Source organism: Strix uralensis, chromosome 2 (genome assembly GCF_047716275.1).
Source record: "Strix uralensis isolate ZFMK-TIS-50842 chromosome 2, bStrUra1, whole genome shotgun sequence".
Lineage (NCBI taxonomy): Eukaryota > Metazoa > Chordata > Aves > Strigiformes > Strigidae > Strix > Strix uralensis.
This window is the reverse complement of record NC_133973.1, coordinates 41,529,837-41,818,194: the sequence shown is the minus strand read 5'-3', so window position 1 is coordinate 41,818,194 and position 288,358 is coordinate 41,529,837. Positions and strand designations below refer to the sequence as shown.

The 288,358-nt window shown below is 39.7% G+C and overlaps 4 protein-coding genes across 9 annotated transcripts; 2 read left to right on the top strand and 2 right to left on the bottom strand.

Moving 5' to 3' along the window:
• The first annotated feature begins 37,085 nt into the window (after positions 1–37,085).
• ATP6AP2 (ATPase H+ transporting accessory protein 2) lies at positions 37,086–50,411 on the top strand. Its single transcript, XM_074858526.1, has 9 exons — positions 37,086–37,288; positions 39,974–40,104; positions 42,384–42,512; positions 44,949–45,044; positions 45,243–45,380; positions 45,702–45,755; positions 47,133–47,282; positions 48,347–48,463; positions 49,327–50,411. The coding sequence occupies exons 1-9, from the start codon at positions 37,219–37,221 to the stop codon at positions 49,519–49,521; spliced, it is 1,080 nt and encodes a 359-aa protein (XP_074714627.1). The 5' UTR covers positions 37,086–37,218; the 3' UTR covers positions 49,522–50,411.
• Positions 50,412–69,602: 19,191 nt separating this feature from the next.
• MED14 (mediator complex subunit 14) lies at positions 69,603–107,674 on the bottom strand. Of its 2 annotated transcripts, none has more exons than XM_074858525.1 (31): positions 107,288–107,674; positions 105,347–105,373; positions 99,557–99,662; positions 98,703–98,876; positions 97,801–97,930; positions 96,114–96,239; positions 95,635–95,742; positions 94,278–94,410; positions 93,580–93,730; positions 90,876–90,987; positions 90,108–90,233; positions 89,200–89,278; positions 87,502–87,661; positions 86,914–87,108; positions 86,192–86,326; positions 85,699–85,775; positions 83,638–83,798; positions 83,213–83,359; positions 83,030–83,121; positions 81,786–81,938; positions 81,296–81,565; positions 79,908–80,063; positions 79,207–79,318; positions 78,438–78,569; positions 77,205–77,387; positions 76,289–76,524; positions 75,407–75,586; positions 75,100–75,207; positions 74,551–74,676; positions 73,760–73,949; positions 69,603–70,203 (listed from the first exon to the last, which is right to left on the bottom strand). In XM_074858525.1, the coding sequence occupies exons 1-31, from the start codon at positions 107,467–107,469 to the stop codon at positions 70,130–70,132; spliced, it is 4,341 nt and encodes a 1,446-aa protein (XP_074714626.1). In that variant the 5' UTR covers positions 107,470–107,674; the 3' UTR covers positions 69,603–70,129. The 2 variants fall into 2 exon arrangements, with proteins under 2 accessions (XP_074714626.1, XP_074714625.1); XM_074858524.1 differs by having other exon boundaries at positions 96,111–96,239; positions 107,288–107,673.
• Positions 107,675–164,171: 56,497 nt separating this feature from the next.
• USP9X (ubiquitin specific peptidase 9 X-linked) lies at positions 164,172–271,917 on the top strand. 5 transcript variants are annotated; one of them, XM_074858518.1, is made up of 46 exons: positions 164,172–164,667; positions 190,066–190,190; positions 190,413–190,666; positions 192,405–192,550; positions 192,884–192,963; positions 199,041–199,153; positions 199,927–200,145; positions 201,310–201,425; positions 201,671–201,922; positions 201,999–202,137; positions 203,708–203,860; positions 207,754–207,858; positions 209,350–209,556; positions 210,473–210,609; positions 216,710–216,843; positions 222,526–222,613; positions 224,166–224,508; positions 225,911–226,006; positions 227,605–227,816; positions 229,531–229,771; positions 229,983–230,132; positions 230,232–230,352; positions 230,844–230,974; positions 231,235–231,513; positions 234,154–234,279; positions 236,780–236,905; positions 240,248–240,414; positions 245,423–245,531; positions 246,125–246,271; positions 246,388–246,534; positions 247,336–247,558; positions 249,839–250,059; positions 250,457–250,647; positions 251,096–251,269; positions 253,488–253,629; positions 253,801–254,551; positions 255,066–255,189; positions 256,491–256,716; positions 257,768–257,897; positions 261,558–261,743; positions 263,449–263,669; positions 264,757–264,845; positions 267,379–267,535; positions 267,944–268,156; positions 268,590–268,685; positions 270,151–271,917. In XM_074858518.1, the coding sequence occupies exons 3-46, from the start codon at positions 190,571–190,573 to the stop codon at positions 270,283–270,285; spliced, it is 7,659 nt and encodes a 2,552-aa protein (XP_074714619.1). In that variant the 5' UTR covers positions 164,172–164,667; positions 190,066–190,190; positions 190,413–190,570; the 3' UTR covers positions 270,286–271,917. The 5 variants fall into 5 exon arrangements, with proteins under 5 accessions (XP_074714619.1, XP_074714622.1, XP_074714623.1 ...); XM_074858521.1 differs by lacking the exon at positions 190,066–190,190 and adding an exon at positions 166,869–166,972; XM_074858522.1 differs by lacking the exon at positions 190,066–190,190 and having other exon boundaries at positions 247,336–247,543.
• A 12,112-nt stretch (positions 271,918–284,029) lies between these two features.
• On the bottom strand, positions 284,030–287,935 carry RPL8 (ribosomal protein L8). The gene is made up of 6 exons (XM_074858523.1): positions 287,712–287,935; positions 287,361–287,503; positions 285,920–286,061; positions 285,268–285,486; positions 284,492–284,607; positions 284,030–284,229 (listed from the first exon to the last, which is right to left on the bottom strand). Exons 2-6 carry the CDS (start codon positions 287,496–287,498, stop codon positions 284,071–284,073), a joined length of 774 nt encoding a protein of 257 aa, XP_074714624.1. The 5' UTR covers positions 287,499–287,503; positions 287,712–287,935; the 3' UTR covers positions 284,030–284,070.
• Positions 287,936–288,358: the final 423 nt, after the last annotated feature.

Sequence of the window (288,358 nt, the reverse complement as noted above, 5' to 3'; positions counted from 1 at the left end):
TGCTTAATCTCAGTCTTGCGATGGTGAAAGGCTTCACCACTGCACAATGATTCCCCTTGCTTCCCAGTTTCCCTCAGTTAATGTAAGAGACCTGAAAAACAGTACATTCTCCTTACTGGAGATACGGTCGCACTGGTATTCAGATGTGGTTTGTTCTGGTAGAGATGTTCCCTTATGGGACAAGGAACAATTATGCCACTTATTATTTACATATAACTACATCTACAATGCTATTTTTTACAGATAAGACAACACTGGTGAAAGTCACCCTTACCACTGACATAGTTACTTGAGTGCAACTTTTCAGCTCTGACGAGGGCAAAGAATGACCACATGCAGTCAAATACTAATTTCAACTAAAAATTTCAGGGGAAGGGGAGAGAAAGATTTGGGCACTTTTGAGCAAAGTCCTCCCAATGAAGCAACCCTTTCTTCCTCTGATAGTTTCCTGATCATTTATAAAAAAACCCTAGCTGTGTATGATGCTTGAAGTGCAGTTTGTGAGCAAGCAGTCAATAAGAGCTAGGGAATATGGTATCTGCCAGAGAGCACTTCATCTCACAAAACTAAATCTGCTTTTCTCAAAATTAGATGGCAATCTGACTGTGGCTAGACCGAATGCCAGGCATATAGTAACATTCCTATTACTCCATTCACCATGGAAGGAGAGATAAACTCTTCCAGCCTTGCCTTTATATTGAAGCTTTGACAACTGTGGTACAGAAGTGATAGCTTTTTTTTTGTGTAAAGAACTGGAATAATTGTTGATACACAGCTTAATAATGAAAAGAGCAATCTTTCTTTTTAAAGATTCTGCACTGCTTGAAAACATTTTATCAGTGCCACGAAACCATTCTCTGATGTAACTAAATATTATCCGTTTTACAAATGGGCATGCTGTGATACAGGAAGAGACTCAGTCATACAGTCACTGGTGATAGATGACCTATAAAGCACTTCAGTTTTGACACATGGGTATTATTATAATCATTAGACAAGGCTACCATCCTAGGAATGCAGAGGTTCCTTTGCAAAGGGTTTTGAAAACACAGCACTCACTTGACATCACAGCTGAAGTCCATGGGATTTCTCTAAGGCCAATAAACCCCAGGGCATCTCACAGGCTGCAGCCCATAGTCATTGCTCCAGAGCTCCTCAGAAAGGCAGATGGACTGTGCATGAGAAGCGGATGTTCTCACTTTTCAGGTTTGAAGAAGGACTCGGTAGAATGGCCAAATATGTTACTGTTTGATGGGATCCATTTGGCTGGAAAAGACTTCCTTTTTCCAGAGGCTTCTCTTCATAGCAATTTGTCTTGGCTGTGAAGGTCTGGAGGAGGCTCCCTGTGGAGCTCATCTACGCTGCTTCTTGACTGCTGCACAGTGAAGTAGGCTTTCCAAGCCTTAGAGAAACATGCAAAAGTCCTTTACCAGACACTCAGAGCCCAGGTGACAGTGCTAAACCTCTGGGACAGCTGTACAGCTTATCTGTTATTAAATTTCAATCCTTCATCGCTTGTGATAAAATAGAAGCCAGAGGGTGGATGCACAATGAGCATTTTCGAGAGCCCTACTTGTGTGATAGTTTACTCTGCAGTGGCTTAAATACAGACCAGAATGAATGCTTAAATCAAAGCACAAACTCCTTTGGCCTAAGGGTAAGAAAAACATTTAAAATACTGCTGGCCTCAAGGTACAAAACCAAATATTTGCTAAACTTCCAGACTTCAAAGAGTTGGCTTTTCTAAGGCAATTCCTTATTGCTGCTTCTCTGTGAGGCTTTTCACTTTCTCTGCTTCCCACCCTTTGGTGAGAACACAGGCAAGGACTAGGAGCACAGTCTCTATCTTCAGTTCCCTCTGCCTCTGTGGGATGATCATCTCGGCTCCACAGGTGTCAGCCAACACTGAGAAGCAAAAGGAAAGCAAGATGAGAGAAATACCATCCTCTGCAGAGAGTTTAGAGATGGCATTGTTCTTGTGCACTTAGTTCACTACATAGACCTCAAGGAAACACTGATATCACATCCACCACAGGATCAGGAAGCTTGCTGGTACTATATGTATGCTTTTCTGTGCCTCGTGCAGCACACCCTCTTACTTGGTGAGAGGGAATGTGTCTTGCAAGGTGTCAAGAATGTGGCTAAATCAAGACAACCATCACCACCTCTCTTAGCTCCTAGGTCCAGTCAAGACACAGGATGGGATTAGGTATGACACAAAAGTTGTCATTTATTTATTTTTTGCCATCTTTTAGAACTTCCTCTAGCCTTTGTTCAAGTTCAGGTTAACTTCCCTCCATCCCCCTACAAAGTATACAAACAACCTGCTGGGAACTTACCCTGCCAGTGCGGTGTCAGGTCTTATTCTTGGCAGCTGGGCATGGTTTTAGGCATAAGCTTAGCAGAAGACTGCCCATTAGCTCACCATTCTACCCAGTTCCCTCATGGCTGGAGCAAAGTCCAGGAGAAAAGGAAACCCTTGCCATAGTTTGATGACCATTTCCTTCAGCCTCAGTGCCAATGCAGGCAGCCCCTGCACCTGCACATCATGTAGCTGCTGCTACATCTTGACTGTGCTAGAACAGCTGCTCATGGGCCATGCTGTGAACCAGACTGAAGAACTAGTATGAGTTAAAAATAAGAAATTCAAGAAAAAAATACAAATTTTTAACCTAGAATGGTTCCCTGACCCAGACAGGCCACCACACATCACACTGTTACTGGTCAGCCAGGCTACATTTTCCACACTGGAAGGTGAAATGTGACATTGATTTTGCACTGCATTAGAGACTGCAGCACTGCAGGCAGGTACAGACTGTCCCTTCAAGAGCCAGGTGGTTAACAGAGAATGTGAGCATCTGATACCTGAACTACATGTCCCATGGGGCACCACAGTTTCCAGACAGACTGAAATTACTGTCACAGTGCACTAAGTGGCAACTGATCCTCTTCCTTCACCAAGTGCAAACCAAGCATTTCAGACCAGGAATATCAAAACTTTTTGAGAGGACTTTTGGAAACAGAGCACTTCAAACTGAAATATTTTAGGACATTCCATCCCACTGAGAAATTCATTTCAGTTCAGTTTTCATCCTGAGTCCAAATGAAAACAGATTTTAAACATCTGAATAAAAGTGAGCAAAAATTCTTATTTTCAGTGAAGTAAGGATTATATTCAATGCCAACTATAAGTGACAGCAGGGACAAATAGGTTTTGCACAATATATGGTGCACAAAGAGGATGAAAATGCAAGGATCAAATAGGTATTATCATCTTTACACAAATCTTCTGTAACTGCAATAAAATAACAGAGCAAAATACAATACATTTAACTATTGTTATACAATATTATACATCATCATACCATATTGTCATACAATATTGTCATACAATACTGCCATACAATGTACAAGTAACAATTTAAAAATTACTCATATGCATATAAAATATTCACTGCTTGCTCTTCTGATACTTCAGTATAATTCTAGTATTATTTTCATCATAAACACTCTGAAGCTTTAAGGGAAGACTCCAGAATATGAGAAATGTTGAAGCAATAACTTCATTTCAAGAAAAGTGTATATAAAGGGATTGGTTCTGTCAGTGGAAGGTAAAAAAGGATTTTAATTTGTTCTTTTAAAAATGCTTTTTTTAACAGAGAAGTAGATTAGAATTTTATTGCCAGTGATGAAAAGTTTCAAATATTTTATAAAAAACCAGAAATATCTCCACCAAAAGAAACTTTCTTCTTTCCGTAACATATCTTGTCATTGTCTTGATCAATCAAAGATCTACTATTCACAGATATAAATGCTTTGTATCAGAAGTATTAGTGCTGTACAAGGATTTCTAATAATAACTCCATATGACTATATAGACACAGCCACTATGGCACAAACATTCACTGTACAGTCAACAAGGTATGGGGAAAAAGCTAGAAAAAAAGAAGTTAGAGCAGATGAGAAGAAGTTGAGAAGAATTTCTGGATGAATTATGGATTTACAGAAAATAGGGCTGAGGAAAAGACCACAAGAGATCTATACTTGAACCAGGAGGCAAAATTACAAACATTTCTGACATGTTTGCTTATTCTCTCTTTAAGACCTACCTCCCTAAGTAATCTACTGTAATGCTTGCTATTCTGACCTCTTAGCATGAGGCTGGGAGGAAGTCTCTGCTGCTACAATTTAAAACCCTTATATCCTGCCCATTCCAGCCCAGATTTGGTGAACAAACTATTCCTTTTTCTCTTTGCAACAGACTTTTCCACAGGATTTGGGGAGTGATTTAAAGCTGAAATGAAGGAAGTTATAATGGAGAGAAAAAAGGTTAAATGGGACAGAACTTTGGGGACAGAATAGCTGTATGTTATTTATCCAAAATAAACAAACTGACCTTGGAGGAAAAGCACTGTGAGTTACTGAAGAAATGAGTGGGAGAAATTCCAAAGAATCAGAAAGAAATAAGATCTGAGATTTCATGAAACAACTTAAAAATGGATTATGTGAAGGCAGGTGAAGCAAGTACTTCCTGAGCAAGAACAGAGACATGATGGCATGCTGAAGCCTTTGCTGGAAGGGAGCTGTCCTTTTTAACATTAATAATTTTTTTTTCTCTTTGGTGTGCCTAGAATAAAAAGACCTCAGATACATGCACAGCATCTGCTTCCCCCCATTGTGCTGAGATGCAAAGGGAGAGTAAAAATTAACCAAACTTGATGCAAATGAGAGGCAAACATTTACCTTAAAAAACCTCTGCAGGCCTGGGTTTGGAAATCTCTGCACTTACTAGATCTGTGGGAATGACTCATGTTTACGGTAACTTTTCAGCGATGTTCACTGGACAGTTTCTTACCTAAAACACAAGTGCCCAGAAAAATGCTTTTTAATAAAAAAATCTGCTTTAGCAGAGCCTGCAGTAGGTAGGACTGCAATAAACTAAGTTAATGGTGTATGGTTCCAGTAATAAATATTGGCTTATGAAGAAGATGCCACACATCTTATCTCTCAAGCCCTCTGAAGTATGGATTTCTTCATACCGCTCATGGAACTTCTGGAAACTGATCCTTGCATGGGAAGGACAATGTGAGGAACCCACATGCCACAGTTTTTTCACTCGGAGTCTTTTGCACGGGGAGAATAATCCTTGAAAACTCTGTAGCTCAGAGCCTATAATTAATGGCTTGCCACTGTTATTATCACCTTTTTGTGATCTGCACTGGGGAAACAGTGGTTACTACAGCACAACTCCAGCAGTGCTCAAGTTCACCTATATACAGCACTGTGGAGTCAAACATAGAGACTGAACCCTGTCCAGGGCTCAGGACTGATATTTTGAGTTGTCCGTTCTTCTCTTCACAGCTGTGTTTAATTCTCACAGAAGCTGCATAAACTGAACTTGAGGAAACTACACCTCCACATTTGCCTGGATTTCCTCCTCTCTTCCTCACTGTGGGTGTCACAAAAGGCTTAAAATAGCTTGGTACTTGCGGCAGTTTTCCTGTACTATCTATTGCAGATATTTGAAAAGGGTAGAGGGAAGGAGGTTAAGATCTATGGTAGTATTTATAAGCCTAGGAAAATCATTTTAATAGTGCTAACCTAGCTCAGGACCAGCTGCCTCTCGGACCCAGAGGTCAGAACTTTAATTCTGCAGTGTCTCCTGATTTTGCTGTTCCAGAAATGCACATTGTGTTAAGAAATTAGAAAGCTGTGTCTCTTTTTGTCTCAGGGGATTTGGCTTTGTTAACCATTCTGGCAGTCCTCTGTGTCCTTTGAAGAAAAAAAACCCTCTCGTACCTGCCACTATTTTTAGTGTGTGTTTTTGAAGGAAGAACTCTGTCTACGTTGAACAGATCCCTGAAGACAATCTTCAGTGCAGACACATAGTGACATATGAAAATGAATGTAATGCTCTGAACATTGTGCCTCTGCTTCACAGGCCAGTTCTGCCAATCTACCACAATTTGTGATTCACGAAAGTAGACCTTGTTCTTAGATACAGAACTCTAATTCCCCTCTTTCCTGCATCAACCCACGGAAACACTAATTCTTAAGGAATGTAATAGTGTCCGTTTGCTGATGTAAAAGGCTCCTGGTATGAAAAAAGCTTTTCCTCTACCATCCTGCAGTGGAAAGCAGACTTTGCACAGCAAGGTGATGTATTATTAGAACCAGCGAAATCCATGAAATTCCTTCATGAGATTGAAATAAATTCTGTTTCATTTGTAACTGTGTTTGCTATTTTTGTTAAACTGTCCCCTCTCAGGTCCCATCCCAAGAAGAAATCCTGTCAAGAAGGATTATTTTTGCCCAATTCTCCTTCAAAGAGTCACAATCAATAAGCTCTCTTATAGAAGGCAACCTTTGGGAGCACAGTAAAGGATGTTAACAGTAGTTCCTATGGACATCTCACTTTCTCTAAAGGCAACAAATGAAATATTAAAAACTAAGTAGCATTTAAACAAGTCACTCACCATGAAGTCTGTCTCAAAGTACAGAGACTAATCAAAACCAGAGCAACACAAGGGACCCTGGCTTTATAAAAATAATCTTTTCTCCTATACCATCAATTTCATAAAAGGCCTTCAAAATCCACAAGTGTAAAACTGTTTCTCGCTTAGAGAGCAAAAAAAAAGTGAGCATTTCAGGCTTTTTAAAGAAGTAATGTAGCAAATTGTAGCTTTGTGTAATGCCATTTAAGTAAGCCAAGTTAAATACATATGGCCTAGAAGGTTGTGGGGTGGGAATTCGGTAGGCTTTAGAATTCAGAAACATTATAATCTCCTTACTATCACCTGTAAGTGGGATATCGCTCCATGTTTTTTCAGCACTAAGTGGCTTAGCAATACAGATTCTCAAAGTAGAGCTTCAGATTTTGTTACATATCCTGAAAACTTTCACTTTGAAAAAATGTGCACTGTTTATCAGTCAGGACCATAAATATATATATATACAAATATATATATGTTCTCGTTGAGAAAGCATAAACCAAAACACTTCGTAATACCTTTCCTGCCGATATCTGCCTACAAAATTCTTACGAACCTTGTGCAAATTCGGGTAGGTCTGTGATCTGTCAGGTATTAGAAGTAATAGTTGGGGGTTTTTTGCCTCTGCAGCTGTAAGCAGTTACAGGAGGAGGTGCTCATGATGGTGGTTCTCAGTAGTTAGGCCATACATGACACATGCTGCAGCAAACTGCCTTTTGCTCTCCTCATTCCCTCCTCACCCCGGAAAGAAAATACTGAGCTTCACTGAATCAGGAGCGGGCCTGCCTCTTCACTGCAGGAGCAAAGACAAGATCTTTCCCATTACAGTTGGTGCAGCATTGGCAGCCACACAACAAAGACCAACCAGAGCGAGATCTTGTCTCTTACTAGGCAGTGAGATACCACAGATCCTCCTCTCTTTTACCTCAAAGAGATGGTGATGACTTTTCCTTCTCTCTATTCCTCCTTGCTCCCGTCTGCCCTGCGTGGGTTTCTCTGCCTACAACCTCTGTATTGTCAACGCTGCGTTGAGCTCACTAAAACTGCAGGCAGAAAAGGAAAGAATCACCCAAACAACCCAGAGGGATAGCAGCCTCCAGCGAGAGTCCCTCCCATGCAGCACATCAAGTGCATCAGGTGCTGGAGAGACAGTGTTGCACTGCATTTGTCAGCCAGAACAGGACTTTAAATACTCCAGACAGCTTAACTGAGACTACAGCTAACTACAGTTTCTGATAATGAGTGTTATATATATATTCTTCAGTCCCATAATTGTGAAAATCGTTCCTATGCAACTGTGCTCTGGCATCTCCATTTAGATTTTAATTGAGCTTCTAGCCTTTTCATTGCAAGGACAACCTAAAACCTATATGCTGAAAGCAAACTGAGACAGCGTCACTGTCAGAACCTGCAGAAAACCATCGGTCTGCAAGGCCTGACCTGTCCCGCTCCCCTCCCTGGGGACTGTAGGACTGTAGCTGTTGGTGGCTGCCCTCAGGTGCAGCCGAGAGCATGGTGTGTTCTCCTGACCTCTAGCTCTCCTGGCCTCTAGCTCTCCCTGTGTGTGGCTACTTCACAGGCAAACCACGGAAGATGTGCAGAGTGCTGTGGGCAACCCAAAGGCAGCCTGTTTGGGTCTGTCCAGTGGGGTAACAGGCCTCTAGCACCTGGAGATACAGTGCTGCAGGGCACCCTCCCACCCCTCCGGAGGCTATGCTTCCAGCTTCACCCGCAGCGCTAACAGGTAAATCTGACCACATAAGCCTGCACAGGGTCCCTTTCAAGAGGCGGCAGACATATCCAGTGAGTCCAGAGGCCATGCAGTATGCACCTTTCCCAGTTTGGCAGAGAGCTTGCCACCCTGCTGGAGCTCACTGCTGGGAGGCGCTGGGGCTCTCTCTTTCCCTGGCCTGCCAGTCCTATCCCACAGCTCCCCCTCCATCTCCATTTACAGGCACTAACTGCTTTGCAGCATGTGCACTGCAAGGCTGGGCCGCCTCAAGCAAGAGAGCCAGAGTCCACTTTGCCACAAAGATCAAGAGCAGTCAAAAGCAATGGATGGCAAACTTTCTTGCCTTGAGATTAGTGCACCAGCTCTCTGTCACCTGGAGAGCAGGGGAAATGATTTCCTAAAGATGGCTATGAGCTTCCCACTTTTCCAGGGTATGCAAGGAACATGTGGAGAACATTGAGGAGCCCAAACCTGAAAGTCAGGGAGATGCATTGCTGAGAACAGGTACACATTCTCCCGTTTCAAGGCACAGGGCTCCTCAGATGGGTGCAGAGAATGAGTCCTCATCCTCTCTACTGTTCCTGAAGGAGGGAAAGGGAAGCTTCCCCCCAACTCCAGCAAACAAATTAATTCACTGGACTCCTATGTCACCTGTTGGAATTAGGAAAGAATTATTTGCTTAGGACACCTGACTGCAGAACTGATGTCCCTTTTAAGACTAAACATGAATATGTCGTGTTAATGTTCAAAGCAAAACTAAGCAGCAGCAAATTCTTAGATGTCAGCTCCTCCCTGACAAACTGTGGACCAAGAATTATTCACAGGAATCCTTCTATCAGGACATTTTCAGTAGAAACACTTCATATTTGACTGTTTGACTTGAATGAAAGCAGACGTCATCCTTTCCCTTGAACTAATTAAACAGGCCAAGAATATATCAATCATATCAAGAGCATAGGCACAATGTTGGGGTTTTTAAAATGATTTTAAACAAACTAATCACTAGTAAGGATGTGGAAATTAAATGTTCTACTATCACAAACATCAGAACATCAGAAGGAAATACAAAATTAACATACAGCAAATATTCTAGTATAGCTTTCCAGGTCCAGTTTGAATGAGGTTGGAGATGATACCAAATGCTCTGTGTCCCCCAACTATTTGTACATGTGTAAAAACGATAAAGAAAGCATGCAACCTGACTATATGTTCTTTGCTGCTACTAGACAAACTGATCAATCATGGTGAAAACTCACTCATAATCAGACATTTGAGTTGGTCTCAAGTCACTGTGTGCTGCAGAGATGTGCATGGCTCTTAAAGCATGTGTGGACCTTACCACATACCTAACATTACACGCATCCTTAACTTTAAGCATGGTAATAATTCCTTTAATTTGAAGTATTTCTCTATTTGTAGGATTGGATCCTAATTCTGAGCTGGTCTTCACAAAGATATTCAGGACAATTAATCCAAGTTAACTAAAGGCTTAATTTAAAGCAGATTAGTTAAAGTGCATTTAACCCTGTAAAGACTTTTCAAAATTAAAGTAGTCTTAATTCAGCTTTGTATAAAGCTTAATCCATTTTCAATTTATACTTTAAGTGAATTTGAACTAATTGAGTTGAATGGCCTATGTAAATGAGCCTGAGGCCCTAATTCAGAACAACGTCCAAGCACGGGTATAAATCAGCTGTTTTCAATACGATGCATACAGGTACTTAAATATTTTCCCAAATCACACTCTTAACTATTTTATATTCTTAAACCATTTGTGAATTATAGTTTGATGGTAAGGAAAAATCATAGCCCAAAGGGCTGAAAGGCAGATAAATATATTTCATTTACTATCCTCCAGATGATACCAATTTCTCCGGTGTGTGTACAAGAAATCTTCAATCATTGTTTTCCGTAGGAAATCTCTGATTGACACAGAATTAAAAACTGGTTCTTCAGGCTGGAATTATTTTTTCCTTAGAAGGGGAAAAGAAGATTAACCCTTCATTTTCTGGGAAGACTTCATAATGGGGTGTTGTTTTCTCAACCCAAACTGGTAAAGTACCTTATCCATTCCTGATGGAAAAGATGAATTTCAGCGATTATGTTTATTTAGGATTTTATATCTCAGATTTTGCAACTTGTCTTTCAAAGCTCCTTTCCATGGAAGTGTACTCAAAGTGTTTGAATCTAGCTTATTATCTTGCTGGATATGCAGCAAGAAACTGAGAAAAAAACAAGCTTTATAACAAGGTCTGAATAAACACTCTACTACATATGTAAGTTTAAATATTCAATATTAGTTACATATGTGCTTAACTACTTCACTGAAGAGAGGTAAAACTGTACAATAGTATTATTGCTAGCAATGTAGCATCAAAGGCGTATTAACTAGCAAGTTGTCTGCTGGCTACCTGTAGTGAACTAAGAAAAAAACACTACCTCCAGAATAAAATTTGCCAATTAAATTAGGCATGGAGCCAGAAAGGCTACTTACAGAGTCATGAAGTCTAGGCAGACATCCCACATCTGCTTACTCAGAGTGGCTTGGAGAAGTCAGCTCACACGTGACACAGCTCAGCTCCTGATCCATCCAGCTTACTGTCCAAATACAAATTCCTTCAGCTCCCCCTGGTACTTTAATAGTCATATTCACGCAGCATAACAGAGCATAGGACAGCAATCTCCAAGATGCTAAAGACCTGAGATGTTATGATGCATATATATGGTGTGCTGTATCCTTACACAGCTAACCAGTAGAGTTGTATTTTCAAGGCACTGAGCCCAGGCAAATACTCTTCACCTCTCAGCCAGACAGTACTGCTTCTGGACACGAGGTGGCACAGATATAGCTGGCTCATGCATCTTCACCTGATCTTCCTCTACTAGCATGGTTATGGGTGAAAACAGATTGAGTACGTCTGCACCACCACATACCCACAGTCCACCCAGTGCAATGATGCAGTTATGAGTGATGCCCACAACAAAACTGACACAGCTCTGTATATCAAATTCACCAAATGTCTGCATTTTGGCTACTCTTCCCCAAAGAGAAGAGTCCAAAGAGTTAGCGTCTTCATTTTTTTCTGACTGAAAGAAAGAGAATTTTATCCTATGTAGGTTCTTCAAACGTGCTTATCGCTATGTTAGATGAGCACTGTTCAGAAAAAGGAAGAGGAGGTATTGCAACGAGATCCAGGGGCAATTACTACCATCCAGCTCAATGACTACCTAATTTCTGCTGCCAGGAACAGCAACTTGTTTGGCTCTCCTTTCTTTTGCTGCCTCTCCTTAAATTATTTTTTTACTGTCTGGTGAAGTTACTACTACCACCTTTCCCACTTTGATTAAAAAGGTGAAGAGAAAAGATATTCACAAGAATATAGATATGGTTGCCTTCAATAGTACTTTGCAGAATGGCTGTGCTGTGAACATGGCAGTCAGTAGCATGATGTGAGGGGCCACTGCTTGTAAATGGGGCTTCTGTTTAATTTCCCAATCATCGTTTCCAGAATTTCCATGGCTCTTTTTTAGCTGAAGCATGTTTCTGCTACACTGAGCTAAAAGAGCTTTTTAGGTGTGTTTGAAGGCTGTTAGCCACCATCATATGCCAGCCATTCTCTCCTTGTGTTCTGTAGATGCTTCACATCAAGCATGCAGTGGTCGCTGCACTTGTTGCTATCTTCTCTTGAACCAAAAGCTTCTACTATTCTTCAGTTTGCAGATGTGAACTGGATGAGGACTGGTGCCTAGCTGAGGTGTGAACAGTAAAATAATAACTCCAGACACAGAAAAGCAACTTCTCCCATGCACATATTAAGCTGGCAGCATTTAACTGGCACCTAGATAATAAGGACATCTACTTCACTGCAAAACATGGTCAGGACTGGCAGCCATGCAATGGACTTGATAGCCTTTAAGTTCTGTTTTACTGTGCTGGCTTACAGAGATGGCTTGGAGACAAGTGGCAGCTCATTAACACTCAGTTAACACTTCTCCATTACAGCACAGCACTGACTTTTACATTTTCTTATTTTCAGGGGAGCAATGCATGTGGAATTAAAGGCAGGGGTAATAGCTTAAGACACACAAAATATTATGAACAAATCAGTTTTAAAAACATTGAAATAAAAAAGCTACTATGTACTGAAAGTACCATTTATGACTATAGAGTCCAGGAGAAGCATTACTTCTACCTCGCCAAGTTTCCAATGCACGTGATTTCTGAGAGTCCCAGCTTCAGGTACCAGAGACAGACATCTACAGAAGAGCAGTTCGTTATCTGAGGAAGCATGCATCTAAATCAGCTTCTGTTTTCAACCTTATAGCAGCATCTGTTTTATTTAAAAAAACTATAACTCACTTTTAACTGTTAGACTGCAAAACCGTGGAGAGTACAACTCACTTTCTTTGATGCCGTAGCCTTCAGCTCTGAAAGCCAGAATGATCTCTCCTTGTAAATAAAGCAGTAAAAGAGGAAGTGAAAATGTCAGACTGCATTTGATTGCCAGAAAACTGACTGTTTCCCTTAATAAAAGTGAGTAATCCCCTTGTGAAATGGAGATCTTGTCTACTAGTTGTTTCAGACCTCAGACAGCACAGTGAGAGTGTGCAGGAGATTAATAGTCAGATTATCCTCCTGCCCTCCCCACTGCAACATCTGTCTGTGTTAAGGAGTGGCCCTGCACAGAATGTGCTGAAATCCCTTGCTCTCCATCGTCATGAACCCCTGTCTAGCAGCCAGGCAGAGTCTAACAAAGGACCGGCAAGCAACGACCTGCACAGTGACTGAGGCTAGCCAAGGAGGAGGAGGGCATGCCGAAGGTGGCCAGTAGATACACTGGCACCCTACACAGCTCCACAGGGACACCCCCCCCCCCCCCCCCCGCCCCCAATGATTTTTATCATACAACCTCTCCTGGAGTGCTCAGCAGAAACAAAAGCTACTTCTCTCTGCACAGGACTTTGGCAGGCAGAATTTACACTCTTCTTCCCCAGGTCAGGCCTGCCAAGAGAGAATTTCTGACAGAAGGAGGTACCCCTCACACTCCCCACCACCTGCAGGAGGTCATGAGTCTTTTAAAGGTCCCTTTCTTGCTAATCCAGCCACTCTGTGGAACTCCAGGGGCCTGAGTGCGCTGCACAACACGATGCCCCACAGACCTACCAAACCAGTTTTAGGAGAGCTAGTGTGGAAATAGGGGCAGTATCGCTGTATTACTGCAATGCTCCACCTGGCCCAATTAGCCCCACTGGAAACCACTTTGGGTGTCTCTGTGTGGCATTGTGTTGTGCCAAGTAAACAAATACATACAGTGCATTTGCAAAGACAGGCCATTTTACAACTACGCCAGAAACGTTCATGCACAGATTGAGTCATTAAGCAGATTTCAGCTGGATGGCCATGCATGAACTCTGGTGTTTTGCACATGGAAGATGGCAGCCAACAACTGAAGAAGCAGCTCATGGCCTCTGACGGGGGCTCATCTCAGAATGAAGAAGCAGTCCTACCTGTGGAAGCTAAAAGGCACCAAGCTTTCTTTTGGAAACGTGCTTGCCAATGGAGATGTAAATCAGTAGAAAAAGCAGCAAGAGATGATACATTCAGACGGAAATATCTTTTTGACTATGACACCCAAGAGGAGTGCCTCCATGTAATGCAACGAATTCTTCTTTGGTGAGGGGGCAGATGGGACAAAGGCAACCCTGACGCAACCTAGGGTTTTGCTCATATTTACAAATGAAGCAACTATAGTGTAAAGAGGACTTTTAATGACCTCTGCTCTTTCCTTTTCCTTTCTCCCTAGATAGCCCTAAAAACATTCAGCTGCAGTCATCTTTCTAGTTGATCAGACGATGCTGGGTTTCCTGAATATTTCCGCCCCAGGTATTTGATAAACTGTAATTCATCATAATACCACCTTTGGTTTTATTTTTTCAGATCTGCCACTAATTCAGTGGGGTATATTCCATCCTTGAAAAGCAGTAAAATCCTTCATATTTTTAATGAATAAATATTAAATGACACCTTACTTTCAAATATTACATCACATATATTCAAACACTGCTTTCAAGCATTGATTCTGATGTAAGTTAAAAATTTGACATCTCTATATTCTACATTCTCCTCTAATTCTCATCTACCTTATCTTCTGGACATCAGAGGCCAAGAGTTTCCATCAGGAAGAAAAAACTTCCCCCAACAATAGAAAACGCAAAGTAATTTCACAGGACATTTTACATGAAAAATTCAGCTTTGCATCTCCTTTCACACTCCAGAACACCCCAGATCAGAAATACAAAATATTTAGGGGCTCATGAGTTGGCCAAATATGACTCTTTGTTACAGCAAAATAAAAAAGTGCACCTTGCCACAGGAAGGATCTCCCCCATTTAATACTGTGTCCCTGCTATGGATGCATGGATGCACTGAGTTTCTTATATAAACTGAACATAAGATGTTTGATGGAAAAAATGAAGTTTTATAGCCAGCCTTATTTTGAAAAATGGCTAAATTATCTTATATGAAACTTCATCATCCCTGTCTCCCTCCCACAAAAAATTATAATCAACTTAGGGTATGTAGAACAGAAAACTGCAACCTGAAGAAATAAAGTTTAGTAAAAAGTCTGAAAAAAGGGTTACAGTGGAAAGTGTCAGCTGAGCTTAAGTGAAAGACTTACTACCTGCTTCACCTGTAATGTCTTCATTATTGGGGCCTTGGATATTACTGTGATAGCTGCTACTAAAACACCTAAGTCTAATATCCCTACATTAATCTCTTTTGGTGATATTGGAAAAATGCCTGTAAGCTAATAACTGCTCAGTACATGGGAGGATCAGATTTGATATAAGTGAACTATTTTTTCTGGAGCTTTGGCACTTAGCTACATACATAAGAAGCAGAAAATAGGACAAAAATGGCAAAGTAATATGAAAGCATGTGATGGTGGTTTATTAAAAGACTTACAGCTGAAGAATATGAATGCCCCCCTTTTTATCTCTATACGTGATGTACCAGCCCCTCTCCCATAGCTCTTTGAAGGCAGAGAATCCAGAAGTAACAGCTGAATTCTCAAATCAAAAAGCCAATGAGCTGGAATATTCCCTTCGAAAGAGATGATGGTGGCTTTATTGAAATGACTCTCCAAGAAGTGGTTGGCTCCCAGAGTGTGTTGGGGGAGCCAGACATCTCTTGGAACAGATTTGACATAAATGAGGAATAATCCAAGGCATTGTCCATGCCAGGGCTTTTGTCATCAGCTGACGGTGCTGCAGGGGTGTTTAGTCTCAGGACCACTCCAGGAACACAGGCTTCCCCCTGGCTAGCAACTTCACTTGGTCTCATTCAGAATAAGGAATCAACAGTAGCACAACCAGGATTTTCAAGAAGGTACTTGGTGGGACATAATGAAAGGGAGTGTGAGCCTCAGGGAAGAGGCTACAAGGCAGCATTGCAACTAATGCTGCTAGAAACAAAGCTTTTGTGATAGCATCTCTGCCAGAAGGGGCATGAATACCAGCCAAGCTTACATTCCAGTAGACTGCAGGGGTATTTGAGCAAAAAAGCCATCAGATACCCTGAATGGAAGATCATCTTGCTCTTGCTGGGCTGCCCCATGTAGGTGAGCTGCTATTTTTACAGATCCCCTGGTTTACAGAAAAATTAAGCAACTACAAGTAACTGCAAAAGCACCACCACATTTACCCAGTATAAATAAACTTGTAACAAATGCATCTTGCACACAAACTGTTGGGGTTCTTTAGCATGCAGTACTGTGCCTCAAGACCTTACAGAACAAAAGAAAACAGAGCACTTAAAGAACTGTATGTTTGTTTCACTATACAGTATATATAACACAAACTTTGCATCCAAATTTAGCAGTGTCTTTATTGCTTTCCACCATGCAAATTGCCAAGTTGCATATCAACAATTGCTTTAGTTTCAGAGAAAGTTGCACATAAGAGGTGGGATTATTTGCAAAATAAGATGAAGTGTTGATGATCGCGTCCTCACCATATGATAAAAGGATATTTCACTGAGCTTCAGGACGTAGAGTAACAGCATGGTCCCTCCTGTGATCTTGCTCAGGGAAAGATCAGCTAGCTAGAGAAATTATATTTACTTTTGGAGCATTCAGCTACATAAGCAACCAGCTGGGAAAAAAGTGTCAAGTGACTCAGAGGGAGATGCTTCTCCACCCCCAAGATGAATTGAACTTATGAAGGGTTAACAATGAGAAATGGTGGAATATGGTTCAATCAACTGATCTGTGCTCACTGTTCCAAAAAGAAAGCCCAAATGTTCCCAAAGTAGGGAGGATTCTCCAAAGCATTTAAAGCCATTCTCTATTTCACAGATGAAAAGGTGCATACACATCCATGTTACCATGGAGAAAACTACATCTTTGCTCTCCCCTACTTGTGGATTTCAGGCTTTGAACTTTAGATTAATACAGGTCATTTTTTACCTTCACCTACCCTTCGCCACAACACAGAAGGTCCTGAAACTGAAAAGTAAAAACATTTACTAATGGACCCATAGGGTTAGATTCAAACCCCAAACATTACACTAAAACTCTCAAAACTTTGGCATATTTAAACCTAGCACTGCATTTTACATGGCATCTATTTTTCTAACACATTGGATCAGATTCTGAAGCCTGATCACTCAGGCCAGATTCTGATACCTTTCACAATGAGTAGCATTTTTTCCCTTGAAGAGCTCCAAACTAATGCAATTTGTATGAAGAGAGACAGGAATGTAACACTTTCTAGCATTCAAAAACTGGATTCAAATTCGTATTTTACAGGTTGGGTCTAGCCCACAGTCCAACTCATTCGGCAACACTTTTTCTTCTAATTGAGATCTATAGTTCAGCGTGAACGAAATATTTCCACAGTTAAAGAAGACACTAAAAAGCCTTTTTCCAACAGTTAACTGAAATAAATTTTAAAGTATAAAAGTCTGATTATAGAATGATGTCATTTGCATGGAGTAACTTCATTGTAACATTAGGCTAAGTCAAATGAACAAAGCTAATGAAGGTGAGAAGAGTAGCAGTGTTTTTAGCTGAAATTAATACTTTCAGCACTGTATGTTAAAACAGGTAATAATCTCCTAATCTTTACTTTGATATGTGCTTTATTTCCATATACACATTAGTGGCAGGACATCAATTAATTACTAAAATGAAAAGAAAGATCTCTAAGGCAATATTAATATTTAAAAATTCAAACATCATTGTTCCTTACGTTGTTCTCTTTAATCTTAAACTTTGCTCTTGGAAACTGAACCTAACTTCTCCAATGCATATATTGCTCAAGGCCCCCTGATGTTAACCTGACTGCTGTTCTATATGGGTTTCAAAAAAGTGAGAACACTTCAAGTATAAAAGCAGTACAGAAAAGAGACTATACAAAAATGGTACATTCCTCATGCACCAAAACAACAGGGAAAGGGAGCTTCATGGCTGAAGTGCGTGCTGTGATTCCCCAGCTGGTCTCATGGGACCTCTTGGAGAGCACCACGAATACATCCCTGCCCCATTGCCCACGGAAGCCAGGGCTCACATAAGTCTTGGGGAGGGAGGTGAGCTTCCATATCTCCCCTCCACATGTAGTCCAGGCATCGCCAGGGGGCTCATTCAGAGCTAGAACTTAGGACTCTCCCTTGGATCCCATGGTTTAGATGTAGCATGTATCTATTCACTTTATAGACAAGAGCAGGTGCTCACCACTGCACCCCCAACTCACTTGAGAAAACTCCGATCTGAGAAAATGAGCTAACTTCTACCCTGGGTCCTGCTTTATCAGTAACATTTTCTGTTAATAACATTGGAGCAGAAAATTCTCATGGGTCATTGAATTTGAGGTCCTTTATCATAGGAACTACATTACAAAATCTCTTTCGTAAGATTACCAAGCATAGTCTGATAATAAGCTAAATTGTTTGCCACCACCACTCTTCCTGGGACACTTTTCTAGAACCTCACTATTTGGATGACTGGAAACCTACTTCTATTTTCTAGCTTTAATTTATATACCCCTGGGGATTTTTACTACCACCAATGATAAGCAAGCCAAAAAGAGCTTAGTTTAATTCTCAAAATCAGCATGAGCAAAGAAGGAAAGTCTTTAGGAGAGGGTACCTCTTGGGAAGTAAGCAAGTTAGAATTCAAAGGTATATAAGAGAAAATAAGCATCCACTGTTCTTATATTCACCACTGACAGATGTTAATTGAATTTTCTGGACCTACATAAACTTTTATCTGGTTTGGTTTTATTACCAGGAACACGGTCCTATTATTTAGAACTGGGGGAAGTTGTACCTCCAACTCTCCTCTCAGCACCTAGCCAAGAACACACACTTCAGATTTATGCATACCAAATAACTGAATGATGTTTATGAGGACCATCAAAGAAAATTTTAGATGTAATCCAGCCTAGAAAATGTTCTGATTAAAAATGTTTATTATTTATTTACAATAGAAAGGGGCACAGGCTTTCACAGATGAAAACCACCATTTTCTAGCCAATTCTAGTTGCAAGCAGGAAACGATATAAAATTTTAAATTTAAGTTTAATTTTTGAGTTTACAAGTGACTCAGCCTGCATTCTCACACCAGTGCCTTATCCTCTTTCTGTTTCCATTTTGTCATCTTTAAAATATGGGTTATAATACTTCTGTATCCCTTGAGTGTTTCTTAAGCTTAATTAATTCAATGCTTTACAAAGTGTTTTCTGATCCAGAGATGGGAGTGCTACACATATCCAAGGGATTCTATTTTAGACCGTTTGTAAATAAATAAAACTGTACTTTCTAGATCTTATTTCTAATACAGAATAGGAATGACCTGGCCTCAAGTGATCTTCTCTCATGGAAAAGGCATTGGAAGCCAGGTCTGCAGCCAGCGTTTTCTCCCAGGTCAGTAGTCCTCCCTTGCCTGGGGAATGTGAGAATGTGGCTGCAGGCCAGGCCTCTCGTGCACAGAGGGAGGGAATTGGAGCACCAGGCCTCTGGCCAGCACTTGCCAACCAAAGCTGCACTTTTCTCATAGAAAGCTAATGGAAAAATGCATGTGCACGCCAATGGGTCTTGCTCAGTTGAGAGCTCTGCAGCTGTCCTGCTAGAAAATAAACGTGACACAGGGGCAGTGAATTGTACAAGAGCTCAGGGGCCCCTTGTACCTTGAAGGAGGGGGAAGTGGAGGTCAAAAACTCTGGACAGTCTTGTACTTCATTAGGACTACAGCCCTGCAAATCAGACTGCTTAAGGTAGAACACAATTTTTGGAGCAAGGGTGAAGATGGGAAGCTCAAGATGGGATGAAGGTTTTTCAACTAGGGTTAAAGTGTTTATATGTATTCAGCTGCAAATGTGTATGGAGTAGGGAAGGAACAAGAATTATTGGCCTATTACTTCTTAGTCATGAAGGGTCTGTTACTCTCTAAACTGAAAGTAACCAGGGCAACTAGAATGCTTTTACTCCAATACATCTGTTAAAGTTGGTTTTGCTCCTACACATTATGGTAAAAATTAATCAGAAGGCAGCTTCTGGCTATCTGTGATGTTTCTTTAAAATGAAAGAATGGTTTGTCATGGAAAAAGCGTGGTCAAGCTGTTAAGCAGCAATTTCAGACTCAGGAAGCCCTGGGTCGATTCCTTATCCTACCAGCGGCACAAGTGCTGTACTTGTCTGCAGAACTCCTCATGGGGAATGCAAAGTCACCCCATCTCTGTATCTCAGTCCCCCGAGTGTAAAATGGGAGACAATAGCAAAGAAGTCTCACAGGGACTGCGAGATGTTCAGCTGCTAAAGAAAGAGCGGCCATATGTGTTCCTAAAATAAGTAACAGCATGGGTAGGGCTATTTTTGGACAATAGAGCTGTGCTAGCTTTGCATGCAACTGCCTCCACCACAGCAGAAAAAAAACCTATAGGAATTTAAAAAACCATATATACATATATACATACTCCTGTACATTTTGTTTCTAAGGTAAAGGATTTTGGGTTTTAGACTGCTCAGGTGATCACATTCAGAAATTCCAGCAGCTACTGAACTCCACTTTAAAGTGGCATAGCTAATGCTGTGAGTTAGTGTCAGGTAGCTCAAGAGGTACAGCATTACTGGTCAGTAGTTTTAAGGGTGATGTCCAGGGAAGGGTACAGTGGTTTAGTGACTGCCTGGGGTGCCTGGTGTACCCTGGCTGCCCACAGAGGCAGGGAGAGTGAGGCGAACACCAGTGCCATGTGCAGGACCAGAGCGGTGTGGTGAATAAGCAATGTCATTTCAGTAAGTTTCTGGCTGAGGCTCTAAATATCGGACTTTATCACCTAAAGTGCCTATAGGTGGCTTATGCCCTCCTGCAGGTCTAACTTTTTATACCTACCTCTGAACAATAAAAGCTTTGAAATATATAGCTATAAAATAAAGAGCATGTGGGGCATATATATATATATATAGCTTATGGCTGTTTCTCAAAATTAAGGTCTGCACAGACTCCGTTTTCCTTGTCAATACAGCCATGCCCCAGGCTGTGCAAGCAGCAGGGAGAAAAGAGGACACTGGGCAGGACCACTTGAACTTACAAGCAGACTTTCAGCAACTGGAGATGAGAGCAGGTCACAGGGTTTCTGAATGTATGTCTGGCACCAAGGTACCTCATCACCCAGAAATAGTTTAGGTGCTTATGTAGATATGGACCTAGCAATTTGGTTTGTGTTCAACATAGAGATTCAAGTCTGATTTGATCAAATATCCCAGAGTTTCACCTTATAAACTGGTCTTTTATATGTGTGTATTAACACATATACCTGTATGATACATTTCTGATTGTTGTTTAAATTAGAAATGTCAGTGATGTTCACTGCCTTTTAAATTCAGGAACAGATGCAAAACCTAGAGGATTGTGAAAAATTAATGTTGAAAATTAGCCATGTTTCCCCAAATCTCAAAAATACTCATATTTGTGTTAAACTGCTTTACATATTCTATTTGCTCTTATTTATGGGTCCCAGGCTTCTTTACCAGCAAATAAAGTGTATAGGTATGTGTACATGCAAGATAAATTATTAGACTGAATTGCTACAATCATAATTGTTTTCACTCAGGGCTCACCTTGAAAGGTGCTGAGCAGCATAGCCAGATGCACTTGAAGTCAAGAGAATGAATGTGCTCACAGAGATCAGTGTAATATACATTAGAGATAATTGGAATGACTCGCTATATTGGGCATAACTGCAAGGGTTTGGTAGGAGAAGGGGCTGCAGGGGTGACCTGTGTAGGAAGAGATGAGGGGCTGCCCTGTGCTGGTCACAGCCGTTTCCAGCTGGCTCTGCAACGAACACTGACCCACTTGTACACCAAGACAGAACCAATGAGAGGAGCATATGGTGCCTCTGCAAAAGCATTTTAAGAATGGTGGTAACCACTAAACAAGAACAGATTCCAGAGAAGGAGGGATGCCAGAGCAGGCACAGAACAAGAGGTGCCCAACCAGGGGCAAGAGAGACACCAGAGCAGGGGAGATGATGGAGAAAAAGGAGGGACAGGAGGAGCCTGATCCCATGTAAAGTGGGGGCAGAGCAAGAGGAGAGGCTTGAGCAGGGGTAAGGAGTCTCTGGAGCAGGTACACCTCTGAGGCAACTGTGGCCCGTGGAGGAACCTCATCAGAGCATTTGAGTAAGAAACAAGGAGCAGTGGAAGAAAAGAAAAAAACACGCACTGACCACCTTCTGTTGTGATGTCCATTGTCTCATCAAAGGGACAAAGCATGACGTGCAGTGACAGGACTGGGGATGGGGAAGAGGGGGAGAGGTTTCACAGAGGGAAGTGGTATTTTCCCTAGGTGTTTGTCTTCTTTATTTCTCAATACTGGAATAAAGGATTAAAAGTTTACAGTAACTGCAATAAACTAAATTCTGTGAAATTCCCCAACTCAAGACTGCTTTTTTGTCCACGACACTTGGATAGCAAAAGAATCAACCGAAACCTTTATTCCAAACCTGAAATAACTACCTACAGTTTAGCAAAATGAGAACCTTTCCCCTCTGCTGTTTTTCTTCATGTTTTCACCATACTTACCCCAGATCCAAACAGGCCTGCATTTTATGAATTGGACAATGCCCAATAACTATGGGAATTAAAAGATAATAATGTGCTAAAACACTGGCTGCCAGAGCTAGACAGACACAAGGGACAAGGAGAAATGTTTTTTCCCGACTGTCCAGCTGCTTTGAATTCAGCTGAAACACAGTCTCTCTCTGAGAAACCAAGTGAAAATGGCTTGCACTGTGCGAAGCTGACCCGCCTGCTCACTTGGGAGGGACTTAGCCAACCCAGGACATGGAAGAAGTGACATGAGCTTTCTGAGGAGGGGGCCAGATTGCTCCCTGTGCCAAGATATGTTGAGCCCAGGAGAAGGGATGGGATGCTAGGCAGCCCTGGCCCATTCCCAAGCTCACTCATCACAGGGCGCTTGAATTTGCGAGAACTGGACAAGGTCCCTGAAGGGCTGGAGCCAGATAAGCGCCAAGAGAGTGGAGTTTCTCCCTCTCTCCAGCTGCATTTCCCTTGACGTGTTGAGAATTCCCCATTGCCAGACTGACCAGCCCAAAAGCGACAAGGAGTTTGAGAATGAGCCCTGATTGTTGTTTAGCCCTCAGAACAGCTAGATAGACCTTGGAGTTTCCCACTTTTTCCATCCTAAATGCAGGAGTGCTGCCAATGCTAAAGTTAAGGTAAACTCATATTTTAGCCACAGCTCCTGCAATTGTTGCCCACATATCCCATTTCTACCAAACAGGTCCAAACTGAAATATTTTGTGGACAGAACCTGGTAAGTGCCAGGAACTTTGCAGAAAGCTCCTCTGGATCATTTATGGGCAAACAATTGCTAATTCACAAAGGGTGTCCAATTTTTAAGTATTACTGCCTTTTCAGTCACTCCACACACCTCCAGACAGAACAAAGGCTGGATTTAGCACTTTAGGGGGTGTGCAATCAACAATCAGCAAGGCTGAGGTATGCAAACACTATTTATCTCAATGAAACTCTTTTTACATTATGATGACCTGAATTTAATTACATCAGCTTCATCTGCCAGCTGACATGCAGTCTCTCCAGTTACATTGTCTCTCAGAGCATTGAACTTGCAGCATAACCAAGAAGACATCAGCCCTTAAATCACCTTCTCTAGAGCACAGAAACACACAAGTTCTTTTAGGTAACAAAATAATTTTTTTCTTTCATCGGGCCTCTTTGTTAGGCATGTTGAGTCTAGTATACCCATGTCCTGTAAAACTTTACTGGCTTATTTGTTTTGTGTAAAGTAGCACAACACAGCTGCTCTTTATGGACTGAAACTTTTACCTGGCACTGAAAAGATCCTTGGCTTTATTTTATAAAGCTGTGGAAAACCTCAACCTGTGATTATTTTGTTAGCTTTAAAAATGACTTTTGTTTTCACATGCCTTTAGTACTCTCTAATTGTGCTAGGGAGTTAGCTGCATAATTTCCCTGTGTTGATTTGGAAACTATTCTTTCTGCCGTAAGATCCATGTGTGTGTTTGTAGCATGGAAAGTTCCAGTTTGTGATTCAAATGCTGCCATTCAATTAGGTATGGACATTTCAACTTCAGTCTGGCAAAAACAGTACAGTGATTTCCCAACATCACAGATGCTTTATCTGCGCACAAACCCTCCAGATGCTCATGCTGTCACATACATACCGTTGAAGGCTGTCCAACAAAGCTCCAAGATCCTAAAAGCATTTAGAAAATCAAGCTCAACTGCACCCACCAATGGAGAAATCACACTGAAATATGATGAGAGTGAGGACATTGCAATGAAAGCAATGACCACAATGGACAGGCACCAGCAGGAGCTGAGCACCTCTGAACAGTTAGCTCAGGGTGGAAAGGGACCTCCAAATGTCCCAGTTGTTTTGTTCTTCATTTTAACAACCAATACATCATTTGATTTTAAAGACAGGCAAGAACAGGTTCAAAGCATTTAGGGCCTGACTCAAAGCGCCCCTGTAATCAGAAGGAAAATGCCATTGCTATAGGGGTTGGTGGTGTAGGTCTGTGATGTGTCTTTGAGAAAACATTAATTAAAAGATTATAAAACACAGTAAATTACCAGATTTTATGTGGAAAACTGTTTTTTAAAGCTTTATTTTTCATATTAGTTTTAATTTTGCTTGTAGCCCGTTCTATTTGTTTGAAATCTTGCTGCTTGTATCCATGACCTAGACCTTACAGAATGGAGCATCATTACGCTCAGCTGCAAGGAACATCCATCACAGACAAGCCCCTAGCCTTGCCCAAATCCAACTATATGTTTCTTAGGCCCCTCAGAGAAAGACCACAGCCTCACTCTCATAAGCAAAGAGGAAAAAAGTGCTTGCCATCATGATTACAGTTCAGAGCAAGACACAAGGAAGAAAAAACAAATGTTGCCTGAACCCATCCATGGGGAACAGGCAGTTTCTACTGGGGCTTCTCTGCAAGGAAAGTCACCACTACCATGGGGGTTTTTCCTGCTGCAAGAGAAGTAACCCCCAAACTCTCCCCATTGAGATTCTACTTCTGTAAGAGTCACTTTCCAGAGGAGGAATGGAGCCGCCCACTGCCCCACTCAATATCAGCTAGAGCGAGGGAAGAATTTTCAGTCATTATTTTCTAAGTTCTGTTTCTGTCAGGGGAGAGATCTCTGGTGCATTCTCTGGGCCATCAGTAAAGAAGGGTGGGGGTTGCTGTGAAAAGTAGGTGATGAGCAATCAAAATCAGTCAAATCATGTAAGAGCAGTGTTTGGAGGAGTTTGGGGAATTATGAGGGGTTTGTCTCAAAATTCCTTTCAATGAAATGTGTTGAGAGAGAAATAATATCTGATAGAAACACCAGTTCAGCAAAACATTAAGCAGGTATTTCATGTAAAGTTAAATATAAAATAAAAATTAACTGAAGGCAAGTATAATCCACAAACTTCCCATGAATCTTTCTTGCTACTTCTTTTAAGGGATTTATAGCTACATGACCCAAGAAACCACCATACCCAATCTACTCCCATTTTTCTCTTCTAGGAATGAACCAAAATCCTTTTTTTTTTCCTTCCCCAGAAAATTACTTTTGTAAAGAAAGAAATATTCCCCACTCTCCTGCTTACAGAGAAGATGTTGTGGGGTTATACCATGGACTTCAACAGATGCTCATAATTACACAAGTGTTTTCCTGAATCAGAGTTTGGAAGAGAAAATGGTATATAGAAGTAGAATGCTAATTATAACCCACTGAAGTCATTGAAGAAGGTCTGGCGCTACCGTGGCTGAATTTGGTGGGCATGCGCATATGTCAAGAGTTTGTTTTAAAAGCACAAGACTACAGAATGTCAAAAGGACAGAATTAGTATACTTAGATATATTCTCATCTCAGAACGCTGTGCGCAGGTTCTGCAGTAATGAGTTTGATAAAATCTCTCAGGTTCATCTGTGTCATCCCATACTCTAAAGAGGCACAGGGAAAAATATCTTCCAAAGCAAGAGTAATAAACTTTGGATCTTAAAATTATTTAGCTCCCAGGACAGTAGCTATGCATGCAGATAAGAAGTAGAACTGAGAAGCATGTTAATCCGACCAACTTCATGTTAGCCCAAGGGTGGGAAACATCTTCCTTGTTGGCAAAGAGACCAGTCTCATTACCACTCACCTTATCTAAAAATGAGGAGAATCCCACAACATGAGATCAAGTCACAGGTCACAGCCCGTCAACAGCTAATATTTCCCATCCTTGCCCTAGATGAAGCTTTGTGGAGCATGAACCTTATATTCTTGTCTGTGACTGTAAAGTCTAATACACATATATATCACACTGTAAAAATTGCAATTTCCATAGAGGAATGTTATAGGTTCGGAAATGGCCCACACTTTTATAAGTACTGTTCTGTTCATAGCCTTGTTTATGGAATGTAATGTGTAAAGACTTTCTGCAGACTTAGAAAAAAAAGAAAAAGCATGACTTAAATGTTTAACTACCATATGGATTTCAGAATGAGGCAAGAATTTTCCAATCTTCCTGATGTAATTCCTTTATTTTCCTGGTTTACAAAATAAGAAAAATAATGCTCACTCTTCCTTTCTACTTCACTAGGCTATGAAGACCATACATACAGTATGCTGAATATGCAAAACAGTATTTAACTGTGATATTTGATCTCGCATTCAGTAATCAGAAAAGCATGTTCCTTTAAATTCCATCTAGTTTTATTGGAAAATTATTTGCTTCAGAAAATTTGTTTCTGGCACTTTCAAAAACTGCATTGTGTGATAACTTTGTTTTATTCTCATCATTTATTGGCTTGTTAAGCCATTTCATTTAGTGTTAATGATGCAAACCATCTTGTTTAATGCTTTGATGCTGCCCAACACATTATGCTTTGGTCTGCAGAACAGGGCACTTTTAATACCTCTCTTTTAAAAAACATTATCATTATTTAATTTTTATTACATAAGTTTTACAAAAATGCCATCTCAGAACAAGTAATTTATAGATTAACTAATACCACAACAGCTTTTAAAAATCACTGCGGTGTTCCAGAGCATTGGCCTAAGACATCATAGCAAGAATTTTATGAGCTCTTGTGTTTGGGACAAGTACTGTGATTTATCCACACTACAACGTCCCTTTTTAACAGCCAAACGCAGTACAGTGCAATGCAGTGTCACCACAGCATCACTACGCTGGAATGCTGTGTTTATAGACACAAGAATGTTCAAGGCAGAAGTTTTCCAATGAAAGAGACAGCGTAGCTTTGGGGGCAACCTTACTTGAACAAAGTTCCTTGTTCAATGTCAGGAGAAAGTTACATTTTGATTCTTAAGAGACTGTTGTCAGTAAAAACACAGGCTGGGGCAAGCAGCAGTGGCAAGCTGAGCTGCTTCAGGGAAATACTGTAAAGCTCTTTTATGACTACTACCAACCTGCTGGTGGGCCATTAGTGGGAGGGACTACACTGAGATCTCAGCAACAGAATTGCCAAAGAATACAGCCCTCTATGTGTTACTAGAGGTAAGAGCAAGACCTTGCCACTTTACATGGAAGAAAGAAATTGGAATTGGTTGAAAATCCAGAGTTCTTGCATGGTGGCATAGAAACATAGCAGAAGTACTTTGCTCTGCTCTGTGTACTCAGGCTGCAGTCCCCCAGCCACCCCTCACACCACCACTACTATGTTAACTTCAGCTAGAAATTTCTTCTTACTTGAGTAGTTCTTCAACTTCACCAGGCAATTATAAAACCTCTTCAACACCAGAATTTCTGTGACATGCTTCAGATCCATTGTTCTGACCTCATTTATTCCCTTCAGGCAGGTGTCTATGGCATCATAGACTGTCAGCCCTGGCTGAACATTGCTGCTGATATTTCTACCCTGTTCCTAATGGATGTAGCAGTACTTTGGGCTTCATATAGATTTTGAATGGTTTATAAGGAGGTAAATATTTTTAGTGTGCTCCAAGAACAGACAGTATAGGAATTCAAGAAAAAAAAGACACTGAATCCTGCAACTGTACAACAGACATTCTCTGTTACATGATTAATATACATAAAAATAGTATACAGTGCCTGTGTAGTAGGGTCCCCTGGAAAGCAACTTTCTATCAACAGGTCCTTGTTTTTATAGGTCTTATTGTGGTGGGGTTTTTTTAAGAAATAGAACAAGCAAAATTTAATCAGAGGAGTCAGTCTAAAGCATCTTTAGACTGAAGCATCTTTAGACCAAAGTAGGTCATATGGATTTTCAGTGGTGTTTTTTTTGTTTGTTTTTTTAAAAAAATCCCCTCATCCACTATTCCAGGTTACATTTTTTTCTTTTCCATTCCAACAGTTCCAGTAACCAAATTGTTTACTTCAAGGCTCTCTTTCTTCCTGCATGATTCTCAGCTTCTGCTGCACCATTATATGAAAGACATTTTTGTTTGACATTTCATAGAGGCTTATGAGAATAATACACTTCATGCATCACCTTTGTATTTCATTTCAAGACACTAAAAGGTAAACTTCATTCAACCCCGTTGAGGTTATCTGTCTTATCCCAAGTCCACACTGGCTAGGAGAGCTCTTTCACACAACTGCTCAGGTAAAGACCTGCATTTTCCATTGCTAAGGCTGCTTCCCCATCCACAGCTCAGAACCCTTTTGACCCATTTCTTTCACTTTATGAACAGATATTTTTTTCTCTTTTAAACACAGGGGACCCCCACAATGGTTATTTTAAATCTGACAACAGCTCTCCAATAACCCAATGACAGACAGAAAACCAGGAGATGGGAATCAGCCGAACAAGTCTATAATCAGTTTGGAAGACCACTAGGGAAAGAAGTACCCAAAGCAAGACCAAAACTTACTTACAGAAATTGTTAAATGAGATGAAGATATTGCAAGATTGAAAAGCCTTTCTGTGGCTTACAGTTGAAATGCTGAATCCTTCTTTACCCTCCCAAAGGTGTATGTAGCTACACTGTGGTTTCAAATTCCATGAGGTAAGATGCAACGGGAAAAGGGTCATTTTCTCATATGGTATATTACTAAAAACATTATCTCCCTTAGGTTCACTGTTTGACCTTACAGATGTTAACTATTATACTGCCATCCCTTCAGCTCTCAAGCACGCTATCTCCTCCTACAACAAGTATCAGTAACAAATGAGACCCAGGACACAGCGCAACTGTGTATGAGTAGAACTGGCCTGATTTTCCCAAACATTAAGTCACCACTAAGGAAAGTGTGATTAATAGGAGAACGGTCAGCTTCTTTGTATTTAAGTGTCTCATTTGGAAGCCTGATTTGAAGGGCACAGGAAAGAAAAATCTGGCTTAAAGTCACTTAATTCAGGTATGAATCTGTGCTAGTGCTGAGACAGTCCCACCTCCAGCCAGTGGCTCCTGTCTCACTACTCGCAGCAATGTTGATGTTTGTATGGCCACACCACAACCTGGCTCACAGAGCTGGTCTCACTGAGGAGTGACCCACCTCAGAGGAAGAAAAGCTCCCTTGACTTGAGCTTTAGCACAAGAGAGACAGCACAAACAAAGGGAGGGAACCAGGAATTTTTCTGACAACAGCAGCAACTGGATTAAAATGACTGTTTAATCACGGCCCCTGACCTTAGACATAAGGCCAAGAGGCACAATGCAGTCTGCACTAACCAAATGCTATTGGGGCACCAGAACGGAGGACCCCACTTCCCCGCCTCCTATCCACGTGCTCCTGCTTCTTTCCTTGCCCTAGCTTTGATACTCATCTCACCTCTCAACAAGTCAGTTCAGCTTCCTAAAGTTTAAGAAAACTAACTCCACAAAAGAGCTGGGTCAGAATAACCACACAGTGAACTGAGACCCACAGTCAATGCGATATAGAGAGGGGATAACCAAACTTGGGGAGAATAGAAACATCATCACGCCTTTCAAAAGCAAGAAGTTCTAAGCTTAGCTCAGCAATCTTCACACTAATGGTTGCAATGATTACCTTCAAAATATAGGACATATCTAAAGCACCTGGACTCTTCAACAAGAGTTTCTATTGAGCTCAGGATGGAGATAACATAAAAGCTTAATGACAACAAATTATATTTTAAGTCTTAACTACTCCATTGTTAACCATTTTAGTAGAAATAGCAAGCTAAGGTGTTTATCTGCTGGTAGTGGCTTCTCCCCTGGGTGAACTGCAATTAAATCTCTTCAAGCATAGGGAAAAGAATGTCAAATTTAACTCTCTCTCTCTCACCATATCTTAAATCTTCTCAAACTGGAAGAAGAGGTGCATTTCCAGAAAGGCTGAGTAGTCACAACAGGATATTAGGTTTGTGGGGCTGCAAAACACAAGAGGTCAGAGCAGAGAGGCCTCATTAACCAAAAGTATAAAAGACCATGTTTGTCCTTCTCAGTTGGAGAAGTGATAAAGGCAGATTTCAGAAGCCAACTCTTAAACCTACTAGCTATGGAGAAAGTGTAAATTAGCTTTACCCTTCACCGAAATGGAGCCAAAGCACCCAGCCCTGCTCTCACAGCTGTGTATGAGTACGCACGCAGGTAGTTACTGCTGAGTTGCTGACCTGCTGGAGAGCCACTCCCCAATTTATTGTGTGACAAGTGGCTGACATGCCTACACCTACAAACTCAGGTTGGGTTTTGATGTTAATATTAGGCAGTTGTGCCACAGATGGGTTAACGCTCTTGGCAAATTGTGTATATTCTGCATATAGGGCAGGATGGAGAAATGCCATTTCACAGTAACTAAACCAGTCACCCAACACCCCAGTGTCTGCTCTCCAGCTGGTTAGCCTCTAGAGTTTTTTGGAAATTGGGGGAAATTGTAGAAAAAAACCCCAAATATCAAAGTTGCAGGTGAGAGACCAGAGAGAACTGTGGTAGGACAGAGGCTTTTGGGGAGAAGAGGATTAGCAGTGTTTCCCTACTGCATATGACCAAAGCCTCTCTCCTGCTTTACAACTTTTCCTCTCCAGCCATGACTGAAAGGATATAGGAAGGATTCAAGGCCTTTCTAGAATGTGCTCAGAACCTCTAAGAATGGCTGTATGTCAAACAAAAACTAACTTATTCTTTTAGCTTTTGGATGACTAAGGTACCAGCTTTGGTCTTTAACAAGAATTAGCAACAGAGATGCTTTAAGTGTTGTCAGCTAAAATGTGCTAAGCCCCCCACGGTGCACCTTATGAGATTTTGCAGATTGTCTGTAAAATTTAGCCAGGCATTACTGAAGGCAAGTTCCCCCTAATAAGCTAATAAATTGTTGTGAATGACCTTCTTACCTCTTATGAAACCATGTAAGCTCAAACAAGTGGAACAGAATAACTTAAATTCTCCACTGACCTGGAAGGAAACAGCCTATTGCACCCCATTTCCCACCAAATGCTTGTGTTTCCTTGTTCTGACTCAATTTCTGTCATCCACTTCAGTGATGCTCTTGGCCACTGTTTACTAGAAAGGCTTCGTAGTGGGACAGAACAGGAACCTATAGAGGGGACACCAGATGAAGTGTCCCCGAGAGGCTGCGTTTCATTTAACTTTCGGTTTGAGCGTGAGACTACACACCCAGCGACGCTGCAGCCGTATTTCCCACCACCAGATGGTGCCCAAAGTGCTCACGATCCAGGGAGGCTCCTTCAAAATACCTACCCAAGGCCGCTGGCAAATCTTTGCTTTGCTTAAGTCCTTACTGCTAAAATTATGAAGAAACGTGAAATGAAAATATAATGAACAAATCAACTATAATTCATATGCATCACGCACGCACATAACTTAATTTCTCTCCACAATTTCAGGAAAAGACTGGGTTTCTTTCTCCCGGGCTTCCTTCCTCATTAGTGCTACAACCTCAACATAGAGAAGCTGTGTACCTTTAATCATATCAAATATCCTTAAAACCATACTCTCCCCCTACCTTCAACGACATTAAAACAGCACATTAAAAATATGTTTTGATTAAGGTAACATAATTAAAAGATAGTGATTAATGTGACTTTGAAACTACTGAAATTAAGTCATCTCTTCTGTGTGGATACAGATGACCATCCTCCTCAGAACTGTGACATCAAAACTATATTCTTACCGGACTGCAGAGCTGTATACAAGAACAAAATGTTTGTAAAATACATTTCTAAAAATCAGCTATGATCACTGAAAGCAGAGGTTCCCTCAGGGGCTGAGAAGGCAACATGGGCTGAAGTACAGACAGGAGAGACAAGGTCATCCTCATTCTTCCACTGGTCTGCTGCAGGAGCTCAGGTGAGTCAGTCACCTCATCGATACTCTGTGCTAGCCACTACTGCTACTCAGACTGCAAACTCTGCAGGATGGGGACTGCCTTCTACAAAACATGAGTACAGTGGCATTCTCACCTCCAGTGAGCCCCTAGGTGCTAGGAAAGACATAAACAAGGCCGTGGAGAGAACTGTTAGAAAATGTCAAGAGTCTACAGGAGCTGCATCACAAGATCACAATTCTGACATTGCGACATTTGTACTGATACACAAAAAAGATGTATAGTTCTCTTTATATGATGTGTGTATAGAATCTATCAAAAAGAACCCTGAAATGGACTTCTCATGCGTATTTGGAGTACTTAACTATAGCTCAGTCGCACAGATGAGAAAGCCAGCAATCTTCTTTAAGACCACCAAGTCAGCTATTGACTGACACAAGTAAAAGAGAAAGGCACTTTCCTTCCTTTCACAAAGAGGTATAGAAGACATCTCTAGCTTTTAGAGAGGACAGCATTACTTTTGTTTATGTGAGTCTTCATGAAATGGGCTCTGACACAGCCTAAGATTTAGCTCAGTGACAAGTTTTTTTGATTTTTTTTTTCCTTTTCTTCTTGTTTTCTTGTTTTTTTTGTTTTTTTTTTTTTTTTTTTTTCAGTAATTTAGAAATTATTTGAGCTGCCTTTGATTAATTTAGCCTTCATGTCTACATCTGCAGGAACAGCAACTGTTTCTGCTTACACAGATGGAGTCTGCAAATGGGGACAGGAGAGCTGAGACCACAAAGCAATTCAGTGGCAAGGACTAACAACTTTTCACATGAGACCTGTCTGTCAGTTGCAACCAAATCGCCAAGCCAGGTACAATCATTTTGTCTCTCACCTCCCAGTCTCCCAGTAAGTCAGCGGCCCCAAAACTAACTGCCCAACAGAGAGTCTTTTGAACTTGTCCTGTTCCTCCAGCACACCACGACAGGGAGTGTCCAACTAACTGTACTGTGTTAAGCACATGTTCTGTTAGCGTGTCAAGGTCAGCAGGCATCACAGAAAACAGTGGTTTATCTTCTCGATTTTATTTTAAAAGCTTAGCTTCTGTACATAATTTTTCTGTGAGACTGTAAGGCCTAGTACCAAAAGGGATATTGCTCAGCCCGTGTGCTTTTGGACCTGGCAACTCCGAATGGTACCTGGCACTGGGAATTCATTCTTTCCTGGAGGATATGACTGGCCTGGTGTTTGCAGCAGCTAGGCAAACATCCTCCAATTAAAGCACCATTTTGGAAATAATGGTTGAGACAGTTACTTCTGCTAGCAACTACACTAGATTTAGTAGTGATACAATGAAACCAAATGATAACACACTAGTCCAGTACAGACAAATGGCTGCCTCTTTGACTTAGCCTTTTCCTCATATCCCCTCTTCTACCATCATTTCATCCACAACCCTGTTAGTACAGACAGAGCTCGAGGCAAAGGCAGCATTCAAACACCACAGGAGCAATTCCTGCTGAAGACATTTTTGCACAGCACACTACTAAAAGAGCCAATGAATACTGGTATCTTGCCTACAGCTGGCACTTTGATTTTGTGACTGCTACGAGCAGTACATGGCTTTATAAAAATTATTTCTGACCTAATGTGCATGTTGTCTCATTTTTTTTACTTGCCCTGAGCAGAAGCTCAGATTGAAATCAGTTTAATAGAATAATTTTACTGCGTGTAGATTTTGTCACAAGTATTGCTTACAGGATTAGAAAACTCACTCTCTTCAAAGCACAGCTGGGATCTAAATTAAGCCTAGAGAAAATAGCTAGAACTCTGCCAGCCTGTAAAGGGATGGTTTTATTCTCTTATACTGGGCTTCACTGACATACAGATATACCCACTGAGCACTGAAAACCAGTGTACAGAGCTAGTGAGACTTGACTGTTTCATAATAAAATTTATTGCTTCTATTTATTATTTTCCCAAAGAAGAAACCAAGATGAGAACAGGAAAACATAAGATAGAGGAGAGAATTCTTCACAAACCTTGTTTCTATCGTGATTTCAAGAAGAAAAGCAATTCAAGTAGCAGAGAAGGAATATAAGAATATCCAAATGCAGAACTCTGATTTCTCTTCTATTTCTAGAATTAAATTACAGTATTTCTAGCATCAGGAGTTCAGAAGAAAAGGGGAATGTGAACCCTGAAGTCTCAAAAATACAATTCCCGCTGCAAATATGAAAAAATAAGATGACACATTTGGTTGTAGCATGACTTCCAGAGTGAATGCTTTATGGAAAACAGTGTCAAGATAATCATAACAAAATTTGAAATGATTGCTAACATGCATAGATATGAAACACAGACATAGTAACAGATATATGAGAAACAACTTCTTTAAAATAGTCTTATTCACCCTGCCCCCTTCTTTTACACATCATATTTGTCAGAAATTGTTGATTTAGATGGAGAAACTTCTTCCCTCACATGCTCCTTTCCCTGCTCTGCACTTTCTGCTACATTCCCATCTAAAACACCATCACGTCCACCCACTGCTTTGAGCCACCCTTCTTGCCTTCTATGCACATTTTCGGTGTAGATCCAATCTGAAGGGGGAGGAAGGGTAAGGGGGACCATGCAGCTCTACAGCTGCTGCTGTGACAAGGCAACCCAGCGTATACCCGTATTTGAAGCCCTATGATCACCCACTTCAGACTACAAGCATCTTAATGCAGAAAGCATATTTTCCCAAATAGGTAAAACTTTATGAAATGACATGAAAATATACAGAGTAAATAGCACTGCACACTTGCAAAGTCAAGCATCCAAGAGCCAGTAAATGCCAAAAATAAGGTAATCCACATAACCTTAATCCGGAACATATGGGCATACATGTTGTGGTATCACAGTCAGCCTACAAGATAGGATAATATTTTTTTAATATTGTCCCACCTTGCTCAGTGCACAAACAGGCTGGGCTCATTGAAAAAGCAATCATTCAATATCTTTGTTGTTCAGTGATCCAGGCCTTGTCTCCTGTATGCTCTTATAATCCTGTTCTGAAGGCAGAAGAGTCAATAAGGAAGCAACTATTTTGATTATACTCTTTGCTACAGTATACAGGTAATCTCACAATCATTTATTTGTATTTCTTTTACAAAATCTGTTATGCAGCATTGGTTTTGTAATGCACAATAGAGAGTAAAGAATAAGTGAGTATTAATTTGAAGTGCTCATAACTTGCCTGGCTGCTGAATTTTAGAGTACTCTACACATTTGCCATAGCACAGTTTTTGTAATCAAAATATAGTTTCCACCTGACAACAGTGGGAGCAGTTGCTCCTCTCCATTTATGAAAATCATCTCAGACTTTTATTGCCACCTATGAAAAGCTGGGTTTAAGTGATTTGCCCATCATCACACACTATGATGTGGCAGATCCACGGATAGAACTTTACTCTCTTAAATACTGTTTAATTGTTGTACACACACTTTCATTTTACTACCTGCCGTTCCCCAACTCATTCACTAAGTTTCCTAGACACAGCCCATTTTTTGGGACAGAAATGTTGCTCAGGCAGATTTTCAAAGTATTTCTATAGTTGGCTGAATTTCTAAATACATAGCAGAATAGCTCTAGTCAGATAGCTGTATGGCTGGTAATCTCTGGCACGTTCAGTGCATAAATACAGTCTTATCATGTGGATGTGACACAGTTGTGCTGTTCCAGAAAAGCAGACAAAATACTCCCTAGCACTGCTGGATTTCCTGTGAACTTACACATATTGCTTTCTGAGGAATACAGGACAGAAATGACAATCTTACAGAATGTTCTCCACAATGAAATGGAGGTCTTAACCTCCTATACATGAGAATTCACTCTCAAAGCCCAGTTTTCTCTGCCTCAACTTGCAGAGCGTCTCATCGAGACCCCTGAGCCTAATAGTGTACAAAGACCTCAAGAAGTACTCACAACTTGCTTGGTCATGGCGTATTACAGGAATACTATACATACACTGAACAGCATGCACCCAGCTGCCGGTTTCTATTACAAGCAAGAATAGCTGGAGAGAAATGAGCACGGCTGGGGCAGAGCGTCTGTATGCTATTGTAACTGTTCTCAACAACAAACCTTCAGGGGAGTGGGCAGGGATTTTCCAGACAAACACTTCATCTTGGCCCCCCTCCTTCACCAGCTTAATGGGCCCAATTAAGATCTTGAAGGCTGTTTCCCCCATAAATATCCAAACCACAAATTATACAGAGGTGCCCAACTCACTGATTCAGCTCCTTTGCTTTGCCTTTTGGGGGTGAAGTGCTGAGGCAGGTGTCAGGTGTAAACACACAGACCTATTATTTCAACCCTACTGAAAAGAAAAACAAAACCAAAAACCAACAACAGACCCCCTTCACCCCTGAAACAAGCCCCCTCAATAGAGGGACTAGTCCCCCCCTTAACATGGACTCTTACCCTACCCTCTGTGCCTCCTCAGGTACACCAGGTACACTGCCAGAGGGGCACAGGGGATGAGCAGGGACACCTAGCACTGCCACAGTCACTGAGACTGAGGGTCAGGACGAGGGCCAGGGCCAAGGCCAAGGCCAAGGCCTCACAGTCAGAGAATCCCGCACTACACAGGTGCGAAGAAGGTGGAGCAGGCGTCCTTCCTCGCTGAATGGTGCATTTAGCTGTCAATCAGAGCTCCTTCCCGCCCCCGCACTGAAGCTGCTCGATCCAACCTGCCTCCGTCGGACGCTATCGCGGTCGTACGGCTGAGCGCTGGGAGGGGCAAGGCCCGGATCTCTCGCACTTCGATTGGCCGAAACAGCCGTCAACTCACTCCAGCGAGGCTCCGCCTCCTCACCGCTGCCCTCTAAATTTACGGTGCGGAGAGGAAAATGGTGCAGAGATCTCTCACGATCTGATTGGCTAACTGGAAACGCCACTCAAGCTAAGACTCTGCCCCCCGACGGACAGCCTCTCAGCTGACCGGTCAGCCCCGTGACAAGGTGGGGGTGGGCTTCACCGGCGAATGGTCAGTTCCGTCAGTCACTCCTGCAGAGTCCCGCCCAGCCGGCCCGAATCTCACCAGCAGATTGGCTTCGGCGGTTGTCCGTCAGCGCTCCCTAGTGGGCGGGGCGCCGGGGGTTCTCCGTCCGACGGTGCGGCCCGGTCCGGCCCGGCGTTTCCCCAGCGGCGTCTGGCAGCGCGGCGGTGGGCACCGCGGCGGACATGGGGCGGCTCGGCGGGGCTCGCTGGGCCCTGGAGGTGGCGGTGCTGGTGACATCGGCTTGTCTCGCCGGTGAGCGAGCGGGGTCGAGCCAGTGTGGGGGAGCCGCTGGCCTGGCCAGCCGCCGCGGCGGGTGGGGGGGGCTGCGGAGCCGCTGCGGAGGGACGTTGCGGGGGAAGGGGCGGCCGCAGCGGTGGGAAAGGGGCGCGCGAGCGGTTGCGGGGCGGGGGAAGGGAGCGCGCGAGCTGGGGGTGGGGGAGGAGGGAGGGGCGCGAACCTCGCGGGGAGGGCTGACCTGGGGAGCGCGCGGCCCTGGGCGGGCTCTGGGGCGCCCTCGGAGGGAGAGCCCCGGCCGGGCCCCCCACCCCCCTCATAGCCCCGGGGCGTCCCCCCGCTGGGTAGTGCTCGGGAGGGGGGCAGGCGGGTGCCTGCCCACCAGCCTCAGGACGGAGAGGTGAGAGCGGGGGGCTGTCCCCTGGCTGCAGCTCCCTGCTCCCCCCCATCCCGGCTCCCCCAGAGCCTTCGCCCGGAGACTTCCCTCTCCCTCTAGCCAAGGGCCCTGGGGGGGGCATGTATGGGTACGCATCGTTTTGTTACTTTGAGCGGATTTTCATGTTTTGCCGAGCTGCTTTTGTGGTCGCTGGCGGCTTTCTGTCATCCGCTGCGAGTCAGGCTTGCGACCTGCACCTAAGGCTTCCAGGCACCATAAATAGTTTTCTCTCAATATACCTTCGTTCTTCAGTCCCGGCTCACAAAGGCTTTTGAGGGCCGAAGTTCTCCTGAGGTACAGCTTCGGCAAGGTTGGAGCTTAGTTAAGTTTTCTGTAGGTGGGTGGATAACAGTATACAGGACTAACTGCATCGCAGAATTTACTCTGCAGACTTCACTGCTTATGTGGCGTAAGTGGGGTTCTGTGCTCAAGAAATTATAGTGTGTCTGGCTTGTGTTCCCAAGTTCAGATTCAGTTTTAATCACTGAGATCTTAAACAAGTCTAAAAAGGCAAATTTAATTGAAGAGGGTAATGCTCTGATTTTATCAGTCTAAGCAATCTTGTCCTAAGTAAACCAACTTGTCCTAAATCACGTGTGTGACTGTCTTACAGCCTTGTGGAGAGCAACATGTGAAATCCTACAGACTGAGCAAAAATATTTGTAGCAATTTTGTAAAATCCTTTTTAAACAAATTGATCCAGAAACATTTCTGTCCTTGAAAATGCAGGTTGTTGCACCGTTAAAAATTGACAGCAGGCCATCCAATGAACTCATATCAGTTTAAAACAAAAAATGCTTGAATCTGCTCCATATGCATCTGTTGGTTTGGCCTGTTTCCTTGCTTTTGCCACCCTTCCCTGACCTGCATCGCAGTGCTTTGTTCCTTTATTATGTTTATCATAACATAGCTCTGATTTACTGTCAACATTTGTATGCATGATCATAACCCAGGCTTTAAAACAGCATCTTCAAGGTCACATTGGCTAAAGTAATGTTAGGGAAGATTATAACTGCAGAACACATCAGTTTACTATTGCATTAATTTTGTAAATAGCCTTTAGATTTGCAGATGCCCTGGAAAACTGTTGTATGTAGCTGCTTGGACTGGTAACTAATCTTCTGTGATCATATAAATAAATACTTTTATTTTCTTTAGATGGTTATCTTGTTCATGTAATTTTGAAGTATGCAGTCAGACTGATTGTATAATTAGAACTTCAGCTTAGATGGCCTGCAAATATTTAGTGCTCTCTTGATTTTCTCGTGTCCTGTGTCAGATTAGTTCTGTTAGAAACCTACACAGATTGCTGAAGGGGGAAATATGCCTGAAATTTTGCATTGTGCATGTTACTGCTTATATACTCCAAACACGTTTTAAAATTTATTTAGATAAATGTTTGTGTACACAGTATTGCAGTTATGCTTAAGTGACTTAAAAATAGGAAGCTAGCTTGAGATAAGCTCATCCCTTATTTCTGTGGAGTCCTTTCTGACTTTATTACACAGTAAATTACTGTCATCATAATACAGTTTAGAAATATGCTGTTAGTCAGCTTTGCTATTCAAGGTAATGGGGAAGAGAGTGAAGGGGGATCCCGAATGAATGAAAACCTGACACGAGAAGTATTGCAGGTTGTGGCTTCACACAATCAGCTTGGGTCCGGTACCACATCCAAGGAAGAAGAAGGATTTACAACGTCATGTGGCTGAGAAGGCAGAGCAGAGGCACTGGAGCTGTTCTGCAGAAGCCAGATTGTTCCTGACAGTGTTCTGTTTAAGCCAGCACTGAGAAACTCTGCTGATCCTCCTGGCTCTGGGTTCAGTGTCTCAGGCTGTTGTCTGCATGAGAAGAGGTGTTATGCCAGGCAGTCCTGGAAGCACACAGAGCCGTGTTGGTGCATAGCTGCTTGTGAGCTAATGGGATTTTGGAGTCCACCTGGCTCTGCTGAGAGTTAGCTTTACCAGTTCTGAATTGTAGCACTACTCACAACGTGCTAGTGCGTATGCAGAAGTGTACTGTGCTGCTGCTTGAATAATTGTCCTGCTTTTGATAATGTGGATTTGTCCATCCTTAGTCATTGCCATATAGAAGCCTTATTTTGTATTCCAGAGCATTAAAACGATCGGTTCTCACTGCTTGTGTTACGTAAACTGACAGGCACGAGAGGGAGGAAGAAGGAATGAAAGCTCTCATATGCTCTTTTTCTGTGTTATGTAAGAGAAAGATTGCAAGAACTCTGACAGCCTTTTATGTTTGTTTTTTAGGTGTATGCGGTGATGAGTTTAGTGTCTTACGATCACCTCAGTCAGTTGTGTTTCGAGATGGAAGTTGGCCCATTCCTGGCGAGCGGATCCCAGATGTAGCTGCATTATCCATGGGCTTTTCTGTTGAAGATGTATGTTTCAGGTCTTGATTTTGAAATGCCTCTAAAACTACAGACCTGCTCACTTAACATGCAAATCTTCCTGTCATGGGCTTGAATATATAAAATATCATCGTGTTTGTCTTGAGGAATGTATGACTTGTCAGAGTCTGGTTTCCAAGCATAGAGCTATGTCAGTCATATGAGCAGCAAAAGGCTGTGCTAGCTGGCTAATTTGAATCATCAGCTATAGAAGGAAGCAAACCCGTGGAGTCTTTGTAGTGCTGTTCTTCAGTTCCTCTGAGACCTAACTACATGCTGTATCCCCCCATCTGTGGTCACATACTGAGAATCGGTGGAAACCCTGTCATTTCTTACCTAGGAGCTATCCGTAGGGCTCTGCTCTTGGGTACTCTGAAGACTGTGAGCAATGGCTTGGCTAGGCTGGCATTTTGTCAGGTCAGCAAGCTTGTCTGCTGAGCATAGTTAATAAGAACAAGTAGACTAAATACTTAGGAAGTAATCCAAAGACTTGAAAACCTAATTTGCAGTAGTGTTTTCCCAAATCAGGTTTTTGAATATAGCTTTAGTGATGTTTAAAGTGGGGCACATGTGTAGGAGCCCTTGGATTGATTCCATCTTGCCTGCTGAAATTTTGCTGGGCTTCAGCAGGGATGAGCAGCTGTTGAAGCAGTACGTGAAAGCGTAATAGCCAGGCATCTCTAGCAGTGTCTGTGCAGCCGGATACTCAAAGCTACAAGCTGGGATATTCTCACAGTGCTGGTGAGGGAGGCTGTTTCCCATTTCTTCCGTGTTTCAGCTAGGCAAGAGTCTCATTTGAATGCAGGTCTGTTTAGCCTGTGTTTTAGAATTTGTCTGAAAATATCTTGCTGTCAATTAATAATTCTTTTTTGTCATTAATCAAGTAAGAAACTCTTGAGTGGTATTCCTAAGAAGTATATTTTGATTATTTTATCAAGAAAAAACAATACATCAGATGGTAGTGTGTGCATTGCATGTAAAGACACCCAGCAAAACAGTGGAGTTTGGCCCATTTTGAACACTTGACTTGGCATGTTGGTCATCTGGAGGTACGACATGGTTATCATGGAGTGAGTGTTTCAGTACTCGCTCTGTGTCTGTGCCAAAGCTTGGAATTCATTTGCTGTGATGGGTCTGTACCATCCTTTAGAAATAGTTCTCTGTTAGTATTATTTCAAATCCTAGAAGTAGGCAGGGAAGGAAGTGTGTAAATTATTCAGTTAAGCCCTGAAACTGAAAGTTGTCACTAAGGCAGAAATTGCAGTGTAGGCAGCTTCCAGCCCTGGTATGGGGAATACTGCAGGGTCCAAACACTCATTTTGCAGTTTGTGGGAAATGCCACAGCAGTTTACCTCAAGGCTGTAGTCTAGGAACATAAACTGTCAGTGCAGTAGGGGCACTGTAGAGAATTTAGAGTTCTTACTGCATTACATTGGGGATTCTCAAAAACATTCCTCCCCTGTTAAGGCAGGATAAAACTAATCCCCTTTTTTGACCCTGATGATGCTTTAAAAGGTTTTAATTTTGTTTCTTGGAGGTGATAGAGATCATAATGTCAATGACATTTAATTCTAAAGTCCAAATAAGTTGGTTTTATGAAACTTAAGCAGTTAGGACTTTTACACAAATGGAGAAATCTGTTTGAGTTCATTCCAAATAGATGAATTTGTATTTTGTGCCTGAGTAAACCAGCCAGGTAGCCTTCACTGTGCTGTTACCGATACAGAACTGTAGTAAGCTACTAAGGAATCTTTTTATGTTTCTGTATGAATTTGTAAGTTTTAGATTAGTAGGTTGTTGGTATGAGTGACACCCCCCCCTTCCTTTTTTCCCCCTATTTCTTTCTGGTATTGAAAATATCAAGATATTAGTGTTTTAGTGTGCCTAAACCTGTTTCAATGGTGTTTTTGAAAGGGTTTGGTTTTGGTTTTGTTTTTTAAATTTAGCCTTCACTTATTAAATATAGACTATGATATTTCTAATTTAATTGTGGGTAATAACTGTTGGTATATCCAATATGTATAAACTTCTCTCAGTGTAGCCTTTGCTATGAAGTTACTGGCAAGTTTTAAACAGTTTTTTCACGGTTAAGTTGAAACAGCATTATTCAAGATGAAAGCATTCTGGTGTTAACTTACTTTGCCATGAAATTTCCAGTAGGCTGTTCTGCACAGAGATATTAAGATAGTAAGTTATTTTGCTGTAATGGTGGGGGAGGGCTCATCTCTTTCTCCCTGTGAAACAAGGTTTTTTTTACTATTTTGTCATAGGAGCTTTCCTGGCCTGGGCTTGCAGTGGGTGATCTGTTTCACAGACCACGAGCTACTGTGCTGGTGACAGTGAAGGGAGTAGACAAGTTGACGTTGCCTGTCAAAGGGATTTCTTATCCTATTGAGAATGTGAGTATCCACGTTTGGAACTGTTGTGCAATTTCTGTGACTTATGATCTAATGAGAAGTACATGACTCTAGTGTAGTCCTTGACATTCACTTATTTCTTACTTCACTTGAGGTTCACATACCCCCCTAGAACGATGGGTCAGGCTGTATAGATAAATAATCCAGTCAGACTGCTGTACAAGGTGAGAGGCCCTTAAGATTGCCTGGGGCCTCCTGTGTTGAGTTCAGTAACTTGTTTGACCAAAGCATGTTCTCCTTGAAAGGCGTCTAGTTTTAATATGTTTGTACCAAGAGGCAGACAGTCTGCTGCTTCCCATGTTAACTTATTGATTCATAGTCTGAATCACTAACTCCTACTTTTTTTTTCTTCAGCTGAGTGTGTGTGATAGCATTTTATACGATGTTGATTCTTTGATGTACTGTATCACCCTCTAAGCAGTCTTTGAGTTTTCCTCAAGTACTTGACTGTGAAATGCAGCACTTTGAGACACAATTTGATTATAGTGTATCAAAAAGAATAACAGCAAACAACATTACATTTACCTGTCACTCTCTGTCTTTGTTGAGGCTCTTTTCTCACACTTGTCACAGTATCACAGAATCATTTCGGTTGGGAGGGACCTCTTGAAATCATCTAGTTAAACCCTCTGAACAAGCAGGGTCAGCTAGAGCAGGCTGACCAGAACTGTGTCCAGTTGGGTTTTGAGTACTTTACTCCACAACTTCTCTGGGCAGTCTGTGCCAGTATTTGACCACCCTTTCAGTAAAAAAAACACTTTTCTTGCATTGAGATAGAATTTTCTGGTTTTAAATTTATGATTGTTGCCTCTTTTGTTGTCATACGATTTTGTCCATACACATCTTAACAGGAACACAGTAACTTACAAAATATTGGTAACTGACCAGTGTCTACTCACTTCTCCTTTATAAATGCATTGTCTGCTTTAATCTATTTTACTGCGATGTTTGACCAGTTCTTCATGTTGAGCTGTTCTTTGTCCAGCATGAACCCACAAACCCTTTTCAAATAAGTTGTTTTTCAGGTTATTTCTAGTTAGTTAACTCTTCTTCTGCCTATCTTGGAAAACTTTGTTTTGCACCAGTTTACCATGCGTTTTGTCTCTGTGAGACTGCTGTGCTCCTGTTAAGAATTATTATTTATCATTTTATTATTTTGGTGGAATAAACCATGGAATCATCAATGACAGTGTTGAATAGTGTTTTGTTTAATATTGACACCCTGTTGCACACCCCAAGAGGAGGTGATGATTTCCCTATGAAATTACTTTTACAGCTATCAGGTAGTCTTTTGATCTATTCTAGAATATCAGCGTTTAGTTGGAATGTTATGTGGCTTTATACTGAACTCGGGTCAAATTCAGCTGAACACAGATCTGCTTTCATGTCAGCTTTCAGGCACAGCTCACTAGTTCAGGCACAGTTATGTGTTGGCATTGCTGAAATGGTATCTGGACCAAAACTGATTTAGGATTGTCTGCACCTGACTGTGTAGTCATTGCTAACTTGAGGAAACCTTAAATGTACTTGAAGTAGTCTTTAGCTGTATTTGCATTTGTAACTTTGGTAAAGTTCTGACATGTACATAATGCATATTTTCTTTATTTTGTGTTAATAGGAATTCGTATTCCTAAACTTTAATTGGTTCAGTTAACTGCTGCCATGGCTTCAAAGGGCTGTCCCACATTTATGGTGGCAAAGTACTGGTTCTCTGATACTCAAGAACAGTTTCAAATGATCACCACTGAGTCCATGTTCAGGACCTTTGGGTATAAATTATCTTAGCTTACAGATTTACTAAAATTATTAGAAAAAATATTTTTATGCTCTTTAACTAGTGAATGGCAATGTACCATTCTGCTTCTTTTTAGATGAAACCCAGAAATAAAAGTTTAGAAAAACTAACAGGTTTATTAGCTTGCCAGTAATGGCACTATACGGTGCTAGGATTTCTTTTATTCTTAGTAATTTTTTATATGGCTCTTTCCCATGGTGTTTCAGCAGTTGGTCTTTCTTCTGGTATATTTTCATTCATCAGTTTTTTGTGGTTCATAACTTCCCATTTGCTCTAAGATTGGTTTCCCCTTTTGTGTTGCCTCTGTATTTGTTGGTCTTGCTTTACTGATAAACAGGGCTATACTCTTAAGTAAGCCTCTTAATTACACAATCGTGGCCCCTTGGAGTTCTTAAAAATGGATCGTGTCTGCGATATATACAAATAAATTGTCTGCTCATAGATACACAGTTGATGTTTTGCACATTGGCTCCTATTATTTGCTATTATCACTTTGAAAATATACTCTCTGCTGAAAAAGAGGTTGTCCTATTTTTCCAGACTTCTGTAGTTAAGCAAATTATCTCCTTTTATATGATTAGGCCCTGTTTTACCCAAAAATCTAACTGGACTTTGTCTTCCAGGCTGTTCCTTTCAGTCTCGACAGTGTTGCGAACGCTATTCATACTTTGTTCTCTGAGGAAACTCCCGTGGTCTTGCAGCTGGCCCCCAGTGAGGAAGTGAGTGTTGCTTCACTTCTGATTCCAGATGTTCTAAATAGTAAACCTCTTTCCACTTGTGTGGCTGGAGCAAAACCAATTGGTTATATGAAATATTTTGCATTGGAGACAGATTGCAAGTATGATTGATTATTAATGTGTGACTGGAAGAGCTAAAAACTAACCTCTGTTGTTATTAAACAATGGCTATTCCTGCAGAGAGTGTACATGGTGGGCAAGGCAAACTCTGTATTTGAAGATCTTTCTGTCACACTGCGCCAACTGCGAAACCGTTTATTCCAGGACAACTCCATTCTCAGCTCCCTTCCTCTCAACTCCCTCAGCAGAAACAATGAGGTAAAAAACTTTAATCAGTGGGAACATTTACGGTTTTTTTTCCAATATTCTTAGTTAGCTGGTGCTTTTATTTTCTTTTTTTTTTCTCCTTTTTTTTTTAACCCTTGCTTTGCCTAGGAGAGCCCACTCTAATTTTTTTTAACTGAATTCTAGGAACTAAGTTTCAAGGTTTTTTTGTAAGTAACTTTATTGAAAGAGTAATTTCATTCTAGCATGTTCTGATGCTGTAACAGACATAACCTGTTATAAAATACTGAGACTTGCAACAAAATGAGACTTCCCTAACTTTGATTTCATCTTTCTTTCTGCCACTTCCCCCAGGTTGACTTGCTTTTTCTGTCAGAACTACAAGTCCTACATGATATTGCAAGCCTGGTAAGTTTTTTTTTTTTGAAACACTCTCTCCATCTTGTGTCACAAACTTCAGAGATCTTTAAAGGCAGAGGAGCCATGGCCAGGGTACTTGGCAACTAGTGATATATATTCAAGCGTGTCATCAGCGGGTTGCATCAGTTTAAATAATGCTTTCTCAAGCTACTTGTATGAGCCCTGTCATGGGCAGAAGAAAATGAAAACCTTAATCATCTGTAGTTTCTTCTGTATTGTGTTCAGTGAGAATGGGGAATTCTGAGCTGCTATTTCTCCATACCCAAAGACACAGGAAGTACTCAGTGAAGAATTTGCCAGGGCTTTCCTTATTTTCTTATTTGAGAAGTATAATGGTAGTTAAGAAGATGATGTTCTTTGCCCTGTCTACCATTTTACTTCAAAATATCACCGTAACATTTTATCTGAAAAGACTGAAGTGACTTCTGTAGCGTGAATAGTGATGGTGATAGAAATATTCCAATGGAGGGGTGAGCTTTTAATTCTTATGATCTTTTTACTAAGAAACTACTGTCTTGTTGCTGTGGTTTAGGGTTTGTTTTGGGGGTTGTTTTTTTTGGGGGGGTGGGAATGTGTCCTTTAAGCTGCAATCCTCATCTACTTAAAGTGAAAGAAACAGTCATGAAAAACTCTGAAGTTCACATTTGGTGAAGGGCTGGTGGAGAGAAATGGGGCTCTTGAGAAAATGAGGTAGAACAACTTGGTTTTGTCTTGCAGACTAGAAACGCTGTAGTTAAAGTAGATGGGAAGATAGGAACAGATTCAATTTCTTGCTTTCAGAGACTGCTGTCTTGTGCAGGCAGATGTCAGTACTGCAGCTTCACACCTGTAGAAGTGCAAGAACATCACTACTCTCCTTTGAGATAATTTGGATTATGTTGGTTGGATTTTATGACAATGGGATGATACTCCTTAAGTAAACTACTTTTGTACATGGGCAAGAGCAAGGTAGAAGTTGCAACCTACACTCAAGTTTTGCAAGGGCCAGCTTTGGCGAAGGGAACAGTAATATCTAAGTACTGTAGTTATGTATTTTTTTTTCTCCAAGTTTTGTTTTTATGACAAGTACAGAACGAGGATTCTGATGTGAGTAAGTATAATGTTTCTTTTTAGTAGAGCTCTATACTACATGTATATAACCTCATGTTAGGAATAGATGCTACATGATGATCATCCACTTTCTTCTGTAGAAACAATTCTGGACATCTAGTTAAGTTGGCAAGAAATTCCACTTTTTAATCAATATGGAATATGACTGTGGAAAGTGAGGCTGGATTAATTCCAGCAAACAGATTTTGTGAAATGTGTCTTTAAAGTAACCTGTTTATGAATTAATTTCTTTCTGCCCTCAATGATGTGCCAAAGCTGTCTCGACACAAGCACTTAGCCAAAGATCACTCTCCGGACCTGTACTCTCTGGAACTGGCTGGTTTGGAAGAGGTTGGAAAACGGTATGGGGAAGACTCTCAGCAGTTCAAGGATGCTTCTCAAATTCTTGCAGACTCTTTGCAAAAGGTATACTTACTACCTAGTGAACAAAACTCACAGGAATACTAAGGAAAAAATTTTTTGTGTTAACTACAAGGGAGTTAGTTTATCGACTGTCTTCTTCTTTGAATTGTCACTTCATTAGTGATGACTTGCCTGATGCTTGTTTTTGCTGTTTGGTTTTTAAAATGTAGTTCAGTTATTGAATGGTACAATTCATCACTCTGGAAAGTGTTGACATGATTCTACAATGTGTTTAGATATTTCACATAAAGGAGTAGGAATATATTGAAACCATGTATCAACATGACTTGATAAGTTGTTTTTTTCTAAATAAATATCTTGCATTTAAAACCACCAGTATGCCTCAAAAACTGGCTCTAAGAAATGTGGAAATATCTTTACCCCAGGGTACAGTGGTTAGTTTCCCCTTGCCCACAAAGCTGTATAAATCTAAATTTCCAAGCCTCTAAAATAATACTGTTCATCTCTCAGTGTGCTCAAGATAGTAATTCTTTAGCAGGTCTTATGTAATCATTAGATAAAATCTTTATTAAGCCCAGTCACTTTTGAGAGTTTCAAAAGCATGATGGAAAAGTGTAAAAGCATGAATTTGCTAAACGAAATAACTATTTTCTCTAAACATTACTCTTCGGCCTCTTTGCAGTTAAGCAAATATATTTAAATACTAGACATATTAGTCTCTGGACCAGATTAAAATATTCATGTTCATAATTTTCCAGTGGAAGGTTGAGAACCTAAATATTTTGTTGAAACCGACGGACGTACAATTGGGAAACTATATGGTGATTGGCCTTTTGTAAAAGGGATGAAAGAATGAGGTTCAGCCCAGAGAGCAGTTATAAGGTGCAGTCTGCTGAACAGTGGTTGAGGGGTTTTAAAGAGATACTGTAAACCAGGTGAAAGTTGGCAGTTTCTTAATGGAATTCTAAAATAGTGTAAATTTTTACAACTTTCCATAATTATTCCTGAAGCTGAAATCTTATGGTTTAGTACATCTTGCTAACAAAACTCTACTTAATTCCTGGCTACAGTGTAGGTTTTAAAATAAATCACTTTTGCTTTTTCAGTTTGCAGATGAGATGTTTAATCTGTATAGTGGGAATGCAGTAGTAGAAGTGGTAGCTGTGAAGGCATTTAATTCTCCCCTCACGAGGAAGACTCGCTCCATTCTCCAGTCTTCACAGGTAGTAGATGCACATTTTTCTATATCTCATTTATTAAAAGTAATCCAAACTGCAACACTTCTTCATTTGAGCATAATTCTTTTTTAAGGACCAGAATACTGACTATGGTTTACTCATGGGTGCAAAGAGGTCAGCTTACCTGTCTTGATCTTCACTTAATCATATTGTAATTCAGGTTGAAGAGGGCCTCTAGAGGTCACCTAGTCCAACCTACTGCTCAAAGCAGAATTAATTTAGGAGTTGGATCAGGCTGCTCAGGTCCTTGTCCAGCCAAGTTCTTGTGAAGTTGATGGCTAGAAGTCCCACAGCCTGTCTGGACAGCTTGTTCCAAAGTTTTAGCCACTTTCACCGTGAAAACTTTTTGCCTTATGTCTTGTTAGAATTTGCATTTCTGCTGTTTTCTTCCCAGTACAGTAGTGCATGCAAGTCCTGCCTTCTGGGTGGGGAAAAAATTGATTTCCTTGACTTGCTGTCTACACTCCAGATGTAGTCTAGGATGCATTTGCTTTGCATCATTGCAGAGGTGCACTGCTGACTCCTGTTCACCTTGTCCACCAGGACCTCCAGGTCCCTCTCTGCAGAGCTGCTGCCCAGCTGGTCAGTCCTGTCACACAGGGTTATTCTGTCCCAAGTGCAGGACTTTGTGTTCGTCCTAACTGGATTTCATGAGGCTCCTGTCAGCCCATTCCTTTGGATTCCATTAATGTCAGTCACATAGTCACTTCTGCATTTTGTGCCCCAGCATCAGAATTGTCTAGCAAAAACCCATCTCTCCTATTTAGATTGCTCAGATTTTCGATGTAGTCAGAATGTGTTTTGTATGCAAGCGAACTTTAAAGTAATACACATTTTCTTTATTACAGAGCGAAACAGAAAATCCATATAACCTTGCCTATCCATATAACTACAACTACTCTGTAATCTTCAACATTATTCTGTGGATGATGATAGGTCTTGCTTTAGCTGTGATAGTTATCTCCTACAACCTCTGGAACATGGATCCTGGGTATGACAGCATTATTTATAGGATGACAAATCAGAAGATAAGAATGGATTGAGCTCCACTGTATTTCAGCGCAAGAAAATGATGAAGAGTAAGGTCTCCTTTAAACTGTGTGGAAAACATTCTGACATGGTTAACTGTGGAATTTTTTTAAAGGTGTATTTATTTCTAAGTATTTTTTTCCCTCTCAAGCCTATTTTAAATGTTAGTAGTAGCACCAGATGGGATTTAGAAATTGAAATCTGCTTGTTTAAAAAAAAAAAACACCACCAACAATCCCCAAAGTAATTGTTATTGAAGTAACATCATTCCATTTTTTTAATTATGTAACATGAGTTTTTGAAATGCCCTGTACTGCCTGTGACTGTGTGCAAAACAGATAAATTGAAATTATCTTAGCAACATGTTGTTTGAAACTTTTACACTGGAAGATTAGAAATTATAGCTAAATTGTTGTGTTGTATATTATGAACCAGTTGTAAATGTTTGATGTAAAAATTTATAATGGCTATATGTAACTTCAGAGAGGATAGTAATTATTCTTTAGTAAAATACTAAATATAAAAATATTTCTACATGACTACGATTCTAGTGGCACAAGTGGCATTTTGATCTCATGTTGATGGCTCAGACGTGAGCTGTAGACAGAAGGAACCTTTACACAGAACTTCAATGATTTGGAGGTAAATAACACTGGTGTGACTGGTCTATACAGTGGAGAGTCTATAAATATTGAAGTAGCACCAGTCTGATCACGGTCTAACATCACATACAGTTGAAAGTTCCTATTATGATGCTTCATATTCCTTCCATTTGTGTTGATGTTATTCTAAAAAAAAATTCTTTTTGATGATAAGAGTGGACCAACACTTGATTTAAATATACTTGAATTATAGTCCTGCTTCAACCATTCAATAAAACAAAGAACAGTTGTTCTTGAATGCATTTATTCTCTGTGGCTTCATAGGTGTGGCTCCTTCCATTTAGTATTTGCTCAGCTGAACAGAGTAGGTGCCAGCAGCCTCCTATATGTGACAGTGGGCCTAAGTCTATAACAGTTTAATTTTAACTGTCTTTCAAAAGCAAATGTTGGAAGATCATCTTGTATGGATTAATTTATCTAAACCTAATAGTTTAACTACACTCACTCTAATAGTGTGTGTGGTTAAAACAAGTGATTAATCTCTGGCTTGAATCTTTTTTAGAACTATCTACTTTTTAGATACCCATTTGCTCTTGTGGTAAAAGGAATTCGACCAGACTACAGCAATGTGAATGGGAACGACTTTTTCATCTTGTTGTCCTCTAATGTGCTTAACTTCCCCTCCTGTTAGGAGATATTTGTTCCACTTCTAGAAAAGTTCTGCTTACTGATTTGTCTCATTTACTGGGAATGTCAGACTTGGAGGGGTTGAAGTTGTTCATGTCTTGGAGATCCTGGACAGTGTTTCATGTTGAATTGAGTAACGTGCTGCAGCTCTGCCCAAGTCCAGGAAATCCAGTGTATGTTACAATAATCTGAAATTTCTTTTAATGGCACTTAATCTGGGTGATTAAGATCAATAGATAGGAAGTTGCGCTGCCAGTTTCTCTGACAAGAATGTGTAGTCTGATTATTGAACATTCTGTAACACACTTGCAGTGTTTCCATGAGAATCAAATCCATTTGATGAAGCTGTACAACTTTATTATGAAAACAATTAAAATATAGCATTCTCATCCTGTTAGGTATGAACCCTAATGTTTTAAGTAAACTATTACATGATTGTCTATATGTTATTTTAAATTTTTTTGACTGTTTTGAGATCAGTTAATATGGAAGACAGTATCCCAGAATTCCAGCAGGAAGCATGATCTATGGTCAGAAAGGCGGTTGTACATTAATAGTAGAATCTTTCCAACTAAACTATACCTGAAAAAAAATTATGTATGTGGCAGGAGGAAGAATGACCACTGTCAGGTTACTGTCAGATTGCAGGGACCAGTTTGCAGTGAAAGGTTAACAAACAAAGTAAGGCAAAGAAAGGTAAATGCTCTGGGAATATTTCGAAGCTTGCGTTGTTTGCAGCTGTCTTGGACATAAAATAGTTGAAATAGAATAAGCGACTTTATGGGATTCTGCTTGTCCTAAACACTACAAAGCGATTTAAAATATTAAGATTCTCTTTAAAAAACAATGCCGCAATAGGTTCCCTGATATTTCAAATCACCCTTTGGAATTTCTAATTACCGATTTACAGTTATTAAGTCTTTTAAAATTAATTCCCGTATTCCTTAAGGAGATGCTTAAGCTCCATTTCTGAGACTTGTTGCCCGAACTTTCTGGTCAATTGCACCATCTTTGCTACAACGTAGAGAGATCACAGAATGTGCTAAAGTGACCATATGTATTAGCAATGAGAAGCTCAGCTCTGCCACAAGAGTAAAGCTGCTGTAATTCATTTAAAGTAAACAGGAAGCATTATTGTGACAGACTTTTTCTGAAGAACCTCTCAGAGAAGTTCTGTCGTACGGAAGAACAGTATCTCTGGGGTAAAAATATACTACATTGTGATTCTGACAGGCTAAGCACTGTAGAATTGGAAAGTTTGAGAGAGCTCACCTGCTTTTATCAGCAATAAGTAGCTCAGATTGCAGCTTTGTAGAGAGTGTTTCAGCAAGGCCTTTTAAGGAGGAAGAAAAAAAAGAAAAGGGATAAAACATGTTGCACATCTACTACCTAGTACTAGGACTCCCAGTGCTTTTGCAGGATTAGGCTGTCTCGGCTGTGGGTTCTTAATTTTAAACAAAGTGAAAATTAGTCATGCTGTAGACTTTTTAGTGAGAATTTGCTTCGTCTATATTGAATTAATGCATTCATAGTTTGATTTAACCTCTGAATTAAGTAGATTAGTAGTCCACTTCAGATACTGGTGCAGAGTTTTACAGGAGCTAGTTGTTTAAAGTGACTGTATAATTAGTTGTAAGTCTTTAACGTCTGTGTGCCAGGTATACCTGCGTAGCTATACTGTAATCAGTCTGAAGTTGGCAGTATAGAGTTTATTCTTAAATGCATGACCTGCTGTTGAGATGGTTGTCCTGTCAGCTCTATTCCAGCTGCTTGCTGCTGCTGTAGGCTCTAATTTTACTTTTTAAAGCTAGTCTTGGACTACTTTGAAGGACACATTTGAATTCCCACTTCTCTTGTTAGTACCACGTTTGTTCATTGTCATGGCTGTAGACTCCCAGCTGTCACTGAAGGTGCTTTTGAGCACTCTAATGTGTGCTATTTTTTAAATACCAGTTGCTTTGACAGCACAAGCTGCTTTTTGAACCACTCTAAAGCTACTGTGTTTTAGTTTGAACTAGGTAAGCAAGACACATTATATTGTACTACAGTACTGGTCTTTAACTGCTAATCAAACAGGCAATTACAGTACTGATCCCTGAGCCAGGAATAGCCTTTTGTGCTTAAAATTCAGTTAATTAGAATGAAAGTGCTGTCAACACCATTAGACATGCTATTGATCATTCCCTTTAAATTTAATCATCCCAAGACTATAAATTGTAAAAAGATTTATGTGATACGGCAGAAATCATAGGTTTTGTGTACAGTGCTACCAGGAAAACAATGAAACTGTCATGTGAAGCTCTGTGAAGGAAGACAGCAGTGAGAGCAGAAGCCCACAGTTGAGAGATTTTACTTGGGGAGCTTACCCTCTGGCAAAAAGAGTGAGATGTATTTGATCGGGTCTGCTTCAGACCTTAGTCATATATTGTCCAGTACTTGGACTGGGGAGTACCTAGAGGCCAGGTGGCTGTTCTCATGAAGCTCTGACATTTCTGAAAAAGGAGAGATTTCCAAGTCAGAATTGAAGCCTGAGCATTGCTTTTGATATTTAGACCGAAAAAAGAAAATAAGCCATAAAATAAAGGGTTCTTTCAAGAGCCAGTGTGCTGCTTTTTCTGGATAATACCCCAAAGTCTAAACTTGGCAGAAGGGAGGTGTAATCTAGGTTTTGCGTATGCCTCAACTTTCCAGACTTCTCTGTGGCAGGCGTAGCAGCTTTCAGAGTTCTTCCAGCCAATGCACTGCTGTTGCAACACACAGGCAAGGAAAGCCTAAAGCAGATCTGAAATGTGTAAATGTTGTGTTCAGGTTTTGGGGGGGGGGGGGGGGCGGGGAGGGGCGGAAGGAAGTGAAAATGAAGAAACCATGTTGAAATGCAAATGCTGAGCAACCTTGCAAGTGATTGCTGGGATTAATGCAGGTAACAAGGACTCTGCCAGAGTCTAGTAAGGAGATAAGCATCTGTCTCAAAACAAAAAAAACCCACAGGACCAATGAAATCTTGAATCCTGTATTGATGCACTTTTTTGGCTGTGGTGAAGTGGGTGCTTTGAGCTAAAATTCACAAGTATTCTGTAGAAAAAATTAAATCTCATGCTCAAGTAAGGGTTGGGGACTGTCCTGTATTATTTATTTTCTCCTCTGCAGGCCTGAACCATATTATTAATATTCCTGAACCATATTCTTAAGAATTTTCATCTTTGTAGAGGTGGGAGAGGGGATCCACACAAGTATTGCAGGACAGAAAAGGAGGCAGATCAAAGAAGATGGAAGTATAGGATTTCAAATCCAGTTTCTTTTGTTCTGCTGGAATGAATGGGGAACCTAGAAGTTTATTTCCTGTCCTGTTCTGCCACTACTACAAGGTGTTGCTATAGAGGAACTACAGTTACTTGCAAGGCACTAAACTATAAAAGGCTTCTGCAGCTCACGGTGTGAAGGATGGAAAAGTGAGTGAAAGCTAGCCAGTGTACACAGAAGCTGTGTCCCTGCAGGAGCAGGGCTGGCATGTGGTGTGTCACTGGAACAGAGACCAAAGACTCCCACAAGCACCTTTGTGCAGAGCTAGCACAGACGCTGGCACTGCTGGTGCCAAACCCTCTCCAGGCCCTGCTTGCAACCACAAACCACAGCAGGTCTCTGAACTGGGACCACTCCTGGGAAAGTCTTTGGTCTTGCTGTAAATGACTGCAATCTCCGGGTCCAGTGACAAATTTGGGTCCCTCAGCTTCTGTTCCTTTTTTTTTTTTTTTTTTAAACATCTCAGGTAGTCAGTGGAGCACTAGCAGATATTACACTTCCCACACTTCTCAGAGACTCGTGCTCTGGCACAATGCGACTGCTGTGAAATCACTGCGCTCTTCTTTCTACTCAGACTTGGGCAACGTGTGTCCTGCCTGACCAATGATGAGGTACAGGGTACAGAAAGCCCAAGTGACCACATTCCTCTCAAATAAACAGAGCAGAAACTGACTGATGACATCAAGCCACACATACAAATAGCCTGCTCCAGTGCACTCTCCTACCTGACCTGCTGGAAAATCAACTGCTACAGATGGTGTCTGTCTATGACAGGCAGGAGGTGGGTCTGCTGAAGGGCTGTCTAAAACCAGGAACAGGATAAGCAGTGCTCTGAAACTGTAGAGAGTCTGATAGACATCTATAACAAAATTATCAGGAATTCTTCTCTAGAATATGTCAAAAAGGCATGCTAAACTGCATGTATACTCAAGAGTGGTTGAAGACAGCTTTTAGAATATAAACCCCATCCTTAAATAGGGACTTACCTTGCCAGTGTGCTTTCAGAGTTTGAAGAGATTCTTCCATTGCTGAAGAACAGCTTCACACTAACAAACTCTGGCAATCAAATTTAGTAATGCCATCAATGTCACCCAACATCACAAAAAGTACATAAGTTCTTGGCATGAATACGCATCATAAAATATGTAGAATGCTTCATAAGGGAAATAAAATTCATGGTTGCACCAAATGTTTTTATAAAGGCAGTCAAATTCCACTGTAATTATGCTCCAGTGCATGAATTCATGATGACAAATTTACATGCCCTTAATCTAGTGAGCATATGCTTTCCATTAGGCAACGAGGATAGAAGCAGTATGGCTAAGATAAATTCATAGTAATTTAGCTGGTAGCTTCTAGCCAACGCTGTAAGGTCACTGACTTGAAAGACTTCAGTGCTGCCTACCTACTTACCTGATCAACCCCTTATTTTAAGTACTTCCTTAAAATGCCATGGTCAAAGTACCCAAGGAATTGATAAAAAAAAAAGTCTGTCGCAATACCTGTGTAATCAATTACAGCATTTGGAACACAGCGGAGCTAAATGGGAGCTCTTAACTACATCCTACAGTAGGTCATCAATCAAAATCTTGACTAATGTACAGCATCAGCTTGGAAAGAAAAAAACCTTTAAGTGATCAGACAGCTCTCAACTCCTATTTCTGTCACTCTTAGTCTCTGCTGCAGCAAAAAAAGGAGGAAAAAATACATAAAAAAAGCCGTACCAATTATTTTCAATCGACCTGTCTATCTCAAATGTTTCAGCTAGTTGACAGAGCCAAGAGGAGGCAGCCAGACTCCCCTGACAGTGCTTCCCATAGCTGAGCTGCCACCTCCAGAGCTGCTGGAGCACCTCTAACCAGGGCAGCCAACCCTGAGAAAGTCATCAGCTTTGCAGACAGGTGAGTTAGCATGGTTAGCTGGTGAACGTGCAGCTCTGCCCTCTGGAAATTTTCAGGTTATTATATATATCCTTGGGAGCAGAGAGCTCTGTTTCATGGCTGAATGTGGTCTTATTTCCAAGGGAAGCCTGGTGGCACCCAAATGGTCAGAGTAGCTCTGGGTAACCTGAAAGGAAAATGTGCTAGAAAAACGAAGTACAGTCAACTGTCTGTCATGCAGAGAAGTGGATGGGGTGAGAAGGCATAACTGAAAAATGCAAAACCTAAGATAAGCACTCTCTCTATATGAGTTGGTTTTGATCTCTTCTGTGCACATGCACACACAGTTACATTGGTCTTTAGAAGCGAAACATTGGAAGAGGTTTCCTCCCCCTATTAAAACATTTAAAACATTACTTTTATTAAAAAGTGAAAATATTTTTACATACTTTCCATGTTTTTTTAAAAAAGTATGGTCAATATTTTGTAAAAATGAGGATTTATAAACTCATAAGGCTAATAGGAATACATCCACCTAAAAAGATATCCAGTAAAAACATCTACAGGAAAACTGTGCCCGTACCACTGTCATCCCAAAGGTGATGCTGACTACCAGAACCTGGCTTTGATGTGTGTTACTTTTAGAGAAAAGCAAAATAAGTGTACCAAAAATAAGACCAAGCAAATCAGGAAAACAAGCATGCCAGGACACTAATAGCACTGTCAAAGCATATGGCCTCAGTGTTAACCTGCAGCACAGTGGTCACTTCAATCTTGCCTTTGTCCCCCAACTACTGTTTTTTATACAAGGGAATGGAAGAGTCAGTACTAAAGGGAATACAGAGGAAGTCACAGGGGCCAGGCACAAAACTGAAAGAAATGATATCGCCTGCAGGCAGCTGCTGATGCCGCAGGACATGTGCCAAGCCTGTGGTCTCCAGCCCCCTCCGTCCTCTTCTCTGACTTTTAGGGATCCCATGGGCACAAGCTGCCAGCAGCCCCTCAGGGCGCCCGCGCTGCTGGGTGCAGGCAGCCCCCAGCCCACTTCTGCCTCCCCACGCTTCCCCATGGTCCTGCTGAGAAACAACTTGCCCAAACGGCAGTGGAAAGCCTGAAACTTTAGAAAGTCGTTTCAGGGCAGTGCTCCCTCAAAGTCTGTCTTCTCTGCCACCTCAAGGCAGAGCTGGAGTCTCCTGTGTGCCCAAAGAGGAGCTCACTGCTGGACAAGCTGCTCCATCCCAGGAACTCGCTTGGGAAAGCGGCCTCTGACATGTCGCAATAGGAGTCATGATCATCGTCATGAGCCCGGCTTCCTCATCTTGAGCAGACAGTCTAGATTTAAACATCACAACCAACCATTCTGCATTTTAGTTCCTCCTCTGCTCATTTTGCTCACTTTTCTTTTTTCTTTTTTTTTTTTTTCCCCCCCCCCCGTTATCCCAGAGGTTCCCAGGAGTTCATCTACACAGAAATCACTTTAACTTCTTTCCACCCTATATTTGGCCATTTTGATGCCCCTGACCTGATTAACAAATTCCACAGCTGCTGAAATATTCAGGTTTTTGACAGTGGTAAAACAAGTCCTGGTTGCTATCATTTCCAGCACTGTGTAGGAGTCATTGGTTGTTGTGGCCTAAATTAACTATTTGGCAGAGGGGGAAAAAAAATATCTAAAAAGCTTAAGTCTTTAAATCCTATTGCCTGCCAAATTCTTTTGTGAACTTCTCTGTAACATGCAACATAACTTTAGCTAGAAAATAAAAAAATTTATATTCTTACCTTCATTTTTTTTCTCCTTAAACTCTTCCTCTCCAGTCTCTGTTAAAATTTGGTTTTGCTCATGCTTCTATTTTTCAAAGCATTGTAGCCTCTGCATTCCTGTCCTTCAAATAGTTCTTTTTAATCTGCATCTCTTGTGAGCGTTGGAGTAGAACAAATGGACAAAAATATCCTGATGGAATGAAGTATTACCACATAAAGTCCCTCATTTTCCTGATATGTCTAATGTGAAACTCTGTATCCTCTAGCCAGAGGTAAATATTTCTGATCTTGGACTCTCCCATGAACTGCAAAAAATAACGGTGGTTAAATTATTTTAAAAGCTACGAATCAGAGTGGGGATCTAGAAAAGAAAAAGATACAGGAAACACCTGAAACAAACAGGTTACAGTGATGACAGGTTGTTTAACACCTCCCAGTGTTAAAAACCACTCAGGTGGTGATGGGTCAGCTTCTGGGACTTTTCCATCTGAAAAGCCGGCATTTTCACACATGCTATTGTGAAAGTGGAGGCTAGGTAAGATTCAGGACATGGTGTGAAAGACGCAGTTGTTCGTCAGCCCACCAAAGTCAGACCAACCGCAGACGACACCGCTTTGCTGCAGCGCTGACCCGGCCGCCCATGGCACAGCTCATTTGTCCTCTCACTTTGTCATTTACACCCATAATCAAACGTACCGTGTCAGGTGGAGCCCCCCGACCAGAGCAGGAAGGCAATCTCAGCTGCCCTTGCCCCATTTTCAGCTGTGTCCCCCAGCACCTGCCCCAGGACGGCCTGAGCCCTCCCCAGCAGCTCCCCCACCTGCCTGCACAACTGGGAAAGGTGGGCACAAGGCTGCTGAGGTCGCCTGAACTTGCTGCTGCTGCTGCGCTCATCAAAAAACTAACATTTAATTAGCTGCCATCTGATGTTCATGGTCAAGAGAAACTAACTGCCCGGGATTGCAAAGTTTTCTTTTATGCTACGGCGCTGAAAAAGAAAATCAGTTTGCAGCCTTGTAATCAAGTTGCCCTTGAAAGCAGTGAGGCTGCTGGGGACACCGGCTCTGAGGAACACCTGCTTGGACCTGGCAAACCTGCTCCGGGCCTGAGAAACTCCCGCTACCAGGGCAATTCCTGGGAGCAGCAATAAGCCTATGCAATGTATATGTGCTGGGGGGCAGCGCTGGACTGCATCTCCATGCTCCATGAGAGTTTGAACAGAGACAATAAAATTTCTGCTGTGTCCAACACTGAAAGACTGGAAGGATTTTTTTGATGCTGAGAGTATGGGGAAAATAACTTAAGTTTCCATGTCAGAAACAAATTTACAAAGATACTCTGTGAAGTGAAACATAAGTTCTCAGATTAAAGTCTATGAAATGCCAGATTTTGGCAACTGATGGTCAGGACAGGGAAGGATGGATGGAGGGGAGCATGCACAGGGTGGGCACTCTTCCTCAAAGTGGACAAGGAGAACAAAAGCGGAAAACCCCTCCAATACAAAAATCTTGGTTTTGAAATGCTGAAAATATTCCATTCCATTCTGTGTCCTTACTGAGTATACAGCAGAGCCAGAGAGCAAGTAACTGTATTAAAGGGAAAAATATTAATTTTCATATGGATCCATGTATGTCCCAAGTAACCATGAGGTTAAAAGTACTTCTATAAACTGAAAACCCACTACAAATTTTAAGAAAAAACACGTGGAACCAGAGAAAGCCAGGCTGGAGGATGTTTTTCCTCAGAAAAACCAACACTTCATTTAAAAGAACACTTCCACTGTCATTATAAGAATTGCTGTTTGAAATAACAAGAAAAAAACCCAATCAAAAATATCCTGCTTGCTAAAGGTAAAATTAGATTTGTTCTATCAAATCATCTATGACAATAGAAGAGTGGAGGAGGAGGAAATGCTGCATTTGCTAAAAGCTTTATTTTAACTCCTGATCTATGGAGGAAAACAACCCAGAGCTGTGCAGGGAGAAGGGCTGGAGGAAGATGTTAGCCAGACAATAGCAGAGACTGTCAAAACCAGTCTTATGTAGAGCAGGAAAACGGAGTTCTGACAGCACAGTTTTTGTAAGTGTATATCCAAAATTAAAGGTCAGAAATTACCGACGTGGGCAGCAGTTCACAGCTGAACCACAGCTATTATTTGCTTTTTTTTTTTTTCCCTAAGGCTCCCACGTCAGCTTCTGCCCAAAGACTTCAAGGTGCAAGAATGAAATAGAGGAAAAAAACTAATGCAGAGGAAAGAAACTAATGACCCAGTTTCTCTGGGCAAAACATTATCAAAGCAGTCAAACACAGCCAAATATGGGACAACGTTGCGAGGTCCAGCAGGTGGGTTCACATAAAAATAGTGTTAAAAAGAAGGTGTTAAGCATTCTTCCACAGCTGGAAACTAAAGGGTTAACCACATCTTCCTTTCAACCTAGGTCCAGAGCCACATTTTTATTAGGAAAAAAAAGAAAAGAAAAAAGTCTTTCCCACAGTCAAAATGTTTATGTTGTTCAAAAAGGCCCTGTGCTGTCTCGGGTCCAGAGGAAGGACTGTTCCTGCTGAGGAAGGTCTCCTCCGGCGCGCTCCCACGAGTGCCAGCCAGAAGCAGGCTCCTCAGGACAGCCCTCGCTCAAGAGGACCATGTGAATTAATTCTCCAGGGCTGGTCTGTTCCTGCATGGCTTGCATGATCTTAATTTCGTCAGCTTTAACATGCGCTCTGCCAGTCCCTGAACCAGGCTAATCCTGCATGTTTTAAAAGCTGGGGCATCCCGACAAAGGTTTGGGATGGGATGGAATGGAGGACGTTACCTTCATTTATTTATTTATTTAAATGCCTGTGCAACTCAAATGGGAAGGAAAATTTGGAAAATCAAACAGAATCAGAGTAAGATTTTGATGTCTTTCCTTAAAAACTAAGGTATGAAAAGCACTGAAGTAAAACAACGATAACAGACTGGTCAGTCTCACTTTCTGTTCGTTGTTGTTGATTAGTACAATGTTGCTATATTCAGATTTGCAAAAGCACAATGATGTTCACATTGAAAAAAAACCCCCAAACTACAAAATCCAATCCCAAAACCCAGTACCCCCGTCTCAGCTTTCTTCACTGGAATTAGAATTTACATAAGAGATTAATTTTGTAATAATTCAATTTTAAACTTTTTAACTGTTTAAAAATGTAAAAGTCTTAAAATTTCCTCATAGCGTTAGATCAACCTATTTAGACATAAACAGGCTTTCACACAATTACATTTGTTCCAAAACCTGATAATGACAAGTTGGCTTTATTATTTTTTTAAACCATTTCCTTGTATAAGCTTTGATAACTTAAGTCCTCCGGAGTCATAGCGTGGTGCATGCAAAATCTTGACTGTAGCACAAAAAGCTCCAAGAAACTGTGGGATGGGGAAAAAAAGCTGAGAAAAATAAATTCTTTTTAAAATTGCTTTTTTGGAATTTAATTGGTTAGTTTGGTTAACTGAGGAGCCCTGCTGCTGGCAGAGGCAGGTAAGAAGTGTCTGAGAGCGCTGCATAACTGCACTGAGGAGCGAGAGAGCAGCTCACAAATGCCAACAATGGAGTCAAAGGAAAATGTGTGAGGTGTTCTCTGAAAAATTGCCAAGCTGGACTCAAACAAGAGAGTTGTGAAAAGATGGAGAACATTTCTGATCCCTTTTGGAGGGACTTCAAATTTGTCACATGGCAACCTAAAAATCTGCCTTTGCTTGTTCAGGCCTTCATCAGCAAATATTTTCTTTAAGGTCAAACAACGAATCCTACAGAGCTATCTGCCCGTTGCTTTCCTTAAACTAACCTCTCTAAAATTATAAACCGACTTCAATGGAAAGAGTTGAAGTACCTTCTCAGACAGCCTCTCCTGCTCTTCTAGACCTCTTGACGTCTCTCCTTTATTAATTCCTGCTCTCTTTCATTTGCTTGCACGGAGATCAAGCACCCTCCCAACTCTTCTTCCAACTCGCCTCATGGATCTTCTTCCTCCTGCGCATGGACAACCCAATCCGATGACTGAAGCTGTCCGAGGCAACAAAGAGCAGAACAGAACAGGCAATGCCAGCCCAAGAGAGACATTCCCGCTCCTTCCCAGTTGCAGGAATGGTGTCCCAGCACCTGGGCTGGGAGAGCGGCCATGGGGAAAGAGGGAAGCAGCCAGGGACAGTCCCTCTACCCAGTTGGTGGTGGGTCCTCTGCAGGCTGCTGAGCACCTCTGGGCCAGTCTGTGCTGCACTCCTCCCTTCAGCTCCCTCCACTCCTCCCTGACTTTAAGATAGGTCTTTGAAAGAGAAATGTGGCTGGGTAAATTTTGTTGTTGTTGTTGTTCTCACAGGAGAACGAATCAAGATGCTTCTAAAATCATGATTTAACAGCTGCTGCCTGATTGTGGTCCTAACTCTGCCCAAAGGGACTGGAGCACAGAAACAGGATAGAAAAAGGGCAATTTTTTTCCTTGGACGCTTACAAATATCGCCTCATTCTCATAGCTTTCTGTGGCTGACATAATCTCTGTAGTGCACCAAGGCTCAGAGCAGTGAGGATCTCCAAAATCCTCACTCTCAGGGGATGCTGAGAGGACTTGCGAGTTTAGGCAAAAGCATGTAACTTTAAGATGGAGCCTGCCAAGTTTATAAACAGTGTGATTGCTTGCAATGGATCTGATTTTGGAGACTCAGGAGGCCACTGCCAGCCCTATATTTCTCATGAAATGCAAAGCAGAACCCCTTTTTCTACCTTCTTTTTATAGCTGTATGAGCAGTCAGACCTCTGGCACCTTCTGCAACATGCACAGTGAATCTTGGGTCCCCCTCCCAAACCCCTTCAGCCAGGAATAAACTCTGATTTCTGCAGAACGCGTCAGTTCATTGAGATGTCCAGTCCCCCCAGGAGAAGAGCAGCAGCAGTGCCGCTGCAGGGCCGTGACTGTGCTGTGCCCAGCACTGGTATCACTGCCCACAAATACCTGCACAGTGTAGGGCTGTACAGTACTACAGATTATGAAATAAAAGCGGACTCTTTGGAAATACTCTGGTCAGGATGACCTCTGTGTCTTTCTGCTGATGTCTGTCTCTGAGGCAGTTGTAAAAGATAAAAAGATGGAGGAGTGCTGTTATGCCCCATTAAACTGGTCCAAAAATTTTAATCTGCCCACAAGCTAGGTAAACCTGCACAACAAAACCCACACGCTGATGGGTCACCTTGGGCTTCAGCTGCATATTCTGTCCAGCATCACTACCAGACTGTGAATGCCACTGACGTTTCAAGGTCGTATCATCTGAAGTAAATGAAACAAACTGGAATAATCCTCTTCCAGCAAGCCCAGAATGTGCTGTTTGCTAGTCAACACCATGTTTGAATAAAAGGTTGATTCCTTCAAACTTTAATCTTTCCTTGTCTGAGCAGCTGACTCTCCAGTAAGAGTTGAATGTGGATGGTACCATACTGCGCCAAACTGTGCAGCAAGCAAGAAGTGGGGGGTGTGTAGGCAAACTTTTTTTTTTCAAAGCACCCATCTGCAACAAAACAAATGCAGAAAAACAAATGCAGAAGTTTGTAGAGGAAACGGACTTGAAAACCTGATTTCAGGACCAACGAGTGTGCTTTCAAATCTAAGATGAGTTCAAGTTGACTGTGATCAACTATGTATAGACCTTGGCACCTGGAGCATAGAAAAGAATAAATTTATTTCTAAAGCTTGCTCTGGTCCCCATTTGTGAGAAACCATGAAAGAAAAGGCATTATCAAGCACAACAGTTGCTCCCAAGGCAAATTCCAGCCCACAGAAATCAAAAGGAATTATCATTTCCAAGCATCCAGAGCTACCCCGAACACACATGATATGCCTGTGCATTCAGCATGGACCTCCGTGAAGGTGAGGGACTGCACCTACACTGCTACATGAGAGGGACAGGACCCAGCCTGGGCCCTTCAAACAAATGGCCCTGACTGACTCACACCCACAGGCATCCACACCTGCCCTGGGCAAATTCAGCTTGCTGAGAGCTAGGCGGAGCAGTCCCACACAGAGCTGGGAAGCTGGCTAGCCTGCAGGTTCTTGCAGACCGAGCACGAGTTTGCTACCTGGGGAACTTATTTAGCAGGGGAAAACATGCTCAAATGGAGCGCACTCTTTGGAGACTCCTGCTAAGTGGAAAATGCAATAGCGTGACTGCTGTGGGTCCCCAAGAGCTGCCTGGCAAAAGCCGAGGTCTGCAGTTTGATTTCTGCAGCCAACTCCTGCATCCCTGCTGGTGCAGCGCAACAGAGTGGAGAACACAGGAGGTGTTTTTCCATGGCAGCAGCTGCCAGGAGGGTGCTGTTGGGAGAGCCGCTCAGCAAATGGCTTCTCATATGGTGTCCTGACATGTTAACTGAGAGCTGAACTGGAAAACTTGAACCCAAGAGTGCAGAGTAGGTGGAAAGGGTAGAGCTAGGTTCAAACGCAGGTTAGGTCTCAGCTGGTAGCTGGCAACTCTCCTCTGGGCACCGAGGTGACAGCTAAGCAGGACTTGTAGCTAAGATGGGCTCAACCAGCCTGCTCCAGTGGTGGGGGCAGGCTGTCTCAGTAGTATTTGAAGTTACACTTCAGTTTTCACACAGTAATGTTATTAAAATAGCTATTTTAACATAGCTAAATCCCTAGGAAACAGCCAGCTTTGCAGGCTGTCCAAATAGTTAAGGCATAGTTCGTTGACGGCACATGTATACAAACACTTCTTTTCCTTGCAGCTTTTAATGGGAGGACAGAAGACAGATGTAATTAAACAAGATCTAGTCTGTCCTGCTAGATGATGTTTTAACAGATCGGCAAGTCAAAGAGTTAGCTTTTATTTAATAGTACCAGTGTGTGGTAACAGCAATATCGTTCAGTATTGTGAAATTGCTTCTGTGGAGGTACACAGTGAACAACGCGGCTTCTCAGCTGTGCATGAAAATCATGCTGTGTTCCTACAACATTACAGCACTTCACGAGCAGAGGCCTGATAACAAGTATAAAATGGGAGAGAAGTGGCTGGAGAGCAGCCCTGCATCAAGGGATCTGGGGGTGCTGGTTGGCAGGAGGCTCAGTATGAGACAGCAGCGTGCCCTGGCAGCCAAGAGGGCAAACTGCATTCTGGGGTGCATCAAATGCAGCATAACCAGCTGGTCAAAGGAGGTGATTATCCCGCTGTATTCAGCATTGGTGTAGCCTCAGTTGGAATACTGTGTGCCGTTCTGGGTCCCACCATTTAAGGAGGATGTGAAGGTCCTTGAATGTGTCCAGAGGAGGGCAATAAAGCTGGTGGAAGGGCTGGAATGCATGTCCTGTGAGGAGCAGCTAAGGACTTTGGCTTGTCTAGTTCAGAGAAAAGGAGGCTGTGACAATCTCATTGCTCTCTACAGCTTCCCCAGGAGGGGAAGTGGGGAGGGAGGTGTTGATTTCTTCTCCCTGGTATCCTAGTGACAGGATGTGTGGGAATGGTTCAAAGCTGCACTGGGGAGGTTTAGACTGGACATTAGGAAGTATTTCTTTACCAAGAGGGAGGTCAAACACTGGAACCGGCTTCCTAGAGAGGTGGTTGATGCCCCAAGCCTGTTGATGTTTAAGAGACAGTTGGAGAAAATGCCCTTAATAACATGCTTTAACTTGGTCATCACTGAAGTGGTCAGGCAGTTCGGCTAGATGATCGTTGCAGCTCCCTTCCAGCTGAAATAGTCTAGTCTATTCTATGTAACCTCAAGGAGCAAGGCAGAAGCTCCTGTACAGAGCTGCACCAGAGACACCACCAGCAGCTCCCAGCCCTGTGCCAGGCTGGTTCCATTCTCGCTTTGCACAGATCTGTGCTGAAAGCACAGCAGGCCCCCGGCTGGCCTGCAGTCCCCTGGCCACCCCCTCCCTCCCTCTGCTGCAAAATCAGCTTCAAAGGATGGGAGCACTTTTCTCTGTCTCTCTTAAATGCAGCACTTAGAGTTTGCCTACTGCTTTGCAAGCTGCCAGCTGCTTTCAAGACTGTATTCATCATGGAGGAAGCCTCAAAAATAAAGTTGCAGAAAGGAGCAGACTGCTGGGAGGCCAGTCATGGCCTACAGGGCCCCTGCCAGCAGGGCACCAGCCAGGTGGGGGGCTGCAGGCGAGAGCTGGGGCTTGGCACTGGACTTCCCTGCCCATATACACCCAGTTGGGGCAATGCGGAGATGCGAGTGCTTCAAGGCCACAGTGCAGGTTTCCTCGGGGTAGGGCAGGACTCCTCATTTATTTTTGATTAGCTGCAGCGACCCTGAGAGGGGTTAGACATCAGGGGGGCAGGCACATCCCCAGGCATGGCAGAGAAGAGGGAGGGGACCCCTTCTCACCTGGACCCGCTCTGCCCTGGGAGCTGTCTGCTCTAACACATAGCATGGATGTCAGCAAAACCCTTCTCCACCTCAGACTGGCCTATTAGCACACCACTTTTTTGTAGTTTCTGACAAATTCCCCTTTTAGCCTCTGTTCTCTGAAAGAAAGCCTCAAGTGCATCTGAAAGTCCCCTGCTCTGGCCTTTGCAGCCTTGAAAATGGCCTTTTAAAAACATGTGTGGTGGTGGGGAATCACAGGAGGAGTAAAACCAGTCAATGATAAGCTGAAACATGCGTTTTCACCCCCGTGAGAGCCCTATTTCACATAGCAGAGACCGATTTTCCCCACAGCAGTCACTTATGCCAGTCACTCCTGGCTGTGTGCAGCAGCTCTCCAGCCAAGTGCAAGGGAAGGGTCCTGCTTGGGGAGGGGGGGCTCTGCCTCCACCGCCTCCTGAGGCTCCTCCAAACTCCATTTCTAGGGGCAGGAATTCAAGCTGTCCGTGCTTAAGCTGCTGTAGTGTTCTGCATCCATGCTGCTCTGCACAGCCTCCAACCAACACAAGTACAACCCCTCCTCACTCAGCATCTCTTATCTTTTGGAGCAGCAGCCGGACATTTCCTGTAAAACTTATTACGCAGAGTCATTTCCCAAAGAAGTTAATTACTGCTGTGGAAGAACATGAGGGGCTGGGAGTACACAGGGAGAGCGTCATGCAGGAAAGGGGCAGCACAGCACTGCTTCCCAGGCTTGTGATGCTCCTGGAGGCAAAGTTAAGTCTTAAAAACATTCGCAAAAAATTTATGATCTACCCACTGAATGCCAAACCACCACTGGCTGTTGGAGCGTCTCAGGAAAAGCCTAGCATATTTTAAGTCAATGTGATTTAATTTAAACACGAAACTCAATTATATTGCTGTTATGGGATTACACAGGGGTTGCAGCTTTGTAACTACAGTCTAGATGCTATGTATGCTTAGTACATTTCAATTAAACATTAATTTATTGAAATGCATTCTTACCTTAAAAACATTTGAAATTGTGGTACATGGAAAATTTGGGCCAGGGGAACAACTATAACCACTTGAGCTAAAATAACTAGTATAGCACAAGTTCTGAAGTGACACCTTTGACATTTTAATCATAAATCTGATTAAAATGACCCAAATATTCTCCTAGTAGTCTATCTGCTACTTTTCATACAGAAGATTTTGCTTTAAAATGCCCGCTAACTAAAGTAAGTTCGAACTAATAGATGAAACTGAGCACATGCTTAGTAGAGACATACTATATCTCTTGAAAGAAAAACAGCTTCTAGTTTTATGGACTTTTGTTTTGTCTCAGGTACTTATTATCAGAACTTGTTTCCTACAGTCTTTGTAAATGGAGTTAAAACATTTGCAGTCTCAAAGGCAACCTGCAGGACACTCAAATGTGAAAGGATAGAAAGTAATTTAAACCTAGTTTCAAGCAAAAAAAAAAAAAACCCCAAAACTCACCTTGATTCAACTCCTTGTCTGAGTCTTTGCAGGGCTCAGGAAAGCCTCTCCCCTCTTTTCTATATTAAGAAAACCTTTAACGTGATCAGTATTAACATGATTATTTGTCGTCCAGAAAGCCCCGAAGTCTATTTTTTGGGTAATTAAAACGTTGTGTTCCCATTTGATGCTGGCTAACATTGCTATGCCAGATCTGTGGATCAGTTCAGACCTGTTATTTTTCTCTGTATAATTCCATTTCTCTCACACTTGTCCCACAGGCAGATTTATCAGAAACAAGGTACTGCAGGATGTGGTCACTGCAGCACTTTTAATGAAATAAATGGGACAACCAAATCTCCTGTAAGAATGAAAATCTATAAATAGTCCCAGTGCAGCAGGTGGATATAACATCTGGCTACCAGAAAACTAGACTGAACACATAAAAAACTAAACTTAAAACTGCACTTGTAAATACACACAGTCTTTTCTTTGAAAAGAACAAGTGTCACTGATCAGTGTGAAATGCTTCCTCTTACTAGTAGTGTTTTCCTAAAGAATGTAATTATTTAGGAGAAAGGCTTAAAATGTGGTGGATATTGAGAAGTGGTGTGTATAATATAAAACAAAATTCAGTCTTCCCATAATCTCAGATTGGGAATGTCAGTTCATAACTACCTGTCACTAGTCTATGTATTTTGTTTTCTCTGCCCTGTGGGGAGAACTCCCCCTGCTTTTACTTTCAAGTGCTGAAGCTCTCGAGGGGCGGGGAGGGCACCTTTGCCCACCATCACACTCACCTGCCCCTTAGCACAAAGAACAGCAGACACTTCTCCGTGTATCAGAAAGCTGCTTTTAGGTGTGGGAATGCTCAGACCTTGAATCCAGATGAGTAGCCAGAATAATAGCCAGTCTTTTTCAGGCATACTTGTATCACCTCTCAATTTTAAAACATCGGTTTAGTTGGGGATAGAAATGCAAAATCTTTCCAATTGAGCAGCAGCAGCATTTAAAGATTGCCAGGGTTTTCACTCCAGTGGATGTGTTTTGTATTTCAGAGGCAGAAACTGTATAACCATCTGTTAAGACAGACACAGGTTAGAGAAGTACTGATACAGTACCAATACCCAAAGACACAGGTTCAAGGCTGAAAGCTGAAGTGGACACCAACCAAAAGATTATTTCAAAGCTCTTGCCATTAGAAGTAGACTTATTCATTCATAGGGAAAGAAGCATTGTGACAGTTGGGGCAACACGCAGCCTTAAAGCCAGCAAGGCAGGCTAGAATACATCCAGCAAAAGATTTTTGAAATTAGTTTAAAACATCCTTCAGCTGAGCAGGGAGCTGACAGAACTTGGCAAAGGGAGTGAGGCAGCATCGCAGAAAGCTACTCTTGCAGGAAGTCAGGAAAAAAATATTTGAGAATACTGATCCATGAGGACAAATAGTTAAATGACAGAGTAATTCCTAAGGATGGAAATTTTATTCAATTACAGGAGCCTTCAGTCATCAGTGAGAAAGTTATCTACATATATCCAATTCAAAAAGTTGAATGTCAGGTTGTTTCTTTTTTGGGTCAGCCTCTCCAATTTCATGGTACACAGCTCAAGCTTCTACTCTACCTGCCTTTACAATAAGACAAGTAAGAGTCTATTATTACAGAGGTGCCTGTAACTACAAACTCCAGATCAGACGTAAAAAGGTGCTTTCTTCCACCTAACTTTGCTTTTGGGACAGAACAGATGTAGTTCCGTATGACCGTAAGAAATGAAGCATTGTTCTAAGTAATTACTGGTTATTTATATAATCAGGAAAATGTACAAACTCTGTCCTCCTATGACTTGGAACAAATCAAACCAACCCACAGAATAAATAAATAAAAAAACCCACCACACCCCAAACCTTGTGGTTTTTTTTTTTTTAAGTTAGCAGCACATGTGTGTGTGCAGAAACAAGACCACATACAGAGACAGCCAAGTAAGTGTGAATACAAGAGAAGTGGCCAGAGGCTACAGTGGAGAGGAATAAAGTTTAAGATTATACAACATCCAGTTTAAGATTTTTTAATCCAGTTTATTAAATATTGCTTTGTGGGGACATGTTTACAACAAGCCCAAATAAATTGTTTAAGGATTCAAAGCAGTCATATTAAAATACAGCTTCAATATAAAGTTTGTCACAGTTTTACAGTATTCAAAAATGACAGACCTGCCTTAAAAAAAGACTATTACACCAAAACATAAGAAAAACAGAAAAACAAACAAGTTTGGCATTTTCATAATCTTTATAGTATAAAACAGAATATTAAATCTATTACCAGCAAGCTGATACTTCAATCTATTACCTAGTCTGAAGTGTCTCCCATTAAAACACACTATACAACAGCACTATACAAAAGTCGTGGTGATACTCATTTGATGAAAGTGCATCCCTGAAAGTTTGCCAGTTTATTATAGTTAGCTCTTAAAAAAAAAAGGTAAATTAAAACGTCCTCTTTTAACCGAAGGCTTTATTTTTATTTTTTTTATTTTTTTTTTTTTTGCTGTTTTGTCTCACTTTCAGCCTTCTTTTAAAAGTGTCTAGGGACGCCCACCAGGGGGCAGCGTAAGATTAACCATCAAATCACGAACGGCTGCAAATATTGTGCATTCACCTGGAACAGGGAAAAGAGACAGGTTAGCATCACGCCACAGACAGGCCTTCACTCTAACAAGCTCCCGAGGCAGCGCCCTATGCCGACTCCGACCCCGCCGGCACGGCCACTAGCCCGGCCACTAGCCCGTACCCTGTACGGGCAGGGGGTGACGGTACACGGTGACTGCGACTCGCCAATCCCAGCGACCTCCAGGGACGTCAGGATTTGGCATGATTTTAAGTGAAGCAGCTCCGGCTTTCCCAGCAACACCGCTCTTGCTTGTTGGTCGTGAAATTGCAAGAAGCTCTTAACTTTTAATTGCTTTTGAACGTCAGATTGACTTGATACTAGAATTTATCTTACATGGCACTGCAATCTGAATTTTTCTGTATGTTATTAATTAGAAGCACTACATCTTATAAAGAAAAAAAAACACTTTTTCAACTTCTATTTGTATTGATTAAGAGCAGAAACTAAACATTTCAAGACTCAAGTCTGAAACAGCTGGAAGATGTTTTCTGGTCTAAGCCTAGTTTTGGAAACATTTCCAATTCCAAGACTGGGCAAAAGTCAGAAATCTGTTCCTTTCAACCAAATTGCTCTGGCTCTACCCTTGACATCTAAACTGCAAAATAAAACACAGAGCAAATGGACTTTTGTTTCAAACAGCTGAGATCTAATACAGAGAGAAAAAAACAGCAACAGCTGTTTTGAATACCAGCATTTTTTGGACAAACACCCCCCCCCCCCCCCCCCCCCATTCTGAAATAGCTTAAAAAAGTTTAAACCAATAGAATAAAAGGGTTTAATGAGAACAACAAAAGGTGAAGTACTAGGCAGCTGTGACTTTCATCTACTGTTTCCTGGTAAGAGAACACAATTAATAGCCACTATTGTACCCTGGTCACTGTGGGATGAACTTTTCCTGCATATTTCAAAAAACATCAATTGGAAGACATTGAATTCTGTTGCTGAAGGAGCAACAGTGTGAGCAAAGAGATAAGAGCAGAGCCTGTTGGGATGCCTTAATCCTAACTGCCCAACTAGGGATTCCCAAGATTATTCTGGGCAAGTCATTATCATATCAAAGCTACAAATCTGGGCTAAATACCATCCACTGCATCACTGAAATTCAGACACTGAAAAATGCTTAGTCACGAAGTGCCTTCAGAAATATCACAAGTCCCTTGATCTCCTCTCTAAGGGTCACCTCCAGCATCTGTAGGGACCTTCATTTCCTTACCAGACTGATTTCCACTACATAACACAGGTTGTAGACTTACAGCTCAAGTTTAATGCTATTATTCCAGGGCACTGATTCCATCTCAGTTCATATGATTACTTCCCCAAAATAAAATATTTTTTTCCCATGGAGGCATAGGTAAAGTGATCTCAGAAAGACAGCATACTCACAATGAGTCAACATTTTACTGTTAAACACAGCAGAATGTGTTTGCCCACAGATCTGAAAAGAAAACTCTTCCAAAAAAACTTACTTTTCAGGCACTACCATTTTATTAAGAGGAAAATTAAGCTGAATACAAAATACTTCCTCACAAAGAGAGAAAGGTAAAAAAGATACAGCCAAAACGAGGCAACACTGATTACGGGTTACAATGAAAGTGCCAGTAATATCATACGTGCATGATGGGAAGCCCTGGTCCTTTCTGACTGAAACAATGAAAAATTCACTTAACCAAGCAAATTGCAATTAGTGCAGCAGAAGAGCTAACACAGGTAGGAAAATCCCGGGTACAGCACAGTAACATCAGAAGAGGAAGGATACACATCTGGGATCTCCCATGTACTGCTGTTGTAAAAGAAGTCTCACAACTATCTACTTTCATCTGTTGGCTTTCCTATCTCTCACCTTTCATTGGCAAAGAAAAGAAGGTATCTTATTCTCTTTTATCAGATATAATAATGTAAGTTTTGACAGTGAGAACACAGGAAATTGCATTTCAAGTGTCTTCAGGAAAGATCCTAATTTGGCTGGGTGGTGGTAATAAATAAATCAATCCATACAGACTCATTCTTTCTTTCAGAAGTCAGAGGAAAGACTACTAGAAATGTCTTCTGCTCAGCTAGCTACATTCTTCTTTGCCTGGATAAGGTTCCGCTTGGGGCCACAAGCTCTTTTTATATGCAGTTTTTCCCCTGGCTATACTCTGCTCCCTGTACCGCATTCCTAAAATACTTCAAAACTTGTGTGCCAAAAAAAAATTGTCTATCCTGATCTACCTAATGATCATAGGACAACATCTCACCTGGGATACTCCAGAGCAGCTCCCTATGTTGCGGTATTTTGTGGAGGGTTTACCTTAAAACACAACTTAGTGCAATAATAAACAGGAAAACAATTATCTACCCTTCCCCACACTAGGGGAACTCAGGGGGGAAGCACCTTCCAGAAGAAACACCTGAAGTTTACGTAACGTATCTTGAAATAAACGTGCTATACAAACAACAGTTCTGTACCACATACAGAACTCTTACAGGTAATCCCCACACACCCTCAAGGCTATTCTCTCTCCTGTTTACCTAAACTATTACTATATGTTAAACAGAAAATGTATGTTAATTTAAATCTCATCACAATTTTCAGAAATGTATGCATATCCACACCAATTTAAGATAAACATTGCTCATGTTCTAGCAATCGAAATAAACCATCAAGCATAGTCAAAATTACCGCATAACAACAAGATGAATAATTATACAGAATAGAAGTAGAATTCAACCTCTGGATTCACAACTTCAATCTATCCACTGGGTTATTGGAAAAAGACTTTGTTCTTCAGTATGTAACTACAGTAGAACTAAAGTTATTGTTCTTATGAGCCATCTGTGTATTAGGAGCCCAAACCACTGCTTACAGACAACATGCTGCCCAAAGAACCTGCTACTGTTGTTCAATGTTTCAGATATTTAAAAAAACCAAACAAACAAAAGCATGACAGACAAGAGGGAAAGCAAAGCACAACGTTGCTCACAGTGCACTACCTACGGGCCGATGAACATTCAGAACAACCTATTTAGCTCAAACACTTCACAGCACGTTTGGTGGACAGAACTGTATGCACCTCTGTTAGCGTACACACTGACAAAGGAGTATACAATCACTCCAATTACTTTTTAATCATTCACAGCACGTGGACAAGTTCTGATAACTATTTTAACATCCCTTTATATTCTACTGTTAAGCTCAATAACTTCATAATTAACCATGAAAACTGACACTTGACCATAGCATATTTCTTGTGACTCATTCTGGGCCCATTTGTTAAAAAATATGACTCCTACTGTGCAGCAAGAGTTGGGCCAACAAGAGGAGCATTCTATGACTTGGGCAGAACAGCAAAATCCAGCCTGAATCATCAGTGTAACCTTCTGCTGTGTTGGCAGTACTTGCTATTAAGTTATGTATTGCCTGTCACATCAGGAGTTTATAATCACTAAAGAAGTATGATAGAAACCAAGAAGAATTCAGACTTAAGAGAGGTTTAGTTTTACACTGGAGATTTGTCACAGATGTCTGGGTGAAGAGAATATATCTACTGGACATGTACAGTACCTGGTCGTGGTGAATTCAGTTCAGCAAACCTCTTTAGAATATTGCTAACCATCATTGGAGCAGCAACAGAAGAGTTCTGCTGCCTGGGAATGTCAGCCTGTTGCGTTGTACCCGAAGCCATATCATAAATAATTGGAACAATAATACTAACAGCTTCCTGGGGGACTGTTGTTTTCTGTGTTAGCTGGAGCTGCGGGGAAAAAAGTGTGTTAAATTGAATGACCACGTATTTCAGCCCAACTTCTGATACAGTTAAACACTCTAGGCCTACAGACAGCATGCACTTCCACCCCCTCAGTTTTCACACATCAATTCTGTAACAGAGAAGTTATCAGCCAGGTGTGGACTATATTCTTTTCAAAAGCACCCTACAGTGAGCATTGCCTCAGAGATTACACTAATATAGATTTGTTCTAAACATCTCATTCCTGCTATCCTTTCCCAGCACTACTGATGTGTGTATCATCTGATCTAGGTGGTTAGTGCTTCAAAGAAGAACAAAACACCCAGAAGTTGAGCATTCGAAGATACCCACAGACCAGAGGGAACTGAGGTTTATATGTTGTCAACATCTCTTCAAGAACACCAAATGGAAAGAGTTGCTGTGCTTTTATAGGAGGGAGAATAGGAACACTAACTGAACTCATTACAACAAAGATGCACGCAAATCTAGGCTTCCAAACTGCAGAACATTTTTAGCTATTACAGTTGTCAGATATAGCATGCTTATGTTTTGCTACTAACCCCTGACACGCAGCCCACAAAATTTTAAAACAGATAGCTCTACTTACAAAAAACAACATTTTGGATTTCAGCACAACAGCAGGTGTTCCTGGAGGCGCAATTGGCGGTGCACTGGGAGGAATTGTTAAACAAAACTGCACATTCCATTTCAGCTGACTTGCCTGATCAGGGAACTGTTTCGAAAGAGCAGCACAGAGAAAGAAGAGCAAAGGCCTCACGTCAGTGACATACACAGCTATGAACTAGGGAAGTGTTAGAAAGTAGAATGTGCCTCTCTAGCTAAACTTGCAGATGTTGCCAGGTTTAGCATAAGTCAGAAAAACTCTGAAAGAATTGACCACAGGGTAAACAAGAATAGAATCAGAAAGATTGCAGTCAGCCTATGCATGTGCCTATTGTGCAGTAACATGCCTGCAGTTTCTCAAAATCATCAGTTTAAAGGAGAAATTTTGAGAGTTTCCAGGGGAACTAGAAGTAAAGAACCTCTTTATTAACACTAAATAACATATATATAGAGTAATTTGTGAGTTTATAAAGATACAGCACCTTTTATAAAAATATAATAACCAAAGTTGGGTGAACTAAACAGATCTTACCAGCTCAAGTTTCATGATGTGTACGCAGTCCCTGAGGATATGCGTTGGAGCTCCTAGTAATTTTGTGAAGGCTATCAGGGTGTTTGCTTTAAAGGGTGGTCCTGCAACCTGAAGAAAGACACTATTTAGTACCGCCTATTTAGATAATAGCTGTATCTTTTAATATAGTAACCAGCATGCACAGCTGTTAATTTTATATTTTGCAGCCCTTACACATGCCAACGAAAGTCACCAGTACCACTCAAAACACCACCAGAAATTAAAAACAATGCACAAAAATCTAAACATTAATGATTTGAGTACATACCCTCGTTTCAAAGAATTTCTCCAAAACTTGTAACTCCTCCGATTTCCATTGTCCTGTATTCTCAGGTGTTACTTTCAGTTGCAAAGTCTGGTTGGTTTTGGGATTGAGAGCAACCCTGCACTTCAGTGCCTCCGTCTTAAACATAATTACACCTGGTTCATTGGAGTTTATTAACTGTAGCTGCATAAGAAGAAGCATCACATTCAATCAGTCATTTGTTAAATAGCATGAACACACACACACACACACACATTCACTCCCAAGACTGTAGTGATCAATCTGCCCTCTTTCCAGGAAGAAACACAGTATTTGTATACAGGTAAAACTGATTTGAGAATGAAGCTTATGCAAGATTTGGCTTCTTTCTCTGTCACTGAATCAATGCCAAAGAAGTGAAGAGGCACACACTGTCTCTCCCAAACCCTAAACATTCATGACTAAGTAGTTCAGTTATTGTCAACTAGTAACTACTTTATTGGGCACTCCTGCCAAGTAGTGGCATCCATAGCAACCCTATAGCTGTACTAATTAACTCCCAGTGGATGTGCTAAACTCACAGAAGCCATGGCATCTGAAAATCTGGCCATAGCCTTGCTATCATATCATTTATCAAATGTTACAATTTGATTGCACAAATTTCATCAAGTTAGGAGCTTTCCACTCCTAACTTGTGGAAAAGAAGCGGAACTAAATGTTTTTTCTAAATTTTGACACTTTAGACAGCAAGATTCAGAAGTATAGCACAAGTCCAACTGCAAATACTTATATATTTGAAGCATTTCAGTTTGTGCCTGATTTGAAAGACATGGAGTACAGAAGCATGGAACAGAACTGTTGTGAAGTCATACTCGCAAGTCAATACTAAAACAACCAAAACCATACCGTTTCCTGTTGTATGATCCTCTGAAGATGCCTTCTCATAATAACTGATCCAAGGAATCGCTCAAGAGGGGAGCAAAGATAGCTGCCAGCTAGCCCCGGCACAAGCCCAGGGGTAGGAGAGGGCAACAGCAGAATATTCAAGGCACTGTGGGTGAGGATTGTAGGTATGGATGCAGCCCAAGAGCGCTGAGGTAGTTTACGAGGTGGAGGCATGCTCGTTGGCATTGCTTGGGAACCTATTGATATGGGAACAGTACGTGCAGTAAGGAAGGATTTAAGCTGAAACATAAGATACACGTTTGCTTTATTTGTTGTCGGTATACAATGAGTTCTCTGGGCCAAAGCTTAGTCCTTCTTTCTTTAGAATTTGGCTGCCTAGTGATATGCAACAGATAGACAAAGTCAAAGAACTAGAGTTTCAACCCTCCACCCATGCAAAGAGTCTCAGTAACATTAAAATCCTACTCCCTTTTCCTTTTCCTGCAGCATGCCAGCAGACAGCAGGTTTGTACAACAAACTCAATGAAATGTAAAAGATGGCTAAATCAGTTGTGCAAGAGCTGCATTACAACTCTATGATGTGAAAAGTTAGTATTTGGGTAGCCAAATATGCTTATCATTGCTTTCATTCCGAAGAATTTTCTCTCAGTCACGGAGCTCAATAGTTTAAGACTAATTTCTGCAGTGCGCCGGGAGGTATCAATGCTGCTGAAGTTTATGCTGTATGATTTAACTCGTTTACCAATTTGTTATAGAAGATTTGAACCTGGACAGAACAAAGGCTTCATTTCCTTCGATACTTTACTGCACAAGGGCAGTGGACTGTTAGGCTTACATACAAAACTACTAAAAAGAACAGAACTAGAAATGTTAAACGTGAGTGTTTCACAGTCATAACACTGATAAAGAAGCCTACTTGTTCCAGCTCGTGGGGAATGTGAGGCATCTGGGACAGGTGAATGAAGGGAGGGGTTGACTGGTGACATTCCAGGCATCCGTGCTGCTGGTGATGGACCAGAGACCTGGGGAGATCCTGGCCAGTTTCCTGCACGCTGACTGGGTGACATCATGGTGTATGGTGAGCTTGGGTCTATGGTACCTACAGATGTTACAAGACTGTTATTATTTTTTAAAAAAGTATGATGTTTTCTAATCTAGAGATCTAAAAAAGGCCTACCAAAATCTGTAAAGCATGAAAGCATCTGCAAGCCTTTAGACTACATTTTACAACCATATAAAACACATAAGGGGGCGGGGGGGAAAGCAAGATAAAGATTCAAGGGTCTTCTGGTTGTATTTTTTAAAAAGTAAAATGAAATTGAATGTTAAGGCAAATTGGCATGTTCAACACGTAGCAAGGTCTAAACTAAAAAGAGCTCTTGCCTATAGACTTGGACTTCTACTGCTTCTTAGCAAAGGAAAGCCTTAGCTAGACTGTTCCTTATCTATTCAGTATCTTGCGGTTATCTCCACAAAGGTATCTTTAGTTTTGCACTCCACTGATCAGAACAAGCTTCTTAAACAGTCTGTTGTATATCTATCTCACATTGTTCATCTTGACAGTTAAAATAGTGTGCTAAAATTATAATCTGAACTGTTCATTTACTGTGACCTATGGAATGGTTTCCAATGCACTGTGATTACAATAAACAATTGTTTTGGCAGCTTTCAAAAAAAACTTAATAAAGGAAACAACCAAAAGGCATGTTGCTCACATATAGGTATGTCAAACCAGCAAGACTTTGACAATGTTTCCAAATTGCAAGTATTTGAATTTCTAACCTGTTCCAGTTATTTTCCCAGGAAATGTAAGCAGTGAAAATACATTAAGTAATCTAACAACAGACAATGGTCATTAAAAGCTGCAACCATTGTTCTGCTACAAGACCACATGGAATTTTCCCACATTAGTAGGCTGGAAAGTGACTGATAGTCAATTTTTAAATTGTTAGGAACACCTCAACATGCCATGCAGCTACTTTTGACTACTGTTAAGAGTTACACCCACATGTATGAAAACAGCTACTTGAGCCAATTACAGAACACGAATTTTTCTCAATTAACTTAGGTCTGCTCCAGAAGACTCAATTTCAAGAAGCAAATGTGCCCTCCCTGTCACTATATATACACCTGCCAGTAAAGAACTCACCATGTGGGCTGGCAAAGTTAGCTGTTTGTCCCATTGTGATTCCAAGAGAGGAAGGTGAAGGAGTTGGACCAAAGGATGCTGGTGATGGTGCTCTTAAAGCTCCACTAGGTGAGCTTGCAGCATGCAAATTTCCTAATCAAAGACACCACATCACTCAACATACACATTTCACACTTCTCTTATAATTTTTTTCTATCAACTGCTACAGCTATCTCCTTTTTAGGGAGACAACAAACAAGATTCATGAGACTTTGTTTTTGCACTCAAAGGCTTCATTTAGTACACTGCATGAGTGTTATATTTTCCAGATTGATTCACCACACAAAGGAAACTTTCCAAGATATTTGGCTTGAAGAATGGCATTTCCCCCCTGGCCAGCCCTTCCCCAAATTTAAATATTTTCAGCTGTTGCGCTATAACAACTGGGAGTGAAAAGCAGAGCTTTGGTGATGAAAAGCTTTTCTGAAGAAGCAGATATTTAAAATTAACAGATTTTGACCTGAGCAAGTTGCTGTAAGAATGAAACAGTCCCAAATATTACCCAGCTAAAGATGACAGTTTCATGAAATTTTTTTTTTAGCTTCAAAATGTACTTTCCAAAACACGCACGGCAGGACTTGACTTTCCTATTTTCCCACAATATAAGGTGCATTCTCTTGGCTAACTTGGAGCTAAACACAGCTCAAATAATAGAAAAAGCATGCATGCACAAAGAGCTGCGTATATACCTTCAGCACATGATTAGCACACAGACTCTCAGCCATCTTACCTGGTGACTGTGTGTGCATCATAGATGGAGATGGCGTCACTGTGTTGTGATAGGAGGTGGGTGGTGAAGTAAGAGGATATGCTCCTGATGCTCCTGCCTGTTTTGCAAATGGCTGAAATTGTCAACACAGGACAACAAAAATTTTTTATTATTTTATACTAGAACTAAAACTATATATATATATACACACACACACACACACTATAACTGTATGTGCAGGGGAGAGTTTGGTCCCCAGCTATGAAATCTTACAGGTTCATCAACATAGAAGTCTGATTCTCTGTTTCACCTTGTGCAGTGCTCACTATTTTTTTCAGTGACTTTTTGCAGTTTCCCCTCAAGATATAATACCTCTGTACCTCATTCCTTTTTATCTGCGACCTTGTAACAGCAAAGCCTCTGGACTCCCCCTCCCATCTTTTATCTTAAACAGTCATTTAGCCTCCTTCAGTCCTTTGCTTCTAAGGCAATAAGTCTCATGTGACCTTCCAAAGCTACTGTTCATATGCTATGGGCTGTTTACACTGGAATGAGAAATGGCAAAATAAACTAATACGTTTTGCCCCAAGGGGAATTCCACAGCAGAGCAGTTTTATAGTCTCCCTTTCCATTTTCTAATGCTAGTCCTTTTAGAACACAAGTTCTTAGAAACCTACAGTTGTGGAAGACAATAAACATTTCTTAATTTGCCTGGAGGGTACCTGTTGTTGTGGTTGCTGTGGTGGCTGCTGGGGTTGAAGCTGCGATATCAAAGAATCCATCATATCTCCTCCAATAGGAGAAGGTGGGTTATCATCTTCATTTACAGATCGTCTTCGTGCATCCTGATTGCTGTCAACAAACATGTTCAGGAATGTCTGTGGAAAAATCAGTTGTTAACAATTTCCCCATTTAAATTTTATTACATAAATAAATAAGCACAGTATCTGCTGAGCTTTAATACTATCTTTATCACACATAAGAAACAGGCAGATTTCTAGATTATGACAGCAAGTCATAAACAGAGCTTCTCAAGGGATATTTAAACTTAATTCCCTTTTTCTTTTAGAAAAGGGGTCTTGCATCACCACCAAACAAAAAAACCTTGCTCATTAACACAAAATATCTCTAGTTCATTGAAATAAGCACATTTTTCTTTTTTCTTTCTTAATATTATGGAAAAGCCTACACCTGGAAATAGCTGTTCTAGAACAACTCATCAGTACCCAGAACCTACTGGGTTGTATCACACTTACAACTGCCCTGTTTGGGTAAGAATGCCCAGGTCACCTCCTCCATAGCATTCTCTTGTATCCAGAGGAATCTGTCAACCCTCCTGAAGTACTTCCTCCTCTACCTTCCCAATTTCATTCTCTTGTATTTTCCACTGGTATCTACAGTCCCCTTCCTCTTCCCACTTGCCTTCCGCTTGGAATTTGTGAAAGAGGTAGATGTTTAGGATCAGCTAAATGCAGTATCAGAGAATCAGTGTTCAGTTGCAACTGTCAGAAGGAAAAATTAGCAAACTATCCTGTTTCACAATGGGTGCCACTTTCCAATATTTCAGTATAACTAGTACTGGTACAAGCTGCCCTTGGCTAAGGTTTTCTGTCAGTGTGCAGAGATTAATTTTTCAAGAAGAGTGAATGAGCACTGTATTCAGAAGCAAAGCCACAGGCTCCTGCTGATGGAAACTATTTTAAAAGAGAAGTTTCTGTCTAGAATCATCTGACATGGAGCATTTCCTCATGTACAATGTATGAGCACTGTCTTGCCACACAACATAGTTTGTGAGGAGCAGTTGTTAATCCTGGAGAATACATCTAGCCTAGCCACAAAGCTTCAGCAAGTTTTAACAAAAGGATGCCTGAAGTAGCCTCTACATTATTTTATTACACAGATAAGAAAAAACAACCCCTGACATTTGATGCTAGCTTTCTTAAAGGAAATGTTTTAATTCAAAATAATTAACAAATCTACTGATAAATCAGAGAATTCCTTCTGTGCTCAGAATTTTGGAAGGATTGCAGCTCATCACAAAAGCTCTTTCCACACCTCAAGTTAGAAGTTCATTTATTTACAATGTGTCAGAAAACATAGGAACGGTCACCTTTAATCCAGGTGCAGGGTAAAAACCTTCAACTATTTTGCTGTTGTCAAAGAGACTGTACGCCCCATCACGTATCGCTACAACACCACGACTCCGGCAGTAGATGTCGATGCAGTACATATTCCTAAAAGCCAGCCTGATATGCGTGGGCGACTGTGGCAGAATTGAGAAACACTGATAGGCAGTGTTGGTGCGTTGAGTCAGACCCAGCATGGGCACAGTTGGAAGTTTGTTGATGGCATTTAATGGAGCCTGAGTGTCAAACAAAACCTAAGAGAGAACAAATATTGAGAGATCAGGTAGCCTACCTTTAAGTAAAGTTCAGGGAGAATGGGGCACAGAGGGGATACAATCTTTCCCAAGCCACCTTCTGCCAATGACATCCATAAACAATCATAACACACACATGTAATTTTGAAGAGAACAGTTTAATCAGAATTCGGCTCTTATTATCTTGTGCTTTTCTTGAGAGTAGTTTTAAAAACATTACCTGTAACAACTGCACCACATTTGGTGTTTTATTAAACATCTCCTGGAGCTGGTGCAGAATTGTGTTGTGACAGTTACTGCAACCTGAGTTTGGGCCGACAGTTCCCAGTGAAATGTGGAACTTCTGGAGTATGGAGTTCCACTGAATGCTGATCTGCAATGTCAAGAGCATAAAATGGTCTTGAAACTAGAACAACTACGAGGTTATAACAAGAAAACTGGTCTGCTTTATTTTTTTCCCCATTTTTCATCAAACCTCAACAGATTCCTAACTCACCTTCCTCAAAAGTTGCTAAGGTTGTGGGAAAAAAAAAAAAGCGGTTAGCTCTAACATCCATTTAGCTATCTGGATTGTGGGCAACCACAAAACTAAGGAATTATTTTTAGCAAGTCAATCAAAAAGAAAAAAAGCCTTTTCTGACAAAGGTGAGATTAAACTAGAGAGATTCATGCTGCAGAGAACTGATTAATGAGTTGCGGGAAGTGGACTGGTTTTCTCAGTCATATCACACAAAAATGAGAATTGGATATGCTCATATGTAAGGAACCGACATGCAGAACCCACACTGCTACTCTTGCTACTTATTAACTATCCCAATAGAAATACTCATAGAAATACTCTTGAAAATTCAGCTTGGAACAAGAATACAAAAACCTTCCAGGAAGCAAATTTCAAGTGCATCAGCTACACACAAAAAACACATCGGTAATAAACATGCACTTACTTCCTCTTCTACCTCGCATTTAAGGCAAGGTTGTGAGCAAGTACTCAGCCAGTTATCAAAGTAATTAATAAGGTGTAAATTCAAATGCTACAGAGTAAGCTAGAGTTCTGAACAAGTGAACAGCACTGCTACAAAATAATTAAGGACCACCTCATTTGAAAGCACAGTATTACATTTAAAACTTCAGAGTCCTTTCTTCTGAGGCAGAATTAGGATTCAGCTTACATACATCCATATATCCCAGTACAGCAATGATGAGTAGCAACTGGTTTGTCAGAAAAAGGTTGCCACATCAGCTTTCATCAGTGAGGAGCACACAACTGTCCTTCCCACAACTTAAAGCATCTTAAACAAATTCTCAAAAATCCTGAACATCTAGTAACCTGGCAAATTAGCAATCTGACACCCTCTTTTCAATAATGTAATATAACAAAATACTTTGTAGCACAATTCTGAGAACTCTAAGCCTACCCATTCTGTTTTCAAACACACATTTTAAGTGCACTTAGGAGTTACTTACTGAGCTCCCCTTGGTAGTTCCATAACAAAGGATAAGTTTTCGGTAATTGTAGATACGAACTTCTGAAAAAATGTTTAAGTGGTTGGGTATGTCTTTGAAGAGAGGAGGGAAAAGCATTAAAGTGAGAAAACCATAGTAATCTGTGAACACATAATTTTAATGAAAAGGAGGTGATTTCTGCACCTGGTAATGATCGTGCAAACTCCAGGACACATTCATACAGCCGAGCGATACTGTTCCAGTCATTAAGGAACATCTCAACAACTTTGCGACCTCCAACTGGTTCAGATAGCTGGTTTTCATATGTCAGGTAAACATGACGGGTTGGTCCTGCAGTGTTAGCAGATGACAAATACTGATTAAACTAGTGGTTCCTAAACTGTGGTTTACAGACTATGAGTGAACTGCAGTAAGTGACCAGGAAGCATATTTAAATAATAACAGTGCATCAACTCAGCAGTCAAAATTTTGATTCAGGTACACTGGGGTTTACTACAAGTCTTAAGAGCAGACAGCTGTCCAGGAACACCAAAACATTAGAACTACTGTACCAGACAATCTAAACCACAAAGAAACAAAATGTACCAGTCTTCCTAAATAAAACTTACCTTGCTCCCTGGATGAAGTGCTATTAAGTGGACAGTTCGCAAACACCAGCTCAGCCACCCACGTGCGATTATTTCTACCTTGTAACCGGAAAGTGCAATCAAGAAGAGATCGGTCCAGAGCCTTCTGCGTTTCCTCGTTTACACCTTTACAGGGAGGAATTCTATTCATGATAAAAAAAAAAAAAAAAAAAATCTCAATTGCACACAGTAGAGTTCCAAAACTAAAAATACTACCTTCTAACATTTCCTGAAGGACTCCCAAGTCTGGACATGAAAGAATGAACAAATCAACAGCAAAGACAGCTGGACTGCACAGCAAGATATCCTATTCCTCTTTAAGGACTATAATAAGTGTGTTAGAAAAGCACTCCGAGTTAAGACCAATTTTTATATGGATTCAACACCTGCAAATTACAGACTGTTAAGGGATCTGTTGAATTGCCCAGATCTCCTGGTGAAGTGAGAGCACTCCAAATTAAAGCTTTTGTACAGAGAAACAAGCCAAAAAAGATTAAAATAATAAGTTCTGGGGCAACCCGAACTCACGAATCAGTTCGTCTCCTAGAACAATCTCACTCTAAATGCAATGAACAACCTGGCAGTTACCTTAGTACGCACTAATTTATTCATATCCCAATGTGAGAATTGAGCTCAGGGGACAGAACAAATGAAGCTTAAGTAAAAACATGCCAAACTTTTTTCCAAATCCTTTGAGAACCTACCCAAAAATTTCATGTACCACCCTGAACTTCAGCTCACAAGTTCTCAGTACTACTCTGCTCATATGCAAAGTTAAAAAGGTAGGGCCTGATGCATTTAGAGACTGATGCCTTTGTATCACTATACATTTCTGCACCATAAAAGAGGTTAAGAAGGTTTTACTCTAGAAGGTGTCTTTGGGGTTTGGTTTTTTTACATTTGAAACTGATATAATCTGTTCTGCTTCATAACACAATCCGAAGTTTAACAGGTGAGGCTTGAAGTAGGCTCCAAGAAGTGTGAAGTGGACTGCCAAGTAGAAAGCACCATGGTCAATAGTTGCAGGTCCAATTAGTGGCTGGTTGTGGCCAACATTCCTCAGGGTTAACAGAGAGGCCAATACTATTTAACAATTTCAATAACCTACACAATGCAAAGGAATAGCAAGTTTGCAGATGACGCCAAACCGAAGGGAGCACGTAACTTGCTGGAGGACGGGGTTGCCGTTCAGAGAGACCACAAATGGCTGGAGGAATGAGTTAACAGGAACCTCACAAACTTCAGTGAAAACAAATGCAAACTCCTGCACTTAGGCCTGAATAACCTCAAGCAACAGCACACAGTGGGGACTGACTGGCTGGGCAGCAGCTCTGCAGAAAAACAACTTGGGGGCCTGGGAGACAGACTGAACAGGAGTCAGCAGTGTGCCCTTGCAGCAATGACAGAACATTGCATCCCAGGCTGTATTAGCCAGGCAATCAAGTGACTACTCCCCTCTAGCCAGAATTTGAGATTGCTCTGGCCGGGGAGGGCACAAAAGTTCTTAGAGATTGGAAAATGCCGCTGATCAGCCCTGCTCTGAGCAAAAGGTTGGACCAGATGACCTCCACAGGTCCCTTTCACTCTTAAATTACTGTACATTCTCAGATGTTTCCTCTACAAGTTTTTTTACCATGCAATCATCTTTTCTGGGATTCTTTGTGTTTTCCTCTGCAGTATCACATACTGGTATTTGTCAAATAACATATGGAGTATATGCAGGCCTCTGATCTGATCTAAAATTGCAGTTGCCTGGATTTTAGGATTGAGTACTGTCAGACTGCTTTCAGAGCTCCCCAGTGTAGGCTAATGAAGAAAACAAGTTATAGCTGGCTCTATGTCTACTCTTATTTTCCTCTTTCACCAGCACTGCTTCACATGAGAGTGCAAGACACACAATAATTTAAAAAAAACAACCAAAAAACCCCAAACTAAAAATCTCCCCCCATCCCAATATTTTTTGTGTTAATCTCCAGACAATCCTTTTTTTCCTCTCAAATGTAAGTACAGTAATAAATGAAATACAGGACCATATCCTCTTACTTTAATAAACGTATTGCATGGCTGAAGCCATCTCCTTCTACTTGTACTCCTTGGTGAGGAATGTCCATATTAGATAACTAGGGATGAAGAAGAAAAATGTTATCCCAAGCAAAAAGTCAAGCAAAATAACTAACTTTTTCAAGGATTTTTTTTTCTTGAAGGGTGACAGATGTTTCACATACTCAAGCACTGGAAAGCCAAAAACCAGTCTGTCCAATCTGGTATAAAGCAGTCTCCCACCCGCTCCCATAAGCGTGTCTTTCATACTCTCATTTTCCCTTTTCCCTAAGCTTTTTGCAGTGCCTGGTATTATAGACCGAGCTCTAACAAGACTAGAGCAACCCAGTGTAGGGCATCAAGTCACCCAGGCTCATCTGGTGGCGGAACTCCAAAGCGAACACACGACCACAAGTTTGCCAAATAGCTGCATCTAGACAAGAGAATCAGGAGTAGTAGAAGGGAAGAAGGAAACAAAATATTTTTAAATACATACCTCCATACGAAGCCCTATAAATGGCATGTTTGTATCACACATGGCTACAATATGAGCTAGCACTTTATTGAAGGCACACATTTCTCCCGACCGTTTTGGTTTCTTAGGTTCTATGGAACATGGATCACCAGATAACTAGAATTAAAATAAAGACAAATGTACTTGCACATTTGGAGTAAATGTTTTGAAAACATGTCAGAGAATAATCTCATTCATCCAAGTTTCAAATGAATCACACCCTGAGCACAAACTCCCAAAACGGTCTGGTCCACTTAAGGACTGAAGCAATTCAGTTAAATTAATTTTATAATTACATCCTTCCTTAAAATATTATTTAAGTATCACTAAGCCGTGTCAGCCTGACCCCAAGAAGCAACTCTTACCAGCCCCTGCAAGTCTTTCAAAGACTACACCTACATGGCACAAAGCATATCACTGCAGATACCAGTGCTCCATATACAAGCTACTCTAGCCACCTCAGCACAGTGCTCTGCCATGGCTCTTCAGAGCAGCTGAGAAGGCCTGGCATGAATGAAAAGACAACTGTTGTAAAATAGTTTCCCAACATCTCCTTAGGGAAGCAGTCCAGAGAACCAAGCCACAATACAAGATGTCAGCCATACAAACTTCCAAACAACACTACTGAAGCTGGTATTGATGCTCAGAACATGTGTTTAGCTTTCACGCTTTATAATTAGCCCAATGGCTCTTGAAGCACATACCTTGCGCTTGACACCACTTTTCATTTGTTTCCCACTTTTTGTGTCTAGTACCAACTCTTCAATGTTTGGTTTGAACTGCTGTAGTAAAAGTGCAGTAGCAGGGCTGTCATCCCCTTCAGCATAGCTCACAGAGAGAAAATGGTACTTGTACTCTAGTTCTGTAGGGTTGCCAGGAACATCAAACATCTCTACAACCTATATTTAGACAAAACAACAAATTGAGAAGACCCTCAAGCTAAGAATACGTCTACACCAGTTCCTATCCTCTCCCCCTCAAAGAAAAGACATTAGTCTTTTTCAAGATACTAATACTGTGGCTAGGAAAGGGATTCAAGAAGAGAAGGAAGACTAAACTTTCAGGAAACATAAAGAGAATGGGAAGGTTGCTGAATAATAAACCTTTATGTCCCCTCCTCTCTATAAGCCTGACTGCTTAACAAACCTGCTGAATGAAAGAAGGGAGGGAGAGGGGAGAGTCAAGGATTACATCAATTACTTGGTTCCTAATGCTAGAGTTAACAGCACAACAAACTGTCTGGGACATCCATGACTGGGAGCAAAAGATAGAAGCATTTTTCAGTTACTTACAATGTAGTACTGTGGAAGGCGAGTGAGTTTGATAAACAATTTGTGTTTGGAAAGGTTTCCCACTGGATGGCTAGCATAATTAGCTAGTTGAAGAGTTTCACTGCTCACTGTAGGCAGATGCTTTATAGACTGTTTGCAACGTTGCTGTCCAAGCCAGAACCTTACATTGAAACAAAGGTATTAGTACCCTGAGACTGCTGTTAGTGTCAAATTAAGCTAGTCACATTCTAATTCAACATCTATCACTGCTCCACAGGTTATATACAGAGAGTTTTTCTATTCTTATTACTATCTTTACATATTGTCTTCAGCTTGAGTAACAGACAGCTGTTAATTTAAGAAGAAAAGCCCTGAAATTATTCCCTAAAGGAATAAATAAATAAATTTTTATACACCACAATATGAAATTACAGTATAAAAAAGAAGGGATAAATTAAAACCCATGCAGATTACAGTTATTTTACGATTTGGAATCTTTGATTATTTTTTGCTATAGAAAAGAAAATCTTTGCTCCCATATGCTGGTAAGCAATACAGTAAAAAAAGTCACCAAAGCTGGGCACCACTCCGAGTTATGTTATAAACAACTCAATCACCCAAGTAAGTTTGGACATGGAGAACCACATGCAAGACACCAAATTTATTCTATTGTTTGGAATTAATCTTTGTCCTACTCCAGTGGATTCTGGCTATAGTGGCAAGGCCAGAAAGCCTAGCTAGGCTTGAAAGGAGCTCAGAAATGTGTGGCTTGGTTTTTTCAGTCAAACTTCTACTGAAAACAGCAATGGAAAAGTGTGGGTGCTCAGCATCTCTCCATCACGACACACATTTATTCTCGTAGATGCATGTTACATATAGCTGTCCTAAAAGACATTTCGTGGGACTGCCTAGCTTCCTCAAAAACTGCAGCACTACCCAAGCCATTATCTCGAGTACATTATTTATAACAAAGGGAGGTTGATTAGTTTTCTCCAGGGTGCCAGAGCTTCATGCGTCATCATGCTTCTTTTAGAAGCAAAATGCCTCAAATAGAGGTTTCACCCTGCAATCAGCTTGGAGTACTGGGAATTTCCAAAATGACAGAGCAGGTGGAACGTAGTTTTCATGCAGATGCAAACTGTATTTGTATTATTTCCTACAACCTCTTATGGGAGTCAAATATATCTTGTGCTTAAATCTCAGGGTTTTATGGAAGAAAGATTAGAAGTTTAAATCAGCAAGGGCTGAAGTGTTAGAATAGATATTATTTAAATCATCCTAGGCCACTTCCTGGTTTTTCCTCTGTATTGTGAGAAGGGAGATTGCTGTTGCTGAGAAACAAGCACAGTTCAGCTGTAGAAACAGAGTGGAATAAAGGAGATAGAAAATGAACAGGAACACAAAATGAGATCCTCAGGAAGCAAGTGGTCTGCTACTGAATTAAAGTGAAAAGACTTCATGCAGAGTGTGTGCATAGCAATGCATTAGGCTACCGTGTAAGGGGACAGACTAAAGGAGGACTAGGGAATCAACTCCAAGCAAAAGCAGAATTTCCTCCACCCATTTAGAGGAGATGGCAAATACTCAAGGTTGCTTAGAACAGCGAGAAAGTATATCTCCTACTGTGGTAAAACAGAAAGCCATGCAAGTGTGATTGACCAAAATACAAATATGGTAATTCATTCTATGCAAACTAAGTGAATCACTCAAGTCACTTACTTGAGCTGCTGAAGCCAAGGAATGATACGCTTCATATCATCATTAACAGACTTCTCTATGTCATCGAGTGTCAGTTGATCTGCAAGAACATTAGGTGAGTGAATGGTCTTAAGATCTCCTCTTCAAAGAAAATTTTGACCTTTTAATGAAAGTGTCTCATCTAATTTAACAATCACAGAATCGCCCAGGTTGGAAGGGACCTTGAAAGATCAACTGGTCTAACCTTGCACAGGAAAGGGAGACTAGATAAGATTATCTAATACACTGTCCAATCGCATCTTGAAAACCATCCCTGAGGGGGCTGCTTCAGTGATTGATTGTTTTCACTGTAAAAAATTTCTTTCTTATATTGAGATGAAACCTCTCCTGGTGCAACTTGTAGTTGCTGTCCCTTGTCTTCTCCACACTGGTTCATTGTGAAGAGATTAAGATACACAACAAATGATTCATAATGCTTGTAAAACCACAGTAGTATGTTATTAGGCAAATAAACTGAAAGAAATCACTTTCCTTCTTTTCTTAGGTAATCTGAAACCTGAAGTTAAGACTTGGACAGTAACTCAAGCTGTAGAAGGTCACATAACACAATTGTCAATCGGGTCCACACAAAATGACTGCATCCATTAATAGCACAACCCAGTCAAAGAATATGCACTGCAATGAGGCCTAACAATATTTAGTCTGTTGTCCCCTTAAAACATGCCTAACTGAACTGTGACTCTTAAGCACAAAGATATACTTCTCTGTTCCTCAAACTCAGATGCCTAGGTGATGACCCAAATTCATTTGCATTACCCTTATTTACTTACAGAATTTCACAGATCTGACAGAACTGTTCATACAAAATTACCTCAGAATGCAGGATTCTTGCAAGATATTAAATAGAACCTGGTTTTGCACCTACTTACCAACACCATACAGCATCAGTTGAAACATTCCAGAGTGGAGATCAACAAACACATGCAGGCACTCTGATCGACCACATGGTTCCAAAATTGGAATTACAAGAGTTGGAAGAGCCGTCTCGATGAATGCTAAACAAAAATTGATGTTAATAATTTGACACAAAATTCAAATTCATCATATTAAAACTTAGCCCATTATAATCAAAAAACCTGTTTGTATTTATAGAAGCAATCTTCACTTGCACATTATTACACTGTTAACGTAAAGAGTGAACCAAATATAAGAATTTCTCTGTGAAAACAGTGCTAGTAACAAACTACTGAGAAAAGAGATCAAATTTGAAGAAAATTATTAATCCTTAAGCATCTTTTAATTCACTGCTTCACGATTATAAGCTCAATTCAAATTCTAGTAGTTTCAGCAACAGTTTAAGCAAAGTCTGATCCAAAGCTAGCTCAAGACAGTGCAAGATTTGCTTTCAATTCTGAACATGTACAAGTTCTACAGTAGACCATTTTTAAACCTTCAGCCCAGACTACAATGCTCTACCAGCTTCATCTATTATATTGTATTTACTGGTATGAGTATTTTACAATTGTCAATGAAGAATAATTTAAAGCTAAGTCTTTTTAATTCTGAACACATCTCCCTTTACTTTTTCATATTTTTTATTTAAATTAATGAAAACAAGAAACACCAAGAAAAAAGGAAACCATTCCTAGGCACAAATGGAAATTAACTTGAAACAAACTTCAGTAGAAAACACATACAATTGTCATTAACGTTGTAGCTCTTAAGAATGGCTTTTAGCTCCTGGAGTTTTTGATGAGATCTTGCATGGACGCTGTCTATTAGGAGTTTTTCTATTGATAGGTGGTCAATCTGTAAAAAAGGAACATACTTGAGCAAATTCAAATTTTCTGTGTAGACTTTATGCATTAGCACGCTGGAACAAAGCTACTTGAAACAATCACTTCAGAAAGAATTTGCTTAGAACTGTGGTGAAGCAAATGAACTATTAACTTGAGTATTTGGATCACTATAAAATACAGCAAACTAACATCAGATTCGGTCTGTGCAGCAGGCAGTGGGAGGGTTTTTGAGAAAAGACTAGAAGAAAATGTAAAAGAAAAGAAGTTTCACAAACTATGCTGTTACCACTCTCTGTGCAGACCTACTCATTCTGGATCAAGGCTGGGGTATTTTGCAGCTTAGCATGCATCCGTTCATAGCTAGTTTAAGCTAACGAAAAGAAGACCCACAAAACCCTGCAAACCAACGCTCTATTAGAATACAGTTGCCTCTACACAGACACATATGTAGCTGTACATTGAAATACAACACACTAGTTTTAGTCCTGCTGATGAGGTAACAATGCAGTGAAAATGCTGTGGCAGACACTGAATATGAGCAACCTTACTGAACTCAGGAGTATCTAGAGCCCTGCATCTAGAACATCTAGAGGCTGTGCACTGCCAGTGCTGAAGCTTATGCCACTACTTATATTCACTGTAGTTTACTTGTGCAACCTAAATTAAAGCATTTGCATTTATAGCCATTCACATTGCAGTCATATTATTTACATATTTTGCATAAGCAAAGCTACAGATTACTTCAGAACTTTTTTCTAGTTAACCTCACATTGCTTTGAAAACCGTTCAAGGCGAATTAAACTCAAATTTTATTCTAGCATAAGAGATAAATGCAGAAGAGGTTTATACTGGAACAGAATTATACAGAATTTCAGTACATGCCTTCATATATACCAGAATGACCTTCCCCCGGAGACAAGCTTTCCAAGCCAAGGCCTTAAAAATCAAGTGTTTATCCACCCACAAGAGCATTTCAACTCAACAGCTGCTATGGGTTAAATCTTCCTCACAAACAAGTGGCTACAGGTTCTACAGCTACAGCCAATTTTCAGTAGGTTAATGTATAATAACCTGCTTAGACAAACATATTTGTTCGTGCCACTGTTTTATATAGTATCTTAAATAAACAGAAACAGTGTGCTGTCTACGTCATTACAGCTGAGATCATTATTCAAACACTAGAACAGCAGCGTATACATAGCTGATAAAATTTTTAAGCTTAGAGCAAGTAATTATAAAGGGACTCAGCACTGACTTTGATAAATCTCAAATTTACAGTGGCCTCATAGCTTAATCTACAGTCTGTAGACCTGGTTCAATGAGTTTAGGATTGCGTCAGCTCCAGTAGAACTTCAGCATATGGTCTAAATAAAGCATATTTTCCTGGATTTAGGCATAAATACAGTATCTTCGCCAAATTAACTGTATATTTAGTGGCCTAAATATGCTAATTCAGGCTATTAAGTAAGTAAATTTGGTACATATTTACTATACTAATAGTAGAATTTATACTCTAGCAGTAGAGTGGAAGGCTACTATGCTCCACTAAGTTTCCCACATTCCTCTATAGCCCTAACATATGAAGTTCTTGACATCCAACATACAGAGACTTGTCTGTCAAACTTGGTAAACAAGATGGGCCAAGAGGCTCAAATACAAAGTATGTACAGTAGGTGAAGGCTGTCAACAGTAGAAAGTTCTGTAAAGACAGGTGAAGAATCTGAGCTGGTGAGTTTTTCCCTGTGGAAAAACTGTACTGAAAGTTTGAAAACTATACCATTCACTCCAGTTAATAAACTCTCTTAAAAAACCCAAACACTGTAAGAAATAGTGACAAACGTACATCCTGATATATCACAGCCAGACTTGCTGAGGAACTTACAGAAGACTTATTATAAAACCTAGAATGCAGTTTCTCTTAGATATCATTAACCAAGATCTAGAATTATCACCAGTGAAGCCTTATCCAAGTAGGAAGTTGACTGCAGTTACTCGTTTTGGATCATTTGAACAAATCACACCTTTAATATATAGGAATTTGAATAGAAAGGCACATTCAAATACGCCACATGACACAATCTGGTTAGTGATAAACTAAACCCAAGTGTTACCTAACACTTGTAACAAGCAAACCACATTAGGTCTTTTGGACAAGATTTCCAAATCATAATGTAAGATTTTCTAAGGTGAATAGCACCGCTGGGTAGCCAATTCAAGCGACATGGGGAAGCAGAGGAAGTTTACACAGCATCTCCAAGACAGGAAGGTGAAGAACTGGCTCTCTCTAAAGCATTTCAAGCCAAACACTAACCCTAACTGAAACTTTGCTGTTGTTTTTCCCCTCAGCCTCAGCATTCTCTTGTAAGTGGTATATAACGCACTGTGAAGTAGGTGTAATTTTTAAGATGAAGGCAAGGCCAGTAATTTGTAACAACAATTTTAGGTCCCAACATAAACACAACACAGTCTGGAGTAACTGCTTACTAGAAATCTTAGAAACAGCTCTTTAAATAGAAAAAAAAGTGAAACAAGCTTACAATGAAAAGTATTTTTAAGTTTTTGATTTATAAAACCAGATGCCTACTGCAAAGCAAACCTTTACCTTCATAGCTCTTTCCATCAGTTTGGAATCACAGGCTGGCAGTGGAGGCTCATGAGATATTTGTAAGGGTTTTGAGACATCAGTCTCATCAATCTTAATAGTGACCTTATGAACAGATGCAGTCCCTGTTTTCCTGCCAAGCACCTGTTGACTTAAAATAAAGAGAATAATTAAACCATGTAACTGGAATAGCAGAAAATATGATTTTCAGTAGCTAATCCTTGACTCTGAGAGCTCTGGTTAAAAATAAGATTATGTCAGCTGAACTGAAAAAAGCATTTATTTTAGTTTACATTTTAATGCAGAACTGTCGGTAAACTGTAACTACATAAAGAAGTTTTAGACAGCTGCAAATTCAACACAACCAGAAGAGCATGTGGATTGCTTTTTTGAATTATATCTAGTGCAAGTCAAGCAGTAAATATAGTAAAAGACTGACAAGGAACTAATTAATTTATTTAGATACTCACACAAATACAAGCTGATTTATAACTGTATCCACTGTTCCCCTGTACATTAACATACTTCCCTCACTTGTCTACAATTTAAGCAACATGTTTAGGTACTTTACAAGAATTTAGAAGTCTCACATCAAAAAGAAAGTACAATTCTGAAAATTCTGGCTCAAGCTTAGTAAATGAAAACCCTCCTATTATTTCATTTATTGTTTGTTAACCACCCTTTTAAAATTAACTTACTTCCAAACAGAGAGCGAGAGACATTTCCCTGCATGATATCGCTCCACTTGCACAAGGTCACCCCAGCGCTCTCGAATCAGCATTAGTGTTTGTGAATGCAAGACTTCCAACTGAAGTGCTAAGCAGAAGGAGTCTAATGAACTGAGTTAAGAAAATTATAAGACCTCCAAAAAGTACGTACACTACATAAATCCACTTGTCACAAACATCAGACAAAATGCTGTCTGAAAACACACTAATGTACTAATCCAGAGATAAAGACATACAAACAGCATCAAATATTTCTCTTTTCTTTTTTAAATTTTTTTTAAAAAACCTCTTATTTAGAGCAGGGCCTTAGACAAGAGTGACACAATAGCTTTGTTTTATAGATTATTAACTCTGATCATCTTTTAGGGAGAAGGTTACTAAAAAAGAAATTCAATTCACCCTATAGGTACCACTAACCCCATGCCCCATGGTCACCCTAAAATAACATGATTCTGTTTGTTTCTGCAGAAACTGTTTCACTGAAAACCATTTCACACTGTCAAGCAATTTGCCCTTAGCATATAGAAAATCACTGCGCTACTTCCTGCACATGCTATATCTCCTTTTAATATTCTACTCACTCACTTCTCCCCCTTCCCAGTGGGATGAGGAGGACAATCAAAAAAAAGTAAAACTCAGGGGTTGAGATAAGAACAGTTTAATAAATAAACTAAAATAGTAACAATAGTAGTAATAAAATATAATAATAGTAATGAAAAAATATAACAAAAAGAGAGAGAAATGAAACCCAAGAAAAGACAAGTGATGCACAGTGCAATTGCTCACCACCTGATGGATGCCCAAGCAGTGATCTACCTCTCCCAGTCAACTCCCCCCAGTTTATATACCGAGCAGGATGTTCTATGACATTGAATATTCCATTGGCCAGTTTGGGTCCGCTGCTCTGGCTCTGCTCTCTCCCAGCCCAACTTCTTGTGCACCTGCACATTAGCAGGACATGGGAAGCTGAAAAGTCCTTGATTTCTTAGCAAAAAATAAAAACATCAGTGTCTTACCAACATTCTTATAACAAATCCCATACTGAATACAAAACACAGCACTATTCTAGCTACTAAGAAGAAAAATTAGCTCTATCTCAACCAAAACCAGGACAGTACCTCACTTCTACCTTTGCTGATTAAATGTGTACCATCAAATTTTACATGCTGGCACCTGAGAATAACTGTTTCCAAGGCCATAATTTTTACTCCACGTACAGACATTTCCCCGTAGCTCAACAGGAAGTCCATCTTTCTTGACCTCCAGCTACTAGGAAGAGCAAGGCCACATTAAACAGCTTATTCAGAAGCAACTTTCACAAGGATACGCAGACAGCTGTACATATCCTGAAGTGGCTTTTCATCAGCAAACAGCCGCGACTGGACCAACTGATGGATGAAGTTGATCTGCATGCTGTGAACCAAGGCTCGACCATCTTTCATGAATTAAAAATAACTTACATTAGACATCAGGAGACTAGGAATTTGAAATAAATAAATAAATAAATAATAAGAAAAATTAGGATACAACTGTCTGAGCAATTTCCATACCAGAATTTCTAACAAAACAACAAAATCCTTCGTTTACTCTGGAAATTTCAGTCAGTCTGCTACACTGTCACAGTCTACCATTGTTAAGGTATTAAAAGCATATAGAGCAAGGTGAAAACAGGACAAGTATATACAGCTTCATTATCTTAGGCTGTGATACGCAAGAGACCCAGTATAAACAAAACTTATCAACACCAGAGATGAACATCATGTTAAAAAAAAGAAAGTGTAAAGCTTTGATTTTTTTTTTTACCACCAGTTTCCTTGTCTTCAACCAAAATTTCCAGTTTGAGAAGGCGCCAGGGGATGTCAGGGTCATCACCCATCACTGTCAAGGTGGCCTCAAACTCACCCTCAACTCGGAACTTCACACGACCATTGGCTAAGGAAAAAAAAAAAAAGTTTTTTTTCCACTCAGTCTCCTAAGACGCCTCAAAATATCAGTGTAGTAGTTAGCTCCTGGCACTCACAATGGATTACTTCCCTATGGTTTCTGCATCAGAACCAGTGTAAATAAGCAGCACAGACAGACATACCAAATTGTCCTGAACAGCAGTACTTTAGCCACAGTAACTTGCTAACACTTGTGCTACTATATAACAGAGTAACACTAAGCTGACTACTACCCTGACAAATTAGACAAACAAAAGGTCTGGCTTAGTTTTTCCAATTCATTGCTGTATCAACAATGAATACTTTAAGCAATATTCAAAAGAGGTTCAGAACACGATCTCAGCCCAGCTCTGGAAACACATCTCACTGCAAACCATTTATTTAACATTAAAGTATTATAACTCTGTTTTCATGCAAGGAAGATAATATTTTGCATAATTTATAATATGCACACAAGCAAAGATTATGTACACTAGTTATCTAATTGACATATATATCCTCACACCTTTGCGAACACTGCTATCAGTTTCAACAACTGGGAACAAAGACTGTCAAAATTATGTAAGCAAGGTCATAAAGAGAATGAGTGGCAGAGCAATCAGTTTAGTACTTACTAAAACCTGCAGGTCAACCTTCTTAATCACTTAACAAAATATGCCATATGCCTTTACAATTTTATACAGAGAAATATTCCTACAGAAATTTTAACCATTTTAACTCACAAAGTTTCATTTTCAAAAGTATGCCAAACATGTTCTTAAAACAAACCAAAACCCAAACCAGAAACTGAGAGTCATTGAAATATTTAGTTAACTGAAAAATCTGCAGTGCTCAGACATATATCCATTTACATTAGACAAAAATGGCTCTAATACTGATATGCGAACACTTGCAATAGGAACCAGTGAAAACTACTACTAAGATTTTACAGAAACATCTTTGATCTAGGTCTGTGGGGGTATGGTTTACACATGGCTAGTCCAGTTCCTGTAAGAAAAGTCATCTTAATGTCTAAATGACAACAGATATCTGAAAACAGATTGAGAGATCTGGCACTGCAGCGAGCCACAGAACAAAAGGCATGCATAAATACGAACAAATTTTATGCATGAAGATGAATATCAAAACAGATTAAAAAAGCAACATTAGATTGACTTGTTTAAGATAAAGTTCAAAGAGCTTCTACAGAAAGACCTAACACTTTTAATTAAATTGCATGTTAACCTTAACTTAAGATAAAGCAGTTACATTGTTACGCCTAAGGCTCTTTCATAACACATTTGCAAAAAGAGCAAGACAACGTCTACAACCTTTTGCCATTACTTGCACAGGATTTCTTCTTGAAAATAAATAATATTTCAGCAATACTACCAGTGCCCTCATTTTTCAAAAGGGGAAAGCATGTATTTTGATACTATACAGAAACAGGATCTCAGTCTTAACAGATGCCCAACGGTCTCACTTAAGCTATCTTTTAGCTTTGCTTTAGCACTAAAGCAACAATTTAAAATCAGCCTGCAATAATGTATTCTTCAAAAAGTAATTCTTACCAACTGTAAGATTTGCCAGCTGTGGAGGGAGATCTGTAGTAACTAGTCGATGTCGAAGAATCTGATTTAGTTGATGAAGTGTGGTTTGCTTCTCACTCTTTGTTATTGGGTCAGGAGGGATTATTTTATCCTGTTAAAATAAACACAACCAAGTCTACATATCTCAGACATGTATAATACATTGACTGTAGCAACGGTGAAACAAACCAGACTAGAAGTCTGAAAATATAAATGCTACAGGCCATTACACAGAGTGAAATTTTGTATCTTACACTCAGATTTGTTTTCTACTTGATCACGTTTTACCTGAGACTAACCACCAAACAGAACTGCTCAACTTGGATCAATTAAATAAATTCAGGGCCTTACATCAGACTAAACTTGTTTTTAAATACTAAGATTTGAAAGCCATTCCTTATCTGTAGCTATAGATCTGTCACAGGTACTACTGTTTATATTATTTCACCAAATCCAGTTATTCTATATTTTAACAGCAAGAAAAGGCAGCAGCCTTAAGGAGAGCTGTTAAGTATTTCAGTACATTTTCAAACACAGGCAAAACCTCTGAGAACAACAGATGTCAGCATCTCCTTTTCACACTTCATTTTTCTAGGATGGTGGCTTATTACCTGCAAATACTTAAGGAACCAAGGAAGAACAGTTGCTACTATACTCATCCTAGAGCAGAACTAGTCTAAATGGAGAGAACGTGTTACTGAGAAAGCTTAACTTGTTCAAATCTGAAGCGCTCTGCATGAGAAAGAGACACTACAAACACTTGGCACTAGGCTTGTATTAAACTACAGTTCCATTTGCTCATAGACAATCAGTTTCATTAACGTGCATTTGATACCGTGCAGGGGATTTCCCCCCGACACTCGACACATGGTAGCATTATTTACCCTAATGCAGGTAGGCAGCCGTGGGTATGATCCAGTTGTCAGAACATCAATAGCATACGGGATAGCAAAACTCGGCAGACGAGCATGAACCAAAGCATCTCTAGCTAGCGATGCCAGACGATCAGCAGTGTCCACAAACAGAATGGCTTGCTGATCTAAAAAACTTGATATCATCTGTAGCGGACAAGGAAAAAAAAAAAAAAAAAAGAAGGTGTGTCCAAAACCTGCACAAATCAATGCCCCTTTTTATTCAGTTCACCTAGTGCACAAGGCTGAGGTGATTTTATCTGTCACCTCCAATTAAAGTGATCACATCTATAAAGCAAAGAAAGAATGAACATTCTGGCCATTTCTTACATTCATATGCAAGTACACTTTAAATGTGCATGCCACACTTCTGATGCTGTGGAGGATCTGTAAAGCCTCACAGCCCTTTATCTGATGATTGCTACTGGAATGCAACCATACTTGTTTGTAATCACTCAGGGCTTGTTTTTTGCAACATTCTGGACTTTATTCTTATTTAACCAAGAGCAGGATGAAAGTGATAATAAGAACTAACACACTGAGATCACCATCTTCCCTGTCCTATCACCTAATCCCAAAGCACTCCTGAAACTATATGCAGACAAGCCTTTCATGTTTTTGCCACTGATGAGTTTTTAGGAACATGAACTGTTAAAAGACAAGATTATACAATTTCTAAATAGGAAGAAATTTGTTATAACTTAATATTCATTTGCCTATGAACTAGGGTTTTTTTTTTTCCAATTTCTATAGTAAGGGAAAGTTAGGGTGTACCAAAATCCCATCACTTAGAGATTATTTCATACCAAACTCTGTTGCTAACTTACCGCACATTTTTCCACCTTTCCAGCATTATTAGCCCATTTGACTAAGGCTAACAAACGAACAAACAGTTGACGAGTGCGACTTGCAAACTGCACTATTTCTATTTTTCTGGAAAAAAACAGATGTATGTTAAGCTAGTGCTCAGATACACAATAAAGCTGCAATTTAACTCTGTGCCAATAAAAAAAAAGCTGTAATGATAACTTCTAATTGTGTTAATAGAGGCATCACAAATATATGGCTTGTCTGATTAGAACATGGGAAAAAAAGAGCTCCCTGTTCTAAATACCTAAATGCTAACAACTTACATGGATTCTAACCAACCAAGACTGTCTGGAGAAACAAAAAAGCGTACTCACATGAATTAATCACTGATTTTCAGAGAAACGATTCCATAGTGAACTCAACTGAATTATTTTTATACCTTTTATGGGATTTCCCCAGGGTTTATGATTAATTTTAAAATAGACAAGGCAATATACCTAAGGGTTACAGGACCTGGCAGTAACATTAAACTGACATTCACTAAAAAATATGAATCAGACACTAAACAAAGTACCACTCTAGTAATTTTAAGATGTCTTTACGCAGTATGTTATATGCTACCATTTTGCCAGGAAACAGGGTGGTGGTGGGGAAGACTACAAAAACCCCCCACCCTTTTACTTTCCTCTCCATTCCTGCCTTGCAAAGAAACTGGGATAAGGAGAAATTACTGATAGTCAATATTCCTTCCACTGTGCTTTGTACGAAATAGTCAAAATGAGGCAGTGTATGTCTGCACGTCTCACAAGTTATTTTTTGTAAAAGAACATAATAGGGGCATACCCAGATTTTCCCCCTTCATTACACATCTACATTGTAGATGCATTAGACAACACATGCAGATCTACAATGTAGATCTGTAATACCATACACTCTGAAATACCATTTCACCTACTGTTTATAGAGGTTTTCCTCCCTTTCTACACGTTCAGTTCACTAATTTCACCATGGTTTTCTAGTTACTTTGAAAAAAAACCAAACCCAAGATGTGTTCCTGATACGGTTTTCTAAAGTAACAAAAGCACGTGGACAAAAAGAACATTAATCAGTGCAACAGATACTGGTCTCTACTAAACAGAAATTGCGCCTCCTTCTGATCCTAATCTGTAAAACACATAATATAGATAAAGCTTGTTTCTGCTGAAAGTGTTGGGGTAATGAGGTTAACTCTTTTGTGCAATAAGTAAAGCATAATCTGCTTGTGGCAGATGAACATTTAGGCCAGAAGCACAACTAATACCATCTGGTCCAGTTTCTCGCATTATATACTACAAACCCCATCCAAGAGCTTGGGCATTAAGCCAATAACTTCTCTGCATTCTAGAGCATATGTTTTAGAATGGCATTCAGCCTGATGCTAACATTTCAAATGGTGGACAATATAAATACATAATGCTCTAATAGTAACCACACCATGAAAACAAGGTGTTGAGAATTCTGAAAGATACAGAAAAATTTTATGGGATTTGAAAGATGTCTACAGTGAAATTTCAGAAAGTCAGTAATCTCTCAGACAAACTCCATACAGAAGATCCTAAAATCTAGTAGTTATGTCAATCAAACTTCTGTGGTGAAAACAGCACGATAGCAAGAAAAGTTGGAACTGATGTTCTGTGACCAGAAGTCAAAGGTAGACACCCGCTGCCTCCCAAAAAAGATAAAAGCAATTTAATAAAGAAAGTGATTGATAAAACTAGACACAGTGTTCCAGTAACTGTACCATTAATACCACATGTGTGAAGTTACAGAAGACTTGTTACTTCTGCTTGACAGAATTCTGCTTTCAGAACCACCACCACCATCCCTGAATGACAATTGCATTGGGAATTCACATCCATCTACTTCTCTACTAAGAGCCCAAAGTCTTTCAATTTTGCTGGTCCCTTTGTCCTTCATCATAGATACAGGACCTTATGTTGGGCTGCACAAAAATTTTTATTCAAGCAAGATGAAACTTAAGAAAAGAGTACATTTACAAGGCCTATAAAAGCAACGCACATAAAAAAGCTTTCTAATGACCATGGTACTCAGTGCGTTCTTTACCTTGGCCTTTCCTAGTAAGTTCCGATCTCAGGGATTTCAGATCCTTCAGACTAGTGGCTGAGGCTGGGGGAGTAAAGAATTAGCTACAGTAGAAGAGTATCAAGTTAAAGACCACTTAAGCAAGCTTGACATGCATCCAAAGATGCTGAGTGAACTGACCCATGCCACTGTAAAGTTGCTATAATTTTCAAAAGGCCACAGTGATCAAAGGTCTTGTTGACTGGAAAAAGGGAAACATCATGCCTTTCTTCAAGAAGGCCAAGAAAGATCTAGGGACCTATAGGCCAGTTGGCTTAAACTCAGTTAAGAAGAAAAATAAAGGAACAAATCATTCTAAAAGCTACATCCAGATAAATAATGAACATGAAAATAGCCTGGGAACAGTCAGCACAGATTTACCAAGGGCAAACCATCCCTGATCAACTCAATTGCCTTCTACAGGATGAACAGCTCTGATCAAAGGGAGAACAGAAGATGCATTTACAATGACTTTTGCACAGCTTTTGGCAAGATCTCCCACAGTATCCTTGTAGCCAAGCTGGTGAGATATGACATGGGAGGGTGGACTACAGGTAGGTGAACAACTGGCTGGACTGTCAGGAATAATAGTCTGTGACTGGCCACCAGCTGAATTTCTTTAATGTTGATTACTAGTGGTGTTCCTTAAGGATCAGTACAATTTAACACCTCCACGATGTGAAGGCATGAACTCTTCGGAAGTTTGCAGGTGATGCCAAGCTGGTGAGAGCAGAGGGACCTCAGCTGGCTGGAGGAACTGGCTGACAGGAACCTCAAGAAGTTCAGCAAAACCACCTGCAAAGTCCTGCAACTGGAACCAAACAATCTCATGTAAAGCACAGGCTGGGTACTAAGCAGCAGCTGGGGAGCAGCGCTGCAGAAGTGGACCTGGGGGTCCTGGTGGACAGGTGAACAGGTATCAGCAATGTGCCCTTCCAACAACAACAGCTGTATTAGCACTAGTGCAGCCTAGGTCAAGGAATGTCTTTATTCACCTCGAGTCAGCATTTGTGAGACTACATCTGAAGCACTACATGTAGTTTTATGGTCCCTCGCCAAGAAAGATACTGCTGTACAAAAGTGGGCTAGGGGCTGGAACACATGACGTACAAGGAGGGGCTGAGGAAGCTGTGTTTGCTTCTGTTTAAGAAGAGAAAGCTGTGGTGAGATCCTACTGCCATCTTCAAATATCTAAAGGGGTGGTATAGAGAAGATGAAACCAGGCTCTTCTCAAAAGTGCAAAAGGCTGAGGGACAACAGCCACAAACTAAAACAGTGAAAAACTAGTTAGACATTAGGAAAACAAAGAAGCACACAGTGAGGCGGTCAAAGACTGAAGTAGATTGCCCAGAAAGGTTGCAGGATTTCCATCCCTGAAGATATTTAAAACTTAACTGGACATGATCCTAAGCAACCTGAACCAACTTTCAAACTGTCTCTTACTTCAAGCAGAGGGTTGGATGAGGTATCTCCAAAGTACCATTCTAACCAAAATTATTATCCGTGTTTATGAAAGGAGTAAAAAACCATTTTGTCATTAGAAAAGAATGGAACTCAATGTTTCACAAAAATTAGGTGTGTAATTGCACTATTGTTCAAGTCATGAGTAACATGTTTTTACAACAGTCCTGAATCCTTTTTTTTTAATCTTGTGTAGATGATAGAGTCTTTGTTGTAAGTTTGAGAAGTAACAGTCTTGTTCACCAACTACTGCAAAACCAGTAGGAAAACTGCCTGTTTTTAGGAAAACAGTATGTTTATATAGTTCTTGGAAGTATTTTAACAATAATTCTCTTTTAAATACTTCTCAGCGGGAACTGTTTATTCAGGAACGCGGGTGTAAGGTTTTACTTTCCATTTCCCCACAACAGAAGATAGGGCCTTGTAAAGTCATTATAATCCAAGTTCCAGTTAAATCTTACACAGCCATTACTGTATTTAGATAAAAGTTTCCCACATATTATGCTGTATTGGAGGATAAAAAGGAAAAGATAAAGAATACTGAGCAAAAAAAGGTCTCCATTATTAAGAAGCAAGCCCCTGGATTTCTCCCAGAACTTAGCACTATTAATTTTACACCACAGTACTAATGGTTTTTTTTATCCAACCATTTCTTTCTTGTTGCAAAAGTTATTTATTCCTACCATTGATAGCTAATAAATGACCCTTTACAAAGAAGAGCCATCTTATACTGCGAAGCATAATTTCCTATCAGTTTTTCTTATCACAGCATTTTTTAGCTAGGCACCGTAGTAATGAACCTCAGATTTTATGTGAACTTTTTTAGAGGATAATACCCTCACATCTTCACCAAAGGATGTATGCAATGTCACCAGGCTAGCTTCAAGAAACAGAGCTTGAAGCCCAACTACTGCTGTCATTACAGCTCTCAAAGTTAGGAAAAATGGAATAATCTGGATAATAATACTACATTCCCCACACATTTCCTCCAAGAGCTGGCAACCCATTTCACCAAAAAGAGTTGTAAGTCAAAGTTAACAAGGATGTGAACATTTAATTTCAAGACCATTTCAACTGCAGGACATTCTTTGTAACTGTTGAAGGTTGTCTTATTTTCTTTTATCTGTAAACTCCTAGGGCATAAATTGTTGCTCCAGACATGTGTGCCCCACAAAGCAGATTCCAAGAAATGCTAGACATCTAGGTGGGAGAAGCCCCCCACCAGTATGAGGGAGCTGTGGACCAAAGTTGAATGTAATTTCCACAGCAAATAAAGTGATAATTAAAAAACAACAACACCCCATACCAACAAAAAACAGATTGTTTCTCTTCATAAAATATTATGCATAAGGGAAAGGGCCACAAGAAATCATCCCAGGTTACAATTCCCTGAAAATGGGATTAATTCCACAACTTGTTATGAGAATTTTAGAAGATTTGATAACTGAATTAATGATCAAACTGGTACACAGAATTCTTTATTAACATTTTTAGGAATATCATGGCTGCTATATGTCTCCAAAGAAAACTAGGTTAATTAGCATGTCAACACAAATAAAGGAAACAATTTTCTGACAGATTCCATAAAATTTATTCAAAGAAACAAAAAAGTAAATCAAGTTCTTTCATCTCGGGGAGTGGGGTGGGAGTTGGCAGTGGGGGAGAAGACCTGTTCTGGTCTCTTACATTTGTTCTCTAATAATCTTTGCACTTCAAAAACACATAGAACAGAAGCAGAAAACAGTTCTCATGACAAGAAAGAGCAGGTAACATGCAAAAAAGCAGAAGAGGTTTTTACATTGTTTTCATTGTTGAACTGCTTCTTCTGAACAAAAAGTTTCTTTATCACACTAACTAGAATCTATTTAGGTTCTCCAGTTCCCTGTCACATCAGCTTTACTGTCACTTCATTGCTTCAAGACTTATGAAGAGAAAAATGCCCTTAACACAGTCCACCTATTATAACAGCAACAGTATATTACTGAACAGTGCAACAAAAAAAGAAAAAAGCCCAAACAACAACAAAACCAAAACTATTATTGCCATTGATGCTGAGAAAAATCTTGAAACTATAGTGACAGCAAGACAGACAAGGCTTATCTTCTTGCATAAAATCTAAATTTAGGAGGAAAATGTTTTATTTAATCAGTTCTGTATTAATCTTAACATCCTAAACAAAGTTCTATATTTTAACATAACTTACAGATTGTCTTATTGTAACTCACCTTTCCATATCAGTCTTTCTTGGTAATCTATATTAAAAAGAAAAAAAAAAAAAAAAGAAATGTGTGTTATATATTTTTCTATTACATTTCAGACTACTAGAAATTTTGTTAGTCACCTTCAAGTGAGGACAAGAACAACTTCTACATACCTATAAAGAGCATTTCAAAATTTCTATGATTGTAAATGTTTCCTAAATACAATGAAATTATATATTTGATAAAGGAAGTAGCTTGACAGCTCTAGAAAGTAGCCTAGTTGAGGGGGTAAAAAAAGATAAAATCAGGTGTCTAATAGCACCACAGGGCACCTGCCACTGGTCTGTACCAGGTAAGCTGGAACTGGTCAAATTAATTTAAAAGCTTGACGAAGGTTGCCAAAATCCCAAGATTTCTGCTCATCTAGTGAGCCACATAGTATACCTGCCTGTGCTTTGTAATTGATAACTCTAGCATCCATGACTAGAGTTAACGAATTCACCATAGCAATCCTAGAACATCTGCAGCAGGTGTTAAAATTCACTGTTTCCTGACTTGCCTGAAATAAGCTTCTCTTCCCTTTTTAATCAATCTACAAGTGGAGAAATGCCATAGTTCAGAACTTTATCAACAACCTGTGTGATAGATACTACTCCAGAGAGAGGACTGTATTTCTGTAGTGTTCTACACGTATCGCAGGCGTGTCATTAAAAAGTTATTTTTTTTATTCTGGGACTAGGCTGGTCCTGGTAAAAGAATGAGAAATCATGTTCTTGGAGGGAAGATGAAGAATACTTTCCAGTCAGGCTTTCTACTAGCCAGATTCATACTTTATGGGGAAATACAGTGGAAAAATCTAGCTCACTCTGCTTTTGGAGGGGACATCACATAGCTTATAAGCTACCTGGTGAATCAAAGTGCCCAAAGCATTCCCTATGTGTTGTGTGCACCACCCATTTTATTTTGTACCTTAATTATGTACTTAAGCTAAAAGGACCTGTTCTACACCTTAAAACAAGAATAAAAGACGTCACAGGCACATGCTCCTACAAGAACGCATACAGTATTAAGTACTGTCTACACATACCACAAACATACAGGAAAGACTTCTTGACTGATATTTTGTAAATTCTTCCAAAGCAAACTAATATTCTAAAACTCCTCATCCTTCCCAGAGTTTGAACACTTTTAACCCCAAGTCAAGCAAAGGTCTGTTTGCATCTTTAACAGATATGGTATTTTATAAGAACTCTACCTATTTTTTTCCATTTGTTCTGTATGTCACTTCTTAAAACATACAGGTTCCCCACAAGAACCTCTAAGGTTAAACAAAGAAAAAGGAAAACTGGTTTGTTCAGAATCCAAATGCTTTCAGGAAAGTGTTTCTTGGCCCAAAAACATTCCTTTGTTTTGCCACTTCAAACACAACACCACCAGCTCAGCAGATCATAAAGTAAATGTAAATAACTTATTTCCCCAGAATAATCAAATGGTATTTTAAAAAGTACGCAGGTAACTCAAGGAGTTGCAGCATCTGAAAATGTCTCAGTTTCTCACATTTCAGCTTCATGTATTTTGCTAACAGTACAAACACTACAGTTGGGTTTTCTGACAGTAACTTGGAGGCGAACTTCACACTTCACCAGACCACACGCATTCAGCTGCCCTGCATTCCCCACAATCATTTTCCCTCTTTAAGACACACCACTCACTCAGCAGCTTTTGCTAGGCCTCTGAATACACCCCAATGCAGAGACAAACCTGCACGAACAGGGCATTTCCCTGGGGTGGGAGAAGGAGCAACCACCTCCCCCCACTCCAGCCCCGGCCGGGCTCCGAGACAGATCCCCGGCCAGGCCTCCTCGTCCTCCCGGGCTGCTGGGAGGCGGCACCGCTGCGAGCCCAGGCGGCCGGGCAGGGGCGGGCGCGGAGCGCAGCGGGCCGGGGAGAATTTGGGGCACTCACAGGTCGGCCAGCACGGTGAGCTCGGCGTAGGTCCGGTGCAGGAGGAAGTCGATGAGGGTGCTGAGCCGGTAGCCGGGGCTGGCGGCGGCTGTCACGGCTCCGGGGGCCGGCGGGGCCGGGGCTGACGCGGGGCCCCCGCCGGCCGGCACCAGCTGGTTGCTCTCCAGCTGCACCGGCGCCATGGCGGCGGCGGCGGCAGCGCCTCAACCCCGGGCAGGAACCGCTCAGCGGCCCGGGGCGGCCGGCGCTCCCGGCGGCACCGGCACCCGGCCCGACTCGCCCCGCACGGAGGCAGCGGGGAGGCCGGGGGCGGGCGCGGGCCCCGGCGCTGGGGCGGGCGGCGGCACCGAGGGGGCTCCGCAGCGCTCAGACCCTGCTTGGCGCAGGGGCCGCCGCCATGTTGGGGGCACGGAACCGGAAGCGAACAGCTGTGGCGGACCGGAAAGAGAACCTGTCCGGGAAAACCTAACGGGGGGGCCGGCGGGGGGCGCGCGCGCCGGCCGCGAGAGCCGTCGGGGCGGGGCGTCGCCACCCCCAGAGGGGCAGCGCGCGGGGCCGGGGGGCGGGATGGCGCGTGGCCCGGGCCGCCGGGCCTGAGGCCGCTGGGGGGTGTCGGGGGAGGGCGGCCGGCGGCGGCGGGCCCTGCGCCGCTGTGGTAGCGGCGGTGGCGGCGGGCGGGAGGCTGGAGGGGCCGACCCTGGCTGCCTCGTCGTGGGGGAGGCGCGGTCGGGAGGGGAAATGGCGGCGTGCTCGGGAGGGAGCGCTGGGGACAGGGGCCGGAGGCGGCTGCCTGCCCTGAAGTGCTTCCCGGCAGCGCCCCATTGACACATCCGTAGAAGATAACGGCGGGGGGGTGGCGGGGAAGGGACAGGGGTGCCTCTCCCATTGTGTCTGGCCGCGTTAATGAAACAAGGGGTGAAGGAGAATCAGAGGACAGATTTAGCGTCTCAAAGAGCCCTTGATGCGGTTCTTCAGGCAGTCAAGGAAAGAACGGCCAGCGTTAGGCGCTGGGTTGGCTAATCCCTTCCTAATGACTTGGGAAATGCGAAGCGTTTGGGAAGGGTGCGGAGCGATGCGGCGATCGAGACTAGAGGTAGCTACACGCCCTCCTTTAAAGTCACTGTTACAGCTAGGAAAAGGAGCAGTGAGCAGCACAGTGGTCGGTGGCATCTGGTGATAACCACAAAACCACGGAAACTTCCATATTTATGTCTTCCAGATTAACTGACACTTCTGAAGGGAGAGGAGAGGGAAGGTCAGTAAACAACTGAAGATGGATTTTTTGTGTGCTGGTTACCAAAGTGGACTCTTAAGGAAAGGAACAGTATAAATCCTGAGTGTTTTGTGTCATGATTCACTCAAGTGTTAAATCATAAATTCTTGCCTTATGATTACAAAGAAATCCCTGAAATAGGCACATCGTAGACAATATCCAAACTTCTCCAAAGTTTAATAAAAAGAAGAAAGGGTCCTACTTGTTTTGTATTAAATGTAGACTTCTAAAAACCTCTTAACTCATGTCTTTCCCGAGGGGAAAGTAAAAAGTAAAAGGAAACATTTTTCAGCCTCGGAAGTGTGTAATCAACAGATTAATAATAATAATAACAGGTACCTATGCCAGCGACAAGAATAGTCAGTTATGTTCCAAGTGTTTCTTGCTGCAGGTTACGAGATGGTTGCCAACTGACAAGGAGCAGCTTTGCTGGCAGGCAAGCTCTCCCACAGCCTCTGCGGAGCATAAAAGAGCATGAAACGGTGTATTGAGCAAGCCTGAGTGTTAGCTCCGCGCTGGCAGGCCAGCTCTCGTGCCGCTGTCTGGGCTGCCAGGCGATGCCTCAGCTCCAAGGGGAGAAGAGCCACCACCTGCAGTGGGAGTGCAGGGCCTGAGCCCCTGGGTGGGAAGGGACAGGATTGCTGCGCTGTGAGCCACCCAGCCCAGGCTGCTTCAGCGACAGCGAGCTGAACCTGTGAGCCTTAGGGCGGGGGGTGGGTGGGAATTTTGTTACTCCTAAACTCACTAAAATGCGTTTAGACCTAAGTTTTGAATTTTTATTTTTTTTTAGGTTAATGGAGGGTTTTTTCCAATGCAGGTGAAAGAAATACCTACTTTGTGCTGTTTATAAAAATTAATCTATAACGGATAGAATGACAAATAATGTCTGGATCATAATTGTGATACAAATAAGTTATCCACTTAATGTATTGTAAGTACTTGCCTCCCCATTGCAAAGATGGGTTTTCCCAGACATATGAATTTTTTTTTTTTTTCCCCTCTACATGCATGAACAAATGCAGCATACCCATTTTATGGCAAACTAGTTGCACTGTTGAAGAAAATACTGACTTACATTCACAGGAATGCAATTAGGCTACCTGTAAGAACTATTAATTTAGAAATACAGCCTTTTTTATTGTTCCTTTCCCTTCTTTCCATCTCTTCCAATTTAGTCTATAATATAATTCCTATTGATTTCAGTGGCACAGGCTCAGTCTTTGTTGATGTAAAAGCAAGTGGGAAATTGTGTTTTGCCCCTGTTGGAGTTGTTCTTGCTTGGAGAAGCTCTGGTTTTGGTGAGTTTTTCAGCCTTGGCTGGGGAAGGGGGATATCCTCAGCTGGCTGCCTTTCTCCTCTCTTGGAGAGGAGAGGTTAATCAGAGCTGTGGCAGGGATTATGCTGAGCTCTCCTCTCACATGGCTGCATAGGAAAGAAGCTCTTGATGCTGTTTTCAAAGAAAGGAGGAGCAGCAGCAGAGGAACTTCAGAAGCTCAAGGCTTACACTTGTGTGCACACAACAATCATGCTGTTGGGAGACTTGGCAAGATTAGTTGTTTTAACAGTAAGCTGGAGATGAGTATTAGGAGTTCAGAAATCAGGTGAGGGGCCTTCATAATGCTCGCATAAAAAGAAATATATACGTTTGCTGCTTCTTGTTGCCTTTTCTGAGGTTGGCAGCGCTACCACTCTTTGATGCAAGTGCTTCTAAGAAGGATGGGCATTGTGTCTAAATTCAAACCCCCAGCTTGCAGGTGTCAGAAATAGGTTTCAGAAGTCTATTGTGGTGACAAAGGCAAAACTATGGGAGGGAGAAAGCTGGGGCAGTGGGTTTGCTGGAAAGAGTAACAAGGCTTCTGGGGGAGAGAGGGCTCCCTGCACAGTGCTTTCCTGTGGACCTGATTCATTGCACAGTCATTGGGTAGACCATAGATAACCCCTGTATAATGATATCGTTCTCCCTAAGGGTGATGAACAAAGTTGGATTTGTCAAGTTATAAAGAAGGACGATGAAGGTTCAGTTCTGGCTGTGGCTGTTGGTTCCTGCAGTTATATATATATATATATCTTTAGGTTTCTTATATATCTGCGATTATATATATATATTTTTATAAATCTTATATATAAAATGGTATATCTGATTGTGGACTGCAGTCATTATATATGCAAAATTGTTGCATGTAGATAACAAAAGGTCTTAAATTACTTCAAATTACTATTTACCTTAAATTATTTCAAGGTAAATAACACTCTCCAGATGCAGATCTCCAAATAACAAAACAGACTCCAGGTACAATACAGTGGTGCATTTCAGGAGAATAGTCAAGCAGAAGCAATGAATAGTGCTGAAACTAAATCCAAATTGTGTTCTTTGGTACAGTGTGTCACTGAATTATATGCTCTGGGAGATTCATTGTGAGTTACAGAATTTTGCAGTTTGCAAGTGTAAGAGGATAATTCATCATAAAATATAATCTGATTTTATTTGATAGGTGTGGTTTATTTTTCTGTTTATATTTGATCAACTATAGTTGTTCTGTTTCTATACTGCCTAATTACTGGGATTATGATATTATATGAAAACTTCTGAATCTGCTGTTGAGCACTTTTAAAAAGCAGTGACATTTTAACAGTTTTGAGATAACTGTCACACTTCCCTGTTGGCTTTTTGCTAAGAGGTAGGCAGTGCCCATTTGTGGGGCAGAGAAGGATGGCTGTGTTCATGTGGGTTTTTCAGGCTAGTTAAATACAGATTTCTACTGTATTTTCATTTGTGTTCATTCTCTTAATTCAGCAGGTTTCAATCATCTGCTGTTTAAGGCCGATGACAAATTTTCTAGTAGTAACGGGAAGAGACCAGGCTTGGTGAGTCTTGTGCATGCATTGGGACCCCTGTGCAGCTGCGTGACTTGATGTGCGGGGCATGGCTGGCCTGTACGTTTAGCTTGATGATGGGCTCTACCTGGCTTATCTCACCATGGAGCAGGAACAGGGTCACAGAGTCACAGGGGAACTGGGGAAGTGCCCGCCAGGAAGGTCTGGTAGGCACACTGGGGAGTCGGGGTGATGCCCTCGCAGGGTCTGCCCAGCAGTGGAGCCTGGCCAGCTCCGGCCACATGCACCGTGTCCTCTACTGCGTGATAGATGCCTGTCAGGTTGCAGGAGCAGCATGGCAATCTATTACATTAGGAGTGTACTGCTGTTGTAATGCACTGTTTAGTCTGGCTTGAAGGATGTTTGTGCTCAAGAAAGGCATGGGCATTCCCAGCCCAGGAGTACTGCCAGATCTTTCCAGTGCAGACGACGCTGAGGGATCAGATCAGCTTCTCCTTCCAACGTTGTTATTAATATACTTTGTAACTCCAGACAAGCCATTTCTTCTCCATGCTTCAGCTTCTCCACTTGTGAAATAGCTACAGTCATGATTGCAGCCCTCTGTACATGAGTATTTATCCAAGCATGCAGCCAAATATTTTAAATTGTCTCCTCTTTGTTACCGTAATGGGGAGCCTAGAAGCCTAACTTCAGATAGGGATTTGTTGGTCAATCAAAACCTGTTGATATTTAGCCATGGAGCTAACAATGCTATAAAGCTAATGGGAAGGACAGCAGATGACTTTCTATTTCCAGAGAAGTTAAACATTTACTGTTCTTTGGAGCTGCGGGACAAATATTCAGTGGGAAGGAGGTAGACTGTATCGCACTCCATGAGACAGCCTCCTAGCTACCCTGTGTTTGTGTGCTTTAGAGCTTGGTCATTCCCTTACTCTCATTTTTTTTAAATCAGAGAACTGTTTAATCACATAGGCATCTCCTGGACTTGACATTTAAGCATTCTTTTAATAATAAAAAGTAATAGCTCACAAATACAGTGCAAAGATTTCTTGTTAATCACTTGATTCATAAAGTGTTGCGACATTTAGCAATGTTATATCCAAATGCCTATATAAATTATGAGTAATAAGAGTTTGAGATCTTTCATCCCTTTCAGAAGACATCAGAGGATCAGATATGGTGTGGGAGAGTTCCCACGCATATTATCAGTTATTGCAATTCTGCATATTGTGAACTTAGAGAGCTTCAACCTTGTATTCAATAAAAGCTAAGGTATGTATTTAAATTCTAATGAGATATCATGCATCACTATACATCAAACACATACCAGTAGCCAAAAAATATTTAGACTTTTCCACTGTAGCACGTGCATGAACATAAGACTTTTTCTGTGATGTTATGATAAAAGTCCAGTTGAAAAATATTGATGACCTTTTAATCATGAATGATTTTATGGCCTGTATCTTTACTAGTGTTTACATTATTTGTTGACAGTTCAGTACTTCATGACACAAATTGCTGGTTTGTGAATTGTAAAGGGCTACTGTACCTACAGTAGAGCATTCTTCACAGAAGTGTATGTGTGTGTGTTAGAGGAAGGGGGTTCGTAGCTGCTTACGACACAAGTTCTTTGCTTTTTTTCTGTTTATTAAAAGGGCTACAAAGGGAACTAATTTAAAAAAACCCAACAACCTATAAGTTTTTAAATAATAAGGTACACCTCTTTTTTTGATCTACTTTCTTCATAGAATTAAGTTTGGCAGCTATTTTTTGGAATGGTAGAAAACACATAGTGACAGATGGAGAGTTCTCTCAGTCACTCATGGTTTGTGAGACAGTGTGCCACTGTGAGACAGACAATCTCTTGTGCCCTGTGTAGTAAAGTACACTACAGTTCTAATGATACGTTGTGAACAACTTAAGAAAAGAAACATTCTCCAAGTCATAAAATAGAATCTTTGATTTTATTTGAATTTACAAAAGTCCCCTTTCTTATAATGCAAAATGGATTATCTTTTAAACGCTGAACATAGCCGTATTAGTCTGAGCTTCTTTTTGGGCTTCTTTACTAACAAAGTTGATACCCACTGTAAATTTTAAATTGGTTTGTCTTTGTCAGACTGGAACTAAAGCTAACTAAAGGCCTTGCTATCCTCAAAAGAGTGTATTTTCATTATTATTGTAATTAAGTTAATTACAACTCAATTTACTATTTCAACCCTACAAGCTGCATTTTTTCTGTGAGTAAAAAAATGCTTTGTTCACAAGTAATTCTGAAATAGGAGCAAAACAGTAACATCCTTTCTGGACCCCACATGTTTGGAAAGCTAACAAAGGAGAAAGAACCCCTGATCCAGCGCATGGCAATGAAGTGATGAATTGCACTGTTCAATCATGGACTTGAACAACTTGACAATACCATCTATAACCTGTGATTTCCCCCTGTCTAACAGTCTCTGAGTGTTACTCACAGAATTTGAAAAAATACACATATACTGGAAAAATACAAAGTGAGCACTTACTTCAACATGAAAGTACTTGTGGCCAAAAGGATTTATCTGTGCAAACACCTAAAGAGATGGAGAGAATATCAGGGAAGTAGATCTGATTAGTCATACCCAGTGGGAGAAGGACTGCTGCTGTGAAGTATTCTGTCCTAAACTTAGAAGTAGACAGCTCGATTGTATTTAACTGCTGCTGGCTAATACATTCAGACAGTACAAACTCTCATGCTCTCCTAAAGACAAGGGTGGGTACCAGAACATGCTTAATTGTAAATGTCTTGTAGATCTGCAGCTGTGGTCAGGTAATGTTTAAATGCTGACCCTCACTCTGAGACATAGGGACACAATTATGCCTGAGCTGCCATTCTCCACCCAGACTTTGGATGTGAAGGAAGTTTCTGGGCTAAGATGCTATCCAAGAAGTTTCCTTCTTGCACAGCTTCTAGAATGTGATATTTTTTATTTTTTTTTCTGGAAAGGATAAACCAGCACTTTTTGTAGCAGTTAAGATAAACTTATTTAAACTCTACCTATGTCACAAAGCTCCAAGATGTCAGCTTTGACAAAAGGGGATGCCAGAATGGCTCTGGGGACTGAATTGCTGATTACACGTTTAGCTGTGTGACTGCAAACTTGGTTGACTTGGTGAACTCCAGCGACTACTCACTGTCCATTAAGACTGAAAGAAAATTACAGTTGAAAAGGCAGAATGTTACATCTGTAGTGATGCAGGAATACTGGTCCTCTGGTGGATTATAGGATGTTTTGCTTATGAGCAAGAGGAGCAGATTGCTCTCAGATGCCACAGGGGCATTCACACAGGCAGCAATTCCAGCCAGTGCCAGTTTTGGAAGATCAGACAATGTAGGTTGAGGGTGGAATCACCTCTGTGACGGATCCTTGTTCTCCTGGAAGCACAAACTACTTACATCTAACTAAATACAGCCTGTTGTGCCAGAGGGATATGCAGCACTTTATGTGGGGTCAGGCAGCACCTGGCTGAGCAGTTGGTGAGATTTTTGTGGGGCACAGACCACATCCTGAGATCTGCATATAGCCCGCAATTCGTGCATCTTGCATTTTAACTTGGAAGGTTCCCAGCCCCACTGGTTGCAATGGTAATTGACAGCCTGTGGCTTGTTGCAGTGCTGCGTGAGTCTGCAAAATGCTAAAAATTGTTACCTTTCTGCACAGCTGTAGAATGCAGAAGACATAGTAGAATCTCAGTAAATCCTAGCAACGTTTTATTTTAAGTTGAGGTTCAGCCAGAAAAGCTGTAGCTCCTTCTGTTTTGTTTGTTTTTTAGAAAATGATCTGATCCTGAAAATGGGCACCTCTTGTGAAAATGCCTTTTCAACAGAAAGTACAGCACTGTACAATGGCACCATAGCACACTGAATAAATCATATGGGGAAATGACTGAGCTTCACCTCTGTACGTCACTTATTAAAATTGGTTCCTTCGGGCTTGAAAGCATGACTGGAAAGAAGCGCAACAGCAATGCTATCTCTCTCCCTCTAGTGCCTACAGAGCCAGACTTTCCAGAGTATGACAGCTCAAAGAAAGACTGAAAGAGATGCAAAAAAAAAAAAAAATGGTGTCTTTCTGCAGTGTATTTAGGACAAGCAAAAGCACATTCACAGCTAATTTTAAGCAGCCTTCAGAATGCAGTATAACACCTTATTAACTCGCTTGTACTTAATCCTTGCATTCTGGTATTTTTAGAAGCCATCATGCAATTCAGCAGTACTTTCAGCCCATGTCTCCTTTGTAACCGATGACACTGCTCTAGTTCTTTTTTTATTTAGAATTAGCTTTCCGGCAATAAGCCTTGCTCACACACAAAAGTTATACTGATTTAACTAAATTAATTTAGAAATTGAATTAGTTAAACATACACACTCTTCCTTCTTCTCCCCCTAATGTGGCCTTCTTAATTTGGCTAAAGAGTGCCCTTTTGTCACAATCTAGGTGGAAGGTAAGTGAAGGCCTGCCTTCACCACTTGCCGCTGTCTGATCCTCTGCAACAGGAGGAGAGTTTGGTCTCGTTGAACCTCTTGCAGTCTGAAACTGTAGGAGGGTAAAGTCACCTTCATAGATTTAGGGCGCTTTGCCAGAGGGCTACCTCCCTTGACCAGTTTTGTAGTGCAAGAACCCCTGCAAGTACTGAGTCGCAGCAATTTGAATGGATGGGGTTTGAGGCTTTTGAAGACGGTGCTTCTTCCTTCGGTGGCTTATTATTTTCTGATCATGCGGGAACTCAGGGTACATCTGTATCAAGTGTAAACAGTCCTATTTTGTCTGCGCCTGGTTTTATCTTATTCCAGTATCTCCCAGCCAGGAGGCTTAAGTTAGCTTTGGGCTGCCTCTAATGAGCTGCAAATGAAAACAAAGTCCTCTAAACCACGGTTTCTCTCTGTTATGTATTATCTAATCAGGGCTCTCCGGAACAGGCCTTTGGAAACCTGTTCTCTGCACAAGCGTATGACCTAGACTTACCAGGTAGTTTGTGTTAAGGCTGCTCTGGAGCAGAGAGAAACTTACAGAAGTAATTTTGATTATTTTTTTCCTAAATGTATAATGTACTTACTTACAGAGACATACACAAAAACCCCCTCTTTCTCTCTCTAGCGTCTCATAGAGCACTAGTCAGAGGTACAGTACATAAAATACCAGTACTGCAAGAGGTGAGAATTTAGAACAAGTGACACTAATGCCCCACTGAACATTTTCTGGAGGAAAACAAGGAATGCAAACCAAAAGCAATTTGCTTGCTAGAATGTAGATAAAAAGAAAACATCTCTAGGAATGGGTTTGTGTACATGGGAAAGCTGCTAGGAAATCAGTGAACATACATACTTAAAACATGATTATTCTGCACCTTTCCCTACACAGATCCTTTCATTCTGTATGAAGAGTGTCTTTTTGCAGTTTAGCTTAATCTGTTTCTAAAAGGAGAAAAGAGACCACATGGTCCTGTAGTGCAAAATATCTGCTGCAGAATAGCTGGTCAGACCCATTTGTGCAAAGAAGTTCTAGCTTAATTGCAGTTAATCCATTCAGAAGAGAGCAACCAATCTCTATGCATAAGAGGTATTTATCAGTCTAAAATATGACAAGAAAACAATGAAGACTTCTCCAGAGAGTGCTGAGTCTGAACCCTCATCTGGAGCTCTCCCTTCAATTTACCCCAAAGTTTGTCTGTTAGTGATTCACAACTTATGTTTGTATTACATCAATGCTTTGTTTGTAACATTACATTACATGAAGAAATTGTTTCTAGAACTTCACTGTGCTGGTAATTATATACCCACCTCTTGAAGAGGGAGGCAAAAGGACAAGTGAATGACACGACAAGCGTTTATCAGTTGTAAGTACTCTACATGGGTGCCTGGGTGTGGGAGAACTTAGGCTCTTCACACACTCCGAACTGCATCTAATCTTGGTGCCCAAAAGAGCTGATGTGAATACAGCTCCTGTGCACATGCACAGACACGGGTAGTGGAGGTGTGTGTCTGTGTACATGGTACATAACAGCAGGGAGGGCTGAACCTGAGCAGGGCCATTATACTCTCCTATGATAAGAGTCATAAATGACAATATTCAGAAAGTGCAGGAGAAGTAGCAAAGAGCACTGAAGATGGGGGCTGTCATCCTTCACCGCCCCCCCACCCCGCAAGGTAGGAAGGCCTCTCTTTCAACAGTCAATTTCAATCGTCTGTTTAGTCCCTCCCTTCAGAGCACCCTTTCATTTTCAAACACTCTCAAACTATCTTGAAGTGATAAACTCCCCTAATCAGAGTAACCTGCAAATGGTATTTCTCCCATCTGACTCCAGTGTCTCAGTATGTCAGAAGGCCTTCCCTACTCTCCTAATTTTTTAAGGAGTCATCTGAGCCCTTTCTCTCGATGACTGATAATCTTCTACAACTTACAAAAAACTGTTCCTAAAATGGATCCCTCTCTGAACAGATGTGGTTTGCCTTAACGTGTGTAATGCTGCAACAGGAAACCAACTTGCTACAGAACCAGACTCACTATTTACAGTAGTCCTGGACTATGGGTACTTGTGACAAATTTTGACTCAGAGAAGAAATATGTTAGTCATAGGAAAAAGGAAGAAAGTTAGAGAAATGAAGAAGCTGGAGGAAGTCAGAGGAAGACAGACTGCTTTTAAATGTGATCCATAACTTGTCGTGACTGAGCTAACTAGGATACTGATTAGGCCACTGAAGGACTCTGGTTTAAAGACTCTTACAGGAAGGTACTTTTTATTGAAGCTATTGCTAGGGCAGGCACCTACCACTTTAATATCTGTAGTTCAGACTATTTTTTTCTGCATGCATTCTGAATGTAAAAAGTTATAATGAGCATAGGAAATGAATGTATTTCTGCTTAACCCATGAAGAGAGGCTGAGAGGCTTGCCAAAATGAAGTATTTTCCCCAAATTTTGTAATCAGAATAGAGATTACATTTTGAGGGACTCAGAGGTCTCCACTTAATATGTAATCTTGCACCCTTTGCAGTGTGCACACTGCATGTGCTTCCATCACAGCCTGAGCATGAAAGGCTGGAGCAGAGCACGTAATTTCTTACTGTCATGGGAGAAGCAGAAATGACAAAAGCATTTCCAGTACATTGCTAGGAGAATGCTGAGATGCCACATGTACATTCAAAAATTACTTTTCTAAACAGAGAGAACACCTGCAATTTCTGTAATTGCTGGTTCGGTGCTCATGTCCACAGATCAAAAGAAAGGGAGCTCTCCTCCTGTTCAGTGAGGAAGGATGGTGGTATCAGTAGGGACAAACTACTAATCCAAGATGAAAGTCATAGGGAGAAGTCTTCTTTGTTTTGGAAGAACAATGGGAACTGATTGTGCTCATTACCCAAAAAGTCTTGCTTTAATCTCTTTTTTTTTCCTTTGTGTAGTCTGTATGTTATAGATTTATGGACTATAAGATTATCTCCTTTGACCTCCTATATATCACAGACCCTTCAGTTTCACTGAACTAACCCTGTTACTGAGCATAACATGTTCAATGAAGTATACCTTGTCTTTGATGTAGCATATCTTGAAGAATGGGTCCAGTCTTGGTGTGAAGATATCAAAAGATGGAGCAGCCAAGGTTTCATTTCTGAGAGGAATTACTTTGACAGTCTGACAACTATGCTGCTCTTAGCTCCACTTATATGGTCCTCCACTAGGCTCCATAACAGGGCTGGTCATAGCTGATACTTAATGGTTTTCAGTGTTACACATATTTGCTGTAACAAACTAAGAGAGATTTTCCTAGGGGTGTAGAGATGCTGTGCTTGAAGGGGGTCTCTATAACACTCTCATGTTATGAAATGTGGTAGAACATGCCAGCTGAGCACAGAAGTGAAAGAAAATGAAATATAAATTCATTACTGCATAGCTAGAACAGTGAGGATAAATTCTCTCCATTTCCAGGTATCTCTAATATATTCCCAACTAGGGATACTGCTAGGGGAGACAAACTGAGTTCTTTTGACCACTTTCTGCTGTGAAAAGGGTCAATCCTCCTTCCTCTTCACACTCCCTCCTACATGATCCTGACTCACCCTTGGGCTGACTTCACTGAGCTGATCCAGCTCATTAACCCATCAGAAAACTGTCCTTTTTAAACTTCTTTAGATTTATTTTCTGCCAGTTCAGTGAGCTGAATCAGCACAGCAAGGGGTCAGGTGAGTGTCAAAAGTACTATAAGGAAGCATGGGTGAGCAGCACAGAGGCGGAATTAGAGGAAGAGGAAAAAGACAGGAAAAAGCACGCAAGGTGAAGGAACAAGACTGCTTCTTTCAACGACAGAAAGCCTTAAGATCAGTTGATCTCACCTTGTCTGATTACATCTTCAGGAAGGTAGTTTCCTTAGAATTCCTGTGGAATCAATGTAGAAAAGGGAGTTTCTTTAGAGTGTGGCTAAAAATGAAATAAAGGGAGGTAATCTAATTCAGACGCATAGGTTAGACAATGTAAATATGCTTGTTCTTTACTGCAAAGACCCACGTGGATTAAAGCTTTAAAACCCCATTGATGACAAAATTATTAAATGCCCAGAAAACTAAAATAATGGTTTCTAAATGCAGAAGTAGTCTTTGGAGAGCTCTAAAAGGCCTCAAATACAATCAGGAAGACCATGTAAGTCCAGAGAGCAGAGCATGAGGACCAGGTGAAATAAGTGTCGAGCAAAGGTTGGTGAAGCTGATGTCACTTGGAATTTGCTCAGGCTCTGCCTGAGGAGAAAACCAGGAACAGCCCTCTAGTCTACACCTTGTTTTCAGTAGAGTAGAATTTCCCCTGCCATTCCCTGCCTGCCGCCAGCTCCCTCCCTAACTTTGTTTCTCTTTTGCTCTTTTCACTTCCGCCATTATTTATAAAACTACTACTGAAAATGACCTACATAAATAAATAAATTGATTGAATAAATTATGAGGGAGAGAATGAATGTGTGAGTGTGTGTGTAGGTGGATGACACAGAGAACCAGGCTGGTGGGAGCAGCAGGAGCTATCACTTCATTTGCTGTCAGTGGCAGAGCCCCAGGGAGGGTAAGGACATTAAGTACCTGATTGTGCAAGGTGCTGAGTGCCTTCATCTTCTGTCATTTTTGGAGATAATTGAAAGCATTTCCATACCTTGCCAGTAGAGGTTTTAAGGAAGGAAGAAGAGGGCAGAAGACTAAACCTGTGATTTTCAGCCTTTTTTTAAAGTTTGCAGATCCCTAAGGATTTCTTCCATGTAACAAATCTTTTCATAATTACCTTTCACAGAGCCTTTTAAAATAATCAATGGACCCTCAGGGGCCTGTGCAACTGAGTTGCTCTCTTTCAGGTAAGGCAACACAGAAGAAACTTCCCTCTTGCAAGAGCAAGGCTGGAAGTACAATTTCAGAGTTGATATCAGTTGTATCCTCTCGGGTACAACTTTTTCTTCATGGAAGACACTAGCCATTATGTTAATCAAATAGCTAAGCCACTGGCCCCTTGCCACAGCACTGAACCCTGGGACATTTTCTGTACAAGAGCATTAGGTGAACTCCGCAGTGCAGAAGGGATACAACGCTCCCTTGAGATTTGCCACATCTTGCCCCTGAGATGAAATGTGCCCACTGTGCCGTGTCGTAGAGCCACACATGCTGACAGCCTTGCCCTTCAGCATGGGGCATATACAGCTGGAATTCAACTGGCTGCAGAAAGACATTTGTGTTATTAAGTGGATAAATTTAGAAAAAAAAGTGGTTTAATTACCAGTGGCGTTTGCAGTAATCCTGACACTGCAGCAGTCCTCTCTATTTTTTCTGAAGTAGTTCAAACTTTTTTATGATATTTCCAGAGTATAAGATTGTATTATTGTGCCTGAGAGATTGAGCAGCTTTTTAAAGAATGCTTGGAGATGTGTGTCCATACCTACATATTTTGTATGCGTACGATTTCCTCTCACCTTTTCTAAGTATGTGGCTCTATAGCACTCTTCATAGGAGTTTAGGTATCCCTCACAAAAATAGTAGGGCTAGAGCTGCAAAAATTGTCTTGAATTTCCCTTCAAAACATGTGTAGCTTGTTCCTGTTCACTTCTAAATGATCCAGTTGTTGCGCTGACACGAACTTACTCTTTACAGTTGTCCATTGGAGCTGTTGTGGGAGATCCAAATGACACGCTGTGCAGCCAGCCCTTGGGTAGATTATCCACTCCCCTGGAGAGCACTGGAAAGGAAAATAGGATTTTTCAATTTTTTGCAGTATTCAAGGTAGCAGCAGAGGAGAGAATAAGGTATAAAGGGTGAGGTATTGTTAGTTGCAGGCTGCGCCTTTGAGAAGATGTGATGTTCTGAATCGATTTTCACTTTAAACTTGGCAATTGTATATGCCAGAATAGGGAATTACAATAATAAAGCCTGGAATTCATAAATACACTTATAACTCTGGTCAAGTGCAAATCCCTCAGATAGTAAGAAAGGGGCACAGCCTGCCTATCAGTCACAGGTAGAACAGTCTCTACAGATTGCTCTACAGTGATTGCTCTTAATCAACCCTTTATTCAGCTGCAAGATGCTGTTAACATATAAAGTAGGCCAGGCTGTCATCTGACTGTTATTGACAGACAGCCCAGTGACTGAGCCTAGAGTTTGTTGCAGATGTGTGTGTAAGTCCAAGGTTACCTAAGTTAACACAAGAAGAAGAAGAAGGAGAGAATTAAAAGGAAAATCTGGGCAGTTGCACCAGAAACCTCATTATTGAGTATCCAGGAGCCTCCAGAATGACTTATGAATGTCCCTGCCAGGTCAAAGGACATTGCCCTCCATTCCTGCAGAAAATACTGCTTTCTGAAGGACCTGATGAGTCAACATCACTGGCATACTGCGTGAGCTTGCTTTGTGCCAGGGCTGTGTAGCAACATGGCCAGCCCTACCAAGTGTTTTTGAGCCTATGACCATGGACTGTGGCTGGTACTGACGCAGGAGCTGTGCTTCTTGCTGCCCTAGATGTGTTGTCAACTTTCTGTATCTTTCCTTGCCTTGGACATCTTCTGAAATCCTCACAGCATAAAGTCTTGAAGCAATGGAAAAGGAAGTGAGTCTTGGCCATAGGCTGATATGAGCATCAGTAAAAATGCTGCCCTGTTAGAGATTATGTGCGTTATCTTTGATTTGATCTCTTTTTTAGGTGGCTGAAAATAACAGAAATAATCAAAGTATTTACATGACACAGAACCCTCCATCTCATTTTCAGAGAACTGAGCCATACAAGTACTTAAGGCCCCAAAGACAGTCAGCAGGCTGGATCTTATAGAATATGTAGGTGGAAGACCAAACACCATGCTTAGTAGGATTTCTAGAAGGATTTTATTACTTAAGGTTCACACTGACTTAAGAGCAGGTGCCAAACTACATAAGCACTTTTATAAGCCTATCAAGTGTGCATTTGTATGTGTAGATGTCTAAATATTTATTTTTGTATGGCGTTTAGTAACTCTGAAAATAAGGCTTACTATCCCGCTGCAGTCCAGAAGCCTGTACTGTCATGTGAACACGGCCCTGCCTCTCAGCAGGGGTTATTAAGTCTGGCACCACATGGAGCTAACTCAGACATATGACTTCTCAACCAGAACTGCACTTGGATGCTTTTAAAAATGCTACCTTATTCAGCTAGAACAAAAGAAGTGGCGTTAGCACACCACCCTGTCAGTGCCTGCCACTCCTTCAGGCAAGGACTGTCTTCATGTCACTGCGTTGAATACAGCATCCATGAGAAATAACAGAGGTAGCTGCTTTGCACTCTTTTTCAGGTATATCATTGTCAGCTTCCTTGTATGCTTCTCAATTCTTGAGTCTAAAAACACTATTAAAAAATCTTAAAATGATCAGAGATAACATTTACTTGTTATTTACACACCTATTTGAAGTTAAATAATTCACACTCCCTCAGCTACCTTGCCTGATAATCAGGACAGCAACATGGAAGAGTATGCGCTTCTCCCTTTCGCCTCTACTCTCTCCATCAGTGCTGCAATCCGGTGCCCAGAGCACCGTCCTGAATACAGATTTCCCTTTTTCTGCTATGCTTATTTCCTTTAAGGCATTTTTTTTCTCTCTTGTGGATTGACAGACTTATCGACACCAGCTAAGATACATTTAATATGCCTAGCATAAGCCAAACAGTATCCTGTCCTATCACTCCGTATTCTTTTCTCAGAAAGAATTGGTTTTAGCTGCAATTATTTGCATTATCTGCTTAAATATTTAGCAAATGCAATAGTTTTGTTGTCAGGCATTGCTGTCATCTATTCTGAATTTTAACTCTATAAGCCTATTCCTCAGCTGCCCAACTGGATTTTTGTTTTGTTTTTCCTCCTGGCTATCATGAGATGATATCCCCAGGAAGCAGGAGCACAGCAGCACCTGGGGCTGGATGCTGCACTCCCAGTGCCTGTGGCTCTGGCAGGGATGTGGAGGGGGATCCGTGCACAGCAGGCCTGCAGAATCAATCCCAGATGCCAAATATGGAGATCAGTATCACACGACAAGGCTTTGGATTCTAATTTTTCGTTCATTAAAAGGCAGTCAGTAAGAAAGAAGCTCCATTCTCATCCTCCCAAGTGCTGTCACACTCACTCATATGCGCACATACACTGCTGCCTTTATACTTAATGTCAAGGGATATAACAGCACAGTAAGCAGAGAACCGTACCAGATTTCCCTGGATTATGGAGTACATTTTTGTGGATCCTGTTGCAAAAGGATCATTGCTATTTTTTTTAGGTTTTAGTATCTTGCAAAAATAGTTATTTTTTCTCTGTCCATTTTAAAATCTCCTCTGGCATTAGGCAAAATGTTTTTCTTATTAATTCCCATGGGTATAGTCTTAGCTTGCCGCAGATTCTCTGCTGGATGTCCTGGCTTTTCCCCCAGATCATCCCAAACTCTTACTCTGAATGTGCTTATCTACCTGTAGGAGTACTCTCCTAGGCTACCACAACCTTCCTACGGGCAAGACTTGATGGAGCAGCTATCCATTGTGCAGCAGCATGCACAGGCACTTTAGAGTCATCCCTTTAATCTGAGGTTACAGGCCACTTTCAAGTGCTGGTGGACAGAGTGCAGGCAAGACCATCAGAGGTGCCAGCTGAATGTAAAGCAGTCACATGGATATGACCTCTTGGTGATAACAGCAGAGGAAAAAATGCCTTTACTCACTGTAAAGACTGTGGCAAGGCATCCCCAACTCACCCACAGTCCTGAAATCAAATGAAGAAAAGGAAAGACTTGCATTTCTTTCCCCTTCTTGCTGTTTATAAAACCGTCTCTAACACACTCCAGGGCTCCATATTCTGTTTCTGATAGATATGCAAAAGCTTAACTTCGTCTGGCTTCGGTGCTAACACAGGACCATACATGGGACATCCTGGGTTTTATGGCCTTGATATTGGCACATCTGAGTATGTGACATCAGAGGATATCCTGCCTGCAGCTTCCCAGAGTTACTGGGAGGACTTTGTGGAAGAATATGTATTTTTACTGTTGCTATTAGGAAAGTGATGGTGTTCCTACCTCAACAGCATGTTCACCTTAGTGCATGTGTTCTGACTTAAAAGTTTAAAAACTATTCTTAGAGAAATTCTCTCAGTGTATAACTGATATTGGCACACCAGGGACTCAATTAACATTCTGCTCATGTGGAAGGGAAATGTTAAAAAACCCCTTTCAACTCATTCCTAGTATTTTTTATTTATCATTCACCAAGTGTACACTTTTAAAATTGTAATACTTGCCTAAGTGTAGTGTGGTTTTTAGATTGTTTTAAATTTTCTTTTTCCTATTAGCATATCCCAATTTGCAAACAAATTTTGTTTCATTCTGGTGGACTACGCCCAAATTTAACAGACATCACCTGGGATGATGGAGCTGTTATCAGTACGTATACATGTACGTACTTCATTCATGAAAGCAGTGGTCTCAGCTCTTAGGGACAGCCCTTTCTCTGCCATTGGACAAACGGCTAGGGAAACTGCCTGCATGAGGTAAGTCTCTTAGGAGCACTTCTTGAACATTCAGAGTTACAGAGCAGTGTTCACCTTCTTTGGCAAAAAGTCTGATCTTCAAGAAAGCATGTGAAAGTACATACAGGGCAAAAGCAATGAGCAGTTGTAGTCCTTGTAGTTTGCAGGCAGATACTTATTCCTGTAAAAAGAATGTCATCTTGGTATGGGAAATCTGTCCCAGGAATATAAGAACAGGCAAATGCTTGAGCTATAGACTGCTGGAGACAGGGTAATGTTGGGAATATGCTTACCCTCTTTCTCTAAACTTTTCTAGGCATCCAGCTTTGGCTGTTATTGGAGAAAGGGATGCTGGACTAGACAGACTGCAGGTCTAATGGAGTGGGATATTCGTTATTAGAAATGGTTAATGCCTTAAAGAACCAGATGATCAGGAAACCATTTTTTCATCCATTTTTGCATCTCCATTGGCTTCAGCTGAGATGGTAGGTCTCAGATCAGAATCAAGACAATGGCTGAGAAGTGTTTTGTCAGCACAAGCAAGTACCTTCTGTTCCTTTTCCGAGTTGAGTCCACTGAATAGTCTCCATAATCTATTTCACCATTAAGAAGCAAGTATAAGCCACATACTGTGGAATACATGCACTATTGTGGTCAAAGTGCAGCAGATGGAAATGAAAGTTGGTTAAGTAAACAATTAGGAGAAGGTGCTTGTCATATAACAAACAGAAGTGACTCATGCATTTTCCCCTTCCCCCTCCAGTTACTCTATGAATCACCTCACCTGTGTCCAAGGAAAGGTCAGTTCCTCAGTTCTTGGATGAGTTTTCAATTTGAAAGTACTGCAGGATCAGGACATTATTTAGTGTGAAGAGTTGTACAAGCTGTTATTCAGTTTTAGCATGTGACTACAGCACAATTCTATTAGAACTCTGTCTCAAATATGCTCAGTGTGATAAACATACATCTTGACTAGCTCTCACTCACTGACAACACAGATTTTCCTCTTCCAAAATCCTTTGGTGCTCTCTCTTGCTCTGTCTTGTTACTTTTAATGCTTTGCATTAGAAATGAAGTGTGAGGAGATGGAAGAAACAACATTTTTGCTGGAGGAAAAAGTTAAGACTCATTTTAAGGGGACCAAGGAACTGGAATTACAAAAGTATTACTCTTCATGATATCAGCTGCAAACCCATCCCAATTAGGCTAAGAAGGGCATTTGCTTTTTTTTCTTCTCCCCCACAATTGGGCTCTACCGACCTCTTCTGTGTATCATTCAGAAGTTAAAGGGAGAATAAGTGTCACTCTGGAAAACTTCAACTTGTCAGAAGTGATGCGGTGTTGGTACCAGGAAGGCTTCTTTCATCCTGTCACCTGGCTTTTCCCTGACGCTCCTCCTGCTCCCAGCCCCATCTGTTTCAATATTACACGCTTGTTACCAGGGCCTGGAAGACTACAGGAAGAAATTCATCCTACTGTGGATTTCTCTCAAGGCACATTTCTCTCATTCCCATTTTGTCTTGATCTTCTGTTAACTATCATAAGATAAAATCAGGCAGCTTGACATTTTTATTGTGTTTTCCACACAATAGGTTGGATTAACCTATGTGGGATTCCCATATGTAACTTACCCAGCTAATTTATGTGGAAAATAACAACTCTCCTGTCCTAGCTTGCATATGAGTTTGAATTACCTACCTCAATGTAAGAGCAAACCTCATTTCAAAATGAAGACACGCTTTTTTCCCCATCTGAAGTAGTTTGTCTTCCTGCACAGATGTAATATAAGGGAATATAAATATCTTTCTGCTGTTTCATTTTCCTCTTTTCAGTTGTACACTCAAAAAGCAGGGAGTGAATGGAAAAGAGATGTCCTGGCAAATCTGGTCACTGCCATTACCATACCTGCCAAATGAATAAGGAGGCAGTAAGCCTTTTAAAATCAGGTGTTTAGATTCTATACATAGGATCATACTTGATATTTTAAGACAAAATCCACCTATTTCTGTCTGCATCTCATGCAAGACTGCACACATCCTGGAAAAATCAATTGAAGGGTTTCTGTGTTATGAAATATAGGCACTCTTTTTTTAATTATTGCACTTAGCTTAAGGCTATGCTCTCTGTGACTGGCTAACCTGTATCTGTTAAAACTCAGAATTCAACAGCATTAGCAGTTTTGATTGTGCTAAATTGTTATTGGAAATGCTTGTGCTGTTTCTGAATTCAAATATAACTAAAACAGCTAGAATGTAGCACTTCCTATTGATTCTTTAGCCTGAATACAAATTAATAAGGATGTAATCCTCCATCTTTATGTTTAAAAAGAATTTATTTGCTTATTTGGAGGGGCCAGAAAGTAAGCTCTGGTGAATGAAGTGGAAAGAGCACTTTTGCCCACTGGACTATTGGTCTGAGATTGAACAAAATCATTGACAGTTTTACCAGAGAGTCTTTGAAGAAGCCCATTTATACACAGACTGGCCCTGCAGCATAGGAGCAGCAGAATGCACTGCCACAAGGGAGATCTGTCTAGGTATTTATACCATGCTCATTGCCATGGTAACAGAAAGCCTTATGAAATGTAGACATTACATACAGAAGTGTTTGTGCTTTCCTACCTCTCTCACACTCAGTCTTTCCTCCCCCCCCCCCCCCCCCAACACTAGGGCTTTTATGGATGCTTTTATGTTGAGGAGGCCCAATGTCAGGGATTGACTCGCACTGATTCCAGAAACCTTGGGATTCCTGGGCCAGACTGATCCAGTGCTGCATGGACTGTGCCCTTCAGCACTGGATCCTCCAGTCCTGCAGCCATCCACCTGTCACAGCTGCTCCTGAGCCTCTCGGGTGTGCCTGGTGATTTCAGTGTATGGTAAGAAGTCCCTCAGCAGTATCTGAAGTGCATAGCTGTGGACAAGGATCACCAAGACTTAACTCATAGCATGTCTCCTGCCTCCCCAGGGATGCAGGACACCGCAGCCACAGGGCAGGGTGCACCGACCTCAGACTTCGGAGATGGGCTGTCTGCTGGACGTATTGAGCAGTTATGAAAGGATGAGTACAAGAATCATGTCCTCACTCCTATATTGTGAGGAAACACTGATGTAACACCATGCTGCTTTCTGGGCCTTAGAATGGTTTAGTGTGGATGTGCCCACCCTACACAGCTGAGTGTGGTTTTCAAACTCTGGACCGGCACACACCATGGATCTCCTGCTTCTTTAGAGAAAACATTTTCTGTTTAAGCAGCCACATCCCAGAATCATTCAAGATGGCAACTCTTCTTTCTGTGGTCACATCTGGCACTGACTGTGTGAATTTTAGATAGGTATTAATCATGCTTTTGCACCTCCACACCTCACCAGCATGTCGTGAGACTTTTTTTCATTAATATCACTGTAAAGTGCCTGGGAGCTTATCGAATGAAGCTCATATGAATAAAAGTATCCTGACTGACTTTAAAAAGAAATTAGCCTATTTCTGTTTCTGCCTATAAATGAGATCTACCCTAAGAGTTGGGTAATTGTTAAGCTTTGGCCTTCTTAACCCATGTCTATATAATTTGCAAAGCTGGGTTTAACACCATGCTTCAACAACCTAATTTTCTAAAGAAAAAAGCTGACTACAGGTCTTCAGAAGGAAATATTTAGAAATGCTCTGCTTAGTTTTATGGCAGTCTGTTGTACTAGCCAAGAAAAATGCAACACCAGGTTTTGGGCATTTTGGAGCAGTTAGAGTCAGGAGTGCTGTGGAAGGAAAGTGCACGTTACCTCTTCCTTCCCGTGGACTTCTCTGTGCTATAAAATATTGCTGTGATGGGTTTCAAAGAAATATACCTCACTTTCTTTGACCAAATGGAAAGCTTATGAATGGCAAGGAAATTAAGAATCCAGGATATTCTGGAATGGGGAATTGAGAAGTCTGAAGCCAATGGAAAGGTGTGTTGCAATTACAGTATAGTGTTGTTTTTCTGAATCTGTTAGTCTACTGGTTTAAAAATGGTTGTATTGTTAACACAGTACTTCTTTTGCTGTAGCTACGCACTTAAGTAGGCATGATACAACACCAGAAATTGCTACCTAGAGATACAGTATTTTGTACACAGTGTGATTTCTAATTGCTTGAATAGTACTGCATAATGGAATAATTTCTTACTCAGTGAGAGTTGTTTCTCACTGCTTGAGATATAATAACCTCTTGGGAAGTCACGGAGCTGCAAACTATAATGATCTATATAGAGCATTTTTGCTCAGTCTCTACTCTTAAAATGCTCAGCATTCAGAAAAAAATGAATCAGGAGAAACTGGTAAAGTAAGTTGCAGCAACTGAATGAGATGGCTCTTCAGAATTATATATAGAACCCTTTTTTGACACCCACAGTCCCTATATTAAAAACAGTGATTCAGAAAATCAGCCAGCAGATTCCTGAACCAAAGTATTGTGTGTAATTTTTGCAGTCCACATTTAAAAAGATGCATTGTTTACAAGAACGAAATGAGCATTACAAGACACTTTTTTAATAAAGGCGTTTTGTAGTGTAGTCTCTTTACTTGGATAAGAGCTGTTTTGATGTTGCTATATTTAATATACCAGTTTAATTTGTTATATGCATCCATGCATTTATAAAAATGAATTTTCTTCTCAGAAATATGTATGAAACAATTCACCCATAAGTGTACACAGTAATAGTTAAAAAAAACAGAGCGAGTGAAAAAAGTAGCAAAGTCATATATCCAATGCCTACAGCAAAGAACCTGGAGTTGGGAAGCTATTGTGGTTAAGCCTACCAGCAAGTCAAATATTTGCCATCCAAATCCAGAATCATTTCTTGCTTTTTAGAATACTCGTACCACACTCAATGAGCAGGACTAAAGGGGCTGACTGTATCACTCTTCCAATCTTCCTTACAGGAGGGATGGCTCCTTGCTCAAACCCTGCTCAAAAGCTGCAAAAGAGAGGAACTACCTATTGCAGAAACCCTCCTTCTACACCAGAGAAAAAGAGCATATGATCTTTTCGAGTTCCCTTGCCCAGCTGAGTACTTCATTTTTGTTCTGAATTCTGTTCTAGACTCAGTATGGAGCAACACTGGCGGTGGCTGTGCGTATTGTATAGGCATGTAAGTAGACTGCGCGCTGAGTAACAATTCTGAAAAAGATACACCCTAAGGACTTATTAGGCAATTAGGGCTACCTAGTTGGCCTGAAGGACTGTAGCTATTTATTCCCTTCCTGGCTCCTCTGCTCCAACAGCAGTGGAGGAAATTTCTAAAATATCAGTCAATGTTTCATCCATTGCTATCTATGATCTTTCTCTGGACAGAATAAACGGTTGGAAGGGCTTTTCTGGATAGAAACTAAAACTAACTCTAGTACTTCAGAGAAACAACAAGCCTGTTTCCCTCTAATGTTAGCAAGGAAGAGACGTCTGCCATATAGAATATGACATAACTAAAGATAGCTGTCCTATAGGATGAAAGTAAGGTCAAGAATAAGGTACATGCTCACAATAACTTTGCTGTTTCAGGCTAGAAATCAGTGCCATGCCATCTTCTGAGTTAATGAGGAGATCAGGCTTTGCTGGACACTAATATAAAGGGAGAAACCGTAGCACAAGGGCAACGCCTGACAGAGTTCCCATAGACATTAAGGAAAGGCAGAACTCATACAGAAGGAATTTAAAGCAGTTGGTTATATTTTGAGTGTGGCCTCTTGTGCGCTATTTCTCCAGTGCTTTTCAAAATGAAGCTGGTGCTCACAGAAATGTCTGTCTTGCAGGCCTCCATTCCCCTGCAGAAAATTCCCTGGCCATGTGTTAGGAAGATGAGACTTACTACACAGTGCTCTGCTAGCCTGTCTCAGGCCTGTGCTGGAGCAACCTGTGTTTAAAATAAACATCAGACCCAGGCACTACTTACTGCTCTGCAGAAATTGCCAGCAAACGGAACAGCAGCTTAGACAATTTGGCCCGGTGGAAGTAACTCGGCTAAGATCTGAGATGGTTACCGATGTATGAACAGTCCAGAGTGGTTTCAGGAGGCACTGGGCTAAGTCCACACTGGTGACAAAGACAGGAGATGATGAGTTTTATTCTATTGCCATCACTTGGGATTGCATAACTTGGCAATTAAAGCCCTTGGAGGTGGCACCAGGAAGAAAAAAAGTGTCAGCCCTCAGAGAAAGCTGTGTTCGAGGGGAAGGAGATTCCACTAATAAATCTTTCACTTGCTCTCTCTGAGAATGTGTCAGCCTGCCACAAGTCTGCAATACTTTTCTCTAAGACTTCATAGCTAGACAAACAAAACTCCATAGCTAGACAAACAAACAGCACTACTACAAAATGCACAAGGTCCTAGCAAGTGACAATTGTCTTGTTCACCCTATAGAGAATACATCGGAGGTATCCCTCCTGTGTGTTGATTTGTGGGAAGGGTTGCGTTCAAAACTGGGCTCTGACTGTATTAGCTGACCAGTGTGGGGCATTGTGTGGGGTTGTATAATCTGAATGAAAGACCTTATTGTAATGAGTGCTGCTTATGGCATAGAAAATTGTTGTGAGATTTTCAGGCTGAAGTGTCCTGTTAACACTATTCCAACACTATGCTATTTGTGCAGAGATTGTGCTGTGTTCCCTTAAGGAGCTATTGGAAGGCAATCGAGACGAAAGATTAATACGTTGGAAAGGAAAAAAGACAAGAAAACCAGTGTATGGATTGCAGAAGTAGAGGTATACTGGAAACTGTACCATCTTTTACTCTAGCCTTTCTACAACACAGGGTTACATCCACTGAGCATAGCATTTTTCTTTCTTCTATTACATGTTCTTACCCAGCAATTTAGTATTTAATGGTAAGTGCATGAAGAATATTAATGCATACATAAATTAGGACAAAACCCCAAAGTGGATAAAGCATGATGTAGATAGTCTGGAACATTAAAGAAGAAACCAGGGGAATAAACATAAAAGATCAAGACCTGAGTTGGACTAAAAATGGTTTAAACCTATGTCTGGACTACTAAAATATCTACAGTTACATTAGATCACATTTCAGATATTTGGAAGCAATACAAAGTTTCCTCTGTTAGTAAATTATTCCCTTAACTGTCCACTACAGGGTTTCTTTCATTTCCTCTCCCAAACATCTGGCAGTAGATGCTGCAGAAGCCCACAGTCAGCAAGATACGCAAGCAGGGGCCTAACTTTAGTCCATGAGTCATCTCCGTGGCTCCAGTGGGACAGTTCAGGTGGTTAAAGTTAAGCATCTACTTAAGTACTTTGCTGAAATAAAATGAATCTGTGCCAGTGAGAGGTTACTGCCTAGGTGGAGAACTCTTCGGCTGCCTAATGGCATGTCCTTAACTGTTTATAAAAGGGATTCATTTAAAACATAATTGAAAGACACACCTCTGCTGTGAGAGCAATGATTCCTAAAGACTTTAAAAAAGCAGACCGCTGTCAGCCTTTACAGTCTCTCACAGGCCCCGCCCCCCCCCCCCCCGCCCCCGCCCCCGTTACTATTGAGCTGTTAATTGGAAACACTTTAATCAGGTTCAGCAGAGCAGGGAAAGATTGTTCACCCTCAGCTTACGGGGTTCAGCGAGCCTGTGGGTCACAAATAGAAAATCCCTGCTCTAGAATCGGGATACCTACTCTGTTACAAAAGTTCCGCTTTTCTGTTAATAACAGTCAGTATACTGACCTATAACTATGTTTCCAGGAAAAAATTTCAGTTGATGGAGTCATCATTTGCGAGCAGCCATTTCCACTGCAGAGGCACAAAACCGGCACTTTCTCTCTGCCATCCAAACATTCATGGAGCTTAAAAATCCTTATTGTTTAAAATTTGGCTTGAAGACATTTTATCCAGGCCACGGTGAGCACATTCTCTGGAGCCTGGATCACCACAAGGCCTGCTACTAATTCTGCTCAGGTTGTGGTCCTGTCTCCACAACACCCCAAGTATTTGCTTTCCCCCCAGTTCTAGTGCTACAAGCCCAACCACAGGTAACCAGCTGGTGGGTTAGGTGGGCTTTGGGCTTCACAGCAGGCACGTCTGAGCAGCGCTCACTCAGAGTACAAGCCTTGTATTACCATGCCCACACAGGAGCTGTATGATGCTTCCAAATAACACTTTTAATAAAATTGGATAATTATTTGTAGCTAAAAGAATGGTTTCAAAACTCTTTAAGAGTATCTGTGTCACCAGTAATTCCTTTTTTTCTGAATATAAAAAATTAAATTCAACTTTTGCCAAATACAGAGCAATTTTTCCTAAGCTTTAATATCTGTATAGTATTTCTCCTTGCACATTTTTCCCAACCTGTCAAAATCATAAGACTGAAAATTATAAAGCCAACAGCTTTGCTAGAAAATGTCAGGCAGCCACACATTCTTCAGAACAACGGAGTCTATTTTATGCTGGGCGGCAGTGTTTAAAATAGAGTTTCTGAAGTCCCCAATTTTTCATTTCCAAGTCAAGGCTAATGGAGAAATTTCACTTCCAAAGGTAAGATATGGAGCAACTGAAAACAGGGATTTAGAAAAGAACTGCCATCTCAGCAATCATTTTGAACATTAGTACCTTTTGACATTTTAATACTGGTGGCAGTGATTCACCTAGCAGAGAGACTTAACTAGGATTTGTTTATATGTCTTTCAAATACTAAGTGTCAATCATCAGTCTTTCATGTCTCTGTTTTTTCCTCCACAGGGTCTCTGTAAGCCCTCAGGGTTTCTCTCATCCATTGAATCATCATGCGGTATGGACTTTCTTATTTACTTCCTATTCAGCATTGAGCAAACCTTTCCTTCCTTCCTTCAGTAGTTTTAATCTGTGCCTATTGAGCACGGCCTGAATTGGAGGCATGTTCCCGGGGTGGAGGAACTGAGCTAATGCCACATGATGGTGTCTCCATTTCTACCTGGCTGTAAACTCTGCACCACTCAGGGGCTGAGATTGTGCACATGTAAGGCAGATTGTAGCAAATGAGTTAAGAAAATAAGTCTGAAGATAAGTAACAGCATTAGAGGAAACTACAGAAGAAACTTTTGAGTTGTCATCTTTAAGAGAAGTTAGCTCCGGGTACTTTTTTTCACACAGTGCATGGAAAGGTTGCTTTGGTCAGACCCTGGGGAATGGATGCAAGAAAGCATTGTCACACACTAATGTTCTCCTGCTGCTAAGCAAATATCATGGCCTTTATTTGAATACACATGCATAATAAATCTTTGGCAAACAACCCACAAAAACTACCAACATTTTCCTTGAAATTAAGAACATTCAAGTATTTCTCCACTGCAAGAAATTTTTACTTCAATGCCTATGTTCTAGCTGAAGAGCCTTTTTCAGTCCTGCCACACAACAAATTGCCCACCTTCCTTTTAAACCTCCGCTGGCAAAACCTGAGTGGCAACCTGCCATCCTGGCCTGCGGATGTGCCTGACTTCATTTCAAGGCAGGCAGAGGGAAGACAATTCATGCTGCGGGAGAGGAGCAGCATTGAAACAGCAAATGGAAATGACCTACCGTGGCAGAGGAGTGGAGCAGTGGAGTCAAGAAGTGAGGCCATTCTCTCCACAGGATCATCATCTGCACCATTTAAATACATATATAGTCCTTGCAGGCATGTTTCCTGCTTATTCCAGCTAGAGGAAATAAGGTAGCAGGGAATACAAAAGGGTCAGGCAAAGGACCTGTGTCAAATTACAGCTTGTACAGCTGTCCCTTGAGCAAGACTAGGCTGCCCGAAGAAGACTACAGAGAAGAGGAAGGTTAGTTGAGTAGAAGAAATTCTCCTTTCTGCTCCCTTTCCCACAGCATCTCTTTTCCCTTCCCATACCTTTCCCTTGATTCTTCTGTCCTACTTCCGTTCTTTATAGTAACTTCAAAAATGTTCTTCTAGTTTGTCACCAATCTTGTCACTATTTCCTGTGCAACCAAGTAGAGAGCACAGCCTGAGCATGAATGCTGAGCATCTTACAGCACAGTCTGGAATTAGCCTTGTACATCCCCCATTTTCCCTCTTGTCCCCACCTTGTCCCCATTCAGGTGCTTCAGACTGAATGTATCTATAGCATGGTCTCACATGCTACTGCTGAGAGCTGTCAATGAGTTTTTCTTCTAGCAGTCATTTATCTATGATCCAACAGGCATATAGACTTCATAAAACTTCTTCCTTAAAAGCATTTTCCTTTACATTATCCAAAGTGATTGTTTAATAGTAGCCTAAATTTACTCACTTGAAATGCATACCTGAATTTACACATCTATCACATCTGCCACAGACAGAATCATAGCAATCTGCTGGATTACCGGTCTCTAGAGACAGAGTTTATCACTCCAAACACTTGAAAATGCTTCTGCAGGGCGAAGGCTTATATCCAGGCCAACTACTTATCTAATGCAAAATTTTCTGAGGATCACTTCCATTTAGAGAAGAGGTCAAAAAAAACACTGTCTCAAAAAATTAATTTTCAATTGCTCTGTGCTAAAGGAATGTGAGTGTTTGATGCAGTAGTCATATTAATGTGCTCTGTAAGTCTGTCTGGAATAGGAAAGGAATATAAACAAATTATTTCATACAGTGTAGTTCTGTCTCTGGCAGAGAGGAAGTGAAACTGTGCAGTGACACTATTTAACCCTTGGAGGATCAAATATTAGCAGCCTGGCTTAAATGACAACATTGTTTTGCATGTTTTCTCATCCCAAGCGGAAGCAGAGTCAAGGAGATATGCACTCTTCTTAAGGAGAAAGAAGCTGTCAGAGTGTATACCTACCTCCTATCAAAAATGATACAGGAGGGCATGTTTTACAAAACCAGATAAATGTTATTATGCCATGGCCAGCTGTGGCCCCTCATTTAAATAAAATAGCAGGTGAACCCCAAATTTAAGGAGGGAGAACTTGCTCTTAAACATGTATTTTACACTTACATAAGCATCTCAGACATATTAAGAATAAATGTAATTTCAATAGACTGTGTAATATTTCATATAGTATTATTCATAAAATAATGCAAAGGAAGTTTAGCAATCTGTGATAGAAGTGTAACTGTTTAAAAAACTCTCTGAGGAGTGTTTATTGCTATCAATATGCTAAATAGCCCATCACCAACAGGCCTGGAAGAAGTGAGTCAAAATCAGCAGTCAAAACCTTTGCTGAAAGAAGTAAAATATGCAGACATCAAGGTCAAGCACAGTAGGTACTGCAGCTGTACAAAAGTCTAACCTGTGCACTCTGTTGACAAAATACTCCTACTGCAGATACTGTTAAATTGACAAACCTTCATTTCTCGCTGCTGTAGCAGAACCACCCCGCCTTGAAGGAAATGAGTACTATCAATGGAAGGGCTATGTTGCTTGTGTAACTCTATCTGCACAAGAGGTTTCTTCTGGCAGCGAAGAATACTTTGCCTCTTTCTACCCCCAGGAGACGTAGGTGTGTTGGCAGTTTCTTATAGCTGGCAAAACACTGTAACAGAGGCCTGGGCTTCCACAATGAACAGTACAGTGCTATTTCTGAACAATTAATGCCTTGAGGGTTTACACAGCCCTAAATGTAGATTAATGTTCAGAATAAAAATCAAATAGCATCTACCTTTGGCTTTAAAGGGAGCCAGCTAACACTTTTCTAAATAAAAAACACGTTTTAAGATGCTAATGGCAAAACAAACCAAAACAAACTTCATTACAGGTGTCAAGGCTTAGCTGCAATGAAGCAGCTGTGTGGTCAGCATCACACTGCATAGAAATATCTGTGTCAGTCCAGAACAAAGCTGAATTTGTGGCAATTTTCTTCTTTTTTCAAAAGCTTTTTGTTCTTTGTCCTTCAGAGAATGGAATGCAGTTCCTTCTTTCATCACTACCTTTCCCTCCAAGTCTGATGCAATTTTTAGCTATTGCTTTGCAATGAGAGCGTGTTTATGATTCTGCAAACACAGAGAAATATGTTGCTCACGTTTCCTCATCCTTCAGGTCCTGGGAGAGAAATGGTGAGATTCTTCTGGCCAAGTGTGCGCTCCAGCAAGCCACTGCAGACAGCTGGAAAGAAACAGGACCTCGTAGGACACAACTCTCTCATTTAAAAAGAGAATTTAGCCCATTTAAAATTTCAGAGAAGTATTTGTCACCTTTAGATGTGTTATCCACACCAGGATGGGATGAACTGCATTCTAAAAGGGCTTGCTTCTCTCCTGTTGACTCCAAAGGGAGCCTTGCCAGCTACATCAGTGTAGCCATCTACACTGTAGAGATCTAAAGTTAGAAGAGACCAGTCTTGTTGCCAAATGTCCTTCTACCTCAGCCTCTTCTGTAACACTGCTGCACAGGCATGCATGCTCAGCATGTGCTTTATATTTCCGTAATTCTAGTTTAGCATCCCCGACTGCATTTGACAAGAACCCAGCTGCAGGCTGGCCTGCACCCAGAGGTGTAAGCTCTTCAGGTCTACCCCTGCAGCTAATGGGACTCACCTGGTAATGGGAACACTTCCTTTAAGGCTGCAGGGAATGCTAGCCTTGAATGAGAAGGCAATTGCACTAACGGTATGACAATAAAATGGAACAATGGCAGAAGGTCATGTCACTGCCTGTCAGGTAGCTGCTGGTAACCCATCCCACACACTCACATAGCCAGACTCAAGGGTGGCATGGTGTAGCTCAAGGTGTGGTTTGACATTACAGCAAAGCCTGTCTAACAACTCAGTGCAGCTGAAAAGTCAGTCCTGCTTCCCCTGTGCTGTGCCCAGCTCCCATTCCCACCCTTTCTCCTCCTCCTCCTCAATGACACTGGGGCTCCTCCAGTGCTGCTGGGAGTCAGTTAAAACTCACCCTTCAGAAGAAGGGATTTTCTTTCTGCTATTTTGGCTCCCTGGTCTGACTCACGTCAGTGTCAAAGGAGCTCTGATGGGGAGGGCAGGAAAGCACAGATGAGGCCAAAAGGGTGGGAAAGGGCAGGGACAGCCATGGCTGAATCTCCAGGGAGAGGTTTTCTATCAAGGCACAATGTCTTTCAGTTGAAGCATGCTCAGAACAAGTTACCTTACCTCAGGTGATGTGAAGTAACATGTTCAACTGCAGTAACTTTATCGATTATCTTGAACTTCTGCTTCCCAGCCTCTTAAAACGTTAGAGCATTTCCTCTGAAGGAGGCCAGTGCTGCCCTTTAATGTGCTAGATGTGTTCCCACCAAGCATGGGAAACCTTCTCTAAGACAGAATAACAGGTAGAATTCAAAGCCCTGAGACTATTACATGCTTATCTGCTACTTTTCTACTTCAGGGCTTGCACTGACAGGAGATGGATGCCTACAAACCCTGCCTAGGCCATTGTCTCAAATTCCACCTGCCTTCAAAATGGCAATTTAGTAGAGCTGGCAGGTGAGCCATGAAACACAGTGATCACTAGACCTTCCTTCTAGCAAAATGGTTTGTGGTTTTCTGAGTGCCCTTAATACTAATTTACAATGAATTCATAATCTTTTCAAACAACTGTTGCTTTATCACCACTTTTTTCATTCTTGGCATTATAAAAGGAGGTTTGTTTGATTACTTTGTGTAATTTGAAATGGTTGCCAGTCTGTGGTCCCTTTTCCTGTCCTGTTACTTTCATATGTGGACCCGCAAAGTAGTTGGTGAGAAAACTACATGCAAGAGCCAAAGCTTAGTTGAGTCAAGCTTAAATCCTATCCTGGGGACCTCAGATAAGGCTTCAACAAAAAGGCAGGTATGGCAACAAAGATCACACCGAGTCAGAGAGGCTTCTGTTGTCACGGTCATTTTCATGACCATCATGACTTCTCTGTCCTGATCCAAAGAGCACCAACATGAAGCCAGGGGCCGGGGCCTTTTTTTGTTAAATGACATGGCCCAATTTCTCTTGTATCTGTGCATGTGATAAAGCCAGTCTGAAAGACTTTTAACCAAATTTGCTGTGGAAGTCATTTGCCAACATTTGGTTCACCAGCAGCCCTGAGCATGTGGCCATGCTCTGCTTCCCGTGGGGCTGCTCTGTCTGTGCTCAGAGCAGACAGGAGTGGGGAGGCCCTCGCAAGTCTCTTCTCCCTCTAGAAGGAGATGAGATGAGGTAGATCCTGCCCCTCATCCCAGGAGGTTCTCCTCAAGTCACATGTTGCCTGGTAGCAGCTTCTGATCAGCTCCACTCCTGAGCAACACATCCGTATCCTTTTCAGGAGCAGTTACCATCCCCAAATCCTCCAGGCTGCCCTGATTTTTCTATATCACTTATTAATGTTTATAATTACAAATTAAGTGGGCCTACTGAGTTTGTAATGAAGGCACATTTTTAAGCGCTGTAATCAAAGAACTTTCAATTAGATTAAGACTTCAGTGTGCTAGTAGTTTAATTACAGGAACATGTAAGCACAAATAAGCTTTTGGTTTACTCCTGTCTTTCAGATAGGCCACGATAAAGTCTTTCTGCCCATTTGTTATTGCTGAATATTTGATGCTAACTGTGAGTTGAACCCCAGTGGCCAGGACTCCTGTGTGGCATCCCAGGCAGTGAGAGTCAGCCCCAGACATGCTCAGCTCCCAGGGTAAGATGCCACTAGATGAACTTAGTTAACATGACAAATATCGGTGATTGTGAAGAATTCCTTAGGAGGAAGTGTCATGTGAAATAAAAGGTTGAACTGAAGGTTGTACTGTTTCACAAACACTCCAAGTCAGAACAGCCACTGAAAGACGTCCTGCTCTCCCCTTGCCTCCAACCGTCATACTCATCCATGCTACCTTCTCCCCCGTGCCAGAAAAAATGTTTCTATATCCACATGGCAAAGTAGTACCAGAAGACTGATATGGTTGAAAGCAACCTTTTTTCTTTCTTTTTTTTTTTCCCCCAGCTATATCAGTTCCTCAAGCAACTGCACAAATATTTACAGTAGCATGAAGAAACAGGGAGCCCAGGGACAGGGACAAGATACTGGAGGTGAGCAGAACCACTTAGTGTGATGGTCCCAGTTGACTAGAGATTAGAAAATGTGATGCCCATCTATAAGAAGGCCTGCAAGGAGGATCCAGGGAACTACAGGCAGGTCAGTCTGACCTCGGTACTGGGGAAGGTTATGGAGCAGGTCATCTTGAGTGTCATCACGCATCACGTACAGGACAACCAGGTGATCAGGCCCAGTCAGCATGGGTTTATGAAAGGCAGGTCCTGCTTGACAAACCTGATCTCCTTTTGTGATGAGGTGACCCGCTTAGTGGATGAGGGAAAGGCTGTGGATGTTGTCTACCTGGACTTTAGTAAAGCCTTTGACACCATTTCCCACAGCATTCTGGTGAAACTGGCTGTTCATGGCTTGGATGGGTGTATGCTTTGCTGGGTAAAAATCTGGCTGGATGGGCTAAGCTCAAAGAGTTGTGGTGAATGGAGTTAAATTCAGCTGGTGGCTGGTCACAAGTGGTGTTCCCCGGGGCTCAGTATTGGGGCCAGTTCTGTTTAATATCTTTATCAATGACCTGGACGAGGGGATTGAGTGCACTCTCAGTAAGTGCAAATGACACCAAGTTGGGTGGGAGTGTTGATCTGCTTGAGGGTAGAAAGGCTCTACAGAGGGATCTGGACAGGCTGGAGCGATGGGCTGAGGCCAACTGTATGAGGTTCAACGAGGCGAAGTGTCGGGTCCTGCACTTGGGTCACAACAACCCCATGCAACACTACAGGCCTGGGGAAGAGTGGCTGGAAAGCTGCCCAGCAGAAAAGGACCTGGGGGTGTTGGTCGACAGCTGGCTGAATATGAGCCAGCAGTGTGCCCAGGTGGCCAAGAAGGCCAACAGCATCCTGGCTTGTATCAGAAATAGTGTGGCCAGCAGGACTAAGGAAGTGATCTTACCCCTGTACTCGGCACTGGTGAGGCCGCACCTCGATTACTGTGTTCAGTTTTGGGCCCCTCACTACAAAAAGGACGTTGAATGACTCGAGCGTGTCCAGAGAAGGGCAACGAAGCTGGTGAAGGGTCTAGAGCACAAGTCTTGTGAGGAGCAGCCAAGGGAACTGGGGTTGTTTAGCCTGGAAAAAAGGAGGCTCAAGGGAGACCTTATCGCTCTCTACAACTACCTGAAAGGTTGTAGTGAGGTGGGTGTCAGCCTCTTCTCCCATGTAACAGGTGATAGGACAAGAAGAAACAGCCTCAAGTTGTGCCAGGGAAGGTTTAGATGAAATTAGGAAAAATTTCTTCACTGAAAATGTTGTCAAGCATTGGAACATGCTGCCGAGGGAAGTGGTTGAGTCACCATCCCTGGAGGCATTTAAAAGACTTGTAGATGTGGCGCTTAGGAACATGGTTTAGTGGTTGACTTGGCAGTGCTAGGTTAACAGTTGGACTCGATGATTTTAAAAGTCTTTTCCAACCTAAATGATTCTATGATAATTTTCTGATTCTATGATTGATTCTATAGGAGTGCCAGTATCTGTCTGCTTAAATGTTGGTCAAGTTGAATCCTAAGGAGAAAGTTGAAAATGACTATCAGCAGAAGTTTAAAGGTGGTTATTAGGCTCAAGCCCTATAAAGACAAATTGTTGCTAGAATTTGGTAAATTATAATTATTTCTGCACTGCAGCTCTAGAAAGGGCAATGTATTTAAACAGCATTAGAAAATGTGGTCTATCAAGCAGCCTTCAAACAGTCCCCGTCAGCAAGCCTCCTAATCTGGGGCATGGTGAGACATCACATTGCAAAGGAGGTCTGAGCAATAGGCAAAACACATTGCGACTTTAGTTTCAGTTCTGCTTTGTCTTGTTTGCAGCCCAGTCCTTTTCTAGTTACAGTCTTTGAACTTCTTCCAAGCCCACGCAAGGACTGGTTGGTAGGCAGGATGTGCTGCAACTGCCAGAGAGATTAATTGAAAGAGAAGTGTAGATGAACACCATCAGCTGCACACACGCATGTGTATCAGTGTAACTACTTCAATTTAGAAAAGATTGAGATAAATTGGTACAATCATCTTTTTGGACAAGATTAGAATGTATATGCCTTTGGCTTGTCAGGTGCAAAACCAGTCAGCTTTTGAACTACACCACCACCAAGAAAGGGAAACTGCGGCTGTGACTCTATACCAATTACAAGACGTTATTATAACCAAATTGGTATAAAAATAGCTAGGAGCTGCCCAATTTTTTGCAGAAATTACCTCTACATACAGCATACTAAGTTTAATTGTAGTTGATAGTATTTTTCTAGTAGCAAGGTAATTGCTTTATTTTACTGTGGGGTGTTTTGTTTTATCTGTCTGGGATGTGTCTGTGTTGAAGTACTAGCCCCACTGAAACCACTAAAAAGCTGTCAATGCTTTCAGGATGACCCGGAATTCACATTACATGATTAACCACCATGCAAAAATAATTTTAAAAGTGCAACTCTGTAGTCATTGAATTTTGACTGATATGTAATTCCCAAGATTTCACGGACATTCGTATTACATTTACTCACTGTACAGATAAGAGGTACAAACAAAAATGTGTTACTATTTCAAACAGAAAAACAAATAGTCTTGCCCAAGCTGAAGCATCTATGAACATATCTAAATGCTATTTATCTTCATTATAAAGACTCAGCATTGAAACATGGGTTCTCTGCTGATGAGCATACTAGAAATTATTCCAGTTCCATTTTCAGATATTGATAATAATGATACTAAATTATATTTTATAGTATTGGTACATGTTCTATTTAACGTATTAAAATTACAATATAATCTTAATAGTAAAAAATAATAATAATAATCATCATCATCTCTTGTCTATCTTTGAAGGGACAAATGGAATGAAAGCTAAAGGATGAGAGTCATCTGTCCAAATGTAGATGGTAGAATATGTGTTGCCTTCAGAGAGGCCCTTTAGCTGCCTTTAGGCAGTGCAGAGTCGGGTGCCATGGGAGTGATTGTCCTCAGTCTAGAGCAGCTCAGATGAGCCTACTTTGCCACTTTTTACACTCCTAAATGTCCACAGGGACACCACCCAATGTTTTATTATTTATTTCGTAAATTTGAGCAGAGATCAGACGTCGGTCTTTCCAAGAGGAGAGAAAACCTCAGTTTTGTCAGTATGACTGAAAATAGGAAATTATGATGGCAACAGCTGTTCGCCCTGACCTCTGTAAGTGCTGCCACAGGCATCCATGAACACATTTAGGGGAAAAGAAAAAGCAGTGTTTGTTAAATTGATTTATTTGTGTTAGCTATGCCACATAAAAGTCCTGGCAGTCAGATTACCTCTCCTAACAGGGCGGTGAGAGTGCACATCCCCTGAGGTCCTGAACCAAAATCATCACCTTCACCCAGAAGCCCCTGAGGGGACGTGGGGAAGTTTCAAACCTATCGACAGCTGCTGGAAGGGAAGTTTAAATAAACTGTGTGCTTCCTCAGCACTAAATCCTCCTGCTCATGGAACGCTTGCAGATGATAGCAAAGTGGATTTTTCATGAGGTTAATGTCACTTGAAGGATTCATGTGAATCCTTCATGGGTTTTGCTTTCATTTTCAATATGACTGAATCTTACGGTATAATCACATCAACCCTTTCATTTTAAATTCGGTTTTAAGTCTTGCACCAAGGGATGGCTTCTATCACTACATCTATAGTTAGTGAAAGGCAAGTTTACTGTCTGAGCTGCACAACAAACTGATACAACACTTCATAGACCCTGTTTTCCTTTTCACAATATTTAGTTTCTCAGACAATAAGCAAATACATCACTCTTCTAGAGAGGAGTTTCATTTCCTTCTTGTGTACATTACCTCAAGAATGATTAAACCTTGGGCTTATTTTGCAAAATACAATTTCTGTTTCATCCAGCAGCTTTTGGCAGCTTGTTTTTAGGGTTGTGTGGCACAGAGTCAGTGCTGGCAGCCCTGCTCACCCACGACAGTGCCCCTGCCACATTCCAAGGGGTGCGAGGAAGAAACATCCTCCTTTGCCTTTTTCAGAAGAACATGGCAGGAAAGAGGGGGCTCGGAGCTACCCTCTTTGGAAGAGCAAACAAGACATCAGCTGCTCCCTGAGGTCTCCCTGGGAAACGCACAGCTCATAGGAGCTCTGGGTATCGCAGTTCCTCTCCATAAATGTTGCCTAAAAATAGAGCTGAAATGTGACTGTTCAAGATACAGCCTTGCGGTAAACAAGGAAATCGAGCACATAGCCGTGCAAAGCTTTGTTTGTTTTTCTATCGTGATGTGTAAACTGTTAAAATCTATTGACTGTAGCTTCTTATTTCAGGGCCAATTGCCAATAAGTTTAAGAAAACCTTCTGTTGTTCCACTGGTCTAGCTTGCTGCAGATCTCATGGGCTACTTGCATGTTTACAAGCTTTTCTTCAGTAGGCACTTTGATTCATTTAGCTTACAATGTAAATAAATGTATTTGCAGATATATGCCAAGTAGTTTAAATATTTATATTATGATTGCCTAAAACTGCCCATTACTACTTAATTTTCAGTTGCCTATGACTTGGGTAAACATTTTCCAGTTTTTACATCAGATTAAAAGTAGAAGTCCATTTTCATGGCAAAACCAACCCCAATAAAACCAAACAAAAAACCCACAAACCCCTCAGCCATTTCAAAATACTGAAACACAAGCAGTCTCACTACTATTAACCATTTCCCTCTTCAAATTTATGTTGCTTAAACATGTCTAAAGATAATCAGGAATCAGCAACTGTGGACTTAACATAAATATATTTTGCTTTCTATAAGAAAGCCCATTCATAGACTTGACAGACTCATAAGCCTTTTGCACGTGCATGATGGACTCGTTCAGAGCCACAAGGAACATTATACACTGGACCTGCCAACAAAGAACTGAGCCTCTCAGGGAGGGCATAGACAAAGCTGATACTTTTCCAGGCTTGCATAGCCAAGGGTAACCATGATTCTGACATTTCCAAACCCTTGAACATCAGAATTTGCAACCTGAATGATCCTTTAGCTCAGCTTGTGTAGGCATAACCTGGTGTGTTTGCATGCATACCCATAGGGGTTTGCCATCCCTATCTAAAGCTTTCCTATGACATCTTGGAGAAATGCTGCTCAGGAGGAACTGCCAAGGCAGATTCTTGAGGGCCTGGCAATAAGGGATCTAGAAAGCCTAATGATCAACCTCTCTCCTTTCCCAGCTTCCTCTAGATGTACACAGCTGTGTCTTTCTCAGGACACAGGAGTAGAAGGAGGGGTGAGACAGAGATGTGTGAGAGTTGACCACAGCTATCAAAAAAACCTGCTGCCCGCTCTTGTTTAAAGATGAACACAAGATGAATGTGCAAGCCTTGCTTTAATGATGACTGCATATCCACTCTAATCTGCCTTCCCACTTATCCGTTATATACAGTGAAAGTAGAATAGACCCAAATGCAGCTGAACCTTCTTCAGCACAACTCACTCTGTCTGCTGTAGACTACTCCTTAGTCTCTATTTCTTGGGAGCTGGCATACTTTATTCTATCATATGTGGTCTTTAACCCCGGTGACTGTTCCCCATGACTCACCATGACTCTGTCAAGAGCATGCAGGTAGCTGGTCAGGAGAGCATGCAGAGATTCTCAAGAGTGCATGGAAGAAAGACTCCAGGAACCCCATTTTTTGCCACACCACCACAGTCATTGACCATTATCTTGCCATTTCTGGCACCCCTGGCTATTTAGGGCTAACTGTCAGCACTGGTAGCAGATTAAACACGTTGAGCAGCAATACTGCAAGGTGGAAGCCATAATCTGGACTTTTCTTCTCTAACACTAAAGCATCACAGACAGCCCAGAAAAGATAGAAAGAGGACAAAAACAAGAGTATGGAGAACTGATCAATGAGGATTCAGCAGTGTCTATGTTGAAGGACTAAAAAAGGTCATGTAAGTCTTTATAGACAAGCAATGTCTTACTCACACAAGTTTTTTTATGGAGCCTTCATCCTATGCCTTGCTGTCCTGCCTTCTCTCAGCACGCCTGACATGTTTCCCACCTAGTGTAGTATCTTCGGTTCCCTTACCACCACTTCCCTTATGGATATCTATCAGTAGCCCAGATCCTTCCATAAAGGAGGGGTTAATTTCCTAAATCCCTCCATCACGCTCTTGGCTTCATCTCATTTCTCCCACATTCTTGCTGTTTCTCCTCCCAGCTTGCGAAGATGATGCCTGCACATTTGTCATGCAGCAGGAATGTCAGCCAGTCCATGAAGGTAACCGGGAGGGCAAACTTTGTGGGTTTTTTTCCCTTGCAACTGACCGACCCTTCTCCTCACCAATTTGTCATGCTTTCATCTGGCTCTGAAAAATCCTGGTTGAATATTACAGTGGGACTGCACACCAGTCTGAGATTCCTCTTCCTTTCAGAAACTTCATGGGTATTTGTCTTTAGTGTCTCACTTAGAAAAGGATCTAGGAACCTAACCTTAAAATTTAAACCTTGCTAGGTACCACCCAAAACCTGTGATATGGACAGTCAGCTTTACATTTAAAAAAAATCATGGTGCTGAGTGCAGTAATGTTTTCAGATGTCTTTTACTAAATTTACACCTACAGTTTTTGTGCAGCCAATCTCACAAAGGACAAACACAGGCCTACTGAAAATAAGCTGAAAACTGCACAGAAGAAAAACGCTGGGACAGAAAGGATTTTGTTGTTGTTATTATTGTTGTTGTTGTTAAGGATGGCGTGAATGAGGGGAAGCAATGAGTGCACCGTCTTTCATTGCCTCGGCAGGATAAGAGCTGTGAAAGGGACTAAGCATGCTCAGTGCAACAAAAGAGAAAATGAGAGGGCTGCAGATAACATGCTCTCTGGCATGCAAAAGAGGAACAGAGACTATAAGAAGATGCCACAGGGGAGGAAGAAGTAAACACAGACAGGGTTGGAGAGTCCTTGGACAGGGGAGGAGTGGGAAGGTGTGAGGCTGGGAATTCACTGAATCCTCTGTGCAGTCGCTCTGGTCACAGCTTGGCCTCTCTTCTCCCTGGGGTGGACAGCAGGAAACTGGGTTATGCTCCCACAACTTCTAGCTGCATGTACACATGCCCAGGGAGAGACTGCAGCTAGACCAGGCAGAGAACATATGGGATGATGCAATGTGGATAAATAGAAAATTTGCTCAGTTCAAACTGTCAGGACAGAAGACAAGGTATGAGCATGTAATGGGGTTAGATGTACTCCTGACTATATACAATATGTATGTTTTCAGTGCCTCCATCCTAAGAATATAACATTCTTAAAGCATGCTATAAGGCAGGAGTCAGAACAGCTATTACCTCTCGTCGTTTCAAACAGGCAGACTTTTTCAGCAAAGTCCCTCCCTTGGCAAGAGGGGCCAGAATGACATGAGAAACTAAAGGTCCAGGGCAACTGGAGTGAAGAAAGGGAAATCAAAGAGAGAAAAGGGATCCCCCCAGTGAACCATGTGTAGTGGAGGCAGAAGGGCGCAAGGGATGGGGCAGGGGGGAGAAAGGAAGATAAAGTTATGATGAATGGCATGGGAGATGTAATTGTGTCATGGAAGGTCAGAGAAGAAAAGGGCAAGTGTGAAAGGAAGCCAACAGGACTGAAGGAGGGGGAGAACATGCAGGAAGAATGAGGCAATAAGATCTCCTTGGAAAGATGAGAGGTGCTGGGGTACTGGCTTTCACAGCACTCTGGGTAGGAAAGTCTGATTTACAGCTCTGTGACTTGCATTTACATCCAGCAGCTGGAACTGCCTTAGAAATACAAACCTGTGTCTCCCAAGTACTGATTATTTCTTCTGGAGAATAAAAAAGCTCAGAAATTGTTACTGTTCATGCTGAGGACCTGGCACTGGCAGTAGTTGTTATCGTGTGCATTTATAAAGACCTCCATCACCAACAGTACCTGAGCACACAAGGAAGTTGAGAGTCAAGGCAGCCAGGTGCAAACCTGCCTACAACATGTAATGTTCACTGCTAAAAATTTTTTGGCTCATTTGAGACAGTCTCTGCCCATACTGCTGTACGCTATGTACTGAAAAGAAGGCTTCCAGCACACATCTTTAATACTCATCTGTAATGGGAGATTACAATTTAAAAATATTTGTCAAGAATTATCAAGAGCTATGCCAGAGATTATTTGTACATCAAAAGCATTTATAAAGTGCAGGAGGCTGTCTGGAAAAGCTGATTTTTAGATTGAAAATACTGTGTTATCCTGACAGCTTTTCACTGAGGGTTGTAGCACGTGTGTTCGCACTTTTATTATAAATCCTTGTTCAGCTGCTGAAGGAGCTAAAGCCATTCTTAGTTCTCTAAAAGGTCTTTCTAATTCTCAGCTCTTCCTGTGGGAGATTGGAGGCCAGCTATTCTTTCCACTTGAGGAGTAGGTACCTAGAATTCTTGACAAGTAAAGCTCTTTGTAAGCAGACCAAAGCAGCCTAAAAGCAAAGACATTTGTTAGGAGTTATTTCACTACATGCAGAAATTGACAATTGTTGGTTCTTGTCCTAACTTGTCACCCCATTTCTAACATGTGCTAAGGACTGTTATGCTTGAAGAAAAGACCCTTTACATAAGCAAAAAAATATCTCTATCCCTCGTAAGAGAGAATATAAAACATCACTAATAAAATTATTCAACAAAGGCAAATAATGTGTTTAAGTGCTCACCAATGAAAATTTAAAGTACTCATTTTATGTGTCAGTGGATGAAGAGTAACCCCTCTAGAGCTAAGTTTATAACGATCTTTTCCCATCTTTGAGTAGAGGGTGTTCTCAGATGTGTGCTGGATGTGGCTGATAAATATGATGGGCAGCGTAATCCTAATGCAGAACCCAAATCTTTGTCCTCAAGATTGTACCCAAGAAGTCACATCTGCAGGCCATGACAGATTAGTCAAAAGAACTCCTGAAGAGCCAGTAACTTAACCTCAGTCATCGTTGCAGTGCTAAGCTTTCTACAAAGATTTCCAAAACATTCAGCCTCCCCACAGAATAAAAAAAATTAGTAAAGCAGAAGAAAACAACCATTCTAAATCCTTAATACAAGCACTATTAAACTTTTAAATACATCTAATTTTGGTTTTATAGCCAGAATGTGTTTCTCAGTACCTAATTTTAACTCAGGGGACTTAGTCACCTAAATTGATATTTACAGCAATGGTTCAGTAGAACCACTAAATAAGACATGTCTATAGAATCACAGCATCTTAATAGTTTATTTTAAAAGACATCAATTCTAAGAATTGGGATGTAAGAAATACAAGCCTGAAATTGTCCACTCTAATTTATGTGCACTGGACAAAGCTTACTACCATAAATGAGCACCTGTAAAGCAACACCATCACACTATTTTTATCATTTGTTTAAATCACATTATATTAACAACAGTTTAGGAATCATTCACCACTTGTCATCTAATAATATGTTTTTTAGGTTATATGAAAAAGAGGAAAAATATCACCAACATTATCCACATGATATATTCCTTATGTCATCAGCTCTCCATTATCTAGGACAACCTGAGCCTGAGAGACACCATGGACAGGAAAACCCAGTGGCAGTACTGTTGCAGACCCAAGAGTCACTCTGGTATCTCCGTACCACATTCCAGTTTCTGCAAATGCTCATTAGTCAAGCCAGCTCCTCACAGATAAGATATGGAAATATGACTGTACCAGTGACACAGTTTACTCATGGCTGAATAATCTTCCCACAGGCTTTGGCGAGTGAATAATCTTCGCAGTTAGACTCTCAGAAACTTAATTTTTTAAGTCTTAGTCAATGCTCTTGATATGGTATCCTCCTTGTCAACACAGAAGAAAGAAGTGAACCTTTTATTTTCTAACATTTTTTCTTTATTTTTCTTCTTTTCCCAATGTTACATTTTAAACCGGCCTTTTAAGCTAAGGATGAGAAACAGCTGCATGTATACTACAGCCATACTAGAGGCAATTAATGAATCCAGTGTCTGATTTTTTAAAATTTTAATTATTGTTTGATTTTGATTTTCACGATCTGTTTGTTGTATATTTGTTGAGGACCATTTAAATTATTGTTTAAGATGGAAGGCACTCCTAATGGCATAAAATATTAAGCATGTTTATATTTTCATAACATAATATGAGTCCCCTTCCCAAGCCAGATCCCATCTGTTAAGACAACTTCTTAGATCTTTCTAATGTACATCCACTTTCCAATCAGGATAATTGGAGATTGCTAGTCGTACCCCAGCACATAGAGGCAATGAGTAGTTGTCTTGATGTTTTAGTGTGCAATTTGTATAATAAACAGGAGAGTTAATGTAATTAATGTAAATATATCTTCCTGACCAATTTGGGCTGTGGGTTTCAAACACACTTGAGGGAGCTGGGGGCTAACAGAGCAATTGCACATATCTGAGTTCCTTAGAGAAGTCAAATAAAATTAAGCCAAAAAAGGTGGAAATTAACTGTCACCTTGATGTCCTAAACAAGAAAAATAAAGACCCTCCAACTGTCTTGAAGTCCCCCTTCTCACAAAATTAAATAATACCTTAATGAAAATCTTAATAACTCATGCTTTTCTTTCTTTTAGCTTTTCCTGTGTTAGTGATAGCCAAGGTGATTTTATAACAAATTACTTCTTTTTTGTTTGCTTGTTTGTTATTCAATTCCTTCCTAGTACCCTACATTTTGAGCTTTTATATTTTAAGTGAGGTAATTCTGTCATCTGCAAGTTCATCACATTAATGATTTAATTAATAAAGAGGCAAAACCTGATGCATTTCCTTTTATGTTTTTGGAGTGAATTCTCCAGGGTAAAAAAACCAGACTTCTTCCTGGTTGTATTAGCAGTATTTACTCTTTGCATTTGTCATTTATTATAAACTTTTCTTCTGCATTATCTCATTTCTTATTATAAATGAGCACTTTTTTCATGTTAGATACTGTTTCTCATCACTGTGTTTTATCACTGGCAAAAATACAGCAGGAATGCAGGTGGTGGAATTTAGTTTTTTTTACGCAAACCCTTTGTTTTTCTGTCATGTTTATGCATAAATAGCTCTTTAAAGTAATAAGCATTATTTTGAAGATACACTCAAGTATTATGTGGGGAGTTCCCTTTGGTGATACACTTCTGACTGTTGCATACCATTCTGCCTTGTAATCTCTGCAGAAAATCATTAAGTCCTTACATTCCATACAGGAGAAGATTTTACTTGGAAAGATGGACATCCTAGCCTTCAAACCATTCTCCAGTCCCACCAAGCATGTGATTAGAAGCAAATTCTTTGTGGTCTAAAGTGTACTAATCATGTCTAGACCCAAGAAGAATTCATACTAAATACCTATAGAGGAAGAAACACCTACTTGCCAGTGGGTGAATGTTTCTCACGAAAAGGTCATTTCACCCTAATCCTTCAGTCATCAGAAAAAACCTCTTGAAGATGAACCTGGGAACTGTGGGCTCATTTATAACTCTGCACAATCCCAGAAGCCAGAGACTTAACAGAGATATATTTCTGACATTTTATAAACTCTCTTCTCCACCGTTAACCTCTCTCTGCTCTACACGTTATAAAGTACAAGTTTTTCTTTCTTCTCCCAGGAGGTAGCAAGCCTAAACTTTGTCTCTTTTAAGTATTTTCCCCTCTCTTGAAGTATGCCCCATACTTCACAGGTACCAATCACCTTTATTTTTAAGCGATGATCTAGTTGGCACATAACCTGCTAAACTCTGAGCAACCATTCTCAATTCATATTTGTCTTATAGACTCATAGAATCATGGAATGGTTTGGGTTGGAAGGGACCTTTAAAGATCATCCGATCCAACCCCCAGATCTTTGAAATCTGTTGCTTTTATTTCAGTCCTGAAGAATGGCTTCGTAAGTCTGAAAGCTTGTCTGAATTCTTCAACCATGACAGTTGGCATGTTAAAAAAAATACCTCTTCCTACAAGCCTCATATCTGCAGCAAAATATTCTATCATCTTTATCTGATATTCCATAATCTGTATATCTATGCATTATTAAGGTGCTAGAAAAGCCACACTATATAATTATTTCTTAGTTTATAATTAAGCATGCACAGTGTGTAATCAATTAACAATAAGCTACATACACATGTATGACAGGGAAGGACTTAAGGCTGTGTATTTTCTTTTCACATTTACTCTTATGTGAACAGCTGTGTAGTTGTACCATTGCATTATACAGTTTTACATATTTATTTAATACTTCTAATAAAATTGACACTGATAATTCATATTTTTATTACCGTGGGATAGATCTTTTAACTATAACTTGCCTATGTTAAATACATCACCCATTTTTACTGCAGAAAATAACAGAATTTATAGATTATTTCATTTTGCAGTGCTAGGGATATCTATGAAGTCAAAGTGAGTTCTCTGTATACACAGAAGGAATAGCAAGTCAAAGCTAATTAGCGCGGTGAGAATCTGGGAGAATTTGCTTACTGTCTTCAAAATTTTCCACATCTTGGGTGAGCTGATCAAGCAATAAGTGCTTTGTAACCAGCTGCAAGGCTGATTATACACTTTTGTTTTGTATTTGTTTTAAATAATATTTCCCTGTTAATATGAAGTAGTTTCCTAAGTGAACGTATAGAAAGAAATAATACTTTTTTTCCCTAGTTTACAAGATAGTTGGTTTTAAAATTGTGCATTCATGGAAGCTGAGTAATGCACTTAATGTAAGTCATTTTTTGCCCCTTTACTCTACAGGAGGTTTTAGTGGGAGAAACTTCCTTAAGAGCTATGTGCCAGTACAGAGGAAAATGTGCTAGTGTACTACAGCTATGTGGGAAAGAGTTAGATAGGTAATTGTATTATTGATTAAGCTTAAGCTTTTATAAAAGCTAAAACTTTTAGCTTGTATTTTTTCTTTAATCAGATAAAGAAATGAGGGATTTAGCAAGAATGACAGAGTTTTCTAGCATGTTCAAAATTCAGCATGTTGTGTTCTGGTGTAACAAACTGGAATGTGGGATGAGAGAATCCAATCAGTATATATTGAAAACAGGCAACTTATTTTTCCTTTATATTTTTTGTATCCAGCTAATATGAGAGTGAATATTATCAATATGAAATTTAGATGGTCTTTCATGAACACATGAAAGAAAGACAAGAAAGGCAACAACACATTTCCTGTTGTTTCTCTGCTTGACAGAGACACCAAGTTGGGTGGGAGTGTTGATCTGCTCGAGGGTAGGGAGGCTCTGCAGAGAGACCTGGACAGGCTGGAGCGATGGGCTAAGGCCAACTGTATGAGCTTCAATAAGGCCAAATGCCGGGTTCAGCAGTTCGGCCACAACAACCCCCAGCAGTGCTACAGGCTTGGGGAGGAGTGGCTGGAGAGCTGTCAGTCAGAGAGGGACCTGGGGGTGTTGATTGACAGCCCACTGAACATGAGCCAGCAGTGTGCCCAGGTGGCCAAGAAGGCCAATGGTATCCTGGCTTGTATCAGAAATAGCGTGGCCAGCAGGGACAGGGAAGTGATCTTACCCCTGTACTTGGCACTGGTGAGGCCGCACCTCGATGACTGGGTTCAGTTTTGGGTCCCTCACTACAAAAAGGACATTGAATGACTCGAGCGTGTCCAGAGAAGGGCAACGAAGCTGGTGAAGGGTCTGGAGCACAGGTCTTATGAGGAGCGGCTGAGGGAAGTGGGGTTGTTTAGTCTGGAGAAGAGGAGGCTGAGGGGAGACCTCATCGCCCTCTACAACTACCTGAAAGGAGGTTGCAGAGAGCTGGGGATGGGTCTCTTTAATGAAGTAACAAGTGATAGGACAAGAGGGAATGGCCTCAAGTTGCACCAGGGAAGGTTTAGACTGGATATTAGGAAGCATTTCTTTACAGAAGGAGTTGTTAGGCATTGGAATGGGCTGCCCAGGGAGGTGGTGGAGTCCCCATCCCTGGAGGTGTTCAAGAGGCAGGCTGACATGGCGCTTGGGGATATGGTGTAGTTGGGATCTGTCAGTGCTAGGTTAATGGTTGGACTAGATGATCTTCAAGGTCCTTTCCAACCTAGATGATTCTGTGAAATTCTGTGAAATTCTGCTGCTGTTCCTCTGTATAATATGAAGACAATCCGAAGTCTGTAAATGTGCTCCAAGTTAAACTCAGTAGTGTTACGATAGTAATCCTCAATTTCTGAGCTATCTTTCAGGTCTTTAACTAGGAGATCATAGAGTTAGAAAACAATATTTCTTCCAGAAAATTAAGAAACAGAGTTTGAGAAAACTCTTTCCCAGATGGTTCTGAATTAATCAGGTACTAATCCCAGATAGTAAGAAGCACTAATATGACTTAAAATACTTGATACTAAATTTCACCATTGAGGGCATCTATATGGCTTTCAAGATGACTTTTGCTTACTATTAAAAGTGAACAAAAAAGTATCATCAGCCACATCTAGGAATTGAAAAAGACCTAAGTATAATCTTGATGAATTCTTCACATGTATGAGACTGAGCTAGTCTGTCATGTGTTGGTTCTTGCAAGCACCATCAGCATCTAAATTCAGTGCCCTTAAGGCAACTCCAAGGTGCTACACCTGAAAATCATGTGCAGTGTGATGAGCCCCCCATTCCCTGAGTCCGGTTACAATTTTAAAACAGTTCTTCAAACAATGAATTTGTGTGTAGCTCCCAAGAACAAATTGGACCCAGAATTTTCAAACTACACATGAAACCATGGTCATCTTGTAATTTCTACTCCCTGATACAACGAATTAAGCCTTGAAGGAGGGAAATGAGAAATAATGCTTGACTGAAGACAAACAGTAAGTATCTTCATGTGCAGGACAGATACTCAGAAGTTCAGCCATTTCAAAAACTTGATTCATACAAATGTCCATGAACACTAAGCAAAGGGCATAACCACAGTTGAATCAAACAGCTGTTTGCTATTAGAATGAGTGTTTTCAAGTACTACGTAGGTAATATTTGGACAGTGTATCCTATTGTTTAGGATAAGTTAAAGAAAGCATTCTCTGGAAACAATTGTTTCTGCTCAGACTCCCATTATTGCATCTCTCTTCTCACCCTATCTTTCTCTCCCATTAGCTGCCATGGTACCTCATCTACGTCTGGTAAAACAGATAAGTGGTTGTCATCAACCCCACTACATGAATTACTCATTATATCTGCTCTCTGAATACTTCAGATGCTCTGAACAGCACATTTCTCTTCCTCTGGCCCCAGGCAGTTTGTAAGACCCTTGCAGTCTGCGTGCTGACTAAGGGAAATGTGAGTTGAAGGGTTCCTCCTGGCCCTGACCATAAGCACTCGCTTGTTAGTGGTCTCCTTGCTCAGCTTGCTTGCAGCAGCAAAACTCGCTTCTGGGCAGACACCTACCTTGTTGAGAACCCAAATTTTGTATCACCTAATGTGGCAGACTGAAAGTTATGTAGCTATTCACACTTTCTCCACAGCTATGGGTGAAAGGAAAGCGGCTCTGGAGGGCGACAGTGGAGTGGGGCGAGTCGTGCTTGGGGAGCGCCTGCCTTTCCCCACGGACTGCCCAGGGATGCCAGGCAGCCACATCTGACAAGATGCCCCATTTGTAGGTGGTTACAACCTGGTGAGATGTATCCAGCTGAAAAGACTACTGTTTAACATCTTAGGAGTTTCAATTTCCTTTGAAATAGAGACAGACTTATGATGGATTTAGTCCACTAAGTAGGGGCTAGATCTGTGCTAAACTGCAATCGGCTGCAGTCTTTCGGCCATATGTTTTTGATAATTGTAACATTCCTTGAATTAAGGTTCAAGGAAAACTTCAAAGTCTACTGTTGCTCGGTGAAATGAATACTACTAATGGCATTAATCCATGGACGTCAGTTGGACTCCCCACCTGAGAAGAGTAAGGAATTAGTCTTTTGTAATGATGTATAGTCACAAATTAAAATCCTTTAGAACTGCTGGCATTTTGGTTCATCTACTAAAAGTCTTATTCAGAGAAAAGAAAAAAAAATCAGCACAAAACATGGATGATTTCAGATTTTTTTCTGCCATTTCAGAAAATAAAGAACTAACTACTTTTGTCTCTGGGAAGTTAAAATACATTATTTTGTTCATTTTTGTTTTGTTTTGTATTTTCTGTTAAAGATTTAAAAAAATAGAAGTACCCCTAAACATGTGTTACTACAAGCGCATGTAGAAGTACAAACACAAGGAAAGGCAAACAGTTAAAAAGACCTTATGATCTGAAATTTGAGTCTCAACTTACAAAATAACCAGTAATAACTTTAAAAGCAGAAGAACTACAGAATTCCAGTAGTTAAGATTTCAAAAAGAAAAGTAACTTGTTGGTATCAGATTTGTCCATTTGGTCTCAATTTGTAACTGAGAGCAGTACAAAAGATATAAGTAGTGACAAGTCAACTGGACTTTTAAAGTGTGTTTTGCTTAATATTCAAAAAAGGCAAAACACAGAGAAATAAACTTTTGTTTACAGCATAAACTTTAGCTTTTGCCCCTTGATGTTATTTCCATGTATTTATATCCTGAATTATATTTACCTTCCAAAAATAATGGGATAAAAATAAATGGAAAAGAATTAGTGTGCTGAGAAAAAGCAGACTGCCACTGGATGATAAAGGATCTACTTATATGTTGTTTCAATAGACCAACTGATATGTCTAGTAAAAACAGACAAGCTTTGATGCATACAAGCCTGTTTTCAGATCTAATAAAAGATATTACCTCTCCTTACAAGGTCTGGCTAGCTTATTGCCTTACACCGTTCTGGCTACAGAGACAGTGCTATTGCTCAAACATTATTACTACTACTAACCTCCCAGCTAAAATAACACTACAACTACAAAAGTCCTAGTATGAGTTACTGCGTATTTATCAAACATATTTTTAATGTATGTAATCTCTCAGAAAGGCTGTAGAGCTACATAAAATACAACATGGCATAAAGTTAATCTGCGTTATATTCTGAAGTGACCTGTGACAGCGAGATACTGGAATAGCAATACAATTGCAGTTATCAAAACTCAGTCTTCAGAACTCAGCAATGTAAACTGACATTTACTTACTATACTGTTTCATGAAAAGAGAAATAATGATTTTTTTAGAGAAGTTTTTGACAACGGGCATTATTTTTGCAGGTAATTGGCAATAAAATACAGATAGCCGAGAAAAACTTCTGGCAAAAAAGAAGAGTGGAGTGACACATAACTAAAGATTCCCAAATCCTACTACTCTGCATGCTGCACTGTTAAATCCCTCTTTAGACTGAAAAAAATCCCAAGAAAGAAAAAGAAAACTGGCTTTAGAAAATAACAAACTTCCTTCCCGTACATAATTTTAGACTTAAGCCTTTCTGACAAGCTATTCTATAAAGCTCGGATAAAACTATTGATACAAGATCTGAAACGGATCTGCACTTTTGTTCAAATCATGTTAGCATGCTTGTTTCAAATTTTGTGGTTTACTCTTAAATAATCTTTTTCTATAGTTTCTTTCTCTCTGATCACACCTTTGTCTTTTTTTTCCATTCCAAAACTGCAGTAGTAACCTTTTTCCTGACAGAGACTACCCTCTTTTGAAACTTTTCAGTTTCTTAATGATATTGGTTTCACATGATCCTGTTGTCTAGCTGTCACTCTGCCTATCAGTTCCCCCTGAGCCTTTCAGCCAATTTCAATAAACTTTGAAGGAGGGATAAGGGCTTCCAGTGAGATGTTAATTCCTACAAATTTTAGGAAGATTGTTAGCTAGAGAAGGAAGAAATGCCAAAGAAGTGCCCACTGTTGGAAAGGCAAGAAAATTTAGTTATTATACCTCCTGCTTGCTATTAGCTAATTAAGCTCCTGACCAGTCCAGCATATTTAAAATAAACCAGGCACTTTAGGGATGTAATTCAAGGTTGCAGGGGGACTGGGGTTGGAAGGGAACAAGATGCTCAGACATAGGAAAACAAGCTTCTTTAGTCCTATTGCACACATAGTAACTCTTGTGTTTAGAAACACTGTGTAAGTGAAAATGACCATCACATAATATGTAACAGATATAATTTTGTGAACAACAGTCTGCTTCAAGTTTATACTGGTGCAATAACAAACACTCTGTATGCAGAGATGCATTCAGAAAAACTGAGGAAATGGCAGTAGTTCATGAATCTACAGAATTTTTTTGCAGTATTTTGACAATGTTCTTATCTAGCCCATTCAGGAATAACATTGACAAGTATTAAGAAGAGTTCCCTTCCTCCCTCACTCTACTCCTAAGGCTGGAAGGAAGTCAGACTTCTTAAAGGTTCATGTGGATGAAGAGGACCATATGGTTGTCAAATGAATTTGTTGAATTCTGTCCAAATCCTATGAGATGAATGCTTTTCACATGGACACCACATGGTTTATCTGAGGACAGTTCAACTAGGAACCAAATAGACAGGAAAAATAGAAGTATTCCAAATTGTTCCCTCTCCAAAAGATGGATGAGATAAACTTTTGGGCCTGTAAATGGGAGTTTTCACAACCAGTCTCTGTGATATTTGGTAGACACACACAGAATTTCTGTTTATGCTATTTGTTTAACCCTTATTTGAACAACTAAATGAATAACAGGAAAATGCCACACCATATTTTTCTTATCATAAGAATTGTTCCTAATCAGATACCATTCTTTCTTCAACATAAGAGACCACAGGTCTTTCTTATAAAATTTCTATGATTTCTACCTAAGCATGCATTCTTTTGTACCTGTAAGTATGGAGCTTAAATTGCATTTAACTGCTTCTATGAGTCTTTCAAGAGTGACATTATGCTCATTCTAACATCACTGTTAACACCTCATACTATCAGAAAACTGGAAAGAGAGAAGTTACCACTATGAAGAGCAGTCTTACACTGATGTGAGGAACGGTAATTAAAGCAGCCATCTCAGGAGAAACTAAAATGAAATGTCCATAATTGACCTTTAATTGTAACTGAAGAGTTATAGCATCATTCCAGAACAGTTTTTGCAACTTCTTGGTACATTACTTGCATGGGATTTTTTTTTTTTTCTTAATTTTGAGTGTTAACTTATATGTATAGTAAGTACTGTCTGATACCTCAGGGTCACCCTTCCCCCAACCCTTGAGTTCATTACACCCAGGATAGTATGGAAGGTAGAGATTACATCTCAGTTATGGAATACGTACAACACCAGCTAAATTTCTAAATTTACTGCATTTGGATTGTAGTTTTGTTCCATATAGAAAAGCCTAAATATATGGTGTCTAGACATAGTAATCATATGCTAAACACTTTCAACCCATCTTAATTGTTTGTTATTGGAATAACTTTATTGGGTTTTGCTTATCAATTTAAGGACTGCCAGAGCCTGCTCGGACACCCTGGGGAGCTCTCAGTGCTCCTGGTCCCTAGGGAAAAGCTGGTCCCTGGGGTACCCTGATGAAACCCATTTCCCATGGGGAACATCTCTGCACATCTCTGGAATCATCCTTCATTTTTGTCATGCCTTACCCAACCAACATGTGCACCAAACACAAGTGTGAAAATATCAGACGCTGTCCACCACTCATGTGTTGTATTTGGGACTCATTATTACCAGTATGAAAATATAATCATCTATATAATGTTCTGTGACCACTATGATATAATTATTTAATGTTAGACATGACAATTTTGAAAAATAGTTCTTTTCTGAAAGGGATGACATCCTACGAATCAGTGTTGTACAAAATGACATATACCTGCACATCATTATTGCCAAAATACTATCAAAAATATATGCTGTATAAACCAAAGACTCGGGCAAGTGCAAAGTACTCTTTTCCTTACTGGCATTTACACACAGGCTCAAATAAGTCAATGAAAAACTATGTAAACCAAGGGCACTACACATGTGCTTAAGTGATTTACTGGATTGGGCCCAGAAATACTGAAAATGTTGCAAGATTGATCCTTGACATGATCCCTTACAACAAATCTTAGTGTCCAGGCAGTAGGTTGCTTTTCAAGCAGTGTTTTATTTTCTTTTTGATAGAAACTTTCCTTAACTGCTACGCTGCTTATTTGTTTCCTGAGAGTTGGTAGATGCTATGTAATGCAGTGTCTGAGGGGCTGAACTGGAAGGAAAAAAATGATCTTTTGTGGGTCTGGGGGAAAAATTCTGCTTTCTCTCTTCTGTTATTGCTCTTTCATGCTACTCAGTTGCAAAGTCCCATAGCGCTACTCTGCATCACCAACATTAAAAGTTTCATTTTTTGTCTATGGAGCAGCGCAGCATTAATCAGTTTAAGAACTGGGGATAAATGCATGCATTAACATAGAGATTTTATAAATTCTGAATTATTCCTTCACCGCAACATTTCCTTCTTCATTTTGAGTTAGTCAGTGAACAACATGACCAGCTAGTTTGCAACTGGTTTCACTTTTTGTTTGATAGGCTGACTGCAGCGCGTGAGCTGGGAAGCTTGCAGGGAAACGCCTCCATTCCCCACATTTTCACACCAAATTAAAAATGTTGCAAAAGCATTTCTAATCATACCGACGGTTGTGTACAGAGGGGAATTAACCGGAAGGACTACTGGGGAATAAATTAGTCTGTCATAGCTCTCTGCGTGGACACTTATTTTAGAACAATTAGTGAGTTTTGTGAGTGCCTACTGACTTCCGTCTTCATACCATGGATATTCTTTAATCAGCAATTTATCTCACTCATACCCTTTTGTTTCCATAGTTGCTGCACAAAGATAAACGGGTAACATTTATTTGCAGTATCAGGGGGGAGGGGAAGCGTCAATCTTTTCCAAAGGCAAAGCAGCGTCATACAAGATGAGCCATGGCAATGGCCCCAGAGAACTCTGGAAGCCCAAGTGAAGAGGGACAGGCACAGATTTTTGCTTGGGGGACCAGGAAGAATTCCCCACTCAGAAGTCTGGTGTGCAGTTTGCTTGTTCGGTAACCACAAAGTGCCATTGCCTTCCCAATATCTTCTTTTATTTGGTGCCATAAATAGCTGTCTACTTCAGCCTATCATGACCTTTGATTAGCACGGCTACAAGCAACTGCTGGTCTGTCAAAGCACTTCAGAATATACTTTTAAAACAGGAAGGAGGTAAATTAAAAAAGGAAGAGAATAAACATGAAGTCCTTTATTTTTTTTTCCCATACAAAATTCCTCTTATATCTCATTACGCATCTGCAAACTGTACATAAAGTAGAATCTAAAATAAGAAAAATACCACCAAAGGTCCCGGAAAGCTGAAGAGGAATCGGTTCTTAGTTTGTTCCAAACCTAAGGTTTCAATTAAGTTAATCGGAGCTTCTACTCTTTTGGCTGAAAGAACCCTTCTTCACAAGAGGGAATACTTGCTACAAGCTGTACCAGTATTGTTTCCACAAGTATTGTTCATATCTTTTTTTTTTCATTTACTTTTATGTGAACTGACTGTCAATTTGTTGGTGGACAATTGCGCACATTATGAAAATCCACTGATGTGTCACTGTTTGGCTCTGCCAAAAAAGCCATAGTAGTGAGAACACAGTATTTGGCCTGTTATTAAAACAGGGGTCTACTTAACAATAAAAAGAAACGATCATCAATAAACACAGCGGTTTAAGGATAAGAAGTGCCAAAAAATATACAGTTGTCTGAGGTGCCATCGTGCCACTGTAAGTCATAAACAGTGAAAAGCTTGAGAGAGAATCCTGCAGCAGGCAAGGGAAGTTAAATGTATTTTAAGTGCAGTAATTTTAAATGCTTTCCCAGAACAAACTGGATAAATTGGAAATAGGAGGGAAAGCCCAAAGTAACTGAGCGGGGACAAAAAAAGAAGGGATGCCATAAGGGATGCTCAGAGGCATGAAACTCACCGAGATAAAAGGGCTGCTCTTTCTATTACACATATTTCTAACCCAGGCATGAACAGAATTACACTTACACAGATTTTCACCAAGGTTATGGCTTCATTCTATTGTCAAAGAAAATGCATGTAAAATTGTTCTTTCAGTAGACAAACTGTTGCATTTGTAGTGATGAAGCAGCTGCATCCTTTGTTTTGTTTACCGAGTGGTTAATGCAGAGACGTACTTCAGATTTCCTTCCCAAATAATACAACTAGTGATTAGCAAAAGAAGGGGTAACTCTAACTTTGTTAAAATAGGAAATGACAGTAGGTATCACCATTTGGTTTTGAGCTCTAGAAAAACACCCACTCACAGCTCCTGCAATGAGCAACCAGTATTTTAGTCTTTGTCACTGCATGGTTCAAAAGATAAACATTTTGCACAAGAGCTAGGGCTGTTAGCCCTTGCCTCTTGAGCAAATTCCAACCCAGGCAACCTAAATTCCTCCTGTGTTTTCAGCTGGATACTGTATTTTTCACTTCCTGCTCTGAAATTCTTGAATGATGTTGTTAAAATGAGACTTTGACCTTGGAATACTGACAAACAAAATATTAAGCACCATTTCAGGTACTCTCTGAGACCCAAGTTCCCCATGTGTGCTAAACTTCTGTCCTGCCACGAGGCATGCTTTCCCATATTTCCCAAATTTTAAATCCAGGTTTAAAGTCTCCCTGATTGCTGTATAAAGCATCTCCATAGTTTGGAGTTCTACTGATTTCATTCTATAGTCATGTACGTAAATGCAAACCTATCAAAGGAAGACACAAGAGCAACGAAAGATCCCTTTGGCTTTTTAAAACGCTGGTGTCCCCTAACCAGGTATGTTCTGAGGGAGGCAGCGTTTCGATGAGGAATGAAGTCACCGGTGCGTGCACCCTTTGGGCCCTGCCCAAAGCCCGTTGCCAGGCGGCGGGCCCGAGGCCTACAGGCGGCCGGTGCCCGAGGAAAGGCCGGGCCACAGCCGAGCTGACCGGTGCGACAGCCGCAGCCGCTGGACAACGCCGCCTCACCCCCTGCTTGCCCAGGGTGTTCCCGGCCCCGGGCGGAGAGCGGGCACGCCGGGCCCGCTCGCACTGCCCCAGCGGGCCGTACCCGGTACCGCCGCCCACCCCGGGCCGCAAGCGGGCAGCCAGGCCGCCTCTGCCCGCCCCCGCCTCGGCTTTGTCGGCCCGTCCTCCCGCACGGCGACCCGAAGGCGGAGCGGCACCACCCGCCGCCGCACCAAGGCCAGCCCCGCCACCACCGGGCCCAAGGGGACGCGCCGCCGGAGCGGCCCCAGCTGCCGCCCCCACCCCGGCGGGGCCCCGCGCGGCGGCCGCGGCGGGCAGGGCAGGGGAGGGCCGGGCCGGGCCCAGAAGGCAGTGTCCACGCTGACGTCATTATCCGGGCCCTCGCGCGCTTCGCCCGGCGGGTCACAATGGAACCCGCTCGAGCCCAACCGACGTGAAACGGCCGCGCGCGCGCACACCCGCCAGCGCTCCCCCCCCGCCCTCCTCGCGCGCGCTCCCTCGCCGCACACACAGGGGTGGGGGCGGGCGGGCGAGCCGCGGCCTGGGCCTCGCCGCCGCGGCGTGAGTGACAGTCCGGGGGGACGGGGGCGGGCAGCGCGTCACGCCGCGCGGGTGGCGGAGCCGCCGCCGCTGCGCTAGGTCGGGGCCTGCGGCGCGGGCCGGGCGCGGAAGGCTCTGCTGGGGCCGCCATCTTGCCCAGGGCCCCGCCAGACGGAGGTGCGCCGCCGCTGCCGCCGCCGGGAGCGCGAGGAGCCGCCGCCGCGTCTCGCCTCGCTCCCTCCCTCCCCCCTCCCCCGCCCTCCCCTCCCCCCGCACGCACAGGAGCCGTCAGCGCAGAGCGCTCCAGCCGCCCGGGCCGGCCCCTCCGCTGCCACCTTCCTGCCCGCCCGCCTGCCCGCCACCCGCCTGCCCCCGCGCGCCGCGGCCGCTGCCGCCCAGCCGAGCCCCGGGCCCCGCCGAGAGGCGCGGGGTGCGTGTGCGCCCCCTCCCCCGCGTGCGCTCGGTCCCCGGACGGGGCGGAGCGGAGCGCGCAGGCCCCGGCCAAGCCCCAGCCGGAGCCGAAGCCCAGGGCCGCCGGGCAGGAGCTGGTGACGCAGGAAAAACGCCCCGGCGGTGCCGCCGGCGCCGGAGAGAGCGGAGCGGCCAGGACCGGGATCTGAAGCGCGGGCAGCGGTGGCGGCTTCGCCCTCCCTCTTCCCGTCGCAGTACACGGCGCCCGCCCGAGGGGGGAACCGGGGAAGCGGAGCCGCCCCCTCAGCCAGCCGGCTGCACGCCCGGGACCGCGGGGCCTGGCATGAGACCCTGCCCTGCTGGCTGCCTGGGATGAGGCAGTCCCCGGCCGCGCTCCTTCGGCAGCACCCGGGAGGGCACCGGGTCGTCGCAGCAGCAGCCGCGGGACAAGGGGAAACCGTGCGGGGGTGAGTGGCGGAGCGCTGTGCCCGGGCGGGGCCGGGGGCCGAGGCCGGGGCCGGGACGCGGCGAGGCCAAGCGGCGGCGCGGGGGGAGCTGTTGGCGCTGCAGCCGGCCGCCGCCGTGCCGAGCGGAGGGAAACGCTCTCCGGGGAGGGGGTCCCCGGGTCGGGGTGCGGGACGGCGGGGTGCGGCGGGGAGGAGGGGGCGAGCCGAGCCCCGCGGGGCGGGCGGCGGGGGTGGGGGGGTGGGGATAACGTGCGGCGGGTGGCGGCAGCGCCTCCCTCGCAGCCCCCGGCGTGTGGCCCTGCATCGCTGGTGTTTTGGAGGGCAAGGGAAAATGGCTGACGGCTCCTCATCCTCTTCCCCGACTGCCGGGGGGTGGAAGTGCTCGGCGCCCCTCGGGGGGCTCCGCCAGCCGCCGGGCGGCCCCTCCCGCCGTCCCCCCCCGGTGCCGCCGGGTGAGGAGGGCCGGGTGGCTCCCCGCAGCGCTGCACCCAGCTTTGCCTCCCCTGGTTCTCGCTTCCCTTCGCACCGAACGCCATTACTGAGGTGGAGTGATTGGAGCCGTGTAGGCCCGGGCGACGCCTGGAAATAAGGCCCTGCTGAGGCGCTTTTCTTACAGTCTCAATGAAAACCGCCAGCACCAGCTCGTTCACGCCCGCTGTAAACATTATTAACACGTAGGCCACTCCTCTAGTCTCGGCTTCCAGCAGCTCTATTTCGATGCACAAAAAGCGTTTGTCGCTTTTTGCATCTTCTTTCTCTAGTTCACCCTGCCGCTTCGCCTCGAAGTTATGTCGTGGGGCTTGTCTGCTGCGATTTGTTTTAGGCGATATAACCCTCTCCCCTTGTCCAGGGTGTGCTGCAGGGGTAGTTGCATGCGGTTTGGCCACGGTTATTCTCTGTTATTGTCTTCAAGAAAACGTAGGATTTCACCAGTTGGATGGGTTATCGGGGTTGGTAATCACTCTGTTAACGTGTGCTGTCCCACCTTGTGCAGCATTGTTTGTATACAGAGAGCACACACTTTGAAAATTATTTATTTTGTTCTTAAGTGACTTTGTTCTCATAGAAGCATCCAAAAATGTGGAGGTGCTTTTTAAGATGCCACGTTTCATTTTCAGGTTGCTCCCTCAGAAGTCCAGTTGAGTATTTTGAAGATGTACAGTAACACCCAACATACAACCCTACAGGAAAAAAAAGATCTTTCAGAAAAGAATTGTTGTAATTAAATGTTCAAAGGACTCCGAGGCTCACTGTAGACATACTGTGTCTGTCTCGGCTGTCTTCATGTTCTCTGTGCAACTTGATTTATATTCACAGTTCTGCAGTTGTATTTGTATCACTGGACGTTTGTATCAGCCCAAAGACCCTCTGAAGTCACAGGCTCAAAGCTAGCACAGGGCCCACTTTTGCTGACCTAGTTGCAGAACTGGGGCCTGTATTTTTAAAAAGTTGTTGAATTTAGATATTAATATGCAGTGTTAAGTATACTAGTGGCAACACTTGTTGTGACAGATGGACTAGGTAACCTGTGTTTTTCAGCAAGCTTCTCAAATGCCTGACAAATGGATACTAAAATTGTTATGTTTAGGAAGGGACTATTGATGAGTATTTGGAGGATTGACCTTTATTGATTATGGACTTCAAATGGTGTCCCTAGTAAGAAGGATTTAGGGGCGACTGAAATCTGTAGACAGCTAACTTTATTCTTGATATTTTAAGGTTTTACTTTGGGAAATTGGCAGGACTCTCCACCATAAATGTTCCTGATCAAGTAACATGTTTATTTCAGCAAAATCTAAGTCATGCATGAGGGTGTTGGAGTTTTTTGGTTTTGTTTTTAATAATGCTTTTGAGTCTTTGAGTTGAAGTAATGTTTATTCTTGGAACCAACAAAGTACAGTAGCTAATACCAAGAATTTTGGGGGAGCATATGAAATACAGGTATTGATTATTCTATTGCAATACACTGGACAAGGGTGATGCTTAATGATAGCTTTGAATGAAAAACATAAACATAAAGCTGGAGTGGAAGAGACTTAAGTATCAGCATGGTTTTTTGGAGGGAGGGGGAATTAGCTAAAAATAAATGTAAGATTATATCATAGTAACTTTTTTCTCTCACTCCAATACCTTTTTTTTACTTTTGTGTAGGTTTTCTTAATTGTATTTCTTTTGGGTAGCCTCTGTCTTAATCTTTCCAGGCTGCTGCTGCGAGTCTTGCAGAATTTGCCCTTGTGGTGATACTTCTGCCCATTGAATTGACAGGAAGACTGCATCTGGAGGGTGGTAATGAATAAGGATAGTGGTAGGAAAACTGTTTACTCTTTGTGTATCTGTGGAATGCTGTCACCCTTACATAAACATTTTATTTCCCACATTGTGGTGCATTTGTACACAGATAGACGAGCACAACTACTCTCTTATTCTAAATGCAGACTTTTAGGTTTGTGCATTTTATTACTATTCTGGAATTCTTACAAGTGAGACCGAGGATAAACAAAAATAGTAGATTAGTGTCTATTCAACAAAATTAAATAGACTTTTAAGAAAGTAAAGGTACCTGTAACACCTTTGTTCCAAACATCCTACATTTAAAGTGGAAATTAGTTTAGGACTTCCAACATGAATACAACTTTGGGTAAAAATGAATAGGAATCCAGTTACTAGTTTGAAGAAAGTACTTTTAAATGGCTTTAAAATTATGTTTCTATCAGGTGTATATTGAAAATACATTAAGTTCCATGGGATATACTTCAGTCCTTTCTGCTCTGGTTTAGAAATAGGTTTGGAACCTACTTCAGGTATTTGAATGGCAAGCACTTTTGTGTTAGGCAGTACTCTGAGTATTTTTTTTTTTTTTTTGTCCCCAGAAATACTGTTTTATATCTCCAGAGAGATCTAAAAACTCTAGGCATGTTTTGAAAACATCCTGAGCAGGATAGCCTCCTTTGTGAAGTAAATGAATCAAAGGTGTCTCTTACTGTTGTTCCCTTAAAGTGTGATTTATTTATTTTTTTTTAAAAAACAAACCAAACCTGGCAAAACCCCCAAAACTATTACACTTCAATTCTTTTTCTTGTAATCACAAACACTGTTTAATCAAACCAGTAGACTTGTTTATCCAGCACTTGCAGAGACTGGTGTGAAGTGGTTGTCTGAAGATGTAAGAAACTTTGCTGGGTTTTCTGTTCACTTGAAAGGCTGTACATGTGAAGGCTTTTGTGTCCTTTAGAAAATTGTTTCCTGGATGTTAGCATTAGCATTAATCTGAACAGTGGACACGGTTTCTCTTGTTCAAGTATCTTAAGTTTTTCTTGTAACATGAATGTGTCTCCTCTTGAAACTGCAGCTGCATCCAGTTTTATTATCCATATCACCCTGGTTTAAAATTAGAGCTCAAATTTAAAGCTGTACTTGAGGGTATGTTTTGGGAACACAGCTTGATAATGTCTATCTTCTGTTGTAATACCTTGCCTTTTGCACAATGCTGTGTGCTGTTGCTGTGGACTTGTCTTATACACGATGTTTGTGGAGTATAAATACGTAACTTTTTTTTTTACATAACTGAGTTTTATTATGCATACTATCTCCCTGACACAAACCTAATGAAAAAGAATTAAAAATTAAGCTATATTGCTATACCTGCCCTTTACCATCAGTGTAGAATGTTCACCACAACCTCTATTTTGTCCCATTTTTCTGAAGAGGTTCTTATTCTGCAGTATCCAGTAGTGATGAATGTCAGTTGCTTAGCTGTCTTGCCAAGCAGTTGTTATGTTTAGGAAGAGCAGTTTGGTAAACGTTTGTATTGCAAAATGGTAGTTAAACAGTCTTTACATAGCAGAGACAAAGGATGGAAAGAAGATCTTTGATTAAGCATATGCTTGCATCCAGTGAGACTTGGATTTTTCTACTTGGGAAGTTTGAGCTATTTGGGATTCATGTGTTAGAAAAACGCAGTGACATTTTTCATGTATTAAATGTAGTTTTTGTTCTCTTATGTATGTAGTAACGTTTTGAAGTTCTCACACTGTTATAATGAATTACAGTTTCGTAATGAGTTAGTTACCTTTTTAAAACAGTTATGTTGTATTGGCTGTCTCTGTTATGCTCAAGGCTGTAGCATGCCTTGAGAATATGGTTAAGAGTTTCCCTCTGCACTTCATGGCAGAGCCAGGTTTTGACTTGGATCTTCTTGTTTAGAGTCTTGAATAGACAGTGGCAGAAAGCTGTTCTGTCATGACTTTGCACCCTCAAAATGTCAACTGCTGCATTTCTGAGACATTACAGTGTCTGCTTGAGCCCATTGGTGCTTTGAGCACTTTCTGTAGATCTGGTTTGGTAAAATCATTTAAAATATTGAGTTGTTGGTAAGGTTACAGGAGAGCTGTTATTAACTTTCCCACAATAGAGAAGTGAAGTAAATAAAGTCTTGAAGTAGCCAGTTGTGACTTAGTGTAAAATCTTTCTTCCCTTTTTTTTTTAAGGGAGCTTAACACCACAGCCAGTTCCTTTTGCATTTTCTGTTGTGAATTTTCTGATATTTGCTGCATTTTGTAAGAAGCCATTAGTTACTCATCTTATTTGAGAGCTGAATTCAATCTGCTTGATATCAAAGTTTTTTGGTTGCCAGCTGTTGATGTGTTTTCAAATAAAAATTAAAATGATGGGAATAAAACCCATATGGGTACATGTATATTCATTGCTTTCTAAAGGAGACATTACTGATGGTTTTCTTAAAGGATTAGTTAGTATTAACTGTGAGAATGATTACTTGCCTTTGGTTAACTTCTCTGTGTTAGTACACCTCCAAAAGAGATCTATGAGATGTAGATTTAAGATCTAGTCATGTTTCAAATGCTGGTATCTTCAGCTTTTTTCATGAAGTTAAAATGAAGGCTGCTTTAGAAGTAATGTATAGCTATCAGGAATGCTATTGTGGGAAACTTTTATTTGTAGCATCCTTGATCCGCTTAGAAAACCAGTATGTAACCCTGTTTTGAGATTTGTTTTCCTTGTGCATGTAACTACCAACAGAAGAATGTGATTTTCTTGCATGTAGATCTTTGCATGGACATCTTAGCAAATCATACTGTTCGGTAGTTAATGTTTGGCCATGAATTCACTCATAAGAGGGGAATTCCACATTGCATCATTCCTTAAAGATGTACATCTGTGAATGGAGAACTCTCACAGAAAGAAACCTTTTTTCCAATTTTTTTTTTTAAAGCTGAGATTCAAGAATATGTTGAAGGCAAGACACAAACATGTGACTCCTTAGTGTTTGCTCATGTCCTCTTCTCCTCTCTGCTATAAAGTGTAAATGACTTCCCTAGTATTTTTTTTTTAACAGAAGCGTTGTTCAAATGAGTACTTCAAAATAATGAAAAGTACATGGAGGAAATTTCAGGGCTAACTTCATTAAGCTTTCATGTAAAATACCCAAACCTCAAGTAATAGAAAATTGTTCCTAGAAGGGCCTTTAAGAGAAGTACCACTTTTTTTAACAGCTTAATGTCAACATGGAATGGCACAAAACATGGACATTATAAATTTCATAGGCTTCAATCCTTAAGTCACTCAATTGCTGCTTAACCTTTCCTCTAGCTTCAGCAGGACTAGGTGTGGAAAGAGGAAAAGGTATTGTTGTGTTAGGGTGGTCTTAGCTATAATGCTCTGAAATCGTGAAAGAAGAAAAAGGAGATTGTTTAGAACTGTGTTCAGTAAAGAAAAAACAGTAGTGATGTGTGCCAGATAAGATTGCTCTGTTACCAGACAGGCTTTTTTGCTTGGAGGGGAGTGTCCTTGATAGCACCGTGGTGTGGGATAGTGGTGACAGGCCTGTATTGCCTGTGGGTGAAACTTAAGTTTTCTTGTCCAGAAATTAAAATTGACAGTGAGGGGAAGAAAAGTCTCCTACTTCTCTAATGTAAGATGAGAATAAACATTGTTGTCAAAATATACTGGCATCTCAGTAAATGAGCCTTGCATCTTTTAGTGTTTAATTTTTCTGCTGTTTTAGCAATGAAGTATTTTGGTGTGTTATTGAATAAGTTTCAACAGAAAAAGTCCATGACTTTGAAAGTTAAATAAGAAAGGTGGATCTGCTTAGCTTAATTTTTAGGTGAATAGATTGGTGAAAGACCAAAATTTTGATAAACCAAAAGCTTAAGCTATAGTTTAAGCTATATTTTATATCACTTTTTATATTTCTAATATAGAAATAAAATGTTAATTGCTTGGTGATCTCTGACCTTTCCTTTTAATGCATTTTCCTGAATCCTTTAGCTGTTAGGATTTCCATTATTGTTTTTTTAAATTGTGACACAAATTTGACGGAGCTTGAAGGTGAAAACTCCAGTGACTTGTTCTACAGTTTCAGGCTCCAGTTTTGCACAGCCCTCCATGTGTCTTTCAGACAGTGCTTTATTAATCACAGTGGGAACTTAAAATCCCAGGTGCTTTTCCTGACTGCTTATAATTGTGTGTGTGTGTATACACACACATGCACTGGGATATTTTTTTTTAAGCTGATGTACTAACTTTTTCCCTAGGTGAGGTAGTAATGTCAGGTTTCTTAAGTGCTTTATAGCTCTCTTGCTGTGTCAGAGTTTCTTCATGATAGTTCTGGTAATTAAGACAGGAAGATAACCGCCAGATTGCCTGAAAACTCTTACTGTTCTTATTCTTGTAGCAGTTTAGTCAGATGGCTGTGGTTGACGATTTGTAACGTGTCTAGTGAAGATGTAACTTGAAACATGAATTCCCCTTATGGCATTTGAGAAGCCATAATTTCCTGTCCTTCCATCTTTTAGGAGTGGGAAAACAGAATTTTTTTCATAAAATGAAAAGCTTTGAAGTGAAATGAAAAGCTTCATTTTCATCAGTGGCAGTGGATGCAGCAAGTAGCAGAGCGGTAGTGAAACTTTGCTGTAAGCTGATGTGTTTTCAGCCATGGGAAAAAAACCCATATGATCAGTATCAGCCTCTGGTTAGCAGGTGTATGACTGAAGTTTTTCACTTATCTACACCATCCTAAGAATTTTGACTGGATGAAGGAGGGTTTGGTAATGTATCCTGTCATGAATCTTTGGGGTTTTTTGTATCACTTTCCTGATAACGGAATGAATATTTAGAACCAGTAGCAACTGATATGGTGCCTGGAGGCAGCTTGCATGAGGATAGTGAATGACCAACATGTTAGTTTAGTTTTGTTGTTGACAAGTAGTAGCCAACATGAGAGCTTGATTTGGAGATTCGGATGCACTGTATTGATTGATCCTTAGTTGGTACTTGTGAAGATCACCTTTTTCTAAAATGGAAATTGTACGTGACACTTGATGGTGCTGTTTGTTTTTGTTTTATATTTCTGTAGGTGTGAGGATTGCACAGGAAGATTGAGATGTTGCAGAAGTTGTATACATTTTCTAGACCAGCAGCAAGTAACTAACAGTTGAGAGCAGAGAATCAAAATCTCTGCTGTGAGAGCTGCTTCACGCTTTTATGTGCTTACACTATGCTAAACCTAAAATACAGTTTGAGGGATTTTTAGTGTTGATGAGCTACTGTGGTTCTTCATGGGTCTGAAAATATGATAAATAGTGGTAGTTCACACTTATAATGAAGACTAACCCTTTAGTTTTACTTCTGATCATTCTAACAACAAAATTTTGCTTTAAATATATGTTTATCATTGTATGTCATTTAACTTCTAAATTACAGTTGTCCACTAGAATTCTTTATTCCATATCTCTTTAACATAATCAGCTTTTCCAGTGTATTTGATGAATTTAAGTTCTTTTCTTAGGACTTCTGTGCCAGAAATGGCAGGGGGAGAGGGGAGAAACCTTAACAACCAAGCTGACATTTAAACTGTTCAGCTGCAATGGCTTTTCCATCTATAGGAATTATAAAGACATTATTTTTGGGGTACACTTCTGTAGACTGGTACAGTAGGTATAAAAAACCTGCTTCTTTCACAATCTCTGGAAACGTTTGTTTTCTGTTTAGATACTTCTCATGGTTTTTAAGATGTTTTCACTTAATGAGAAATGAGGATTTTCTTTGTTTAGATTTTTGTACTTTGCTCTTAACTTGCCTGCTTAGTCTGGTGTTACTAGTCTGATTTAAAGAAACACTGTGGTGAGATTTTATCAATATGATAAAAGTAGTGTCTGTGCATTTACCTTTTTGCTTTTCCTTCCTGAATATCTTCTGTTTAATTCATTCTGTGTTTTCTTGTGCCATTTTTCCTTGAAAATGTTACTTATGAATTCAGAATTTTAGTGGATATCCCACTTGTCTTCGTGGATATCTTCCTTTGGACTTTTTTTTTTATTTCTCTCATACTTGTGGGTAGCTAATGCTTCTGGGTAACATGTTTTGTTTTACCAAAATTGGTGACGTTAGGTGTATACCTTGGAGAGGCTTTCTTGCTGGGAAGAAGGTGTCTTCTTTACAGACAACTTGTCACAGGGTGTGTATAATTGGTTGGTTTTTTTCTTTGCGTTGATGAATTTGTAAATATGAGGATGATGTTTGAGGTACCTTATTTTTGTTCAGATGCTTGATAAATGCAAGTGTTCATTTTTCTCAGCTATAGTATATATTATTTCATCAAGACTTGGGATTTGTAGTATTTCAGAGTGGATTCCTCAGCAGAACTAAAAGCTTGATTTTTAAAATACTTCTATTATTCATTTTTCAGTTGAGTTATCAGATAGCTCAGTGAAGTTACTTAAAAATTGTGTGCGGTGAAAAGCAAATGATGCAAAGAGCCTTGGAAAAAATACACAAGTCATGATCTATTTAAGCATTTTACTCTTCAAGGGGGATATTTTCATTTGAGCCATGGGTAATTGAAGAAGATTCCTCTAAATTTACATAGAAGTGGAAAATGGGGAAATACGAGAATGAAACTGGTCATTAAACCAGTGGGTTTTTTCCCCCACTTTAATTATGAACTCTTCTTCCTATTGGATCATTGACTCATTCAGTCTGGAAGATGAATTGAATTGGATTGTCATTCAGTATTTTATCTTTGGAATTCATTCTGTAAAGGTGTTTGTTACATCAGTCTGAACCCATACTGAGTAGAACTCTGTTAATAAACTTGATAGGTGCTTTTCACTCTTAGGCTGTACATTTCCCAAACATTAACATATTATTTCTCACATCACTCTGTAAATTAAAAGGCTTGTGTTGTCTTTTGTTTTATTGATGAAGAATTGAGACACAGAGGATGTAAACTTCAAAAGTACTCCTGTCATAACTTTTCAGTGGATTTTTGGTAGGTGTTCAGGTGTTGTAGACACAGCTTATGTTGGCTAAGTTTCTGTTGTGCTCCCTTGCTCTTCCTCAGTTTTGGCTTCATCTCAGTACCCAGAAAAATGAGAACAGGATGAAGAGATTAATCTGAAAAATCTGTGATTACTCCAGCAATGTATACGAACAAGACACAGACAGAGGTAACTTCTCAGGAGTTCTGTATAGCTGCCTTATAACCCAGAGATTTCCCTTTGACTTTTGCAGTTCTGTTTCTTTGCTTGTAAAACATCATTTAACTTCTGTAACAAATAAGGTATGGACAATTTTTCTTCCTCGTGCCTCAGTTGATTACTGTTTACCCAAGGGACTTAGTTTGATAGAAATGAAATTACAGTGGAAACTGGATTAGTCTGAAAAATCCCAAATTATGTAGGAGAAAAATGTCAAATTGAGCCTTTGACAAATTTAGAGAGCATTTTCTGTCTGTCTGTGTCTCTCGCACAGACAGAAAATTCTGTTATATGAACATTTCTTCTGCTAAAAAGCAGTGAGACGTTGACTGTCACAGTGAATACAGCTGCTGTACTCAGTTACTCACACTTGGTTGTCTCTATTTCCAGGTTTTTTGACCTGAATTTCCAGATAATGTTTGAATCATGCAGTCTTGTTTACAGTTTCATAACTCTGGCCTTTTTTTCTTTTTTTTTTTTTTTTTTTTTGATCAGCAGAAGTACAATTTTTGCCAGCTTCTGTGTTTTATTTTCATCATTTGCATTACCTGCTGTAGCTTTGTCACTAATTTATGTACTTTAGATCAGATTATTCACAGTGTTACTGCTAAATTCATTTTCCTGACTCATTGTGATCTGTTAAGTATTCCACTGGCTTTATCATAATTTCCAGGGCAAAGAGTTTTTTGCCTTCACCTTCTTAAACTTCTCACACTTAGCCTGATTTGCTCCAGCTACGTAGTATTTCTTTCAGGACTGAACTTGTGCTGGTCATGAACTGACATTCCTGGCATTTATCATGCACTAAACAGCTTTCTCTGTGTGCATTTTCCTGTGATACCCATTATGCTTGAGAAAAATTTTGGTCTTTATGACACTTCTGTGTTGTCAAGACTCATCTCAGCTCTAATGTATGTGAACCTTGGTTGCTATCATAGCTAAATATGCGCTAACTATAATTATCCATATTCTGTTTCCTTCCTTTTTCCTCTTTCAGGGTGCATTTCATGATAGATTTACACTGATGGTAAAAGAGTTGGTTCTATCCATGGTTATGTATTCTTCCTGCTTCTCATGCCATTGTTAGTGTTCATACGGCATGTAATGCAGCTGAAAACAAATGATTTTCATTCCTTTCCCCCAGTTACCTTTCAGCCAGATTGGCTTCTTGATCTGGCTGACTGTGTGGTGACGCAAGGGCCTAATACTAGTGGTGAGAAGGTGGTTAGGATGAAAGTGAGCAAGATTGCCCTCCTTCTCTTCTTGTGACAGTGGAGACTTACCTGGTTTCAAACAGACTGTGAAGCTGTACCTCAGCTAAGGCTTGTCCACATGCAGAAGTACAATGAAACTTCTGTTCTAAAATTTATCAGGATATAATACTCTTACTGAGGAATAAAGATTGCTGTTTCTCACTGAGATTCCAACAGTGGAAGAAGAAAAGGTCCACATACACACTGTGGTGCCAAAACTACCTTGTGAGTGTCCTGTCACTGTCACTTTGTGCTAGTTTAAGCACTGCCCCTAAAAAGAAGAGTTATGACATTCCTCTTGTCTCCCTTGGCCTGCTGGTGAATTCAGCTGAAAACTGGTATGTTTATAGTCTGTTTTGTGTACTGAAAGGAGGTGCTCTTTAGCAAGGTGGTTTATGGGATTTAGCAGTTAACCATTTTCAGTGCAGGGAGATTAGCAGTAACGTGTGTTTTGGATTGGGGGTTTTTTGTGTGGTGGGTTAGTTTTTTTGAATCACGTCTTGGTTTTCAGACAGAGCTGCAACAGAGTTTTTAAACCCATCCTCAGTCCTTAAGATGTGGTAATAGTTGATGAATTGCCTCCTGCATTTCTCAAAGTAAGTTATGACATGCTTTTTGATAGGTTTTATAGATGCAGGAATATTAAGTTTCTGGGACAGTGGAATCACTTTTTGGTTCTGTGGGGGAGTGGCTATAGTGGAAGTAATTCTGTTTCCAACCCTGCTTTGTTCTTAATGTACTTTCTAGGGGCTTCATTACTTGTTCCTATCCAACTTCCTCTGCTGTTTACCTTTTTGCATTTGTATCAAACTACAGCCTTCGTTGTGTTGGCAGAAGGAGCATTAAGACAGAAGACAGAAACTGCTGTTCCTGTTGCCACTTCTTATTTCCCTGTAGAGAGGCCAGGATTTTTAAGGAGAGTTGTTATACAAGTTCTCTGGAGCAGATAGAACGTTTTCAGTGATTTCTTGAGCATTCAGTCTGCTTAGGCAGATGGCTTGTATAAGTTTAGTTGGAATGGAGCATGTTTAAGGCAGACAGTCTTAAAAAAAATTTGCTATCTGCTTATAACATCTCTAGTGAGCTTGTGCAAGCTTGATTTTTTCAGAGCAAGTATCTTCTGACTGAGATAGTTGTAAGGCAACAGGAAATGGCAAAATGTTTACTTGCAATTATCTAGCATGGAACTGTACAAAAATCTCCAGGCTGAGTTAGGCAGTTGGTACATTGAAAACTAGTTGGAAGTTTGGGTAAGTTTGTTAAGCAGTTATGAGGAAGCTTATTGAGACATGAATTTTAATGCTGATATCAACTTTCTGATGTATTTGAGACATTTTAAATTATGCTTGATGATGATGGTAGTGTTGAGTTCCTGTGCTTAGTTTGTGCTTTCTAATTGAACATTACATGAAAAGCAGAGTTTAAAATAAAGATAAATTAATGCTAGTACAGTAATGGGAATACTTAGATTATTTGCATTTAAAACATTTCAGAATATCTAGGTATTTCACAAAGTTAATTTTGTCATGATTCAAGAATGTGAAATGCTTCCAACTTAATATCTGGTTTAGATGCTATACCATGCTTTAATTATTTGCAGTTAACCAAGCAATAAGTTGTGTTAATTTTATAATTTGAAGGGAAAATTTCTATAACGTGTTGATAATGTCACAGGGTATTAGGAGCATAGACTAGTAATAATAATTATTAATTAATTAAATAATGATTTTTGGTAGCGTAATGTTTAACGTAGTTCAGAGAAGCCCTTAAATTCTCCATAGAAAACATGAAGGGTATCAGAAGGGGCTATCCTGCTTTTTGCAGGCTAACTTTAAACTTAGCTATTCTAACGGACACTTTATAGTGTAATTGTGGTAGTGACATTGGGTACTGCACACTACAGTGATATGTCAGGTGCTGTGTATAAGCATGATTTAACAAAGAATAGCGTGCAAGTAAAATGTAGAAATAACATTGTAGTGATATCCATAATTCATTGGCTGAATGGCTTTAGACAACATTTCAAATATTTATAGTGTTGAGTTTTGTAAATCCTTAAGTGGAGTATACTATAAATAATTTCATGTTTTAAAGCTGCAAGTGGAATGAACCTGGGAGATGCCATTATGCTTCCCTTCAAATACATGAGAAAGAATGAAGGTAGCAAAAGCCATTCAGCACCTACCAGTAGCCTTGTAGAATGTGTGAACCTCATCAGAAATAACAGAAACCATGACATATTTATGTATCTCAGGGGGAAGCCAAGGCTAGGGATGCCGCTGAACATGAGAAATGATGATTTGGACATTTGTACAGTTCAGTGGGATCTTCCAAGGATGGAATGTTGAAGTGTTAAGCTTCCTTTTTTGCTCTGTTCCCCAGGAAGAATGGAAATGATGAATAGTATTAAATTGCTGTAGTATAGCAGATCAAAGGGAGTGTTTTGATTAAACTTGTTTCATTAATTTTTAGGGGTTTTTTATCTGCAGTTAATGTTATCTGTAATCCTTATGGACTAGATGATCACTGTAGGTCCCTTCCAGCTGGAAAATAATTCTATTCTTAAATACTGTATTCTGTTCATTGGAGGAGGAGGTGGATACTTCATACTTCCACCTTCATCAATCCTGCCTACAAAATTGTGCTAAAAAAATCTGGTATTTGTTTGTGAGCCCTTCAGCAAAAGAAGAACATGACTTCCAAAGAAGTTTCAAAGGTCATCAGAGCTAGAGGATAAAGGTTCTTAACAATTATTAAGGGTTTGAGCCCAACTCTCAAAAAGAAGTGAGATATTTTGTGGATGCTTTTTGGAATTGACAAAACTCATGTTCTTCTCTAGTTAACTTTAGGACCTGATTTAGAGAGAAATTATGGAATGTAATGCAACCTAAAATAACAATAAAAACTTCCCACATAAGTTGCAGAACTAAAGTTCTGGATATGCATCAGTGGTTTCACTGCTACCCTCACAATATCAGATGCAAACCCCAAATCTTTAATGAAGTTAAAAGTCCAAGGATTTGATCATGAAAGAAGAAAGGAATATCCATTCCTAAAGATGGAAAAGAAGGAGCTTCTGAAGTGGCTAAGAAACTGGAGTTTGCTGTTTGGAGGAAGAATCTGTGTAGATGCATGAACATTTGTTTATTTTTGTCAACCCAAATGTGAATATTGCTGACTTCTTATGGCAAATCTGAACAAAATGAGAAAAAAACAGTCTTTGCTGTGAAGTGATGTAATGTCCAAACACAAACAAAATCACTTTGCAGTAGCTTAAGCCTACTTGTAGTATTAAGGGCAGTCGTCTTACAAAGATGAAACAAAAGTGAGACTGGCAGCTTTTTGCAAACAGAAATTTTGGCCATGTTTTAATTTGCTTTAGTATTCTAAAAACAGGTACTGCTCAACACAAAAACATAAATGTATCAGACCGTTTTCTTATGTTGGTGGAGTTGCGTAAAAGGTTACATGTTAACGAAACCAGATTTGTTTTGTTTGTTTTAACATTACCTTGTAGAAGCTAGTATACTTCTTGGGTTGTATGAATTGACTTTCCTGCTGAGTTCTTGCTTTCAAGAAAACTAGACTTTGGTAAAAATGGTGTTTACTGCTCTTTCTCTGGCATGATTGAAGTCCTTTTAAGAGCCTTTTGCTGAAGTGCTTCTTTGGCTTTGTTTTTTAATGCTGAAGACTTATTGGTATTTTTTCCTGTGCATAGATGGTAGTCATGTTTTTACACCCTACTATTACTGATTTTGTTTCAAACCTATTAAACCTAGACCTTCCTTTGCATTTAGTTCTGTATTTTGCCTATATTTTATATCTGCTGTCTGCTTTAATTTCAAATGCGAAACCATAACAATATCATGGTACTTAGTTCCTCATACGTTGGAAGGTACAACTCCTAAGCCCTTTCAGTTACTTATTGTTACTCGGTGTCCTGGGAGTGCATTCAGCATCCTCCCTTCTCGCTTGGTATGAAGAATAGTGTTACTGGGTATATTGCTCTTTATCTTTTATGCTTTAAAAGTTATGTTTAAAAATGGTTTCTGTGTATGGACATTACTTTTATTTGAAAGTGTAGCTATATATAGTTGGTAGTGATATCAGCTGGTCTTCTTAGCTCCGTATGCTATTTCAAACAGCCAAGAAATGTTTGTTGCGTGACTAGCCAAAGATTTAGAAAACACACATTTTGGATGTATTGGTTTTGTTCTGGAAGTCTACAGCTTAAAAGCTCTTAGCATGAAATAATATCTTACTGTATTTATAACTTTGGGCTTCAGAACTAAAAAGGAAATGCTATGTCATGTGTAGAAAATTGTGTACCTCTTCTCAAAAGTTGTAGGGAAGAGTCAGGTCCTCAGTGCTTTTTCTGATTTTGTTTATGTGCTTAATGGGCAATTACTGCTTTTTTGAAAATAAAATGTCAGTTCCAAATACAGTTCCTATAGTACTTGCCTGCTGTCTTCTCAGTTATTTTTCTCCTTTGATAGGCCCAAAAGTTGAAGAGAGTAGACATAGCAGTCTTAAAAGGACATCTTTATTCCCTTATTGCAAAGGAATAAGATAAATAGTAGTCGAAAGCCCCAGAACAACTAGGCTGCCTTGGAAGTGGATGGTCTCTGGTGTTCTGTCCTGTGGCTGGTATTGTAATGGGTTCAGGTATTTGATTCAGCATGTTGCACTCTCACCTCGCTGGGGCAGCGGATTGGTGTGGAGGGTATCTTTGTTGCTACTTTTTTTTTTTTTTTCCCCCCTAGATGTAAAAGGCTATAATTCGCAAGTTTCTTATCAGTTCTGTGACCAAAATTATATGCTTCCGTTAAAAAGACAACAGTCCTGAGATTTATTCTTGCTACAAACATGCAATTGTGGTGATTGCATGCAGTTGCTTTTCTAGAATAACCCTGCTTCTAGTCATGTTTTCCAATATATACGAAGTTTTCTGTATGTCCTTTTTTTCCTAGGTGAATGACCTAACACTTGGCTATGTTAGTGCACATTTTATTGTGCCAAGCTTATCAGATGATCCAGATTGCTCTGTGACATGTTCCTATTGTTTATCACCCCATTAGTTTGTGTGCCATGTGCAAAATTCATTAGTAATTTTATAATTTTGTCTGTGTTACTGGTGATATTGAATAGTATGGGATTGAGAATTGATACATGAAGGGTTTGACTAGGAATGTTTTTCCTGTTTGTTAAAATTATGTTAATAATTCTAGTTTCAATCAGTGGAGATTTTTTTTAAACCTGTTTTATTTACTGTACATTTAGTCAGACAAGCATGTAAAAATACAGTACAGAAATTCAGGTCGTTTCTAACGTCTTTCATGTTTATGGTAAAGAAGAGTATTAAATTGATCTTATTTATTAGACTGTAGGAAGTTGCATTAGTGACTCTGAGTTTCACTAAACGGTTTTATGTCCAGAGATGGTAGTTTGATTACTTTTCTCCCTTCCCCCTACTCCTCCCCCCTTCCTTTCTGTGCTATTTTGGACTATATCCTGTTTGTCAAGATCTAGTAGAAGTTACGTATGTAGGTTTCCCTAGATTCTTGATCATACTGTAAAACTATTAAGTACAGCTTATTTGGGTTTTCTGATTTTAAAATATTTAGTATCAGTTGTTTTAATATATTACATTATAAATGTTGGAAACTGGGGTTTTTTTATGACATTGATGTATCTTCTGTGTTTAGATTCAGAGCAGAAATACTGCCTAATATGGCAAAGAGGCTGAGATGTATAACATTTATTTAAATTATTTTATTTTATGGTGGTTGCTAGGTGGTTATTATTTTATGGTGGTTGCTAGGATGTTTTAAATGCATTAATTATGAATGATAATCATGTGTGTACTAGAAAACACATAATAGCTAAAACTAAGGATAATCAATTAGAATAAATCTGGAGACCATGTATTAAATGAATTGCACAAAGGAAAAAAAAAAACCCCAACTTTTGGATACATCATTCTGTTTTGTTAGTATATTGCAATATGTTTATCCAAAATTAAATTAAATAAGGAAAAATGAGGTGTTATTTCCTACCTGCATGTATACCAACCTATATGTTCTGAAACAGCTTTGAAGACTCCTTCTGCTAGGAAACTGAACCTGTTGCTATCACCGCCAGTTATTTCCTGAACCACTGCTACATACTGTTATAACTAATAAAAAAGAAAACTTTCAATGCCAGTACAGAAATACAGTTTATGTCTGTCTGCTCTTACGAAGAATATTAATTGGCAAGAGTTGTAGGCTGTATTGTGCACATTCTCATGCAGAGAAAACATGGAGATGAGTACTACTGTGTGAACTTAGGTGTCTGGTCTGTTGTTTCTTTCAGACTTTGTAATATCTCCCATTCTGTACATTCCCAAAGCCTTTCACTCCCCCTTTACAGTGTGCTTCAGCAGCTAGTAGGAAGCCATTGATACCTCAATGCTCAGAAATTTTAAAATTTCCTCTGTTTCCTAGTGCTTTGCTGTAAACATCCATGTCTTGCTGAGAAAAGCCTTTGTCACTTAAGTGAAATTAAGCCTGTTTTTTTGCTACCTGTAATACTGAGAATGTATTTCAATTTCTCCCATTGACTTTTGAGCATCCAATAATAATGCTCTGTAGCAAAAAGACAGAGAGGCTGAGTTTGAAGTAACATTCAAATCATATCAATTGCAAATGTGTGTATTCCTTTTAATCTAGAACATGATTTCAGTGTAGACATTGAACCATGATTTGTCCTTGCTTATAGTGCTCAACTGCTACTGTGAAGGACTGAGATTGCACTTGGACCTGAAATATCAATTCAATCCTAATGGGCTGTATTGCCAAGAACACATTTTTTGGGTTACAGAAGGGCAGTCTCTTGCATAAATAAACAGTAGTATAATTGGAAAAAAGTATAGCATTGTGTTGCTGAGCAGCATGAGTTTGAATCTGACTCTCTGACTGAAATAAATGTACATACTAAAGTTCTTAGATCTGGTTTTTGGTTGTTGTGTTTTTTGTTTTTTTTTTTTTCAATTGTGAGAATGTTTCCTGTTGTAGCTTGTTCTCGTAATACAAGGTGCAAGGAAATCTTGCCCACTTCTTTGCATGTTCATTCTGAATTCAAGAAAAGGGCTGCATAGTAAGTGAAAGTCATAGTGCAAAACTTTTAAGCAATTTTTAAAATAGATGTTAGCATTTTCTAGATAGAAGTGACTTACAAGCTTGCTTTTCTTAGGTTATAGTGCATGCATTTACTGGTGCTTTTTTTAATCACTTGACTTCGTTCTGTTCTTGGAAAGTCTGGTTTGTTTCACTGTTGTGACCAAAATTCTCATCTCCCAGCATAAAAACCCACATTATCTAACTGCTTACTAGTGCCTTGAATGTAATTTCTTAATCATTGGAAATGTGCAAAACAAGAATTAAAGGAATAGAATTGCAGGGGCTATAGATTTTATGTCCCTCCTCCTTCTGTCATTGAGATATACTGAGTATCATTGAGGATACAGTTTCATACCAGTTGAACCAGTGTAACTCCTGCTTTGAAAGCTCCTGAGAGTGAATGAATGGTTGTGCTGGGTGAGAGGCCCAGTCTGGCTCAGCGCTCAGTCCATGCCAGTGGCCTGAAATGTATGCCTACAGAGCATGACAGCAAGTCCACAGCTCAGTGAAGGGAACGCCATTAATTGTCTTAACATTTGCTGGTTTTGTAGGTAAGGCATTGATTGCTTGTTTTCTTGGTGCTGTATCTTTGGCATTCTTCTCTATTTACTGTCACATGAGCAAAACGCTTCTCCTCCCGAGCAGGAACTGAAATTGACTTTTCTGTTTGGTAGCCAGAACTAAGCTATGATCTGAAGACCTGACCTCTTGTTACACTACCTGGGGAAAAAGCATCATGTACCTTAAGTAATCAGTGGTACACTAACTGTTAAATGCCCCAAAAATTACTGGCAAATGAATGTCTTTTAGAAAAAGACACTTGTTGCTGCTGTCCAGTTCCCTTTCAGCACCTGACCTTCATCAATCACTGCCTTGAAGTAAGACAGTCCTTTGAGTGGTGTAAAGGATTACCTTGGGTTTTTTGAAGTCTTTTGGGAAGTTATTCCACGTGGAAAGAAGTTAATACATTTTGAATATGTCAGGTTTTGTTGGCTTGATGTGCAGGGCCAAATACTGCATTCTCAGCCTTAGCCTGAATACACTTTGCTTTGGTTAGAACTTCTTGGGCTCCAAGCTTGGCAGTTCAATGAGAATTTTATATTGAGACTGCAAAACTTTTGAGGAAAGGGGGTCAGCTTTAGCCAGAGAAGCCTGAGGAGAGACTGTGCTTCTAATCGCCTGAAAAGGAAATCTGAGAACCTTAAGTTTAAGCTGTTACACCTGAAACAGTTAAATGTAGTCAGATGCTGCTCTTCATCACTATGTCTCAAGTCAGGTTACATGAGAAACCAGTACTATTTTCCAGTTTTCTGTTTTTTTTCGAAAGACAGAGTAATCCACGTGATTTTGCAGTAACAGAGCTATATTTTAAAAAATCCCAAAAGTACTCTCTGTATCATTTAGCCTTCTATGTCTTGTTCTTTAGGTTTGTTTTTTTTTATAGTGATGGGAGAAATGCTGAATTCTTTATCCCCATTCTTGAATTATGCCACATATATGAGTATTTTAATTCTCTTAACACGGTGTAAATATGACATTTTCATTTCTTCAGGGTTGTTTAAGTTCATTTTTCCCAAATCTCCTTCACATTAAGGCTTCAGTCTTTGAATGTCGTCAGAACTTCAAATTTTCAACCAGACCTCTGCATAAGTTCCCCAGTGCTCTAAACTATGGGCAGAAGACAATAGGATCAGGCTGTCACACCTGTAAGTCTATAATACAGGTAATATTCATATTTGTTGCTCAAGGAAGAGGAAACATTGCTTAAAACTAGCATTTCTGCAGCATTCCTCTAGAGTGTCCAGCACAGAGTGTTGTGTAGCTGGTGCTTGAAGATCTGAATGCATTTAGATAACTCCGTTGAGACCATATTTATGGGGTTGAGAGTTGTGGTCCCTCTGCTTTGCTGTTGACCTGACAATAAGTGGTGATGCTTTCTTTTGGAAGTTCACTTTCTCCGTTTTTACTGCTTGCTTAAATTCATGTAAATGGTAGGTGTAGGTGCACCTTGTATGAAGTGAAGTCATGTACCGTTAAGTAGACATAGCTTAGCTACACTTAGTCTCTACGCTAAGCTTTGAAGTTAAACAAAAAGAAAAATCCTGAAAGAACTGAAGTAAGTTTCAGAACATCCCTCTTTATTTTGTTGTATGATACTGTGGACAAATAGAACTGTATGTTTGCATGGATGTTCCCAATGTTCCAGAAACTTATGCTGCCAAGAGTCTTTAATTTCGGATATATGATGTGGAAAGATCAATGAAAAAGGTTACTTGAAGTAACCTATCTTTTAATAAGCATAGTTTTAGTTCATAACAATTACAGTAACTCAAAATCCATCTTTTACTGTATTACTTAAAAATTTATTGCTTTGTAATAATGTGTGGGAGCGTGATGCAGTTAAGTCCCATGTACACTCACATCTTTACCTGGAGAACGAATCAAAATTAATTGTCTGTGTTATATAAACTATTTGAAATAACCTTTTCTGTGATTGCTGCTTATCAGGTATTTTTTAAACATTGAAAGTTAGACACTTTTTGCTCTACTGAATAGTAGCTTAATGACAAGTTTTTCATTAATCATTAAATACATTTCAATTTTAGTGCATGTCAGTGTTAATGAGCAAATTGCTGGGACCACCAGTTTTCTATTCTGATTGTATAAATAATTTTCTCCTTCCTGAAAGACACAAGGCACAGAGAAGAAAGAAAATTATAAATGTGTGTGGGTGTGTATAGATTGTAACTACTGAATTAGGTCAGTGTTACAGTTTTGGGGGAGGTGTTTCTAGATGAGAAGGCGTTTTGATTAAAAAAAGGAATAGGGTAGAAGGTTAGATTCCTAAGTCTAGAATTTTTAGACTAGAATTATGTCATAACCCTTGCGATGAGTCACTACTCATCATTAGGATTTTAAGAAGGCAGTTCCCAGAATCCTGTATGAAACAAATCTGTGATACCTTTCAACCTAAAATTCATATTGCTGCAGTTAAGCTTTTTTGCACAACAGCACTTACGGTGAAAAAGCACATCTTCTATGAGATCCTGTTAAGATAGGAACGTCATTCTATAAATAATGCTTAGCATAGTTGTGTGATTTTTAGAAAGCTCTGTTGTTGTATGTTGAATAGACTAGTATCCTGGCATACATTGTTAGCACAAAGCAAAGTAGATTTTGTGGCATATATCCTCACTTGTATATAATCAGAAAGCTTTAAATAAAGGAAAAATAGGTCTGTGTCCCTAGATAGGGCTTAGGTAATGCACATGAATAATAAATTGTATTTTGAGGTCTGCTACTGTCATCTGTCACCTTGCATTTCCTTTTTTCTGAGAGTATATTATAAATAGCTTAATTTAGGAGAAAGGCTGTATGTATTGAGGTATTTCAGTTATGTTTGAGGAGAGGTGACTTTGAGAAACTCAGATGAAATCTGTTCTAAAAGTCAACTGTATTAGAAAATTATGTATGTTCCTTGATCATCATCATGCTAAAATGCCATCCTTTGTATTTGCTGTTACATGTTATCCTGTAACAGAGTAATATGTACATGTTTGGTTTTTATCTAGCACTTACCCAGGAACCTATGTCTGATGTGGTTTTCCTGGCTTATAAAAGGTGCTTGATTTCTTCCCCAAACAAAATTAACCTGTCTGCCACACAGGTGTGAGGTTGCTGGCTGTGGAAGCTGAAGTGAGGCTCAGATGTGCAACTGGATGCTTGAGCCTGGAAGCAGAGGCCCCTCCCAAAGGGCAGTGTCGTGTCCGGCGTCCTCTGTGTGATCTGCTGGTGCCCTCTTGAAATGCTACTTGCAGTGGGTGGTGTTTTCTGAATAGGGAGCATGCAAAGTCAAAAAAACTGTAGCTGTCTTTTCCTGGCGTACTAAAATTATGAGGAGTCAGGTGAAGCAAAAGCTGACTTTCACTTATTATTTAGTGGTGGATTGGGGGGACATAAGGAGATGGCAAAAGCATGGCAAATTGGAATTTTCTCAGTTGGCAGTCAAAAGCAAATGTCAGTGGGACTCATTTGACTCAGTCTTTGTAACCTCACACAATGCTTGATTAACAATGGGGTAGTGAATTTGTCATTTAATAGGTGTCTGCCTCCATCTTGATGCTGTATCAAAACACCATTCAAAGCTTTGGGTAAAGGTGATAATTTTTTTTACATGGCTTAGCATGTTGAATCTAAAATCAAGAATAGTAGAAATGAAATATATTAAAAAGTTAATATGGAGTCTTCATTAGAATTCAGCTGGATACAGGCAGTTTGAATTGTTTCCATTGGGCTGTCTGTATACTCAAATCCAAGGTGTTGCTGCATCAGTTTACATTTGTTAATAAATAATCAAATTAATTATAAATAGGTGTAAGGGCCATTCTTGAGCTGAGCCAAACTGTGCCTTGGTGAGTTTTAACTCTAAGAAATTGAAATTTAATAGTCTGAATTAAAGAAGTGATGGGAATTCAAAATTTCATGGTTAATCAGTTCTAGAGGCATTAAAGCAGTAGTGTGTTCTCTGTGGGACATGCAGTTCGCTGTTTTCTCTAAAATGTGAATGGTTAAATCAGTGGCTGAAAACAGGACTGGTAAACTACTTCCTTCTAATACTCTTTAAAATCCATAAATTGGATGATGATTTGTGCTTACAATACCATGTTTGTGTACTCTGTAATTAGAAGTAAAATACCTGAACAGGGATATCCTTGCAATTTAGAACAGGCAGGTACTACAAAAAACAGTTGGAGCATTTATTGGAGATGGAGTGTTTTTAGTTAGCTGCAGCATAACTTGAAATTACTTTTGTATCTCTGAAGACATCACACAGATGAGGGAGGGGAGAGAAGTGGTGAACCCACTTAAGAAGTTGGTCAAGCCAAGTGAACTTCTCTGGAGGCCCTGGAATACGCTTTTCTGGGAACGTAATTTAAGTAATATACATAGAACATTGTGATTAGACTCTTAAGCAAACAGTCACTAAATAGTAAGAAGAAAAAGATACGTTAGTCCTTTATGTAAATGTTCTGTATTTATTAGTGTCTACAAAATTCTGTATATTTTTGTTACACAGGTTTTGTTTTACTCTGTGTATCTACAAGGTTTTGAATAAGTTGGTTATTTCAGTAGTAGTTTTCTTGTATCTCCTAGCTAAATTGTCACTCGCCTTGAGCAGAAAGGGATTTAACAAGAATGCTTTGCCCAGACCCTTCAGCTAAGTACAGAGGCAAAATCTGAGGGTAAATCCACTGTAAGTCATTCAAACAGGAGAGCTACAGTTTTGTCCTGGCTCCCTGACTGGCCTTGGAATGAGTACTCTCTGGCCTTGCAGTACACCAGTTCAGGTAATTAAAGAAACTGAAAAATATTCATTCTTTGTAAGTTTGGGATTTTTTTTGTTGTTGTTGTTGTTTCCTTTGGTACTCTGAACTGGCTCACTTTATGATAGTTCAGCCGAAAGCATTAGAATAAAAAAAAGATGAGATTGAAGCAGCTTGCACTTGATGTAAGATATTGTGGAACGACATCTGCCAGTGGTCGCTTCTTTCTGGAGTTTAAGCCAACCTAGACCAGGATTGCTGCTGTTTCACCCTTTTCCTGCTTCTTTGCTACCTCATTCCTTGTGCCAGCACAAGTTTTTGTGTGGCCGTATTGTGAATCAGACCTCTTAAGGAAGAATGGTGGTTAAGGAAGGTTTATTGTTGTGGTAGTTGGCTTAGGGCTGTTGAAAAGTACAGTGTAAGTTGGCAGAAGTTTGATTACATTGGTTTATGCAGGTACTTAGAAGCCTCAGTCGGGTGGTGCAGGGGAACTGACTGCATTGAACTGCAGTAGACTGCAGTGTGTGTACGTATATATGTGTGTATGTATGTGTGTATATATATGTATGGCAGGAAACTTTGTCTTGCTAATATACCTAGTGATCTTCCAAAACATCAATAGAAAATACTTAAATACTCAGGAGGACATTACAAAAGGGCACCAATTAAAGGACAGCAAAGATGATCAGGGGGCTGGAGCACCTCCCTTATGAGGACAGGCTGAGAGAGTTGGGGTTGTTCAGCCTGGAGAAGAGAGGGCTCCGGGGAGATTTTATAGTGGCCTTCCAGTACTTAAAGGGGGCCTACAGATGTGGAGGGACTCTTTATCAGAGAGTGTAGTGATAGGACGAGGGGTAACAGTTTTCAACCTGAATCAACCGTCTTTCAGTTTGATATAAGGAAGAAATTATTTTTTTTGTGAGGGAGGTGAGACACTGGAACAGGTTGCCCAGAGAAGCTGTGGCTGCCCCCTCCCTGGAAGTGTTCAGGGACAGGTTGGATGGGACTTTGAGCAACCTGGTCTAGTGGAAGGTGTCCCTGCCCATGGCAGGGGGGTTGAACTAGATGATCTTTAAGGTCCTGACTCAAACCATTCTATGATTCTATGAAAGTAAGTTCATTTTTAAAACTGCATTTAAAAATTTAGTTTCTTCCTAAAGAAAATTTGAGTCGGAAATGCCTTTGTTCTGGCCTTAGCAGGCTTACTAAGACCTATGAATGTGAATTCTGAAGGGCAGGGATGGATTACAATTGACTGTATTCAAAGAATACAGTTTTGTTCAAAAGTGAACATTATTTTAGTGACAATATTAGAGATCTCTAAATTTGTTGGTGCTGTTTATTGGAGACTGGGCAGAGGAGTAGTAATGTATTCAGTCAAAATTTTTATGGTATATGTAATGGCTTGCAAATTTGCACAATTTAGGAAAGGATTTTAAAGTGTCTTGGAGAAAGATAACAGCATTGAAAATTAGAGACATAATAAAACACAAATATGCATAGTGTTACAGCAGAAATTTCACTCTAACTTGTTAAACTTGACACTTTTGCTGATCGCATCAGGAACTTAGCATTGCCAAATGAATCTTGCTGAAAGCTCATACAGTTCTTTCTACCACCATACTTGACTTTTGAACTTTCTGAGCACTGTTGTTGGTTTATGTGGTGCTTGGAAGTCTGAGTTGCTCTGGGAAATGACATTTTGTCTTCTGTGGTTATGCAGTGCCCTGTGGTATAGAGTGGAATTGTTGTTATAACTTAATGCAACTTTTTATTTCTTTATTTAACACAATGAAGTTGGAATACATAGTGATTGTTGAACTGTTGGGGTATCATGATTACAAGATCAACAAATAAATCTGATGTCAGGATTTTCTTCATATATTCCACTAAAATAATTGGTGGGGATGTGATGGACTTTGTAGTGGGCCGGAAAGGCTGGTGGACCCAGGTGCTCATGTGCACATGCTGGAAGAGGGGAATACAGTTCAAATGCCCTGGGTAAATACCAATGTGCTAACAGAAGTTTGGCAGCAGGGTCTCTACTAGTCTTAGCTGAGGTAGAATCAATCTCTAACTCACTCTCAAACATCTGCAGTTAGACAGTGTCAAGAGAAGAGTATCAGAAAAGATGACAAATTTGGCTGTTCCTGCTCTTAACCAGGTCATTTCTACATAGACCTCGATCAGCACCTTGAATTCAAATTGAAAATCTACTGTAGCGATTCAAGTGCAACAGAGTCAAACAGCTACATATTGGATGTGTGTCAGTTTCTCAGTGGTGTAGAGGTAATTATCAGTGTAACTTTTACTTAAAACATTAAAATCATGTTAAATATTTCAGATGTTACCTTCTTCTGATGTCAGTTGTGCTCAATAAAAATAAATACTAAGTCTAAAATAAAAGATTCTTTACAGCAGTCTATTTGGTTTTGTAGTGTTCTTCTCCAGGTACAGATTACTTTTATATGCATGTGTCAGTATAGCATATTGACTTTTTGTTTTTTCCAGGTTATGCAATGGTCTCTGCAAGATGGCATGTTCTTGAGTTGGAGCTTTTTAAGGCAAGCATATGCTGGTACTTCAACTTTACTAAGTGGACTATAATTTCTTCTCTCACAACAACTACATAAGCAGACAAAATTGCAAAGATCTGCCCTGTGTCGAGTATGACAGCCACGACTCGTGGCTCTCCAGTAGGAGGGAATGATAGCCAGGGCCAGGCTCCTGATGGACAGTCCCAGCCTCCCCTCCAGCAGAATCAGGTATGATATTAACAATCAAGTTGTCTAAAAATAAAGGGGTTAGTTCTTTAGAAATAGTGTTTCTGAATTGAGTTTATGTATTCCTAGAGGTTTCTAGTTAAGTTAGATACTATTTTGTGTGTGTCTGGAAATCCAAAAAGATTGTGAGGGATGAAGGCAGTGCTATTGGCAAAGTAGATACAGTTAGAGAGCACTGCATTGCAAAAGATGCTCCCTTTTCAGGCAGTGGCATAGTTCTTTCAAGCATATGTATTTTGGATAAGGAGCCTTCTTGGAATAATATCAGAAGCTTCAACAGGAACCTCATTGTAAAGTTACCTGCCACAGATCGGTAAAACTGCTCACTGAGTTCAGTTTATGCTCAGTTCTGCAGAAGCACTTTTTGGATAAAACAGCTTACAAACAGGTATCAGGTCTTTAAGACCAGCTTCATCTAGGTCTCTGTTCATTGCACTAGACTTCCTGAACAGCTTAACATGTTTCTGTTGAACAGGTTGTCCTGCTTTCAAATGACAAGCAAACACTTTCAAATACTACATCATAATGTGATGATTCCTTTTGTTGGGGGAAAAAAATACCAGAAAAAGATGCATTTAAACAGTGCAGCCAAACCCATTTAAAAGAAAAGCCCCACTTTGTCATTTAATCAGTATGAAGATGATACTTGTTTTAATACCATAAGCTTTAATGGTTGTTACTTCCTGAGAATTAATTGTTCTTTGGGACATGTGTGGTGGGCTGACCTTGGCTGCCAGGTAAGCACTCACTCCCTCTGCCTTTGTGGGATGGGGGAGAGAATCAGAAGTGGAAAGTAAGAAAATGTATCGGTTGAGATAAAGGCAGATTAATAAGTGAAAGTGTAGGGGGGGAGCAAGTGGTGCAAATGCAGTCACTCACCACCAGCTGATGGATGCCCAGCTAGTCCTCAAGCAACAGCTACCTTGGAACACACACACACCCTGTGACCCCCCCTTTTGTTGCTGAGCATGATGCTATATGGTATGGAGTATCTCTCTGGTCAGTTCAGGTCAGCTGTTGCTGCTGTGTCCCCTCCCAGCCTTTTGCCCATCCCCAGCCTACTCACTGCTTGGGGGCAAAGTGAGAAACACCAGTCCTTGAATCTGTGCAAGCACTCTTCAGCAACAACCAAAACACTGGTTTGTTATCTATACTGTTTTGGTCATGAATCTAAAACCAGCACCATACAGGGTGCTGTGAAGAAAATGTACTTGAGGCTTTGGGCCTCTCTTGTCCTCCTAAATCTTGCTGTTCTAATTCGAATTTTTATTATTGTCAATTCATGCTATTTCTGTATACAAATAAGCATGCATCTACGAAATGTATTGTATTTTGCATGGCCCATCAAAATGGGCTTAACTAATTATGTTCTTGGAGGTTGGTTAGTAGCCAGCCATAGTGGTGTGTTACTCATTTGTAAGAACCAGAGCACCCATATAGTCTTTATTTTCACCTTGTAGACAGGTGGTCTGCTAAAAATAAAAGTCTGTTAAAAAAATCCCCACTTTCCTCACTGGGAAACAGCCTAATTTTTAAACTGTCGAGATAGAATGCTGTATTGTTTTTTTATTAATAAATCTGAAATCAAATGATTTTATTAGATTTTATGATGAGAGGTACTTACTGCAAGTGATTCTTTGAAACTGTGAAGGAAAAATGCCAAAATTAAGTGGCACGTAAGTGCAGACAGTATTTAAAGTGTTTTCCATACCAATTTTAGACTTCTTCACCTGATTCTTCCAATGAGAACTCCCCAGCTACCCCGCCTGATGAGCAGGGCCAAGGAGATGCTCCACCCCAGCTTGAAGATGAGGAGCCTGCATTTCCACACACAGACCTGGCAAAGTTGGATGACATGATCAACAGGTATTTTCACACTTTTTTCAGAGGGTGTAGATTATTTGTGCAAATATCTTGATAGTGGAATTAGGATTCTTGCATGTTTGCTTCACTGGATTTCTTGAAATACTTTTTTTTTAATGGGTTAGAGTTGTAGAGAGAGGCTCAAATCATCAAATCAGAGGGGTTTGTGGTGTTTTTTGTGTTTGTTTTTTTTTTTTTTTTAATGGAGTGCTCGTCAGGGCCTTTAAAAATTTATATTCTCACCCTATATTGAAAGCATTACAAAGGGGCAAGGATTCTTGATTTGTAAAAAGCACAACTGAAATACAATGGGATTTGTTTTGGTTTTGAATATAGGCCTCGATGGGTTGTTCCTGTATTGCCGAAAGGGGAATTAGAAGTTCTTCTAGAAGCTGCTATTGACCTGAGTAAAAAAGGTAAGATGAAAAGACAATTAATGATTACTGGGCCAGTGTGTAAAGTCTTTCCTTGTTCTTTTGAATCCCTGGTGGAGGCTGAAAAATTCTTAATTATTTCTGTTGCAGTCCCTCATCCTGAAGATTGTGTCAGAGTGGTATGCAGAACATTCATAGATCAGAAATTTTAGAAAGCCATCAGTGTAGTTAGAAATTAGGTGCCTTAGCATAAGTAGGGAAGTTGAATAAGCTCACAGCAATAAAAATCTTGCAATTCCTGTCCTACCTGTTTTCTGTATTCACTTTGATATCAGACCTAGTGGGTTTGGTCTTTATAATAGATAGTAAAACTCAAAGAATTCTATTTTTTTAAAAACAAGTTACTATATTCTAGCTTTCCGAATGTTTTGCCATAAATTTTTATTCAAATTTGGTACATACATACTTTTGAGAATATTAGAGAAAAGTTAGAATTTTAAACAGCATGACTTAGACTAGTAATTCTACCATATTGTTTGCTGTGTCTGATTTGCTTGGAAATAGGAGGATTCTGTATCAGGACTGTGTATGTGTTTGCTAAATTGTACTAGTCAGATTAACAAGTTTGTCTTGTGTTCTGGAAAGTTCTGTTCTCCTGTGAAGTTGCTTTGGTTTCCTGTACCAGTCAGTATTTGTTGCCACGGTATTTCAGTAATATCAGAAGTCAGATAAAAATATTTTTCTAGGATATCTGCACTTAGCAGCTAGCTGAGTTTTAAATATAGTGACATACAGAGTGCCTGTTCCTTACTTTTGCAGAGCTGGACCAGGATGACTTCATTTCCATGTTAATAAGGGTTATTCTTACGTGGTTTTAAGAATAAAAAGCTGCTTGTGTTCATGAGATTCTGGGTTACCTTGATTATTTTCTGTAAATCTTTTTTGCTTTGGAGCACTCTCTGGAGAAACAAAAGTTACGGTGCACCCTTGTGATCCAAAACAGATAATGACATGTTGTTGCCAATGCTGATTTATCAACCATAGTTGCGCTTGAAGTTGGCTTCTTTGCGTGTATCTAGGTCTGGCAGGAATCCTAAGGTGAGTGTAGAATTTTCAAGTGATCACATCTGTTCAGGGGCAAAAGAAATGCCAACTAACGGAAAGAAAATGCAGCCATCTATGTGTCTGAGCTGTTGGAAGAGTGCAGTAAAAAAATTCTCTGCTTGTGATTTGTGAGAGAGGAGATGTATGTGCTGCCAGCTGTTAAGTCATCTTTTTAAAAAAAAAACAAAAACCAAAAAAACTGTCAATGCAGTGAAGTAATAAGAGCAGAATGAGATTTTTTTGGCTACTCCTAACATCAATGTACCTCTCCAAACCATCAGACTTAGTTGAAATTCCCAGTCTTCTCTCTTTCCCACCCACCCCCCGCTTGTGAAAAACAGTGAAAATCTATTAATATGCTTTATGCACTTTGATTTTTATTAAGTTGTTGGTGTTCAATTCTGAAAAGAGCTTCTGCATTGCTATCTCATTATTCTTCCTCTTGCCCTCTAGATGAATTCCTATGTGTGTACGTGTGCAAGGATTATTGGCTAAGGCGAAAACAAGGAAAGCTGTTGGAAGTAGTTGTTCGTTAACTGCATTATCTTTACAGTTACATCCTAGATTTTTTTTTTTTCCTGGCTACTGAAACTATGTGATGGCTAAGAAGGTTCTTTTTTAAATAACTTCCAGTGCTCAAGGAATATGATAGGGTTCTCACTTGGTGTAACTGACACTGTTTTGGTAGCTCAGAACTGGGCGGACACTGTTTCAGAGCTGTGTATATATAGAGAAGCAATAATAAATGATTCTGTTCTGTCCATTTCTTAACAGATCAAAAATGTGTTCCGTTATCTCAGCAGGATGTAAAATTGGACATCTTGCTACCTGTCCGTGGGCATTTTTCTTAATCTGAGGAGTTCTGTTTCAGAAGGGAAGAACTGAAACAAGAACTGAAAAATAACCAGCTGTTGAATTACATATATTTTATATTGCAGTCTGTAACTCATTTAGATTGTGGATCAACAAAACTTGAAAAGAGCCTGCTCATCTTTTTTTGTCAAGCACCGTTTTCTAGTGGTTAGGATTCTTAAGTAGCTTTTATTCCTAACATTGCCAGTGGCCATTGTCATTGGCATTCTGGAATGACTCTGGGGTAACTGCTTTGTGACCCTGTCTATAAAATAAGAGTGATTATTTACATCCTTTTAAAATCTTTTCAGGAACTGAAATTGAAAGGGGCATAACTGAACTGAATTGAAAGTACTTGTAAGAATTAAATGTCATCATTACCACCTTCAAGTGCAAGTAACAAATTTGACAGAGCAGTATGAATCCTGTCTAGATTGTGAGTCGCATTATTCCTGGCAGATGCATTTATTCATGGAAAATTATCTTTATGTGTAGGCATCAGTTATTCTTCATTAAGCAAGCCATGAGACTATCAAATGATAGTGTGGAGTTACTTGCTAATAGAAGAAAACCTATTTAAAAAATAGTGTTTAATAGCAAGATGGAAGTTTATCTTCATGATAATCCTGGAATACTTATGCAGTGTTTTGAATAATGATATTTGATCCAGAAGTAAATTTCATAGTGAGTTGGGTGCTACAAATTCAGAAGTGAAAAAAATGGTTTGTTATAGGTTTTCATTTTCTAACAGGCTAGAGTATTTTCCACTCTTTCTTTCAAAATCCCCTCAACAACTCTGCACTGCTCCACCTTTGTTGTGGATTTTATTGCTCCTAATTTTTACATTCAGTTTTTAACATGCTGACAGAACTTTCCAGTGTGACACACAGAAGCAAGATGCAAGGGAACTTCTAGAAATTGTGGTTTATTTAAACTGAGATTTCACCGTGCAGCTTAAACCTTCAACCTTGATCCCAAATCTTTGGTTTTGATGAATTATGAAGGCTTACAGAGTGGGAAAGAGTAGAGGCAGGCCCTAGAGACTCAAAAAAAAAAAAAAAAAAAAAAAGTGTGTGTGCATCCAAAAGCTAGGCAGCCCAATGATGGGAGTTGTTTCCAGCATCCTCTCTAAAGACAATGTCTGTCTGGATGATCCATCTGTGTTTCTGTGGGACCACTCTTGAGTTCCTTACTGAAGCTGTATCTTCTGCATTTAGCTATCTATCTAAAGCAGGGACAGCAGATTTGTGTTGTCATGTTCCAAAGTTTCTTAGCCAGGTATCTGGGCTAGAACCAATTCAGTGAAATGAACTATAGCAGGGTCAGTGCAGCATCTTGATGTAGCAGCACTCTCATACTCCTGATGATTAAGAGTTATTGAAAGACTGCCAGAATCTGAGTGCCATGTGTAGCCACTGTGCCCATGGGCAACTGTGGGTTTCCTCTGAGGTTATTAGCTCCAGGTCACTGTCAGTTCTACAGGGTCTGAGCCAGCCTTTGCTAAGCCACTGAACGGTTTCTGTGCTGTGCTCCAGGCCTGGCACAGTGCCACACCAGTGTGTGGAGCTAGCTAAGCTCTGGGGTTCCAGTTACAAAGTTGTGTAGTCCAACATCCGGGAGAAGAGGAGCTGGGTGATTTTGCTTGGGGCCTTGGTGCTTCAACCATATACTGTTGAATACCCCTTAGATGCATCAGTTTTTTCATATACAGTTGCATCTGGACTGACAAGTTTTGTGGACACAGAGTGTTTCTGCTCTTGTGTCAGGGTTAACATACTCTGTGTGTTTTATGTGCCAAATCGACTGCTTTTAAGCATAAGTACAGAAGTCAAATGGCCCTCTGTTCTTCCTCTGATCCCTTAACTGCAACTCCCGTATACTGTATATTGCACATGGCCTTGTCCTTTCATACTAGTTTTTTTCTCACTGCATAACTCATTTCTCCAACTTCTCTCTAAATACTTAGCTCAGGGCTGCATATACTTACGTATCTCTTGTATTCTTCCTTATCCTTCACTGCCCTCAGAATTTGGACAATTGAGAGAAAAATGGCTGCTTGCAGTCTTTCCTAAGAGTTAGTGATACTGAATCTGATTCAAGCGGTAGAATCTGATTCAAGCAGTAGACGCCTTCTCTTCTCACTGGCTTTGGATTGCTCTTGCTTCCTCTCCCAACCCGCTGTCTTCTAGGACTCCTGTACCTTCCTTTTGATGATTCTTCAGTCCTTATAGACACCTAGCCTTGGCTCCTTCCATAAGTGTTATCAGTTGTTTCATCTGTTGTTTCAGCAGTTTGCAGCACTGTGGGAGAAGGTAGAAGGTTATTGTATATCTAGGAGTCATACAAGTGTCTTCTGAGGTTCTACGTCTTCCCTCTCCAGTGAAGTACGGAAAGGACAGTGTGTTTTAAAACAGTGTGTTTTGGTATTCCTGAACTTGGTTTGAAATGTCTTGCTGACTGAAGCTGTCTAACCATTGTGGGGGGAGGTGGTCCAAGAAGTACTTGAAAGCTGGAGAGATATTTCAGTGCAGTGTACTGGTACTCTGAGGAGCATTAAAATCACTTGAGTGCCGGCTTTGAATTTGTATTCAAGAACTAAGTGCACTGCTACATTTGGGTTCAGAAAGGAACATTTCCCCTAGGTAAGCCCCCTAGGTTGACCACATTAGATACCTTCCCTGTCCTCTGTTTTGTATGGGGTGAAGTTGTCATCTTTACCTCCTTGAGGATTTAACAAAGTCCTGAGTTTACTGCAAGTGCAGTAGTGCATCTCTCTTCTTGTCTTTTGTCATGTTGTCATTGCTGTGGCTTGCAGCCTTGTATTATTGGTCTTAGAACTTGCTACATAGAGTAGGGATGTCAGCTATCCAGACTGCAAGCTACATAGAAAGATAACGTGGAGATTTTTTATACTTGGCCACGTGTACTTCTGGTAGTGATAAAAAGAGGGTGCACTGGAATAGTTTTCAAGGAGGTGACAGGGGCTCTCCATATGCTTTACTCTAGTTGCTTGAGAGCCACACCCACTGTAAGAGTATAGGCTAGCAGGCCCTGTTACAGGAGTTTGGAAAGTTTGGTATCTACTGGCATGCAGAGCAGATGTTCTGTTACCACTTTTGAAAGGAACTTCTGTTGTACAGTTGTTTGTGACTATGACGAACCTTAATTTGATAATGCAAATCAATCCTTCCCAAACCAGTGGAAGTTACTGTCAGGATGTCTCATTAAGGAGATTGCAGGAGGAGGGAGTGGTGGCAGTGATTTTTGGGAATCTGAACGCTGTAGGCTTGTTGCATGCTAAGATTCTCTGATTGAAAATTAAACTTGTTCCGTAAAGAAACAGTGCAGGCAGGTCACAGTTTTGTTTTTATAAGGTACCCAATGGCTTTCATTGTTTCCAGTGTGTACATACATGATCAGTATATTTTTCTGTTGACTTTTAGCCCTATTTAGAGTTTCTAACTGAGCTTTTGAAGGGGAAGTACAGATTTCTTGAAATACTGGGTTATAAATAACTTCCGAGTTTTAAAATAGCTAAGACAAAAGTATGGCCCATTATTCTTTAATTGTAAACTTGACATGGTGGCTGTGAAGGTTTACAGCAGTGTTGGGGTCTAAGTGTATTGGGTCCTGGCAGCAGAATGACAAGAAACTGTACTTGGAGGGAGGGTGAGAGACAGAAGGATTCATGTTTATTTTTGCAGGTGAATTGTGTCTGGGAAACTGAGCAGGTCTCACCCATTCTGCTTTTCACTCAGAGTTTTACTGGTAGCAGCTAAATAAGAGAGAGCATAAATGGGTGTATACCAGAAGAATGGAAGATAAAGATTGTACTTACTGTTACTTTTGCTACTATAACTTTGAGTGTTACAAGCGTGGGAAAAAAGCACTCTATCACATGTTTTTAAAATAATTTTAGAATTATCTAAAGGAGTGCAATTTTTGAGGTGGATTTACTAGAACATTATTCCATCATGGTTTTGTCCATTCAAGCTTATGTAAGTTTGCTTCATCTAAGGCTTCTCTTTTTAAAAGAATTCTGAAACTTTAAACACCAAACCTTTGAAGTCCAAATCGCTGCTTTCAATATTTAAAAGTTCATCTAACAACTAATGAAATTGCATCTCTAATAGTCTGTTTTTTTGTTTTCTATTTTAAAATAGGCCTTGATGTCAAAAGTGAAGCGTGCCAGCGATTTTTTCGAGATGGGTTAACTATATCTTTCACAAAAATCCTTACAGATGAGGCAGTGAGCGGCTGGAAGTTTGAGATTCATGTGAGTTTTTAACACGTTTCTGAAAAGCATAGTAATTTAAATGAGGAAGGAGACTGCCTTTGTGACTATGAGGAGACTGCAGAGACTGAATCTTATTTTTGAAACTCATCTCAACAGAGAACTGGGAGAACTCTTGTACAAATGGCTGGGGAGGGGGTGGAGAATCGTCCTGCTATCAATATTTTGTCTTATTGCCTCAGGTGTTTTTGGAAGGAAATAAAACATGAGAGATGATATGGGGAGGAATGAAACTTTGCATGTTCAGTAGTGCAGCTCTTGTTAGGCAGGCTGTCTTTGGCCCGATGTCTAGAGACCTGCTTATTTTTATGTGCATGCTAGGACATGAAAACTTGCTTTTTTAGTAAAAGCTTTTAACCACCTGCTAACTTCAGAATATTTGTAGCAGCTGCTTGAATATAAAAACTACCTGTTGGACAGCTAGTCATATGCCAAATGAGAAACTGTAGAGATCTTTATAAGCAAATTAAAATCTGAGAAATGGGTAAAAGAAGGAAAAGTTAATAGTTCAGTGGTGATTCATGAATGTCTCAACTAAAAATACTTGTGTCTTTTTCCTAAATTTAATTTTTAGCTGAAAACAGATAGTTTAAGTTTTGTTTAAAGCCTTTATTAGAGGAAGTACAAATTAAGATACAACATTGTAAAACTCCTTATGCAATCCTGCATGCTAGGTACAAATGGTTCAGAGTTTATAGTTCATATTCATTGTACAGTCACCTGCCGCATTCTTGGTGGTTGTTTTTTTTTAATAGAGATGTATTATTAATAACACTCATCGGCTAGTGGAACTGTGTGTGGCCAAGCTGTCCCAAGACTGGTTTCCCCTTCTTGAACTTCTTGCCATGGCCTTAAATCCTCACTGCAAATTCCATCTATACAATGGTACTCGTCCCTCAGAAACAGTTCCTGCAGGAGTCCAGCTTGCTGAAGATGAACTTTATGCCCGTCCTCCTGACCCAAGATCACCAAAGGTAAGAGAGTGTTTTCAGACCTGTATTTTTAATTTTATGCAGTGTTACCTAATTACACAGTAGCCATGGAGAAGTGTTTTTAGAGCGGGAAAGAAAACCCCTTCATTCTCTATATCACTAAGATGTTACAGTGATATATATGGACTCTTAACCAATCATGATTTAATGTACATTTCCCCTTCTAACTCTTTCAGTCTTTGGTCCACAGTCAAACTGTGTCATGTGTTTCTGTGGTAAGCTGGCACAACTCTGTTGGAATGCCATTCCTACTGTGTTAATTGGCTTGCTTGTATTTGCCAGTTGATGGATTTACCTTCTCACTCAACATGATTTTGTAGGTGACATGTTTTGAGGAGGAAATTATGTGATAAAGTAGGAATTTTCTCTCCCTTTTCTTACAGTTCTCAATGATTGCAGAAATGTTTTTAATTGGCCATTAGGATGATGCTAGTGTTAGTGTGGTTTGGGAGGTTTTTTTGTTTGTGTTTGGTTTTTTGGGAGTTTGTTGGGGAGTTGGGGTTTGTGTTTTTTGAACTGGCAGTGCAGATTAGTCATCTGTTCTGGTTCTTGGGTCTGAATTTTTCAAATTGTGCTCCAAATGGCACTGGTACAATTTCAGGAGCTAACTGAATTATATTTTTGTTGCTTTCTTCCTTTTTTTTTTCTTTTTAGTAGAACTGCTAGCTATTGATATGTAAGAACCAAAGATAAAGAACTGGGTGTCCTTGGACTTCCTTGCATTGCTAACTGTGTTTAGAAGAATGTTATTTTGCATTCTTACTGCTTTTATATGCAGTATTATCACATCCAGACCACAGAAAAATACCAGACTTGTCATGCTTTCTGTAGTAACTTAGCAGCCAAAGCTGAATGTGAAGTATAGTCATTTTTATTCCTATATATTTGATAAATTTTCTGAATAACTAATGTACAGTATCTGTTCTTTGACATGGTAATGGGAAAGGTCTTGTTGCCTATTTCTAAGTATTTTCTTAAAACTGAATATTTAAACTACATAGGCAAGTTCACTGTAAGTTCTGTTACCTTCTAACACTTTATTGTGTAAGGACTTTCTTAAAGCAAGCTTTGTTACTAACAGGTACTTGAAAGTATTTCTAAATGGTAATTTGTAAAGGTCAGAAAATAACTTTTATTATATTGCAGGGTTGGCTAGTAGATCTTATCAACAAGTTTGGCACGTTAAATGGATTTCAGATCTTGCATGATCGCTTCATGAGTGGATCAGCGTTGAATGTTCAGATAATTGCAGCTCTCATCAAGTAAGTTTTTTTTTTAAACTAACAATTTACATATATGGAAAAGTTGGACTAAGCATGAAATACTATGTTATCACAAAGCTTAGTCTTTTCTTGACACACTTCCTCTCACTCTATCTCTGTGTTTACCTTCAGCATTTCATGTGCTTGTAAATAGACTTGAGTTTCTTGAATGAATTGCTCCTTACCATCTAATATTACACAAGTACCGATTATGGCACTTTGATCCCCTTTTTCTTTCTTTTTAGGCCATTTGGACAATGTTACGAATTTCTAACATTACATACAGTGAAGAAATATTTCCTTCCAATTATAGAAATGGTTCCACAATTTTTAGAAAATTTAACAGATGATGAACTGAAAAAAGAAGCAAAGAATGAAGCCAAAAATGATGCTCTGTCAATGATAATCAAATCTCTAAAGAACCTAGCTTCAAGAGTTCCAGGACAAGAAGAAACTGTAAAAAACTTAGAAATATTTAGGTTAAAAATGATACTTAGGTAAGATGCTACTCCTAGTATGATATGCTACTGCTGACTTTTTTTGCACACTTCTTACATTTAATTTCTCTTACAGGTTGTTGCAAATTTCTTCTTTCAATGGTAAAATGAATGCACTAAATGAAGTTAACAAAGTAATATCCAGTGTGTCATATTATACTCATCGGCATGGTAATCCTGAAGAGGAAGAATGGCTTACAGCTGAAAGAATGGCAGTAAGTTCTCCTCTTCATCGAAATTAATTGAATAGATTTTCTTCCTTGTTATTACTTTAATGGTAGAAGTAGCTGTATATTATGGATCCCGCACACACTACTGATTTTCATATCTGCTATTATAAACAGTATCACGTCATGGTAATAAGTCATTTCAATAGTAGTCTTTCTGTGAAAAAATGCTGTATTTGTTTCAAAGCTGCCATTGAGAATTATTTTCAGTGCTCAAAACATGCCTTAAAAAGGGATCCTTGAATAGTATGTTTTTACATAGTGTTTAAAAAAATAATAAACCTAGATAAAAAGGTGTGATTCATGTGCAACTTTAGTGCCACTGTACCTAAAAATTGAATGTTCATTTAAATAAGGATATAGTCTAGCTTCTGTGCTTCAAGTAAGTTTTTCTTATTAGAGTTCTAAGTGACTACTCTGCTTTTCACATTTCAGAAGCTGGATTCTTTGGTACAGAAAGTTTTAGATGTCACACTTTATTTAATATTTACATACTTTGAATCCAGTTTCATGCTTAAGTCCATATGTAGGGAACTTATTAAAATGAACATTTGTAAAATTAAGGACAAATTTTTCTTCATCTTTGTGAAATTTAGTTGTGTTAAGTGATTTTTGCACTGTTCTGCCCTGTCTTTGTGACTGGCTACCTGTTGTAAGGTTTATAATCTGCAAAAAGACTGCTGACAAAAAAGAATGACTGCAGTTTGACTTCATAAAGCGATAGGAGGAGATAGCTCTCTTTTTACATACTCCCTATAGTTTGACATCTCAGATGAGACTCTGTTTTTAAATGCAAGCTTCTAGATAGAAGTATTCCATGAGACTAGCTTGAATACTGTAAGTCCGTAATCAAGGACACTGTTGTAAGGTATGATGCTGTGTACGTTTGTTTTCTTTTTCAGTACTCAAAGCAGACACTGCTTTGCTTCAGTAGGAACAAAAAATACAGGACACCATGTCAGTGACACCACTGGAAAAATTGCATCTACTTAAATATGGTTGAATATTGGCCTCTAATTCAATTAGAAGCATTTTAAAAAACCCTATAAGTGGCAGTACTTAAATAATCTGACCTTTTTATATTTCAGTCTTTGCTTATGCCCTTTTTATGCGATATGCTGTAGGCATACCAGTAAAACTAGAAGTGTCTTAAGCAACTTGGGTTTGATATTTAATGATTGTGAATTGGAAGAGAAAAATTTTGTTCCTTGAATAGAAGAGCTAACTGTTCCTCCCATTGACTTTTTATGTTTGAAGTTGTTTGAACATTTTTATGCTTTGGGTTCATAATTTAATGTCTGAAAAAACACTTCCTCTTGAGATAACACAATACACTAGTCACTGTGATACTTAAAATGCTGATTATTTTTTTTAAAGAGGAAATTAAAGTTAGAGATAAATACCTTCCTCTTGTGCTGCATCTTTCTCACCTCTCCCGATGAGAATATTGTATATAAAGTCATTAATCTGTAACAGGTTGATATTTGTCTTTTTATCTTAAATATCAGTGACAGCACTTCAGTAATTTGAGATGGCACTACTTTCTTTTTATATTCAGGAATGGATCCAGCAGAATAATATTTTATCAATTGTGTTGAGAGATAGTCTTCATCAACCTCAGTATGTAGAGAAGTTAGAGAAAATTCTCCGTTTTGTCATCAAAGAAAAAGCCCTCACTTTGCAGGATCTTGACAACATTTGGGCTGCACAGGTAAAGAATTCAACTGCTTGCGTGCTACTGCAAAGGAGGGATCTTGTTGTATGTCATGTATTGAGAAGATGACTTGTGCTTCTTTTGCTTGGTGTTAGACAAAAGTAAAGAAAAATTTGAAATTAAATGGTGTTCTTTTCTGGGGTCCTGGATCTCAAAGTTATCTTCTCAAGTGTCCTCAGTGGAAGGGGTCAACTACACATGTATGTAAAGTCTAAAGGAACAGTTCAGAACATGGTGCAAAGATTATCCTTTTTAAGTATTAAGGAACCCTCAACATTGGTGAAAGTCTAGATTATGAAGGAACATGCTACGTAATGACTTAATATTTTAAAATGCTTTAATATCTGAGTTCACCACAGTTGTGTAAATTTTTCTTGGGCAGAATGCTATTAATAAAGCTTATGATAATGACTGTTCTAGAAGTTGTTTAACAGCAAACTCTTTCCTTTGTGTTTTAATGATTATTTTTGAAAAATCATAAATTTTGCAATATTGACTTGTTTACGAAAATGATCGGTGAAGCTGGGCTTCCTACCTGTGGGCTGCATGAGTTTAGCACACATAATGGGCAGCTGAAGAGACAAAATCATTATTAATTATTGAGTAGACAGAAAATAAAAGGTCATTTTAGGATAGAGACAAGCATGAGTACATATATCCTTGTTCATAAGTAATGGGTAGTAAAACTGTAACTTAATTGTACAAGTAAACCCTTAGGCTAGGCTTTCAAGTGCAGGAAGGCTAAATCTGGTTTCCAAGATAAGAGGGTTGTACTGGTTTTGGCAGGGATAGAGTTAAATTTCTTGATAGTAGCTTATATGGAGCTATGCAGGTAAAGCAAAAGTTTTACCTGTTGAACTCTATGTCAACCCACAAGTTCTCTCACTTTCACCCTTCTGATTCTCTCCCTCATCCCACTGTGGGGTGGAGAGTGAGCAGCTGTGTAGTGCTTAAGTTGCCAGCTGGGGTTATACCATGACAAGGGCTAATACAGGAATTGGGTAGTATTATATCCCTAATTTATGTGTGTTCATGTGCTTCTGAAACTAAGTTTGACTTGAGTGGACATATCCAGGTGTCCTTATTTTCAGGTTACATTTAAAACACTTGGGAATATAGGTGATGTAATAGAGGGTTGACTTGAAACCTCTGGTGTTTCAACTAACTTCATAATCTCTAGACTTCAATTCCAACATGATAGTAATTGCACAGGCTGAACTCAAATTTTCTCCTTATCCCAAAGTCCTGTTCAGAGAATTACATTGTCGAACAGAGCAATACACAGATTACTTGAGTCCATGATCATACTGTTAGTTTTCAACTTGTGGTCTGTGGACCTCTCCAGACTGTAAGAAGTCGGGGGTGGGGGGAAAGACTTCGAGAAGTTAGTTTGCTGTTATTAGGCTTGTATTAGCTATATTAGAGCCTGACCTTTTATAAGGACAAAAAAAAAAAAAAAATCTGAAATTTGGAAAAAAGTTTTTCAAGAAATTCTATTACTCCTGGTGGCTGGAAATGGGATGTGTGGATAAACTAGTTTAAGCCAAACTTTTTACACTTCCAGAAAAATGCGAACAAGTGGTGCAACCCTGAGAAAATAGGCATAGTCCACCCCAATGGTTGCAAAACAAATTTAGGAATAAATTTCCCATGCCCTCAGTTACCCAGCTTACTCAGCTCACTTCGTATGCTTTCAATTAGGTAGTTGCCACAGTGCACTTCCTGCAGTTTTGCCCTGTTTTTTATTTTTGTGTGAAAGTTGAAATTCAGTAAGTCTTGTTCGCGTAGATAGTTTCACTGTGGCTTTGGCCATGGAATTTAAATAGACTAAAAGGTAAGAATACCAAAATCTGCTAATACAGAATGATTTTTACCAACTTGACTGCTCCCTGTGTTTAGTAGTTTTTAGAAGTTCTTACTAAATGACTGCTGCTGAGAGCAGCTGGAGCATGAAATTCAGTAGCGAGGAGTTGATTTACTGTGTAGCTTTATATAACAGGCAGGCTATTTTAGCTCTGGCTCAGTGCAGCAACGGTGTGGTTTTGCTTTCAGGCTAGAGCTGTTATGTTGCTGCCTGGGTTTAGAGGCAACAACAAATTTACAGTTGACAGTATAGAAGTGCCCTGAGAATCTCAGTATACAACTAGAATAAAAGTAAGTAGTTTATGAAAAGTAATATAATCATGCTGCTTTTGCCTTTAGAAAGTAATGTAAGTTTTAAGTTTTATTGAAGTGTTTTCAGGTCTTACAGAGCCAGTGCTCACAATATAGAAGTGTATTTGATTAAAGGAATAATATTGGAAGTCTCTAAAGGCAAGCATTAAGCTGCAGTCTGTTGAGTTGCAAGGAAAGGTCCAGTTGGACAAGAAATAAAATTGCAGAGATTAGTGTTGGAGTCTCATTATTACTTACATTCTGGAGCATTTAAATAGAACTTTACAGGTGCTTCCCTGTTCCTGCACAGCAAGCTGACAGTTCCCACACCGTGTTCCATTTCTTCTCCTATTGTCTCGTACTGCTTTCCCAGCCTTTTCTGTTCTTAAGGGCTTCCCTATGTCTGTTAAAAACCTCCCAAGACAAGATTGTTATATGCCTTTTTCTTACTCTTCTTGCCTTGCCCCCCCAGCAGCTGTCCATGCTGCTTCTTTTATTTGTTATATTGTAGATGTTCCTTCTGCCCTGTATGCTCTCAGTTTTTCTTTCTATTCAGGAAATGGTCTGACGAGAGAAAAAAATTCTACGATGTTTTGCAAAATCAAGTGGAATAAGTGGTTTCATAATTCCTTCTCTTGTAATCTGACCCATAACATGAAAAAGAATGTTTCTACTTCATTTTTCTTTTTAAAAAGTAAATTTTATGGCACGCTATAAAGAATTTATGGCACAGCGTGTAACAAAGCTATTAGTCTCTTTTTTTGTCTTTAAATGAAATACTGATGCAAGCTTTTAGAAGGAAATTAATTTTAAAACTGCTCATGCATGCATTTTTAATACTGTACAAAATTAATTACAGTGACTTTGTTTTCTAGGTATTTCACATTTTTTATTCTATGCTTACAGGAAATTTTTCTGCAGTAAATCAGCTATTGATTCACATGGTCCAAAAGTATTGGTTTTGAGTACAGATTTAAAGTATGGGATGCACTTTCCGGCCTGGGCATGTAGGAAGGAAATTTTCTTCTCACCCAGTTAAAATTAAGCTAGCTGTTTTCTTCTTACTGTTTTCCTCCTTAAATGTCAAAACAGTAATATACACCAAACTTTTACTTAAAACCGTGTCCAGTATATAACTCAACATCTTGCTGTTAGTTGACTGTTAGACTTTATAAGCTGCTGGACTTGAAAATGTTCTCTGCCAACAAGTTGTTTGTAATAGAAAGCAATAGTTGTCCGTGAATCCACTAGCACAAAGGAAGTACTTCAGCCTGAGAAACAATGTGGAAGTCCTAAAAATTGTTTTACAGCTTAAAACACCTCAATGAAATTCACCGAGGAAGTGGATTTTGAGTCCTTTAAAAAAACCCCAAAAACCTACATTAAAATAAAATACTGATTTGTAGGTTAAAACATGCTTTTAGACTATTGTTTACTGTCCCAGCATGATTGGTAAAAAAGTAAATATTGTGATAGTGCAGTATTTATATTCTAAATAAATACTTGTGTACACACACACAGAGCACACTTAAATACTTAAACGTACCAGGGGAATCTAAATACTGTGACTTCCCAGTGAAGTAAGGGTTCAGTTTGCCACGCTGCTCCCACAGCATCAGCTTCTTTTGCTGGCCACCTCAAACAGTCTTTTTGTAAAAATGATGTAGGATGCCTTGCTCCTTGACTTAATATGGATTGCTACAAATGTTGGTGGATTCTTTTTGTCTTCTTGACAGGCAGGAAAACATGAAGCCATTGTAAAAAATGTACATGATCTCCTTGCAAAATTAGCTTGGGATTTCTCTCCTGAACAGCTTGATCACCTGTTTGATTGTTTTAAGGTAACTATGCATGTTTTGACTGTATTCAGGAAATGGTTGTGAAGTTGAATATACATTTGTGACTCTTTCACGTCTACTTTCAACTTCTTTTAGGCACAGGTAGTTTCTTTATGTTAAAAGACTTCTTAATGTGTAGCAACAGTCCGTAATATTTAATATTAGAAATGCTGGATTGTGCTATTCTTCAGTGAGCATTCATTGTGAGATTTTTGATTTGCTTCCTGTCTAAAGCAACGGCTGGTTATGCTAGTTCAATTGACAGTTTTGTTTTCAGGTTTAAATGCTTCTGGGTAATGCGCATCTGTTGAGGCCTGTAGTATTAAAGTGACAGCAATCCTAGGAGTATTGAATTTTTCAAATAAAATAAGTTATTTGTCTTACGTAGTGTTTTGCATTTCTTCCAAATTATTAACTGTTGGTGATTTAGTAAATAATGTTTTTCTTCTAGCATTAGAGTAGGTTTCATCACGTTTACCAGGCACTGCTGCTTTTGATCTTTTAAGTAGAGGAGATCAAGGACTTCCGTTCCCTGCTCCCCCAACTTCCTCTCTATCATGCAATAATTTTTCTCTGGTAAACACAGATACAGAATGAAACAGTCTCAGGAAGATAATGTTGAATGTTTATAAACATGTAATGATTTGATTGAAATCACAAAACAACTTGCTTCTGAAAGTTTGTTATTCACTGGCTTTTTATGTATGCTAACATTAACATTCGTAGCTTCCAGTAGTGGTGCTGTCTGGCTTGTTCTACTGTTTCGCTTTTAGGAGATGATCTGCTGTGTTAGAAAATGCAAGCCAGCTGTGTAGACTCTGTTTTCTGTTTTTAGATAAATGCATTATAGTCACATTTTGGCTTACATGCCATTTGTGCTCTGATTAATGGAGGTCCTGTAGTTTGGTGAATATGGGTCTAATGTTCTGTAACCCAGATACTGAACTAAATGATCAGAAATGCTGTGTGTAAACTGTCGCATGTTGTGTCTGACCTTGAAGTAGATATGAAGTAATGTTATATTGGAAACTTACTCAGAAAAAGGTTAAATTAATGCGGAGGACGTTTGTTTCAGTTAGATTCAGAGGCAGAAGTGATAATAAAATTTTACTCATTTAGTGATTTTAAGTTATTTAAGAAGTCATTTAAGTATAAGCACAGGAGTTTTGAGGAAGCATTTGCAAGGAACAGCTGAGTCTGCTCTATTTTGACTGTTGGTGAACTTGTCAATGGTAATGTTAACTTTTACAAGCACATCTGTAATCTTTAAATAAAGACCCTTTTTTAAAGTTGAATACACTTTAGTTGTAAACACTAGAAGAGCTATTCAATTGAGTCTGACATACATTAATCTAATGTGCTCTATTTTTAATGAAAGAAATTAAGGAGAAGGTTCTTTATATAGTTGCATCACTTTATTGTTGCATCATTTGTTAATGGTGCAGGTTATGTATGGAATTAAAGTCTGGTTTTCATGTCAAAATATTTTCTTAGGCAAGTTGGACAAATGCAAGCAAAAAACAGCGTGAGAAACTACTTGAGTTAATTCGTCGTCTTGCAGAGGATGACAAGGATGGGGTGATGGCACACAAAGTGCTGAACCTTCTGTGGAATTTGGCTCATAGTGATGATGTACCAGTTGATATCATGGACCAGGCTCTTAGTGCCCATATTAAAATTTTAGATTACAGCTGTTCACAGGTGAGTAATCTGGTGTATTCTGTTGTGAAATCAGTTACTGACAGTTTCCTTCCATCCCCCATGAAAAAATCAAGTGATTTGATAATTTAACAAAAGTGTTTGTTATCATAGATCTGTGTTATTCTACGAACATCCATGTACTTTTAAAATGTTATGGGACATACTTTAAATAACACAGTTCATGCTTTAATTGGAAAGAGTGAAATATATCAGTTTGCCTGTCTTGTTACAGTTGGTGACATACTGTAATGACAACATAGGGGGAAGTGGAGAAGAATGCTACCAAAGTAAACAGGGAGAAAGGGAAAACAGCCCTGCTCTGGTCTTTGCTTTTTTCTGAACTTGATTATGCTAATTTGTTTGCGTGGATTGTTTTTTTTTTTCAATAAGTCCTTATGGCGTCTGGTAGAATATTAGAAAGGATCTAGTAAAGGACAGTGAAAACTGTTACATGCTCTCCTTCCCCACCCAAACTTCTGGGTAAATCTGCCAGAATAATAATTCATTGTGGTTCAGAATGCCGCTGGCAGGTTTTGTTTCTTAGTTGTTAAGAAACAGTTTCTCATTGTTTCTTGATATTTCATAGCAGTTTACTCTGAGTACCAGTGAGTAGAAATAAATGAAGGAAGGAAAAGAGCAAATTATTTAGACACAGATGATCCTCTCTAGCTACAGGTTTTCTTATACATACTGAATGCTTGGGCGCTTGAAGGCGGAGAGTTTGTAACACACTGATAGCTTCTGCCAACATGTAGTGCTGCTCAGATACTTTTCTTATGCTTGTATGCTGCAGAACTCAGTTGATTTAGTATTTGTGTGGCTTTTGTATGTTCTATCTTGGAAACAAATAAAGTAAGGGAATGATGATAGTTTCTGCAGTATTCTTGATTTTCATTATAAATGCTTGTTCTTTAAGGATCGAGATACACAAAAGATCCAGTGGATAGATCGTTTTATAGAAGAGCTTCGCACAAATGACAAATGGGTCATTCCTGCACTGAAACAGATTAGAGAAATTTGCAGTTTGTTTGGTGAAGCACCACAAAACTTGAGGTAGGAATGGAATGCAAATAAAATTTTGTCTGTTAAAAGTTGAATGGGTTGGAATGAGACAAATTTTATTTTTTTTAAAAGAGGCAGGGAAAGCTTAGGTAAAACCTTAACCTGTGTTTGAAGATGTTCTTGAGTTTGTTTTAATGTGTATAAATAACCTTTAAATTCAGACACCTAGGTTCAGTAAGAACATGTTTTTATTAATTTTTTAGAATAGTAGTCTGATTTCTGGAAAATCTGGGATCGTTTTTCTATTATACATGGACTGCCCTGCCTAACAACGGAATTGGTTTACAAAATAGAAATATATTTTATATGCATATATGTACACAAAAATATCCACCCATCCCTATTCTTTCATGATAAATTTATACAGGTCATCTAGTTTATATACTTGAAATCAAAGATGACTTTTTTTTTTTCTGGGAAAAATACTGATTCTCTGTCCTGAATGGAAAAGATTACAAATGTGTTGGGTTTGTTTTAATTTTTTTTTTTTTTTGGTTGGGAGTGATGGGAGGTTGGTTGGTTTGTTTCTCAAAGGCAGGAAAAAAGAAAAGCCATTGTCTGTTTGGACTTGTTAAAATATATGTGCTTGTTTTTCAGTGTTTTAAATGTCTTCTCACTATAGAAATATTTGATATTCTGTGCCCCTAACAGTTTTTGTATCCACATCAGAATTTTCACAAACTCCAGAAAAATATTGTTTGCTTATCAGTGTTGCATAATTTTTTTAATTCTTGTAAGCAGATAAAGAATTAAAATCAATGTTGCTATTAGTCTGCTTACAAGAAGGATCAAGGCAAGGAGAGTTGAAGAAAATAAGCCTTCTGTTTACATAACACTATCTTCTTACTGATACTGTTTTAAGGAGCTGCAATAATATGGCATTCCTGGCTTTAGTTTGCAACATCTTTCTCAATTTTCATGACATTTTAATCCTTTACAGTTTAACATTAATGATTGTTTGAGGTTTTTCCAACAAGGTCACAAAGTTACCAGCCGATTAGCACATAAGTTTGTTTTCTGTGTCTTGGGGTCCTTAACCTTTTACATGCTGTAGGTGACTGTAGATACCTGGTTATTCATGGTAGTTCAAGTTGAACAGTTTTTGGCACAATGCCTTAACAGAGAGGCTTTGCTTTAAGTAATTATCGAAGCAGAGCTCATTCAAGGCACTAATTAGGTTTCTGCTCTGTGAATTAATTTTGGGAGGAACCTAACTTCTTTTGATTGTGGAAATTTAGGTTCCCTGTATGGCATATGTACAGTGTGTGTGTATATATATATATAGTATGTTTTGTCAGACCATCTCTTTCATTCCTCATTTTTATACAGAATTTGAAAACACGTATGGCAAGAAAGTAAACTTTGAATTAAAGGTTTTAATCAAGGGACTTAACCTCTTCCTGTGGAGAGCTTTTATGAGCAAGTTACTGTTGAGGGAGTTTTTTTAGTCATGTAGTATTACTGCCCAGGTGACTGGAAAACCTGTGAGTGAAAACATCATTTTGAAGTACTTGGTGACTTGCTAGTCCTCAGAGTTTTCTGATAACTCTTAACATTCGATACAGTTTGGAAATTGTAAAGCATGCATCCAATACCTGTTCCTATTCGCTTACCTTATTTGACTTTAGACTTTAATTAACATCCTTCTAGAATTTGGATTGAAAATCAATCAAAACAGATGTTTGTGACAGCTGCCTCAAAGACATTTCACAGAGCTTTCTGTGTGCAACATTAATCCCATAATCTATATACTACTCCTTTGGGGTGGTTCAGTTGATTGGCACTGGCAATTAAAAGCTCGGTCCAGAACAATTTAGGCTGCTGATTCTTGGCAAAAAGAAGTATAAATTATCTTATGCCATTGGCGCTGTAGAGACTCTTTTGAGGAGGAGGATTTAATTGTTGCTAGTTATTCATGCAGTTGAGCAAAGTGACAAATTGGTTATACAATTCGTTTGGCAAAATTTAACTCCTGACCACAAAGAAATGCCACATGTTTCAGGAAGTTTAGCTTAACTAGAATTGCAGCAGCATAAGAAAAGAATTCTTACTTAGGTACGAGGATTCTTACTAATATTAAGGAATAGCCAACTTTATTACTCAAAATACTGACCTTTAGTGTACTGATTGTGTTGGCTGATGGACCAGTTTCAAGCACTTAAATTTGACCTATATCTATCTACTCAAGCAGTATAAGGCTGGTCTCCTAAATTATTTGCCCAGAAGAATCAACTGAGCATTTGAGAGGACCTTCTGTAAGAGTTAAGGGTTTTGTTAGTGCTTTAAAGGAAACAATGATGCTAGCTTCAAGTCACTTTTTAGTCTAAATAGTAGAATTTGCTGGATTTGGTCACTGCTATTTGGTCTTTTAATGTCTGCTTTTAATAGTACGTAGCATTTGCTCATCTAGTAGACGAATTCTCAGCTTCAAAAGCTGAGTTACATGTGTAGTAGTATGTTGGGCAAGTTATATGTGCAGATGAATAATTTCTTTTAAATCCACTGTTGTGGGTTGAGCCCAGCGGGCAACTGAGCACCACACAGCTGTTCACTCACCCCTTCCCACCCCCACCCACCCAGTGCTGGGAAGGAGAAAATGAAGCAAAAGGCTCAGGAATTGAGATAAGGACAGAGAGGGGTGGCTCACCTACTACAGTCATGGGCAACAGGCAGACTTGTTACGGGAAGAAAAAGAACATCACTTTAATTCAGAATACTAACAACAACAACACTTAATAGACAGAATGGGACAGTGAGAAGCATTACCATATGTTAAAAACACCTCCCCCCAACCCTTCCCTTTTTCCAGGCTCAGTTGTGTTCCTGATACCTCCACCTCTTCCCCACCAGCGGGGCAGGGGACAGGGGGTACAGTCAGTCTGCTGCTCCTTCCTGTAAGTGGTGGGGAGCACTCTTCTGCTTTCTTCCCCCTGCTCCACCTGGCGTCCCTCTCATGGGAGGCAGTCCTCTATGAACTTTATCTGTCGTGAGTCCTCCCCAGGGGATGCATTCTTCTTGAGGTGCTCTGGCGTGGGTAATCCCCATGTGTTGCAGTCCTCCCAGTGCCAAACTACAGCAGCGGGGGCTTCTGCTCACAGAGTTCTGGCCTTCTCTGGGTGCCACTGCCCGCTCCAGTGTGGGGTCCTCCACAGGCTGCAGGCGAATCTCTGCTCCTGCGGTGATCTCCATGCGTGGCAGGGGAGCAGCCCTATGTCTCACCAGGGGATACAGGGGGGATCTCTGCTCCAGCACACCTCCCCCCCTTCATCCTCCTTCCTTCCACTGACCTCAGTGTTCACATAGGTGTCCTTCTCCTAATTCCTCCTCACAAGTCCCAACACCCCCCAAGGTTCTCTTTCTTAAATATGTTACAGCAGAGGTGCAGTCACTGTTGCTAACTGACTTAGCCTTGGCCAGAGGCCGGTTCAACGTGAAGCCAGGGGAGCTTTTGAGAAGCTTCTCACAGGGGGCCACCTCTGTAGCCCTCTCCCCCGCTACCAAAAACCCTGCCATGCACACCCAGCACATCCATTTAAATTAAGTTGTTTGGAATTTTGCTTTTGTCACTTTGCCGGTATTTTTCTACCACATAAGCATGGATTCTAACTATAAAATACCCTTTTTAGTATTTGTAATGTACTTTGGCATCCATTTCAAAACGTTAATTTGTCCTGTTACACATTGGTTTTTGATACCCATTTAGTAGAAGCACAATGAAAAGTTGAGTTTTGCCGTTAACTTCAATTTTTCACACTCCTCAGTTATTGCTGAAGGAATATGTCCCAATGGCAACATCATCGTACAGCCTAACTTCAGATACCTAAGGAGTAATTCTATAGTTGCATGTGGAGTTTGCTTTAATTCTAGAAAGTCTTGCCAGATCAGCTTTTTTCTGTGCCCAAAGACAATCGTCTTGCCTTTGACTCCATCCTAGCAGATGATCAAAATAACATCTTAAATGTTGCTCACAAATACTGTGTAACAACTCACAACTTGTTCATAACTCTAGTTATTACAATTATTCAACTGCTGTAAGTAGTTGCTAACCAATATGAATCCATGTGTCCAAATTTACTGTTTGTGCATGTGGTCGAGAAAGGAGAAAAGTAAAAAATGTCTAGTGCAGAAGATTGTCTTCTGCTGATAAAGCTTTCTTTTTGCTGTACTTTGTAAGATTAATACAAATGCATAATGAGTATATAAATACATACTCCAATAGCTTGATTCTGCAAAATCCCCCATCTTGCTTCTGCTTGTTCCTTTAGTTGTTTCATTATATGTGTTTCCCAAATAGTCAGTGTTCTTATTTACTGTTACCCTTTGTAAATGCATCTTTCTATCTAGAGGTAACATCTCAGGTAGCCACTAGAGACATCCAGTCTTTTGCTGGTTGTGCTGCTGGTTTATGCTGAGCAAGGAGGGTTGGCAAAGATGGAATGAAGTGTAATTGGAAAGTTTCTCAAAGTGAAAACAGAGAATGTTCTTTCTGGGTGTATGAAATCCTGTATGTTTTCTTCCTTCATACTTCCCATCCATTCTGTTTTCTCTCTGACTAATGTCTGAATCTTTTTTTTTTAAACACAATTTGTGTTTTAAGTGCGTCTTTCAAGCTGTTTTGCAAAGCTTTGCTAAATAATATTATCTAATTATTATTAACTTAATCTTCTGAAGACCTCTGTACTTAGCAGGCCAAACTGTTGGTTGTAGGCAACAAAATTACTGGAAGGATGTTGATAGCTTCTCTTTTAAACCCAGATTGACAGTGATCTTTGGTCCAGTGAGTCAGTTTAGCTGCTGTTGTTACATCTGGAGTGAAATGTGGTTGTCAGCTGCAAGATCATTATCAGCTGGTGTTGGAACTGGGATTTCTTGTCTTCTTTACTGTTTTCAAAAGGTGCGGTGATAGAGTGCTGTAGGTCATGTAATATGGAGACCCTGTTTCCTAGGAAGGATGAGAATTCCTACCTGTAGTCCGTTCAGCTAATTCTGGGGTCTACTTTCTTAAGTGTTGAAGGAAAGGAGAAAGGAGTTCTGAAATCACATTTATATTTCTTCAGGGCAGGCTACTGGATCAGCTGAGTGGCAGTACAATGAGGAATGCGTCGTCTCCCTCCCCTCCCCCTCACCCCTGCTTTTTTCCTTTTTTTCTCTCTTTACCATGGAAGAGCAGTGCAGGTTTGCATTGTTTATGCAGCTGAGATCAGTGGTCTGATCTACAGAAGTTGAGGCATTTTGAGACTGTTCTGAAGAGGTGATTAGTCCCTAAGTTGTAGAATTCAGTAATGTTCATAGTATGGATTGTTCATGGATTTTGGACCCAGGCTCTATATTTTCTCTTGCAGTTTGCTTTTGTAATCTAAATATGTCTAGTATTGTTTAAAAACAGTATTTTTGGTCAGGTCTTGATAATAGACTTAAATGATCATCTAATTAATTATTCGGGGCATTTCTTTTCTGTTTTTCTTAGATTATGTGCTCTGTGTAACTGTGCTTTTTTATGTTTGTACCAACATTTTTTTCAGATAGATATTGTTAGGAAAACAATGCAGAGTTACAGTTTTTTTAGGTGTTGAAAGAATTGGTGTGATATTGGCTAGTGTTCTTTCACGATAGTTTTAAGACCATGAGCTTTCGTTTTGAAAATTGACCTAGTTTTACTTAGTGTTTTAATACTAAATTTAGAAAATAATATCAAATGGATGTGGAAGAAACTGTGGTTATGCATACTGTAGTTACATTACAGTTGAGGGTCTCTGTCTTTACTATGCAGTTTGTGGGCAGGTATTTCTATTCCTGTCTTGCTGCAGATATTCTTCCTCCAGCATACTGAGCTGCTCAGATTGCTTTGATATTTTTCATACATACTGTAAGTGTATAATCCTCATAAATTAACTGCATTTAATAACTGGTAAGAGTTGTTGGTACGTCAGAATAAAAAAAAAGTATTGTCAAAGACTTAATGTGCTTTCTATTAGAGGTCTTTTAGGAAAATTTGGAACATGCATCAAAGATGAGTTTCTTAAACTGATTTCTGAACTGTTAGGTGCAAGACTTCTCTGCTTTTCTTATAACACTTGTATTTTAATTTCAGTCAAACTCAGCGAAGTCCCCATGTGTTTTACCGACATGACTTAATCAATCAACTTCAGCACAATCATGCCCTAGTTACATTGGTTGCAGAAAATCTCTCTGCCTATATGGAAAGCATGAGACAGTATGCTAAAGGTAAGTTTTAAAATAAAAATTGCCTTATAAATAGACTGTATGAAAACTCCAGTTGAAAATGGAGTTAAAAGTAAATTCTCCTAATGAAATAACTATAAAGTTTATTTGTTTAATTTTCAAGCATCTGTGGGGTTGATAGCCTTTGTGGTATCTAATTGGGCAAGAAGAGCTTAAAATGTAGACATTTTGTTTCCTAATTGAAAATGTGGTGTGTTTTACAGCAGAATATGGGGAAGTAGCAGCACTTATTTATCCGTGGATTGATAAACATCATCTTGCCCTACTTAGGCTAGGGTGGTTATTTTTGTGGAAAGTCCTAATAATAATCTTGGATTTTGTCCCACTTCTAGTTTTGATTTTTGTAGGCTCCTTTGAGAAGTTCTTTTTATCACCTGAATTTGAAGCCAGTGTTTGGAATTTGTCAGGGAGAAGGACTTCAAACCACAGGGATAGTGTTTCTTTTTACCATTCAAGTCCCATTTCTGTTTAGTTGCTTTCTCACTGCATTTGTTATCAGCAACACTTCGGCAGCACATCATGTTAGTATTTATATGTTTCAGGCTACATTCAAGCCTTTGCTGATGAATTTACACCCCTGTTCTGGATGAGCTTTCTAGCTACTGAGGTAGAAGTAGGGAAGTGAAGGAGAATGATGGACCAGGAAACTCCTTGTTACCCTGGACCACAGTACTTTATATACTGAATTAAGCCAACAGAATTGAGAGGAGATTTACGTGCCCCCCTTCCTTCCTCTGTCTACTGACTGGAACTAGGAACCATTCTACCCTGGAATCATAACATCCTACCAACTTTCCAGTTACATCTCAGAAGTGACACAGTATGTTACGTAGACATTCAATATAGATTGTTTGGAGAGGGCAGGGTATTTGCACATTGTTTGGAGAGGACAGGCATTTGCATGTGTGTATGTGTCTTCCAGTGCTTGGGTAAGTTTGCTTAGACATCTTTAATTTTGGAATTAATTTAATTTTGGAGTACTTGGTAGAAGATATCCAAAATACATCCTCGAGGACTTGTTTGAATAGTGGTGCTTTATGAAGAGAATAGCCCTGAGTGGCATTCCTCAGGGGTCAGTATTGGCACCAGTGCTGTTTAACATCTTTGTTGGCAACATGGACAATGGGATTGAGTGCACCCTCAGCAAGTTTGCTGATGACACCAAGCTGTGTGATGCAGTTGACATGCTGGAGGGAAGGGATGTGCCATCCAGAGGGACCTGGACAGGCTTGAGAGGTGTGCCTGTCTGAACCTCATGGAGTTCAACAAGGCCAAGGGCAAGGTCCTGAACATGGGTCAGGGCAATCCCAAGCACAAATACAGGCTGGGCAATGGGTGGATTGAGAGCAGCCCTGTGGAGAAGGACTTGGGGGTATTAGTGGATGGAAGACTGACTATGAGCCAGCAACGTGCACTCACAGCCCGGAAAGCCAACTGTATCCTGGGCTGCATCAAGAGAATTGTGACCAGCAGGTTGAGGGAGGTGATTCTCCCCCTCTACTCCACTGTCCTGTGACCCCACCTGCAGTGCTGTGTCCAGCTACAGAGTCCAACATAAGACAGACATGGACTTGCTTGAGTGAGTCCAGAGGAGGCCATGAAGATGATCAGGGGGCTGGAACACCTCCCTTGTGAGGACAGGCTGAGAGAGTTGGGGTTGTTCAGCCTGGAAAAGAGAAGGCTCCAGGGAGACCTTAACTGTGGCCTTCCAGTACTTAAAGCGGACCTACAGAAAAGATGGGGAGGGACTCTTTATCAGGGAGTGTAGTGATAGGATGAGGGGTAAAGGCTTTAAACTGAAAGAGGGTAGATTTAGATTAGATATAAGGAAGAAATTGGAACAGGTTGCCCAGAGAGGCTGTGGATTCCCCCTCCCTGGAAGTGTTCAAGGCCAGGTTGGTCGGGGCTTTGAGCAGCGGGGTCTAGTGGAAGGTGTCCCTGCCCATGGCAGGGGGGTTGGAACTAGGTGATCTTTAAGGTCCCTTCTGACCCAAACTGTTCTATGATTCAGCCAGGTATAGGTCAATGAGAATGCCATTTAAACTAAATCTGCGTGCTGCAGCTATATCTCTCTATTCAGGAATACATGAGGGGGGTTACCCTAATTCAAGTTCCTTAATTAATGATAGCATTGAACTAATTAATGTTAGAATAATACTAAATGCTTTGTTCTGTTCAAAAGCCTGTCTTAGGCTTAGTCTTCTCCAGGAAGGTGGAATAGAAAAAGTACTATTTCATGTAACTTCTGTAAGCTGTTGGAGTGCTCTTTAACTTTGCTAAAGTGATACAGAAATGCAATTTCATTTATAATGAACTTTGCATCTTAATTATATCTCTGATTCTAGTGAGTCTGTCTTTCTCTTGGACTTTGGCCAGCTATGAAATCTGTGGTTTGGCCTCATGGTTAGGTAGGAAACATGATTGGCAACTATATTCTAATGCAGTGCTGTCTTTGTCCAAAAACAGCCTACACGTGCTGTTAATGTCTGAACTAGTATTCATTAATTTCAATTAGTTTTGAACTCTGAAGCCAAAAGGTCGTTTTCGACAATATTGTTTACCTATCAAATTGTTGATGAACTTGGCATAATAATTAGATACCCTTGCATGATTCTTTTCTTGTGCCAAAAAACATGTCCCATTGCCCTGCCCCTCCTCAACTGTAATGACTCGGTAAAGCAGTAATATAAACACCTTCAGCATGATAGGAATTACAAGTGTGCAAAAAGTTTAAATTTAATTTAATTACAAAGCAATTAAACGTGTGCTTTCTTGAGATGAAGCTGCCGCAGAACTTCTACTTGTTTGCATCAGAGTATGAAAACAGATGAACAGTGGATTGGATTTTTTTATTAGATGCTTTATTACTTGATTAAGGGCAGCCAGAAAATACCTCCTAATGTTCCAGATACTGTACTAAGACTGTGATACACAGTTCCTGTGCAATTTCAGTCTCAATTCTATATACTAAATAGAGCAGAACAGAGAGTGCTGTGAAGTTTGCCTTCCATACTTTCCTGGAGGAGGAGGAAACATGCAGGGGGCAGGAATAATTGAAAGGAGAAGAAGGAAGATTATGATTGTGAGGGGAAAAAGAAAGAACTGAACAGCTGTAGAATTAAGCTTAGCTAGAGAAGGTAAATGAGATGGAGAAAATTTAAAGCAAACATCCAAACATCACAGGTCAAACAAATGCCATAGAAAAAACCCATCTAGTTGCCCATGGATCTTTCTGGTAGTTAATGCCACAATTACTGTGTAATTTGTGATATTTTTTTAAAATTAATTTTGAATTTGGTGTATCTTTATTTTCCTTGAAGGCTTCCATAGTTGTGTTCTGTGATGAAGAACAGTGTTCCTGTTCTCCTGTTACTCACTAATGCATATTTTTTTCTGTCACACTCCCTTTTATATGTTTGCTTTTTTAAGGTTAAAGAAAAGTGTAATCTATGATTCAGAATTTTTTCCATGATCTATGACTTTCTCTTCTACTGAACTCACCCTTTCCTCCAACTCTGCAAAGTCCTTTATGAGATGAGACAACTGCTACTGCATTGTGTAGTCCTGAAAGAAGAGGTCACAGTTTCATCTTTTTGACTATTTACCTTTTGAAAATTTTAAAAGATTGCTAGCAAGTTCTCTTTTAGCTTCTGTTTTTCTGAAGTAATAAAAAAACCCCCAAAGTGTTAATGAAATGTAATTATGTGTAGAAATAGTGCCATATGATCTTCCGTGTGTGTTTATCACTAATTATACTTAAATTTTCAACCAGTCATTTTGTGATCTGTAATTTCTCTGTTCATTCTTCTGGTACTGTATGTAGAAGAGATTTTTAAGGGAATCAGACTTGGACTTGCTGTGGGATGAACAGTGTAGAAAATAAATCAGGCAAATGTACAAAGAAGCTGAGATGGAGAATATTTAGGGAGACTGAATTTCTTTGTAGTTCAGAGTTTTTCAGAATTCTTAAGTGCATACATACTGCCTTTGAGCAACTGACTGGCCTTGAATTCTTCTATCATTGCCACTACTGACACTTGTGTCTGTGAATTAATCTCTATTCAGGAAAAAAAACCCCAGATAGTCCCCATAGTTAAAACAAGCAAACAACACCACCACCACCTTCCCCCTGCAGCAAAAACAAAAAAATCACCCAAAACACCCAACACTTGAAGTAATTAGTTTTAATTTCTCTGCAATATGATTATCTACCATAATTGTTTCTTCTGCTAGACCCACAGCATATTTTTCAGGTTTTCTGCTTCTAATACTTAAATCATTTTTGTTCTGCTACTTTTAATAGTCTTTCTTTGGAATTTTTTTCACATTTCTTCCTTTATGCCCATTTATGCTCACTTCATTAATATATTATCATAATTTAAATTTAATAATAATTATAATAATTTAATAATTGTTATTATGTTGTCATAATTTACATTTTGGAAGGATTTCTGGTGAACATAATATCTCCAGTTACGTAGACATCAGTTAACTACCAGTTTTCTGTTTTCCCTTTTATTTGATTTTTAAGCTAATGTGCCTTTTGCACATTATAGAAATCAGTATCTATGACAATTGTTCTTCTCTAATTTTGAAACACTGATGATGCACTTCAGCTGTTAACTTGTTTGTTTTGTTTTGGGGGTTTTTCCCCACTCCTTGATATAATAGGAGATACTGATGTTCAGTTCTGAAGATAAATTTTACTATGAGTCTGGATGTTATCATGACACAGTTTCCCAGAGCTGGGTCATCTTAGTTAAATGCTATCTGTATACCTTTGCAAACAAGAAATGTAGCATTAATTCATTAATCAGTTTATAATGGAGCTGTCATAATGGATGTGTCATGATGAAATATTATTGGTACAGATTAAGGTAGTGCTAGTAGGGATCTAAATTGTGTCTCTAACTTCAAACAAACAGACAAAAAACCCCAAACATCAAACAAAACCACACCAAAACCAAGTTCCTAGGAAGCAAACAACTGTTTGTTAAACAAAATATTATGCTGAGATTTGGTAAAATGCAGGTAAAAGTTTGGCTTCTTGTCTTACTTTCAGTTACTCAACTTCTGCTTCATGGTTGTCGGTGTTAGAGGCATTTGGGTTTGTGCTTGAAACTTGCAGTAAATAAAGTGATGTCACACAGCTGCTTATAAAAGTGTTAAAGAACTGGAATTGTGATTTCCTCTGGAGAGGAAAAACCCTAAAAATGAAAAACTGAAATTTTTGAAAAGATGCTCTGTAATGAAACTAAAGCACCCTCAGAATTATATGCTTGGTATACTTTTATTTTGACTGACTTCTGACTTCAAACTGACTACTTGAAATAAGGAAAAATTGATTGGAGTAGTGGAATGCAGGTTCTTAATTGTTCTGTAATGCTTTCATTATACTGAATGATGACCACATGTATCTGCATATAGTTGTTGATTTGATTATAGACCTCAGTAGTCTTTACCTATACTCATTTTAATTTAGGATGAAATACGAACTGGTAGCAGACTGCTGAAAATTATCTTCATACACCTTACAGAAAACATGTTGGGTTTTGAGTGGTTTTAAGTATATTGAGACTAACAAGTCTTCAAATATGTCCTGTCTTTTAGAGTGAGCATATCTTTTCTGAATGTATTGTCTTATAAAACTTTTTATATTTGCAGAGCATGGTGAATATGATCCTCAAACTGTAAGACCAGGAAGCAGATACAGTCATGTGCAGGAAGTACAGGAGCGACTTAACTTCTTACGGTTAGTTCTAACTTGATCATTTGTTCAACTCTTCAAAAATACTTTAAATACTTTTAACAAAAAAAAAAAACAACTCAGTATCTCTTTCTCTTATCTAGCTTTAAGTTGCTGTGTTAACTTCTTTCAAAACTCAGATGCAAAAATACACCAAATCTTTTTGTTTTGTTGGTTTAGTTCTTTTCCCAGAGGGCTTCTATGCTAGTATTTGAATATTAAAATAAAGTTTATTAGGGTCTTTGCAATTGGAAGGCTGATCTTGCACTAAGATTGGTATGGGCTTTTTCTGTCTGTGTGCAGAACCCTACTGACTTGAATATAATGTGCATGTGGATACAGTTACCTACGTATTTGGGTAACTTAGCTGAAAATTTAAAATATTCCATGTAGGGATATGTCCATGTGTCCTTATTTGTTGTACCACACCCTATTTAAATCCATGATCATAAACTGACATACATGTTTTTCAGACACTGAGGTTATCAACAACTGAGCCTTAGAAAGCAGTTGGAATAAAAAAATTATTTGGAATACTTTTGACCAGCTGCTGTTTGAGTAAAATGAGAAAACAAAGGATCTCTCATCACAGAGCTGCAGTGTGTTGATGGATTTTAGGCTATGCCTCTCTTGGCTTTTTCTTACTTGGTTTTAACCTTTTTTTAGACAAGTAATATGTGAACTGTCGAACTGTCAGTTCTGAAGTATTTTTTTACTTGTTTTTGAAGGGAGATTTTTTTACTTTTTAAAATTTTACCAAGAATTTTTATGAATTAAATTGTTAAACATATGGATAGCAGACTTAATTTATCACTCCTGCATGTTAAAAATTGTAACTTCCTTAAATTTAAGTTCACTAGTTGTTAAAGGAATTCATAAAATACCATGGCTGTCAAATGTAGCATATGTAGTTAGCAATTTCTGAAAAGCAGTGCCATAACTTAGTCCCTGATTTCTTTCACATAGAAAATATTTTGAATCAGAAAAGTGATTCCGAAGAACTTTGATTATCATTTGTTCTTCCTGAAGCATTCTTAGTGTTAGCTCTCAGAATTGAAGTTCTTAATTCTTTAATAATAATTTAACACAAATGAAAAAGTTATTTAAATAAAAGGAAAAAATTCCATTTCATTGACCTCTGCTTCTGGCTGTATTCCGTAGAATTGATACCTTATTTTGTGATTTGGCTAAAGTGAGTCCTAAAACATAGTGATTGCAGAAGTAATTTAATCTCTTATGTTTTGACCCGACTTTTAAAGAAAATAGTTTATACTAGGAGATGTGCGTTTGTTTGTCTATAATATGTAAACAATGCTTGGTGGTTTTGTGTAAAATATTTTTTGCCGTATTTTATTTCTTTTTTGTTTGGACTGTAAGGTCTTGATCCATTCAAACTTACTAAGAAATCATGGGACTAATGATGAATGGACTGATGATAAAAGTTTTTTATATACATGTTTAATATGCATATTCACCTTTTTGCCTGTACTTTTTACTGAATTGTAACTCTAGATGTCTATTAGACAGTGCTGTTAATTGTCTTTTTGTTTTGCTCAAGATTTTTATTGAAGGATGGTCAGCTGTGGCTCTGTGCCCCTCAGGCGAAGCAAATATGGAAGTGTTTAGCTGAAAATGCGGTTTATCTTTGTGATCGTGAAGCCTGTTTTAAATGGTATTCCAAACTAATGGGGGATGAACCAGACTTAGACCCTGACATTAATAAGGACTTCTTTGAAAATAATGTGCTTCAGCTGGATCCTTCCCTATTAACAGAAAATGGAATGAAATGTTTTGAACGTTTCTTCAAAGCTGTGAACTGTCGAGAAGGAAAGCTAGTAGCAAAGAGACGAGCCTATATGATGGATGATCTGGAATTAATAGGATTAGACTACCTTTGGAGGGTGAGTTAATTGGAGGAAACATCTGAAAGGTTAACAGCTAAGTTTTTCTCAGTCTCTTTTTATATTTCTAGGAATGTGTAATTTATTAGTTATAGACTGAAATTACAAAAAGGTACTTTTTCAAACTAAACGCATGGATATTGACTCTTACTATCTTCCCAGCAAGTATGCAAGTTGGTAACTTTGCAGACTGATGTTTAATGGACAGTTACTTGAAATACCAAGTATTTTTGTGTGTGCACATGAGATTAAAATTTTGCCTACATTGTTGAAGAAGAGATCTGTCCAGGTGAATTATCTGTAGGTTTCTCTCTCACACGTGCACGTTAGAATAAGCTTTGTTTTGTACACTTCATAAGCGAGTTCATGTCTTTGATTCTAGTGTGGTAAACTGGAGTGATTCTAGATTAGACCAAGTGATTACCGGTCTGATTCTTTCTCTTATATCCACAACGTTTTGCCTAAATATGGTTATAGTTTTTCAAAAGGAAGATTGTAGCTTTCTGAAGCTTGCCAAATCTATTGGTGAAAAATATCGGTATCTAACTTGATACTTAATTTTTTCAGAGTATTTCTAGTTTTCAAGAGCTGCATTAGAACCCACAGTAGCGCACTGCGGTGTGATTATCTGTGGCTGTGTTTCGTAAAACATGCTGTATATAAAGCAACAGTCTTCAGTAATTCTGATTGTGGCTTGTTGAAGGGTTAGATATTTTAATCATGGTGATAATAGTTAAACCCAAAGTAGATACCAATTTTTATACTAATAAGTTTTCACACAGTGTTTATGTACAAAGTGCCCACATAATGCTAGCATGTTTTAGTTGTGGGAATCAACTTACTTGGATCTGCCCTGCTGTTTGGCAGCATGACAGAACTCATGAAGCTTCAGCTCAGTATCCTGCAGGGGTTGTCTGTAAGGGCTGCTTTCAGACCTGGTGGCTAGTAATTGAAATTTAGATTATCAGGTTAGAAACAGAACTCATTTGCCTGTCCCCCTTCCACCCACTCACAGCCATTTAAATATTTTAAAATTCTGGTTTTAAATCTTTGGTGATGTAGACTGTTCAAGCATCTGAAAAAACAGTTGTCTTACTCTCTGAAACTAGTGGAAATGGAAATGTAGATGAATATATAAACACTACTTACGTTTATAAAGCATCAGCTTTTTTTGCTAACTCTGAACTCCTTTAAATTAATTAATTCATGATTTTGACTCTTAGATAATTAACTTTAGTGTAAGTTGTATTGACTGTGTTTTGTAACTAAGCATTTTAGTCACTTCCACCTCATAAAATAATTGGATATACTATTGTGTCAAGATACTTATGTATTAGTTTTGTTTTTAAATTTTATACCAGAAAGGTTGAAGATGTTCTAATGCTTTTTTTTATTATGCTAGGTTGTGATTCAGGGAAATGACGACATCGCAAACAGAGCAATAGATCTTCTTAAAGAGATCTATACTAATCTTGGCCCAAGGTTACAAGTTAATCAGGTAAAAAAAAAATGCGACAAGAAAACTGGAATAGAATATGATTAAAAAACAGTGATAAAATTCATTTTGGTGATATTTTTATATTTGAAAGCTTTGAAAACAGTAGTTTTCATGTTTTGGAGAGTATACTCTGGAGTCTAGCCATCATGTTCTGGTCAGATGCAGAATTAAGAGTTTTTTCTGATATTTGCAGACTGAGCTCTGATCAATTTTTCATATTAAACTGATCTATCATATTTGCTCTTTCTACTCAGAAAACAGTTCATATCCTATACTTAGGTAAGCCTTTTGTTGAACTTGCAATTGTGGTACTTATTTGTACTAGTATGTTTGCTGGATGGGTCTGTTGAGTGTTGTCACAAGCTAATCTAATCTTCTTTGATGTCATGTCCCTTACGAAGGGTCACAGAGTTTCCATATAATGGTCAAGCTGAGCTCTAGCAAATCAGATATTATCTCCCTACGTTAATATTTGCTGGGAGCTGTGTTTCAGTGAACAGAGAGAGGAGATAATGAGTTTCTGAAAGGTCAGAGGAAGTGAACTGTTGGGATTTCACAATTTTGGGGGGCAATATTGTCCTCCAGACCATCTCCAGCTGGTAGCCTGCTAGTTGTATTTCTTAAAACTCCAATTTTCATACTTGTCCTCAAAAACACTTTTATAGTCTTCAGAGCTGCCAGTCTGCTAGATACAGCACAGCTGCTCTAGGTGGTGCATTTCTAGCCATTCAAGCAATGTCTTCCTGTAGTGGCAGATGGGCTGTATGCTGCTTTCTTGTTCTAGGTCTGGGTTTACTACGCATGCACAGATCTGTCCATCTGCACATGGTTAGATACGACACTTCCAGGAAGCTTTGGATTTACTTAACATGCACCCAAGTATTTTGTTTCAGTGTGCCTGGTAACTCCTCTGCTCCTGAGCTAGCGCTAAGAAAAGTGGCTGCTGGGCTGTGGTTTACTGCCATAGCTATGACTGTTAATGTTTCTATTGCAGACTACCTGGAGACACTACAGACTTTTTACAGCGATACTATAGGTTATATGTCAGTCTAGGTCAGGAGCAGGGAGATGTTAGGTATCAGGCAGAAGGAAGAGATTTGCTGCAGCTGCCACTATACTGAATCTAGCTCAGAATCCATTTCTGAGTTCATGCAAAAGAGTATCTGGAACTGGGTTGTGTGATTTTGGGCGGGGAACGGATAGTTGCTCCAGTGGTCTATAAATGTTCCGTGTTTACTCTTAGTGTAAAGTAAGTTAACCTGTACCAGATTGTCAGCTAGAGCTTCTTTAACATAGTCTGAGGAAATGAAGAAGAGTAAGTCCAATTTAGTGTTCTCTGTGCAAACGTTCAATTTTTCTATTTAAGTGCAAGTTTGCACTGTACAGTTACTGATGACATGCAAGATTTTTGAAGCACACACTAAATTAGAGCTATTTGTCAGTGGGAGTTCATTCTGAAGTTGAACAAAATAGCTTTATAGACTAAGGTACCTGGTTTCGTTTTGTTGCGTTTTTTTAATTCTACCATTGGATTATCATGTTGAAAAGATGATTTTTAATATTTCTTGTAATTGCACTGATTTTTTTAATGTAATTAGGTAGTGATTCATGAAGACTTCATTCAGTCCTGTTTTGATCGTCTAAAAGCCTCCTATGATACATTGTGTGTGTTGGATGGAGATAAAGACAGTATCAATTGTGCAAGACAAGAAGCAATACGAATGGTGAGAGTGTTGACTGTTTTAAGAGAGTATATAAATGAATGTGACAGTGATTACCACGAAGAAAGAACTATTCTACCTATGTCAAGGTATGTGTGAAAATGTACTACTGTGATTGATTTCTTTTAACTAAAATACTACTAATATCTTTGATTTTTACATTCTAAAGGGTTTCTGTTATAGAGTTTCAGAATTCCATTTTCTCTGCTAAACATGAAACTCTGATCTGTAGTAAAAAAAAAAAATAAATTTGAAAGATCAGGCATATATAAAAGGGACATCAGACCTGATAATAAGCTTGTGCCTTATATTCTGTTCTATAACTAGCACAACATACCATGTGGCTAGATTGTTTAGGATGTATTTCTTTGCAGATAATTATTTAAAAGCAATACCATTCTTTAAGTTAGCATGGGCAAAATTGCTTTGTTTTTCATAGTCCTGTTATACAAGAAACATGTTAATTTATATTTTCGTCTTCCAGAGTTGTTCACAGAGATGCTAATCCTACTTTGCAAGCTTAAATATAGGATTATCTCTAAGTGAAATATTCTGTGTAAGTTCCTCTTTTTATGAGGGACTTGCACAGAATAAGAGAACAGTATATTTATTTTCTGTATACCTTCACTCTTCTTATCCTTGTCTTTGAGTAAAAACTTCTCTTAAATCCTAGCTGCTCCTTCTTTAACTCTGCCTTTTGTACAGAGGAAAAGGAGACGCTTAAATCCAGTGTTGTGTAGATGTTTTCACAAACAAAATACTTTTATTTCCTGAGAGAGGAACGCCGAACGGAAAACTATTTAAATATTCCAATGTTAGTAGCTGCTTTCTGTGGGAAGAAAGTCTCAAAAATACATAAGGAATACACTCAAATTGCTATGAATTTATGAAGCAGCCTAACACGTTTTTAGACATGGTGGGGGTTTGTTGTCCCATTATTTTACATGCTCATTTTGTCAAGAAAATAGAGGAGATTGCCGTTTCTTCCTGATGTAATTTGTAATTTGCAGTGTTCCTACAGCATTTTTATTGTATATATTGATTGATTAGTCCTGACTAAGTTCTCTTGTTGATTGCAGGTGCATCCTTTTTTATATGGGCTGCTTGTTTGATTAGACTAACTTTTACACAGGTCTTGTTAACAAGGATCTTTTAATGAGGAATTTCTACTGCCTTTTGTTGCATGGGATTAGTTTGTTGGGCTTATCTGGCAACATCTTTCCTAATGAGTTCCCTGCCATTGTGCAAAGTGTGGTCACTGCTAGTGTGAAAATGTTTTTTCTTTTTTTTACCTCTTTGAATTTTTTAAAAGCATGCTGATTTTTAAAATTGGATTCTAGTGTAAAACTTTTAACAGTTTTTGACATAAGGCATTAAGACTTGGTAACCTGATGGCTTTTTCTGATCTTGGTGTATTTAAAACTGAGTTGTTTTGCTAAAAGAGCAAAACACAGTTGCCAGTCTGATTGAGCTTTATTTGCACATTTTGATCAGGAAATTACAAGCAAGAGAAAAGATCTAAAACCTCATAAGAGACTTTTAAAAATTCTGTCAGTGTTCCTAACCCGAATGTAAAGTTGACCATATGTTTAATGCACTTGTGTGGAGTGTGGCTTCTTGAAAGTTTCTGTGTGTTATGTTTGCGTAATTGCAGGGGCTTTCATAAAATAGTCTCAGGCTGGAATATATCACCATATGTAAATATTTGATGTTGAAATATACGCTGCACAAAATACAGCAGGAAAAAGACTTTATTTCATGAGGGCAGAAATAACTTTATCTGTTTATCTTACTTATTTTCAGAGCTTTCCGTGGTAAACATATCACACTGGTAGTTCGTTTTCCAAACCAAGGCCGCCAGGTGGAAGATTTGGATATTTGGTCTCATACAAATGACACAATTGGCCAAGTACGGCGTTGTATTCTCAATCGTATTAAAGCCAATAGTGCGCACACAAAAGTAGAACTGTTCATTGGTGGTGAGCTGGTGGACCCTGCAGATGATAGAAAATTAATTGGGCAGTTGAATCTCAAAGATAAAACGGTAAGTGTTGCAGGTTGATTAATTCATGTCAGTTTGGATGTTGCTTCCCTCTTGTAAATGTTTGAAAAATACCATGCGTGGGATCACTTAATCTTGTGAAATAGTTCCTTTCTTCCTCCTTGTATTAATGCCATTAACATTATATCAGATGCTTATTTAGTAAAGAATCTTCATTTTTTCATAGTATTAAAACTATGATTGTGTTTTTCAGCTAATTACGGCTAAGCTCACACAGATAAATTCCAATATGCCCTCAAGTCCAGATAGTTCTTCTGACTCTTCAACTGGTTCTCCGGGCAACCATGGCAATCACTACAGCGATGGTCCAAATCCAGAAGTTGAAAGCTGTTTGCCTGGAGTGGTAAGCATATTCTGAAATGAACAGTTTAAAAGCGTTTTTTCCCTATACTTTGTCTTTAACTAACAATTTTAATGGGGTTTTTTATTTGTTTGTTTTAAGATCATGTCACTGCATCCTCGATACATCTCTTTTCTTTGGCAAGTTGCAGACTTGGGCAGTAGCCTAAATATGCCACCTCTTCGAGATGGAGCACGTGTTCTTATGAAGCTCATGCCACCAGGTGAAACTTAATTTTATCTTGTTTTATCTTGCAGTGTCCTGTATAATAATTTCTCACCTGTTACATAAAAATTAATATAGGGGAGTGTTTTCTACTTTCTAGTAATTTATTGATACTGTAATTCATGACTGTTACTCTAATTGGGCTTGTAAATGTATTTCCCAAATAGTTTTTTCTTGTCTGTAATATAAAGTTGCATAGTTTGCAGCTGATACTGGGGTTCAGTGCCACAGAGCAGTTCATTGCAGTGAGAACGGGGAGAACCATTGTATTTAGAAGTGGTTTTGTAGCACTGCTTTAATAGGATCGCTTTTGTACGGATAGAAATAATTACTGCAGAACACTTCAGAGTCTGATCTTGTCTGTCAGTTACATTTTTTGCAACTTTTCTGATACACTTAGAATTTTTCAGATTTATAATTGTAAATACTACTGGCCTGTTCTGGAGTACTTTTGTTACAAAATGTTTATAAGTTGTGTTTTTATTGCAGATAACACTACGGTTGAGAAACTAAGAGCTATTTGTTTAGATCATGCAAAGCTTGGGGAAAGCAGCCTTAGTCCATCCCTTGATTCTCTATTCTTTGGTCCTTCTGCCTCACAAGTGCTGTATCTAACAGAGGTTTGTGAAGCTTTGCGTGTTCTTTAAAAAATCTTAACTCTCTCTTTGGCAATCCTTTCTGTAACATTATGGAAGCCCGAGATCAAATTCTGGTTTGAAATTAATATTTGAAAATACTTAACAGTTTACTGAAATAAACTGGTGTATGGCCAGTGCTGTCAAAGCATTGCTTAAGTAGCATTCCAGCATAGTCTCATGTTCAATCATCTATAACCAGGCTAGTGCATTTCTGTTCGTTAACTCTGTATTTTGTTCTACAGGTAGTTTATGCCTTGTTAATGCCTGCCAGTGCACCTCTGGGAGAAGATGCCAGTGACTTCCAATACAACTTCTTAAAAAGTGGTGGTTTGCCTCTTGTATTGAGCATGCTGACTAGAAATAACTTTCTGCCAAACGCAGATATGGAAACTCGAAGGGGTGCCTACCTTAATGCTCTAAAAATAGCCAAATTATTGCTAACAGCAATTGGATACGGCCATGTTCGAGCTGTGGCAGAAGCTTGTCAGCCAGTTGTGGAAGGCACAAGTACAATTTCACCGGTAATATAAATCTTCCTTGCTGGAAATAGCAATGTACTCTGGTTTTTATATTGTCTGCAACATCTATCTAGTCTCCATTGACAATCTCTTTGAGTGAGTTGCATGTCAAGAACTCACAGTACATCCAGATAATGTTGTCTGATGATTCTAAAAAAAGAGATAAACTTACTAAACAAGTCCTGTTTCTTTCAGACTGTAGAAAAGTTAGGTGTGAGATCCACTTGCTCTTTATGAGATTTTCAATGGTTTGCATGATTGTCAGTACGGGTAACTTTCCACTTTCAAGTACATCTATCCCATAAATGCGAATTCTGATTCTTTTGAGCTGTTGAGTCTATTGAAGCATATGCCTCTGAATTTCCTGTGTCTCTTACTTATGATTAGAGAATGAAACAACAGAACTGACATTGAGTCGTGCCAGCCCTTTTTGTACACAAAAATAAATCCTGAGCTTGCTAAATTCCTAATTCTGTCCATTGCTTGTGGAAAATTCTTGCGGAGAACAGCTAGGTACATTGCAAAGTTTACGTGTTGATAGTTGAAAGGTGTCCTACTCTAAGATTTCTCAGAGTTGAAAAGTGAGAGTGTAACACAGGTGTTCTAAACTGTGCTCTCATGTGTCTGTAGTAGTAGATTTTATGCACATTTAATGTGACTAGTTAGTTTTTCTACATCTGGACAAATAGGTTGTGGGTCAAGATTTTATTTCTGCCTTCTTACAGCAGGCATACAACATAGAGGCCAAAAATTGAAATTTGCTACTGTCCTTCTAGGACATTTGCTTCCAGATATTCAAGCTATGGTTTTTTTTTTTTCTTTTGTGACATTCGGTCCTGAATAGTTGCTTGAGCTATCAGCCTGTACTCAAGAACACATAGAGGGGCCCACTTCAGAATACTTTCTTCCAGAATATTTACCAAGATCCATCTCTGAAGCAGAGAAGTACCTTCCCCTTAAGTCTGAAAAGTAAATATCTGTTCTGGTCAGCTGCATCTGTTGGAAGATACCAAATTCATTCTTTTTCAAGGAAATCAAAACTCTTGACGATTACAAGGAGGTGAAGATCCCTTTTCGTGTCTCGTGTTAGAATATAATAGAAACATCTTAAAGAAAAAATGCTTTCCACACTATCCTTTGTCTATTTAAAATGAGTAAATTTTACTGCCCTATTTTCTTATGTTGATTATTCAAAAAGCAGTTTGGAACACAAATAACATCAGCTGTCTTGAAGTACTGTTTGAAACAGATTTATGCTGACCTCTTAGGAGGTGGTAACCTTTGTCCATGACTGCTGACATTCACTGTTTATTGTTGCAAACATCTAACTTTATTATTAATTGATTTGTTGGAAAAAACACGGTTATACTTGCTGTCATCATCATCCTGTTTGAAGGAGTTTGGTCTTGATACTTTTTATTGCTGCAGCACTAATAAGCTTATACTTTAGGATGGAGGTGAGATTTGTAAATACCTTTTATCTGTCTTATCTAAAGCGTTAGTACCATAGCATAACTTTGTCTTGGCTTTCCATTAATACTTAAGAGAATGAAGTAACCAAGATTATGTGTCTGCAGTCTTCCAGTTACCAGTCTGCTGCTGTCACTTCAATCTTTTACATTTTTATTTTCTTCCTTGCTTTCATAGAAAGTTGAATCAATAATGTTGTTAAACATAGTATTCTAGTACATCGATCCTGATTTGCCCCCACATATATTGTGTTTGATCACTTACAGCCCACTTCCAATAGCTAATTGACTGCGTAAGTTCTATTAGTCTTCAGTGGAGTTCTGTAATTTTGTTCCCCGAACCAGGTATCAGTGAGACTGACAAAGCAAAGGGATATGACCAGTGCCAGGTGTTACAGAACAACTCATAGTATGTCTTTTGAGCAGCATTTGAGACAGGTTTTTTGGATGAAATGGTAGGAGAAAATGTAGAAGCTCTTTCGTACAATAAGTTTTAACTTGTAACCACAGCACAGTCTTTTCAAGCAAGTTTGTCTATAAGAAGGAAACAAACATTTCAGTTTTGAACTGTCAAAACTGTGAAGCTCTGTCAGCCCAAGAAGGAACTCTATACAGAAAAGAAAAATACTTGTCTTGCTGCTGTTCTGTTGTGAAAGTATAATAAAGAAAAGTAAGGATAATTCAGAACAGAATTCTTCAATAGTGCTCTAATTCAAAAGTTGAAAGTGTACTTAACCGTAATGAACACTGCAACCATATTCTCTCTGGACACTGTTAGCTAATCCAGAGGGAAGCCCATTGTTCTACCAAACCCCTTCTTTTCTACATCACCAGAAAAGGAAGGAGGCATTGTGATTCTGAACATTGTGTTAACTTGAAATAATCTGATCAATAAACAAACTCCCAAACCTAAGTAGTTTTCAGCAAATGCATCTCCTCTTAACTACTTGTGCTCTATGATCATACCACTCTGGCATACGGTGTCTTCAGATGTGATGGTATCTATTTGAAAATGAGGGGGGTTATTTTTCTTGGTGTTTGCAGTTTCTGTAAGTAGTTTTCCTTCCAAGATCTTATCTACTTCTACCAAACCTTTCTAAGTAATTTATATTTTCCTATCTTCTTGCTTTCTTTTTTCCATGTAAAAATAAATATAAGAAATGCTTTCTTCCAGATAAACCAGGCTACACATGACCAGGCAGTGGTGCTACAAAATGCCCTACAAAACATTCCTAATCCAACTTCAGAATGCATGCTAAGAAATGTAGCAATACGTCTTGCACAGCAAATATCTGATGAGGTTAGTGAATTCCTTTCTGTGTCACCTTTTTTCCCTGTAGTATCTTTTTTTTTAATCCTTAAATTTACTGCTTTGTAAGATGTGGATTTTCCATCTAAAGTGCCACAAAACATTTTAGGTAACGTTCATATGGTTCGTAAGTTGTTAACTAACTAGAAGTATTTAATGAATTGTTCCCATATGCAATTACAAAATTCAGTGTCTAATTGCATAAACTGGTTTAACCGAACTAGGCAGATTCTGTACAAGCTCTTTAGTGGATTATGAATATTGTTACACCTAGAGCAGAACTTCAGAAACTTGATGTAAGAGATTTAAAGAAGTTAATGGGTATTTTGAAAGCATTTTTGTGATACTTTCTTCTTTTTTTGGTCTTACATGTTTTGATTTCTGAGTAACATTCTCTTCTTGAAGAGAAACACAGAAAAGGGGAGAATTTTAAAATATTGAATATGGCTTTAAATGCTGAAAGAGAAGAGTCTCAAATTGTGACCAGTGTCTCTTTATATATTGAAAATTCATTAATGCTACAAGTGAAAAATAAATATTGTGGAGCTCGGTAGGGTTAAACAATGTGCTTTGCAAATATAATAGTCTTATCTGTACGGTATGACCAAACCCCATTTGGATTTGGAATTATGAGTCATGTTAGTGAATACATTAGTGAATTCTGCTGAATTCAGAAGAAGCTAAAATTGGAACTACTGTAACTTACTCTTCCACGGTGAATCGGCATCCCTCAGTTTCCAGTGTGGAAGCAGTGAATATTGTTTTTCTATACTGTATAGAATCTCTGCAAACTATTTCCAAAACATTTCTGGGCTATCTAAATAAAAGTAGTCTTGTATTACCATCTTCATGTTGAAAAGTACACTATTTCTTCTGAACAAAGAGCAGTGTCTAAAGAAAGCGCAGTGTATTAGACTGCAAGACTGAACCATCTGCTGTCCATTAGTGGTGGTATTGCATCCATAGGTGATTGTATGTGTAAAATCAGGGACCTGAACTCTGATTTACTTAACTTCTTTCCATGGAAGAAGTGGAGGTGGGGTATGAGGAAAGGCTTTTAATGCTGCCTTTGTCCTTTTCAGAGGACTTCTAATAAATAATTATTTTTCTTTCACTGGGCACATCAGAGCAAACAAAATCTGAATCTCTTTTACAAGAAGCTACAGAATATTGCTGTTTAAGTATTGACTATAATTTTCTGAAATTATGAAAACTGCTGTTGATCTAAATTTCATATGTATTGTAGTTTGCCTTTGAAATATATTTTTTTCTTTTAACGTTTTGATGGTCAAATACTTTCTTCACCTGACTTCACAATTTTAAAAAAAAATAAATTTGACGTGGTTTCCATAGGCCAGACAGACTACAGCACAGAAAGAAATCTTTCACAATGAGATTAAAAAAGAAAATGTTCTTTTTCTGTCTGACAAAGTTTTCTTGTGATGCTGTTACTCTTAAGGTTGCTTTGTTTGTGACGAAGGTGAAATACCTATTATTTTTCTTCTAACTACTGTTGAGGTCCATATCAGTAGCAAGAATGCACATTGTTGAGGTTTCCTGATGCAGCTAACTTACTAGTTCAGCTTCTTAGAGGTTCCTTTTTTAAGTCTGAGCATTAGAAAAATAAAATTTGAAATCTGAGAACTGTCTGCCATCTGTTTTTAAAGATTGCCTATTTTCGGAGAGTTCTACTTTTAATTATACACTCCAGCTAGATTCAGAGGGGTTTTTTGAAAGTTGATACAAAGTATAAATTAATGGCAGTTGTAGTATGTTTTGTGATGTATGTATATCAGTAGAATCTATTGGATGTTAACTCAGACTGTGCCCAAAATACTGGAGTGATTCTTCGTTCATAAGATACACGATCTGTGTTCTTAATAATTTTAAACCCTGTATAACTTGAATATAAAACAGTCCATGTGTATTAATCATGTACATGATAAGCGTTAGTTTGTCTAGCTGTCAGCTAGCACAAGAAGTATCATGGAGGGGACAAGCCCTAAAATAACTTCAACTTGTTAATTACTTAAGATGCTAGCTGCCTTCCAGATGCATGCGTAGTGGTTTGTTGGGGTTTTTTTCCCAAATTAAGAATGCTTTAGCATTGAAGTTGGTGGTTTCTGCTAAATCTTACTCAAAATCAAATTGTTGCTGGTTATTTATCAAAGATGTTCACTTTCTTGTAATTCCTTATACTTGCAGCATTATGATTTAAGATTCTGTAATATAAAGTAGCGTATATGTTAGATATATTAAAAGATGAAATATTGCATAAGTACAAATGCTTTTCAAGATACATCTTTTTCTATTTATGGAAAAAATGCTTGTTAAATTTTAAAATTGTAAACTTGTAAATTTTAAAATTGTAGAATTTATAAATTTTAAATTGTAGAATTTGTAGACTTCTATGAAATACATTATGAGAATTTAGAATCCATTGTAATGTTACTTGCAACTGCATTTTAATGTTTGTTTCTCTTTTTTTCAGGCTTCAAAATACATCCCTGATATCTGTGTTATTAGGGCAGTACAAAAAATTGTTTGGGCATCAGGTTGTGGGTCAGTTCAGCTGGTTTTCAGCTCGAATGAGGAAATTAGTAAAATCTATGAAAAGGTAAGAATTCCTAAGCAACTTCTTTTCTGTATAACTGTTCCTTTGTTTACAGAAGGGACGGTGTTAACCAGGCCAGGCTTAGAGTGTGATGGGCGTTTAGGTAGGTATCTTTGTGATGACGTATTTTGGAGTCTGGTATGTCAGTTGTCATACAACAGTTTAATTTTCTATTCCAAATCCCTTTTCTCAGGAACTATTAATTGCAGCTTGATGCTGGTGTCAGTTCAAAAATGCGCCAGTTCTGTAAGCTGCTGTAACATGTTTTTACCCCAGTTAGATTCTGCATCTAAATAAGGAATAAGCATTTCTTGCAATGCTGATTTTTCTAGTCTTCAGACTTTAAAAGGTCTATTCTACAGAAGTTGATTTAAAGCATATGTGCAGTCTAGAATGCGAAACGAGCTAACTGATTGGAAGTTAGCACTGAAGCACTGGTAAAACAAAATAATTGCTAATCCTGCATTTTTTTTTTTACTCTTATTATGTAGATATATAAAGCATCTTCATGGTTTCACATGTAGTTTACACAAATAGTTTGGAGCTGGAGCTTATATATCAGTATGTTATCACACACCTTGTGTTTAACAAATGTTGCTGAAAGTTATTGGAAATAGTGATCTGCATTTGGACAATGAAGAATATTTTTTTGTTTTCTAAACATTTTCTCTTGCTTGTCTTATAAAAAATCCAGTTTAGTACTCATCAATACCTGCATGAGAGTAAAAGGGAAAGAAATATATGAGGAGGTTTTATTCCTGGTATATTAGCTGTTGTGCTTAAATGATGAATTAGGGGAAGAGTATTTACTTCAGCAAAATGCAGCACCTCTCCATTTAGCTTACATAGTGGTATAATGGCATCTGCTTCTATTGCTATGAGAGTGACTTCATGAAATAAGCTGGGGTTTTGGGGGAGGGTGGTGGAGTCTTAGTTTGTTTCGGGATGGGTGGGGGTTTTTTTGTAGGTGATAAACTAGCATATCAAACGTGGTTTAGTTAGTGTGACAGTCCAGGCACATGAAGATGTGCCCTTATATCTATACATTAGATGTTTTAAGAGCAGTAGTGTACTAGAGAAAATACACCTAAAGGAAAATATACCTAAATGCTCTTTTCTGACATTTTTCTGGGTGAAAATCGTACTGTTACATTCTGTAAAAATACTTTCAAACAGCTGAAGTTTTAAAATAGACGAAATCTAAGCTATCATTATCAGTCATCCTTCAAAGATTTTTTTTTTGTGCGGTGGTGTTTTTTATTCTTACTGACACTTATATGGACATTTGTAATAAATGGCAGCTGCATTTGGTTTATGCTAGGCAAGAGGGAAATAAAAATTGAAGGGGAAAATTGGAAACTAAAGAGAGGAAGAAATTGCAGAAGTAATAAGAAGGGGGAGTAAAGTACTCTTTGTTAAAATAACGTTAAAAGAGGGGAAAGTATTGCAGAAATAGAGGAATATGATGCAAGACACATTCTTAAATTCAGAGAACTGCATTTGGTTGTACATGAGAGGAAGTAACTCCTATGGTAGTTTTACAGAGATTTTTGAATATACCAGTGACTAGCAAACACTGACTTAGACGAAAAAATATTTTAAGAAAATGCTTTTAATTTTCTAAGTTGACCTCTAAACCTTCGACTTCTAACTCATAGGTTGTAGGAGCATTGCTAAGTCTGTGGGGTAGAGATTTATCATTAAATGTTAGTTTAAGAACAAAAGCAGACTGATCTTTGTGGAATCAGGAATTACATGTCAGGATTCTTAAAAACATCAAAGGCAACTATGGTAAATGGTTTTTTTTAAGATGCACTTCAGAGTAGTCCCATCAAGTATGAATTCTGAAAGAATGTTGCAAGCACTTCAAGAAGCTTCTGAACTTAACTGGTAAATTCAATTAAACTTTAAAGACAAGATAAATTATTTTTGGAGCATAACTCGATGGAGTCTTTTCTGCCTCCCGCCTCAAAAAATTCTGGTATGGGAGTACTCTCAGAGTTGAAGAAGACTGTGTGCAACTTTTGGTGGTGTCAAACCACCATTTCTTTATTAGCTGAGAGAAGGCCCATACCCACCGGAAATACTGCAAGTGTGCTGCTTGTACAGACCCATCAGCTCTTGGTCCCTGAGTATAGGGAAGACCTTCGTTAAGTATAAAATGCACTTTGCCTTTCTACTACATCCCTGCACCCATGCAGAAATAACTTTCTTTTCTAAACATGTCTTCAAGTGCAGAACAGGTACAGCCCTGGACTTGTTGAAAGCATTCTGCTTTTGTTTTCGTATCTTGAGATGTGTCAGAATCACCACATCCTCCCGCTGCAGTGGTAGTGACAGTCTCTGAGTTTTAGCTGTTGTGCAAAGACAAAATAGTGTCTTGCCAGACTGAGGATACACTCTGTCCTCTTCTGCTGCTGTTTACAATTAGTTACCTCTTCTGCATTGTAATCTCTTCTTTCTACTTACTTAGTCTTGATACCTTTCCATATATAAAACAAATACTTACTTTATGCCCCTGGTTAATGTTGCTAACCTGCAGCCATGATTACTGATTAATTAAGATTGAAACCTGATCACATTCAGTTTCTTCAGAACTTCTTCAAGCTAATTAATTTTGGCTTAGATGGAGGAGAGGGCTTGCTTTTATTGTCAAAGTATTTGCTTTGGAAAAATGTACCAAACTCAGCTCACTTGATTCAAGTATTTAACTGAAAAAGTAACCTATGTACCAATTAGAAATACTGTCCTTTCTATTTCAAAAATCACCACAGCAACTATGTTTGAAATTTGGTTCAGCTGTTTCATGATTCTGAAAAATAGTGAAGTGCTGAATAAATTCTAATGGTATTAAGAAGCTTTTGGTCAAATAAGTTTTGAGTATCAGAGCTTTGAAAACTGGACTTCTTGATGAATTATACATCATTATAGCCTTTTTCTGTTTAAGTAGTAGCTATTTCCAAAGCTTTAAACTCCAGGTTCTGAGTAGTAAAGAAAAACATATTATTTAAAAATCAAACAAAACCCAAATACAAGGCAACAAAAAAAATCCAACAGTACTAACTGATACAACTTTTGTGTACAAGCCTTCCTATTTAACTTCTAGCTCCTTAAGTTCATGCTTGGAATCCTCCTTTGAGAAGCGCAGTACTGGAAGTTCAGGTCATCCTACATAGTGCTTTGAATCACATCTGAGTGGAGCGTATAAAATACTTGGCACAAATAATCACTTAGGATACAAATTTGTGGTTTGTGTTTGTATTTAGTGCATATACCTTGGAGCCAGTTGGGTTTCACGGGATTTTTTTCTATACCCACTTTGTGCTCTCTTGTTTATTTTCACAGACAAATGCAGGAAATGAACCAGACATGGAAGATGAACAAGTTTGCTGTGAAGCATTGGAGGTGATGACCCTGTGTTTTGCTTTGATTCCAACGGCTCTGGATGCACTCAGTAAAGAAAAAGCATGGCAGACGTTTATCATTGATTTGCTATTGCACTGTCACAGCAAGTAAGTTTTGGTGGTGGGGTTTTTTTTAATCGCATATATTATTTTACAATTCAAAATTAATATAAAGCTTATAAACGCAGAGCAGTGACCTGTAATTTAAGTGATTTTTTTTTTTTTCTGCAGTCATCTTACTTTATTGTTTAGCAATATATATATCTGTAATTTGGATATCTATCCTAAAGTGGTAGCTCTATCAGTCCCAGTCTTCTTTGTACTCATAAGGAGGATATTGTCAAGCCAGATGGATGCCTTGTAATGTGCTACTGATGGCTTTAGAACAACTTATTTAGAATAAAATAATAGGTACTTTGTTTTTCAGAAGTTATGTGAATGCTTGCTACATTAGAGTATTTAAGTGACTTAGGTATAGAAGAACTTTCCTATACTTTTTCTGGTAAGTAAAGACAAGATACAGTAGTAGCAGTTTGAGGAGAGGGGGAAGTTAAGATTTAATCTTGTGGTTTTCTTACATTAGAGTGCTACACTTGAGACTCTTCATGTGACTCACATATAGAGCTGTCACCTGATGCAGTAGCAGTGTCTTGGAGGAACTCTTAGTACTGTTGGGGGACAGATGAACAGGGAAAACCAGCAGAAGCTGCCAAGAGCAATGTGTGGTTCAGTTGCCCTGCAGTCCTGCCATAGAGTTCAGGCATCTCTTGTTATCTCAAAGCTATTCCTACAGATCTCCCTAGGCAGCATCTGCACAACACAGCATCTGTATGATGTGTATTTTGTGACTTTTAGCCCATCTGAATATATAATGTGAAGTATTGGGGTGTGTATTCTTAGAAACCATCCAGGTGGAAAGTTTTTGTATGTTGTTACTAAACTTAGTTACCTGTGCTTTGAACTGTTCCTAAAGATTTAATTCTAGTTTTGTAAGATATCTCCGCTCTTGTTCCATGAATACTTAAACTTTTCTTTGAGAAATGACAGAGATCAGAAGTTAGTGAAGTTGTCTAAGCCTTTCAGTACATTTTAAGTGGAGTCAGACTGGCACTCTCAGGTGAATGGGGTCGGAATTTCAGCACCATGTTTTGGGTTTTTTACTTCTATGGATAAAACAGGCTAAAAGGTCTTATGTTGAGGAATATTCACCATGACAAAAGGACCAATAGTATTATCAGAGTATCTCTTTACAATGAACTATTTGCAGACAGTGGTGAAACTGGAGTGTTGTTATTGGAATCCCACAAGCTCTATTAGTTTGCAACCTGTGGTATAGGATGTTGAATTTTCAGCTTCACTGAAGCATGTTATTATCAGTTTTAGAGAAGTTTAACAAAACATGCTGACGAATGTATGTTGTAATTTTACATGTTAAGTGACACAAGCTGTCCTTCACTATTTTTGGTAACTTTCAAGGCTGATGAGTAAGAAATCACTAAATTTTATTTTTAAAACTCTCAACAGCTGATATCAAGTTACTATTTTGACATTAAGTGTATGTTGGCCACATGTCAAATTCAGAGTACCAGTACAGCTGAATAGCATGTGTTGCCCCATTCTTTGATTTTTTGATGTAAGTCTGAAGATTTATCAGATTTGTGGCTTTTTTACATGATCTTAATTGTACAAATATAAGTAATGGGTGATAGTTTTTATAATAGATTTCACTGTAGTTATCTGGCTTTCTGGCATTGTATTTGGAATTTAAGTGACATTTCTCAAGTGTTCACTGGCATTTGTTTATATTTCAGTTAGACTTTGGTATTAAGACTTGTTACCACTCTTTCGGTCTTTGAAAACTGCAGATGCTCTTTGTGAGGATTTTTCTGTTCTGGTCATATTTCCTTAAGGAATTGAACTACTGGTTCAAATCAGGAGCTTCTAAATCTATAAATCTTAAACATTTCTGAGTTTCATTATGCAGATTCCATCTAACACAGTTCGTGATGGAGGCAGAATGTCTTTTCAACAAAACCTATAGTCTTGATTTACAGATGGGAATATCAGTCATGGTTTTGCTAGTCTCTTCCAATGGTTATTCTTCTTGCTGATAGGGGCTTTGTTGACTGAACTTGAATCCCAACTATTTCATATTGTTATGCCTAGTGAATAGTTGACTGTTGTACTTTCCTTCCTAAGATACTGGAAGAAACTAGATGTGTCCCCAAGCTGGGGCTTCTCTTTCCACATATTTTGTTAGCATGTTAGCCTAAGTCTGAACAGCAGTGGCTTAATTCCCCAGCTATGTTAGCTTTTTGCCCTTTAAAAATAAGAATAGCGTTAATGGGTGGGGCTTGTTTGGTTTTTTTTGTCAGTGGGGATAAAATTTTCAAGGGCTTCTCTTACCCAAGTGGACTGCTGTTCAGCTCCTTTTCTCTGCTTTATTTCTCCACTAGATACTATCAGTACAAGAAGCTAACCATTGATCTCTTTCCTCTCATGTTTGTAAAACTTATGATATATATGATAATCTCACTTAGAATGCAACTGTTCATTATTACATGATAGAACAGCATAAACATGAGTAGAAACAAAGACTGCTTTGAAATTGAAGTTGAACTAAGCTAAAAAAGAAGTTCCTCTCCTGAATTAATGTGGAAACAAATTAGTGTTTACAGTGCAGAGAAGGTTTAGCAAATACCAGACAGAATTCTGAATATCTTTCCATTTTCAACTATTGTTCTCTAATCTCCTCTCCTCAATCAGAGAACAATGTGAGCAAAAATATGCATGTGAGAAAATGTTTTTGGTGCACCATAAAAGACAAGGAAGACGATCAAGTTCAGATTTAACAAATATGATCTCTCTGGAAAAAATCAGATGGATTGGTGGGTTTTGTTTGTTTCTTTCAAAGGTTGATGGAACTTCTGCAGTTTCCTCATAGCATAACCATCCTACCTATAAATTGAGAAACAGAATGCAACATGTTTAATACTAAATACTAGAGCAGTTCTTACTACCCAAGGTAACTGATTTTATAGTGGTGACCTCTGAATACAAGACTGACTTAGTCAACAGCAGATAGCAGAACAGTTAGTCCTAAATGATGCTGGAACCCAGAAATATTCTGCTGATGGCTGCAAAGTGTTTGGTGGCCACACATGTGGCCCATACAAATAAAAATTCTTACTGCCTGTGTAAAGCAATGGTACTTATACCCATTAAAGAGGTTGACTTCTGTTAACTAAACAGAAATCTGTATCCTGGAGCTGTCAGTAGGAGGGGATTCAGGTTGCCTGCCTTAGTGGAGGCATTTGGCCTCCAGCTGTTTCACCGTGTGAGTTAATCATGCGACTTGTGTCCTATCTGCCAGCTCTGTGCTGTTGTCATGGTGTCTAACATGGCACTAGATGCCTGTGTTTAGGCAGCTGCATCCCTCCCATGGTTCCTTAAGAGCTCTTAGATTGTTATAGCCTCATGAAAGTACAATACTTTTGTTCAAATACTGCATACTATGAGACATGACAGTGTGAAGTATGTGTTTCCTTGGTCACACTTCTCACTTTAGGAAAACACCACCTTTATCTATTTCATTCTGCCTTTAAGTGCCTGAACCTGAGGAGTGTCTGTGTGATGTGTCCCGAGCAGTTGAAGGGTTGTATGTTAAAGAAATTTCTGGGAGAAGTTTTATGAAAACATTGGCTCAGCAATCAGATCCCATAAAATGTCAATTATTATTAAGAACCAAATAGACCCCCTCCACCCCACAGTCTTCTGCAACTCAAAGCAGTGTAGTAGAACTTGCAAAGATCAGAGAAGGGTGACAAGGGAGATCAAAGCTCTGAAATTACTTCCATTTGAGAAACAGCTGAATAGCTTGGGGCACTTCGTACTGGAGAAGAGATAAATGATGGGAGGAGAATACCACAGAGACCTTTAAAATCAGAAGTAGCAGAGGGAGAATAAATAGAAAACAGTGTTTCTTTGTCAAGAAGTTCTTGAGCATAACATTTAAGCAGTGTAAACCTTCAGTTTGGAAATAGTTTGAGGGGTTCTTTCATGAATTTGTCCAGTGAGAGCTATGAAATACTGCTTTGGGTAGTCTTCCTGAACCACAAATTGTTAGAAGCTGAGAGAACATTCTGGAGAAGTGTCACTGCATGCTTCCTTCTTGTGCACTTTCTTAGGTGTGTAACAGAGGTGGGGTGCTCAGCTAGGTGCATCTTTACTCAGTCCTCATGGTCATTCTTGCATGTCTTTGAAGTACAGTTAACCGCACGTGAAAGAACTCTGAAGGGAATAGGATTCTTTCATATGCTTTCCACAGTGACCTCATGGGCAGAAAGCAATGACACCACACCAAAAAGACCCTGTGAAATTCAGTTTCTTATATGTTGAGATATTTTCATAAAGCACAGCATTCATTTGTATTCTCTCCCCACCCAAGTGGAGTTGTTTCTAACAGTTTTTACAATATATAATGCTCAGATAATTAGTCTTACAACTTGAAAGAATAGGGTTTGCCTTATTTTTTTTTTTTCCTTAAGAGCTTATCCATTCCCACATTATTCCAGTAGTTAGATTGAGTTCTTATATGGAAAATTTCCTTTAATTCTAGCCACTTCAATTTTTAGGGGGTCATCTTTTCTCATTTCTTACTAATGATAAATTTTGATCACTTCATAGATGTTCAGCAAACTGCTGTAGTGATACATAAGAGCAGTATTACTGGAGTAGTTCTGTTTTGTCTTTCAAGCCCAACTGGTGCTTGATTAGAAAAAACAAGACATTTTTTAGGGTTGCAAATTGCTTGTGTTATGCAATATTTGCTGGCAGTTGTGAAGGTTTAGTGGTTACGTGCTGATAAGTTTCTTTTTTTTTTCTACCTTTAAATATTTGATTTATGGAACAGGTTTGTAATAGTAATTCATGTGTCTAAAATTTCACTGCAAGGAGAAACAATGTGATACGTAGTGAATAATTAAAGTATTCCCATTTCTTATGTGCAGTTTTAGAAAATGACATTAAGCAGATAAGCACAAATTTAATTATTTTTTTGTAATGTCCTGTTTGGATAGGGAGATTGAATTTAATGATTCTATTAAATGATTTCCAGAACTGTTCGTCAGATGGCACAGGAGCAGTTCTTTTTAATGGCTACCAGGTGTTGCATGGGACAGAGACCTCTCCTTTTCTTCATTACCCTGCTGTTTACTGTTCTAGGGGTAAGTGTTTAGAGGTAGAGGCTTGTACAATGTGAATTTCTGTGAAAAGTAATAAGACAGAACATCTACAAGAAAAGGCAAATTGCTATTAACAACAGTCACTAAAATATGGATTCCTTTTGACCTATAGGCAAGCAGCATAGTCGATTTCCATTTGACTTTAGATGAGCGCGAAAGGGACTTTTTTGCGTTTTCTGATAAGAACATGAGCAATAAGCTTTAATATATGCATTTGATCTTCAGTGAATGCTAACCTTCAAGTGAAAATCATGAACAGATTACACAGATATTTTCAATTATTGTCTTCTTTTACTGGGCCTGCTAGGGGTTTTCAATTCTGCATCCTTGTGGTTCTCTTTGAACATTTGATCGCTTCACTGTTTGTTTCCCATTCAGGTATAGAAATAGCTACTAAAATAGTCCAGAAGTCATTAATTAACAGCTAAATACAATTGTAAACTTCTAAAAGGTTAAAAATTACCTTACATTTCTTTTCTTTCATATTTACTGTCAGTTTTAGGTAAAATATGTTGTGTGGCACTGTAAGTGGAAGCGTGTATGAATTCCTTATCATTTGTTTTTGGTTTACGTAGAGTACTGCAAGAGAGCGAGCTAAGCATTCTGGAGACTACTTCACACTCTTAAGACATCTTCTTAACTATGCTTACAACAGTAATATTAACGTACCCAATGCTGAAGTTCTTCTCAATAATGAAATTGACTGGCTTAAGAGGATTAGGGTAAGTTTTAGGATCAACTTATTTCTGATAATCAGCTTTTTGCTGCTTTGTTGTACAGTTTTAAGCTTTCTAAATGTATATTATTTAGAGTATTCTAACTTTCTCTTAAATGGCAGGATGAAGTAAAAAGAACAGGGGAAACAGGTGTTGAAGAAACGATCTTGGAGGGTCACCTTGGAGTAACAAAAGAGTTGTTAGCATTCCAGACACCTGAGAAGAAATACCATATTGGTTGTGAAAAAGGAGGTGCTAATCTCATTAAAGTAAGTCCAAGATTTTTGACCTGTGGAGGGGTTTTTTTTTAGTTTTTTGGGTTTTTTTACTATAAACAGGTAAAAAGAAGCTTCGCACCTTGTGGTCTGTAACCATAAAAGGTCCCTATTTAACTGTTTGACAAGGACTTCTAATTGGAGTGTAATGTTTTCTTTAAAAATGTTACACATTTTATTCATAAGAGTACTTAACGTTCCCATTCTTCGGAACCACTGTGTATGGAGTTGCTGTGACCTCGTGAGCTGTTATTCCAAGACTCTGCAAACATCGCACAAGGATAGAGAGCTAGATACAGCGTAGTCCTGTACAGGACTGCTTTCTTTCATTATCCCTGTATTGTCTTTTCTCCACATGTTCTCAATTAGTGCTATTAATGTTCATGGCAGGTTTGAACAAATGCATGACATCTGAGTGTCTCTATAATCAGACATGTTTTCTTTGTACCTCTGATATTATACAGCAGGAATGTTGTTGGCTTTTTCAACACGAATTGATAAAGAGCTTTGTAGATAATACTGGTTTGGCAAAAGGAAATTTTTACCAATCAAGAATAATACAGATTTATTTTTAACTTGCAGTGGGGGGGTGGGTTTGCAGGGAACCACTTCAGAATGGAGTTAATTCTGTTCTAAATTTAAAAGCTCATTATGGTGTTGCTCTCAGTTTTAATTCTTGGGTTTTTTAAGTACTCCTCTGGTTCTCAGACATTAATTTATGTAATAACTCTTATTGTGTTATAAAATAGTGTGCATTTCTATGGTAACAGATTATTTTTTTCTTTTTTTTTTCAGGAGTTGATAGATGATTTCATCTTTCCGGCATCCAATGTTTATCTACAATACATGAGAAATGGAGAATTGCCTGCTGAGCAGGCCATACCAGTCTGTAGTTCACCAGCTACTATTAATGCTGGCTTTGAGCTACTAGTTGCACTAGCAGTTGGATGTGTGCGAAATCTCAAACAGATAGTAGACACCTTGACTGAAATGTATTACATAGGTACAGCAATCACTAGTATGTAATATTTTTAATTACCTATTTTCTACTTTTTAATGTATATAATGTGTAGGTTTTGTTTATATTATCAGCTGAACTAGATGCTGAGTTTTTTAGTTTGTGGTTTGCTTGTGGCTGCTTTTAATGTTGGAAAATCAGGCTGTGAAAATACAGGAAAGTTTGTCAGTGTAGTCTTCATTTGTTCTTCTTTATGCAGTAGATGTACTGACTTGCACTACATGGTTGCATCCAAGTTCCAGCCTGTCACTTACACAGTCTGACCCTTCCTACTCCAATTTCTGGCTACTCCCCTTTGTCCATACCAGCTCCCAGGAACCTCATTCTGTTTGTATCTTCTACTTTTGTCTCATCGTTTCAGGCTCTGCCTAACCAATCCCAGAACCTCATCAGGTATCTTTGGCTTAGTTTTAGTGCCAGTCTCTTGGTTGCTCACCTAATTTGTCATCGTTGTCCACACACAGACACAGGTCCACTGTCCTGTTTCCCTTTTTAGTTCTGTATTCATGCTCTGCTTGTCATAGTCCTTTCTCAAATGTTTGTTCTCTCAATTTTGGCCTTGTCTCAACACAGCTGCACACTTTAAAGAACTTCCCCCTTCTCAATGGAGAAAGATTATAGCAACTTGCAAATGTTAGTGTTTAAAAAATTGATAGTCAAATGAAACTTGGGTGTATTTTCACAAGGATGGCACAAGGTTCGTACTTAACACAGATTTTGTTAGCAATAAAAAGCATCTAAGACTTTCTTAAAAATGAACGAACAGGAGCATGTTTTCTGCAGCCCTAAATGGGATAGCTAAACCGTTTTGGCCGTAATATTAACAGGGGTGGAAGATGGGATGCAAGAAGAAAACCAACCCAAGCTCATATTGGAAGAAAGACTTGGAGAGTTGGAGTTGTTCAGCCTGGAGAAGGGGTTTCTGGGGAGACTTTATCGTGGCCTTTCAACACTTGAAGGGGGCCTATAAGAAAGATGTGGAGAGACTTTTTACCAGGGCCTGTAGTGACGGGACAAGGGGCAATGATCTTAAACTGAAAGAGTCTAGATTTAGATTGGATGTAAAGAAGAAATTCTTCATTATGAGGGTGGTGAGACACTGAAACAGGTTGCTCAGAGAAGCTGTGGCTGCCCCCTCGCTGGAAGTGTTCAAGGCCAGGTTGGATGGGGCTTTGAGCAACCTGGTCTAGTGGAAGATGTCCCTGCCCATGGCAGGGGTTTGGACTGGATGATCTTTAAAGGTCCCTTCCAGCCCAAACTGTTCTGAGAGTTTAGTAAAACTATAAGCAACGAGAAATAGTATTCAGTAGTGGGAATTGTCTACTGCCTCTCACAATGGCTGTGCAACTTGCCCAGTTGGTGGTATCAGTGAGTCATTTGAGGTTTTTCAGTCTGTTCCTGTTTGGTTCCATCTCAAATGAACAAATGAAAAGGGAAGCTTTATGGTTTTCCCCTCTGCCTCATCCTTTTTTTCTTCACCCTTTTCTATTGGGAAGTAGTGTATTTATCACCTCACAATTAGAAGGATTTTATGGCATTTCCTTCCACTGAAGTATTTGATAAGCACAATAGAACACCAGATCTTCATGGTATGTCAGACAGAAGAGAGAACACATGTATGAACTGTGCATGCTTTGTGTTTCATATACCAAGTAAAGCTTGCTTGTAAATATGCATGCTCTCTTACTTTTTTACATCAGAGTTTTTTGTGTAGAACCACAGAACAACAGGTTAGCCTAGGAAGCCTGTGATTGTAAATGTACTCTGAAGCCATGTAAGAAATCTGAGGGAGAAGAGTCAGGAGGAAAAAATCTATCACAAGTCATATAGATAGCATTCTCTAAAACTGTTTCCCATCCTGACAAGGAAAAATGAGACATAGATGAAATACTGTAATTTTAAAAGTATTACAAATTTATGAAAGGCTTATAAATTGGCTATATATTGTAGACTCATTCAACTAAATTCTTTGGCTGAGAAACTTGCTGGTATTGGGAGGACTTCTGTTTGATACATAAATGGACTGAATTGTCTGACCACCTTTTTAGTTGAGCAATAGAAGAAAATGCTGTCATGTTAAGGTTACAGACAGAACTATTGTTCATAGAAGTTGTGTTGATTTTAGCAATTAAGTTTTCTGATGGAACATTTGTTTTATTAAACTGCAGTGTGGAACAGACTTAATACTATTTTATGCAACTGCCCTTTGTACTGCATTGATGGTCTAATTCTTCTATAACAAAATAGTTTCCTAATCATATTCTGCTGGTTTTTTTTTAGCTTGTGAAGCGCTTACAGAATGGGAATATCTACCACCTGTTGGGCCTCGACCACCAAAGGGATTTGTAGGACTAAAAAATGCTGGTGCCACTTGTTACATGAATTCTGTCATTCAGCAGCTGTACATGATTCCAGCCATCAGGAATGGGATTCTTGCAATTGAAGGCACAGGCAGTGATGTAGATGATGACATGTCTGGGGATGAAAAGCAGGACAATGAGGTAGATATAATTACATAGAAATCGCTTATCTTGAAAATAGAGTTATTTTTTATGAAGAGGTTCTAACAACTTTAAGTTGCTAATCGCTTTGCTTTCCACTGCTAGCAGTGGGGACAATAGCATAGTATTTCTTACTTGAATAGGCTCACTGCCAGAGAGGCAGTCCAAAAGATCCCAAGTAGCAGGGTTTGCAGACTTCCTTCTCATGGATTTGTACTTGAAAACACCATACACCACTGTATAACACACTTTGTATACCATGCGTACAAAGACATCGTTTGTTTCTTCAGATGAGAATATGGAACACCTTAGATTGTTAAATTAAACAAGGGATACAACTAGCTATGGAACAGCTACATATCAAAGTTAATTGCACAAATTTTCTTCTGCTTTTCAGAGCAATGTTGACCCACGAGATGATGTGTTTGGTTATCCACATCAGTATGAAGACAAACCAGCACTGAGTAAAACAGAAGATAGAAAAGAGTACAATATTGGAGTTCTGAGGCATCTCCAAGTAATTTTTGGTCATTTAGCAGCTTCCAGGCTACAGTACTATGTACCAAGAGGGTTTTGGAAACAATTTAGGTAAATAAAAGATTTAATATTGATGTCTGTTCACTGGACCACTGAAATGCAAGAAAGTAATAGTAGTATAAGAAATGATAGTGGTGTTAAGTGTAAATTAGCAGAACTTGTGCAGCATTGTATCTTTGTATCTGTTATCCTGCCTTTTCACCATTCTGCAGAAGTCTGTTAATAAACCAAAGTTTACAGCAAGATGATTATTTTGAATTCTAGCAGTTGTTGACCTTGATATGGAGACTTTGAACTAAGTATGAAGTTACACACAAAAGCTTGTTTTTACTTAACAGTCAGTAAGTGTCAGGGACAGAGTAACAGGTGGTATCACAAACCAATAGGTAGTTTTGCTCAGTATGAAAGAGGGATTAATAGCTTGTATAATATTTTTAGAAAATAAATTGTTGGAGAACAAACCAAAAAGTACTTAACAAGAATATGCTTCTGTTTTCAGACTGTGGGGTGAACCTGTAAATCTACGTGAGCAGCATGATGCTTTAGAATTTTTTAATTCCTTGGTGGACAGTTTAGATGAAGCTTTAAAGGCTTTGGGCCATCCAGCAATGTTAAGTAAAGTTTTAGGAGGGTCCTTTGCTGATCAGAAGATTTGTCAAGGATGCCCACATCGGTAAGTGCTTAAGATTCTTCTTTCTTACAGAAAAACAACCTGTGTGTGTATCCTTATAAAAGTGACTCAACAGTCAAGAGTGGGTTTTTGTGTTGGTTTGGTTTTTTTAAGATAATAGAATGTGCCACTGTGTTTTTTCTACAGCCTTAACATTAATGTGTCATGTGCCTTGAAATACTTGATTATTATTGCTTCTACGTAGCAGATTGTATGTGAAGCCTTTTGATTTGATCAGAGGAGGAAAAGATACAGGTTTTGCATGTTAAAAGTAAAAACAACAGGGACCAAATGCAACGTATAATATTTTAAGACATGGCCAACAACTGTTGCTGTCTTACAGTGTGTGGATAGAGCTGACCCAAGTATCAGTCTTTAATTCCAATGAATTAAATTCAGTAATTTAATAATGTTGTGGAAGGTTTATCATTTTCTTAAGGTTTCTTCTGTATTTTTAATTAACTTAAAATGTGAATACTGACATTCAGCTTCATCTAGGGTATGTAAAAAAAATCCATACCAAATCAGGCTGAAAGTCTGTAGCTCACTATCTTGATGATGGTGATCAATGACAAATGCTTAGTGAAGGAATAGAGCTATAGGCATTTTACAGTTGTACTTATCTAGACTTTTTTTCTGTATCCCTTTTGAGGTAGGTGATTAAAATTGTGTGCAAGAATTCAAGCTGGCCTAATGATTGACTTGTTCTTTTCAAAAGTTGGCTTTTTTATTATTGTGTTAAATTTTGTATCACTAACAGTTGGCCTTCTTACTGTTCACTATACCTTTCAGATCATGTGTGATTCTTAAATGATACAGATCTCTCTGCACATTACCGTTGCAAATTCTCTTTATTATGGAGGTTGACCATTTACTGTTATCCTTTAGTCTGCAATTAAAATACAGGAAAAAATAATTATACAAACTGATTTTATTGTGGCACATTTTTCAACTTCAGTTGAGCTCATGTATGAATTAGAAGAACTTTTAAGTGGAACCTCTTTAAGTTTCTTGGGTTAAAATGTGTGACCAGAAGTAAGTTGAAATATTGCAAGATAAAATGAAAGCACTGATTTTACTTTATATGCAATGGGTAATTAAACGGAAGATACAGATGTGAAGCAACGTGAGTTACCATTCATTCCTGATACTATGTACTATCCTGAAGTATTACCTGTGTTTTTTGAACTCTACTGGATTGTGCTTCTTAATAAAAGTGTAATAAAAATGTTACCCTGATTGTAGTTTAGGGAGGAGAAACCTGATGATAAACTAAACTATTTAATTGGGGTATGACAGATTATAACAGCCTTTCTAAATTTGTAAGTTATTTAATAGATGAATGAATATTACTGTTTTGGTTGAAGAGTTTCTGAGTACTAATTTATTCACTGTTATAAAACCCTTTGTAGGCTTGATTGCATGCATATCAGAGAAACAAGCCCTGCAGGGTTATGCTGGAATAGATGCAACTTTTAAAATGTATTCATAATTTCTTTATCTTTAAAAAAAAGTAAATTGTTTCTAAGGTGTTTTAACTGGTTGTCTCTCAAGCATTGCTGATTCATTGCTAGGAATTTGTTTGAAGGTTATATCGGAACACAGTAAGTCAAAGCCAGTCATAAATATGCAAAGTGATTTTACAAAGACAGCTATTCTGTTTTTTTGAGATAGAAAAGTAAAAAGGCCCATTTTTTTAAAATTGGAATCTGTTTTGGACTGTTGTCTTTAGGTATGATACAATATTTGTGTTTATCAGTCTAATACCTGACCTTAAAGGTCAGCAATGGAAAAGGTACTTTGCTATCTGTGCTTCTCTGCTATCTGTGCTTCTCCTAGTAGCTTAAGTTAGCCAATAATCTCTCACGTTACTGTAGCTGCTTTAAAAACAAGATGTGCTAAAAGATTCAACTTCCACAACCTTTTCGGTGAACTTGAGACATACAAGTCATTTCTATATTATTATTATTATTATTATATTATTATTATCTATATTATTTATTCATAAAATAACTATAGTTAGTGCAGATACTATAATGTAATTGTAGGAAGACCGCAATAAAAAAAGAGTTCAGTTCTTTTTTTTACTGCTTAACTCCTTTTGCCAGAAGTTAATATCAAATCCTGAATAAAACTTTTGCAGTAAGCTGCATAGCACTTGTAAAACATAAAAGTTGAACACATTTCTGCCTTTCTCTTACATCTGTCTGTTCGTTGTTAGGTACGAATGTGAGGAATCCTTCACAACTCTGAATGTAGATATAAGAAATCACCAAAACCTTCTTGATTCTTTGGAACAGTATGTCAAAGGAGATTTATTGGAAGGTGCAAATGCATATCATTGTGAAAAATGCAACAAGAAGGTAATGATTCCTTATATATTAAGTTTGTGTACAACTGTGATGTTATAGCCATACTAAGTTCAGTCTTAGTTCATGGTCAGGGAAAAAAGTTATCCTTTAATTACTGAATTTGGTTGTAAGATTATGTGAATTGAAACTTAAGAACTAATAACTGTTCATGTCCTTTTTTAGGTTGATACAGTGAAACGCTTGTTGATAAAGAAGTTGCCTCCAGTTCTTGCAATCCAGTTGAAAAGATTTGATTATGACTGGGAAAGGGAATGTGCAATCAAGTTCAACGATTATTTTGAATTTCCACGAGAGCTGGACATGGAGCCTTACACGGTGGCAGGTGTAGCTAAATTGGAAGGAGATGATGTAAATCCTGAAAATCAGATAATACAAAATGAACAGTCTGAAAATGAACACTCTGGGAGCACAAAATACAGGCTTGTTGGTGTACTTGTACACAGTGGGCAAGCCAGTGGTGGACATTATTACTCTTATATTATCCAGAGGAATGGTGGAGATGGTGAGAAGAATCGGTGGTATAAATTTGATGATGGAGATGTGACAGAGTGTAAAATGGATGATGATGAAGAAATGAAAAATCAGTGTTTTGGTGGAGAATACATGGGAGAAGTGTTTGATCACATGATGAAGCGTATGTCCTACAGACGCCAGAAGAGGTGGTGGAATGCTTATATTCTTTTTTATGAACGTATGGACACAATAGACAAAGACAATGAACTAATAAAATATATTTCAGAACTCGCTATCACCACTAAACCTCATCAGATTAAAATGCCATCAGCCATTGAACGAAGTGTACGGAAGCAGAACGTGCAGTTCATGCATAATCGTATGCAGTACAGCCTAGAATATTTCCAGTTCATAAAGAAGTTGCTTACTTGTAATAGTGTCTACTTAAATCCTCCTCCAGGTTAGTATGTTAGTGCAATAATTATGGATTAATTTCTTGCAAGAAGTTTTGATTTGTGGTGTCAAAAATTTGGCTAGCCAGTGAATATTTTGTGCATTCTGCTTTCCATACTCTGTCTTTCTCGACTTCTCCAGTTAAACATCTGTTGCTGAGTTGTTCATCAGTGATAACATGCCAGAATATTTAGCAAAAAATACTTTGATGAACTATCAACTATTATTCAGCTTATTATACTAAGTCATGTTAAAATACTTAAGTTTGTGGACTGTCCTGAAGACAGTTCTCAAAGGTGAGATGCTGAGTTTCTAAAATCAGACATGCTAGTCTCCGAGTGGCTGTCCTAAAGCTTACATTTTTGAATCATACATTATAGAAGCTAGAGGCTGTTTTGATCAAGTTTCTTGTTAAAATTGGAACACAATGTCAGACAAAACAGTGATCTGGAATCAGTTAAATTATTAAAACTAAATTGTTTTTACTTTGTCTACATGTGAGTATTTTGATTTTTCTTTAGGACAAGATCATCTGTTGCCTGAAGCAGAAGAAATAACTATGATTAGTATTCAGCTTGCTGCTAGATTTCTCTTCACCACAGGATTTCATACAAAGAAAATAGTCCGTGGCCCTGCTAGTGATTGGTATCTTGTCTTTTAACAACAATTACAGTTTTGGAAGTTTGATGTCTGTTAAAAGATCCCAGTTATATACATATGACAAAAAAAGGTGTTAGTGGCCTGTCCCATTTTCCCCTCTCCCCCAAATACGTGGTCATGGTGCACATGAAAAGGGGGGAAAATTTGAACAGAAGATACTGGGAAGAAACTGAGCCTTAAAATAAGCTGCTGAGCTGAACAGCTTCAAAGTTAACTTTCAAACAGCTTAAATCTATCTTTTGTCTGCCTTTTAAAAAGGAGTAGAATCTATCGCACAAAACTAATTAGGTTATGTATTCTAATCCAGAATGGTTTGTTCATGGTTTGAGTAGTTTTAAACAAAGTTCTTTTCAACCCATTTTTGCAGCATATATTTTACTCCATTTCTGAAACATGTATATAGTCTTTTAGACTCTTACTAGCAGACTGCTTTATGTACGTTGCTGAAGGACCCGTAATTCAGATCTGTAGTATAACAAACTGTACAATCTTATTCTTACACCACAGCATTTTAGTCTTTAAACTAGTTTATTCTGTATTGGGGAGAGGAGTGTAATTTACTACTGGTAGAACTAGAGAGAAAATCTAGTATTCATGATGACCAGTAGTTTACCAGCTTACTAGTAAGTAGTTGTGTAATATATGGAAAAAACACACCTCAAGTTTTATTTCTAATAGCAACTTGCAGAGTAGCTAAGTTGCTCCTGTTATTTTAAGAGATCAAGAGGAGTTCAAATACTGCTGTAGGAAGGAGGACATAGTCGCACAAGACCCTCTCTGGAACAAATATTTTACTCTTTGGATGTTCTTTTTTTGGTTTTTGGGGTGTTTTTTTTAGATCTGTAAATGAGAATATAAATTCTTGCTGGGTTACATATTTAGTTACCTGTCTTACATAGAACTCATGAAATGCACCTCATGTTTTCTGCTGCTCACCCTCTCCCCCAGTTCCAGTTCAGAGGGAATGATGGCTGCTAATTTAGGACCTGCTTTGTGTAGTAGTTTGGGAGTTAGGCGATGTAATCCTGTCTTAGTTTTTCTGGGTGATAGTATTAAAATGCTACAGTTAAATGTTAGGTTTTTTTAATTGAAATATCTTTTTAATTTGTGATTGCTAGTAACAGAGTATCTCTATAGGAGCTACAGTTTATCTGTGTGAGCAAAAATGTTTGTGGATCACCTTTAACATGTGTTTTCTTCAAATTCTGCAGAAGAATACATCTGCAAAAATTCATTAATGTCTACATTTGGTCATAATCTCTCAGTTGTGTGATCTTCTATTTCAGGTATGATGCATTATGCATCCTTCTTCGTCACAGCAAGAATGTACGCTTTTGGTTTGCACACAATGTCCTTTTTAATGTTTCAAACCGCTTCTCGGAATATCTTTTGGAATGCCCTAGTGCAGAAGTGAGGGGTGCATTTGCAAAACTTATAGTATTTATTGCACATTTTTCATTGCAAGACGGACCATGTCCTTCACCTTTTGCCTCTCCTGGACCTTCCAGTCAGGTATTTCATTTTCTAATGAAAACCTTTTGAAGCGTATTCTTACTTCTTTGTTATAAGCATTTAATGTAAAGTAAATTGTGGAGTAGATGCATCAGTGTTAACAGGAAAGCTGTACAGTCCATTTTTCAGTACGTAAGATGATGTAACTCAAACAGTTTGTGTGAGAGTTGCTGTCAGGGGTTCAGTTTCCCCTCATTTGTAAATCTCTGTGAAGACTCAGTGGTGAGAACTTTGAGTGTGAAATCTGCAAAATAAAAGTAGTGGCTTATAAAAAAGTGTAGGGGAGTCAACCCTTGTTTTTCATTTAGAATTTAAAAAACCAACCAACCAAAAAGACACAAACAAAACCCATGAAAACACACAGGAGTTCCCCAAGTTTTCTTCCCCTGTATCCTGCAACATTGAAATTGTCAAAAACTTTAACTCTGCATAGGAGTAGACAGTGAGTTGCCTAATTCTATACAACTGGAACTGACAAAAAAAAAGCCAAAATCTTAATGTAATACTTGTCATAACGGTGTTTGTGTTTGGACTGTATTAAAATTTAGATGATCAGCCTTTTTGAGCTTTGTCATGTTTTTCATGCCTACAGCAAAACACTTTATATTGTTCCACTTACCTTCTCAGGATGTTTTTACTACTGTATCCAGCAAAAGAATTTGTATTAAATTACATATGCTTTGACAGTGTTTTGTTTCATGAGGTATTTGAGATACACCTGTAGCGGTGATTTGGTTGTCTGTCCTAGTATATGAAATTCACAGTGGAACTGCATGTGCTTTTCTGAGTATTTAAGCCTAGCTGTTACTGGAGAAAAAACACAATTAAAAGCTTCTATACTTGCATAATTTCTTGGGCTTACATGGTATTTAGTGATGGGAGTCTTACGCCCTGTATGTCTGTCTGTCTTTGAGATACAGAAGACTAACTGCTAGTGTTTTGTATGAATCCCATACCTTTTAACAATTCTCTTTTCTGCCATAGTAGAAAGTATAAACTAAATAAAGATTTGATAGGTTCAATCACTAATATTAAAACTTTTTTTTTGTAGGCTTATGATAACTTAAGTTTAAGTGATCACTTACTGAGAGCGGTACTAAATCTTCTAAGAAGGGAAGTATCTGAACATGGGCGCCATTTGCAGCAGTATTTCAATCTGTTTGTGATGTATGCCAATCTAGGTAAGCAAATTACACACACTTTTAGTGATGACGCTGTAATATACAAGTTTTTATTAATGATCCGGTTATACAGGTAACAGCAGGAGAATCCAGTTTTTTAGCCTCAGGGAGATTGTTGTCATCACATGTTATATAAATGCCCTCTAGAGCATCTGTGTTCCTCCAGTTTGGAGTTCGGGGCTTTACTTTTCAGGCCATCCTTGGAAGATTAACACAAGAAGCTTGGAGCAATAAGACTCTGTCCTTCCAAGAGGGTGTGGGGGTGAAAAAATGGCAAGAGAGATGATGCTTTGTTCAGGGCTTATTTGCAGGGAGGTCATGAGACCCAAGAAGCCAGTGGGACTCTCAACTGGTTTGAGCCTGAAGAAGTTGAGTAAGATAAAAGTTCAAAAAAGAGAGATGCATTATTCTCCTTTATGGAAATGTCAGTACAGATGGTCATGCTTTGTCTATACACTCCCAACTGTACCATTTCAATATTAATTTCTTTAGTTCACCGTTGAAATTCATAGCTATGAATGCAAAACACTGATTCTGTATATATCTTCCCTTTAAAGACTCTTTGGGAAGCTGAAGAAGTAGCTCAATCTGTATATGTTCTTAGACATCATTGCTTGTCAGAATGGTTTCACCATAGACATCATACAAAGTAAAAGAATGCAAGAATAGGGAAATTCCACTATAAATTTTTCAGATATTGTAGTTCCTCCAGGATAAACAGGAAAGAAAAGCCAGTGTTTTTGCAATGTAGGAAGGCTTAAGTAAAGTTCTCCCAAGCTTGAGAGTGACTCTTCTCATAAAGACTGAGTCCTAAATTTTCTGATGAAAAATTAAATTAGAGATTGAGTATGATCACAAATGAATATTTATTTCCAGTATCTTTGAATGCAAGACTAGTAGGACTACCTGTATATGTAGGTGCTACACTTAATACCCATTATACACATGCTATAATACAACTGAGATGAGGTGGTTATCAGTTTTGTGGTGATGGACATGAAATACTGGCTGCAGTACTTCCAGCATCAGCCATTTTTCTTCAGGATCTTAATTGTATCCAGCATTATGAAAATTGAACTAAGTATAGATTTAGAAGGATACAAAAACTTATATTAAATTCTGGATTGTGTAGGTTCTTTGCATAGAAAGTCACTATCCTATATACTAAGAATAGAATAAAATAATACTAATAGTGTCTGAAGTAATCATTCCAAACAAAAATAATTTTTGCAGTTAAACCAAGATCAGTCCTTTTCACATTCAAACGAACAGCTGTAATGCTTTCTCTTAGCATTACCAGCATGCTGAAAATCAATTGATGATTGATTGAATAAGCAGTTTCTCAGGTGGGTTAATCCATTGCTGCTTTATATATTTGCCCCAAGGAAGAGCAATTATGAGTAATAAAGTGCAAGTCAAACGAATAAAGGATTGTTTCTGCACTTTCAGGTTGATCAGGGTAGTCACAGGTTCCTATCTTGTGAATTGTCACAGAGCTCTACATTCTTACATATGCCAGTTGTTAGGGTCTTCTATCGGGGGTCTGTTTCTTTCACATGTGGTAGCCTAAGTAAAAAAGCATCTTCCTTTACAGCAAGTTCTAAACAAGATATGATATTCTTATGTAGTGGTAGGCTATTACACTCTGCCTCTTCTCTAATACAAGGTATTTTCATGCTTTTATATAAAGTAGTATGAAGCTAGGAGATCCAGTTCCCTTGGAAATGTTACAAAATGCCCGTAATACTGAGCAGCTCAGCCATTGCTGGTTATTGGCTCATGCAGGCAAGTTACAAATGGGAGTTTCTGTTAGATTACTTTGTGGCTAAAGCGTTAAGCAGGTTTATCAGTCCAAATGGAGTTATTTCAGTATTTCCACATAGAATTCACACACACACAGAGTTCTGGAAGCTCTTTCATGTGGGTAGACAATTTTAAAGGAATTTAATTTCCTATCTGTAAAATTAATCAAGGCAATTGTGTTAAGTTAATTTCACCTATATGTATATTGCTTTCAAATAATTTTGTCTACCAAAACATTCTCTGTCAGGCAGGGTTCTGTCATGACCCCAGCGTGGACTTAATGTTATTACGGAGAAGGGAGATGCAGTTCATCTGCTCTAAGTTACCTTATCTTCTTTACTACATTTACATAGTCAGACAGTGCAATTGAAGCCTCTTGACTAGGAAAGCACTCGGAAGCCAGATGGGAAAGCATAACTAAATTTTATTTTGGTTCTGATGGTTATCACAATCTACCCTGCAAAGATAAACATAGAAATATTAAGCAGTTGTGCTTGTCTCGCTACTGTTAACTGAAGGCTTCTGTATGGATGTAAAGTATTTATTCAGCAAAAGCCACAATACATCATTCCTGCAGCACCCCAGGTTCTGTGAAAAAGATTAAATTGTCTGACACTTTGAGAAATCAAATAATACATTGTTCACGTTGAAGGAAGTGAGAGATCAGTTCTACAAAGGATGTAACTACAAAACTAACCTAATCAAAAAGATACTATAAAAGAGCTCTAATAAGGTGCTGTCTGGATTCCTCCTTATCAGAAAAACGGTAGGTGAGGTCCAGTTGTATTTCAGAATAAGAAAAACTTGGAAATGTATGAAAAATCAAGACTTCTAACTGTGGTGGTTTAGCCCCTGCCGGGGTCTGAGACCACGCGGCCGCTGCCCCTCCCCCACAAAGGGAGTGAAATACAAAGCCCCAAGACTGAAATAAGGAAAGGTTTAATACAACAGTGCAATAGCAACACAACAAACAACAACAATAACAATAACAGTAATAGTGATAGCAACGAACAGAGCAAAATAGCTACCAAATACAGCAGTTTGAAGCACGATGTACAAAACCACGAGTGCACCGCGCTCCGCGCCAGGAAAATGTGACCTGCCAGGATGTGACGTCCGCATGGTGTCTGAATAACCCGGCTAGAGCTCCCCCCCACTGCTGGGGAAACTTAACCCTATCCTGGTTAAACCAGGACACTAACTAAATTGAGAAACAGAATACAAGATAGAAGGGACATACCGAATTTACTGCTAAGTATTTGTGTAGTGTGTGCAAGGTATTCTTGCAGTGAAAATAGCTGTATGTTTGGATTGGTTGATTGGTTGGGTTTTTGGTTAGTTTTGGAGTTTTTCTTGGTTTTTGTTTTTTCTTAAATTGATTTTGTCACACTTATTTGCACTTACTGCATAGTATGGCACAGTTGGAAATGTCTTAGATTTGTAATTGATGTGTTTAGGACGTGATGGAAAAATAACAAAATACCCTGTGGGAGGTGTTCATCCTATCCTGGGCCTCACAATAACAAGATTAATTCTTTGTCCAAAAGATTTCTCAGACTTTGCTATTAACACAGATGCTAGTTACTTAGTTAAGTCCCAATGAGCACTGTTAAGAAATTGTAGTAATTTACAACTCTTCTTCAATGGTTTTTTTCAGCTGAGCATAATTTTCTTGTGCATTGTTACTGATATGCTTTGAGTGAAAAAATAATCAAAAGTGATGGTTATAATAAAACCCAGCAACTGAAAAGTTAAGAATCATGTAAACAGTAGTTACTTTTCTTTTTAAAAAAAAAAAATAGTGTTGTCAGTGCCAGAAACAAGATGTATCTTTTTTATTTTTCTCCCCCTGTAAAGGTGTAGCAGAGAAGACACAACTTCTGAAACTAAATGTTCCTGCAACCTTCATGCTTGTGGCTCTGGATGAAGGTCCAGGTCCTCCAATTAAATACCAGTATGCTGAACTGGGGAAGCTATACACTGTTGTATCACAACTGATCCGTTGTTGCAATGTGTCATCACGGATGCAGTCTTCTATCAATGGTATAATGAATTTTAAGTTTTCCTTTAATTAATTGAATATATCGGTAAATGTCTCTTGTGCATATTTAGCTATTATGTGTAAAATGTATTAGCTGGAAAAGTGTTTGCTTTCTATGTTTAGCAACTCCTTTTGTTTAAAGACAGAAATCTTTGTTGTAAACAAAACTGATTTGCTATACTAAAAAGCACAAGACCTTTCCGTCTGTTCTGTATTTTATGCTTCTTGGCTTACTCCTTAAAGATACAGGAAGACAACTGAGTAGAAAAGTAGTAGTTTGTTGATTACAGAATGGTAACGATTTTAGAATAGTTTAAGCTCGTTGTAAAGGGTTGCATAAAGATCTTTTGATTCTGAGTAGACAATAAAATAATAGATTACTTTCATGTTATCAGTACAAAAGTAATCTGTACAGGAAAAATACTATAGCAGGCTCTGAAATAGCTAATACTGCTTATCAGTAAAGAGACCTTGCACTGTGTTAGATAGCTCTTGGAAATTATTTGGTGCTTGTTCACAGTCAAGATGACAAACAGAAGCCAGGACTTTAATTTATAAAAGATAAAGAATCTGCTAGAAATTGGTCAGCCACAGTGTAAATCATTAATATCTCCAGTAGTTGAATAGAGTGCAGTTATTTTTGAGAAATGGTGACAGAATATTGGGTTATGTTGACTTTATAGCTTTTATATGTACATGTTCTATTAAGCATATTTTAGAAAACCTAATTAGGAATTTGTAGCGAAGCTATTTAATGGCAAACTCATTACAGCTTGATGTGTCAGGCTATAAAGTCAATAGGCTAGAATGTGCTATAGGAAGATTAATGAACTGAAAATTTTACTGTGCTATAATAAGCTTCAAAACCATTTGGCAATTCTGATTTGGTTTTGTTTTCAGTGCATTATTTGAGACTTACACTGAACATATATTCTACCTAAGAAAAATAATTGTATATTCACTGTATTCATAATGTTGTACTAAAAAAAATTACTTTGTATGTACATTACTCTGACTACCAATTACGATTACTATTTGCAGAGTAACGTTATTTTTTGCTTTAGCATATTAAGCTAGAAAAGTTCTCCCTTGGACTTCGGGGCATCTTCAAACATTATTTCAAAACACCGCTAAATTTAGAAATACCAGGAACAAATCAACAGTCTTTCCTTACACAAAATGAAGCTTACTAAATAAGATACATTAATTTTTATTCTTTCAAGAGTGTATTACTTCTCTCTACACTCTAGAGTCTCAGGCAGGACTGTTCTGACATAGATATTCCTCTGAACCCTTTCCCATTGCCTAGTGAAGTAAATAGACCTTGTGTCCTGAAATACGATAGATTTGGGCTGTGTTACACAAGCAGTGAAGCAGATAAATTCAGGAGATAAGAGGATTTCACTGAGGAAACTCTCAGTAATTTCTCCTCTTGCATATGAACATGTCTCCAGCTGTTCTGATTGTCACTGCATAATCTTATCTGAGAGGGAGAAGTAGCTCTCTAAGGCAGCAAGTGTCAAGCTTCACAATCAGAAAATTTAGTTATTTCATACCATAGTATTTTTCAGAGAAAATCAACTGTTAGGGAGGGGTTGGGTTTTTTCTCCATCTGTTGTTTTTTGATGAGTTACACCAGTATATATTGTTGTGTCTGCACTGAAAGTACTTCACTACCTTTTCATCTGTAATAACTGTTTGTTCTAGGTAATCCCCCACTTGCCAACCCTTATGGCGATCCTAATTTGTCTCAACCTATAATGGCACTTCAGCAGAACGTAGCAGACATTTTGTTTGTGAGAACTAGTTATGTGAAGAAAATTATTGAAGATTGCAGCAACTCTGAAGAGACCATCAAGTTGCTTCGTTTCTGCTGTTGGGAGAATCCTCAGTTCTCTTCCACTGTCCTCAGTGAACTTCTTTGGCAGGTAAAAATAAAAACCTTAGGAGAAGGGCAGGAATATGAATGTTTATGATGCAAGATTCTGTATTTATGTATAGGAATGTTGTATTAAATACTGAACAGGTGCTTGATAGATAAACTTGCCTTAAGATGGCATCCTTTGTCAGTATTTACACTTAGGTCTATACATAATGTTAGAGTACTACAAGAAGTCATTTTGTGAGTTTAGCAACGTATTCGACCTTTCGTGAGTTGGGAATGCTGTGTTAAGAATGAAAGTAAGTAGACTGAGGTGGTCTTTATGTATTGCAAGAGCATTTCCTAAAGCTTTTCTATTGTTATCCATAAAAGAACTGCTTACATTGCATGGAAGTTAGATTCGTTTTCTAAGATCTCCCTTGTATGTATTTTGAGTGTGTTCCTAAGGTTCTTTTAGACAAGTCTGCAGAACGTACTTGGCTTCAGACTCATGAAAGGTTCTTTGGGACGGTCTTGTTTTTCCTTTCTAATCTCTGTAAGGATAGTCACTCTTTTGCATTCAAAAAAATTTTTTTTTTACTTCTGTTAGCTCATCTTTATAGTCACCCCCCCTTTTTTTTTTCCATGTAAGCATCACTTTTTTCTATGTCCTTTTGTTTGGCCCTTGAAAGAATCATAATAAAAATCACTTTACTGATACTTTGTTAGCCATGTATTTTACATTTTAGGATAACCTTTGAAGATGAGCTTTGAATGTACTGTCTAAAAGTAGCAGTATCAGTGAAAAATACCATTTTCTAATTTTACTTTTCTAAAGGTATTTTTTCAAGGTAGCTCTTCAGCATCTCATGCTTGGGGCTTCAGATCAGTTGTGTTAGAAACTCATGAGGAAATGTTTTGTCCTTTACAAAATCTACTATATAAACAAAACAAAAACCCGTGAAACCACAACCCCCAGAAAACCCCAGCACAATCAACATTTTTTTAAAAAAAACCTTGTGCATTGTATCTTGAAATATCCTTTAAATGACAGTAGATGTAACTTCAAATCAATTGTGTTCTTCTATTGCACTATGTAATCTGCATGCTTCAAGGAATACTTTCTTATGTTCTCTGCATTTTAACTTTTTAAGGTTGCATATTCATATACATACGAGCTTCGACCTTATTTGGATCTGCTTCTGCAAATCCTATTAATTGAGGACTCTTGGCAAACTCACAGGTTAGTATTTACCTATCTTTTTATAATTCAGGATTATTATGTTTTTTACAGCTTGTTTTCCCAGGGGTTCTATTGCTAATCCTTTCATGAGGTTTGCTTTAAATATATATTAAATCAAAATACAGGAATAAAGCATTTTTTTCCCACTTCTATCTCAGTTTTTGAGGTAAATCTACAATTTTTCACCTTGACTTCCCTTACCATTGAGAAATTTGCGACTTAGTCCTGTAAACCCAAGATTTTTTGCATACAAGAGAATGTGACATTTAGGCTAAACTTTTTGGTATTTACTGTGAGGTGCTTAGATTGATTCTTAGTAAGACCAGGCTATCATTGGACTCTGTTGAATGAGGTGTTTCCAAGAAGCATGTCAGTTGTAGTCGTGATACCAAGACATGCATAAAGTGTGAACTTGGGAGAAAAGTGTGATCGCATTTCAAGATAATTTTAACTTCAATATATTAAATATCCAGTTTCAAACCTAATTTTTATATGTCTACAGAATAAGGCTTTTGAAAGTGGAGATTAAAAACATGTAATTATTGCAAATACTGACTATTTGCAAGAATAGTCAATTTTTCAGAAATTTTATGTAGTAGTAATAGGTGAGGTAACACAAAATATGTCGTCAGCATGCTACCTCTCAATATTTCAAAATGTTGCTGTTTCATAGTAAGTGACTGTAGGTAGTACTGGATGTACTAAATCATTTGCAACCATGTCTCGAACAACATTTAAAATACTTTGAGTAAGAGCACACTTGCTGTGTGCAGTATGGGTATTGGAGTGAACTCGTGTACTTAACCTGTAGAAATAGCCTGCGCTCTTCGGATTTTATCAGTTGTCTAGCCTTACTTTAGGAGATATTGTAAGAGGAGATGGTGGTCTGGCTTAACCACACTCCAAAACATGACGACTTGAGTTGGAGGGATTTCTTCATTTTTTTTAATAGGAATTACAGCTTAAGTAAAGCATGAGAATATCCTTTATACATTGGGTTTTTGGTTTTGCATACATATGTGATGCATATATAATGCAGTTTGTTTGTATTTTCTTCCTGATAAGCAAATACTTCCATAAGATGTCTTCTAAGTCTGCAGAATGCTGGAGGATGGGCATACTGTGGTAGACGTGAAGTAAAAGAATATATTTTAGGGTGGAAACGCAGATGAGAAATCATGGAAGTGGTTGTTTGGGATAGTGCTGTGTTTGAAATATTGGGCTGTGAAGGAGGTTGAATGTTGTAGAATTGCTTTCACTGTACTTGGAGATGTACACCACTTCATGTTCAAGATTGCAGTGTCAGGAATAGCGGTGTTTGTTGGAATTGTGTTAGGCTTCAGCAGAGGGGTACTAAGTGTCCAGCTGCAGTCATCCTCTGGTTTCTTGCAGCACCTTCTGGCAGTAGCTTGAAGTACTGGTCTCTGTCCTGTCTTGGTTTTGCTGTGATAATTACAGTTGCAATGATCTTTGTCTTCTCTTTTTTAAAAAAACAAAAAAACCAAAACCCAAATAGCGTAACTGTCCATAGTAAATGGTAATATCTTCAAACTTTTAGAAAACAAACATCATCTGATCTCAAGACAGTGTGCATCCTTCAGTGCTCCTTGTATTCTTGTGCTATGAGATGGCTGCTGCTGTTCTTCAGCATCAGACCTGCTCATAAATTTCTCTTGATTTGACAAGTTCAAGTGCCAAGTTTGGGGTAATGGTGTTACAAGTACCATTAAGTTAAATCAGCTGAAGTAAAGCTCATCATCACTTTGCAGATGGAGCCTAGGTTGCCAGCTGCCTGGAGTCTGTTTGCTGACTGTTGCCAGGGCTGTAAGGAAGGAGGGCAATTGCTTTTCCTACAATAGGTGTAGCTCTTGAAGACGTCAGTGTAGGTTCTGTGCCCTCTTCTGACTTTTTTTTTTCAAAGCGAAAAGTGTGTCAATTCTCAGTCCTTGCACAGTTTCAGGGTGGCAGTTAATTCCTCTACCCCTTGTTTGAGAGCAGAAGGCACAGAAAGTGGGCTTAGTTCCAGAGAATGCCCAAGTCCCTTATCCCCATGCACAAATAGGTACCCTTCGTTACTCTTCAGAGGAACTGCACCTAAAAGAATGTATCTTTGAGAAGCATAACTGTAACGTAAGTAACCATGCTATTAAGAATTAACTGTTCCAATTCTGTAAGGACCTATTGGGTTAACAGGTCTATTTTGTAAATGTAGTTGATTTTAAAACCAAGTAATAAAAATTAGCCAGTTAAAGTTGTTTGCTGTGATTAGAATTAATGATACTTACATGGTTTATATATCTCATTCAGAGAGTTTAAATATTACCAAGCATGCTAAAATTATAAGTTACATATATGATGTGTCCAAGTTAGTTTTCTGATTTAAAAAAAACCTCTTCACTAAACCCAGAAGTCAGAATATGAGCTATCCCTTCTATAATTACATTGTAAGTGAAGCCTTAATTCAAATACTGAAATTCTGACACTTGAAGTATTGGGTTTTGGTTGTTTTTTGTTTGTTTTCTTTTTTTTGTAGGATTCACAATGCACTTAAGGGAATCCCGGATGACAGGGATGGACTATTTGACACCATTCAGCGCTCTAAGAATCATTATCAGAAAAGAGCTTACCAGTGTATAAAGTGCATGGTAGCTTTATTCAGCAACTGTCCTGTAGCCTACCAGATCCTTCAGGTGATACCTTTTATTTTGTTTCTTGCTGCTTTTTTTCCAGTTCTGAAAAAAAAAACAAAAAAAAACAAAAACCCCAAACACAAATAAACCACCATTATTCAGTTTTCATCACGTTGGTGAAATTACAACTTCCAAGTACAACTCATTTGAACCTTCCTATATCAGCTCTTCAATATATGGGATTGAGAGCAATTTGGTTAAACTTGCACTCATGATTCTGTGATGCAGCTGCAAATCCACAGACTTCATTTCAAATTTGAAGTTCTTTGTGCAAAAAAGAATATTTCAGGGAGTCTTTTAAACAGCGTATATGTTGGTAATCTGTTCTCTGATAGCTGATGTATTGGTAGCTGAAAATATTTCTATTTTGAAGAAAATAATTCTGAACTGTTAATTTTCCATGTGCAGAGCAATGGAGATTTGAAGAGAAAATGGACCTGGGCAGTAGAATGGCTTGGAGACGAGCTTGAGCGTAGACCATACACTGGCAATCCCCAATACACCTATAATAATTGGTCTCCACCAATACAAAGCAATGAAACATCAAATGGCTACTTCCTAGAGAGATCACACAGTGCTAGAATGACTCTTGCAAAAGCTTGTGAACTCTGCCCAGAGGAGGTAAAGAATTAATTTGACTTCTGGTAAAAAATTTGAGTAAAGTGCTTGTGTAAATAATTAACCTTAGCAACAGTCTCCGGTCATTATAGAGGTAACACATTTTATAAATCTCTGCTTTTGTTGGCTTCAGTTACATACTCCTGTGCATTTTTGCACTTTTATTACTGTTTCTGTGGACATCTGTCACTTAAAGAATTGGCAGTATAGAACTGAAATTGACCATTTAAAGTAGATTGTAAATGGGTCTGTTTTTCCAATAATACATGGATGGTGGGAAATTTTATGTAGTACAGTACAAGTTATGGGTGACAGAGTGGAGTAGAATTTTTTTCCGGGCATGACTGAAACAATCACTTGCATGTAGAATTGGTTCTGGATAGAATAATTGTAATATGTTTTACCTAAGTAAATTAAATGCTTTTTCAAACTTTAGGAACCAGATGATCCTGATGCCCCAGATGAACATGAGTCTTCTCCACCTGAAGATGCTCCACTGTATCCCCATTCACCTGGTTCCCAGTATCAACAGGTAAAAGCTCAGAGTTGAACCATTTATTCGGAGTTCCAGGTTAGCTTTTTTTAGCATTTATGGTGACTTAAATTATAGTAATTTAACCAGAGGCATGTTATTGTCACATATCACACTCGGAGGAATAAAGATAAAGATGTACCTCCATTTTGCCAGGAACAGTTTCACCATCAGAGTTTCAGGTGAGAATTGTAATGTTATCAGATCAGGGATTAATCATCCATAGAAAGAGCAGGGGTACAGATGTCATCACAGTCTAGTGTATACTGAATTTGATTCTGTCGTCTTTGTTGACATTGATAATATTTTGTGGGTTGCTTTCTTGTTTTTAAATACAAAATCAAGCCTCAAGGCCTGAATTTCAGTTTTGGTAATTGGAAGGCTTTCAGAAAAACACAGATGGCTTTGTTACGTATAATTTGTGCTGTGAATGCTGATCTCTAAATCTTAAGTACGTACAAAATCTAAATCTGTTCTTATGTCAAATGACTGCTTTGTTAATACCTTTCAGTGGAAAGCCAGATCTGAAAGAAATCATAACCAGGTTTTTTATTGAATTGACTAAAGTAGTCGAACCCCCACTTAGTTGCCATTTTTTGTTCCAATTAATTTTATATATTCCAAATCTGCTAATTTAATTTCCTTTCCTGCCCAAACCCGTTTTCCCTCCATCTTGCTTTCCTTACTTGATGTTCTCAGCAGAGCAGTTGGTAAGTCATGCAGATCTTCCCAGTCCTTTCTGAGCTCCTGAGTTCAGGCACATACCGTAACCTCACCATTACCCGTGTGATGTGTTCACTTTCTTGCAAGAGATGGCATTTCTCACTAACACACACAATCCTCATACTCCTAGTTTCTCCACAGTTGGCTGAACTCTGCAAAGCAGTAGATAGATGAGATGTTTTCATTTGCCAGATGTGTGTATGACTTTAAATTGAGGCAGAGCATCTGCAGAAAACTACTGGTCTAGATTTCATTCAGTTCTGTAACATTAAAGTTTTCCCTCTTAAAAGTTAAAGTATGCTGCGTAAATACAGGTGTGCTTTTTCCATTGTCTTAGGAAAAAAATTGAAGCTGGTTTAATCTGTTGATGAAATGTGTGCACTGTTTAATGTCCGCAGCACAGAGGCAGCCTCTTTTCGTCTCCTTTTTTTTTCTTGCTGCTTTTGCTTTGCATGTAACTGTTTGTTATTCAAAAGTTGGGATTACTATTTCAACTAAACCTTTTATCTTTACAAATTGAAAGTTTATCTTCTGTGTAAGTTAAAAAGGTAAGTGAAAGATGTGATTCAGAGGAATGAAGAAACTGTGATGTGTCTTTATACAGATGTTACTACACGAGAAGTTCAGTGTGCTTGAGGACACTTTTCAATAGTCTGAATGTAAAGGGGAAAAAAGCAAGTAACTAGTCAGGAAACAGCCCACAAGTTTAATGTCCCTTTAAAATGTTTATGTTTTATTACAGAATAACCACGTGCATGGACAGCCATATACAGGCCCGGCAGCACATCATATGAACAACCCTCAGCGAACTGGCCAACGAGCACAAGAAAATTATGAAGGCAGTGAAGAAGTTTCCCCGCCTCAGACAAAAGATTAGTGAAATGCACATAATCAATTAACTTGCTCCATCAAGACTGTGCACCCAGGCCTTACAGTCCAACCTTTCTCTGTGTCTGGCTAATATTTAAAACTAGAAAAACTATTCCTAATCAACATGGAGTGGAGAGTCTATTCACTGTCTTATCTGCAGAAAATTGCTGTCAATATATAACCCGCCTGCAGTGGAAAGTGTATAGTGTTTTGTAATAAATGGCCTGATGCTAATGTGTAAATGGCAAAGGTGTATATAGTATATTAATGTTTGACTGTTAATTCTTGAGCAAGAAACATTTTTTTTTGTCTTGATGAGACTCACAGATCTACAAAAACAAAAAAATAATTTCTTGATATATCTGCTGCGCTCTGCAACCAGTGTTGCCTGCCTCATGGCAGTCGGATCAACTCCTCTATGAAAAAGCCTATCCATGTCAACCACAAAAATAGTTTCATGTTAATTCTTTGCCACTGGAGTCGATTTTACTATGAGCAACGTAATGGCTGGTAACCTTTTAATTATTTGGTTGATGTGGAAAATTGGTGATGTAACATTGTTTCTAGATCTTTTTTCATTGCCTTTTTCATTCTGGTATTAGGTTAATCACTTTGAAGCTATAGTTATGCTGTAACATTTAGCATGGCTTCACACCAATTTAGTGTAGCCAATGAGGGGGAAAAAAAAGTGACAGCAGTTGTCCCAATGTGACAACTGTATTGCTCAGAACTTTTTCTTCTTACACCTAGACTATAAAATGGGGAGGGAAAATGTGACAAACAAGTGGTTTTCAGTTTCACATATGTTCCTCACATCTGATGTTTGACAGTTCTGTCTCTGGGTGGGATAAAGAACACTTAGTTTTCAGTAATAGGAATTTAAAAGATTTAAAACAAATATGCAAAAATTTGCTATGCCAGGATGCCTGGAGCATAATAGACTGTATTTGGTGTGCTTGTTTTGTTTCTTTGGTAGAGCTTATTAGATAAACTTCTAACACTTTCCTTCTACTGCATCCCAGTGAAGTGGAAGTCAACAAAATCACACAGTACTTGTGAGTGCCACTGCACCAAGTTAACTTGCTGGTTTTCTGCTCGTTCACAGTTCTACTTGAAAGCAAGAATTGTCTTAGCTCTTTACCCATTATACAGGAAATCTTAACATTAGAAGCAGGGTTTAATTATAAAAGAAACTACTGGTTAGTCAAATACAATTCTGAGGTATCTCTATTCCAGAATAAACATTTGTTTAAAGACTTCAAGAAACGCATCAGTAAATACTGTATTTAAATGAAAATTGGTAACTTGAATGTGTGTAATTTTTTTGGAACCTGTCTAAAAACCAAATACCCCTGCAAAACAGATACAGCCCACCCTATACTATTTAAATATTTTGCTGTTTTATTTTATAGAAATTATTTTGCTGAATTCACAAATAGAATTTGATTTAAGAAGAATGTTTTGTCCTGTGGTGTGTGTTGTTTTGGGTTGTTTTTTTTTTTTTAATGGACTGCACAGAAAGGTGAATTCTGTGCAGTGGCACTATGCTGAATTCTGGAACAACAGTCACATTGAGATTCTGTGCACAAAAAAATTTGGCCCTTAAGAATAAAATAATCAGGACAATTACACTGTAAAAGTTTCTTAATGTGATTTATCTTGTACTTTTTGTATGTTTTTATATATACATATATATATTTAATGAGCACAAGCTTGATGGTGTTTTTTACAAATAAGTTGATAGAAACAAAGCTGCTTATCAAATTAAAGGTCTGTAGTTTTGAAATGAACAAAGGAAAATCCAGTCGCAAGTGCATTCTTATGCATTTAGTATAATAAGGAAGGAACGCAGAAGATTTTTGAATACGCTGTGTAGCAATGATCATTTTTATGCTTCCATGTTTTCCCTAGTGCTCAAGTTTAATTCAGATTTTTTTCATAGTTTTTTAGTAATACCAATTTATCTGGACTTAGTAAATTTGGATGAAGTGTTCCCATCTGTGTTTGGGAATGCTTGTTGGAAGTTTTAACTCAGAAATTCTACCCTGAGTACTCAAGTTGAAATAGTTCATATTTATTTGGAACAGTAATTGTTAAACAAGCTATCTCAGAGGCGATTATTATGTGTTTTTTACTATATAGGTAAAATATATAATGTGCTAGTTCAGCCTTGCCAAATGTGTTTGGTTTTAATAGTGCAATGATTGTAGAGGCATGTCAAACCTGTGACACTTTAAGGCCCTGACTCTCTTCAGTCATATGTGCCCCTGTCCCTGAATTGAGAATGACTGCCATGGCAGTTGTTTTTCAGGTGGCAAATTGAGAATATTGTGCATCTTTGACTTTGAAGAAGGATAGCCTGTATTGTTTGTTGCAGCTGCTGCTTTAAACAGATAGCTACAGTAAAAGATGCAATGTTTTCTTTACTCTGGGCAAAACAGTTTTGAATTGTGCTTAACAAATATTGTACAAGCAAAAAGTTTCATATGCATGTTACTGTCACAGCATTTTGGCAATGTTCATTTTCAGGCGATACACAGTACCTCATTGTTGATGGCACACTTTAAAATAGTAGTCCTCAAAGTGCCTAAAGATTTAATTCCCCCGTCACTAATTTCAGTCCTGTTTTCTGTTTAGAACAGTTACTAGGGAATCTCTGGTCTTCCATAAAATGAGCCAATAAATAGTAAAGCAATTGCTCGTGTTCCTGACAATGTAACATCAAATATGTAGAAATTGAAAATTCATAGGTGATGTTATATGGTGGTTAATGTGTAGTTTGACCTAGGGGGAAATCTATAACCTCTACTACGCAGAATTTCTCCCTCGTGCATTTGGATTGTGGTTGTTTAGTGACTAAAATAAGCTTTTAACACTTGCTACTGTTAGTGTTAAAAAGTCAGTACAGCCATATATAAAAGGAATTCAGTTACTATTTGTGTATCAGTAAATGTACTAAGTTTTGGTCAGAGTTGGTCACCTACACCTGTGTTGTCCTGTTGACAACAATGAGATTGGACAGGGTTCAGTCAAAGCTTATTTGCTGTGTAGAACCTGATTTTGTGGTGATGCACAAGCAGAAAAGGACTCTGCTTGACTTGGGATTTTTCAGATTTTTTTCCCTGCTGACTACCAGCTCTGAAAATTTAAGTTCTCTATTTTTAAAGCTAGTGTATCTTGCTGAAATCAAACCAGAAGGAAATGAAATTCCACAATGACATTTCTTTTTTTTTTCAGAATGAACTTTTACTTTAGATGACATGAGAAAATTGTGTTACAGCAATTGCTGTTATGCCTTTTCAGCCACTTTGTTGTGCCTAGCTGTGTGTTTTAGCATATGTATCATGAAGAAGCACTTACAGTTCCAAAACTTTCTATATATTTCTTAAGTTCCAGAAGAAAACGAGATCAGCCATTCTTCCAAAGCTAAAATGGGCAAAAGTTGGCTGCTGTAGCAATTTACTTCATTTTTTGTTCAAAAAATTTTGTCTACCTCCGAGTCTTTTGCCAGAAATGAATAGGCTGATAAACTATGGCAAGGCAAAGTGGCTCAACATTGTTGGCATGTGTTTCAGTTACTAGGCGTTGCAGTGAGGCTTTCAGTGCAATGAATTTAACTTCAAATGAAAGTTAAAGACAAACTATATAAATTAGAGGAAGAAGTGGCATGTTAGGAAATTTGCAGAGTAACCAATTAGATGTTTAAATATCTTAGTTAAACTTTGTTAGTCCACACTTGCAAATCCACACTGAAAACAGATTCCCTTTCAGATGAAAGACACACCTTAATTTTTGGGAGGGTGAGATGCTGATGCTGACCTCGCATTTCTTAAGACAGGTGTGGGAGTTTCCCGTTTGTGGCCCTGCTCCAGCACAGTGTAATCAGGACAACAATAATGTTGGCTCCCCCTCTCTTACCTCCTGTGCTCTCCATGTTTCGATACTGCTTTTCTCAGAGCCAATGAGGTCTTTGGAATAAAGTCTAAACCTGCCTTTTACGTAGAGCAGGAACAAGGCTTTCTGGGGGAGGAACTGTCTTGTAAATACTGCATGCTGCACAGTGGTACTACAGTAAACAGAAAGCAAGGTGAAAGAAACCCAGCTACATCCTTCTGTGTGATTTCTGTTCCTCTTGCAAGTGGCCTCCTGAGGAAGGTGACAGCAAACAGCTCTTTAAAGCTCAGTGCATTTCCTGCGAGTCTATGCTAGTGCAGTAAAGATCACTGTGCAGCTGCAGCAGAAGCAACACACCCTGTATATGCCCTCCATACAGTTCCAGGGTGTTCATTACACAGTTCTTTCTGTTGGTCTTTGGGGATTGTCATGTTAATACATTAATTTACACACCTGCCATTACAGACTAGACAGCTCTACTGAACTAGAAGGGCTTTAACCCAATCTGAGCACTGTCATTTTTTACACTATAACTTCTTAAGGTTCGTACTGTAAATGTCCTTTTATTTCTCAAGTATAAAAATTTCCCTTGGATTAACTGTTTTAGAATGTCAAATAGCCAGTCTTTTGTCCTTTTTTCTACAAGAGCAAGTGTTCAGTCCTGCCCCTGCAGTGTCTGTTATGGTAGGCTGTTCGCAGAAGTGTGTTGACATAGATTCCAGCACTTGAATTCTGAGATCCTCATCCTGTAATCTGATATTCCAATGCAAGCTGTGGTGGATTCGTGGATTTCAACGGAATTTGTTTGAGTCCTGTTGATTTCAGCACCGTAAGAGTTGAAGATGGTGATGTGTTGCAGGGGTCAAGCCAGATAAGTCAGTGGGTGGCACAAAAGACAGCTCTCTTACTTGCTTTATTTACACTTGCAGACAATTAAATCAAAACAGGCGTGGGAGAACCAGTTTCTGAAGGCGAAAAACACTCCTGATTAAGGGCTAACTTTTCATCAGATTTTGAATACCCAACTCTGTATTTTTTAGCTTTAGAATTCCTTAAAGCCACTTTTGATAACAGAACTGACCTACAGGCTGTTTCCTTGGAAGAATTTAATATAGCCTTAATTGCATCAGCACAATTCTGAAATGACAGTGTCATTCTTCAGTGGTCAAAATAACGTGCAAATGTCTTTAACATAGTTTTTAACAATGAGCTAACAGTAAATAATGAAAATAGGAGAAAAAAGGAAACCGGTTCTATGAATTCATCCAAAATCTAACGACAGAAAAACATGCAATGTCTGATAATGTTTTTTTTTTATTTTTAATGCTATTCCAGTAACTTGGTTTATATTGCCCTAAGCAGAGTCAGCTGTGTAGTTTGCAGCTTCCCGATGCATTTGCAGTTATGTCCCCTTTAGCACTTCCCAGAGCAAAATCTTTAAATGTATGTTTTTCCTATCTAAGCCAGTTCCCTAACCCACGTTTGTAATTTCATTGTCGTGATGTGCTGTTTCTGTTTTCGTGAAGTGACCAGGACTGGATGAATGCTTTCCAAGTGTGGTTTCACCTGAGCCATTAAGCAAGCAGTTATATTCCTTTTCTGTAATGATACCTCTTGTGGATGCAGCTTATAAAGGTATTGGCCTTTTTTGTAGCTTTATTTATTGAAATGCTGCTCAGTTCTTGTCCATCACTCCTAAATTCCTGTCCATCATTTCTTACGATTCTTTCTTACTGATTTTCTCACTCTGGATTGCCAGGATCATTTTCTATTTAATATTTTTGTATTTTCTTGGAATCAAATCCCTTCACTTGCCATGATGGTTTTTAATCTCTTTTTCTACCTACACTTGCTGTTCTGCTGTTAGCTGCTACAAAAGAACCATGTTTTCCAGGCAGCCTAGTTCTCCAAACTGGAGCCTTTTACAGTGCAGTAGCAGCAGCCATGGCCTTGACCAGGTGGGCTTTGTCATTTCTTAAATCTTCTCGGAATTTATGTGGGATATGAAAGCTTCATGCTACTGAGGGCAGTCTTGAATTCAAATAGCTTGTAGCTTACTGGGTTTTGTTTGGGTCGGCTTTGGACTTTTCTGCTTCATTTTCTATCTTGAACAGTTAGTTTCTATAGGTGAATGAAAGTGGTAGGTGTCGCTGGAATATACTTTGGAAAAGAAGGCTGATTGAAAACTTGGACACTTAATATACTTGATTGTATATCTGGTAGGTGCTTTAGAGTCCTTAGAAAGTCTTCTGGAAACAAATTCAAAAGCTTAGAAACACAAAGACTAGGTCTTCAAGATATAATACTACTCACAAATGCCTGTTCTGCTGTGTGATTTAAGAACAGGTGAAATAGCAGAAATGGAAATATTTCACTGCAGGAGGGAGAGGTCATACTATGTGAAATCCTGTGGGAGCTGGAAATGCTGAGCGTGCTTTGCCTGTGCTCACACCACTGGTAGCAGCCAAGTGTGAGCCCTCCTGGTGTGAACTTTTCTGAACCACAGGCATCCCCAGGCACTGAAGAATTGATTTCTAGTGGGAAGTTAAGATTAAGTAGTGTATAAAGCATTTTCTATTTTTTTTTTCTCTAAGATCTGTACTGAGTTGAATCCTCTGAGCAAATAAAGACAGGGAGTGGGCTGAGCGAGAGGCTTTGCGAGCTTGTTCTGTTAATACTTTCTACCTCTTGACATCCATTGCCGAGCCACTGCAAGCGGATACGCTGGTAAGTGGCTTCAGCAGCTTCTTCTGGGTCAGGCGGATATGGGTGCAGAAATACCTGGTCAGGCTGTCTGCTGGGCAGGCACAGGGCAGCCCCTGCCTCCCCTGGGGATGTTTGAAATAGTTTGAATCACGACTCCCAAGAGTAGGTATGTATGTATCAAAATGAAGGAACTGGCATTTTTCAGGTGGCACCATGTGAACTCACAAACACTTCTCAGTCTTGTGCTACCTCCTTACCCATGTGAAGTAGCATAAAATCCTTTCGCAACTGATGGTCAAATAATGCAACCGCAGGGAGGTATATCGGTTTCTAGCTATGTTGATATGGTGAGGGTTTGGAAAGGGAGAGATGTCAGAATGTGAAAAGCCAGTATTCTGCAGGTCAACCCAAGCATTTAGAAAGAAATGTTTCTGATTGCTACCATGGTTGTGTGTAAGACTGAAATGCTGAAAGAGAACTGTGTAACCCTCCCACTCCGAGTCTGAGAGAGACCTGGCACTGGCTTTCTGAACGCTTCTGCAACCTGAACCAAAAAACTGCTGTGGGAATGTAGACTTACCATATAGCTGTGGAAGAAAACTTCAATCGTGTCACTTCTCTCGGTCTTCAGAGCAGTCAACATGATTTTGATGTAGGTTTTAGATAATGTATATATAAATCTGATTGAAGTACCAACAGCGAACCATAAATAAAATGTGGACTTAACTGAAGAATGGGCTAGTGGAGGACTCTTGTGTTGAATTTATTAAAATACGATACAACAAAGTTGATGGAAGAAAGAGACTTGCTGTGGTGAAGACAGGGAAATAAAGCTGGGGTGTCCTCAATTCGGGGAAGGTAGCCAGGTTCACTGTTGGTTTTGAATCTTATTATAGCACGTAAGGACGGACTCGATTGCGCTGTAGTCGCTGGAGCAGAGTTGGCTGGATGGGACCGTTCCTGGGGCTCACTCCACCTTCACGCCTGCTGAGGGCCAAAGGCTTCTGTAACTGTGCTTTGCCTCTCCTCACTCCCAAGTGGTTATTCCAGGGACAGGTGTTCTTCCACATTCCAGGCTGTCAAAAGCCGATGGGGGCTGCTGGATAGCTGCTGTTACCTGTGTTTCCTAACGTTGCATTACCCAGTTGCTTTGCTCTGCCAGAGCAAGGGCCATCATATAAAATGAATTTGAAGTGGGTGTAATGGAGAGCTAATGGAAACCTCTGATTTACTACGTTTGCTCTTGGTACTGACTTTGAAGACATGTAAATGAAAATACAAAACAATGGCAAATTACTGGGGATTTGTAGTACTGACATTAAATAAAAAACAATTAAACAAGACATTAATGGAAGCAGGTAACACCCGAGTTTGTTGTAGTTCTGTTCAGTTGATGTAACCCATCTGAATGGACGTGCCTGTGCATTCTCTGGACATTGACATGTTAGCAGAAATAATGCAAGATAAATTTTGGATGTATCCCAATAGATCGTTACCAGTTGGGGGGTTGCTATAAACTGGGAGAACAAAGTTTTTGAAGATGGCAAAAACATAAAGCAGCTCCCGCAAATGTGTTCTGTTCTCACATTTCTCTCTGAGGATTCATTAATGCCACAGGACAAAAAAAGCCAATTTTTAATTTAACATCTATGGAGACTGTGAAATATGTAATGATTTATCAATTTATATTAATATAATCAATGAATATGTAATGATTTATCAATCACCCAACTCACTGAGACATTTTAGAATTTGAGCTCCTGTGGGTTTTATGTTAGCTGAAGATATGGCCCGAAGCATTTCTCTTGATACTCACTTACCTGGTAACTTCAGTGTAACAGCATTATAATTTTGTTGCTGGAGCTTGTTTCCCTCTCTTCTTTTTGCAAAAACTCTCTGGATGGATTTCCTCTGACCTTTAGTACCACACATGGTTTCCTTGAATCTCCCTTTGTATTTCCTCCCTCCCTCCCTGCACTGGTGTGTAGCAGGCTGTGGATCCTCCAGAAATGAACCCCCCTTCTGATTTATCAAGGGCAGGCAGTTAGTTTGTGGGTGTCCCAGCAGAACTGGGAGATGGTGCTGTGGAAAGCACTGGAGAGGTGACCCTTGCCCACCTCTGCATGAACTTGTGCTTCTGCCATGTGTGTCTCAACACAAGTTAGAATTGTGTGCTGTCTGTGCAACAGCCATCAGGCTGCTGGGAGATCGGTGAAGCAGTAAATTGGAAAGGGATAATTACGAGGGTGTTTTGATGAAAGAATTTGTGATACATGTCAGTGCTTAGGTAGGACTTGGTGTTTCTCAATACACCCTTAAGAAAGTATAAAGAAAATGCTGTTTGGTCTTTCAGTAGGTGGAAATTTGAAGCCCTTCTAAAGGAAGACTTTTTAGTGCTTCACTGGTATGTATATTTTTTTTTTCCCCTTCTTTCAGCAAATAAAGCCTTATACTGGAAATAACCACTGAAATTCCTGAATGAACACTTAACATCTTCCTTTAAAAACACAGTTTGCTATATTTCAAGATTTCTGATGTCCTTGCAGCCATGCTAATCTTTATGGGAGATATTATTATTTTAATAACAAGCATGGCTGTAGTTTCTGAAGTTTGACTATACATATAGTAGCTCATGTGCTCTGTGCAGCATTAGGGCTTGGAACTGAAACACTCCTCCATGAAGTGAGTATCCTGGGTATAAACTGTATAAGCAAATCACCTGTGTAGTCTATCATGCTGATAAGAACAGCTGGTTTGAGCAAGGGGTTGCTGAATATGATATACATTAAATACAATTACTAGAAGTTAATATAAAAGCATACAATGAGTTATAGGGTGTAGGAGAAGCAGAGGAGCGTGCAAGGATACTGTGTGTTTTCTATTAAACATGGTTTATGTTTATTTTGCTAACTTATGTTCGGAAGTGTTTTTGTATTAAAGCTTCTTTAGTAAAGCTAGGAGCTCAGAAGTCCATCTGCTTCACCACCAGGTTAGCAGCTCTCTCCTGCTGTCTGTGGTCAGCAACTTCTCACCAGAAAGGGGGGTTTATTGCTGGGGGTGGAGGGACCACGCTGCTGGCTGCTGGTTGGGAATGGGTGCCTCGTGCAGACGCAGGGGAAGGCAGCAGAAGGGGGATGCTTGAGCTTTAATTCATTCTGTTGGCACTTCACGGCTTTAGCAATACCTGAGGTGTGGAACGCTGGAGCACAGCAGGCATCTGCGTGCTGGGCGATGGAGGTGGTACCAACCAAGGCTGGAAATAAGGGGGGCTGTTTCCAATTAGTTCACTACACTGTATGGTAAATCTCTCACCTGTGAATCCCAGGACCAGCCACAGATCATGGTTAAATACACCAGATCCTTGTGACAAAGTGCTCTTGATTTATTGATTGTCCAAATACTGTCCCACTTGATACTGCTGTGTTTGCACCACACTTTCGTTGTTTGAAAGTAGTAAGCCTACACCGAGGATCCTTCCAGCCAAGGTGGTAAAGGAAGACACCCTGCTCTTTGCAGTGTCCCTGTCTTGTTTAATTTCCAATTTCTACAGTGTAAATTCAGGAGCTACTACCCTGTTCAGCTGAGCCTCCTGCCCACCACAGGCAGCTGACACTCCATTCAGCTCGTGCAGAGGCCAGTGACTGACGTTAACTTCATCTTCCATTCAGATCCTCCCAGGCTGAAGTAAGCTTGTTAGTGACTCCACGGTACATTTTTATGATTGGGGGTGGGGGTGTGTGTGTGTGTGTTTGGTTTTTTTTTGTTTTATTCTTGTCACATTATTAGTTCTCTTAATCTCTCCTATTGTGTAATCTGCTGGAGTTTGCTCTCTATTCTACAGTTTAAGTTATACCTTCAGTTTGGAAAACATATTTCAGTTTATTGAAATTGTTCAGTAAATTGAATGGTTTCTTTAGAGCCTCTGATTTTTTAGTCATTCACTTTAATTCCCTCTTACCTCCCATTTCTTTTCATATCTTTAGCACCCACAGTGCTAGTGCTGGGGGGAGCATTTTGCCCCTGGAGAATGTTTGTCTGGTGCTGTGGTCGCTTGCTAATATCACTGTGGCTTTTTTAAGTTGCATGTTACTGGACTTAAAGCCTCTAGAGTAAGTTCCCTACTGAAATAATTAAGTTCCAATATTGCTCTTCTGTATCCTGTCAGATCGTGTAGCAGCCTGGCTGTAGGTACCCACTGTTTCACTAAGCTGCTGCTCCTTTCCTGCCTCTCCATGGTGCACCAAAGGGCTTGACACAACACCACCGCAGCTGAGGACCCTTGTGGGTGCCAGTGGCCACCTTCAGCATACTCCTGGTGTGGTTCCACCAGTGTGGGGGTTCCTGCAGCCTGATGCTTGCAATCATAAATTCTGCTCTGTATGCATACACACACACGTGGGCTCCTCACAATTTTTTCAAGCATCATCTTGCATAAAATTCCACCTCCTGGCTTCATCTGCTCCTCTTGTACAGTCTGTCCTATGTCTCTGAAATGTGCATTGCCCCAGGGACTACTTTATTACTTAGTCACACACTTAAAGCTTTTTCATGGGTGGACAGATGCACATCCTTAGTTGACTGGCATGAACTCCTTGTTTAGCACAGTTATGGGGTAATGCTTGGAATGTGCTCTAGGTAATTTTTCACAACCCTGGCTTTCATTTCCAGGTAGTCTTTCCAAAGGAGCAGTTAGAATGTGTTGTGCACATTCAGGCCTGTAGGATGCAAACATTAACAGTAAGCCTCCAATTTGTAGCAAACTTCATAACAAGAGACTGTACTTTAATAATAGTTACTTGTAACAAGAGCAGTTGTCCCTCAGTTTGGAGAATGGACTCAAATCTTCAAAATCCTACTACTACGACTGTATGAATTTAAAGAGAGTTGTAACGTTGCATTCTGTATATTTACATTAAATGTGTTTGTAGCTGCCTTCAGTGCTATAATATGGTACTTATTCGTGCAATTATTCCATACCTACAGATTTAGTGCACTGATACTCCAGCTGTTGGCAGTCTGTGAGCTGCCTGTCAGAGCCTGAGATCAGCAACAAAGGTGGCAATAGATGTCAGCAAGAATCTCCCCCTTCCCTAGAAAATACATGGAGTCAACAAATCCAAGCATGATTGGAAACCATGGTTTCTGCAAGTCCTTTAGGTGCATTTATTGCAAATTGTGCTGCAAGTTCTTTGTACTGACAGCTTGAAAGTACAGCTCTCCTGTGAGGAAACTTCCACTGTATTTGACGTATTGTGAAATCTTTAACTCGGCTCTTGTCAAGGTAGTCATTTCAACATTAAATACTTCAACTGTTCTTCTTCTGATAGTGTTTGGGATATGGAGTGATCCATGTCAGAATATGGACACGTAAGCAAGAGCTTCTGACCTCATAGCAAAAACATGAGACTATGAACTTTCACAAACTTTGATGGTATCAAGGGTATATAAACAAAACTTGACCAATTGCTTTTTAGATTTTTCCCAAATGTGATCTGGTGCCTTTTCCTCAAGGTGTGGGGTTGTTTTTTTTTAATCACATTTTCCTCTCTAGCTACAGTATTATTTTTGCAGGTGGATATAGAGAATAACTTTTCTTCTTGCTGTGCATTCCCCTGGATTCCTGTCAATGTAAAGTCATACTCTTATGTGGAGGTCCGGCACAGGCATTTCAGGATCCATGGCATTATTTGGATCCCCGTAGGTGAACTGCCCTGCACCTTAAGGGAAAGCATCTTTTGCTCTGAAGAGCAAAAATGTTTTTGCATTCCCTGTATCCTCTTGTCACGTCTTCCAAAGGATCATCACTGTGTTTGGGAACATGTAGCCCTTAAAGGAATCCAGATCTATTCTGGTAGCGCTTCCAGGTGTGCAGGAGTTAATCACAAGACTGAATGATGTGATGAAAGGAAGTCTGCAAGTGCTTCAGCTTTGAAAGCCTGGACCTGAAAGGGGTCAGACCCCCCTCCCTCTGCTGCTGCCTTGCAGCAGTGGCAATACTGGCCAAAGCCAAGCCAGCGGCCCAGGCCTGGGTACCACGCTGGCACTGCAACAGGCAGGGACCGTACTTGGGCCTGGATGCCACTTTGTTTTGCTGCAGCAGGTACACATATTCCAGGGAGCTCCCACAGCAGGAGGCAAACACGAGTGTGCTGTCACCCCTGGCACACACTGGGCTCAGTCCCAGCTGAGCTGCAGGTGAGCAGGGGTGCTGCTGTGGCACCCTCGGCACTGCGCATCTCCAGCAAAAACAAAGGTGCTGTAGGAAGAGGAGTCCTTGCTCCAAAGTGCAACTGGAGCTTCAGCTTAACCTTTCCAAAGGCCAGATCGAGAAGGCTGTGAGTTACTGCAAAATAGCTTTAACAGTCATGACTTTTAACTCATTTCCCATCCCCCTTAGAAGTTGGCTTTTCACAAGACAGCACTTCTTTTGAGAATACAGCTTTGTGGTGCAAGGCATTAGCGCCATTACCTGTGTTATTACAGTACCAAGCACTATCCAGTCATGAAAAGCTGGACCCCACTCTGCTGAACAGCCTGCAAAGATGACATAGTTTTGAAGCTTGTTTTGCCCTGTCTAAACACTGACAAGTAAAGGTGGCAGGCTTTGTGATACTTCAAACTTTGAGTCTGTGCTCAGATGGAAGTACCTTCATTTGTTTGAAGTTCAGAAAGCAAGCCTGAACTTGACAGCAAGAGTAGCTGAAACACTTCCTCTGTAAGGAGTTCCACTCCTCTCACAAGCTTTTCCTCCAAAGAAACACAGCAGATAAACAGACAGAAACTGAAAACAATTACGTTGGAGTCTATGAACTTAGAAAACTGAGCACCCTTTAACCATTTCAGCTAGATTCCTAAGTTAAACCAGGTAACCGAGGGATTACTTCATCAGTGTGTAATGCTTTCTCAGGCCTAACCAACCATGTAACTAGACCAGTGTTAACATCACATCTGGGCACAAGAGCATCTACACCAAGTGTTATTCCAGCCTGCACTACCAGTTTACAGAGTGGAAGCGGTGGCTGAAAGAATTCCTGCTCCTGAAGGCAGGGAAAAACCCCTCATCTCCACTCACATCTTCCCCTGTTGAAAGCTGAGTATTATCCCTAGTTTAGCCACACTTCAGCAACAGATAACTTGAACTTCACACAAGCTCTGTTTTAAAAATTTATTCTGTAAACTCCATACTGGGTCTTTAGTTCTCCTTTTCCTGCACAGTCTTTGTTCCACGCAGTCTACCCGTGCGACGGGCAGCAATGAGACCAACTTTGCGCCCAGCAGGAGCATCTCTCCTGATGGTTGAAGGCTTGCCAATGTGCTGATGGTTACCACCGCCAAAGGGATGTTCTACAGGCTGTGAAAAAGGAAAGCAAGTCATCAACAACAGAAATCAGTATTGATAAATGTAATATAATAGCAATAAACTGATTAAGGAAACAAGATTTAACTGCTTCATTTTTCATACAGTGGGGCAATTATCAAGCACTGCTAACTACCCTAATTAAGCGTGCAATTACAGGGTGATCCATAAAGCTTTCTTTCCAGATATATGCCAGACTCCTCCCCGTATCAAACAAATCCTTTCTGAACCATAAAAAAGTGAAAAAGAGACTCACATTCATGGCCACACCACGGACACGTGGCCAGCAGTTTCTCTTGGCCTTGTATTTGTGATAGGCACGGCCAGCCTTCAGGATGGGCTTGTCGATACGACCTCCACCAGCAACAATTCCTGAAAAAAAAAATAATGCAGGAATGATAACACGCAAATATAACAAACAAGAGCGCAAAAGGAAGCACTTTAAGAACAAGACTAACTCCCAGTAATAGTTTAGTTCTACGAATGAACTTCTAAAGACCAATCTCAATCCCAGCCGTGTATTCAAACCAGTATTTTCCAGCCAACACTGAGGCTAGACTCAAGCTACCAGCCACACATTGAGTGGTCTGAAAGGGGACACATACTTTAATTACTGTTTTTCAATCCACACATACAAGATTGAGTTTAATGCTTTCTAAAGCATGACCACTTTTATTGCTAAAATTTCTTGGGTAATGTTAAGAGTAGTTTTTCAACTAAAGAAAGTACGAATTGGAAGAGCTCAGGGGACTTTCATAAACTTTAAGGTTTAATACCTAGCTTATTTCATAATCTATTTAGTCAATTTTACTGGAGTAACAGACCACAGATTACTCAGTTCCTGTTACCAAAATTAAGGCATGCGTAATACACAAGTTAGGCACCTGTGCACAGACTGTACTTGTGCATAATCCTGAGTCCAGCCTGTAAACTGTGCCATTTTCTAGACAGTATTGGAAACTGGGGCCCTGTCTGAAAGCTTGCTTAGCAGTACATAAACTCAATGACAAGTTTATAGTTGTCACTCCTTACCAACAACAGCTCTGTTTGCAGAAGAAATCACTTTCTTGGAGCCAGAAGGCAGCTTCACTCTGGTTTTCTTTGTTTCAGGATTATGAGAGATCACAGTGGCATAGTTTCCAGAAGCACGGGCCAGCTTTCCACGGTCACCAGGTTTCTCCTCGAGGCAGCACACGATGGTGCCTTCCGGCATGGTGCCAACGGGTAAAACATTGCCAATGTTCAGCTGAGCTGCAACGAGCAATCAGAGCATCATCAGCTTCATTCAGGGTCCTGTACCTGAACTACAATTCTATTTAATATGGGCCTCTGTGCATAGAAGGGCAGCACCACATAAACGCTTCAGTAGCAACAGGCAGTGGCACTGTCCAACTTGAAACCCAAATTTCATGTTCAAGTGTAACAGGAAGGCAGGCAAAATGGAACTCTAGACAGAACAAACCAAACACTTGACAAAAATTGCAGTTAGGCTTGTTAATCAAAACAGGCTGCATGAGGAGACAGTGATCTCCGAGACGGAAATCTAGGTCTGCTTAAAGCTAGTGGAAGCTACTGCTTTGCAACGGCTCACAACTGCACTTAAACATCCCGAACTTTACGTATTCAGACATCTGCTTTGGCCTTCTGAAACTGCCCAGGCAACACACCTTCTGTCTTAACTCACCTTTCTTGCCGCAGTAAACAAACTGACCAGTGTGAATACCCTCAGCAGCAATGAACAGCTCAGTTCTCTTCTTAAACCTGTATGGGTCACGGAACGCAATCTTGGCAAGGGGAGCGCCTCGGCCAGGATCATGAATGATGTCCTGTTGGAATGGAGATGTTCTTTAGAACAGGTTACAGCATTTATCATGGGCTCTGCAGAAATCAAAGAACTAGAAACACTAGAGATGATTACTATTGTGGTAATTCTCACTAGGATCCCCCTTTCTCCTGATGTGAGCTGAGGGTCCACATTTGGAAGCACACAACCTCAAGTACCTGTATCACAAAATGACAACTCTGGTTCAGTGTGCTGCTTAAAACTCATGTGTCTGAACTGTTTTATTCCTGACGTTCTGCTGGTAACAGATCTCTCCATACTAAGAAATTCACTTTCACTAGCTGCCCAACCACAGAGACAAAGCTGGACACAGGCAGCAATTTCTGCAAGTGTTTTTTCGGAATTAAAGTGTTTCTTATCTTCTGATACCTGAAGTTATACGAGCCCCTAAATGAGGAAGCACAGACCTACTGTTTTTCTCTTGGAAAAGTATGTCAGTTCTGTTCCTGAAATACAGATACTCCAATACACAGCCATATATTTAGACCACAGCTAGGGGATTAAAGCACTTTAAGAGGTGTCTATTCTCTAGGAAATCTCAGGTGTTGCTGGTGTCCACTATTAATGTTTTTTCTGCTGTTTTCAACTCTGTAGGGACAGCCCCCTCTCAGGTATTACGTAAGTTTAAGTCAAACCTACCTACCCTTTTATCATCAATTATGGTGAATGTGAAGTTCTTTCCACAGCCTGAAGATGACTTTGCTCTACAAGGCCAAAGGGACAGCTAGATGTTCAGAGCACCCAGCTAGGTACCCAGTGGCACTGTTTGCAGTCTTAAGTCACCAACACCCAAAAAATATCTACAGCACACCTGAAATGGTGTATCATACCCCAAATAAAAGTACTGCCTTGCCCCCACTGCTCAGGACTAGAATGATGGACACTACTTACTTACTGTTTATAAAGACTGGTTTTTTTTTTTAAAGATGCAATCAACTATGAGAACAACTCTCCCCACCCATGTTTCATGAGGTACAGGCAGTTCTTGGGCGATATAAATGCACGCCGATATTCTCACACCAACGAAGCTCACAGACAACCATACTGTTGCCAGCTTTTCTGTTTAAATGCTGTCATAAATCCAAGGCAGCTTAACATTTCGAGGAACGTGACTTAATTTACCAGAACGTGAGAGGCTTGAATGAGGAACAGCCAAGCGGCTCCCAGCACGGCCAGCGGGACCTCGGCGGCCTTATACAAGGGAGGTGTGGGGAGAGAGGTGCGCCAGGGCCCCCCGAGCGCCGGGGCTCGGACACCCGCCGCGAAGGGCCCCCGCCCCTACCTTGACGATGCCCTTGATGTACCCGTGCCTCTCGGCGAAGTCCACGGCGCGGAGCTTGGCCGGGCCCTTCCTGTGCTTCACGTGGGCGCGGAAGACGGAGCCCGCGCCCTTCCTCTGGCCTCGGATCACGCGGCCCATGGCGCCTGCGGGCAGAGGGTGCCGCGACGACACCCGCCGTTAGCGCCGCCGCGAGCGGTAGCACCCCCTCCCCTTCCCCACTGCCCCCATCAGCGCCCGGCCCGTCCGCACCAGGTCGCGACCCGCGCACCCTCGACCCGGGGCGGGCGGCAGCCGCGCCGCGGGGACGCGGCGGATGGCGGCGGATGGGGGACGCGGCAGCCACCCTCCTACCTCCGCTCCGGCCTCGCTAGGAAAGAAGGAAACGCCGTCACGGCGGCGCCACGGCCCTTCCGGCGCGGGGCGGGCAAGGCGGCAGTCGCGCCGCCGTGACGTCACGCCGCAGCGCTGCCGGGCAACCGAGCTCTGGCGGTGCCGGGGGCGGGAGCAGCCCTACCCCGCCGGCGGCGTCGGGGCGGGGCAGCCGCGGAGGAGGCGGTAACTGCTCCCCCGCCGCCTCCTGGGGCGGGCGGTTGGTGCCAGCCTAGAGCCGGGGTGTCCTCGGTTCCCCGCTGGGCCGGCCCGGATTGACCCGGCGGCGCTGGGCGTGGGGCGGCCCGGCTCGGCCGCAGTGACGGGCGGCGGGCGGGTTTGCCTGACTCGCCCGCCCGCCCGGGGGGCGGCAGGGGGGCCCCGCGGCGGCTGGGGGTTGGCTCCCCCCCGGGGCGGGCCGGCCGGCCAGGGCAGCTGCCCGGTAGCTTGTGACGGTGTTTGACGCAGCTGTGAGGGGCTGGGCAGGAACTGCCGCCTCTCTCCGGTCAAGGGTGTCCGAGGCTGCTGCTCCACTTCTTTAGGGTTTTCCTGAGGCAGTTCCTGCTTAAAAATTCGGAGAGCTGACAGCGTGGTGCCCGCAGACCTCGTATGAACACCAAGTTCCCCGA

Coding starts and splice junctions, on each gene's coding strand:
- USP9X (XM_074858517.1), top strand. CDS start 190,571: ATGACAGCCACGACTCGTGGCTCTCCAGTAGGAGGGAATGATAGCCAG. Junction 192,551..192,883: donor TTGGATGACATGATCAACAG/GTATTTTCACAC, acceptor TTTTGAATATAG/GCCTCGATGGGTTGTTCCTG. Junction 246,272..246,387: donor ACTGGCTTAAGAGGATTAGG/GTAAGTTTTAGG, acceptor CTTAAATGGCAG/GATGAAGTAAAAAGAACAGG.
- ATP6AP2 (XM_074858526.1), top strand. CDS start 37,219: ATGGGGCGGCTCGGCGGGGCTCGCTGGGCCCTGGAGGTGGCGGTGCTG. Junction 45,045..45,242: donor AGCTGGCCCCCAGTGAGGAA/GTGAGTGTTGCT, acceptor CTATTCCTGCAG/AGAGTGTACATGGTGGGCAA. Junction 45,756..47,132: donor TACATGATATTGCAAGCCTG/GTAAGTTTTTTT, acceptor GATGTGCCAAAG/CTGTCTCGACACAAGCACTT.
- MED14 (XM_074858524.1), bottom strand. CDS start 107,469: ATGGCGCCGGTGCAGCTGGAGAGCAACCAGCTGGTGCCGGCCGGCGGG. Junction 90,988..93,579: donor TGATGGAAAGAGCTATGAAG/GTAAAGGTTTGC, acceptor CCTTTTTTACAG/ATTGACCACCTATCAATAGA. Junction 80,064..81,295: donor ACCCTGCACCTGGATTAAAG/GTGACCGTTCCT, acceptor ATTTTTCCACAG/ACATTCCTGAACATGTTTGT.
- RPL8 (XM_074858523.1), bottom strand. CDS start 287,498: ATGGGCCGCGTGATCCGAGGCCAGAGGAAGGGCGCGGGCTCCGTCTTC. Junction 285,487..285,919: donor TGTTTACTGCGGCAAGAAAG/GTGAGTTAAGAC, acceptor TGCTCGTTGCAG/CTCAGCTGAACATTGGCAAT. Junction 284,230..284,491: donor TCCGTGGTGTGGCCATGAAT/GTGAGTCTCTTT, acceptor CCTTTTTCACAG/CCTGTAGAACATCCCTTTGG.